The 288,358-nt window shown below is 39.8% G+C and overlaps 2 protein-coding genes across 3 annotated transcripts; one reads left to right on the forward strand and one right to left on the reverse strand.

The window, feature by feature from the left end:
- Positions 1–14,451: 14,451 nt before the first annotated feature.
- Positions 14,452–15,530, reverse strand: LOC309797046 (ras-related protein Rab-5A-like). The gene has a single exon (XM_082610444.1). The coding sequence runs from the start codon at positions 15,390–15,392 to the stop codon at positions 14,745–14,747; it is 648 nt and encodes a 215-aa protein (XP_082466570.1). The 5' UTR covers positions 15,393–15,530; the 3' UTR covers positions 14,452–14,744.
- A 32,572-nt stretch (positions 15,531–48,102) lies between these two features.
- STIM2 (stromal interaction molecule 2) lies at positions 48,103–220,126 on the forward strand. 2 transcript variants are annotated; one of them, XM_082638404.1, is made up of 13 exons: positions 48,103–48,630; positions 112,957–113,087; positions 156,663–156,777; positions 186,216–186,327; positions 190,274–190,389; positions 193,277–193,454; positions 193,977–194,154; positions 199,452–199,619; positions 199,874–199,897; positions 200,304–200,404; positions 200,645–200,883; positions 213,573–213,846; positions 218,456–220,126. In XM_082638404.1, the coding sequence occupies exons 1-13, from the start codon at positions 48,225–48,227 to the stop codon at positions 218,931–218,933; spliced, it is 2,520 nt and encodes an 839-aa protein (XP_082494530.1). In that variant the 5' UTR covers positions 48,103–48,224; the 3' UTR covers positions 218,934–220,126. The 2 variants fall into 2 exon arrangements, with proteins under 2 accessions (XP_082494530.1, XP_082494531.1); XM_082638405.1 differs by lacking the exon at positions 199,874–199,897.
- Positions 220,127–288,358: the final 68,232 nt, after the last annotated feature.

The following is a 288,358-nucleotide window of genomic DNA, read 5'->3' on the forward strand; positions in this document are numbered from 1 at the left end:
AGACATTGCATGACACCTCTATAGTGTGTGTTGTAGCCCAAATGGGGAAGCCCTACACATTCCCAGGTTCTGGGGCAGGAATGCATGTGACTTGCTGTACCCTGATCCCCCCACACCTGCTGTACCCCTCAGGGCCTACAGAGTAGATGAATGTTGCCTATGTATGACTTAAACAGAAGTCCAGTTCAGCAGAGCTCTCCCCATGGGCCTTTTTATCAAGGGTCAGCAAACTTTTTCTATAAAGGCCAGGTAGTAAATATGGTAGGCTTTGAGGACTATGCGGTCTCTGCTGCATCTTCTCAATTCTGCCATTATAGTGTGAAAATAGTCAGAAATAATAGGCAAGCAAATAAGTATAGCTGTTTTATTTACAAAAATAGGTGTTCAGCTAGATTTGACCCAGGGGCTTGTAGCTTGCCATCTCCTGCTTTACCTCAGAGCATTTGCTATATTATACTGTAATTTCCTGAAACTTGTCTGTCTCCTCCATAAACCCATGCACTTCTAATGCAGATCCTCCCCTGTTAAACATTTTCAAAAATAAAGACTAATTATTGGGCAACCCATCATAAAAATAATTGATTCAGGCAAGAGTCATCAGTGGATACTAAAATGAGTGAGAGAGTTTAATGAGAAACAAGATATTTACATAGTCTCTAAGTATCTCTCCACAACATACTTATTAATTACAAAGGAGAAAATAATAATTTTACAGCGGAGAAACTGGGCAAAAACCCCCTCAATCAAGTGATCAAAGTTAAGGTACCTTGTCATGGGGTAAATCAACACCATACGTCTCAATTCTGTGGGATTCCTGCCAAAAATAAATAATCCAAGTCCAGTTGTGTGAAAACATCAAAGAAACCCATACTGAGGGACATTCTGCACAATATTTGGACTATACTCTTCTAAATATCAGTGCCACGAAAGACAAAGACTGAGGAACTTGTCCAGATTGAAGAATCGAAAAGAAACATGACAAGTGAAGGCACCATATGATCCAGGATTTTCTTTTTATAAAGAAAAATCGGGCATTATTGGGAAGATTGACAAAATCTGAAAAAGGTCTGCAGATTGAACAGTATTTTGCATCAAAATTGATTTCCAGATTTTGATAATTGTACAGTGGTTATGTCTTTGATTTTCATAAATACACACTGAAGTATTTACAGGTAAAAGGGCATCACAGCTGTAACTAGAGTGACCAGTTGTCCCAGTTTGCCTGGTACTGAAGGAGCTCTCAGATGCAGGACTTTTAATATTAAAATCAGCAAAGGCCCAGGCAAGCTGGGAGGATTTGGTCACCCCAGCTGCAATTGACTCTCAAAAGGTTCAGAACAAAAATGTGTATGTGTGTGTGTCTTGGTGTCTGGTTGTGTCTATGTGTATGTGTCTGTGTGTATGTACATATGTAAGACAAATGTGGTAAATGTTAACATTTGGGGGATGTGAGTGAAGAATCTTTGTACTATTCTTGTCACTTTTCTATGTCTGAAATTATAGCAAAATAAAAAAGTTGAAAGGAAATAAAGTCCAACTCAGTTTGAAGAAATGTCCTCCTAGGAAGATTCAAATGTGTCTTTGGTGTCACAGTAATAAGTACAGTGGCCCAACGTAGGAACCACAGTGATCTGAGTCTCTGGGTTGTAGGGTGTTACTCAAAGAGCGGCCCCCTTGACTTCAGGTGAGGGGAAGCCCTGCAGCACCCCAGCTGGATCACTGGAAGCCCGTGTTAGATACCATACTTTTAGACCCAAGAGTTAGAGGCGAGTCAGAAAATAACTGAAAGTCAGTTATTGTTTCATCATCGTTTCTATGCTGAGCATGACGTTACGGACTTTCTTTCAGGTACACTCTCTCAGTCCGCAGAACAACCTTGGGGGAGACTGTTAGAAACCTCATTCTACAGGCGAAGGGAACTTGATTAATGGAACACAGCTACAAGTGGCCAAGGAGGGATCCAAAATCAGGTCCAAATAATGGAAGACAACACGAATGCCTAACAGTGGGGGTGGGAGAATGGGGGTGGCAGTTAAACACTGTATGCTGATCCCTACTGGGGAATAGGAGGTGACTGTTTAAAAATATGGGTTATTGGGCTTCCCTGGTGGCGCAGTGGTTGAGAGTCCGCCTGCCGATGCAGGGGACGCGGGTTCGTGCCCCGGTCCGGGAGGATCCCGCATGCCGCGGAGCGGCTGGGCCCGTGAGCCGTGGCTGCTGGGCCTGCGCCTCCGGGGCCTGTGCTCCGCAATGGGAGAGGCCGCAGCAGTGAGAGGCCCGCATACCAAAAAAAAAAAAAATATATGGGTTATTGCTGCATATACTGATACATGTGTTATTGAGTCAGATTAGCCCAGCCACATTCAGTTTGTGTTATATGAATCCCTTTGTGCAGGCAGGTATGTGTTTAATCTGCGTGTGTGTGTGTGTGTGTGCTTGTGTAAAACTATATGTACACATGCACATTTTGTGTTAATAGAAAGGTCAAGGACAATTGACTTCTCAAATTTTAGAGCCGCTAAGAACCGCCTGATGAACTTGTTAAAATGTATGTAGCAGCACGTTCTGCTTCTACTAAAGAGGTGGGGACCCACGAATCTGCATTTCCAACAAGCTTCTAGAATCTGGAAGGCCTCCAATCTAGCTGTTTCCAATGGTTCCACCTAGAGAGTAAGAATTTTTATTTTTTACTTTTAAAAATATTGTATTGGGCCTCCCTGGTGGCGCAGTGGTTGAGAGTCCGCCTGCTGATGCAGGGGATACGGGTTCGTGCCCCGGTCTGGGAGGATCCCATATGCCGCGGAGCAGCTGGGCCCGTGAGCCATGGCCGCTGAGCCTGCGCGTCCGGAGCCTGTGCTCCGCAACGGGAGAGGCCACAACAGTGAGAGGCCCGCATACCGCAAAAAAAAAAAAAAAAAAAAAAAAAAAAAAAAAAAAAAAAATATTGTATTGTGTGAATATCTTTAAACAGGCATATACCACTTTTATAATTTTAAAATTTATTTTTCACCCCTGCACCCAGTCCACTTATCAAACCCCACAGCCACCTGACAGCTACTGGACTCAAGACCAGCCCGTTACTGGCAGCTGAGACCCAGGCCCCAGGGGAAGCAGAGAGCTGTGAGGCCATCCTGTAAAAGTGAGTCTGTCCAGATGCCAGGCTTAAGGTAAGCCCAGAGGCTAGCTCATATGTAGAAAACTCATCTGAGCTTCTGCAAACAGCAGCTGTGCATCTCCAAAGAAATGGATGCCAGGGAGGCCAACGCCCAACAAAGGCAGGCTGTGACCTCCCAGGGCAGCTGCTGGGAACAAGGATAAAAGAAATTCCCAGCGACTAACTGGTTCCTAGAAGAAAAGAGTAACTAGATTTTTTTTCTTTAGTGTTTGTGAGCAACTTGTTCTATACTTGGGCATCTGTTTTCTCTCCCAGCGTAGCCGCCCGCAGAGGTTCTAGGAACCAGAGATGGTGCATGGAGATCGAGGTGCCTGGGATGGAATCTCTGTCACTGAGAATGACTGGGATGGAAGGGGTGTTGGGTCTTCTGGGTCACCTATTCCTGCTCTGTTTTGCTTCTGCTTCCCCTGAACAGAGTGGGGAATGCTGGAGAGAGGAGGGAAGCACCCACACAGAGAAAAAGGAAAAATATAAAGTCTAAATGGATCCAGCGTCTTATCATTTCTCATAATTTCCATCACACTCACACTGGTCCAAGCCGCCCACGTCTCTCATCTAGATGACTGTGAGAACCATAGACTTGGCCATAGCAACAGCAAAACTCATGATCGCCCTGCTTCTGCTTTAGTCACTTTCAGTCTGTGCTCAACGCTGCAGCCATGGTCATCTTGTCAATACTATGTAAATCAGATTGTGGCACACTGTTGCCTCCAGTGGCTTCCCATCTCACTCAGAATAAAGTCTAAACTCCTTACTATGACTCATGAGGCCCTTCCCAGTCTGGTACTCAGATGCCTCTCTGACCTTATCAACTACTAGTCCCTGCCTTGATTACTTCTCTGTAACTGTGCTGACCACCCGCTCTTCCTCAAGCTACCCAAACATTTCATGCCTCTGGGCATCTGTGCTTGCCCCTCCCTCAGCCTGGAATGCTTTTCCTTCAGATATCTGCCTGACTTTCTTCTTCACCAATTTCAGCTCTTTGCTCAGATAACCCCTTCTCAATGAGGCCTTCTCTTGCCACTATGTCTATCTAGAACTGCAACCTTCAGTGCACTTCCTCTGCTTTACTTTCTCCTTAGCACTTACTGCCACCTAACATATTATACCTTTAACTTATGTGGTGATAGTCTTTGGCCCCATTAGACTGAAAGTTCCATCAGTACAGGGACTTGTTTTCATGGCTGTATTCTGAGAGCCCAGAACATCTCCTGGAATATAGTAGAATACAGCACATAAACGTCTGTTGACTGGTTACTAAACGGACAGGAATCACTCTACTCAGGTTTTCATATGCCCTGATCCTCGTGCTGAATTTGGTGTAGGGATGCATAGGTCCTAATGTGATGCATGGAAGAGAGGACCTTTGGACTTAAGCATGCATGTGACTAAATACTCAGTAGCTTCAGACTGTTCGAAAGGTCTTCAAGTCCTAGCCTCCCTTTCTCTTGAAGATCCCACATCTTGGAAAATCCTTACATCTTAGAAAATCTATTTAAACGCACCTACCTTTCACATTAAACATAATTTTAGCTTAAATTTTTTTAAAGGACTGTTATGATTTTGCTTTTGAAATCATTTGGCAATGAGTGACAAAGTTAATTTACAACTGGCTCTGACTTTCAGCAGTCATGCTCTTGGGATTTCTTTTGAAGTGAAATCAAATCTAACTTTCAAATGGTCTCCAAATGTAATGAAATTTTTCTGAATAATCAATTCAACAGTTAATGAAATGGGGATAATGCTGTGCTTTGTGAGCACTTATGTAAGCCCCTGTGAATTCGGGTTTTGCAATGCTCCTTGTGTCTGTGAGAACCGATCATTGTTTTCTTACTCAGGGACTCAGCCATGTTCATGGGCCCCTGGAATCTCATTGCACCAGGTCTGGGACCTAGAAAATCCAATGGGTAAAATAGTCATGGCAGAAGTCAGAGATTAGTAAATGGAAGTGTCCCTTTACTGCCTGATAATGTAGGTCCTTGGCAATGAGAGATGTTCCATGGGTGTGGTGGGGAGGCCGGAACTGTGGCGGGCCTCACTGTGGTTGGGCTATGAGTATCTGTCCTAGGCTGCTGGCATGTATGAGCCGGGTACCCATTCTTGATGTGTGGTAGACCTCTGGTGGTCAGGCAGACCACTTCCCTTCGTGACCTTCATCATCTCGTAGACCCTAGTGAAAGAAATGTTTTCACTGACATTTTATGACACTTTTGCAGAATTCCGTTGACTCATGCGAGACAAGATGGGGGATTTTTCTGCAGTAGTTGCCACCTGGGAAAACAGATCCGTTAGTAACATCATATGCCAAGCCCGGCTGCTGTCTATGCAGAGCATTTTTAATCACGTAACTTTCAAAGCTGTCCCTCAGCTACAATGACATTAGCCTGGGTGAATTTCTTCCCCAATTTAAGCTGTCAGTGGCTGAGCTTTTCTTGCTGCTCTCTCTGGCAGAGGCACATTTATTTATCACAGAAGAGCCTCGCTCTGAAAGGACCCATGCAAGCTTCCTTCTGGAGCTGAAAAGAAAACCTCTCATCCCTAGCCTGTGCCATCCACTGAAAACCTTTCCAAACCAAAAGCTAGTGATTGTCCTAGGGGACAGATGTCATCCAAAGCAGGCATGGATCATTTTGCTTGTTTTTCTTGCTAACCCTGCACGACTTTGAACCCACTCTGTAAGTAAAAGAGACAGGAGCACAAAACTCCTTACACTTCCTGCTTTCCTCCCAGTGTGCTGACATTTCAAAGCCCCATATGTTTCCCTAAACAAAGTTTCATGAAAATATGTATTCAATAATAATACAATGGTTTTTAGGTTATTACAACCCAAGAGGAGTGATGCTGCCTGCCTGTGGCTGTGTAGGGCAGTTTACAGGGTGCTCTGATCGCTTCTACCTCTCTTGTTAAACAGGAGGCATGTTGGAAAGGCTTAAAATGGAGATATGGTTGAAGACCTGTGATATGTGTATGCTTCTTCATTTAGCCATGTAAGTTAGCAATATTCTGCAACGAAGCCGCAGGCAAGATATAGTCTTAATAAATATTTCCTGTTTAAAAATGAACATCTAGACAGTGTTTAAACACATCAGACTCCTAAAGAGTTGTTATAGACATTTGCTAGTCACCCCTCCAGCATGAACTCTTCCCTTTCCCCTGTTGACATTCCTTGGGAATACACACCTCTTCCACCTTCACTGGTGGTCCAGATGGGATTGACCTTGGCCCCAGCTTCAGGAATGAACTATAATTGGCTCAATCATTGTATCCCATCCCTCAGGCCATATGAATTGGTCGGGGATGAGTTCATGATTCAATTTAGGCCAATGGTTCATAGCAATAAACACCTACATTAAGAAAAAAGAAAGAGCGCAAATAAACAACCAAACTTTACAATGCAAGGTACTAGAGAAAGGAGAACAAACTAAGCTCAAGTTAGTAGGAAAAAGGAAATAACAAAGATCAGAGCAGAAATTTTCAATGAAATAGAGACTATAAAGGCAACAGAAAAAAAAGACAATGAAAACATCAATGAAACTAAGAGCTGTTTTTTGGAAAAGATAAACAAAATAGACAAACCTTTAACTAGATTACCAAGAAAAAAAGAGGGAGGACTCAAATAAATAAAAATAGACGTGAAAGAGGATTCCAATAAAAATTTTAAATTTTTAAATTAAAAAAATGTGAAAGAGGAAACATTACAAGTAATACCACAGAAATACAAAGGATTATAACAGACTACTGTGAATAATCATATGCCAACAAATTGGACAACCTAGAAGAAATGGATAAATTCCTTAAGCATAAAACCCACCAAAGGTGAATCATGAAGTAATAGAAAATCTGAGCAGACTGATTACTAGTAAGGAGCTTGAATCAGTAATCAAAAACTCCACAACAAAAAAAGTCCAGGACCAAATGACTTCATTGGTGAATTCTACCAAACATTTAAAGAAGAATGAATACTAATCCTTCTCAAACTCTTTCCATTTGGGCCAGTGAGAGAGGTGACAATCACAGGCCTTGCTTGAAAAATACTAAAAGAGATTCTCTGTCCCTAGGTCACACCTGGTGGGTGGTAAGGATGAGTAATTCGCTACCCTGGAGAGAGAGCCCAGAGTTGCCAGGAGCCTTTGTATAGAATCTGGAGCTGAAACTGTCACCACTGGAGAGACTGAAAGAGCCAGATCCTTGGGTAGCTTAGCCTTACTGAAGCCAGCCCAGATTTTTCAGTTATGTAAACCAATAAATTCTCTTTGTTGTTTAATCCAAATCTAAGTGAATTCTCTGTCACTTGCAACCACAAGAAATCTAAATGATTCAAGGCTGCTAATGCTACTCCTAGCCATGCCTAACCAGCCTCTAAAGAAACTGCAATCTTGTGGTGAATGTGTCTTTGTTTTTGTGGCTTTTACCTCACCACGTATTCCACTCTTCTTTTTTCACATGGAACCAACCCCACTGTCTCTTAGGGAAAACACCTTCCCCATCTCTCACTCCAGCCATCCTAGCTAACCACACCTCCTGGCTCCAGCACTGGGCATGTGACCCAGACATAACCAATCACAGCATTCCATTCACAGAACTGATAGGATCACAGATGGGTACACTATCCTCAGATGGCCAATGAAAATAAGATTCAAGACTTTTAAGTCTTATTGAAAAGGCAATTGGTAGATTTGCTGAGAGAGGAGGATATAAATAGATTTGTGAACACGTGTACCACCACATGGATGGAATATTCCTAAAAACGAAGCAATAGAAAGAAAAGAAAGGCAAGAGATAAAGAGATGGTGAGAGGTCTGATACCTGGTCCAACCATGCCTGACGCATGTTCAGGAATAACTTCCTTCTTGTTAAGACAGTTTGAACTGGGTTTTCTGTCGCTCAAAGTTTAGCATATTGATTAATATAGACCTGAAATTTTTTCCACATTAAAGTAAATATTTTTATTTATTATAATATGCTTATTTTCCCCTAGTACAAAAGTAATATGTGATTAATGAAGAAAATCTGTAAAACACAAAGAAAATATAGCAAAATTTACTTTTAGTACTACAGCTCTGCTGTTATGACTGCTAACCTCTTAGTGTATGTTCTTTGAGTCTTTTTCATACTCATATTTATGGACTTCTACAACATAATTTCCAAATTATGCAGGTGCATTGTAATTTCTTTAATTTCTCCTTTTTAACAAATGAAGTCATTTTCTTTCCTTCTTTCTTTTCTTTTTCTTTCTTTTTCCTATTATTTACTATTTACTATCATGAACATCTGTTTTGGTAAATCTTTGCTCACATCCATGTCCATTTCCTTAGAAAAAAATTGAATTGCCATATGCATAATAAATTTCTCATGAGGTTGCTCCCAAGTTTTTATTATAAATAATGTTTAAATAAACACATTTATGCATTCTTTTGTATAGAATTAATTCCTAAAAGTGGAATGGCCAGGTAGAGGGCATGCTTGTTGAAGGTTTTTAAAAATTTTTTTTAATTAATTTAATTTATTTCTTTTGGCTATGTTGGGTGTTCGTTACTGCGCAGGCTTTCTCTAGTTGTGGAGAGCGGGGGCTAATCTTCGTTGCAGTGTGTGTGCTTCTCATTGCAGTGGCTTCTCTTTCTGCGGAGCATGGGCTATAGGAGTGCGGGCTTCAGTAGTTGTGGCATGCGGGCTCAGTGGTTGTGGCGCATGGGCTTAGTTGCTCCAGAGTGTGTGGGATCTTCCTGGACCAGGGATTGAACCCATGTTCCCTGCATTGGCAGGCAGATTCTTAACCACTGTGCCACCAGGGAAGTCCCCTTGTTGAAGGTTTTTGATACTCTGTCAAGCTGCCCTGTGAAAGGTTATTTGACCCTGAACCTCTGCTGCTCCTCCCCATGACCACACACACTGCGTGTTACTATTACCACATTACTATCAAGATGAACATTTTCTTCATATGTCATTTGGCTGTTTGTATTGATTTTTTTTAACTTTTTATTTTATATTGGAGTATAGTTGATTAACAATGTTGTGTTAGTTTTGGATGTACAGCAAAGTGATTCATGTATAACTGAGCAGAGTTTCCTGTGCTATACAGTAGGTCCTTGTTGGTTATCCATTTTAAATATAACAGTGTGTACATGTCAATCCCAAACTCCCAATCTATTCCTCCCCTCCGACCCTTCCCACCCTGGTAATTATAAGTTCACTCTCTAAGTCTGTGAGTCTATTTGTTTTGTAAATAAGTTCATGTATTGATCATGTATTGACTTGCCTCTTCAAGACCAAAAATTTGGAATTCTTTTACTTTTCTTTCAGGAGTGATGGGTAGATAAGGCAACACCTCATTTTCAGTTATTTTAGTTATTTTTCCAAAGACATTTTCTGTAGGTGAGAGAAACAAAAACAAAAAAACAAAAAACAAAAAACCCTCTAGGCTCTAATGGATGTATTTTGGTTAGAAACACCCATTGCCCATGGCTTCAAATTTTTGCTGACAATTTTCCGTATCATTGACCTGCCATGAGTTAAGTACAATGACTTGAGAATTACTTTTTTTTTTTTTTTTTTTTTTGTGGTACGTGGGCCTCTCACTGTTGTGGCCTCTCCTGTTGTAGAGCACAGGCTCTGGATGTGCAGGCTCAGCAGCCATGGCTCAAGGGCCCAGCCGCTCCGTGGCATGTGGGATCTTCCTGGACCAGGGCACGAACCCATGTCCCCTGCATTGGCAGGCGGACTCTCAACCACTGCGCCACCAGGGAAGCCCGAGAATTACTAATGTCTAGTCACACTACTTACGTAAAAGAGATTTGGATCTAGACTTTCTGGGTTCAAATCCTAGCCCTCTCACTTAGTGATTTTGTGACATTGGAAACATTGCTCAAAATCTTTGTGCCACATTTTCCTTATCTATAAAACCAGGATAAAACTACCTACTTCATAAGATTGTTATATCATTAAGGTAATATGAGTAAAATACTTGTAACAAAGCTTCCTGGTACAAGTTCAGCCATCAATAAGCATTAACTATTAGTAATGGAATATAAAATAGCTAAACCATATTGAATGTTCACTGAGATACAAAAGACAAAAACATCTCACTTGATCTTCATCAACTCTCTGAATCAGCTTCTTTTGTTACATTCATTTTATAAATGAACCAAGATACAGAGGGGTTAACTAACTTAGCCAAAATCTCCTTGTTAATATGTGGGACTGGGACTAAAGTCCAACTATATTGCCTCTGGAAGAATATAGAGGACAGATTGTTCACATTTAAAAATTGTTTTTGGGGGCTTCCCTGGTGGCGCAGTGGTTGGGAGTCTGCCTGCTGATGCAGGGGACACGGGTTCGTGCCCCAGTCCGGGAGGATCCCACATGCCGCAGAGCGTCTGGGCCCGTGAGCCACGGCCGCTGAGCCTGCGCGTCCGGAGCCTATGCTCCGCAACGGGAGAGGCCACAACAGTGAGAGGCCCGCGTAATGAAAACAAAAACAAAAACAAAAACAAAAAAATTGTTTTGGTTTTTTTTTAAACATCTTTACTGGAGTATAACTGCTTTACAATGTTGTATTAGTTTCTGTTGTATAACAAAGTGAATCAGCTATATGTATACATATATCCCCATATCCCCTCCCTCTTGCATCTCCCTCCCACCCTCCCTATCCCACCCCTCTAGGTGGTCACAAAGCACCTAGCTGACCTCCCTGTGCTATGCAGCTGCTTCTCACCAGCTATCTATTTTACATTTGTTAGTGTATATATGTCAGTGCTACTCTCTCACTTCGTCCCAGCTTACCCTTCCCCCTCCCCGTGTCCTCAAGTCCATTCTCTACGTCTGTGTCTTTATTCCTGTCCTGCCCCTAGGTTCGTGAGAACCATTTTTGTTTTAGATTCCATATATATGTGTTAGCATATGGTATTTGTTTTTCTCTTTCTGACTTACTTTACTCTGCATGACAGACTCTAGGTCCATCCACCTCACTACAAATAACTCAGTTTCGTTTCTTTTTATGGCTCAGTAATATTCCATTGTATATATGTGCCATGTCTTCTTTATCCATTCATCTGTCAATGGACACTTAGGTTGCTTCCATGTCCTGACTATTGTAAATAGTGCTGTAATGAACATTGTGGTACATGACTCTTTTTGAATTATGGTTTTCTCTGGGTATATGCCCAGTAGTGGGATTGCTGGGTCATATGGTAGTTCTAGTTTTAGTTTTTTAAGGAACCTCCATACTGTTCTCCATTGTGGCTGTATTAATTTACATTCCCACCAACAGTGCAAGAGGTTTCCCTTTTCTCCACACCCTCTCCAGCGTTTACTGTTTGTAGATCTTTTGATGATGGCCATTCTGACCAGCGTGTGGTGATACCTCATTGTGGTTTTGATTTGCATTTCTCTAATGATTAGTGATGTTGAGCATCTTTTCATGTATTTGAAGGCCATAATTTTGTTTAAAAAGTTTAATTGAATTCCCACTGTAGGTAGAACTTCACATTCTGTCTCCTACCACAAATCTAGCACTAGAGCATTTTTACCCAGCAACCTAATACATATTTAATGATGACAAGTATCACAAAATGCAGAATATTTTTAAACAATTTAAAGTTGATATATATATCAGTTCCCTTACTGTCTGGTTATAGTAGATGAACATTTTTCAGAAAAAAAATATATGAATGACATTACTACTAACCATGTATAAATGCTTAACAGACTCTCCTTATTAAGGTAGCAGGGCTGTTACAATCCTAAACACTTCTTGTGGCTCTTCAATATACCTTTGAGTGTCATTGTTTTAATTGATGTCCCCATGTATTTTGTTAGTTTGGGTTTAAATAGATATTCAAGCACCCTAACCACAAGTCCAATAAAGCTTGGCCCAATGACAGTTCAAGGATTATAACCCTGTTGGTAGGCAGAAAAGACGGTGCTGCTTTTACTTAATAAAGATTAGTACTCTGATGTTGGGTAGATGTTTATATTGGTTCAGGGTGTGGGTGGTGACGTAGATTGAGAGGACAGAGCAGAGAAAGTGGAGAGTAAAGTGTTATTAGCAATAAAAGATAAACACTTCCGGAGAAATAATAATAGTTTTGAAATAGGAATGAACCTCCCAGTCAGGCAGTTCAACCCCCTACTGTGAGGTGGAGTCAGGCAAGTCTCTCCCCTAAACTGGTTACATAATATTTTTTTTTCCCCTTAGGAGGTTTCACAACCTCTTTTATAAACTGTTAATGTGCTTATTCAATCGTATCATGGGGAAAGGTAACTAATTTTTAACTTTAACCAGGATGGCTTGACCTTCCCATGCTAAGTCTGGTGAACAAATGCAGGCTGCTGTTCCATAACCTTTCTTTGACTCCTCATCACAAATTCCTCACAATAAATGATAAGTACAAAGATTGAAAACGCTTTGTTTTCTCTTTCACTTGATTGAAATACTCAGCTTTAAATGTATTGCTATTTAAATGATCTCTCATCTTGGTCACCAAATCCATCATTTGGATCAAAAACATTAGGCTGGCACCCACCTACCCAGCCCTAAATCCAAGCAAATGTTTTCGAGAAAGGGACCATTTCACTGGGCTTTGAGATGGATAGAGGCCATCCAACAAATCCATATTGAAGGTTCTTAAAACAAAGAACTTTGAAATGGTTCCTCCAAGAACGAGTTTGGCAGATGTTTTTTTCTTTCTTTTTTTTTATTTTTTCCGATACGCGGGCCTCTCACTGCTGTGGCCTCTCCCGCTGTGGAGCACAGGCTCCGGACGCGCAGGCCCAGCGGCCATGGCTCACGGGCCCAGCCGCTCTGCAGCATGTGGCATCTTCCCGGACCAGGGCATGAACCCGCAACCAGGCATTGGCAGGCAGACTCCCAACCGCTGCGCCACCAGGGAAGTCCTGGCAGATGTTTTGGTGCCTATATGTTTAAAGGGTGGGATGGAAATTGCCCAGCGCTGCAAGTCCGAATACCTCAGCTCTGGCTCTCATTGTGTGCTGTCCCAGGAGAAATGTCAAGTACTCTGAGCCTCAGTCTCCTCTTCTCTAAAATAAGTTTGTCAGAGGATCCATGGGCTACATGTGTGAACACAAGGGATGCCTGTTATGATTATTACTTCCAGGTAGACCTAACATACGTCACCTGGGGAAATTAACTTCAGCCTCCAAGACTGTAGCTTCAACTGCCTTAAATGGAAGGACCTGACCTGTGAACCCTAACTTCGTTTATTTTTTCCAATTAAAAAAATTTTGTTTTGTTTTTTATACTACTGTATTCCAACCTGAGCACCTCAATATAAAACTAAACCCTGGTGAAATGTTTTCCGTACTAATTTTGAATTACTGTGAATGTACAAGTTCTGCTAGCAGTTCAACACTTAAATAGATTAAATCATCTCTGACACATGGTAGATTTCATATAATTAAAATACCTAAAACAATTAGTGCAATATACTGACCTGATCAAAATAAAATGAACTTTGGAAAACAAGGCTTCAAGATTGTTACTAACATATCCAATACTTATGTTACAAATTACTGGTACATTATTATGGTTCTAGCCAGGTAGGAACAATTGAAGTCCCTTCCTTTCAAAGGGGGAGAGATGGAAAAAAGTAGCTGTTTTAGTAACTGTACATTTGGTATACTTTTAAGCAACTCTTAAATATTATAGAAAAGTAATAAACATATATGGAGACTGCAATGCAGTACCCTATTTACAGTACAGCTGAAGATCAAATTTAAAATAATCAAGTTTGAAAGTACACAATTGTTAGTGCGTTGACTACGTTTATGTCCAAAGGGCACAAAAGCCCCCTCCCTACTCCTAAACAACAAAAGCTATGTAATGGCCAGCAGTGATTAAACAGAAATCACAGACACCTGGTTTGTTTCATTTTTGTTGAAGAACTTACATGTTTGAAGGGAACACTATCCTTTAAGGTGCATTTTATTAGTTTTCATACTCCTAAAATAAGACGGGGTTACATTTGATTTTTTTTTTACCCCATTTAAAAAATAACAGGACTAGCTATAATCTAGATGCCACTAATGTTCATTTTCTTCCCCCTGAAGATGTGGAACTGTTTCCTTGTGGCTAGTTTGTTAAAATGTGGAATGTATATTTTAAATAAGGATACTAAGAGAAATTACAGGTTGCCTGAATATGGTAGCTAAGCATAAATATCTTTAGAACCTCCTTCCAAAGAAAGAATTTTTTTGGAAAAGTCCAAATGAGTAAGTTCCAAATCTTTTTCACAGAACTGGCTGGTTAACTGTGGGTTCAGAGTCATTTGTTTATATCACTGGTGAAGAGAAATGAGTCCCGCTAACCTTCCAAGGAAACAAGTGTACACACAGCTCTCATTTCCCCCTTCCACTGCTAAAACATTAGTCAGAGGGTGACATGCATGTTATTAAAAATTAAGTTCAAAACACTTAAAATAATTCTGTATTAGAAACTTGGCTATTGTAAGTCTCTTCTTTTTGGAAGTCATACTGGGCTGGTTAAATGCTCCAATTCCACTGTTATTAACAATTAGAAAGCAGAAGAACATTCCAGTTAGTTTAAACAGGAGGTTTAGTTACTACAGCACTGACTCCTGGTTGGCTGCGTGGGTTCAGTAAGGTCTACTCCTCTTCCTCTGGCAGAATGTGCTCCTGGATTCTGCGGTTCATTCTTTGGCAACTTTTGAGCTATTGCCATGAATATTTCATTTACATTCATTGATGTTTTAGCTGATGTCTCCATAAATAATAAACTGTTGTCATCTGCATAGGACTGTGCTTCCTGGAAATTGACAGCTGTTTTATTTGCGAGGTCATCCTTGTTTCCTGATAAAGCTATTACAGCGTTAGGATTGGCTTGCCTCCGAAGTTCTGTAACCCAGTTTTTGGCTCTGACAAAGGACTCCTCGTTTGTGACATCATATACAACTATGGCTGCTTGAGCTCCTCTGTAGTACATTGGTGCTGGGCTATGGTATTGTTCTTCACCAGCTGTCTCCCATATTTCAAACTTTACTGTTGTGTCATCCAGACACACAGTTTGGGCTAGAAAAGCAGCCCCCATGGTACTCTCTTGAAATTCATGAAAGTGGTCCTTCACAAGACGAAGCACTAGGCTCGAATTGCCAAAAGCAGACTCTCCCAGAAGTACTAGTTTGAACTGGCATATTTTATTTCCAGTATTTGGCCTGTTGGGTCTTGTTGCTCCTCGATTAGCCATGTCCAAATTTGAAAGAAGTCTCTAATTTCAGTCTCTTAAATGAACTTCCAGGATGCAAGGTGTCAGTTGTTTTCTTTCTGGAGGTAAAGAAACCTGAGACCGCAGCGCCTGGGGCCGCGGCTCTGAAGCTTCCGGCTGCAGGTCTCGGATGGAGCCTGAGAGGCTAAGGCTGAGGCTCCCTAACTTGGTTTAAAATAGACTCCTTCTGGCAGTTTTTTCAGAAATTCACTATGGGAGCAGAGATAAAAAGAAAGTACTGAAACATCTTCGGCTGTTCCATAAAATCTTGGAGCTGTTGCTTTTATGCTGATTATTATCAGCATAAAAGATTACTCAATGGAAAGATTATTAGATGGAAATCATTTTGTCATTCCAAATCATCTCTAGATTAGCCTTTGCTTGGATAATAAAATACTAGATGAAATGACATTTTAAAAACTTCTGTTATAAAACATTGCTTTCTGAATTCATGCATGCCTGAGTATAATGCACTATGGTAAAGTAGTTGAGAGTCTGGAGCCCTACCACCTTCAAATTTTGCTTTTGCCACTTATTAGCTGTGTGACCTTGGACAAGTTACTTAAGCTGTCTGTGCCTTAGTTTCCTCATTGTTAAATAGGGATAATAAAAGTACCTACCTTATAGGACTAGAGGGAGAACTTGCTAAATTAACAAATGTAAGACTTGGAATATTGTGAGTGATATGCTTAGTGTTAGCCCTTAGAACAGTGTTTGGCAATTAGGCACTGGGTAAATGTTACCTTTTACATTACTGTTTTAAATGATAGAGGCTGTGATGCAGGAGAGTGGGAAGAACTCAGGAAGGGAGATTAGGACAAAATCCATTTCGTTTATATGCTTTAGTCATTGTATCTACAGTGTTTATCAAACCAATTATCTTTCTTTCTTTCAGCTACAATTTCCTGGGCATCTGCAGATGCCCAGAACTCAAGATTGGAAGGAAACATGAAGCTCTAATAGCTGGTAATTAGAAGGAGTTCACTCTAAAAAGTATGTTTGTTTTTTTAAATAAATTTATGTATGTATTTATTTATTTTTGTATTTATGTATTTATTTATGGCTATGTTGGGTCTTCCTTGCTGCGTGCGAGCTTCCTCTAGTTGCGGTGAGTGGAGGGCTACCCTTCCTTGCAGTACGTGGGTTTCTCATTGCGGTGGCTTCTTGCGGAGCACGGGATCTAGGCGCACAAGCTTCAGTAGTTGTGGCACGCAGGCTCAGTAGTTGTGGCTCACAGGCTCAGTAGTTGTGGCACGCAAGCTCAGTAGTTGTGGTTCGCAGGCTTCAGTAGTTATGGCACGTAGGCTCAGTAGTTGCGACTCGCGGGCTCTAGAACACAGGCTCAGTAGTTGTGGCACACGGGCTTAGTTGTTCCGTGGCACGTGGGATCTTCCTGGACCAGGGCTCGAACCCACGTCCCCTGCATTGACAGGTGGATTATCAACCACTGCACTACCAGGGAAGTCCGAAAATATGTTTGTTTTTTAATGGCGCTTTAAATGAGCTCCTGGGAAGTTTATTATAAAATGCTTGCCTGCACCAAATGCCTTAATGGGAGAAGCCTTATTGAAATTCCATTGTTTAAATAATATACAGGCCATGTCCCTCCTGGAACTCTGTTCCCTCTGTGGGATTCAAAGATTCTTTGAATGTCCCAAGGTATTCCAAAGCAATCACAAAATCACATTTCAGAGCTAGAAGGGGATTTAGAAACAATCTCCTCCTAAGCTCTCTTTTTACAGCTGAAGAAACAAACCCCATAGGGTTAAAGGATTTGCCTGAGGCAACTCAGCAACCTTGAAGCTAAAGTTGACCCCCAGTTTCTTTAACTCTTAGTCCAGCCCCTTGCTACTAACCTGTCCCCAATCTTAGAGAGAGAGGGAGAGGGAGGGCCAGAGGGGAAAGGACCCTGCTACGTGCAGACTTGCAGATGGCGAGTGCCCCAGTTTTTTCCCTTTCGCACTGAAAAAAGAATAAACTGATCACATACTTGTAGAAACAGTTATAATTTAGCAGAGAAAATATCAAGGCTAAGCAATGAATCACCAAGCATTCAAGACGAAAGTTTATTACCTTTCTTGTTTATTTTTACTTCATCAGGACTAAAACCTGTTGCTGTGTTGGGTCTGGGCAGCATTTTGTGATGCCTGCAGACAAACAGAGTGGCTAACTATCCAGGTGGTGAGGCTTTGCTCTCCCGGAATATTCTAGCAAACAATGTAACCTGACACGGGTGTGACAGGGCTCTCCGGGTGGTTATAGTTTATCTTTGGCAATTCCTTCTGCACCGCTTCCACACCCATAAAACCATACAGGAACCATCCAGGACCTGGGCTCGGGGAACAGGTACTCTGTGATGTGGGCCATTCCATCCCAAGGAAGTTATGGCTCCCCAGTCTAGGGTGCCCACTGTCCACAAAATAGATTTCTGTAAGAAGTGGACCCTACCAAAGGAGCACCCAATCGCACATATTGAATTTGGAGGGAAGAACACATAACTGTTTACTCAACTTAGCAGGTACTTGCAAATCACCAGCTCTCTTCCGCTGGTGAATAAACAAAGCTTATATGCAAATGATGAACACCAGTTTTGGTGAGGACTCCTGAGCAGTGTGGGTTGGCATGCCAGTGGAGACTTCACCGGAGGGTTCCTGTCTCCCATCTTTAACTTGGTGGGTTATCATTTAGTTATCCAGTTACTTTTTAAAAATTTTTTTTTATTTTTTATTTTTTTAATTTTTGGCCGTGTTGGATCTCTGTTGCTGCACGCAGACTTTCTCTAGTTGCGGCGAGTGGGGGCTACTCTTGGTTGCGGTGCACGAGCTTCTCATCGCGGTGGCTTCTCTCGTTGTGGAGCATGGGCTCTAGGCGCATGGGCTTCAATAGTTGTGGCACGAGGGCTCAGTAGTCGTAGCTCACGGGCTCTAGAGCACAGGCTCAGTAGTTGTGGCACACGGGCTTAGTTGCTCCGTGGCATGTGGGATCTTCCTGGACTAGGGCTCGAACCCATGTCCCCTGAATTGGCAGGCGGATTCTTAACCACTGAGCCACCAGGGAAGCCCCTATTCCAGTTGCTGTAAATGTATGTGACATCCTACCTCTGCAGAGATATTTCTGCAAACCTGACTTGCACTGTATACTAATGGGTAGAAAAAACTGAAAGAGGTAAGAGATAAGTCCTTGCAATTAAGTGTGGGGCCCATACGGAACTCTCAGAGCTGTGCAGTGTTTGCATATTTCTGGGACATTTATCACCTGACCTCTGCAGTTGCCTTCTATTACCGGAGATTCCCTAACCACCAGATTGCAGCTTCTGCAATTCAGAGGCTCACAAAGGTTTTTGTTTGTACCTCAGATCATGTAGAGCCAGCATCCAAACACTAGTGTCTGCAGCCTAAATACCCTTTAAGGCTTTACTTTTATAAAACAAAGAGGCTGCCTCTGAGGTGTGATTTTCCATGGATGCTGGGACTGCCCAGCATCCGTGGATGCTGGGACCCTCCGCATCCCCCTCCTCGGACCAGCTCGTGCCTGGAGTCCTGCCTGTAGAGACTCATCGGTCAGTAAAAGAGTAATTTACCTGGACTGTACAGGTAGGCTTCAGACCTCTGTGAACGCTTGAAATTATGCATAGAGTTTGAGTGCATTTGCCCATTTTTAGCCCTAAGGGAGACTCTTTAGGCCTTTGCTGGTAACCAAAAGAGTCGGTAACCACCAAAAGTTTAAGAATGATTGCTTTTTCTCATAAGATGTTTTAAGTTATTTACTATTGAATGTGCCTGAAAACACATAAACACATGACCATAAATTTTATGTCACAAAGAGGACCAGATGGAAACTTTGCCTAAGATATTTTCTAGGAAAACAATTTTATTAGCTTTCTTCCTATTCTTTATTCAAAACAAAATATCTGTACTCTTGAGAGAGATGTTCACAACACAGATGCTACTTTTTCATTCTTCACTTCAAAAGTAAGGCCCGAGTGCAGGACTAATGGGGATTCTGAAACTGACTATGGAAGATGTTACCTCTTAGAGGAGAGATGATCAAACTTCTGTAAACAGTCAGTAGTAAATATTTTCAGCTTTTTGGGCCATGTGGTCTCTGCTGAACTTCACAGTTCTGCTGTTGTGTGGAAAGCAGCCATAGACAATATGTAAACAAATGGAAGTGGTGATGTTTCAATAAAACTTTATTTACAAAAACAAGTGGCAGGCCAGATTGTCCCATAACAGCAGTTTTGCACCCCTGTCTTAAAGGTTTAAAGATGCTATTGAATGAAAATAACAAGGCTCACATATTTGCCAGGTTTATGATGTATACCAAATTCAATCTACTTTGCAAAATATGAAATGCCAGATTATATTATTCTATTGATTGTTGTGTTGGAATGAAAACATTGAATAATTTCAGCAAGTTATTCTACAGGCTGGGCAAGCTATGGGTGACATTAAACACCTGACAATTAAAATCAATAACTCCACATGCCACCATCAACAAAACGAAAAGAAAACCTACTGAATGGGAGAAAATATTTGCAAATGATATGACCAATAATGGGTTAATATCCAAAATATATAAACAATTCATACAGCTCAATATAAAAAAAAACGATTAAAAAATTGGCAAAATGGGCTTCTCTGGTAGCACAGTGGTTAAGAATCCACTTGCCAGTGCAGGGGACACGGGTTCAAGCCCTGGTCCAGGAAGATCCCACATGCCATAGAGCAACTAAGCCTGTGTGCCACAGCTACTGAGACTGTGAGCCACAACTACCAAGCCCACATGCCACAACTACTGAAGCCCATGTGCCTAAAGCCCATGCTCTGCAACAAGAGAAGCCACTGCATCACAACCTAGAGTAGCCCCTGCTTGCCGCAACTAGAGAAAGCCTGCACGCAGCAACGAAGACCCAACACAGCCAAAAATTTAAATTAAAAAATCAATAAATTTTTTTAAAAAGATCAAAAGACCTGAATAGACATTTTTCCAAAGAAGAAATGCAGATGGCACAGGCACATGAAAAGATGCTCAACATCATTAATCATCAGAGAAATGCAAATCAAAACCACAATGAGATATCACCTCACACCTGCCAGAATGGCTATCATCAAAAAGAACAAGAATAACAAGTGTTGGTGAGGATGTAGAGAAAAGGGAACCCTCATACACTGTTGGTGGGAATGTAAACTGGTGCAGCCACTGTGGAAAACAGTATGGAAGTTCCTCAAAAAACTAAAAATAGAACTACAATATGACCCAACAATCCCACTCCTGGGTATATATCCAAAGAAAACAAAAACACTAATTCAAAAAGATACTTGCACCCCAATGTTCATAACATTATTTACAATTGCTAAGATATGGAAGCAACCTAAGTGTCTATCAACAGATGAAGGGATAAAGAGGATATACATACATACACACACAATGGAATATTACTCAGAAAGAAAAAAGAATGAAATTTTGCCATTTGCAACAACGCAGATGGACCTGGAGGGTACTATGCTAAGTGAAATAAGTCAGACAGAGAAAGACAAATACTGTATGATATCACCTATGTGTGGAGTCTAACAAATAAAAGAAATGAATGAATATAACAATAGAGAAACAGACTTCCAGATATAGAAAACAAACTAATGGTTACCAGTGAGTGGGCAGTGGGAAGGGGAAAGGGGCAAGATAGCAGTAGGGGATTAAAAGGTACAAACTACTGTGTATAAAATAAATAAGCTACAAGTATATATGTGTGGTACAGGGAATAGAGCCAATATTTTATTAAAATTTTAAATGGGACTTCCCTGGTGGTGCAGTGGTTGAGAATCTGCCTGCCAGCGCAGGGGACACGAGTTCAAGCCCTGCTCTGGGAAGATCCCACATGCCGGGGAGCAACTAAGCCCGTGTGCCACAACTACTGAGCCTGTGCTCTAGAGCCCACGTGCCACAACTACTGAGCCCACGTGCCTAGAGCCCGTGCTCCACAACAAAGACAAGGCACCAAAATGAGAAGCCCTCACACCTCAACGAAGACCAAAAGCAGCCAAAAATAAATAAATAAATTTATATTAAAAAAAACTTTAAATGGAGTAGAATCTATAAAACTATTGAATCACCATGTTGGACACCTGAAACTAATATAATATTGTACCTCAACTATACTTCAGTAAAAAAATTAAATAAGTATAAGACATAGCTTTAAAAAAGAACTCCACATGTCAGATTTTTCCAGGGCATAAGACAAAAATAAAACCAGATTCTTTAAACTGATTTGTCTCCATGCAACTCAAGGAAATCATATTTTTGGCAAATGACAATGGTAAAATAATCCTTTTACCCTCAAGCCTCACTCCGGGTGGGAAATCCCTCCCCGATCCTCCACAGGTAGACTTCTGTTTTTTCTAGAAACCTGATATGCTTTAGAATCACAGGCTTTTGGCAGCGCAAACACAAGCAGGCAGCACCTGCCAGGCTTCAGGCTGCTGCTTGTCCAACTGGGGAGAAAAAGTCATCTTTGTGATGCTCCCAAAGTCTGCAGTTTCCTTCATTTCCAAGGAAGAATAGAGAAACTCTGGTCTTCTTTTTACTTTCCGCATTCAAAATAAGAGTTATTTTATCTTCCTGTTTAATATTTAGTTTTGCATGCTGTCTGGTTAGAACCTTCATATCCGCACAGTATCAGATAGCGAGGTTTGAACAAATGAACTAAGAGGAAAAGGGAAAGGGCTGGAATCGGCACCCTATGAACCAGAGGCAAGTCAATCAAAAGATGATCAAAGAGCCCATCAAAATTGAAATCACTCCTCTGGAAAACAGACACCCTCAGAATGAGTGAGTGCTGAGTGCTGACTTACCAACAGGAAAAACAATCAAAATGTATGTAAGCTCTGCCCACTGTCCACAGGAGCAAACAGCAGTTGCAAAAACACAGAGAGACAAACCAGGAAAGATTTTACACTGCCGGTAACAGATTTAAGTCGACACGAGTAGCCGGACTTCATACATGCCAAGGTAGGAGGTGGTACAAGAGAGGAATCAGGGGTGCAATGCAGGTGCAAGAGTCAGTAGGATGGAAAGATTTTTTTTTTTAAGTTAAGCTTACTGAAGCATAACTTACAAACAGTTAAATCACCCTCTTGAGTGTATAGTTCTATGAGTTTTGACAAACACATACAATCATGAAAAAATATTTCCATCACCACAAAAAATTCCCTTGTCCCCCTTTGTAGTCAACCCCTCTGGCAAATCCCAGCCCCTCCCAACCACTGATTTGATTTGTGTCCCCACATATATATTTCTGTCTTTGCCTTTTCCAGAATATCAGATAAATGAAATTATACAGTGGGTAGCAGAAAAAGTGGGATTTTAATCTCAAGCAAAGAGGAGTGTTTTAGAGATCAAATGTCTCTAAAGCATCTTAAGACAGATGAGGCAGTTGGTAAAGGTGGCCTGTGCTATAAAAACTGCCATGGATAGTGGAACTTCTGCAGGTATGTTATTTCCACACAAACTTCCTAAAATGAATACCTGATCGTGCCACCTCCCTGCTGGAAACCTTCAATGGGTTCCCATTTTCTTTAGGATAAAGTCCAAACTGTTTCATGTTGGCTCGCCAGGCCTTTCTTTTTTGTTTTTAAAGAAGATGTTAGGGGTTGGAGTTTACTAATTAATTTATTTATTTTTGCTGTGTTGGTCTTTGTTTCTGTGCGAGGGCTTTCTCTAGTTGCGACAAGCGGGGGCCACTCTTCATCGCGGTGTGCGGGCCTCTCCTTATCGCGGCCTCTCTTGTTGCGGAGCACAGGCTCCAGACACGCAGGCTCAGTAGTTGTTGTGGCTCACGGGCCCAGCTGCTCCGCGGCATGTGGGATCCTCCCAGACCAGGGCTCGAACCCACATCCCCTGCATTAGCTGGCAGATTCTCAACCACTGCACCAGGGGAGCCCAGGCCTTTCTTGATATGATGTCTTTTGCCTCCTCCAGCCCCATCTCTCCTCATTCTCCTTTTTTCCTTTCTCCACTTCAGAATTTCTGTGCCTGCCTCTCCGCCCACACCTGGTTTTTCCTCCTGAAGTGCATTCTCTTTCACCTCTGGGCCTTTGTATGTGGGTTTCTCTCTATCAAGTGCATTTTCCCATGACCCCTACCTCTTTGGCTTCAGACTTTAGCTTCCTCTAGAAGCACTTCCTGACCCTCCCAGTTTACTTTAAACACCATTCTTGTGTGGGCTCCCACACATGTACTTCCCCTATCTTAGTGCTCATCAAGCTACATTGTAATTGCAGGTTTAACGGTGTGTTTCCCCAAAGAGACTTTAAATTCCATGAAGCTCCAAGGGAACAGAAGCCTAGCCTGTCCTACTCATAGTTGTATTTTCAGCCCCTAGCATGGTGCCTGGCACCAAGCGGATTCTCAATAAATATACTTTAAATTGAGTCAAACAGACAAACAAAATTTAGACAAAATTCAGAAGAGGGAGCGTTTCTTTTAGCTAGGGGTGGTGGAGGGGCCGGGAGGTAAGGAATCAAGAACTCCTTTAGGAAATGCATGCTATTTGAATGGGGCTCTTGTCGAGTTAATGCCTGTTGTCTCACAGCCCCACCTGCCATTCTGTGCTATGCCTCGAAGAGGTAAGGCTGAGTGTCTGAAAACTACATTTCCTAGACTCTCTTATGTGCTGGGCCCAGAAGGGAATCCAAAGGCAGCAGAGAGAGGAGTCCTGCTCTGGCTCTTAGAGTTAGGTGGCTGCTGGAGCTGCAGCAGGGGTGGGGATCCAGACTGTAGCAGCCCAGGCCGTGGCAGCATCATTTCAGAAGTTCCAGCCTGGTCCAGGCAGCACCCCTTTGGCACATCCAGAACTGACAAGCAGTACAGTAGCAGGCGTGGACTGAGAGGCTTTAGACCAAGGGTGCTTAGCTGTGCCTTCTCTTTTACTCCTTCAGCTCCCCCCGCCTCACCTTTTGCTATTCCAACACTTCCAGCATCTTTACAACCAATTCCCTGTATTAAATTCCCTGTGTTTGAAACGCCTAGAGTGGTTTCCATTCTCCTGCCTGGACCCAGACCAATACTGCCTTGAAGTCAGGATGGGGGTAAAGACAGAAAGGGAGATACCGCCATGAGCAAAAGTCCAGAGTTGGAAGAGTTTGCAGGGACTTTTGGAGAGCAGAAAATAGTCCAGTTTGGCTGGGGTGTAGTGATTGAATATGGGAGTGGCAGAAAGAAAAGCCACAGAGGCATAATAGGCTAGCTTTCCCACTATACTGCTTGTTGACCTTGGTCTACAACTTGACAAAGATGTTGGGTTTATGTGACATGATTTGGTAGTCATCGGCACAGAAGTGAGAATCAAAAACATAATGCTGGATGACATCACTAAGGGCGAGAGTAGAGAAGCCAGTCCCACAAGGATGCACGTGGGAGGTGGGTGGGAGGATGAAGTGTTGGAGGTGAGAGAAAGGATATGGAGAAGTAGTGGGAACGTAGGTAGCAGGAGGACCAAGGCTGTTCTGCGCCACAGAAGTCAAGGAAGAAGAAGACTTGATGAAAGGTGGGACTTGCCAAGACTGTCACTTCCTGCAAAGCGTTAAAAAGAATAAAAGTTGAAGAAAAATCCATGGGGTTTGCATATGTCAGTCTTAGTGATGTAGCAGGCACAGAATTAAGATTTCTAATGGCTAGAGTGGTTGGATAATGAGGAAGTAAGACAGTGAGAATGGCCTCTTGGCCCCTTCTGCACCCATTTTCTCTGCCTACCACAAAGCCCTTCCCTCCCCACACCCTCAGCCCCTTACCCACAGCTCCCCACACCGCCTTCATCCAAGTCTAGGATGGGTCAACTGTTGGGATTATGTATACAAAGCCAGCTTGCTGACTTGCAACTTTGGACTTCAGGTAGAGAGCATCAGCTTATTGTGGAGGCCAAAGCTATTCAATAGCATCAAAGAATGGTGCTCAAAGTTGCAGACTAAATGCCCTTAACATTATGCTTTCAGTTTTCCTTAAAGATGTCTAGCAATTTATTAAATAAAGGCTGGTTGCTATCTACAACTTCATTAAAAACAAACATATAAGAATTATACAGTTCTCCCCTCCCCTCCTTTTTTTAAATAAAGTGTAGCTTGTCTCATGTACTTGACATCCACTCAAAGTCACAAAATCTCATCGACACACATCATTGTGTTGAAAGCTGCATATCTTACAAGACCCTGGTGAACTCTGCAGACCACACTCTAAACAGTTGGTGAGGGGAGGCCACAGAGGGAGTGAGCAGGCTTCCTGTATTTTGATAGACTAGCGGAAGCCAAGGTTAAAATCTGATTACTTTGCAAGGATTCCAAAACTTGACCTAAATCACCTCGCAGAAGTCCGTTAACAAATCAGAGCATCTCCAGTAGCACCGAGCAAGAGGCATTCAATCCTCACAATTCTGGTAAGTTCCACTTTGGGGGTAGGGTATACTTGCCCAAGTCAGACCTTTAATAAAATGTAGAACCTACTAAGTCCAGAGCTAACTAGTTCATGATCAAATATCAGCCTCTAAATCACATTCTGTATGGAAAAACAAGCCTGCAAAACATCCAAACAATGGTGCAGTAGGTGGAAACAGATGTCACCATTTATTTTAAGATTAGTTTATTCAACAATTGAAAGGGAGAATGTTGCTTATTCTACACAACAGCTTAGGATTTGAGTCGTTTACCTGTTATTTTTTAAAAATACAGGGCTATCAGATAGTTTTCTAGATGTTTTAAGCAGAGCCTAAATGTTTAACTCTGTGTTGTGCTGCTATATTAAAAGAAAAAAACAAACAAAAAAACAGGTTAAATATTTTAAAGTAACCTTAAAAAAAACAACAACTCTGAATTAGTCTCAAATGGCCTAATTTTATTTTTTCTAACTGCCGATAAGAAGCAATAAATACTCATGATTGGTATCTTTGAGGATGACACTTTAACAGGGAGCAGTAAAATCTCAGTTAATTTCCACTTCTGGTCTTGAACTAATTTTTTTTTTCCCAAAGTGTAAAATTTCGAGCAGAGATGTTGCTTTATGTCATCTTGCTTTCTTTCTTTATTTAGTTATAGAGAGTGTGTGGGAAGGAGAAAGAGGGAGGAATAGGGATAGCTGGGTGGGTTCAAACTACTTTTCCATCACCCTCCTTTATGACAAAAAAAAGAAAAATGCGTGAAAAATGAGTCTTTACCTTTGCTGCCTCAACATCATCACCTCCCATTCACTTCACAGCCCACTGCCATCTGGCTCCCATCCCATTTGCTCCATTCAGACTGTTCTAACGAAGATGTCAACAGTGTTTTCCTACTTGCCGAATCCAATGACCTATTTTTAGGCCCTCTTCTACTTGACCTTCCTGCAGCATTGGACAGGCTGTGGGACCCAAGTTTCTGATCTCGGCACCCACGGTAATCGGCCTGGGGGGAGCAGGGCCCGGGTGGCTGCACAGGCAGAGCCCAGTGAGTCCTGGGAGGCTAGTCCAGCAGCAGCGATGCGGCCCTTGCGGGGGTTGATTTTTGCCATCGCAGAGTGTAGACACGGTGTTGTTAAATCTCTTAATTTTTTAAAGAAAAGCTTGTTTTATGAGAATGCTTCTCATTTCTAAATATTGGCTCAAAGTTTTAAAATGCTTGTGGAACAAGTAACCATATCTGTAGAGCTCCCAGGAGAAGCCTCGGCTGGAGGTGGTCCCCCCCTTCTCTTGGCTTCTGCACTTACCTCTCTCTCCCTGTTCATCTCTGCCTTATTTTTTTTTAAACATCTTTATTGGAGTATAATTGCTTTACAATGGTGCGTTAGTTTCTGCTTTACAACAAAGTGAATCAGCCATACATATACGTACATCCCCATATCTCCTCCCTCTTGCGTCTCCCTCCCTCCCACCCTCCCTATCCCACCCCTCTAGGTGGTCACAAAGCACTGAGCTGATCTCCCTGTGCTATGCGGCTGCTTCCCACTAGCTATCTATTTTACATTTGGTAGTGTATATGAGTCCGTGCCACTCTCTGACTTCGTCCCACCTTATACTTCCCCCTCCCCGTGTCCTCAAATCTGCCTTATTATTTTTTTTAATTTATTAATTTATTATATTTATTTTTGGCTTCATTTGGTCTTTGTTGCTGCACGCGGGCTTTCTCTAGTTGCAGTGAGCGCGGGGCTACTCTTTGTTGCAGAACACAGGCTCTAGGCGCACGGGCTTCAGTGGTTGCGGCACGTGGGCTCAGTAGTTGTGGCTTGCGGGCTCTAGAGCACAGGCTTAGTAGTTGTGGCGCACAGGCTTAGTTGCTCCGTGGCATGTGGGGTCTTCCTGGACCAGGGCTTGAACCCGTGTGCCCTGCATTGGCAGGCAGATTCTTAACCACTGCGCCACCAGGGAAGTCCCAAGTCTGCCTTATTTTTGTTCTTGCTTTTTTTTTTTTCTTCCATCTACCTCTCTCATGTTGGAGCTCCCCAGTCTTCCTTCTTGGCCCTCATCTATTTTCTTATCCTCTTGGGCAATTTCACAGGCCTAGGGCTGGTTGCATGTGTTTGCGATTAGTACAGTCGCAAAGAGTCCCACGCTTGGGGTTTCATGCTGCTGTCCTGAGATTCTTATGCTGTCCTTGAATTTGTGTTTGGGAGTGAAGGCTGATGGTCAGTGGGAGCATGTGCTGAGGGCTTGGCATCTCAGTGTACGTGCTATCTTTCCTCCTGTGCCTCCCTGGGAAGTGTTCTTGGCCACCAGCTCTCTGACCCTTGTCCCCTGGGTCCTGCCTGCTCTCCCTTACTCCCCCTTTCCCCAAACTGCTGCCGCCCTCTGCCCTGGCAGGGATCTGAGTGCAGGTGTGAGGAAGTTTGGGGTCACAACCAGTGGTATATCAAGGGCAAGGCCTGGCAGTGGTGGCTGTCCCCACCCTAGGCTGGCAACACTGCAGCTCCTTCAGTGGGCGATTGGCTGGGGCCAGCCACTCCTTGATCCAAATACCCGGCACAGCCTGGCACAGAGGTTGTGGTACTCTTGGGGTCGCCTATCTGCTGTGGATTGGGACAGATGGAAATGGGAGATGCCTGACTTGACTTCCCAGCTCCCTCTTGAGGCATGGCACATTGGTCTGGGGGCTGGTGGGAGGGGAACACAGCATCTATCAGGTCCAAGTGCATGCAGATCTTGCCAGTCCCAAGGTGGAATCCCCAGCACCTTCAAGGCTCTGAACTTACCCTGCAAGTATCCCCAGATCCTTTGGGCTCACACCGTGCCTGGGGAAACCTTTTCTTCCTCCTAACTTCTCTGAATCTGGCTAGTATTCTTTTCGTCGGAGCAGCTTTGAGGCACCTTCCAGAGTCCAGCCGGAAATATGAATTGCATAATTTGAGTGATTCCATCTACACAGAACAGTTGAGCATTCTGATATCTACATTTAGAAGTGGCATTGCACAATATAAAGATGAATGGTAAAATTCATGCCAATAATTTAAAATTTTTATTTACTTAGAAGAACATTAAACAGCAAATAAAACCCACCATGACATGCTGAGAGACTGTGGAAGAAAGGAAAATGCTTTGTATTTTAGTACAAGTTTATTTAATAGCTTTAATGGCACCCTATTCCTGCTTTGTGAACAAGGGGGACCACATTTTCTTTTTCGCCAGGCCCCACAAATTGTGTGTCTGGTCCTGTCCAGGCCATCATTTGCTGATGGCTCTCACCCTTCTTCAGTCAGGACCTCCCTCCTCCTCTCAGACCCACATTTCTGAGGGCACACTGGGCCAGTGTACCTGGAGGCTTTGCAGGCAACTCAAATTCAACATATTCTCATCTCATCTCACCCCCCTAAACTGCTTCTCCCCTTATATTTCCTTTTTCTGTCATTGGAATGTCATCCACTCACTCTCTTGTAGCAGAGTAGGTAATAAAATTGTTGAATGAGTAAAATCTTAGAAACGTTTTCAATTCTCTCCTTTCTCTCAATTTCCAACATCCAATTGGTCATCAGGTTCTGTCAGTTCTACCAAATATTCCATGCCCTCTCCTATCTCTATGCCTATATATGATACATGCTGCCTGCAATACCCCTTTAATGCCCACTCAAAACCCAGATCACATACTACCTTGTCTAAGAAGCCTTTTCATAATTGCCCAGGAAGAATTAGTCATCCCTTTTTCTGTGATCCTATAGCCTGCTTTTACATTTATTATGCTGTATTGTGATTATTCATTTATATGTCTGTCTCCCTTACTAGCCTGGGAGCAAATCAAAGGCAGGGTATATTTATTTATCTCTATATTTTTTGTGTCTGGCATAGTATACTGGAGACTCTCAGTAAATGATTAGATGGTGCAGGGAAAATAAGACAGAATTTACGGGCACCAGAAAAAGCAGACTCTTATACAGAATAAACCTATTTTCTAGGAATACCTGGGCCCAGGGGGACTGAAAATGGAGGCAGACCCCACATCTGTGTAGCTAAAGGTTCATTTCAAGCACAGACATATCATGAAGAAGAAACACAGAAAGAGAAGAAGCAGGAAAAAAAATTTTTTTGCCACTTGCAAAAACATTATATAATGGAAATTAATGAGTAATGAAATAATTCCTCTATTATTTTTTTTGGAAAGCATTAACATGACATTTTTTATTTTAAAAAACGTTTTGTCATGGGCTTCCTGGGTGGCGCAGTGGTTGAGAGTCCGCCTGCCGATGCAGGGGACACGGGTTCGTGCCCCGGTCCAGGAAGATCCCACATGCCGCGGAGCGGCTGGGCCCGTGAGCCATGGCCGCTGAGCCTGCGCATCCGGAGCCTGTGCTCCGCAACGGGAGAGGCCACAACAGTGAGAGGCTCGCGTACCACAAAAAAAAAAAAAAAAAAAAAAAAAAAAAAAAAAAAGTTTTGACATACAAAAAGCTATACATAATTAATGTACACAACTTGATGGGTTTGTAGATAAGTATATATCTGTGAAACCATCACTGTGACCTGTGCCATAAACTTGTCCATTACCTCCGAAAGTTTTCTCCCAACCTCATATTTATTATTATTGTTGTTGTTATTATTGCTATTATTATGTGATAAGAACATTTCACATAAGATCTATCTTCTCAGCAAAGTTTTAAGTATTCAATATAGTACTGTCAACCACAGGTGCTGTGCTGTACAGCAGATCTCTAGGACTTATTCATCTTGTATAACTAAACTTTATACCCTTTGGCTAATACCTCCCTGTTTCTCTGGCAACCTTCATTCTACTCTTTATTTCCAAGAGTCTGACTATTTTATAATTATCTTGTAACTGGTATCATGACACTTAAAGCTTCACGCTTATTTGAAGTCCACCCAAGGAAAAACTATCAAGGCCGTGTCCAAGTAAATTCATGTCTCCCCAAACTTTTTAGTCATAGCGTACATTTGATCAAGAATTCTCTATGTTCATTACATGTTTTTCCCCAGTGTCTTACAAATCCAGATACCAGATGTTAGGATTAAACATCTTAAGGAATCAGAGAAAGCCGATATGGTGCCAAAGCACTCTGGTGAAAGCACTATGATAAAATGTTCTACTGATCCCAAAGACCATTAATAACATATATTACATTTTTATCAACATTAACTAAGAACTTCAGGACAAGATCTATTGTAACCCAAAGTTTAAACTTTAGTAATAGCAGAGAGAGAGAGTTCTTTAAAGTTAAAAAGAGGGCTTCCCTCATGGCGCAGTGGTTAAGAACTGCCGGCCAATGCAGGGGACACGGGTTCGAGCCCTGGTCCGGGAAGATCCCACATGCCGCAGAGCAACTAAGCCCGTGCGCCACAACTGCTGAGCCTGCACTCTAGAGCCTGTGAGCCACAACTACTGAAGCCTGCGCACCTATAGCCCGTGCTCCACAAGAGAAGCCACCGCAATGAGAAGCCTGCGCACTGCAACGAAGAGTAGCCCCTGCTCGCTGCAACTAGAGAAAACCCGCGCACGGCAACGAAGACCCAATGATGCCAAAAATAAATAAATAAAATAAATAAATTTATTTTTTAAATAAATAAATAAATAAAGTTAAAAAGAAAATCATATGCTCAACATCCCTAATCATCAGGGAAATGCAAATCAAAACCACAATGAGATATTACCTCACACCTGTCAGAATGGCTATCACCAAAAAGAACACAAATAACAAATTTTGGCGAGGTTGTGGAGAAAAGGGAACCCTCTCACACTGTTCATGGGAATGTAAATTGGTGCAGCCACTGTGGAAAGTAGTATGGAGGTTTCTCAAAAAAACAAAAATAGAACTACCGTTTGACCCAGCAATTCCACTCCTGGGTATATATTTGAAAAAAAAACAAAAACATTAATTCAAAAAGATACATGTACATTAATGTTCACAGCAGCATTATTTACAGTGGTCAAGATAGGAAGCAACCTTAGTGTCCATCAATTGATGAATGGCTAAAGAAGATGTGGTATATATATATATATAATGGAATACTACTTGGCCATAAAAAAGAAGGAAATTTTGCCATTTGCAGCAACATGCATGAACTTGGAAGGTGTTATCTAAGCGAAATAAGTCAGAGAAAGACAAATACTGTGTGACATCACATATGTAGAATCTAAAAAATAGAACAAACTAGAGAATAAAACAAAAAAGAAGCAGACTCACAGATATAGAGAACAAATTAGTAGTTACCAGTGGGGAGAGGAGAGGGGGGAAGGGCAATATAGGGTAGGGGATTAAGAAGTACAAACTATCATGTATAAAATAAGCTACAAGAATATTTTGTACAACACAGGGAATATAGCTAATATTTTACAAATGGAGTATAACCTTTAAAAATTATGAATCACCATATGGTACACTTGTAACTTATATAATATTGTACATCAACTACATCAACTATACTTCAATTAAAAAAAAAAACAGAATTGGGATTTCCCTGGCAGTCCAGTCATTAAGACTTCGCCTTCCAATGCAGGGGGTGCGGGTTTGATCCCTGGTTGGGGAGCTAAGATTACACATGCCTCACAGCCAAAAAACCTAAACATACAACAGGAGCAATGTTGTAACAAATTCAGTAAAGACTTTAAAAATGTTCCACATCAAAAGAACCCAAAAAACAAAAAAAACAGAATCATAAAACCTTAACTAAAGTCGGTACAGGTGTGATCCTCAACTGCCTTGAAAATGCAGCAGGTTATTTTGGGTAGGTTAGTATTGATACTTTCCTTTAATCTAACAAGTGAGGCTATCTACCTCTTCTTGTGCAGAGTAGCAAGCATTAATATGTTCTGAGTTGGAGACCTGATAAAGCAGAGAACTCACTAGTAATTCCTAAATTATGTCTCCATAGCTTGCTCCCACTGTTTCAGAATATCCAGAACACATCATCTGGGGTGTCTGTTAAAAATGCCAGTACTTAAGCGCCATCCCAGACCCACTAAATTAGGATCTTTTGAGGAAGGACTGAGGACACTGCATTTTTAATAAGCCCTCCACCCTATCCCAAGTGATCATTAGGCACTCCAGATTTTAGGAAAACCCGATTTCCAACATAAACACAAGAATTTTAGATTGTCAAATAAAATAACTTTTAATTTCTCTTTAACAATATTGGGAAAATGAGGAGTTCTAGCTAAGTGAGTTTCCCAGAAGCATTTAATTTCAGTTTACCCCCGGAAGTGCTGGAACTTCTCAGTGTTTTAAACATTTTAATGAAAATCCTTCTAAACTGTGTTATATAATGCACCACCTTCTCAAATAGAATATATTACACACATTGGGCATCGTTATAGGTGACTCAGGCTCATTATTACAAATATCCATTATTATAAGAATAGCTTAAAAAGTTATGAAGTCTATAAAACTGTCTGATCCTACCCTAAATTCTACAGCCAGCTGTGTTTTTATGGTACTACAGCTGCTTTTTTGTGTTTTGTTTAGATTATTTTCCTGTTTTCTCCCTTGCTGGTAGGTAACTTTTATTAATGGAACCATTACTTTTTCTGCTTTCCACATTTCTCTTTAATAAGCTCTGGGAAAGCATGAGGAATTCTAGATGAGAAAGTTCTTGTGTGGGTGTAAGGATCTGTTGGAATGCTTTCAGGTGTCATAAAGAGCCCCAAGTCAGACTGGCTTAAATAATAAAGGATTTCATAATCTCACATAACAAGAATCCTTGTTTTTGCATAGTAGTCGAAATCAAATAGTATATACAAGTTTTATTCTGCTTTTTTCACTTATTATATCAAACTATTTCTTATTTCATTAAAATCCTTAATAAATATTCTTATATGTAACATTTCATCATACTAATTAATTCAGTGGAGCTGTGTTGGGTAGCTTCTAGGTGCCAAGCACAGGAAGGGGGGTGGAGGTGAAGAGCAGTAACAGACATGGTTCCCACTGTTCTGCACTTCCACTTTGCTAGGAATGTGCCATTATTTACTTTACCATTATTTTGTTTCCAAAGAATTGTTTTACAATTATAAATAACATTCTGGTAAACATTTTGCTTAAATTTGAGTTTATTTCTGCATGAGTAATTTCTAAAAGTGAAATCACTGGGTCATTTTAAGGCTCAATATATATACACACATGTATATATATATATAAATGTATATATATACGTTTTAGGTTTGTTTGTGGTAAAATACATCTAAGTAAAACTTACAATTTTAACTATTTTTTAAAATTAATTAATTAATTAATTAATTTTTGCCTGAGTTGGGTCTTCATTGCTGTGCACGGCTTTCTCAAGTTGTGGCGAGCGGGGGCTACTCTTTGCTGCGGTGCGCAGGCTTCTCATTGTGGTGGATTCTCTCGTTGCGGAGCCCGGGCCCTAGGCATGCAGGCTTCAGTAGTTGTGGCTCACGGGCTCTAGAGCTCAGGCTCAGTAGTTGTGGCACACGGGCTCAGCTGCTCCGTGGCATGTGGCATCTTCCCAGACCAGGGCTCGAACCCATGTCCCCTTCATTGACAGGTGGATTCTTAACCACTGCGCCACCAGGGAAGCCCCCATTTTAACTATTTTTAAATGTGCAATTCAGTGGCATTAGATATACTCACAATGTTGTACAATCATCATCAATAACCATCTCCAGATCTTTTCAACATCCCAAATTGAAACTCCACCCATGAAATGACAACCTTCCACTCCTCCCTCCCCAGACCCTGGTAACCTCCATTCTGCTTTCTTCCTCTATGGATGTGATTATTCTAGGTACCTCATACAAGTGGAATCACACAATATTTACCCTTTCGTGTCTAGCTTATTTCACTTCACATAATGTTTTCAAAGTTCATTCACAATGCAGCATGTATCAAATTTCATTCCTTTTTAAGGCTAAATAATATTTTATTGTGTGTATATACCATATTTTGTTTATTCCTTCATCTGTTGATGGACATTTGGATTGTTTCCACCTTTTGGCTATTGTGCATATCTCATTCTATTTTTAAATTTCTTTCTGAAATAAATTGTACCCGCTTAGGTCTCCTGACAGTATATAAGTATTTTTTTTCACAGTTTATTTCCCATAAAATTTTTAAACTTTGTTAATTAATAGAAGAAAAAAATCTTAGCATTGTTTTAATTGATATTTCTCCACATGTTAGTCAAGTAGATCATTTTCAACTGTTTATATTTCCACTTTTGTGAAATGTCTATTCATGTTTCTCATCCCTATATATATTAGAGTCTTAAGATTTTTCTTCTTGTAAGAGTTTTTTCAATTTAAAAATATTTCCCCATTGTCAAATTTACTGCACATGTTTTCCCAGTTTATCTTAGCCTTTAGTTTTGATTAGGCTTCTTCTCGATGCAGAGAATATTTTTCATTTTAATGGAGTCAAATTTATCATTTAGTGCATTTGTAAATTATATAATTTATTTTAAGCTTAGAAAAGTCTTTCCCATCAAGAGCATATTTCTTCACTGATTCTTTTCACTCAACACTTTATCCATCTGGAATTGGATATATTGGTGTAAGATGATCTAAGCAATTTTTATGGACACTTTTTATTGCCAGTCTTAATCTTTCTGCTGCATTGGCTCCTAACCACTCTTTCTGGAAGTATGTCTACAATTTTGTTGCTCACTCTTCCCTGGTTCTTCCATATTCTTGCTATTGGTTTTCAGGCTCTTTTCTTGCACCTATTTTTCTACTTGTTCCTAAAATTGATTTCAATCATTTATTCTTCTCATGTTGTACATACTCTCTGACTAATCAGCCCCTTGGACCCATATGTGACTGACACCCTCCCCCCTTCTTTTAATCTTTGGCAGAAAATCCTACCTGGATCTATATGTTCAGTCATTAATTCATTTAATATTCACCAAATATTACTTGAACATTTACTCTACCAGGCACTTTTTTAGGCTCAGGAGATAAAATGCCTACTCTCATGGAACTTACATGGGGGAGACTGACAATATTCTAAGTACATACAATATTTAGTATTTAAGGGCTATAGAGAAGTAATGCAGGCAAGGAAGTTAAAAAGTATCTATGGGTGGAAATGAGGGTGCGATTTTAAATTGAGTGGTCCAGGAAGGACTGCTGAGAAGGGGACATTTATGCAAAGAGCTGAAGGAGATAGATGAGGGAACAACCATTGTGGACATCTGTTAGAAGAACATTCCAGGCAGAAGGAAAACCAAAAGCAAAAGCCTGAGGCAATGTTGTACCTAGTTTCTTTCAGAAGGAGTAAGGGAACTGAAAGGCTTATGCAGATTGAATCAGGAGGAGAGCAATAGGAAATGTGGTCAGAGGTGCAACTGCGGCCAGATCAGCCATTTATTGCTTTTACCCCAAGCAAAATGGGCTGTTCGAGAGTTTTAAGGAGGGAAATAAAATGATCTCTGGCAGATGTGCCAAGAATAGCCTTTGGGAGAGCATGGGCAAAACAGGGAAACCAGTTAAGAGGTGCTTGCAATAATCCAGGCAAGAGGTGATGGTTGCTTGGACCAAAGTGCTAGCTGTAGAGTCGATGAGAAATGGGTGGAGTCAACAGGATTTGCCGAGCGATTACATGTGGGAGCGTGAGGAAGGATCTCAGTCACTGACTGAGTTCACTGAGAGAGAAGCAGGTTTGGGGAGAACATCAGGAATATGGGTTTTGAACATGTGAACTGGAGATGCTAATTAGATATCCAAGTGGAGATGTCAGTGTGAGTCTGGAGTTCACAAGACAGCTCTGAGCTGGAGAAATTAATTTGGGAGTCATTAAACTATGATGACATTTAAAGCTATGAGATTGGCTGAAATTATCAAAGAATGAGTGTAGCCAGAGAAGAGTTCTACACACTGAGCTCTGGGCACTCTGTATATGTATAAAACCACCATTTTGATAGAACAGAGGAATAAAAACTGAGAGGAAAGAGTAAGTTCTTATATAGGTTTAAGCTCTTATATGATTCTTAAAATCTCAGAGCAAATTTAGCTTTGAGCTTCCTGGAAGCCAAAGAACGACTACTGCTCATCAAATTCTCAGAAGCCTTATTACCATTATTACTTCTTTCTTTTACTTTGCAATGATAAGCCACTAGCTTTTCTAAAGATCTTCTCCCACCCATTTCTGCTCCAGTGGGTGTACACGACTGTGGTTTTCTTCCATCTGTCCCACCATATTGTTTATTAGGTAGAAATAAGCTTTTAGGTTTAGATCTTTCAACTCATAATGTAGTATTCTAAGAACTTCCCAAAAGGTTCAATGTTGAAATGTGCACGCACACCCACACACAAACACACACACACCATCATGAATTTGAGGCCTCATGATGTCAAGATCTATTATTCAATTATCTACATGCTAATGTTGAGTGAAATATGGTTCTCCAAAGAGTGCATATTTACTTTTTTATAAGAAAGTTGGTTTTTAAAAAAATTTTATTTATTTATTTACTTTTGGCTGCTTTGGTTCTTCGTTGGTGTGCGCAGGCTTTCTCTAGTTACGGTAAGAGGGGGCTACTTTTGTTGTGGTGTGTGGGCTTCTCATTGCAGTGGCTTCTCTTGTTATGGAGCACGGGCTCTAGGCTCACGGGCTTCAGTAGTTGTGGCTCGCGGGCTCTAGAGCACAGGCTCAGCAGTTGTGGTGCACGGGCTTAGTTGCTCTGCAACATGTGGGATCTTCCCAGACCAGGGCTTGAATCCGTGTCCCCTGCATTGGCAGGCGGATTCTTAACCACTGTGCCACCAGAGAAGCCCTATAAGACAGTTTTTACTTTCTTTTTTCAGCTGCTAGTACTTCCAACTAGACTATCTTCCCCTTTCTCTTTGTCTTGTTACCCTTTAACTGGTAACAGCTTCTTAACCTTCAAAGCCATCTTAATTATTGTCTTCTCTAAGACAATGGTCTCCTCTATTGTCTTCCCCAGCGCCCAAGTAGGACTGTGATTATACAGCATTCACTTTTTACCCTTACTACTATATTTTTACCCCATTATGACATTTTTACTGTAAATCCTTATTCATATGTCTCCATCACTAGGTAGAGTTTCTTGGGAGCAGGCAATCTGTCTTTTTAACTTCTGATGCTCAGCAAGTAGCACAGTGACTGGCATTAGTAATCAATTGATACATATATGGTGAAAAAATTAATGCCCTTTGCAAATGAAAGAGCTTTAATGAACACAGAATATTAGGGTTCTCTTGTTGTTGGGTGGGCTTCTAATCCACATCACATTAACTTTAATTTCTAAATTATTTTCCAAGTTTTAGAATAACCCAATACACTATTATGTGCAACTTTTGGTTGGCTCTGAGGGACAGTGTAATTTTCATTATTTTTACAGCCAGCTCATGTCTGGTACCATGTTAATAGAAGGTTTTTTTAAGGGATTATACTTAGATCACTATTGTTTGCCAAGCCGTATTTTCTGTTACCCTACAAAATCTGATTGCCTACTATATGCCAGGTACTGTATTAGATACTGGACTTATTTAAGCTTCAGGATAGTCTTGAAACCTAGGTTTATTATTTTCATAGGCACTGCATTGGGTTGAATTGTGTCCTCTTCCTAATTCATATGTTGAAGCCCTAACCCCTAGTACCTGAGAATGTGACCCAATTTGGAGATAAAGTCTTTGCAGAGGTCATCAAGTTAAAGTGAGGTCATTAGGGTGGGCTCTAATCCAATATGATTAGTCCTCATAAAATGAGAAAATTTGGAGACAGACGTGCGTAGACAGATGGGAATATGAAGAAACACAGGGAGAAGATGTCCATCTACAAGCCCAGGAGAGAAGCCTAGGCAGATCTTTCTCTCACAGCCCTCAGAATGAACCAGCCCTGCTGACACCTTGGTTTTAGACTTCTAGCATCCAGAACTGTGAGAAAATATGTTTCTGTTGTTGAAGCCGGTTTGTGGTACTTTGTCATGGTAGCCCAAGCAAATGAATATGGACATGTATTAATTTTCTCAATGACATTCCAGGGTTGATTGGTGTCAAAGACTTTTTGTTGTATTGTGAAATACACTCCTTGACATTTCAAACTTTGGGTGAGGGGTACAAGAATATAAACCTAAGCTACCGAATTTACTTTAATAAACTCACTTTGGATCATTTGGCCATTAATTTAACAAAGACTTTGCAGTTATTTAAATACTTATTTTATTCTACTTCTAAGGTTAGTACAGTCTATAAATGAGTTCCTTGCTGTAATAAGTACTTTTTCTCTTTTTTTCACCTGTTTAGTGCACAAAGGACAAGATAGGATGGGTACATTTTGGTAAAGTGTGGATAATCTCATGGTTTTATAGTCAATCTATATGCTGATGACTTCTACATGTATACCTCCAGCCTGGGCTTTTCCTCTGAACTCTAGACCTGTATATCCAACTGCTCATTGATGTTTCCACTGAGATGGCTAATAGCATCTCAGACTGAACCTATCCAAAACAGGCTTTTAATCTTCTCCACCATCCACCCCTACCCCTGCCCTGCTCTTCTCATAGTCTTTGCTGTCTTAGTTGCTGACAACTTCACTCTTACAGTCCCTTAAGGCAAAAAATGTCAGTGCTATCCTTGACTTTGTTCTCACACATTGTTTTCAGTTGGCTCAATAAAACCAGTTGGTTCTACTTTCAAAATTCACCAAGAATTTTACTATTTTTACCATCACTTCTGCCTCTATTCTGGTCCAAACTGCCATCACCTCTTGTCTTGGTTGTTACAGGAGACTCCAAACTATTGTCCCTGCTCCTGCCCTGAAGCAACTGGAGTGATCCTATAAAAACTTACATCAGATCTCATCGTGCTATTCAAAACCTTCCACTGCTTTTTTTTTTCTTTTTTTTCAGATTTTTTTTTATGTGGCCCATTTTTAAAGTCTTTATTGAATTTGTTACAACACTGATCTTGTTCTATATTTTGGTTTTCTGGCCACGAGGCATGTGGGATCTTAGCTCCCCGACCAGGGATCGAACCTGCACCTGCTGCATTGGAAGGCAAAGTCATAACCACTGGACTTCCAGGGAAGTCCTCTTCCACTAGTTTCTGACCTCATTCAAAAGAAAAAGCTAAAATTCTTACTATGACCTGGGAGACCCTGCACTTTCTGGCTCCTATTTCTAGACTCCTATTACATCTACTATTCTCTCCCTATGTCGACTCTAGCCATACTTACCCCCTTGTCATTCCTGGAACAGGCCATACGTATTGATTCACCCAAATCTTCCTGCTTCTGGGATCCTCTCTCCCCAGATATCTGCGTGATCATCTCACCGTGTTCAAGCCTTTACTCAAAAATCACCTTCCTTCACCTTGTTTTTTTTCCTCCTTTATTACTTATCAGCATCTGACACTGGACACATATTTATCTTACATATTGTCAGCTTCCCCAGCTAGAACGTAATTCCCATGAGGTGTGTTTTTCTTTTCTTTTTATATTTCCTCATAGTCAAGGGCCCAATAAATTTTGGACAAATAGCACTAATTTGTTGTGCTTAGAGAGAGAACACTGAACTGTCATCTTCTTCCTTCTGGATTTGCAGTAATGCTACAAGAATGTGCTCCTCCATAATCTGAACCTCCACGTCTCCAGGCTGTTTTCCTTCTTTTCCATGTCAGAAGTCTTGTTCCCAAACAAGCCTTTAATCATTCCACTCCTCCAAACACATTCTGGAACACCTTTGTGTAAATATTAAAACATTCAGACAAATGCCTAATTTTCCAGTTCCTGGCAGCTGCATTATGTGAAGTATGAGATCATTCATAAACTCAGTTGATATTAATTTTTTGAGGGAAGAACTTGAAAAATGAACTGTTTTCTTGGAAGTTTTAACCACACCAGAGATTGTAGAACCATCATTTAATGATGGCAGATATTATTAAACAAAGCACAAATAAATGAATGAAATATCTATTTTTTTATTGCTGTTATGTGACTGTGAGCTCCTGAAGTCCTGAACGTAAGGATTGTTTTTTTTCATCTTTGATCCTAGCACCTAATATATTACCTGACACTCAAATTCAATGTTTGATGCATGAATCATGAAGGGCTTCTCTTAGTTCATAATGCCTTTTATGCCTTGGTCCTCCTATATCTCTGCCATTACTGTTAGGTCGAACCCAAGTTATGTGTCTCCCTGAGTTTGCTTGGTCATAGTCTTCTGTTTGATGCTACATTTGCCATCCAGGAACGTTACTGCACTGCAACAGCACCCTTCTAGGTTGCAAAAAGGATGCTTCAATCTTCCTTGGAAGGAGGCTTGTTGAAATCTGTGGCTGCCTTGGTGATAGTGGCCAAGACATTGTGATGCTCTGCTTGCTCAGGTCCCTCATGCTGCTTTGGGGACTGACTCAGTAATGTTTTGCTTAATACCTTGAATCCCCAGCCTTTTTTTCCTGGAGCCTCTCTGTTGCTACAGAGGTGGTAGGCACTGCTGGAAGCTGCAGGCTGCGGGTGGACAGTTGGGGAGTGCTCTTGGCTCCCATTCACTTGCCGGCTCAGCTCATGCATGGATAATGCCACTGCTGCTGAGAGTGTGGCTTCCCTGGCAGCTGCCTGAGGAGGCAGGAGCCATGATTCAGAAGTATGGCGGGCTCACAGCTGCTGCAGGAACCTTTGCCTGAAGGGAGCCCGGAGCTCCATTGTTCTACCTTCCTCTGTTCCAAAACACTGTGGTCTCCCAAGCCTGCTACGGAGAAATCACACGAGACCCAGCAGCCAGTTCAGGAGTTCATCCCCTTGATTTTTTTCTACTTCCTTCCTTGCCTCATTTCCCCTTTCCCCTGACTCTTGGCATTGCACTCCCCAAAGAATTGTTGTTATATAAGCCTTTACCTCAGATTCTGTTTTCTAGAGAACTGGGATTCAAATACTATCATTGATCATCCCCTCAGGCATAGGCCCTGTAAAGATTTTTATGTGCTTACTTTTGTGGTATGTGCTCTTATGTTTTTCTTGTGTTCTTTCTTTCCATGTTCCTCTTTTGCACAACTTAAGTGAAAACAAGCTCTTGTCCTTAACACCCTTATGAGCTTAGATACTAACAGCTATTTATGCACCAGGTACCTTTATAACCATTTTTACCTCACAACAACCCTGTCTATGTACTATTATCATGAACTTTTTACAGAAGAAACTGAAGTTAAAATGTTTAGTGACTTGGCCAAAGTTACACATTTAGTAAATGGCTATATGAACTCCAGAATCCATATTCTTTTTTTTAAAATTTATTTTATTTTTATTTATTTTTGGTTGCATTGGGTCTTCGTTGCTGTGCGCGGGCTTTCTCTAGTTGCGGTGAGCGGGGGCTACTCTTCGTTGTGGTGCGCGGGCTTCTCACTGCGGTGGCTTCTCTTGTTGCGGAGCACGGGCTCTAGGTGCGCCGCCTTCAGTAGTTGTGGCACACGGGCTCAGTAGTTGTGGCTCGCGGGCTCTAGAGCGCAGGCTCAGTAGTTGTGGTGCACGGGATTAGTTGCTCCGTGGCATATGGGATCTCCTGGACCAGGGCTCGAACCCGTGTTCCCTGCGCTGGCAGGCGGATTCTTAACAACTGTACTACCAGGGAAGCCCACCTCCCTTTTTAAATAAATTTACTTATTTATTTATTTTTGGCGGCGTTGGGTCTTCGTTGCTGTGTGTGGGCTTTCCTAGTTGCGGCGAGCGTGGGCTACTCTTTATTGCAGTGCACAGGCTCCTCATTGCAGTGGCTTCTCTTGTTGCGGAGCACGGGCTCTAGGCGGGTGGGTTTCAGTAGTTGTGGCAGGCAGGCTCAGTAATTTTGGCTCGTGGGCTCTAGAGCGCAGGCTCAGTAGTGTGGCACACGTGCTTAGTTGCTCTGCATCATGTGGGATCTTCCCAGACCAGGGCACAAACCCGTGTCCCCTGCACTGGCAGACAGATTCTCAACCACTGCGCCACCAGGGAAGCCCCAGAATCCATATTCTTAAAGACATCATTGCTCAAATAAGCCTCCAGCAAGGACCTGGCTTTCCTGGAACCAAGATACAGGAGCGTCTCTCCTTACAAAGCGTTTAGATTCCAAATGGCTGTACTCATGGCCATGTTTTTATTCATTCAAACTTAATGAGAAGGGGTTTAAATTTGCAGTCTCCAGATGAATTTTCCACAAAAGGAAAGGGAGATGGGTAACCCTTTGAAACTTTAAAACCCTTTGAAACTTTGAAATGTCCTTGCTCATATATGTTGTATGGCATCTTTTCCTAAAATAGACATGTTTTGTATATAGTAAGTCCCCTTCATATGAGCGAGTTCCATTCTGAGAGCGCGTTCATAAGCCCAATTTGTAAGTCCAACAAAATTAGCCTAGGTACCCAATTAACACAATCAACTATATAGTACTGTACTGTAATAGGTTTATAATACTTTTCACACAAATAATACATAAAAAACAAACACAAAAAATAAAGAAAACATTTAAAATCCTACAGTACCTTGAAAAGTACGGTAGTACAGTACAACTGATGGCATACAGGGGCTGGCATCGAGTGAACAGGAAAGAAGAGTTACTGACTGGTGGAAGGAGAGGAGGTGGGAGATGGTAGAGCTGAAGGATCATCAGCAATAGGAGACGGAGGGCAAGCTGCAATTTCACTCACGCCTGACGTTGATGGAACGTGAGTTCGCATCATCGAAAGTTCGCAACTTGAAGGCTCGTATGTAGGGGACTTACTGTACTTTGAAACTGAGGGTAGATAATTTCCTCCTAGATAATCTCTTCAAGTATTGAAAGGAACACTTTAGCATATTTGTGCCCTGTAACTCACAGGTGTTATGAACATTTGATTAGTGCTTTGAGCCCATGGAACCCCACTTTGCTGGAAAACAAAAAATTTACCATCCTAAGCTTTAGTTCTAGAACAAATACTTGGTCTTAACTGACTTCAGATTAGGTTAGTAGGCATCTGACTTAGAAGTTTATCTCTTGCATCAAATTCCAAGGTTTTTCTATTCCATCAATCACTTTTCCAGTTTCTTGCTGTCAAGAGCATAGGTGTATCATGTTTTACCTGTTGCATAATTTGCCTTTTTATCTTCAGAATTGTCAGTACTATCCAAGGAAGTCATCTGTGTGCAAATGAAGCAATTCTCATTCTCTCATCATTTTCAGTTACGAATATCTCTTCTTTTATCTCCAACAAAATTCCACTCTTTTTTTTTTACAGGAACTGTCAACTCCTACTGCTTTTGCACTTAGCAGATACTACATGATCATTATTATTCATGTAACACCTCAGATTAAGCAGTACCAGAGCCAACATGTTTAATAATAGAAATGACCCCAGAGTCTGCTGACTCCCATAGCTTTGGTGGGCAAAGTTGACTTGCTTTTGCTCTGATGGGTGGCTTTTAAAAAAAGTTATGTTAATACATTAAAAATTCTTAGTTTTTTATTTCCTACTCTGGATGCACGACACCTTTTAGGATACTTCCTTTCTCCACTCAAGCAGAAAGATGGTATGAGGTTTACCACCTTCCCTGGATTAGGTGAGTAATATTCCATGCCTTATTGGCTTTAGGAAGAAGGAATCTTGCTAATGAGTTACTCCCAATGTGTCACTTTTTTTTTAGTGCTTTAATTTATTCAACAATTTGAGGGCCATATTTATACGCGGAGGCTTCACTGATCAGATACTGGAACCATCAGATAAGCAGTATCACTTTGGACGTGTTTCCAAAGTTCTCGGGGCCTCGATTCCCTTGCAAGCTAGTGTGGGGAGTCAGTGGGAAAACATAGAAGGGCTGGTACGCAACGGTGCTTCCCCCAAAGGGAGCTCTTTGCATTTCTCCAAGGGGCTTAACCAGGATGAGCAAATGAAGCGGGCTCTCGGATGATTGATGTTCAGTCAGCCCCCGATATTCCAGGAATACGAAGTCTAAGGTGAGAAATCCTACTCGCAACCGCCCTCCAGGTCACAGGCGGACCGGAGAAATTCCGTGGGCGGTGCGAGTCGCAAGACAAAGCCTCTCTCGGTTAACCACAGGCTGGAGCTCCCCACTTCTCCACCCCCATCCCTGCTCTCGATCCACGCCCACCCACGGCCCGCCCGCATCACAACGTCATCGCCTGGCTGCCGGGTGCAAGGACGCGCCGCCCACGGAGAGGGAGCCGGAAGCCGGGAGGGCAGCCGCGCGCGGCGTCCCGGAACCGCGGGAGTCTGAGCGCGCACCTGGGGAAAGCGGCAGGAGACAGCGGGCATGCGCGAGGCTGCCGGGCGGCGCAGGCGCGCTGCTGGCCTCACTCGAGGGACCGGATCCGGTTCTCCGGGTTGGAGCGGGTGGGGTGTTGCGGGTTGTGCTTGCTGCCGGGGAGAAGCGGGGGAAAAAGGTGATGCGGAAGGAGGCAGACTCTTCAGAAGGGCGGATTTGCCTCTGGGATGGAGAGGGCCCGGGTGGACGGATCCTAGTGTGCGTCTGTGCTGGGCGCCCCACAGAGTTAGGGATTTCTCGGAAGATGAAATCAATCCACCGCGCAAAGTGCGATGCAATTTTCCTAAGCCAGGAACACGCTTAGAATACACCCCCAGAGCCTGGGGCCAGTTCTCCCTTGGGATGACTACGTATCTGTGTGCCGGGCATCGCTCAATGGCTGACCTGTTATTTCAGTCTCCCGCCGCCACCAACAACCCTGTGAGGCGGGTTTATTACGTGGTCCCCAGTTTCTCCTTTGGAAACCTAGGACAGATTAGCTTGTCTACAGGTCGCGCAGCTGAAATATCGTGGAGTTGCTCTTGCCACCAGGTTTGTCTGATTCCAAAACTCACTGCTGCCTATCAGACGCTTGAAGTCATGAATGGGTGAAAATTAGACATTCTGTAAATAAATGGTAAATCGTGAGGTTTAGACGTTAAAAGGTATAAATCAGGCTATAGGAGTAGATAGGTGTCAGGGAAAAGGGGTCAAAGTGGATTTTGAATAGGATTTGGCTGGAGGTAAGATAAGGGAAAGCAAAGGCTTGGAGGTGGAACAGGAAACCTGAGAAGAAAAGGAAGCGATTGCTTCAACTGGAACCTTGTCTTTACGTTTGGCTTGCAAATTGTAGCATCTGTAATTCTAGAGATAGGCTTGTATTCCAAAGCAAGGGACTTTCTCTTTTCTGCACCTAGATTTCTGCTCGATGCACAGTGATAACTATTCCTCTGTTCAGCAAGAAGATGCATTCTGGCCACCCATTTAACAGCCGGAAACTTTGGTACCCGTGACAAAGATGATAGGAGATGGAGGATGTCTTGCTGAACCCTGGCCTGCCTGAGAGAGGTCTCTTTAGTGCTTGCAGGTTCTTCTACCTCTGTAACTCCTTTGTGGCTCCAGTAGTGAGAAGAATAAACAATCATAAGCCCCAATCCAGTACCATCTCAGTGCCAACATCTATCTTTAAAAGAAAGAAAGAAAAAAAGCCCATACCATCTTTGTTTAAAGAAGCTTGGACCCAGTGATTTGTTAATTTGTTCGTGGTTTCATACTGCTATTGAAACAGCAGTAACAGCTTGCTCTGCCCAATTTAACAACTGATTAACTACTACCTTGTATTAGCCTCTAATTGTATAATGGGTGTAAATTTTATCTGCTAAGCAAGATTGTAAGATTCCCCAGGCAGGGACGGTGTTCTCTGTCTTATATCTCTGAACTGACTTGACTTTTGCAAGTGTCTCTCTTATACCCCCTTGAATCCCCACTGCTAAGTACTCTTCCTGGCACATGCTAGGCACTCAGTTAATGTTGAATGAAATGTTGCCTTCTGGAGAGCAGAAAACAAGCCTGCTATTTCTTTATATTTTTCTGGCCCTCTAGCACAATTATCTCCTTTTGGAGGACATTCAGCAAATATATGACTTGATTGCTGTGCCTTTCAGCAGGGGAAATATAATCTCCCTGATGCCTTATAAAGAATTGCCACCTAAACACCGTGTCCCCAAGAAGTCTGTCAAGAAATCATTGTTGATAGATTGATTAGCCTCAAAGAAATTCTTAGTTCTTTTCTGAAGTGTGCATCTATCCTTCCACAGTCAGTGACATTCATGGTTATGTTGGTCAGACCGCCTAAGAACTTATTTGGGAGATTGTGTAATTTGAGTATCTTCTTGACTTGAGAAAACAAACCAATAAAAAAACAAATCAAAACCCTAACCCAACAACAGAAACCCAATAACAAACAGGACCTTTGTGCTTAACCCTATCTGCAAAACAACTTTGTGCCTCTGGAGAGAATGTGTGTGTGTGTGTGTGTGTGTTTGTGTGTGTGGAGTGCTTCTTCTGAGGTACGTGAAGCCAAATGAAATCTGAAACACCGTTTTTCTGTCAACCTATTCAGCTGACAGCAAAGACTCCTTGGGGTGGGGTGTGGTTAGGGAGGTGATGAGTTCAGGTAATGTTTGAACATAGGAGAGTAGAGGCTAGACCAAATCCTTTTCAATATTTACGTTCAGTGGCGCTAAATCTGGCACCGTCTCCCATTTTTTAGCTGTGGAAACTGGGGGCAAATAACAACGTTTCTCAGCCTTAGTTTCCTCTTTTGTAAAATGGGGATGAAAACGATATCACCACCTAACTTTTAGAGTTACAATACGTAAATCTGTAAAGCGCTTAGGACATTGCCTGGCACACTAGCACTTAGCAAGAGCTTTAAGTCTTTGGTAAGTAAGTAAAACGCTATGACCTCCACTTCCAAACTGCTAGCCTCTTGTAAGCCCCACCTATACCGAAATTCTGGAGACGCCGCTGTTTCCGATTACAAGGTTTGACCCATGCAATTATTTTTGCTGCCATCTGCACGGTTAAAAGTCGCCCAAACGATTTCGGATGTCCGTACTCTTCTCCCCGTCCCCTTGGTTCCGGTTCCCGCTCCCCCTCCCCCACCGCCTCAATCGCGGTGGGGGCGTGAATGGGGGAGGGGGATGTGAATGGGGGAAGGGGGCACGTCCGCCTTCCTCCCCACCCCCTATCTTCGCGGCTCAGCGAAAGCCTTGGAAACCACCCCACGGCTCTCGTCCTACCCGGAACGCCCCCGGGGGCGGGGCTCGGGTGCCGCGCAGGCCCAATGCAGCCCCGTCGCGCCTGCGCAGTGGAGGGGCTGAAGGAGGCGGGGGATTGGTATGCGAGCGAATGTGTGAGGGGAGGAGGCGTCCGGGCCGAGCGTGGTACTACGACGGGCGCGGGCCGGAGGGGGCGGGGGGATGCGCCGCGGCGGCGGCGGCGGCGGCGGCGGCGGCGGCGGCGGCGCGGGCGCTGGGACTGGTGTTTGGAGGCGCCAGAGCAGCGGATCCCAGTCTTGCTGCCGCAGCAGCGCGAGTGTCGCGCGCGGCCTGAAGACAACGTACCTTTTTGCTCCTCACCTTTTTTTTTTTTTTTTTTAAATAACCGAAACCAATGAACGCAGCCGGGACCCGAGCTCCAGAGGCCGCCGGTGCCGACGGGACCAGGCTGGAGCCCGACAGGAGCTCGCGTCTGAGGCGGCGGGGGCGGCCCGAGGAGTCGCAGGAGGCGGCGGCGCCTCGCGAAGCGGGCGAGTGGCTGGCGGCCGGGGCGCCGCCGCGCTTTCCCCCCGCTCCTCCTCCGCGTCCTCATCCCGCCACGACGCCCGGCCCGGCCTCGGGCTGGCTGCGGCGGCGGCGCTGGGCTGCGCTGCTGGTCCTCGGGCTGCTGGTGGCAGGCGCGGCGGACGGATGCGAGCTGGTGCCCAGGCACCTCCGCGGACGGCGGGCGGCGGGCTCTGCCGCGGCGGCCGCCTCCTCTCCCGCCGCGGCGGGGGGCGACAGCCCGGCGCTCATGACAGGTGAGGGCCGGGAGGGCGGCGGGCGGGGCTCGGCCGGGCGCTGCGGGACCCCCATCCCCGGGAGGGGCCCGCGCCCCCTGCCCGGCGCCTGCTATTCGACGGCCCTCGTCAGTGCGCGATGCCCAGCCGGGTGCCCAGACGCCAGCGCCCTGGCAGCTGCTTGGGCGCTGCACTCCGGACTCCTTCCCTCTCCCCCTTGATACCCCGCCCTCGTCAATGCCTCTCGACGGCAGTCGCTTCCCCGCCCTTAAATCTGCTCTCCGGTATTCCACGCTTAGCAATGCGGTGGTTTCTCTTCCGTGCTGCAGAAGAGCCAGCAGGGTCTGCAGGGTACTGGACTGATTTTTTTTTTTTTTTTTGAAGCTGCTAGAAGAAGTCAGCAGCAGCAATGCGGTATTGAGTCCGCCTTCGGTGCTGCTGTTGCAAAGGCAGCTGGCAGCGAGTCTCACAGGTTCAGAGACCCGCTGAGCACAGTGTCCCAGGGGAGGCTGCTGGAGAGGATTCTTTGAGAGTCATAATACCTAGTGGTATTTAGTGGTTCCTTATTAGTATGCGGAAACCTCTAAGTCTAATGTGGACTTTTTGAGGAGCGGGGAGAAGACCGTTTTAAAGGATGGATAGATAGTATTTGCTGGTGGGAGCATCACTGGGTGCAAAGGGTGCAGAAAGCTGAGCAGGTTACCAGGAATATACCGAAAATTTACCAAGTGCAGGATATTCGGTGCTCGTATTTGAGCAGCACAGTTCTGATAGACTGCAACAGCACTTTTAAAAAATATGGAACGTTCTTGAAATTATTGAAAACTGGCGAACATATGTGGTAAGGTGAGGTAGAAAATTGAATCCTTTTAAAGCTTTCCATTGTCATGTACTGCTGATAGGTTTTGGTTTAAGTAATGATGTAAGGATCTTGAAATGATTTCTTTTGGAAAAGTAGTGGAGTTCAAAGTAAGCTTTTTTTTTTGTACTTTATTTTTAAAAGTACTTTGTAGATTTTCTGCATAATTGCAAGACTAAAAAGGGAAGAGTAAAGTGGAACAAGATGACCCATCATTAATTTAACCAAAGTGATAGTCCAACAGGCGTTTCAAAGTTGCTAACAGCTGCTGTGAGTGGAGCTCAGGAGGTCTGTTCTTTAGAGCAAAGCAACTATTCACTGGGTTCTATGACAGGATGTTTACTATTGTAGAGAGGAGGGTGTTGGTAAACTTTCCAAGTTCTTTGGAAGTTGTAGTGTGTGGAATATAATGATAGGAATATTTAACTTGCTTTACCCTGAAGTATATTAAGCCCTTTAAGTGGAAATTGAAACATCAGACTTAGCACTGGGTAATTTTGATAAAACGATTACAGAATGATCAGTATTAGGAGTGTAATAGAGTTTGAGTGAGAGGATAGATTGGATAGCTTTATGCTTGAATAGTCTTACAGTGATTATTGGGAAAGTAGCAAGATAAAACTATAATGTGAAGGTTTAATGCCTCATGCACGAAGGGAAGGAGCAGAATTACTTGGGTTTCTAGAAGCTATAGGAGTGTGGCTCTTGGTTTCTTGAGCAGAAAAGGTTGGTTAATAAATAATTGGCTAGTGTTTTATCAATATGTAGTTGCTAAAAGGGCACATGATTCGAGAAATGTAGTATTCACCACTAACAGTATGTTGTATATCATGTAGATTAGGTCAAGAAAATTACTTAAGATCGAATTTTATTTTAATAAACTGTTTATAATCCTTCCTTTTGAAGATTTAAATTCCTCTGAGTTATTTATGGTATTGTGAAAAAGGAAAGGTGATTCTTATTGGATGAAAAGTCTGATATATCACACAAAATTAGTTTGTGCTGTAGTGCTTTAAAATAAGTTTACTAAAATAATATTGACCCTGGAATTTATTTTTAATATTCTTAATATTCTTTCCCTTTGTTAGAATCTTGATTTTTTAAAATAAATTTATTTATTTTTATTTTTGGCTGCGTTGGGTCTTCTTTGTGCGCACGGGCTTTTCTTTAGTTGCGGTGAGTTGCGGTGCGCGGGCTTCTCATTGTGGTGGCTTCTCTTGTTGTGGAGCACGGGCTCTAGGTGCATGGGCTTCAGTAGTTGTGGCTCGCGGGCTCTAGAGCACAGGCTCAGTAGTTGTGGCGCACGGGCTTAGTTGCTCCGTGGCATGTGGGATCTTCCCGGACCAGGGCTCGCACTCATGTCCCTTGCATTGGCAGGCAGATTCTTAACCACTGTGCCACCAGGGAAGCCTGAATATTGATTTTTTGAATTATGTAAATCACTTGAAATTTAAGATAATCAAATTACACAGTATACAAGTTAAATTGGGTCATTTTAATAAGTTTATGTAAATACAGTCAACAGTTAGAGCATACTGAAAATTTCTTTGAATTATATGGTCAGTATGGGGCTCCTTCCTATTCTGATTGTATGAATAGTGCTTTCTTTTGTGGTTTCCATTTGTAAATGTTGTGCTAAACCCAGAACGTAATTAATTATTGCTGTTGTACACTTCAGGAAGTAGAACCATAGACTGAACTTAAAAAATACTGTGTTATCATAATCTAGGCAGTGTTAATGGATAGAAATGGAATAGAGAGTTTCAGTAATGAAACTGAGCTTCATGTGAATGTTGAAAATGGAAAATTCTTGTAAGAATTTTGAGAGAATTGTTCTCTCTGGCTCTGTATTAAAGATGTCATTTAACTGTGAATTTTTAATAGCTCTGAAAATGACAACCAAAGTCATTTTATCTTCTCTTTTTCTCTTCAGATTAGTATTTTAAATACTTACCTTTAGGAACTTCATAAGAGTTTGCCTCTTACTAATAAAATCTAGAAAACAGTCTTTTCCACTGAAGTTTGCCTCTCAAGAGTTTTACTTTAGAGGTTTAGTGTATTTTAAGAATAAATTGCCTTTAAATCACCTATTACATGCTTAGTTTTGAGCAAGCAGGTGTTCTTTTAAAGAGAGAGACTATGTCACATCAAAATAAACAGGCCCATTGTCATAAGAGTATTGGTTTATATTTCCTTTTCTTTTTTTATATTACCTTTTCAGGATTCAGTGTGTGCAAATGTTTTGATAAGGTGAAACCATTAACTATTTACAATGCTGTGTAGTAAGGGCTTAAGTTATATATATATGTGTGTGTATATATTGATATAAAATTTTAATAATAATTTAATAATTTAATTTAATAATAACAATACATTTATATTTAGGGTTCTTACTTTCAAAGTGATTGAAATTTAAAGCAAGTTAGGGATTGGTGATTGAGTGCTTGTTGATTATAATCTAAAGCAGTGTTTGAATAATTCAAAACATCACTTTTTTTTTCTTTTTTGCCTAACAGATTCAGAGTCAATGAATTGATCCCAGTAGGCAGTGATTGATCTCATCCAGATATGGTCCCTGAGAAATAGCTTATGAAAGGGCACACATATATGCAATAGACATACACACATACATAAATATATCGCATGTTTGTAGAACACAATTATTTATTCTGACAAAATATGTATATTTTGTCATATATATGTTATATATATACATATATATGTTACTTTGAGTAATATTTTGTGAATTTGCACGTGTTAATGTTTTCATTGTGACAATAGTTAAATTCATAGTGTACTTCACATAGTGTTAGAAAATGTTTTTGAATTTAGCTTCTTTAGCTCTTTTGAATTTAGCTTAGGATTTCCTGAAGCTGCCTTTTGATGGCTAGGTCTTCTGCTGTATTCCTTTTTTTTCCCTTTCCCATAGTTATCATTTACCAGTCCCTTTCTTTTTTTTTTTTTTTTTTCTTTTTGCGGTATGCGGGCCTCTCACTGTTGTGGCCTCTCCCGTTGCGGAGCACAGGCTCCGGATGCGCAGGCCCAGCGGCCATGGCTCACGGGCCCAGCCGCTCTGCGGCATATGGGATCCTCCCAGACCGGGGCACGAACCCGTATCCCCTGCATCGGCAGGCGGACTCTCAACCACTGCGCCACCAGGGAGGCCCTCCCTTTCTTTTTAAAAAAAAAAAAAAAATTTTTTTTTTGATGTGGACCATTTTGAAAGTCTTTATTGAATTTGTTACAACATTGCTTCTGTTTTAGTTTTTTGGCTGTGAGGCATGTGGGATTTTAGCTCCCTGACCAGAGATCGAACCTGCACCCCCTGTATTGGAAAGCAAAGTCTTAACCACTAGACTGACAGGGAAGTCCCATACCAGTCCCTTTCTTTACTAGTCTTTGGTCATTGCTCTAGGTTGTTTTTTCTTTTTCCTGTTGCTGACTACAGAATTAAAGAATATACTCGTATCCCTTTTGATCTAGTCTATTCTGACCATTTAAGAATGGGTAGTAGTCTTATTGGTCTGGAAACATTGCATCCCTTGGTCCTCTTTTTAAGAATGCTATGGCAGAACTGAGTGGTCTCTGTTGGGAATCTCCTGACACAGGAAAAACTCAGAGGGCCAACTGGAAAACTGGGTTCAGGATTTAGTTTAATTTTAACAACAGGATCCACACAGGAGTTCTTTAATTTGCTAAAGGCTTGCTTTGTGATTGGATACATGCTAATGTTTTTAGATTAATTTAGACTTTTGAGTAACTGTATCAAGTATTTTGGATATTGCCCTACTCATTGATAATAATGCAGTGTGGAACATTTTCGGAATGATGCATGGAGATCTATGTTTGTGTATAAGGTAGCTAAAGTTTGAACTCATTAAGCTAATGTTAAAATTAACAGCTAATAATATGATTAGCAAGCCATTTTTTGATATTCGCCAGAATTTGGACCTTACCTTATTAAGACCTACCTAGGAGATTACTTCTGAATTGATCAGATTTCATCAACCAAGCAATTATTAAGCATATGCCAAATACCATGTAGTACGAATGGGAAAAAATACAAAAGAGACTAAGACATGGGTCTGCCTATTGGGAATAATAGGTATATTTATTAAACTATTACTGGCAGTCAGTATTGTGCTAAGTGCTTTATATACATCACTGTTTTTGATTGTGAGATTAATTCTGTTAGATAGTTGCTTTTTTCATGTAAGAGATGAGGAAACTGATGCAGGATGATCTTAAGTAACTTGTCCAAGGTTACATTTAGTAAGTAGCAGAGTCGGATATTGACCTGTGTTTCTCTGATTCCAAAGCTTTGATTCTTAGCTGGTATGTTGTATGCTTCCTCATACACACAACTAGACATAATAATGAGATAGACTGTGATTAACAATAACAGACCTAAAAATGTTGGAGAAAGAAAGGCTACTAGAGACTATTACTTGGAGGAGGGTTGGGTTTGAGCTGGACCTTGATGTATAGATAGGATTTGTTGTGGAGATGAGTGAAAAGGCTTTCAAGGAGGAAGCGTATGCAAGAATAAGGAATAAGTTAATAGTTTTCTTTAGAGTTAAGCATAGGTTGTATGTAGAGTGGCAGAAATGCAAGGAGAAAGAAGGTTTGGCCAAATTATCAAAAGCTTTAATATTCCCTAGTTTATTCCCTGTGTATCAAAATGTCAGCACATCTAAAACTGGGGTACTCGGCCATGTGCTGGGGAGTATGGAAAGCCACAGGAAAGTTGTGATACATTTTCTTGGCATATTCATTTTACTAGATTATTTTGAAAGCAAACATTAAATATTTAATAGATAGTAATTTAAAACATTTAACAATACTAAACATGCACAAGTTATGGAAAATGTAAGTTTACTTTAATTTTTAAGGTCAAATGAAAGGCTTAAAAAGGTATTTTGACCTTTCAGAATGTTTTGTTCATGAACTTAGAGTTCTAAATCTATTATCCTGTCAGGGGTTGAGAAGCCCTGTGGTTTTTAAACATGGGAGTGACATGACCTCAGTGTTTGAAAAGCTAAGTCTAGGTGGGTGGAAGTGAGGAGATAAGAGAGATGAATAAAGAGGCCAATTAGTAAGCTGTATAGAAGTGGAGGTCTTGAAAGTTTAAAAGATACAGTGGCTATGAAAATGTTTAGAGGAAATTTTATAAAATTTCCTTTATGGTTAGATTAGAAAGGAATCTCTTTATATAAAGTCTAAGAAATAAAAATTGCCTTTAAACCTTTAAACTCCTAGAGTTTGTAAAATGACTTAAATTGGTACAAGTCCTTGAAAATAGGCAAGAAGGAATACTTTGTTGTAGAGCGTCTTTATTTCAAATGTGCCTATTTAATTAAAAAATTACTATCTTTTATATGATTGGACTTATGTGATGATTTACAAACTGTTTATATGAAACTTTTTAGTATTCCATATTTAAAAATGCATGTTTATTCCTTAACAAAGGATAACTGTTTCCAGATTGAACTAACATTACAATATCTCAGGGTTGAACTCCCCCCCCAGTCGCCATTTGAATAACGGTGTCTCAGAGTACTGATATATTATTTGTTTCAAAATTAACTTTTGAATTTCATTGTGTGAATTTCACACTTGATCTGTAGATGATTTCAAATGCCAAATCTAAATGATTTGTTCCTTTCCTTATCCTTCTAGATCTTTGTATTAGTAGATATTAGATATTCAGTCCATCTTGACACTTTCTAATCCTACCATCAGTAACTATTCTCCTTGACTGGTTTCATTGTTGCAGATTTAAGGTTGATTCTCCCCTAAGCCTGTGTCCTCAGTCTGTGTTCCTCTAGTCTACCTGAACATTTCCTCCTCACAGAACTTCATTACTAGGAAAGTTCTGAATTGGGGGTGGGGAACCCCAAGCCAAAGATTGATTGGACTTTTGGCTTTATTTCATTTGGCCCTTGAGGTGATACTGCACAACCATCATGGCTGCAGTCCTGAGAGTAATTTCCTTTCTGTCAGGCTTTATCAGCCATCTCGTCTAAAGTGAAACAACTTTAGGATTAAGGCTAAGATTAGCTTTAGAATGTTTAATAGTGACTTTTCAGTGTTTTCTTAAGATAGTGCTAACCACCCCCACCCCCCACCCCAGGACCAGGGAACCAGGGTATGACAAACACAGTTTACTTGGACTAGTTCATTTCAGAACTCAAGTGCCTGTATCTGTCCCAGTGTTCTTGCAAATGAATTTATCTTTTTGTGTGCCTGGATCTTGGCCTCTGTAACTTACTATTTTTCCTCTAGTCATTTTCACTTTCTCTACCTCTCTTTGATTTTCCTAAACTTGACATTATATGGAACTGAAAATGTCAAAGAAGATTTTACTGAATTAAGTAAAAACTGGTTTTTAAATTTTGAAAATATTTGAAGTGAGTATCTTATTTAGGTAATTAAAAAATAGTAAGAAACCTCATCACAAACCCCCAGAGTAATGAAAGTGATTCATAATTGTTTAAGTGATTCTCAATAAGTGAAAAAGGTTTTAAAATCCTTACTTGAAATTTTTTCCTGCTATTCAGCACAGTGTACGGGTCCATGTTATTGCACTCATGTTTTCTTTGCACTATTGTTTTTCTTTCCTTTCAAAAATATATGATGTTGAGTAATAGATAATCTTAGTTCCCCTTCTTCTTTATTCCTAGTCTCCAGCAATAAATCTTTTAATTTTTCCATTAATGACAAGTATGTAATTTTTCCTCTTTTCCTGCTCTGTCATCTTCATCTGTTCTTTCTACTTTGTCACAAACATTCAGACTGTGTTAATCCTTGATATTTCTTTCTTCTGTGTTTCTGTGTACCAAATTTAAAAAAAAGCTACTCCAGGGCCTCCCTGGTGGCGCAGTGGTTGAGAGTCCGCCTGCCGATGCAGGGGATACGGGTTCGTGCCCCGGTCTGGGAGGATCCCATTTGCCGCGGAGCGGCTGGGCCCGTGAGCCATGGCCGCTGGGCCTGCGCATCCGGAGCCTGTGCTCCGCAACGGGGGAGGCCACAACAGTGAGAGGCCCGCATACCGCAAAAATAAAAAAAAAAAAAAAAAAAAAAAAAAAAAAAAAAAAAAGCTACTCCAGATCTTTGTCCAGCTGTGGTACAGGTATCCTTCGCTGTTTCTTGAATTTGCTTTTTTAAGTATACCTTGCAGTGTGCATCCAGTATTTGGTTCTAGGTCGGTCGAAACGGATCCTAAAAACCCCAGAGGCTAAAAGTGAGAAAGTCAGAGTTCAGTGAATATGTGTGTACGCATATAGTTTTGAACATTTTTTAATGACTGTTTTGTGTCAGAATGATGCAAAGAACTGGGAATATAAAAATTGACCATTTTTATTGTAGCAAGAACAATATAAACTTGAAAATTGCTAGAGAGTGGATTACATAATTTTAAAAATGTATAAATATCATTGAAAAAAATTGAGGTATAGATGATATACAATATTATATATGTTTCAGGTGTACAACGGTGATTCACAATTTTCAAAGGTTATACTCCATTTATAGTTATTATAAAATAGTGGCTGTATTCCCTGTGTATCCTTGTAGCTTATTTTATACATAATAGTTTGTACCTCTTAATTCCCCACCCCTATCTTGCCCCTTCCCCCTTCCATCTCCCCACTGGTAACCACTAGTTCTCTATATCTGTGAGTCTTTCTTGTTTTGTTATATTCACTAATTTTGTTTTTTTAAATTCCACATATAAGTGATATCATACAGTATTTGTCCTTCTCTGACTTATTTCACTTAGCATAATACCCTCCAAGTCCATTCATGTTGTTACAAATGGCAAAATTTCATTCTTTTTTTATGGCTGAGCGGTATTCCATTGCATGTGTGTTTGTGTGCGTGTGTGTGTGTACACACGCATACATACACACCACATCTTCTTTATCCATTCATCTGTTGATGGACACTTAGATTCCTTCCATATCTTTATTGGCAATTGTAAATAATGCTGCCGTGAACATTGGGGCACATGTACCTTTTCAAATTAGTGTTCTCCTTTTTTGGGGATATATACCCAGGAGTGGAATTTCTGGGTCATACGGTAGTTCTGTTTTTAGTTTTTTTGAGAAATCTCCATACTGTTTTCCACAGTGGCTGCATCAGTTTGCATTCCTACCAACAGTGTGCGAGGGTTCCCTTTTCTCTATGTCCTCACCAACATTTGTTATTTGTGTTCTTCTTGATGATAGCATTTTTTTTTTAACATCTTTATTGAAATATAATTGCTTTACAATGCTGTGTTAGTTTCTGCTTTATAACAAAGTGAATCAGTTATACATATACATATGTTGCTATATCTCTTACCTCTTGCATCTCCCTCCCTCCCACCCTCCGTATCCCACCCGTCTAGGTGGTCACAAAGCACCGAGCTGATCTCCCTGTGCTATGTGGCTGCTTCCCACTAGCTATCTATGTTACGTTTGGTAGTGTATATATGTCCATGCCACTCTCTCACTTTGTCACAGCTTACCCTTCCCCCTCCGCATATCCTCAAGTCCATTCTCTAGTAGGTCTGTGTCTTTATTACTGTCTTACCCCTAGGTTCTTCATGACATTTTTTTCCCCTAGATTCCATATATATGTGTTAGCATACGGTATTTGTCTTTCTCTTTCTGACTTACTTCACTCTGTGTCCATCCATCTCTAGGTCCATCCATCTCACTACAAATAACTCAATTTTGTTTCTTTTTATGGCTGAGTAATATTCCATTGTATATATGTGCCACATCTTCTTTATCCATTCATCCGATGATGGACACTTAGGTTGTTTCCATCTCCGGGCTATTGTAAATAGAGCTGCAATGAACATTTTGGTACATGACTCTTTTTTTTTTTTTTTTTTTTGGTACGCGGGCCTCTCACCGTTGTGGTCTCTCCCATTGTGGAACACAGGCTCTGGACGCGCAGGCTCAGCAACCATGGCTCACGGGCCCAGCCGCTCCACGGCATGTGGGATCTTCCTGGACTGGGGCACGAACCCGTGTCCCCTGCATCAGCAGGCGGACTCTCAACCACTGTACCACCAGAGAAGCCCCATGACTCTTTTTGAATTATGGTTTTCTCAGGGTATATGCCCAGTAGTGGGATTGCTGGGTCATATGGTAGTTCTATTTGTAGTTTTTTAAGGAACCTCCATACTCTTCTCCATAGTGGCTGTACCAATTCACATTCCCACCAGCAGTGCAAGAGTGTTCCCTTTTCTTCGCACCCTCTCCAGCATTTATTGTTTCTAGATTTTTTGATGATGGCCATTCTGACCAGTGTGAGATGATATCTCATTGTAGCTTTGATTTGCATTTCTCTAATGATTAATGATGTTGAGCATTCTTTCATGTGTTTGTTGGCAGTCTGTCCATCTTCTTTGGATAAATGTCTATTTAGGTCTCCTGCCCATTTTTGGATTTGGTTGTTTGATTTTTTGTTATTGAGCAGCTACATGAGCTGCTTGTAAATTTTGGAGATTAATCCTTTGTCAGTTGCTTCATATGCAAATATTTTCTCCCATTCTGAGGGTTGTCTTTTGGTCTTGTTTATGGTTTCCTTTGCTGTGAAAAAGCTTTGAAGTTTCATTAGGTCCCATTTGTTTATTTTTATTTTTATTTCCATTTCTCTAGGAGGTGGGTCCAAAAGGATCTTGCTGTGATTTATGTCATAGATTGTTCTGCCTATGTTTTTCTCTAAGAGTTTGATAGTTTCTGGCCTTACATTTAGGTCTTTAATCCATTTTGAGCTTATTTTTGTGTATGGTGTTAGGGAGTGTTCTAATCTCATACTTTTACATGTATCTGTCCAGTTTGCCCAGCACCACTTATTGAAGAGGCTGTCCTTTCTCCACTGTACATTTCTGCCTCCTTTATCAAAGATAAGGTGACCATATGTGCATGGGTTTATCTCTGGGCTTTCTATCCTGTTCCATTGATCTATCTTTCTGTTTTTGTGCCAGTACCATACTGTCTTGATTACTGTAGCTTTGTAGTATAGTCTGAAGTCAGGGAGCCTGATTCCTCCAGCTCTGTTTTTCATTCTCAAGATTGCTTTGTCTATTCAGGGTCTTTTGTGTTTCCATACAAATTGTGAAATTTTTTGTTCTAGTTCTGTGAAAAATGCCAGTGGTAGTTTGATAGGGATTGCATTGTATCTGTAGATTGCTTTGGGTAGTATATTCATTTTCACAATGTTGATTCTTCCTATCCAAGAACATGGTACATCTCTCCATCTATTTGTATCATCTTTAATTTCTTTCATCAGTGTCTTACAATTTTCTGCATACAGGTCTTTTGTCTCCTTAGGTAGGTTTATTCCTAGATATTTTATTCTTTTTGTTGCAGTGGAAATGGGAGTGCTTTCTTGATTTCACTTTCAGATTTTTCATCATTAGTGTATAGGAATGCTAGAGATTTTTGTGCATTAATTTTGTATCCTGGTACTTTACCAAATTCATTGATTAGCTCTAGAAGTTTTCTGGTAGCATCTTTAGGATTCTCTATGTAGAGTATCATGTCATCTGCAAACAGCGGCAGCTTTACTTCTTCTTTCCTGATTTGGATTCATTTTATTTCCTTTTCTTCTCTGATTGCTGTGGCTAAATCTTCCAAAACTATGTTGAATAAGAGTGGTGAGAGTGGGCAACCTTGTCTTGTTCCTGATCTTAGTGGAAATGCTTTCAGTTTTTCACCATTGAGGACGATATTGGCTGTGGGTTTGACATATATGGCCTTTATTATGTTGAGGAAATTTCCCTGTATGCCTACTTTCTGGAGGGTTTTTATCATAAATGGGTGTTGAATTTTGTCAAAAGCTTTCTATACATCTATTGAGATGATCATATGGTTTTTCTCCTTCAATTTGTTAATATGGTGTATCACATTGATTGATTTGCGTATCTTGAGGCATCCTTGCATTCCTGGAATAAACCCCACTTGATCATGGTGTATGATCCTTTTAATATGCTGTTGGATTCTGTTTGCTAGTATTTTATTGAGGATTTTTGCATCTATGTTCATCAGTGATATTGGCCTGTAGTTTTCTTTCTTTGTGACATCCTTGTCTGGTTTTGGTATCAGGGTGATGGTGGCCTCGTAGAATGAGTTTGGGAGTGTTCCTCCCTCTGCTCTATTTTGGAAGAGTTTGAGAAGGATAGGTGTTAGCACTTCTCTAAATGTTTGATAGAATTCACCTGTGAAGCCATCTGGTCCTAGGCTTTTGTTTGTTGGAAGATTTTTAATCACAGTTTCAATTTCAGTGCTTGTGATTGGTCTGTTCATATTTTCTATTTCTTCCTGATTCAGTCTTGGCAGTTTGTGCATTTCGAAGAATTTGTCCATTTCTTCCAGGTTGTCCATTTTCTTGGCATAGAGTTGCTTGTAGTAATCTCTCATGATCTTTTGTATTTCTGCAGTGTCAGTTGTTACTTCTCCTTTTTCATTTCTAATTCTGCTGATTTGAGTCTTCTCCCTTTTTTTCTTGAGGAGTCTGGCTAATGGTTTATCAATTTTGTTTATCTTCTTAAAGAACCAGCTTTTAGTTTTATTGAACTTTGCTATCGTTTCCTTCATTTCTTTTTCATTTATTTCTGATCTGATCTTTATGATTTCTTTCCTTCTGCTAACTTTGGGGTTTTTTTGTTTTTCTTTCTCTAATTGCTTTACGTGCAAGGTTAGGTTGTTTATTCGAGAGGTTTCCTGTTTCTTAAGGTAGGATTGTATTGCTATAAACTTCCCTCTTAGAACTGCTTTTGCTGCATCCCACAGGTTTTGGGTCGTCGTGTCTCCATTGTCATTTGTTTCTAGGTATTTTTTGATTTCCTCTTTGATTTCTTCAGTGATTACTTAGTTTTTAGGTCGTGTATTGTTTAGCCTCCATGTGTTTGTATTTTTTTACAGATCTTTTCCTGTAATTTATATCTAGTCTCATAGCATTGTGGTCGGAAAAGATACTTGATACAACTTCAATTTTCTTAAATTTACCAAGGCTTGATTTGTGACTCAAGATAGGATCTATCCTGGAGAATGTTCCATGAGCACTTGAGAAAAATGTGTATTCTGTTGTTTTTGGATGGAATGTCCTATAAATATCAATTAAGTCCATCTTGTTTAATGTATCATTTAAAGCTTGTGTTTCCTTATTTATTTTCATTTTGGATGATCTGTCCATTGGTGAAAGTGAGGTGTTAAAGTCCCCTACTATGAATGTGTTACTGTCGATTTCCCCTTTTATGGCTGTTAGTATTTGCCTTATGTATTGAGGTGCTCCTATGTTGGGTGCATAAATATTTACAATATTTACAATTGTTATATCTTCTTCTTGGATGGATCCCTTCATCATTATGTAGTGTCCTCCTTTGTCTCTTCTAATATTCTTTATTTTGAAGTCTATTTTGTCTGATATGAGAATTGCTACTCCAGCTTTCTTTTGGTTTCCATTTGCATGGAATATCTTTTTCCATCCCCTCACTTTCAGTGTGTATGTTTCTCTGGGTCTGAAGTGGGTCTGTTGTAGACAGCATATCTATGCATCTTGTTTTTGTATCCATTCAGCCAGTCTACATTTAGTCCATTTACATTTAAGGTAATTATCGATATGCATGTTCCTATTCCCATTTTCTTAATTGTTTTGGGTTTGTTATTGTACGTCTTTTCCTTCTCTTGTGTTTCTTGCCTAGAGAAGATCCTTTAGCATTTGTTGTAAAGCTGGTTTGGTGGTGCTGAAATCTCTCAGCTTTTGCTTGTCTGTAAAGATTTTAATTTCTCCCATCAAATCTGAATGAGATCCTTGCTGGGTAGAGTAATCTTGGTTGTAGGTTTTTCTCCTTCATCTCTTTAAATATGTTCTGCCACTCCCTTCTGGCTTTCAGAGTTTCTCCTGAAAGATCAGGTGTTAACCTTATGGGGATTCCCTTGTGTGTTATTTGTTGTTTTTCCCTTGCTGTTTTTAACATGTTTTCTTTGTATTTAATTTTTGACAGTTTGATTAATATGTGTCTTGGCGTGTTTCTCCTTGGATTTATCCTGTATGGGAGTCTCTGTGCTTCCTGGACTTGATTAACTATTTCCTTTCCCATATTAGGGAAGTTTTCAACTATAATCTCTTCAAATATTTTCTCAGTCCCTTTCTTTTTCTCTTCTTCTTCTGGAACCCCTATAATTCGAGTGTTGGTGCATTTCATGTTGTCCCAGAGGTCTCTGAGACTGTCCTCAGTTCTTTTCATTGTTTCTTCTTTATTCTGCTCTGCAGTAGTTATTTCCACTGTTTTATCTTCCAGGTCACTTATGCGTTCTTCTGCCTTAGTTATTCTGCTATTGATCCCTTCTAGAGTATTTTTAATTTCATTTATTGTGTTGTTCATTGTTGCTTGTTTCATCTTTAGTTCTTCTAGGTCCTTGTTAACTGTTTCTTGCATTTTGTCTATTCTATTTCCAAGATTTTGGATCATCTTTACTATCATTATTCTTTTCCAGGTAGATTGCCTATTTCCTCTTCATTTGTTAGGTCTGGTGGGGTTTTATCTTGCTCCTTCATCTGCTGTGTGTTTTTCTGTCTTCTCATTTTGCTTATCCTACTGTGTTTGGGGTCTCCTTTTTGCAGGCTGCAGGTTCATAGTTCCCGTTATTTTTGGTGTCTGTCCCCAGTGGCTAAAGTTGGTTCAGTGGGTTGTGTAGGCTTCCTGGTGGAGGGGACTAGTGCCTATGTTCTGGTGGATGAGGCTGGATCTTGTCTTTCTGGTGGGCAGGTCCATGTCTGGTGGTGTGTTTTGGGGTGTTTGTGGACTTATTATGATTTTAGGCAGCTTCTCTGCTAATGGGTGGGGTTGTGTTCCTGTCTTGCTAGTTGCTTGGCAAAGGGTGTCCAGCACTGTAGCTTGCTGGTTGTTGAGTGAAGCTGGGTGTTGTTGTTGAGATGGAGATCTCTGGGAGATTTTCGTTGTTTGACATTACGTGGAGCTGGGAGTTCTCTTGTGAACCAGTGACTTGAAGTTGGCTCTCCCACCTCAGAGGCACAACACTGACTCCTGGCTGCAGCACCAAGAGCCTTTCAGCCACATGGCTCAGAATAAAAGGGAGAAAAAGAAGAAAGAAAGAAAGACAGAAAGAGAGAAAGAGAGAAAGAAAGAGAGAAAGGAAGGAAGGGGAAAATAAAGTTATTAAAATACAAAATAATTATTAAGAAAAAAATTTTTTTAAGTAAAAACAAACAAACAAACAAAAAAACCCCCTGGACGTGTAGAACCCTAGGACAAATGGTGAAAGCAAAGCTGTTATAGAGACAAAATCTCACACAGAAGCATATGCATACACACTCACAAAAAGGGGAAAAGGGGAAAAAATAATAAATCTTGCTCTCAAAGTCCACCTCCTCAATTTGGGATGATTCGTTCTCTATTCAGGTATTCCACAGATGCAGGTACATCAAGCTGATTGTGGAGATTTAATCCGCTGCTCCTGAGGCTGCTAGGAGAGATTTCCCTTTCTCTTCTTTGTTCGCATAGCTCCCGGGGCTCAGCTTTGGATTTGGACCCGCCTCTGCTTGTAGGTCGCCTTAGGGCGTCTGTTCTTTGCTCAGACAGGACGGGGTTAAAGGAGCGGCTGATCCAGGGGCTCTGGCTCACTCAGGCTGGGGGGAGGCAGGGTTACGGCGGGTGGGGTGAGCCTGCTGCGGCAGAGACCGGCGTGACATTGCACCAGCCTGAGGCAGAGACCGGCGTGACATTGCACCAGCCTGAGGCGTGCCGTGTGTTCTCCCGGGGAAGTTGTCCCTGGATCCCGGGACCCTGGCAGTGGTGGGCTGCACAGGCTCCCGGGAGGGGCGGTGTGGATAGTGACCTGTGCTCGCACACAGGCTTCTTGGTGGCGGCAGCAGCAGCCTTAGCATCTCATGCCTGTCTCTGGAGTCCACGCTGTTAGCTGCGGATGGATAGCCATTCTTAATAGATACCTCATTTACAACGAGGTGATATCTCATTATAGTTTTAATTTGTATTTCTCTGATGATTCATGATGTTGAGCATCTTTTCATATGCCTGTTGGCCATCTGCATGTCTTCTCTGGAAAAATGTCTGTTCAGGTCTTCTGCCCATTTTTTAATTCGGTTGTTTGCTTTTTTCATGTTGAATTGTATGAGCTGTTAATATATGTTGGGTATTAACCACTTATTGGTCATATCTTTTGCAAATATTTTCTCCCATTCAGTAGGTTATCTGTTTGTTTTGTCAGTGCTTTCCTTTGCTGGGCAAAAGCTTTTTAGTTTGATTTGGTCCCATTTGATTATTTTTGGTTTTATTTCCTTTGCTTTAGGATACAGAGCCAAAAATTATTGCTACAATTTATGTCCAAGAGTTTTCTACCTATGTTTTCTTGTAGAATTTTTGTGGTTTCTGGTCTTACACTTAGGTATTTAATCCATTTTGAGCTTATTTTTGTATATGGATTTAGAGAATGTTCTAATTTCATTTTTTACATGTAGCTGTCTAGTTTTCCCAGCACTACTTATTGGAGAGACTGTCTTTTCTTCATTGCATGTTCTTTCCTCCTTTGTCGTAGATTAATTGACCATAAGTGCGTGGATTTATTTCCAGGCTCTCTGTTCTGTTCCGTTGATCTATGTGTCTGTTCTTATGTCAGTACCATACTGTCTTAATTACTGTGGCTTTGTAGTAGAGTCTGAAGTCAGGTAGCGTGATTCCTCCAGCTCTGTTCTTTCTCAAGATTGTTTTGGCTCTGTGTGTTTCCATACACATATAAAAAAAAATATATATTTTTAAAATTTATTTTGCCGCGTTGGGTCTTAGTTGCGGCACATGGGATCTTTCATTGTGGCGCGTCGGCTCTTCGTGGTGGTGCACGGGCTTGTCTCTAGTTGTGGTGCACGGGCTCTCTAGTTGTGGCGTGCAGGCTCTAGAGCGCATGGGCTCAGTAGTTGCAGTACATGGGCTTAGTTGCCTCGCGGCATGTGGGATCATAGTTCCCTGACCAGGGATCAAACCTGTGTCCCCTGCATTGGAAGGTGGATTTCCAACCTCTGGACCACCAGGGAAGTCCCTCCATAGACATATTAAAACTATTTGTTCTAATTCTGTGAAAAATGTCCTTGGTTTTTTTTGTTTGTTTGTTTTGTTTTTAAAGTTGGGGGTAGGAGTTTTAGTAATTTATTTATTTATTTTGCTGTGTTGGGTCTTCGTTTCTGTGCGAGAGCTTTCTCTAGTTGTGGCAAGTGGGGGCCACTCTTCATTGCGGTGCGCGGGCTTCTCACTATCGCGGCCTCTCTTGTTGCGGAGCACAGGCTCCAGATGCGCAGGCTCAGTAGTTGTGGCTCACGGGCCTAGTTTCTCCGCTGCATGTGGGATCCTCCCAGACCAGGGCTCGGACCTGTGTCCCCTGCATTAGCAGGCAGATTCTCAACCACTGCACCACCAGGGAAGCCCTGCCCTTGGTTTTGATAGAGATTGCAATGAATCTGTAGATTGCCTTGGGTAGTATGGTCATTTTAACAATGTTAATTCTTTCAGTCCATGAACACAGTATACCTTTCCATCTGTTTTTATTGTCTTCAGTTTCTTTCATCAGTGTCTTACAGTTTTTCGAGTACAAATCTTTTACCTTCTTAGGTAGATTTATTCCTAGGTATTTTATTCTTTTTGATGCAATTGTAAATGGGAATGGTTCCTTAATTTTTCTTTCTGATAGTTTGTTGTTAGTCTATAGAACTGCCTCAGATTTCTGTGTATTTTTTTTTAAATGGAAATGACTATGGTAGCTTATCTAGGAGCGTTCCTGCATTTACTAAAAATATCTTTTAGAATTTTTATTACAAATGCTTGTTATACATTTGCAGTATTGAAAATAAGTCTCCTTTTCCCTTTCTTTGGAAAAAGGTATAATGTAAACAAACATTCTTTTTTGTTCACCCCTTTGTATTACTTTTATTCTTCATTTACAAACAAACCAAAAACTACAAGCAAACAAACCAAAACCTTCAGTGACTTTTATATGCCAGTCACCAAATCAGGTGTTTGGAATTCCAGGATTAATAAGCTATTGACTCTGCTTTGTTTTCCAGGAGGAGATATAACCACTTAAAGGGTGATGATACATTGTGATGAGGGTATATGGATATTAGGGCATGTGCTGTATTTAGTAAAATTAAATACAAAGTTGGGAGTCCCTAACTCTGATGTGAGGAGGTGGGTTATTAATGAAGATGTCCCCCCTTCCTCACAGTAGGGGTATTCACTGAGACTATATAAGAGTTTGTCAGATAGGGAAAATTATAATGGTATCAGTGAAGTAAGCTGAGTGGGAACTGACATTGATCATACACACTGGCATTTGAGAATGCTGGATGGTGATTGTGAATTACCAAATACCCAGATGGCAGAGTCAGTGGTCAGCCTGCTTGTAGTGTATGAACATTTGCGTGTGGGATTCAAATTTATGCCTGGCATTTGTATGTTTTATCTCATTTAGTCCTTACAGAAGCCTTGTGAAATTATCATCTCCATGATAAATTATTCCGTATAATGGAGATTTAGGATTGCTTTCAAATAGTTTATGCCTTAAAAATCCTCCAGTGCCAAGGAGTGTTACGACAAAGCCCAGGGTGTGATTAGAAGTAAATTAGGAAATGAGGCTGGAGAAGTAGCAGAATTAAACTTTTTGATTAATGTTAAATTCTGTATCTTTATTGTCCAAGGTGAGTTCTTTCTTCATTTATCTTTGGTAAATAAACAGTTTTTCATTTTTTAAAATTTTGCTATTAAATATTCTGAACTCTTAAAAAATACATATTTAAAATGTATGATTTCCGGGCCTCCCTGGTGGCGCAGTGGTTGAGAGTCCGCCTGCCGATGCAGGGGATACGGGTTCGTGCCCCGGTCTGGGAGGATCCCATATGCCGCGGAGCGGCTGGGCCCGTGAGCCATGGCCGCTGAGCCTGCGCATCCGGAGCCTGTGCTCCGCAACGGGAGAGGCCACAACAGTGAGAGGCCCGCGTACGGAAAAAAAAAAAAAAAAAAAAAAAAATGTATGATTTCTGGGGCTTAAGACAAAGGACTTTTTTAAAAAAATTGGTATTCTCAATAAGTGGGTAATTCCTATTTGTGCTTTGTTTTCATGAATATTCCTTAAGGATGGAATGTAATTTTTAAGAAACATAGCATTTTATGTCTTGAATTTTTATTTGGGCCATAAGTCTGTTCCAACTAGTGTGGTTAAGAGCATCACCTCTCAACTAGAGCATGATTTCCTGGGCTTGAGGCCCAGTCTGACAGTGCTTTTGTAATTTAGGGTAGGTAATTTAACCTATTAGTACCTAAATTTCCTTATCTCTAAAATGGGTTAAAAGTAAAAATGAGTTAATCTATGTATATTGCTTAGAGTGTGGCAAGTGTAAGTGTTCAATTACCATTGACTTTTTTTTAAATCTGTAGATATAGATGTAGGAAAGTTGTAGAAATGTGCTGTGATATATTGAGTATTATTAAAATGTTTTATATGCATTTAGAAAAGTAAGTAGGCATAGTTTGAGTCACTTCTGTGATCTAAACAACCATTAATGGTCTGATATTAGTTAAAACTTTGTAGAAATACAAAACTTAAGTATAGGCAGAGATTGAGGAGTACTGTGGTGTTTTTAAGAAGTTGGTTGTATCATTATCTTGTTTTGTGCCTTTATTATTTTATATAATTAAAAGATCTGAAGCATTTAGAAGTTGAAATATCAGTCTAAAAATCTTTAATTTCTGACTATAAAGATTTATTATAGGAAAGTTAGAGCATATCGAAAAGTATAAAGTCAACATGTCTACCTCAATAACTAGAAATAATAGTTGTCACATCAGTCTTTTAAAGATCTGTATGTATATTTATATATATTTAATAACAGGCTTATAGAATGTTTTTTTCTTAATGTGAAATTACTCAATAAATATTTGAATGTTAAGTACATAACAGGCATTTGATAAGTATTCGGGACATAATGATGAACAGGATTGATGAGGTTCTTGTCCCTGTGGAGCTTGCATTTTGTTTGGGAAGATAGGGGAAAAAAATAGTATTTTAATTTGTGAGAAATGCTACCAAGGAACAGAAGAGACATAAGATAGAAAAGAATGTGGATGGTTTGGGGACACCTGTTTGTTTAGGTAGCCTGGTTAGGGAAGGCTTCTGAGAAGGTCACATTTAAGGTGATATCTGAAGGATAATAAAGAGCCAAGTCTGTGAAGAATTAGGGAGGAGCATTCCACACAGGGGTGATAGAATGGACAGAGACCTTGAGGCAGGAAAGAATTTGAATTGTTTGAGGAAGTGAGAGAGTATCATTTTGACTGAGCATCTTGAAGGAGGAGAGTAGCATGTGATCTGGCTGTACAGGCAGGAAGGACCAGATGGTTCAGAGCCTCATGGACCTTGTTTGGAGTTTATCAGTGGGTGATAGGAAGCAGCTGAAGAATTTTAAGGAGGGGAGTGAAGTGATATGATTTACTTTTTTTTTTTCCTTTGGCCTGCTGTGTATGTATGTTATGAAAAAAACATAACATAAAATTTATCATCTTAACCATTTTTAAGTGTACAGTTCAGTAGTGTTAAGTATATTCACTACTATCTACTTTCTGTTTCTATGAATTTGACTATTTTAGATACCTCATATAAGTGGAATTATTCAGTATTTGCTTACTGTGACTAGCTTATGTCACTTAGCATAAGGTCCTCAAAGTTCATCCTTGTTGTATATGACAGGATTTCCTTCTATCTTAAGTCTGAATAATATTCCATTGTATGTTTATACCGCATTTTTTTTTATATCCATTCATCTGTCGAAGGACACTTGCGTTGCTTTTATCTCGGCTGTAGCGAATAGTGCTGCTATGAACGTGGGTGTGCAAATATCTCTTTGAGACTCTGCTTTCAATTTTTTGGTGTATATATACTCAGTGGTGGGGTTGCTGGAGCATATGGTTGCTTTTTTTAAAAAAAATTAAAAAAAAACAACTCTGTACTGTTTTCCATGGTGGTCGTACCATTTTACAGTCCCACCAACAGAACACATGGGTTCTAGTTGCTCCGTGATTTATATTTTAAAGATTTCTTTGGCTGCTGTTTGGGGAATGAATTGTTGGGAGCAAGAGTGACCACAGGGAGATTGCCTAGGAGAGTAATTGTTAAGAGTCCAGTTGAGAGTTAAATAATGGCTTGGATTAGGATGATAGGAGAAAAGGAAGGGTTAACAAGATGTTTTGGAATTATTGAATAGAATCAATTTGACTTGCTGATGGATTGGGAAACAAGAGTGAAGGAAAGGGAGGAATCAAGGGTAATTCTTAGATTGGTGGTTTCAAGGTTCCTAATGACATCCATGATGCTAATGCAGGTAAGAAAGTTTCCCAGAGCCCTCAACATATTTCTTCTCATGTCTCATAGGTCAGGCCTGGGTTACTGGATAATGGAAATAGGATTTCCCTTGTTTAGAACAATCAAGTTTCATTGTCCCAGGCCTAGGGGAGTGGTCCACCTTCCTGAGCACATTGCTGGCCCATATTTGAACAAAATGGAGGTTCCCTTAGGAAGGAAGAATAGAGGGAGTGACACATAACTAATTAACTTTGTGAGCTTTGGGGAAGCATCTTGACTTCTTTGCTTCATTTGTAAAATGGGAGTATAACTACCTCACAGAGTTGTTGTGAAGACTAAATAAAACAGTGTATTTGAAATGCTTAGGAAGGAATAAACCCTCAACAAATGTCATTTTCTTTACATCATTCTCCCTCCACCCCATCTTTTTTTTGACTTTGTATTTCTTTTAATTATGCCACTGTTTTCTGATCAACCAAACTCACAGTCTTGGAATTATATTTGACCTTTTCCCCACTCTTTTCATTCTTATTGCTGCCATATTTGTTCTGAACTAAATCATTTGTGTTAGAGGAGGCAATAATCTTATAACTCATCTTGCATTCTCTTATATTCTAGTTTCATCAATAAAGCTTTTATTATTTTCCACTTATACCAAACTAAATTTAATTGTGTTATGAAGTTCATAGTGGACACAAACTCCTGCTGATCTTCTGCATGTTATAAATATACTCCAGCAAAATTAGGCTACTCCGTGTTCTTTGAACACACCTTATTTCCTCCTTTATTCTTTTCGTTACGTTTTTCCCTCATGCTAGAGTGTCCTCTCAATCTCTCAGGGTCCATTCTAAACGTTTGTTTATTCAGTCAGTAAATATTGATAATATTCTGTGTTCAGCGCACTGTTGTAAGAGTTGGAGATGTCATAGTTGGCAAAAATTGAGATGGCTCCTGCTCTTCCGTGTTTCTGTTGTCATAAAGTCTTTCCAGAGTCATCTTTAATTTGAGGGTATGACTTCTTCCACCTTGGAACTTTCTTAACGGATTTTTTATACCCTTACTTACTGCAATTCTGTCTACTTATGTTGTATTATAGTGGTTCTTCTTTATTTTTTACTCAATTGAAGTATCTTTCTCTTAAAAGTTGTACCATAGTCTTGTAGATACTTTTTGACTTGAAGCTTTGTCTTTGATTGTAATCTGTTATAGTTGATGATACCTTACATTTATACAGTGATTAATCATTTACAAATATCACTTTGATTCAGTGTGTCCAGCACTTTAAAATAAGTTAGTCTGGAATATTGCATGATTTAATCATTGACATCTGTTCTGATCTAATATGTCTTTGTTGGTATTGAAAAATTTTGTGTGTTAGGTATTTTTGAGAAGAACTGTAGCACATCTTCATCTGTGACTGCTAACTTCTAATGGAAAAATGTTACAGGATTAACTTTGTTTTTCACTTTTATAGACTGAGCAGTTATAATTAATATATTACTCAGTTGGCTTAAGTCATGAACTCTTCTTTAATTGATAATTTCACATCTTTTTGAAAGAGTTTAGGGAAATTTAAAATGATGTGATTATTAAAAAGGATGGAATTTTATTCAACCTGTAATCTTACAGACTTTAAAAACATTTAAAAAGTGCTGATTAATGTGAAATTAAGGGTAGTAGAATCAGTAAGTATTAGGCAGGGACTGTGAGATTACAGTGTGTTATTTAGTTGGGGAGTATTTTCAACAGATGTTTGAATGCCTACTTCAAACTACTAGACACTTTTTAGGTGCTGGAGAAATATAGAAAACTAAACAAATGAAGTCTCTGCTCTCATTTCACTTTTAATGCTCTGGTTACTTGTCATGCAGTTGTAGTTTTGCCGTATACAGTATCTCATCTTTGAACAAATTGACAACTTCCTCATTTTATGGTTGCCGCTGATCCCAGTGTTCACTAGTTTCCAGACTCCTTTGTAGTTGAAGCTAAGTGGCACATTGATTTTATTTATCAATCTTTTTACTCATTTATAATATCAGTTATACAAGTCACGATAAATCTCTGAGTTTTATACAAAGCATATATAAATACATGTTTTCTAAAATCAACTTTAGTACAATATGGTAGACCTAGAACTAGAATCCAGAATCTATTAACTCCTGGTCCTGTGTTGTTTTTGCCATATGCTATGTAATATTTCTTTATGGGACCTATTTTTTTCTCACTGTCCCTCCCCCCATCCCTCCATCCCTCCCCTGTCCCCCACTGCTTCCTCCTCCCACAGTCCACCCATAGCTTGATGCAGCTGCCTCTGCCTGACATGCCCCCATCTGCTCTCCTCTTGTGTGTGCTTCTGCCCTCAGCTAGCTTCTGCCTTGTTAAAGGTGTGTGGTTAGCTTCACGTTTGATGTCTCCTTGGAAGCCTCTTTCTGGGTAGTGTGGCTGTGTGCAAGCATTAGGGTATCCATTTTTCTGAGCCTGTATCTGTCAATTTTTATACTTTTATTTGCAGCTCTTGGAGTTTACTTATGTATCTTCTTTTTTTTAGCTTTTATTCAAAATTTTTTTCTATAGTCATATGTTTGTTACCATTTGTAGAATCTTAAAAAGAAACCAAAGTTCATATTTTGTGTCTTAACATATATATATATTTTTTCGTGGTATGTGGGCCTCCCACTGCTGTGGCCTCTCTGGTTGTGGAGCACAGGCTCCGGATGTGCAGGCTCAGCGGCCATGGCTCACGGGCCCAGCCGCTCCGCGGCATGTGGGATCCTCCCGGACTGGGGCACGAACCCATGTCCCCCTGCATTGGCAGGCGGACTCTCAACCACTGCGCCACCAGGGAAGCCCTTAATATATATTTTAAAAATTTTACTGTTTTTTTTTTTTTTTTTTGCGGTACGTGGGCCTCGCGCTGTTGTGGCCTCTCCCGTTGCGGAGCACAGGCTCTGGACGCGCAGGCTCAACGGCCATGGCTCACGGGCCCAGCCGCTCCGCGGCATGTGGGATCTTCCCGGACCGGGGCACGAACCCGTGTCCCCTGCATCGGCAGGCAGGCTCTCAACCACTGCGCCACCAGGGAAGCCCAAAAATTTTACTGTTTTTACCTTTTGACTTTTTGGGGGTCTATTTTAAAATGTCATAGAAACATACAGATATGTTGGCCCTCTGAATTTAGTCAAAACACATATGAAAATCTCTGATAAATTGTTTAAACTTGTTTATAAAATTATCAACTAGTTTTTATGGTGTACTGAAAATTTAGGTTTACATTTTGAAGTCTTTAAAAATTTGTTTTCAGGTACATGGTGATAGTCATGACATATTCATTATAAGCCTTGAATACTGAACTGTTAATAATTAGGACTGTTTTTTTCATATTCTAGGTTAGTTAAAGGAGTAAAAAATTGCTGTGATATTGTAGGACCTCTAATTTATAATGAAACAACATGGGAATAGACTCTGCTTAGGAAATAAAAGATAATAAGATAAGTCTTTTTTTGTATTCAGTCATTTTTTCCACATTTCTAGATAAACAGCAGCTGTACTTGTTAAATAGAAATTCCAAAGCAAGACATGGTATGTTTATAGATAATTCCTTTCTAATCATGCTGAAGATGTTTCTGAAAAATCTTAACCCTACCACAATTTGAAATTGAAGAACTAAGATCCTGTGGGAAAAATGGGCTTTGAAGTGAGAATCAACAGACACATGAAAGTCTATTTTTTTAAAATAAATTTATTTATTTATTTATTTATTTATTTATGGCTGCGTTGGGTCTTTGCGGCTGCACGCGGGCTTTCTCTAGTTGCAGAGAGAGGGGGCTACTCTTTGTTGCGGTGCGTGGGCTTCTCATTGTGATGGCTTCTCTTGTTGCGGAGCATGGGCTTTAGGCACACGGGCTTCAGTAGTTGTGGCACGTGGGCTCAGTAGTTGTGGCTCGCAGGCTGTAGAGAGCAGGCTCAGTAGTTGTGGCACACGGGCTTATTTGCTCTGCGGCATGTGGGATCTTCCCTGGCCAGGGCTTGAACCTGTGTCCCCTGCATTGGCAGGAGGATTCTTAACCACTGTGCCACCAGGGAAGTCCTCTAGTTCATTTTTATGTGGAGATAGTAAATAATATGTCGTATTTTTATGGGTAATAGAAAATATTTTTACAATATCTGCTAAATACATACTCCTCAGTAGCTTATTATTTCAAGCTATATCTTTATTGAAACCTTTTAAACTTGCTTGATATAAAATAATGATAACTTCACAATTTTAAGAGTTTTCTGACCTCCTTGGGTCTGTGATTTATTGTCTTTATTTAATTTTGGAAAATGTCAACTGTTATCTTTTGAGATAATTCTGTTCTATTTTTCTTCATTGGGACTCCAATTAAGTGTATGTTAGACCATTTGATATTGTCCCACAATCATTGGGTGCTTCCTTCTGGTTTCTTTTTTTTTTTTAAACACCCTTGTTTTCTCTCTTTGTTTCACCTATAGTTTCCATGTCTCTGCTGAAATCCCCCATCTGTTCATACATATCCAGATCCTTTTACATACTAATCTTTTCCTCTAGGTCTTTTAACATGTTAATCATAGTTATTCTGGCATTCCTGTCTGACAGTTCTAACATCAGGGTCATCTCTGTGTTTGGTCCTGTTGTTTGCTTTATCTCTTGACAATGAATTTGTTTTTCCTTTTTTATGTGTCTCATAATTTTTGATTGGATGACAGAACAGTTGAGACTGAGGACATAAATGTTGCATATGTCCAGAAAGGGGTATGTTTCTTCTATTAGACAGTTAGTATGGTAGTTTGAGTTAGTTTTGTCACTAGTTGAGCTGGGTATGGCTCTGTTGTTACTGTTGTCATGTTCAGTGCACCACAGACCTGAAATTTCCCCAGTGGAGTATTGCTTTTACTTGGTGTTTTGTGTGGCCTGAGTATTGTTCCTGCTCCACTGGCAACTATCCACAGCATGGCTGTGCTACAGAGGGGCCCTCTTTGTGTGTGCTACTGTGGGAGTGGCGGAGTCCTTGGTTCTCCTGATTTGCCTTCAGCTTTAGGTAGAGCTTTTGAGCTTGGACCTTGGCAGTGGGGCAGCTAAACTCTGCCTTGTATCTGAGGGAGGACTTAGGCTTGAGAGAGTTTCCTGTCTTTTGCCCAGGGGTAGCTAACTGCTTAGCTGTGGTATGGGATCCTGGGCCAAGTGGGTTTCTTGTCTTTCTCCTGAGGCAGTGGGATTTTACTTCTGCCTCTCCTTTAGGAGCAGTGGATCTTTGCCTGGGCCCTGGGGATAGGAGAATTTCTCAACTCTATCCCAGAGGTAAATACCTGCTTCTTCTGGTCTGTGCTTCTCTCTCAGACTCTAATACTGGTTTTTGGTATATGTCTCTTTGCTAATGCTTTCCTTCCAGGTTTTGGATTCTGTTCTCTTATCCTGGTACTCACTTGTATTCCCTGTCTAGGTCTTGACTTCCTGTTGATAATTCTTTGCTGCCCAGACCCCCATGGTCTAACTAAATTCCTAGTCTTGTGCTCCCTCTGCATTCTGTTCCGGTTGAGTCATCAACATTACTGAAGTAGGGTACTTACTGAAAAGACAGTAATGTTTTCAGTTAATTCTGTGATTCAGAAATTGCCAATTATTCTAGTTAATCTACTTGACTGTGTATTATACTTAACCCTCTGGACCTTGGATTGTTGTGTAATTTGTTCCAAAAAGTTTCTAGTGAGGATTCCATCTTCTCCTTGGTTGATTTCACAATCTAACGGTTGTTACAGTTTTTATTCTTCATTGTTCACCTGTGGTGTAGAGTGTATGGTTTTGTAGAGATTGAGTCAGATGACCTGGGTTTAAATTCCTGTTTCACCATTTCTTTTATCTGCCTGTCTAATAATCCATAAAATATTTATTGACTAACTTTTCTATTCTGGTTGCAGAGTCATTACTATGACTTCTGGCAGATTTAATTTATTGAGCACAGTCATTATGTTAAATAAGTGTTTTTCATAGGTTCACATTTAATTCTTCCAACAGCTCTGTAAGAGCAGTAGGTGTTTTTGTTTTTGTTTTGTTTTGTAGTAATTATATGAGGAAATATTGAGTAATTATTTTAGGAAACTGAAGGCCTGATCAGTTAAGAATCATGTCCACTGCCTCCAGATAGTAAGAGAAGCAAACCTTCCACAAGCATTAGTAACGTTTATCTGATGGATACTTCAGAATATACTTAACTCCTCCTCTGTTAGAAACACACTTTAAGTTTTGTAAGTAATGATTCAGCCAGACTCCTAGGAGCTATACTTGATTGTTCTGAGTTCTCATTTCCCACATCCTGACCATCTGTCAGTAAATACTATGGGTTCTAACTACCCACATATGTTTTGAGTTTCTCTACTTTTCTCTATTCCCATTGCCATCACTCCTAGTCCAGGCCACCGTTACCCCCAACTGAGATTCCTGCAGTAGCTTCCTAACTTCTTGTTATTGCTTTTGACGTTTGACAGTCTGTCCTCTCAGAAGCCTCTAAAAATGCACATAAGATCATTTTCTTCCCCATTCAGTGGCTTTACTTTGTAAGTATAATAAAATAGCAACTTTTTACCCTGGTCTGCGAATCCCTGCTTGTTCTGGCCCCTACCTACCTCTCCACATCTCTTTTTGCCATTTTATCCCACACTGAGTTCCTTTCTGCTGCTAGAATATGCCAAACTCTTTCCCTGTTTCTAAGTCTTAGCACTTGAGGTTTTCTGTGTTTACTGTTCCTCTGTTCCTCATCAGCTTTTTTTCATGGCTGACTTCAGTGTTTGGTTTTGCATCTTTTTCAGGAAGATGTTTTTTGGTGATCACCTATAGGGGCAGTCTCCTTCCTATCTTCAATAAATTTACAAATCACTTTTAATACTTAGATACACTTATAACTAGAAGTTATATTTTGATATATTTATTAACTTGCTATCTGTACTTGCCCATAGAAATGTAAGCTCCTAAAAACTGGACCCTTGTCTGTCTTGCTTGTATATTACCTAAATAGTGTCTAATATGTCATAGGTAATCCATGAAGCTTTTTGGATGATGAATGTCTTGATTCATGCTTTTTGTGCATAAGCCTTTTTCTGTATTTTGATCTTTTCTCCCCTGAAGCTAGAAAGCCAAAGTAGAATTAAGCTAAAGGAAATGTTTACTGTATTTTTAACCATATGTGGTAATTTAAACTTTTCAGAAATGATTTCCTCTCTTTTTATTTAGATCTTATGATACTTAAAATGAGTGCTGGGCCATCTCAATTTTCATTCTTCTTTTATATAGTTTTTTTAATTATGAACTTGGAAAATACAGACAAGTGTAGCAAAGAGAATAAAACAAATTTCACCCTCAGAACCACTTTGGTATTGTTCTTTTTTATATACAGTATTATTGTATGTATATAGTTGCAGTCCTCTTAGATGCAGTTTTGCACCTTGCTTTTAAAAATCTAACATTCTGAGCTTTTTCCTAACTGTTAAATGGAATAAAAAACATATTTACTTGTTCTTATTGTTGGATAGATTCCCATTGTTAAATAGATTGTCTTCAGTTTTTCCACTAAAAATATTGTTTTTTAGTGGAATTTATGTGCAGAAACCTTTCTGGCATTTTGGATTTTAAGGGTACCTTCCCAAAAGCATACTATTAGATTAAAGGGTATGAATATTTTTTTGTTTGTTTTTTGTTTTGTTTTGTTTTGTTTTGTGGTACACGGGCCTCTCACTGCTGTGGCCTCTCGCATTACGGAGCACAGGCTCCGGACACGCAGGCTCAGCGGCCATGGCTCACGGGCCCAGCCGCTCCGCGGCATGTGGGATCCTCCCGGACCGGGGCACAAACCTGTGTCCCCTGCATCAGCAGGCGGACTCTCAGCCACTGCGCCACCAGGGAAGCCCCAAGGGTATGAATATTTTAAGATTTAAATAATATGTATTACTGGCAGTGTATGTATATTTTGCCTAATTCATATATTACTGCCAAATTGCTTTCTGGAAGGATTGTGTTTTTGAGTGCCCATTGGTGTTTTCATTGAAAAAGAATCTTTGTTATTTTGGGTGAAATATCATGTTTCATTTCTTTAATTATTATAGTTGGAATGTTTTCTCCTTTGTATATTGTTAAATACATTGTCCCTTGTGATCAGTGGTCCTGACAACAGATCTCTTAAACTAATGAGAGGATGAAGCCTGATTCTTTCCTGACATTCCATTATTGTGACTCTTGTAGAAGTGTGATATTAAAAGGGTTGCACTTTCTGATAGATTATTTATGCTTCCATTTTTTTCCAATTTTGTTACAGTTTTAGCTATTGATAGTTTTCCCCCCTCCTTTTAATTCTGATTTAATCCGGAACCTAGTTTCTTGAATTTCTTGAATTGAGCAACTCAAATTTCTGACCAGTAAGTTACCATGAATATTACAAATGTTGGTTGCCTTTATTTTCTGTTGTAAGTTCCTCTTGACTATTCACTACTCTCTATGGTGATGTCCATGATACCTAATTGCATAGTTAGTCTGAAGTTTGTGTTATTCATCTCTTTTTATGACTTGAACTATAATATGTAAGTTTAGGAACTAACTGTGTGTCTCTTCCACCATGGGGACTGGTGATCAGAGAAAACTGCAGAGTGAGAAAAAAGAAGGGTAGGGAGTAAAGATAGGCTTGGAATAAAGGAAAAACTAGGCTTTAGAGTGGAAAAACTAGGCTTTAGAGTAATGTAAACCTGCATTTTAATTGTGTATCATTTACTAACTTAAAGTTTCTGTGCCTCAGTTTCTTTCTTGGGGAAAAAAGGAGATGATAATTCCTATCTTTCAAGGTCACAGTAAGGATCAAATTATACACACACATAGTATGTATATACCTGTGCTGTGTAATATATTATATGGTGTTCAGTAAATAGCTGTTTTTTCCCTTTGGAAATAGAGGGATTGTCACGATGTCTGGGAGGACCATATTGTATAAACACAGGTGTGAGTTGTACGAGCATATGTTAGGACATTGTCTGAGATGCCAGACATATACAGTAAGTTACGTTGTGGTGAGCAAAACACTTCAACAGATTTGTTCTCTGTAACCAAGCTGTAGTGGAAATAGAATTGTATAATTAAAATAAAGTATGAAAAAACTCTTTGAAGTTTAATTAAAAATGAAAACTTCCTGCTACATTTATTAATTTTTTGGAAGGAGACTTAATGCTCTATCAAATAATGCTTCTTTGGTAATTGAAGGGAAAAAAGCAGCATGTAGGATACTGGAGCACTGTTGCTGTACTGTGAGGCATGTAAATCTGCAAGATTGTGCCTTTTGATAGGATGTTGATAACTTAATTTCACATTAGATGCCCATCCAATGGATCCTCAGCATTTATCATATTCTCTGAAAAGTATTGATGAAATATCCCCTGGATTAACACCTGGCAAATGGATAACCTCTCAGCAAACCAAGCAAGTTACCTCAAATGGGACTGGAATAATGGGATTAGATGCTTGAGTTCTTTACATTCCTCTTCTGGAAGTTAGAAGATGCTTGCTCTAGAATTCACTCAAACGCAGCTGGGCTTAGTTACAACTTTTTTTTTCTTAATATTTATTTATTTGGCTGTGCTGGGTTTTAGTTGCGGCACGCAGGATCTTCGTTGCGGCAGCGTGCAGGATCTTTTAGTTGCAGCATGCGGGATCTAGTTCCCTGACCAGGGGTCGAACTCAGGCCCCCTGCATTGGGAACGCAGAGTCTTAACCACTGGACCACCAGGGAAGTCCCAAGAGTTACAACTTTTTAATGAGCCAGTTCCTGGAGAACATTCCTGAGTCCCTTCTTTGTGCTGTACTCTGTGCCAGTTCTGGGAAAGGGGAGTTGAGGTATTTATAACCTAGGGAGGAAGAGCAGGTATAACTACAAAACACTGTGATAACTGAGATATATATAAAGACTGAGAGAAAAAAATTGTGAGAGAATAAGGTGAAGGAGATAAATGTAATAAAGTGGGCTCTGAAGTAAAATGGACTTACGCCATTTTAGTTAGGGTGAACAATATATAATACCTATTTAATAGGGTTGTGAATAAATAAGATCAGTAGAGGAAAACTGTTTGGCACAATGTTTGCCACATAGTAACTCTTACAAAGTGTTAAATACTAGTATTACTTTAAATTCTTACAGTTTCGTTCTGTGATGATGCAGTGCTCTAAGCAGTTATTTATTTAATTCTTAAAGCTATTTGGAGTAAAGGATTAAAAAAGACCCAGAATGGGACTGGAGTATGATTTGTTGCTACTATCCCAACTTCTTTAGGTAATTCAAATATAAGGAAAGCTAATAGTTAATGATCCTGTTTGATAGAAAGAGTGTGGTACATGTTATTTTAAGAAGGGGCTTTTTGTTGCATTCTGGTGCCCATCTGTCAGTTGGCTATGGTGGAAACACCCCACCGTGTTTATTTAGCGTCATTGGGAGATAAAGTATGTTACGTGAGTGAAAAGCCAGCACTTATCTGAATACTTACTTTGTGTCAGATGCAGTTCTAAATGCTGTACACAGAGTAATTCATTTAGTCCTCACCACAGGCTTATGCGGTAGATCTCCATTTCACAGGTGAGGTAATGGTGGCCCAGAGAAGTTAAGGACACATTCACAGGGCTGGCAAGTGGTAGAGGCGGGATTCTACCAACAGCTCTCGTATCCTTAACCAGTACTCTTTTGATTCTTGAATAATTGCAGCTTAACTCTTTTGAATTATAAACTTCTTTTATTTTAAACATTTTGGAATCAAATTATTTCTAAAATTTGTTACTTACTTCCCTGCCTGGTACTGAGTGCAAGTTAACAGGCACATTGTTACTGCTGGTGCTCATGCAAAAGCACAGGTATTTTTCAGGACTGTTGATTCATGTAGAGTTGTTCAACCTTATCTCTCATGGCCTTGAACAGCTGGAGTATTTATTTCTTCATAAACTTTTTACTTAAGTAGAACAGTACAGAAAATGGCATGAAATCTTTAGACAGCTCAGCTGTTTTTCACAAAGTGAATGCTCACATATTACTAGCACCCAGCTCAAGAAACATAATATTGCCCTCACCCCTGATGTCCCTCATGCCCCCTTATCATCACTGCCTGCCTCTGCCCAGGGTTAACCGCCACTGTCCTTACTTCAAATACTGTAGGATCACTTTCCTGTTTTTGAATGTAATATAAATGTAGAATCATCAACATATGATTACATCACAGTTTATTCATCAGACAGCTGTATTTTAAAAAAACTTTTTGGTATCTGCTAAGGCTGGAAGATGGGTGTCAAGGCTTGAGTTGTCATACCTATTGGTAGTGTAAGGGGTCCTCCTTTGAGTAAAGCATGTAGAGTTTTTATGTGTGATATTTGTGATATCTTTTTCATTTCTGAGGATGTATTTGTAGTTTTTCAGGTTTATCTGTGTTCTGCCTAGGTGAAGTCAGAAGGAGCTTTCAGATAAATGAAGTTTATCTGAGTTTAACTCTGATTATCAGACTAAGGAATTTAGGAGCAGAGAAACTCAAAGTGTGAGGTTCAGTGTTACTTGCGTTTTAATTAATTATTTTAAATTTAAATATTAAAAAATAATTATAGGGGCTTCCCTGGTGGCGCAGTGGTTGAGAGTCCGCCTGCCGATGCAGGGGACACGGGTTCGTGCCCCGGTCCGGGAAGATCCCACATGCCGCGGAGCGGCTGGGCCCGTGAGCCATGGCCGCTGAGCCTGCGTGTCCGGAGCCTGTGCTCTGCAACGGGAGAGGCCACAGCAGTGAGAGGCCCGTGTACTGCAAAAAAAACCCACAAAAAACCCCACAAAAAAACTATATACATATTGAAATAGATTAATTTCAGGGAACTACTTGTAACAATTCCAGTTTTTCTGTAACTGGTCACATGGTCGTAGTTGGTATTTCTGCTACCTTCTTCTACTACCCATTCCATATTCTGTTTGTTCTCAGCACCTTAGCTGGTTGTGGTTCTTTGCTTGGTGAGGTGACCCAAAACTTTATTCCTGAAGGATCTGGGCCATTAGTAGTCCTGCCTGGATTGGGTTGTTGTAGTTTTCTATTGACTTCAATCACAGGGCATGGTAGTACTACTGTGAGTTACCTTAAGGGATTGCCTGTATTTCAGACTTATTCTTTCTTACCATCCTTGTTTAATACCAATCCAGTCTCCTCTTGGTAATCAGGATTCCTCACACCAGTCAGTAAAGTAGCTCTCTTCTTTGCCTGTTGATGTAGAGGGAGGAAGCGCCTAAAGTGGCCGGTGGCAATTTTAACTTCCAGTTCAGTGTAATCGTTGTGTCTCCCAGTGGCAGCATCTCCCCTTTGGAACTAAGACCTCTAGACAATCAGAACATAAAGTCTTGGGGACAGGGAGCAAAAATTTTGCTAGTGGATCTCTAGGGGCAGCAGTGAGTGGTGTCACTCTCATTTCTGCTCTTAGATTCTAGGATCTGTGAATCCTAGCTGTCAGAGAAAGGACACTATATATTGGATGCTGATTTAGAACATATACAACCTCCTGGAGGACATTGCCCCAACCCTGCAAGATATTGCCGCCTAAGTAGCACCGTAACTGAGTCTTCAAAAGGCCATTCTGTTGTTCTATCAGCCAGCTGCTTAGGATGATGGGGAACATGGTAAGACAAGTGCTCTTACCAAGTGAATTCCATGAGCATGAGCCCATTGCTGCACTTCTTCTGCTGTGAACTGAGTTCTTTGATCAGAGGTAATTTTGTGTCTAATATCGTGATGGTGGATAAGCCTTCTGTAAGTCCATGGATGGTAGGTTTAGCAGAAACATTAGATGCAGTGAAGGCAAATCTGTATCCAGAATGTCTGTTTCAGTAAGGACAAAACTTCCCCTTCTGTGATGGAAGCAGTCCGGTGTAATCAGCATGCCACCAGCTAGCTGGCTGATCACCCTGGGGAATGGTGCCATATTGGGGACTCAGTGTTGATCTCTGCTGTTGGCATATTGGGCATTCAGCAGTGGCTCTAGCCAGGTCAGTCATCATGGGTTGAAGCTCATGTTGCTGAGCCCATGCCTAACCTTCCTTCCTCCCATGACTACTTGGTTCATGAGTCCATTGGGCAATGATAGTAGTGGCTGGGAAGAGAGACTGACTTGTATATACAGAACATGTCATCTTATCCACTTGATTATTAAAATCATCCTCTGCTGAAGTGACCCTTTGGTGAATAATCACATGGACACAGATATTTTCATGTTTTTTGTCCATTCAGAGAGGTTTATCCTTATGTCTCCTCTCCAGACCACCTTGTCACCAGTTTCCCAATCATGTCCTTCCAGGTCCCTGATCATCTAGATAAACCATTTGCTACATCCTATGAACTGGTATGCAGTGGCACCTCTGACCATTTCTGCTAAGCAAAATGATTAACCACATGCACTGCTTGAAGTTCTGTCCACTGGGAGGATTTCCTTAACCACTATCCTTTAGGGATGTCCTGGAAAGGGGCTGCAGTGCTGCAGCCATCCACTTTTGGGTGGTGCCTGCATATTTTGCAGAATCATTTGTAAATGAGGCCCAAGTTTTCTCTTCTTCATTCAACTGATGGTAGGAAATGTTGCATGAGGTCATAAATGTAGGCTGGGAGAGAGAAAATAATGTAGCAGGAATGGAGACCATGGGCATTTGGGTCACCTCTTCATATCTTACTTGTGTATGTGTAATCTCCATCTTGTATATACTATTTACTTCCATTTGATGCTGGAGTACTGATGTGCATGCCTAATCTTATGGCTTGATGGGTCAGATAATACCCAGTTCATGATGGGCAGCTCAGTTCACATGGTAACTTAGTGGCCCATTGTTAAGCATCAGTCTCTGCTGAAGGCCCAGTAGCATGCCAGAATCTGTTTCTTAAAAGAGAGTAGTTGTTTTCAGAGGGTGGCAGGGCTTTGGTCCAAAATCCTAAGGGTCTGTACTGTGTTTAACCTATATAGGCCTGTCAGAGGCTCTAAACAGCATCTCTGTCTGCTCTCACACTTCAGGCATCATTAGGTGTGTTGGATCACATGGGCCAGAAGCTTGCAGGGCAGCCTGAATTGTCTCAGAGCCTTCTTTTCTTCTGGGCAATACTCAAAACTAGTAGCTTTTTAGGTTACTTGGTATGATGGATAAGTTTTATGTTTCAGCTTGGCTAGGCTGTGGTGCCCAGTTGTTTCATCAAACACTGCTGTAGATGTTGCTGTGAAGGTAATGCGTAGATGTGATTAACATTTACAATCAGTTGACTCCCTAAGTAAAGGAGATTCTTTGATAATGCGGGTGGGCCTCATTCAATCAGTTGAAGGCCTTAAGAGCAAAAACTGAGATTTCCCAGAAAAGAAGAAATTGCACCTCTAGATTGTATCTAGAAATCTTGCCTGAGTTTCTGGTCTGCTGGCCTGCTCTACAGATTTTGGACTCAAGACTGTAACATTGACTCCTGTCTGAGTTTCTTGCCAAATGGTCCATACTACAGACTTCAAGTTTGCCAGACCCCACAATCGTGTAAGCCCATTCCTTAAAATAAGCGTATATTCTCAGTGTGTATTCTCTCTCTTTCTCATTGTGGATGTGTGTGTGTGTGTGTGTGTGTGTGTGTGTGCGCGTGTGTGCATGCATGAGTATATACATGTTTATATCTCCCATTACTTCTGTATATTTGGAAAACCCTGACTGATGCACTTGGTTAATGGGCTGGAGTAGTACACCCAAACGAGGAGTATGTTGCCTCTCAAATCCAAAGAGGCCTGCTAGGTGTTCTCTTTGTGTTTGTAGGAGGGATCAGATGCAACTTACCCTTTACCTTAGAAGGGATATCTTGACATGCCCCATACCACTGGACTTCTAGAAATTTTACTTAGGTGGAAGGCCCCTGAATATTTGTCCAATTTATTTCCCACCCTCTAACATGCAGTTGTCTTTACCAATAAGTCTAGAGTAGTTGCAACTTCTTCCTCACTAGGTCCAATTTGTAGACTATCATGAATGTAATGGATGTGATATCTTGTGTAAGAGAAAGTCTGTCAAGATCCCTGAGAACTAAGTTATGACCCCCATCAAAGGGCTGGAGAGTCAGTATACCCCTGAGTGAAGATGTAGTGTTGGACTTGCCAGCTGAAAACAAACTGCTTCTGGTAGTCTTTATTTTTTTTATTTTTTTTGCACTTCAATATTTTATTTTAGTTTTTATTTTATTTTTTTAACACCTTTATTGGAGTATAATTGCTTTACATTGTTGTGTTAGTTTCTAGTATATAACAAAGTGAATCAGCTATATGTATACTTATATCCCCATATCCCCTCCCTCTTGCGTCTCCCTCCCACCCTCCCTATCCCACCCCTCTACGTGGACACAAGGCACCGAGCTGATCTCCCTTATGCAGCTGCTTCCCACTAGCTATCTCTTTTACATTTGGTAGTGTGTATATGTCAATGCCACTCTCTCACTTCATCTCAGCTTACCCTTCCCCCTTCCATGTCCTCAAGTCCATTCTTTATGTCTGTGTCTTTATTCCTGTCCTACCCCTAGGTTCTTCAGAACCCTTTTTTTTTTTTTTTTTAGATTTCATATATATGTGTTAGCATATGGTATTTGTTTTTCTTTTTCTGACTTACTTCACTCTGTATGATAGACTCTAGGTCCATCCACCTCACTACAGATAACTCAATTTCATTTCTTTTTATGGCTGAGTAATACTCCATTGTATATATGTGCCACATCTTTATCCATTCATCTGCTGATGGACACTTAGGTTGCTTCCATGTCCTGGCTATTGTAAATAGTGCTGCAGTGAATATTGTGGTACATTACTCTTGTTGAGTTATGGTTTTCTCAGGGTATATGCCCAGTAGTGGGATTGCTGGGTCATATGGTAGTTCTAGTTTTAGTTTTCTAAGGAACCTCCATACTGTTCTCCATAGTGGCTGTATCAATTTACATTCCCACCAACAGTGATAAAAGAAACTGAAGAAGACATAAACAGATGATCTATTTTTCTGTTTTTGTGCCAGTATCTGGTAGTCTTTATTAATAAGTATTGTGAAGAAAGCATTTGCCAATCTATATCTGTATACTGGGTACCAAGAGATCTGTTAATTTCCTCTCACAGTGAAACCACATCTGGAATAGCAGCTACTGTTGGAGTCACCACCTGGTTAAGTTTATGATAATCCACTGTCATTCTCCCATCTGTTTTCTGCATAGGCCAAATAGGTGAGTTGAATGGCGATGTGTTGAGAATCACCAGCCCTACCTTTAAGTTGGTGGTGTCACAAATCTGTGTAGTCCCTCCATGAATGCAGTATTGCTTTTGGCTTAATATTTTCCTAGATAGAGGCAGTTCTAGTGGCCTCCACATGCCCTTTCCTATCCTAATAGCCCTTACTCCACAAGTCTGGGAACCAGTGTGGGGATTCTGCTAGTTGCTGAGTATGTCTTTTTTAGTTACGAATTTTGGAACTGGGGAAATAACCACAGGAGAATTCAGGGGACCTAATGGATCTATTGTAATATGGACCTGAGCTAAAGCTCCATCAATTACCTGGCCTCCATAGTCGCCTACTGTGACACATGAACACAGTGACATTTTGGGTCTCTTGGAATTAGTGTCAGTTCAGATCCAGTGTCCAATTGTCCCTGAAAAGTCTAATTATTTATTTTTCCCAGTACATAGTCACCTTGGTAAAAGGCTGTAGATCCACTTGGGAAAGGCTGGGACAAAGATTAACAAAATGAAATTTTTGCTGTGTAGGAGGGTCTTTCCTCAAGGGGGCCTATTCCCCCCTTCACCCAAGGAGTTCTGAGTCTGTAAACTGGCTTAAGTTTGGGAGGGCCTTGACTGTGTTTTGGTTTTTCAAGTTAGTCTTGTGTTCACTTGACCTAGAACTCTTTTGCCCATATAGATCAAATAAGAATTTAGTAGACAGCCCATCTGTTTCTTTTAGAGGCACCATGATCAACTAGAGAATGCCACACACAGGTCTCTGAGTCAGACTTTTCTGATATCCGTTTTTGCCCTGCTGTCCATTGTGGTAACAAAGTCCACCTTGTATTTGGCGATTAAATACTGCCACTTGGCCCCTACCTCCCAGGATGCAGTTTTCCCCATTGCATTTAAGGATCCCAGTTCACTGGTATCAGTTCCCACTGTAATTTCTGATCTGCAGAGAAGAGCAACCATGGAGTTCTTCAGCGATGCACACGTTTATTTCTGACAGTTGTGGTGAAAGGTAGGTCTTCTGGACCATTCTGGCGTGGGTGAGCAGGTTATACATGATAAAACCGTTTTTTACATTTCATTTTCTCAAAGCCTTTGGATACCACCTTCTACATTATACCAAGGCAGTCCTGGTATTTCAAGTTCATTTAATGTAGGCCACCTTTTGGGGCATGTTTTATGCAACTCACCAAACTGCTAGAGCCTTTTCTAACCCCTTGAGCTACAACATTGACTCTAGAATATCTGTTTAATTAGTCTCATAACAATAAATTCGGCCTCATCCAACTTTATGTTTTGTCCATATTATCCCACATCCATAATATTAAATCCCATACATCTTCCTCAGGTTTCTATCTATATAAATTGGAAAAATCATGCTGCTCTTTTGAGTTGTAGTACATCTCTTAGAGGTCACACTTTGTATCGCACCTTTCGGGGCCAGTGGGACTTGAGTCTAGTTGTAGGTCTAGAAGCAAAGGGTCAGTGTAGGTCCCGAGGATAATCAGCTGTGTCTGGCAAGGCAGCTACCTAAGGGGAGGTCATTATAGATTCTTCATGCATAGCATAGTTCACCTCTGTCAAGGGTAGAAGGTCTGCTTCTCCTAGCAAAGAAGACCCAGCAAAATGTAAGGCTTCAGTGTCCCCAGCTTCATTGAGATCTGCCCACATGTGCCCATTCCAGTTTGCAGGATCCCATTTCTTCCTAATCAGTGCCCTTACTTTAACAGAGTATCCTGTGAGGTCGCAAATTCAATGTGTGTTGGAATTTAGCCACTCACAGGATGACACTCTGGGTTTGGTTTTCAGAAATCTCAGCTCTGAGGCTTCAGTAGATAAGGGTTTCTCTCAGGGAAGACAAAAGCTTTCAGGTCATTTGCATAGCATATGAGCTAGGCATATGAAGGTGCTGAGCTTATACTTTTACTTCCCCACTTTACCCAGCACAGTTAGGAGTCACCAGCTAATGTTATTGTAATTAATAATTTGACAGATGTTTGACAGATGTTCTAAGGTGTCAATTGCATGTTCACCTAGAGCCTTGGTTTTTGTAAGTATTTGATTAGGAGTATCCAGTGGTTATATTTTGTATATCCCTTTTGCTGTATCATGCCATGGATCACCAGTGCCTACTTTGCCTCTTTAGTGGAAATGGAGTCATTAGTGCCTTTAAATCTACTCACAGTAGAGAACCAATTTCATAAACCCCAGAACCAATTCAGAAAACTCATCCATAAGTTTCTGTTCCTCTAGAAGTACTCTTAGCACCCAAGTCAGTAGTCAGTATCAGTCAGGGTTCTTCAGAGAAACAGAACAAGTATATATGTGCACACAGATGTACACATTACTTCTGTGGTAATAATTTTCTTTTGTTTTTTACTTTTACCATTTGTATATGTATACCTAAACAATATTGCTTAGTTTTGTCTTGAAGAATATATTAATAGAATCCTTGTATGTACTTTTCTTTCTCACTTATGCTCAAGAAAAGTATGAGTTTTGTTCATTTTATTGTATGTAACTTCATTTTATTGCTGTATTATATTCCAGTTTTGAATACTCCACAGTTTAGTACATTTTTTTTTATTGTTTCTAGTTTTGGCCTTTTGTAAATAATGCTTCTGTGAATATCCTCTTATTGTACATCTATGTGAGTTTATCAAGGAGATGTAATCAAGGAGGTTGCTGGGTCAGTTGATATCACCTTTACTTAGTAATGCCTAATTTTTTGCCAAAAGAGGTGTATCAGTTTATTTTCCAGTATCACCAATATTGGTATTATACACTAAAAAAAATTTCTGTGGTGGATGTGAAAACGGTATTTTTTTGTGCATTTAATTTGCTCTTTACTATTGAAATTGAGCATTATTTCATATTATTGGTTATTTGGATTTCTTCTTTTGGAGATTGTCTTTCAGGGCTTCTGTCCATTTTTCTATTGCATTAGTTCTTTTTTTTTTTTCCTTATAGTGTTTTTGGAATTCTTTATATTTCTATTCTTTGTTACAAAGTATGTTTGGAATTCTTTATATTTCTATCCTTTGGTTACAGTTGCCATATCTTTATTCAATTTATGGCTTCTCTCTATTTACTTTATGGTGTGTTAATGTTAGTATTATCAAATTAACTGGGCTTTTTATCGTTAAATGCTTTTGGTGTCTTAGTTAAGAAATTCTTTCATACCCTGATGATATTGTCGTACGTTATCTTAAAGCGGTATAATTTGTATTTCAAATTTAGGTTTTTAGGGCTTCCCTGGTGGCACAGTGGTTGAGAGTCTGCCTGCCGATTCAGGGGACACGGGTTCATGCCCCTGTCCGGGAAGATCCCACATGCCGTGGAGCAGCTGGGCCCATGAGCCATGGCTGCTGAGCCTGCGCATCCGGAGCCTGTGCTCCGCAACGGGGAGAGGCCACAACAGTGAGAGGCCCGCGTACCGCAAAAAGAAAAAAAGAAAAAAAAATTTAGGTTTCTAATTTGCTAGTAATTGATTTTTGTGTGTTTTGTGAGAATTGGGTCTGATTTCCATTTTTTTTTTCTATATGTGGATGCTCAGCCAGTTCCAGAACCATTTATTTTATAAGTGAATTTTCCTTACCGATTTGCATTGCTCATTCTGTCATATATCAAGTGCCTGTATATGTGTGGATCTGCTTTTGAGTTCTTTATTTCTTCCACTGATTTGTCTGTTACTTTGACAATACTCACAATTTTTAAGGTTACTGTTGTCTTATAAGTCTTAGTATTTGGTATAGAAGGTTTTCTTGTTTTTTTCAAAACTGTCTGGCTGTTCTTTGCCCTTTGCATATTCATGTACATTTTATAATCAGTTTGTCCAGCTCTAGGGGAAAAAGAAACCTATTGGGTTTCGACTGGAATTGCATTGATTCTTTCAAATTGATTTGGAGACAGTTGACATCTTTATAACATTGAATCTTTCAGTCTAAAAATTTGGTGTATATCTCTATTGATTTAAATTTATTTTAGTGGTTCTCATAAAGTTTTATAATTTCTTTCCTTAGAGGTCTTGCACATGGTTGTATTTATTCCTAGGTACTTTATGTTTCGATCTCCCTTTCTGTCTGAAAAAATAGTATCTTTATTTTAAAAATGGAATTGTCAGTTCTCATGCTTTAGGATAACAAGTATTATAGATTCATGATTGTCTTGATTGTCTTTGTACTTCAAGAAACATGAACTTGTAAATATTCTCTTTTCCTGAAATTTTTTAGCATGGGTAGGGAAAGGCAGGAGTTGGGGCTTAAGGTGGGTTTTGGAAACCCTCTATGGATGAGAAATGTGAAAAAGAGGAATTTGGGTCTAACCAAATTTCATCAGTTTTAAGTCTCCGTCTTGCTCTGTTGTTTATGAGTTGTAATCCCAACCATGGAACTCTTTGGATAGTTTGTTCATATGAAACTTTCAGCCAGAACATGAGGGCCTGAGGTTCAGACAAATTTTGAATTAGTTTGAGAAAGTAAATGAATCTATTTTTGGCTTTATCCACTCCTCAAAGTCATAGTCTTTGCATGTTTGAGGAATAATTGTCAGACTCAGTGTATTAGTTATCTGTATTGCTGCATAATACATTACCACAAACTCAGCTGCTTAAAACAACATGAATGTGTTTTATCTTGGAGTTTCTGTTGATCAGGTGTCTTGGCGTGGCTTAACTGGGGTCTCTGCTCGGAGTCTCTCAAGGCTGAAGTCAAGGTATTGGTTGGGCCACATTCTCATCTGGAGCGTAGTGTCCTCTTCCAAGCTCGTTCAGAGTGTTAGCAGAATTTCAGTTCCTTGTGGTTATAGTACCAAGGACCTTGATCTCTTGAAGTCTTTTGGCCAGTTGCTTTCTTCACAGCATGATGGTTTGCTACTTCTAGGCCAGCAGGTGAATCTCTCTTACATGTTGTGTCTTTTTGACCTTTTTTATTGGCCTTTTTAATGGATGAGGTAGGTATTCCCACCCAGGATAAATTCTCTTTTGAAGTGAAGTCAGAGTCAACTGATTGACGTAACCTTAATGACATCTACAAAGTCTTTTCTGCCATGTAATATAACATAATCACAATAGTGATATCCTATTCACAACTCCTCACATTCAAGAGAAATGGATTGTACAGGATGTATACACCAGGGAGCAGGAGTCTTGGGAGACATCTTAGAATTCTGCCTATCACACTCTGATCCATACGTGAATATTCCAGTTTCTCATATCAAATGATACCTTGATTCTTCTTCACATCTGGATTGCTTTTATTTTGAACTAATTGTAGACTCAAGAAGTTGCAAAACTTTTACAGAGAGGTTCTTTATATCCACCCTGATACTGAATCTTTCAATCTAAAAATTGGAAGTTTTCCCCAATGGTGACATCGTACATAAATGTAGTACATTATCAAAACCAGGAAATTGATATCAGCATACTATGATTAAGTAGACTACACACTTTACTCCAGTTTCACCAGTTTTGTATCATTAATTTTTAAATTTTGGTATGTCTATGTGTATAATTCTATGTATAGATTCATATAACCTCCACATTTAAGACACAGAACTGCTCTGTCATCACAAAGAAATTTCCTTATGCTCCCCCCATATAGTAACACCCTACTTCTGAATCCCTGGCAGCCACTGTTCTATTCTCCACTTCTATACTTTTGTCATTACAAGAATGTTATATAAATGGAATTTTAGATTATGTAACTTTCTGAGATTGACCCTTTTCACTCAGCATAATGCCCTTAAAATTCATTCAAATTGCTGAATGTATCAGTAGTTGGTTTCTTTTTATTGCTGAGTAGTATTCCATTGTATGGATGTACCACAGTTTGTTTAGCCATTCACCCATTGAAGGAAATTTGGGTTGTCTCCAGTTTGGGCCTGTTAACAAAGTTCCTGCAAGTATTTCTGTTCAGGATTTTGTGTGAATGTGTCTCTCTTTTTCTAGAATAAGTGTCCAGGAATGTAATTGATGGGCCATATGGCAAGTGTATGTTTAACTTTTTAAGAAACTGCCAGACTGATTTCCAGAGTGGGTGTGCAATTTTACATTCTGATCAGCAAAGGATGAGTGATACAGTTTCTCTGCATCCTTGCCAGCATTTGGTTCTATTGGTACTTTTTATTTTGACCATCCTAATAGATGTGTGGTAGTATCTCATTATGATTTCAATTTGAATTTTTCTAATTGCTAGTAGTATTCAGCACCTTTTTATGTGTTTATCTGCCACCTCTATATCTTCTGTTCATGCCTTTGCCCATTTTCTAATTGGATTTTGATTAGTTTTTACTGTGGCCATTTTCAAATAAATATTGAAGTTGAGACCGTGGTATAATGAACCCCTATTATCAAGTTTCAGCAGTTACATTTTACCCTTTTGTTTGCTTTGAATATTTTAAAGCAAACCAGATACATAGACTTCATGACATTTCACTTGTAACTACTTAATTTAATGATAATTCCTTAATATCTAATACTAATACCTAATGGTATTAGTATATGCTTAGTATATATTAGTACTAGTATATGTTAGTAGCTAGTATATCCTTAGGATATGTCACTAATAGATAATAGATATCTAATAACTAATACTTAGTTCATGTATAGATTTTTCTGTTTTAAACATGTATTTTTAAAAGCAGTTGGTCTGAATCAGAATTCAGATAAGACCACTTAGTTATGTATTCTTTTTTCATAGCACTCCCTCCTTTTTTTTCCCCCTCAGACAATTGATTTCGTTGGAGAAGTTGGGTCATTGGTCTTCTAGACAAATTTGGATTTGGCTGATTCCTTTCTCTTTGTGTCAGTTAACTTGTTCTATGCCCTGTTTCCTCTAAACTAATAGAAAGATTTAGTGGCTCAGTTAGATATGGGTTCAAATTTTTAGACAGGAGTACTTCACAGGGGTACTGTGTACTCCCTGTTGCATCACATCATGAGACACATGATGTTTGATTGTTCTGCTTTTTGGACTACTAAGTTCAATCAGTTGGTTCAGGTATTGTCAGCCCCATCCCTACATTTAAGCATTTTTCATTTATCTTTCACCTAATGGTTATGGCTTCTATTGATGATTGTTGCCTAGGTCCAGTATTTCATTTGGGGTTGCAGAATGATGATTTTCCAATTTAGTTATTTCTGCATTTATTTGCGGGACTGTTGAGAACTTTCAACTTTTTGGTTTTCATTAAATACACTCATACAGGAAAGGTAGGAAAAAATGCTCAATTCCCCCCACTCCCCTTTAATTATCAGTTCTCAGAGTAATGACTTGCTGCCCAGGTCATCTACAGAAGACACCAGTGAGGTGTTTTTCCCCCATCATTTTCTCCGTGTATTATTTTGAATTTGTAGATTTTTTAAAAAGGTATTTGATGCTTTTCAATGACAACATTTTAAAAAGTATTGGATGCTTTTAAAATGTCACTTTCTAACCATAGGTGTTTAGAAGTACAATTGATTTGGGCTTCCCTGGTGGCGCAGTGGTTGAGAGTCCGCCTGCCGATGCAGGGGACACGGGTTCGTGCCCCGATCCCGGAAGATCCCACATGCCGCGGAGCGGCTGGGCCCGCGAGCCATGGCCGCGGAGCCTGTGTGTCCGGAGCCTGTGCTCCGCAACGGGAGAGGCCACAGCAGTGAGAGGCCCGCGTACAGCAAAAAAAAAAAAAAAAAAAAAAAAAGAAGTACAATTGATTTTTGTACATTGATCTTTTTAATCCATCAACCGTTAAATTCTTGTTCATTTAAATTTATTTTTAGATTTTTATCATTGCAGATGGCAGTTTTTTATTCTGCTTTTCAAGTCTTTATACCTTTCATTCTTTCTTTGTTCCTTACTGTGGTAGTACAGTACTCGAGTACTATTTGAATAGAAATGGATAATGCAACCCTTTTGTTATTCCTTACCTCAGGGGCAACACTGTCAATATTTCACTATTAATAATGTGTTTTACTCTAGGTTCTTTATCTGATTAAGGATGTTCCCTTATATACCTATATATTTTATCAAGTATTAATGTCTAATTTTATGAAATGCTTTTCTGTATCTGTTTCTATGATTATATGAGTTCTCTGCCTTTAATCTGTTAATGTGAATTATGTTAATTGATTTTCTAATGTTAAACCAATCTTTCATCCCTGGGATAAACTCAGCTTTATCATGACGTATTATTATCCTTTTTGTAGTTTGTTAAATTTAATTTGCTAATATTTTCAGATTTTTACATTTATGTTCACAAGTGAGGCTGGATTTGTAATTTTCATTTGTAGTACTTCTTTCTTGGTTTTGGTACTACTGTTAAGCTATCCTCATAAAATGAGTTAAGGAAGTTTCTATTCTCTTTGTGTTAAAGGTAGAATTCCCTTTTCCTTGATTATTGTTAGAACTCACAAATGAAGACATCTGGGCTTGGAATTTTCTTTGTGGGAAAAATTTCCAGGTGATTTAGTTTTTAGTTCTTTGAAGAATATAAGGTAAAAGTAGTATCTTCCTGTGGTGACAAACTAGTAGTTATAAGTGAAAAATTCATTTTTTTTTTTAGGATCCTGTAAACTGTTTTAAAAAAATTAAAAAAAAAAGTTCACAGGAGTTCTTAGTTTTCAATTTATGTATGTATGTATTTATTTAAATTGAAGTATAGTTGATTTATAGTGTTTGTTAGTTTCAGGTGTAGAGCAAAGTGATTCAGTTATATATATATAGTTAGTTATATATATATGTACTTTTCCAGATTCTTTGCCCTTATAGATTATTACAAAATATTGATTATGGTTCCCTGTGCTATACAGTAGGTCCTTGATGGTTATCTATTTTATGTATAGTAATGTGTATATGTTAATCTCAGACTCCTAATTTATTCCTCCCTGCTTTCCCCTTTGTTACCCATAAGTTTGTTTTCTATATTTGTGGGTCTATTTGTTTTGCAAATAAGTTCATTTGTTTCTTTTTTTTAAGATTTTTTAAAGGTTTTTTTTTTTTTTAGATTCCACATTCTTTGATTAATAATTTTTACTGAATGGTTTGAGTTGAGCTATTTTGTCTCCGTTTGTTGAGGTATTGCCTACTTGCTTTTTGTCTGTAAGTAACTCTTATATTAAATACAGTTACATTAAAAAATAGGTTATCTACTATATTGCTTTACTACAGTTTAGATTTGTGTTTTAAGCTTCTTAAGTTTGTTAAGATTTCTAAATAACGAATCTTTAAGGAATCTTTAGAGGACTTTGATCTAGATACCTAAGTTCAGCTTCTTGCTCTGCCAGTTACTATCATGAGTATGTCCCTTACTTTTGGGGCTTCAAATTCCTCATTTGTAAAGCACATATCTACTTCACATAGTTTTCATGAGGATAAACTGTGAAGTGCTTTATAACCGTAAACTATACATAAATGAAAGGTTTTAAAGGTAGTGAATATAGATAAAATGTTCCAAGAAAGAAAGAGGTTAGAAGGAAACAATATTATATGTTATAGGTATGCAGCATAGTGATTCACAATTTTTAAAGGTTCTAGTCCATTTATAGTTATTATAAAATATTGTCTATATTCCCTGTGTTGTACAGTATATCCTTATAGCTTATTTATTTTATACATAATACTTTGTACTTCTTAATTCCCTACCCCTATTGTGCCCTTACCCCCTTCCTCTCCCCAGTGGTAACCACTAGTTTGTTGTTTATGTCTGTGAGTTTGTTTCTTTTTTGTTATATTTACTAGTTTGTTGTATTTTTTAGATTCCACATATAAGTGATATCATACAGTATTTGTCTTTCTCTATCCAACTTAAGTTCACTCAGCTTAATACTCTCCAAGTCCATCCATGTTGTTGCAAATGGCAAAATTTCATTATTTTTTATAGCTGAGTAGTATTCCATTGAATATATATATCATAATCTTCATCCGTTGATGGACACTTAGGTTACTTCCATATCTTGGCAATTGTAAATAATGCTGCTACGAATATTGGGGTGCATGTATCTTTTTGAATTAGTGTTCTCATTTTTTTTGTTGTTTGTTTGTAGATATATACACAAGAGTGGAATTGCTGGGTCAAATGGTAGTTCTATTTTTAGTTTTTTGAGAAACCTCCATACTGTTTTCCACAGTGGCTGCTCCAATTTACTTTCCCACCAACAGCGTAGGAGGGTTCCCTTTTCTCCACGTCCTCATCAATGTTTGTTATTTTGTTTGTTCTTTTTAATGATAGCTATTCTGACAGGTGTGAGGTGGTACCTCATTATGATTTTAATTTGTATTTCTCTGATGGTTAATGATGGTGAACATCTTTTCATGTGCTTGTTGGCCATCTTCCTTTCCTCTTTGGAAAAATGTCTATTCAGTTCTTCTGCCCATTTTTCAGTTGGGTTGTTTGTTTTTTTGATGTTGAGTTGTATGAGCTGTTTATACATTTTGACTATTAACCACTTATTGGTAATATCATTTGCAAATATTTTCTCCCGTTCACTAGGTTGTCTTTTTGTTTTGTCAATGCTTTCCCTTGCTGGGCAAAAGCTTTTAAGTTTAATTAGGTCCCATTTGATTATTTTTGGTTCTATTTCTTTTGCTTTAGGAGACAGAGCCAAAAATTATCGCTATGATTTGTGTCAAGAGTGTTCCTCCTGTGTTTTCTTCTAGGAGTTTTATGGTTTCTGGTCTTACACTTAGGTCTTTAATCCATTTTGAACTTATTTTTGTATATGGTGTTAGAGAATGTTCTAATTTCATTCTTTTACATGTAGCTGTCTAGTTTTCCTAGCACCACTTACTGGAGAAACTGTCTTTTCTCCATTGTATATTCTTGCCTCCTTTGTTGTAGATTAATTGACCATAAGTGTGTGGGTTCTGGGCTCGCTATTCTGTTCCACTGATCGTCTATGTGTCTGTTTTTCAGCCATTACCATACTGTTTTGATTATTGTAGCTTTGTAGTATAGTCTGATTAAGGGAGCATGATTTCTCCAGGTCTCTTCTTCTTTCTCAAGATTGTTTTGGCTATTTGGGGTCTTTTGTCTGTCCACATAGATTTTAAAATTATTTGTTCTAGTTCTGTGAAAAACGCCCATGTTATTTTTAAATTTTTATTTATTTTTAAAATTTAATTAATTAATTTATTCTTGGCTGTATTGGGTCTTCGTTGCTGCACGTGGGCTTTCTCTAGTTGAGGTGAACAGGGGCTACTCTTTGTTGTGGTGCGTGGGCTTCTCATTGTGGTGGCTTCTCTTGTTGTGGAGCACAGGCTCTAGGCGTGCGGGCTTCAGTAGTTGTGGCTCGCGGTCTCTAGAGCACAGGCTCAGTAGTTCTGGCACACAGTCTTAGTGACTCCGCGGCACGTGGGATCTTCCCGGACCAGGGCTTGAACCTTTGTCCCCTGCATTGACAGGCGGATTCTTAACCACTGCGCCACCAGGGAAGTCCGCCTTTGTTATTTTGATAGGGATTACATCGAATCTGTAGATTACCTTGGATAGTATTCTCATTTCAACAACATTAATTCTTTCAGTCCATGAACACGATATATTTTTCCTTCTGTTTGTGTTGTTTTCAATTTCTTTCATCAGTGTCTTACAGTTTTCTGAGTACAAGTCTTTTACAAACTCCTTAGGTAGGTTTATTTGTAGATATTTTATTTTTTTTGATGTGATGGTAAATGGAATTGTTTCCTTAATTTCTCTTTCTGATACTGTTTTGTGAGTGTTTTGAAATGTAACAGATTTCTGTGTATTAATTTTGTACCCTGCCACTTTACTGAATTCATTGAAGAGCTGTGGTAGTTTCTGGTGGCATCTTAAGGATTTTCTCTTTGTAGTATCATGTCATCTGCACACAGTGACAATTTTACTTCTTTCTAATTTGGATTCCTTTTATTTCTTTTTCTTGTCTGACTGCTGTGGCTAGGACTTCCAATATTATGTTGAATAAAAGTGATGAGCATGGGCATCCTTGTCTTTTTCCCAGTCTTAGAGGAAATGTTTTCAGCTTTTCACCATTGAGTATGATGTTAGCTGCGAGTTTGTCATATATGGCTTTGATTATGGTGAGGTATGTTCCTTCTGTGCCTACTTCCTGGACAGTTTCTGTGTAAATGAATGTTGAATTTTGTCAAAAGCCTTTTCTGTGTCTATTGAGATGATCATGTGGTTTTTATTCTTCAGTTTGTTAATGTGGTGTATCACATTGATTATTTGCAAATATTGAAAAATCCTTGCATCTCTGGGATAAATGCCACTTGATAACAGTGTATGATCCTTTTAATGTGCTGTTGGATTCAGTTTGCGAGCATTCTGTTGAGGATTTTTGCATCTATGTTCATCAGTGATATTGGCCTGTAATTTTCTTTTTTTGTGGTATCTTTGTGTGGTTTTGCTTAGAAGTAACCTTTGAGATCTGGTTGAGTCCCTCTGGTTTATAGGAAATAGAAGCTACTACTGTATGTATAGAGCTGTCTGCACAACCCAGGCTTCCTGTTTTCTAAATCATTGGTTTTTCCTAGTTTGTCTTCCTTCAAATTAAACACTGGATGCTTGAGAGAAACTTTGACTTCTTTAGGCACATAGTTGAGTGTGTCATTCCCAAGAGGTTAGGTAGAAAAGTACATGTGATATTAGGGAGAAAAAGGAATTTTAAGACTTTAGTTTCTTAAGTTACCAGTAATTAAAACTGCTGTCAAAGTAGTTATTGATTTTTTTTTTCCCCACCAGAGTTTAAACAAAGAGAACCTTGTTATACTTTTCAGGGATTAAAATTCATGTAATGCTGTAAGAAGTAAGGCTCTTTGTGGTTGCTGCATAACTTTATACTTGAAATTCAGTTGAAATTTTACTTAAAAAAATTACTTCAGTATAATTTTAGTAAAATTTTACCTTATATTTAACATGAAAACTTTCAAACCAATTGTGTTTGTAAGAGTTAGTTCCTTGAAATCTAATTTGTCTGCTTAATTCCTTATTGTCACTAAATACAGTCTTGAAGAAAATTGTTTCCTTCAGATTTAAGTTCATACTCATAGTGGGAAGGGTTGTTTTTATTTGAGCTTTGAAGATTCAGTATACAGTAAGTCCCCTACATACGAAAGAGTTCTGTCCGAGAGTTCTGTTCGTAAGTCCAACAAAGTTAACCTAGGTACCCAACTAACACAATCGGCTATATAGTACTGTACTGTACTGTAATAGGTTTAAATATATTGTCTTGTATTTGTGGTGTCTTATCCCCGGGACGGGCTTTTTCCTCCCTCTCTCTCACTGCTGCAGTAACTGGAGACCCCAGACTGCTGCTCTCCTTCCCTCCAGCTTAGCCTTCTCTCCGCCTTCTTCTTCATTAGAACAGCACATACTTCAATTGCTAATCCCTATCTCCAGTTCCTGTTGTCTGCTCTCATTTAAGAATTTCCTCTTTCCTTCCTTTCTTACCCTTCCTTTCCCAGGAAGTTTATTCCTTATGAACTGATGAGACACACAGGGACATATTAAAAGGGAGGAGGCCAGGTTTGCTGAGGCAACTTTAAAATACCAAATGTCTTTGTAGAAAATATGTGTCCCGTATTTTCAATGAATTTTTAAAAATTTTACTTAAGTCATTTTCATCACGCTTGCATATTTTTTAAAGGTAATGCCGTTACATGCTAGATTTGTGAATAGTTATTTTGAATAAAAAGTTTCTAGGAACTGAGTCTGTGTTGTTTTTGTTTGAATACTAATTTCTCTGAAGATTTAATAAGCATTTATATAAAACTAATTGTAATTTTGTTGATTTAAAGTTGAAGGTCACATTTAACGTGGCTTGTTACTTCTTTGCTCTGAAAAGCAGGACATTTTACTTAAATAAAACTCATTACATATATCCTCGTCACAAAAGTAGGGCTTATACTTTCCATGGAGAAGGTTTAGTTCCTTTGTATAATACATGTTAGTTTCTTTTTAGGTTTTATGGGTGTTGTTAGCTGCACTATAGTTCTCCAGGTTTACCAAAAGCATGTATTATTTTTTACTTATGTTTTTCAGTGCTACTCATAAGAAGTTATGAGGGTGAATATTTTGCAGGTGAGGAAGTTAAGAACCAAAGATGTTAAGAGGTTTGCTGAAGGTTACATGGTTACTGCAGTGAAATTGAGATTAGAGCTCATGTCTGTTGCCAGAGTTGATGGTATTATGATTATTTAGGGAATATATGAGCTGATAGGTAGACAGTTACATGTAATTATAATAGTTATGCATAAAAGTGCTGTGAAAGTGGAGAATAGGAAATATCTGTTAAGCAGTCAGGAAGGCTTTATAGAGGGGGTTAATCACTGGTGAAGTGATTCTTCAGGGATCAGAATGTGCTTTGTATTTCATGCTGGGGTGATTGGGCTTTATTCTTTAGGGGATTGGGAAGTACTGAAGGATTTCAGCAGGAGGGGTGATGTGACCATCTTCATATTCTAAAGATATGGTGGCCGTAAAAGGGGATACATTTGTAGCGTGGTGGTACTAGAGATGGGGAGAACATTACAGGAAAGCTGTGGGGGAAGTGATGAGGTTATCTCTGATGGCAGCGGTGGAGAGGAGGAGAGGAGGGAACTGGATTTGAGCTTTTTTTGTGTGTGTGGTATGTGGGCCTCTCACTGTTGTGGCCTCTCCCGTTGCGGAGCACAGGCTCCAGACGCGCAGGCTCAATGGCCATGGCTCACGGGCCCAGCCGCTCCGCGGCATGTGGGATCTTCCCGGACTGGGGCACGAACCTGTGTCCCCTGCATCGGCAGGCGGACTCTCAACCACTGCGCCACCAGGGAAGCCCTGAGCTTTTAATAGTCAGAAAACATACAGATGTTGTTCTCACTTCTTCCATCCCCCACCCACCCCTCCCCCATCAGAAAAAGAGCTAAAAGTTTGCATTTAGAAAACTGACCCAGTTCTGATCATCTTCAGATTGCTGATCTGCAAAGAGCTTTGCTCTTAATTGTTAAGGGTATAGCTACATTTAGGATAGAAATCATGTCTTTTAGCAACAAAGCTCTTTCTCTGGATGGAAGCTAAATTTATGCCTGGATTATGGTAATAGTGTAAATAAGACTTTTCAATATAGGATCTACACAGTCACATCATTTCAGGAAGCAAAGCTAACATTACTTAAAATGATCAGAACTATTTTATGAATGACTTCTTTCATTCCATTCTAGATCATTCTAAATCATTTCTTAGAAATTTCTGATTGAGTTATGTAGGCAGGAAGAATGCTGTAATTATCAGTCTCTTTGATATCATGTCCTTCTAGGCCAGATTCTACCTATTTGATGCCACCCTGTATCTTGTCCTTTCCTCATATCCTGAAATGGAAGGGACCTGTTGCAGTGTTCCCATCTGTCATGTGGTAGGTGGAGTGTTCTTGGATTGTCTGTAAGAACAGTCTTCCTATTGCTAATTGGGCCAAAAAAGAAAAACAGGTTTATAATAATATGAGTTTAGTTTTTAGTATCTAATCATTCAGAGATTTAGTTTATATATATTTCTCTAAAATTATGAAATACAAAGGAAAATGATGCATATCTATCTATCTATCTATATATATATATATATATTTTTTTTTTTGGCCGTACTCGGGCCTCTCACTGCTGTGGCCTCTCCCGTTGTGGAGCATAGGCTCCGGACGCACAGGCTCAGCGGCCTTGGCTCACGGGCCCAGCCGCTCCACGGCATGTGGGATCTTCCCAGACCAGGACACGAATCCGTGTCCCCTGTATTGGCAGGCGGACTCTCAACCACTGCGCCACCAGGGAAGCCTGGCAGGTAGATTCTTAAACACTGCTTCACAAGGGAGGTCCCTGGAGTGTATTTTAACAAAGAAAAGGAGGAGGGAAATTCAAGATGTTAAGTTAGCAATGTTTTCGAGGAGATTTTCTGCAAAGGGGAGTAGTAAAGTGGAATTGAGAGTGTTTTGCCTTTTTTTTTTTTTAAAGGATGGGAGAAAAGCCTGTTTATATTCTGATGCCAGTGATCCACTGAGAACAAAATGTTAAGGATGAATACATGGAGTAGTGCTTTTGAGGAGCTTCATTGGATAAGATTTAGTTCACGAGTGTAGGGATGGGCATTATATAGAAACTTGGATAATTCCTCTGTGTTAATAGGCCAGACACACAGTATGGGTGTAGACACTGGGAGGTAGTTCGATGGGTCATGAGAGTTTGTGGAACATCTCTTCTAATTGCTTCATTAAATTTTTTTTTTTCTTTCAGTGAAGCATAGGAAGCAGAGTCATTGCCATGAGTAAGGGTGGGGAGAAGACATTGAGGGTTGAGGATCAGGAAGATGTGAAATAGAGTGGGAGAGTGAATAGACCAGGGAGTTGCAGTATGATTGCCTGGCAACATTAAGGGTGCCGTTGAAGTCTGTGGCTATGGATTTAAGGCATCATGATGAGCTGTGTTTAGATGCATGGGTATAGATGCACAGTAGGTGGAGAATTAGGTTTTTATCTAATTGTTGTGGCTTTGCTAACCAAGAATGATGAAGTGAGAGAATGGCAAGGGAGTTGAGGGTGTTTGCAGAGGAGTGATTATTATGGGTGGCCATGGATTTAGCTATAAAAGGAAGGGAGAGAAATCATTAAAGATGAGGGACAGTAATCCATGCGAGAGATGATGACTCTGAATAGTGTCTAGGTAATAGGTCTTCATAATGTTTCACAGGTAGAACCAACAGGTTTCCTGAGGTTGGATGTGATGTGTGTGAGTGTCGTCAAGAATGACCTTAGAGTTTTTGACCCTTAGCACTTATAAGAATGGAGTTGTTGTCAGCTAAAGTGCTTGGTACTTTATCACATTTGGTGGTTTGGTTATATTTTGTTGATTTGATTGTTCCATATAAACAGAGAACGTTTTCTAGTGTAATTAAAGGTAGGCAAATATAAATATAAACCAGCTTAACCCATGACCACTCATCAAGTTTCTATATTGATTCACTCATTCGGTTCATACTTACTGAGTACTTGTTATGTTTCAGGTGATGTTCTAGGTGATGGGAATATAGCACAAAATATTCTTTTTGGGTATTTTTAAAACTAAGAAGTCTTTTTCTTTTGACAGATTGTGGGATATAGGGAAAAATAAAGTTCTTTGGATTTGGACAGACATAGGTTGAATTTCAACAAAATGATTAAAGCCTTTCACTGTGGGTAAATTACTTTACATATGAGAATCTTGGCTAATTCATTGTGAGAAGCGGTAGCATGATTCCAACTTGGTAAGGTTGTTGAGAGAAGTAGAATTAGATAACCAAGTAAAGCACCTGGCATATAAGTTACCCAACAAATACTCTGCTCCCTCTTTATCTTCTCTCTTTGTATTTTAGGGTGTATTTGATTTTGGGATTGACCAAAAGATATTTAGAGTTAAGTGTAATTAAAAACTAATGTTTTTGATATCTGTTAAGGTAATAGTAATATTGATATTATAGGAAGAGTACACTTAGATTGCAGGAGACTTTGCATTGAATTCCTACTGTGCTGTTTAATTTCAACAGGCACCTTACCTTTCTGGATAATAATAAAAAGTATCTATTGAGTGTTGTCTATGAAGTTCCAAGTATGTGCTGCACACTGTGTTAGGTGTTTTATATATAGACGTCTCATTTAATTCTAACAGCAACCTTGCAAATTTACTATTATTCCCATTTTACAGATGAAGAAGTTAAGGCAAATAAGTTAAATAAGTTTCCTGAGGTTATATAATAAGAGGCAGAATGAGAATGAATTAAAAGTTCTTTTACCTCCTACAGAGTGCTCAACATTTCTCATCTGAAAAATTGGGATACTGATTTTATTTTTGACTGTTGTTAAGTTCTCTCACTGAGAGAGAAGTGAAACAGAGAAGTGAAACAGTTGGATCAATGCCTGGCAGTAACAACAACATTCTCTTTATTTCCTGAGGTGTTGATATAGGTAGAATGGTTTTAATGGTCTTTGTTCTCCATAGCTTATGTTTTGCTTATAGCTTTTTAAAAAATTCTGGTAAAATATATATAACATAAAATTTACCATTTAAACCATTTTAAGTATATAATTCAGTGCCATTAAGTACATGCACAGTGTTCTGGTTGTAACTTTGAATTATCATTTTCTTCCCTCCAAAACAAATAAAAATAAGCAAAGCTATTTCACTACTCTGTGCACATAATGTTGCGAATCAAAATGTTAGTGTTTAGGGCTTCCCTGGTGGCGCAGTGGTTAAGAATCCACCTGCCAATGAGGGGACATGGGTTCGAGCCCTGGGCTGGGAAGATCCCACATGCCATGGAGCAACTAAGCCCTCATGCCACAACTGCTGAGTGTGTGCTCTAGAGCTTGCAAGCCACAACTACTGAGCCCACGTGCCACAATTACTGAAGCCCACGCGCCTAGAGCCCGTGCTGTGCAACAAGAGAAACCACCGCAATAAGCCTGCGCACCGCAACAGAGTAGCCCCCGCTCACTGCTACTAGAGGAAGCCCGTGCACAACAATGAAGACCTAATGCAGCCATAAATAAATAAATAAATAGATAGATAGATAAATAAATAAACTTAGTGTTTATAGCATCCTGGGAAATTAGGAGTCAGTAAATAAGTGTATGCATGCATCTGTTTTGTTTTTTGCACCTAGTCAGCAGTATTTTCCTGCCTATGACAGATACAGCAAAGTTATACTCAGATATAGTATTGCTTTCTAGGAGGTTATAGTATAAAACACAGTGGGAAAAATTAGGCAGCTGTCAATGAATCTAGAGATAAATACAGCTGCATAAATACCTCTCATTTATTTACATACATTAAAGGAACATATTGGTTAACCACAAATGTAAGTGTAGATATTTTTGGGTTGAGGAATGTGTTGGTAAATGAATTGCATATTAAGATAGTTTTGAGGCAGAGGCATCACCTTGTCTCCTACCTTTAGAGAGGCTCTTTGAGAAGATTAGCAGGAACTTTTCGAGGTGGCAAGGACAAGATGCTTTGTGAGGGTGGGGGAATAAGTGGGAGTGAAATAATCAGAAGATGGTAAGTTGAAAAATATCCCTGGAAAGTGGGAAAGGACCTAAGTAACTGAGTTTGTATCAGATAGTCTGTTTAAAACATTTGGAAGGTATAATTGCACTTAGCAATTTTTAAGGGAAATTTTTAGCTAACAGATGAGGGGAAAGTTCTTTCTTTTTACAAGAGTCAGACTAATTAATGAGGACTTTGTAAACAAAGTCAGTGATTCAGAGCTCCAAGAGGCAGTCATCAATCAGAAAGGGTTTCAAAATAAAGGCTCTTTATTCTCTTTTCAGTATAATACTTAAGCCATAATTTGATATATCAGCAGTGGTTTCTCAGCCCTGTTGTTGGTGAGGTCTGTTTCCTTTGTTGAACTTTTCAAAAATCTGAGTTAAACATTTGAGATTCAGAATCCACCTGCATTTTTATAGCCTCCTGGTATAGCGTTGTGTATACGAGTTACAATTTTCCTTTTCTCATTTGTTGTTCTGGCATGTAATATACTTTCAGTAAGTATTAGCATAGTTCGAATATCTATGAAATTATATTTCCTGGTACCATATATCGGGAAATATAATAGATTACGGATTGAAACTTCTCTTTAAAAAAGTATTTGGCAGCCTTTATTATTTATTTATTAGACTTTTTGAGAAACATCCATTAATCCTCCTGTATGCCAGGTGTTGGTGATGTGCTAGACATTGGGATAATAAGAGAAATAAGGCAGACTCTGCCTTAAAGAGGATATCAAAAAAGAAAGAAGACATTATTCACTTTCTTTTTGAGTTTGAATCAGATTGTTGGTTTATTGAAAAATGACACCAAACGGTTATTTCTGAAGATTTGCTCTCAAAATATTCAGATTGAAGTGTTTGATTTGATAAATGCTTGGACTATTAATGGAAGTACTAAGTATGAACAATATTTATTTAAAATTTTCTCTCAGTGGTAGTAATTAAGAAAATTCTAGTCATGAGACTCATAAATAGTTGCCAGCGTGGTAAGCCACGTTCTTGGCAGTATATGATGTTGCACATTGTTAATGGGCTACAGTCATTGGTTTGTGATGAAAAGTCGACTAGCTCTCCTTCTTAGTTCTCTTCTGCATGAAATTTGCTGACCTTGAAGGTATTATAGGAGGGAAACTAGCTTTAAAGGCTGGATTTACTTTTTCAGTTTCATTTATTTCTTAAGCTCTTATTTTCTTACATTGCTGAACTGTATTCCTTGCCTATATCAATTGACTGGGACAACAAAGTATAGAATATGGCATAAATATTTATGCCTCTAGTAAAGGCTTAATGGAATCACATTTGGTGCATTTTGTAACTATGTTGTTTGGTTTCACTCAGCCAAATAGAAGTGTACCTTTGTTTTACCTAGACCTTATTAGTTCATTCTAAAAATGTCAGTCATATTTGTCTCCTTTCTCTCAGTACACTCAGTTGTCACTTCAGTCTGACCTCTTCCATCTATCCTCACTGCTGTGGTTGTAGTTTATGTTGTTACTTCCTGCCTGTGCTGTTGGAATAGGCATTCACTGGTAACAAGCATGTAAACTGAGACTATAGTTTTTTCTCTAGATTAAAATAAAACTGACTATATGGGAAAGCATTTTTTGAACTTGAAAGCACTACACAAAATATAAGTTGTGATTTCTGTTATATTTGCCATCAAGTCACAGTTCACTTAAAAATGATCAGTGGCTTCTTTTAGTCTCTTCTTTCTTGGTTCATTGTCATTCACTGACTGATAACCCCAAGCCATCTTTCCAGATTCACATCCTACTGCTCCTCCACCCATGCTTGCTAGTGCCCATCCTCCCTCTGGGTAGTACTGTTAGCTAGCAGAGGACAGTTCCTTGTTACGTGGGACTGGCCTCCCCACCCCTCCGCTGAAGGCCTGCAGCAGCAGCTGGAGGAGAGGTGAGCAGCGAGGAGCCCTGAGTAGCACTCTCAGTAGAGAGCCAGTCTGCTAGCCAGACTGCTCTTTGTGGGTCCCAGATGTCATCTTATTTCCTCTTTGCGTTTGTTCTTGTTTTCTCTTTTTCTAACCCCACTTATTAAAATCCAATTTCTCTTTCCTAATACCACGAAAAATGCAATTGCTTGCATGTAAAAGCCAGTCAGCCATAATTATTTATTAGGAATAGTACTGTATAATAATAATGTACATGTATTCTAACATATATAATAATAGTAATAATATATAGTAATGAATAAGACAAGCTTAGTCCTTGCCTTCATGAAATTTTATGTTTGCTGCTAAACTATAAGGGCCTTGAATCTTAAATATTTTAAAGTTCCCCTCCATTATTTTTTTATAATGTGTTGTATATTTTGTTCATTAAGTATTTGACAGCAGTATTTGACAGTGAAAAAATAGACTTTATACTTTAGGCTCTTGGGGGCCACTGAATAGTTTTAATTGGAGCAGGAGTAATATTAGTAGATTTCTACTAACACTTAGAGTTAACTTTAGTACTATTAAGAGGTGAGGGGTTTTACTGTCACTTTCTGCATCTTAGTTTTCTAATCAGCCAAGTAATTTCGTGAAAAGTTTTTCTCTTCCAAACATTTATATTGGAAACCAGTTAGGTAAGTACTGTAGTAAACATATTTTTTGAGCGCTTACTATGTGCCAGACACTGTTCTAGGCACTCAGAAAAGAGCAACAATCAAAACAAAGCCTTTCATCTCATGATTGCATTATAGTGGAGGATTGGACAGTAAGAAAATAAATACATAATATGCACACTGTGATTAAGTGCTGTGAAGAAAAATATAACAAATAGAAAAGGGGAAGGCTATTTTAGATAGAGAAATATGTTTCTGAGGAGAAACATTTGTGCTGGAATGAACCAACAGTGGGTGTACTTGGGAGAAAGAGCTTTGCAAGTCAAGGAAACTGCAAGTAGAGGGTTTCAGTGAATAATTTATTAACATTTTTCCCCTTTATTGTCACTTTAGAATAATCTGTAGATCCCTCCATAATCTGACCCTCAATAATATTGTCAGTCTTTGCTCTTAATTACCTAGTCAAATGGTAATAATAATGCCTATTTTATAAACAAAGTGAAATATATAATTTATATATACATTTATGTAATGTTATAGACACTCTGTAATTGATAGTTATTGTCATCATTATTTTGTTAGTATAATAACTATTAGCAACTTATGTTCTTGCCTATTCATGTCTTCCTAGAGAACACTTGCTCATCTTTCAAGAATCAATGTGTAAATATCACTTTCTCCTCAAATCTTCTTCTTGCTATACAGGACTACTCCCTTAGTTTTACTGCCATTATATACTTATTACATGTCTGTCATTGTACTTGCCATATTTAAGTTTATTTGTTTTTACCCTTTGTATACCTGGCTTCTAACTTGAAGTCTGACATTTATGTATTTTGCTAGATAAGTAACAAATTCAGAAGTTTATTTAGTTGGCTTCTAATATTTATATATGTTTAAACTTTCGACATATGTCTGTTACTGTGGTAATATACTTATTGTAAAGGTTTGTTCAAGGGGAGTGTGAATTAAAGGTACGTTATTATCAAAAGGAGAAGTAATCTAAGTATAGGTCTGTATTTTAGATTATGTCTGTCATTTATGAGGTATCTAGTGATCCCCTTCCTTGGGACACATTTATGCTTCTTGGTTCTCTCTGCTTCTCAGCCAGGTTCTGGAAGTATCTATGATAGCAATCCTTTATTCTTCTCTGACACTGGTGACACTGACGCATTTATGTTCATTATACTGACACTCGAACATGAATTGGAGTCTTGAAGACTGTTGTGAATCCCAGGTCTGTCATTTCTAGGGGTGTGATCTTAAGAAAGTAACTCATTAGTCTCATTTCCTCATCTGAAAAATGGAGATAATATATTCCTCACACAGGATTGTAGGGATTACATTATGTACATAAAAGAGCATTGGCTTCTAGAATATAGCAGATGTTTCTTATTAGGTGAAATCATTTTAATTCGGTAACTCTGTTTCTGCAGAATCAGATTGAGCGTTTGTTTGGCTTTGGGTAGAGGAAAACAAGGTGGAATTTAACAACGGTGTTGATTACTGACTTTGGTCAAGTCTTACTCTGTTTCAGCTGATTCCTTTTTTTCTCAGTGGAATGTGCTGGTCTTGATCCAGAGAAAAGAAAGGAATGCTCAGCATAATAATGCTAGAAAGATACATCACACCATGTTCCATTTAACACAAGGTGAGGGCACCAAGGGGAGGAAATTTGTCTTAGTTGGGTGTCCAGCACCAAGTACAGGGCCTGGCACATGACAGGCACTCCATATCATGTTTAAATGAACAAGTGAATTCTGTTTAGATGAGAAACCTGTTCTGGCTGTGGAGTACATAGTGCATTTTGGGTAGCTAAGGTAGATGTCTGTAAGATGTCGGCAAAGGAGACTGATTTTGGTATTTTATCAGGTGTCTTTGAAACCATCATACCTGATTCATTATATGTACAGTTCTTTTATATCATTTTGTATATTTTAAAAGAAATTTAGGTCAGTTAAAAATGATGACTTGTGCTAAAGTAACCTAGAACGGAAACAACTGAGAAAAAGTGAAAAAGACCTTAGAACAGGTAATGGAGTTCAGAATTCACAACTATTCTAAGTTAGACTTCTAGGCCTTAAGTCACTGTACCAAAAGGCAATAAAATTTTATGTGGAGCAATGGATCACTCTTGCCGTATCCTCAACCCCTGTCTTTCCTTTCCTTCTGCTGTTCCAACTTGGCAAAACACCAAGCCTTAGAGCAGCCTTCATCATTTACCTCCTCCATTCCTTGGTGGCATGGACTGTTGAATGTGGCCAGGATTCCTGAGGCACTTCCCGACAGCTGTGGCTCCCAGTCTTGCTTCCATCTTGTCTGTTTTCCACTGTCACCAGAATGGTCTTTGTATAATGAATCTGGTTGTGTTGGTTCTCTCCTTGAAATCCCTTATGGGCTTCTCAGTTTTCAGGATAAAAATCCAAATTCCTTAGTATGGAAAACCACTTTTAGAGATTTGACCCCTTCTTACCAATCTCCTCTTTTTTTTTTTTCCACCCACATATTATCTGTACCAGACATATTAACCAGTTGCATTTCTCTGAGTGTTTCACGTTCTTTTCATGCCACTGAACGTATGATGTTTCTTTTTCCAGGCATGCTTTTCTCTCCTTCCCAAGGTCATCAACTACAGGTCCTTTAAAACTCCCCACGGTTACCTCTAGAAAACTTCTGACTTTTCCTTTCTCAATCTGGATTAGGTGCCCTTTCTCCATGCTCTCATAACGCCCTACAATTAATGTTCTCAGTGGTACCTAACTCAATAACATGCCTTCTTCCTCCCTAGACTGTGAGCTTTTTCGAGTACAGGATACTCTTTTATCTCTTTAATTTCTAATGCCTGTCACTGGTTAGCACAGTATAGAAGCCTAGAGCTTTGTGATTTAGTTAATGTATGAAGTAACAGAATTTATCAGAGGTCCAGATTGTGCCCAGCTAAGTCCTAGGTATTATGAGCATGTGAGAAATGGAATAACATGGTCCCTGCCCTTTTCATAAGCTTAGTTGTATGGACAAAATGACATTAAGCAATTAAAGGTTAATTAAAAGTACAACATTAAAAGATGATTTGAGAATAAAGATACAGTTGAAAAGTTCAAATCCCTTGGCATTTCATTGTCTGCCTTTCGCTCTGTTTTTCCTTAATATTTACCACTACTAATATGCTATGCCTTTTATTTATCTTATTATGCTCATCTCCTCCACTAGAATGTAAGTTTTATGAGGAATTCTTATCTCTTTTGTTTATTATGGTATTTCTAATGCCTGACACATGGTAGGTGCTCAGTAGATATTTGTTGAATGGATGGAATGGTGTTCGGAGAAACATGTACTCACTAGGAGTTAGTATTTATGAAATACTTCATGGAGAAGTTACATCCAGAAGTAGACCCTAAAAGATAGTGTTTTATTAACTAAGTTAATTTAAGTAAAAAACTACCCATTTTGTTTATATATGAGTTTTTTCCAGATCATATGTTCCTCCTAATTTTCTCTTAAGCTTTTTAATGTTTCTGCTGTCCTCACTGTTGACTTTGCTTAGAGAATTTGACAACAAAGCCTATTTAATCAGAGTAAGCCTTTCCTTATTGTACTAGTTGTAATAACTTTCACTTCATATGTTTGTTAGCAAAACAAATATGTGTTAAAAATATGTCTGCTGGAGGCAGTAACATGTTGTATACACATCTTCTTCATACCATGTGTTGTTGTGATACCTGAGAGCTTATATTTTATTTTGCATCCATTCAGAATAACTTGTGGGCATATCAGGGTTCTGGATGTCTTGTGAATTAGGGACCATAATTGACCATTATGCCTGTAAGTTCTTAGATTTTAGCAAATCTTAATCAGAGCTTTGAATATTTATACACATATTTATGTCACATAGCTTATATTTCATTTTTAGAGTTTCCTTTTCTGTTTCCTTCCCTTCTAAGATTAAAGGAATCAAAATTAAGTTTCAGATTAAAAATTTAAAACTATTAGAAATGTTAAATTGCCAAAATGGTCTATAAGTAGAACATGCAGGTAATATAGGCTTAAATTTTTTTTTTTTTAGAAAATTATTAGTTGGTCTCCAGGACTGGCTTCTTTTCTTGTAATTTTTTTTCCTAAGTGCAGAATTAGATATTCTTAGGCCATTATGGCTGCAATAGAGCTTAGTAAACATCTAGTCTACTTGCTTTACTTTAGAGAGGTAACTAAGATACAAGGACAAGTGATTTGTCCACAGTCAGTTAATTCATAACAGGACCAGATGATAAACTAGATTTTTAACTATTGTTGAGGAGGTAGCCAAACTGTGGCTAACCCTTCTGTTATGCTAATAACCACTTTAAACTTTAAGACCATACTGCTCCTAGAAATACATGTGGATCTGATGGTGTTTTAAAAGGCTATTATTTTAGTGACCTGGTAGAAGTCAGTTCCTGGAATTTGTCAGTCCAGCAGTCAGCCAGATTGGGTGTGAGTGAAGTTTTGGCAGTACTTTTCCATTTTGGTATGTAGACTGTTTACTAATTGAGTCAACAGGAGGTAATTTTTATTAATCTCATTTTAAGCCATGAAAAACCCCACATTCTCTTTGAATTGTTAGTTTTTGACAACCTAAATGTGAGGATTCACTCATTTTCCATGGGAAAAGGTTTAGCCAATAAATGTATATTAAGAAAAACATGAAGAACAAGATTTTTAAAAATTCAGTTTTTCCTTGTTGAATCTAAGAAGTTATACATTTTATTTTAAAAAGTCATATGATGGACTCTTAGATTCTGTTAGATAGAAAAATGATTAAAAAATGTCGAAGGATCATGTGAATACTCTGCATTTCTTTTTCTTGTATTCTTTGTGATGTTTCCCTAGAACTTACATTTTAAACTGGACTATACAAAAATAGCACCTTGTACTCTGTGATTTTTAGTTTTTTTTTTTTTTTTTTTTTAAGGAGGGAGTTTATCTGTTTTGGGGGAGGAATAATTTATAAATATAATGAGCTGGATAAGAAGAAAATGGTTAAAGATGTGGAAGAATGTAGACAACCTGAATTTAGTACTGGTTTTAGTTGACTAATATCAATTAAATTGAATTATTTATTTTTAGTCAGTGTGTTCATATATTATACTTTTGATGTGAAGAATACCGTACTAGACTTCTTAAAGCCTCTTAGTTTGACTTAGTCTGAAATTTAATTTGTTGGTTTTGTTTTAAATTACATTCTCTTGACTATAGCTTGTGTTTGGGGATTGCAAGTTAGTAATTGCCCTTTGTTCTATTTCAGATCCCTGCATGTCATTGAGTCCACCGTGCTTCACAGAAGAAGATAGATTTAGTCTGGAAGCTCTTCAAACAATACATAAACAAATGGATGATGACAAAGATGGTGGAATTGAAGTAGATGAAAGTGATGAAGTAGGTGGAAACCCTTTTTCCCTGGTATTCTCTTAAAACAGAATGACCAAGTTTTTAGTCTTAAATTTTCCCATTATTCCTTGTATGACTCAACTCCTTCATCTTCATCATCTTTAGTTTTTCTCTTTACATTTTAATTTTACCCTTTGTATTTACATGGTTTTTCTTTTTTCTTTTTTTTCACATCTATACAAGTCTTCTCAGTTTTATAAGAATTCCCTGTCTTGTGTACTTGGGTTTCTCAAACATATATCCTATTCTGACTATGTCAGTTATCTATTGCTGCTTTACAAACCACCACAAAATTTAGTGGCCTAAAACAACAACATTTTGTTATTTCTCCTGATCCTCTGGGTTGACTGGGCTTTGCTGAGCACTTTTCCTGTTCCCGTAGTTATGGCCCGAGGTCACTGTGGCCGTTGCATTCAGTTGCCAGCTCTGCTGGGCTGGAATATCTCAGATGACCTCTTTTCCATCAGAGTCTCTCTCCATCCAGTCTCTCATCATTCAGGAGTCTAGCTCAAGCTTCCTTACAGCATGGCAGCCAGCTTCCAGGTGGCAGTGTTCTAAGAAAACAAGTTCCCATGTGAAAGTGCTTATCATGCCCCTGCTTGCCAATGCCTGTTAATATCAAATTGGCTTAAAGCAAGTTATTTGGCTGAGCTCAGAGTCTGTGTGGGAAGGGATTATACAAAGATATGAATACCTGGAGATGTGGTTTACTGGGGGTCACCAATGTCCTAATCTGCTGTACTCACCGTACAAATAAATAGTACTTTATTTCTTAAGCATTCTCATCTTACCCCTGTCTCTAGTGTCCCTTTTAGTTTTCTTCTTAGAGGTTGTTTTCTTTATTTGACTATGGTCTCATTCTAACCAAATTCCCCGGTCATTTTTTAGTTCTTTTCACCCTTTTTGTTGTATTTGTCACTGTTGAGATGCTTCTCTTTTAGTTTACATAATACTAAATTACTCTATTTTCTACATTATTATCTAATGTTGTATAACAGTGACATCCTCTTATCCCATTTTTATCTAATCACATTGTTATGTAATAAAAACATTCTCTAAAGATCGATTTTTGACCTGCTGTATAAAACATTTACCTTGAGAATGCTCATCCATTTTTAGGTTACTCCTGATTCCTCCATCTCTAAGCCAGTCCAGATTCTGACCTACATATATTGCTTTCTGCCTGACATCTTTTTTTTTTTTTTTTTTTTCCGTACGCGGGCCTCTCACTGTTGTGGCCTCTTCCATTGCGGAGCACAGGTTCCGGACGCGCAGGCTCAGCAGCCATGGCTCACGGGCCCAGCCGCTCCGTGGCATGTGGGATCCTCCCGGACCGGGGCATGAACCCGTGTCCCCTGCATCGGCAGGTGGACTCTCAACCACTGCGCCACCAGGGAAGCCCTCTGCCTGACATCTTCTGAGGGCTCTTTTGTTTTCAGCTTAGTTTATCTAGAGCAAAATCCCAGATCTTCTCTTTGAAATCCCTCACTGTTCAATGGCAATTTTGGACCTACTTCTCCTCAGTTTTTACTCTTTTATTTAATTTTTTTAAAGTTTATTTATTTATTTTTAATTTTTGGCTGCGTTGGGTCTTTGTTGCTATGTGCAGGCTTTCTCTAGTTGTGGCGAGCGGGGCTACTCTTCATTGCAGTGCGCGGGCTTCTCATTGCGGTGGCTTCTGTTGTTGCGGAGCACGGACTCTAGGTGCACGGGCTTCAGTAGTTGTGGCACATGGGCTCAGTAATTGTGGCTCGTGGCTCACGGGCTCTAGAGCGCAGGCTTAGTAGTTGTGGTGCATGGACTTCGTTGCTGTGTGGCATGTGGTATCTTCCTGGACCAGGGCTTGAACTGTGTCCCCTGCGTTGTCAGGTGGATTCTTAACTGCTGTGCCACTAAGGATGTACCAGTTCTTACTCTTTTAAATTAGGAGTTGGCAGACTTTTTCTCTAAGGGGCCAAATTATGGGTTGAAATATGTTCCCCCCCCAAAAAAATATTTTGAAGTCCTAACCCCCAGTACCTCGTAATGTGACCTTATTTGGAAATAGGTTCATTTCAGATGTAGTTATTTAAGAGGAGTGTATATTGGAGTAACATGGGCTCTTAATCCAATATGACTGGTGTCCTTGTAAGAGAGGAGAACACCATGTGGACAGACAGACACAGGGGAGAAGATGATCATGTGACAGTGGATGCAGAGATTGGAGTTATGCAGCTACAAGTCAAGGAATGACAAGGATTGCTGGTGACACCAAAAGCCAAGAGAAAGGCATGAAACAGATTCTCCCTTAGAGCCTTTCAGAGAGCATGGCCCTGCTGACACTTTATTTAGATTTATAGCCTCCAGACCTGTGAAAGAATAAATTTCTGTTATTTTAAGCCACTCAGTTTATGGTACTTTGTTACAGCAGCCATAGGAAATGAATATAGGCCAGCTAGTAAATAGTTTAGATTTGTGTGAGCTGCATGATCTCTGTTGGATCTACTTAACTCTCCCATTGTAGTGCCAAGCAGCCATAGACAGTATATGAACTAATGGTCATGGCTGTGTTCCAATAAAACTTTGTTTGCAAAGACAGGCATCAGACTGTAGTGTGCCAAGCCCTGCTATAAATAAAATTTTGTGTTCTTAGAATTTATTCCTTTTTCTTCCTTTTTCATTTACCTGTTTTAGTTATTTACTTATTCCATTTTAATCTAGGTATTTATTATCTTATGCCTAGATTATTACTTCTAAATTTTTCCTCTCTAATCATCATGCATATCACTTTGAGAGTGTCTTTCTCTAGCTAAGAATTTTTTTTTTTTTTAAAGAAGATGTTGGGGGTAGGAGTTTATTAATTTATTTTTGCTGTGTTGGGTCTTTGTTTCTGTGTGAGGGCTTTCTCTAGTTGTGGCAAGTGGGGGCCACTCTTCATCACGGTGCGCTGGCCTCTCACTATCGCGGCCTCTCTTGTTGCGGAGCACAGGCTCCAGATGCGCAGGCTCAGTAGTTGCGGCTCACGGGCCTAGTTGCTCCGCGGCATGTGGGATCCTCCCAGACCAGGGCTCGAACCCGTGTTCCCTGCATTAGCAGGCAGATTCTCAACCACTGTGCCACCAGGGAAGCCCTAGCTAAGAAATTTAACAGTGATTTCTTAGTACTTATTAGATCAGATATTAAATCTTTAGTCTTTTTTTTTTTTTTACTATCTCTGCATCAGCTGATTCATGCTTACTGAGATAATCTCTTCTCATTGTGGTTAAATCATTTTAATTAGAGTTCAGTTCTATTAATACCAAAATCATGGCTTTCAGTTCAAAGTAGTCAAATTTATTTCTTTCATTTTTGGAGCTGCAGATGACAGGATAAGTCCTATTTTATATTGTTTCCAACTTAAAAAGTATTTGAAGTATGTAAATGTATTCTGTTGGTCGTAAAGTAGAGTAAATGAAATGAAGTTGATGATTATTAGGAGTTTTACTTACTGGAATATAACAAAGTAGTTGTCATTTATTGAGGGTCAGTTTATTATACTGAGTAATTCATTCTCTCAACATCATCATCCATTCCTTCTCTTTCTTCCAGTACAGACACACACATACACACAATAAAATAAAGCTCTAAAACTACTTTTTAGAAGTAATACTCTGAATTATTAGTGATGAATTGTTCTTTCTAATCCTTCCAAGATTGTCTAAATTGTTTACTTAGTTGCTAATATAGTTGCTTAAGATTTTGATTATCAAATATTCTAACATAAATTCCATTTACTCCATAAATTATTACTATCCATATGAATTATGGAGTCAGTAGAATTTTATGTTCATATATTTGATACTCTTTGTAGAGGAAATTATTCTCTAGACTAAATAGATTTCCTGAAATTGCTGTACGTTTTCTTAGTCATTTACAGTATTAGTTTGATCAAATTTCATGTCAACTCAGAGTGTAGTCTTTAGTAGATGAGCACTCTGTGCAGTTTCATAATTCTGTCCATCAATCCAATTGGAGATAATTTACAACACTAATTCTTGTACTGTGTTGAAAGGTTATAATTTTAAGTTATTACACTGATGGTGCTAAGTTTTCCTTTGATTTTGGATTTCTGAGGAACTAATCATTGCTTAGCATTGTTTTAGGTTAAGAAATAAATTAATTCAGAGGGATTATTTTTTTTTATATAATTCAATTTATTTTTTTTGGCTGTGGTGGGTCTTTGTTGCTGAACGCAGGCTTTCTGTAGTTGTGGCGAGTGGGGGCTACTCTTGGTTGCAGCGTGGGGGCTTCTCATTGCTGTGGCTTCTCTTGTTGTGGAGCACGGGCTCTAGGCACACAGGCTTCAGTAGTTGTGGCTTGTGGGCTCTAGAGCGCAGGCTCAGTAGTTGTGGTGCACGGGTTTAGTTGCTCCGCCACATGTGGGATCTTCCTGGACCAGGGCTCGAACCCGTGTCCCCTGCATTGGCAGGCGGATATGGTTAATTTGAAGAGTTTTAGTATTATAAAATGTTTGAAAAGATCGGTGTGCACTTTCACTTTTTAAAGCTGGAATAGTTTTACGTAGCCACATTTCAGAAGTTACAAATTAACTTATTAAGATTGGTTAATTCTGAGCCTAGAATAAGGCTAGATTCTGTATATTAAAAATCTACATAATAAAATTACTTTTGTTATTAATTGATATATCAAATTATAAATATTACTACTCTGGGGTGTTTTTTTTTTTTTTTTTTTTTTTTTTTTTTGCGATACGCGGGCCTCTCACTGTTGTGGCCTCTCCCGTTGCGGAGCACAGGCTCCAGACGCGCAGGCTCAGCGGCCATGGCTCACGGGCCCAGCCGCTCCGCGGCATGTGGGATCTTCCCGGACCGGGGCACGAACCCGCGTCCCCTGCATCGGCAGGCGGACTCCCAACCACTGCGCCACCAGGGGAGCCCCTGGGGTGTTTTTTGACACCAACCTGTTCTTCAGTTTTCCAGCACCAACTGCATTTCCAACAATTCAATTCAATTCTGATGCTCTCTCCCTGATCCCACAAGTTAAAGGGCTCAGTCTCATAATACTGCCCTCACCTCAGATCCCAGTCACAAGTCTCTGGTTATGTTTTTGAATTTCTGACTGACTGGCGATAAATCTGGGGTTCCCATAGCTCCTTCCTCAGGTTTGAACATTTGCTGGGTATGTATCTGAAAAAAACAAAAAAACACGAATTCAGAAAGGTACATGCACCCCAGTGTTCATAGCAGCATTGTTTACAATTGCCAAGATATGGAAGCAACCTAAGCATCCATCAGCAGATGAGTGGGTAAAGAAGATGTGGTACATAAATACAGTGGAATACTACTCGGCCATAAAAAGAATGAAATTTTGCAATTTGCAGCAACATGGATAGACTTGGAGGGGTCTTAGGCTAAGTGAAATAAGCCAGACAGAGAAAGAAAAATACTGTTTGGTAGCACTTATATGTGGAATCTAAAAAATAAACTAGTGAATAATACAAAAAAGAAGCAGACTCAACAGATATAGAGAAAACACTAGTGGTTACCAGTGGGGAGAGGGAAGAGGGGAGGGGCAATATAGGGGTAGGAGATTAAGAGGTACAAGCTATTGTATATAAAATAAATAAGCTACTGTACAACACAGGGAATATAGCCAATATTTCATACTAACTATAAATAGAGTATAACCTTTACAAATTGCAAATCACCATATTGTACACCTGTAACTTATATAATATTGTACATCAACTGTACTTCAGTAAAAAAAAAAAGAAAATTTGCTGGAATGGCTCACAGAACTCAGGAGAACACTTTACTTATGTTTACTGGTTTATTAAAAAGGATATAACTCTGGAACAGCCAAGTGCTGTATATGTATAGGACAAGGTATGGTAGAAGGTGCATGGAGCTTCCATGCCCTCTCTGGGCATGCTGCCCTCCCAGCACCTCCCACACCTTGATATATTCACCAACCTAGAAGCTCTCTGAATCTCTAAGTTCAAGAGTTTTTACAGAGCTCAGTTTTCCCAGAGGTCAGGTAGCTGGGACTGAAATTTCCAATTCTCTGATCACTTGGTCTTTCTGGTGATCAGCCCCATCCTGAGGCTATCTAGGGGCCCCACCCTTAGTCATCTCATTAGCATGAACTCAGGGGTGATTAAAGGAGGAAAGGACACTCTATCACTGAGGAAATTCCAAGACTTTTAAGAGCTCTGTGCTAGGAACCAGGGATAAAGACCAAATATATTTCTTATTATATCACAATTTAAAAAAATATTTAAATATGGAAAAAATAGCAAAAATTCATATTTTTTAATTATTAAAAATACCTTCAAGAGAAGGATCTGTTGCAATTGTGTATAATATATAGACAGAGAGGTATAAGTAAGCTTATGCAGATATTTGACAGCCTATTTGAATGTATTTGATTGCATAATAATTCCTAGAATTACAAGTTATTTTAATCTTTTTACCTCATCATCAGATAGTAAATGTTCAAATGTGTGAAATATTATCATTATCACTGTGCCAAACAAAGTAAGCACGCATGGCTGTATAATTTATACTTCAATGGAATTCTTATTGAGTCTTTTAAATTTTAGTGGAATTCCAAATATTTTGTAATAAAAAAATAATAACTTTATGTTAAAAAGTAAAACTTATGTTAAAAGAACTTAGAATTCTATCAGTATAATAGGTGAACTTTAATGTTTAAAAACAGAAGATATCTTTCTCTCTGTATTTCTTTTTATATGAATATTTACAAGCAAATATAGTATGCTTCTATATTTTATTAGTACCCCCCAAAATCTAGAAATCCATTGTACAGTATGGTAGCTACTAGCTATATTTGTCTGTTGAGCACTTAAAATTGAGGTGTGTTATATGTGTAAAATGCACTTCAAATTTTGAAGATATACATAAATATTGAAATATTGATTACATGTTGGAAATGATTATATTATGGGCATACTGGGTTACATGAAATATAATATAAAATTAATTTCACTTGTTTCTTTTTACTTTTTAATGTGACTCCTAGGAAATTTTTAATCACATATGTAGATCACTATTTATATTGGACAGGACTGATCTTAGAGACTATAGTGTGTTGCAGGCTTTAAGAGAGTGGGTTTTTAATTCTGTAGTTCTTGGACCAGTTTGGTGCCTTCAGTTCATTATTGCTACATCTTGATTTGTATTTCTTGTTAAAGTGTCTCTTTTTTAAAGAAGTGAATATTAATACTGTTATAGGTCTCTAGTAGCCATCATTAGGAAACTTCATGAATTTAATAGGAAACCTTAGAAATTTAAAAATACTTAATTTCTTGTGATTTTTGAATGGAAATATTGCTTTTTAAAAAATTTAGCAAAATATTTAGCATTTGAAAATGCTGGTTGGAAGCTTAAGTTTTTTCTCTTTAGTACCTATTGTTTTTGGTCATATGAGAAAACATTTACTTTTCTAGTTTATTCATTCATTTGATATTGAGCTAATATTTGAGGATCTATTCCATGCCAGATACTCAAATAGATCTTGAAACATATCAGGAAAAAAACAGACAAAATCTCATATAAATCTTCAAGCCCTTAGGCTAACATTCTCATGGGGCTTGTGACTAAACAAAACAAAACTAAACAAGACTAAACAAAACAAGACTAAACAAAACAAGACCAAACAAAAAACTAAATAAGCAGGGGATCAGGACAGGTAGATAATGGATGGCTGTAATTTTAAATAGGATGGTCATGGTAGGCCTCATTAAGAAGGTAACAAAGTGTGTACTGTTTGCAGTGCTTGGACAAGTAAGAGAATAAATATCTGGCAATTTTCCAGAGCTATTCTACAATTGAAATTGGAGGACTAGGGGTGTTTCAGATTAGGAACAGGATATGCAGCTTTTGCTCTCTAGGTCATTGTCTTCTGACGCAAGATCTATAAGATTAGATGTCAATGTATGCTGAATTTGTGACCTGCTTAGATTGAGTTGTGGATTACAGTTAAGTTTGCCTGTTCTGTCAATATTGAAGATATTTTGGACAGTGTAGGTACTTGATTAGCAAATAATTTAAATGAGAGTATTGAATGGTTTTGTGGCCCTGAGCACAGCAGTAGGAGGCAGTGAGAATTGACATTGTTATTGCCTACTTCGTGACTGGAAGTTTTATTATAGTTCCTAGTGTGTATGAACTTTGTTTTCTGTTTTTTTTTTTTCCCCCTTTTTCTTTTATATTTTAAAAGGTTTCTTCTCCTTTTTCTCCTTTTTCTTCCTTTTTATCCATTCTTCCTGTTCATTTATGTGATTCCAAATAGTTTTAGAGCGTTTGTTATCAGTTGGTTTTGTATACATATGTATATAAAACCAACTTTAAGGCCAACTTATGTGAAAAATCTGGTTGTACCTGGTATTTGTTTTTCTTATATTAGCTATTCTGCCTGAAAAACACCTTTGTCATCATTTCTCTGTACACTTCTCAGAAAACTTAGTTTTAACCACACAGATGAATCTGTCTGAAACAAGGAGAGTCACTTAAGAAAACAGACAAAAGTAGGGTTAGAAAAAAATAGTAGAAAATACTTTTTTTTTTTTTTTTTTTTTTGGTGGTACGCGGGCCTCTCACTGTTGTGGCCTCTCCTGTTGCGGAGCACAGGCTCCGGATGCGCAGGCTCAGCGGCCATGGCTCACGGGCCCAGCCGCTCCGCGGCATGTGGGATCTTCCCGGACCTGGGCAAGAACCCGTGTCCCCTGCATTGGCAGGCAGACTCTCAACCACTGCGCCACCAGGGAAGCCCCCAGAAAATACATTTTAAAAAAGGATCACTGAGTTTTGAATTACATGGAGTATTGTTTCTAAAGGAATAACTGCATCTGTTCTTTACTGAAGTTTTCTAAGTTAAAATTTCAACTTAGGTATTAGTTATCTATTATTGTGTAACAAATTCTTCCCAACTTAGTGTTTTACTAAGCCACTCACGGTTTTATCATCTCATGGTTTCCGTGGGTTCGAAATCCAGGAGCAGCTTAGTGGGTTCTTCTGGTTCTGGGCCTCTCAGTAGCTGCGGTTAAGATGTCAGCTGGTATTGCAGTCATCTCAAGGCCTGATTTGGGGAGGATCCACTTGAAGGCCTACTCATGTGGTTGTTGGCTTCACAGGTCCTCACTGGTTGCTGCTTGCAGATGTCGGTCCCCTGCCATATGCCCCTGTCCATAGGGCAGTGTTCTTCCCTGAGTGAGAGGGGCTGAAGGGGGTGGGGGGAGCATGGGGGGAGGGGGAGAGAGAGAGAGAGGGAAAGGACAACATGGAAGTCAAAGTCTTTTTGTAACCTCATCTTGGGAGTGATGTTTCATCACTTTTTGCCATATTCTGTTCATTGGAAGTGAGTTGCTAGGTCCAGCTGATACTCAAGGGGAGGCAGTTACACAGGAGCACAAATAAGAGGATGTGGGGATCATTATGAGCCATTTCATTTTATTTTCTTTCTTTCTTTCTTTCTTTCTTTATTTCTGTCTTGTTATCTCATTTTATTTACCTTTTAGAACTCTTCCAATGAGCCATTTTAAAGGCTGCTTACCATGGTTTGTTTTTGTACTCTGCTAGAGAGATTTGATGGGAAATTTTCAAGCCATGGAATTATAAAGTATAAAAGCAGTAAAGTTATATAACTTCCTTCAAAAGGCTTTGCTTTGGAAGTGACCCACAATAAGACTTTTCATGTTTATCTTTGTATTAGGATATGTCTAACATTTTAAAGCATGTTAAATTTGATTAAAATTATCTACTGAGTAGTACTTTACATGCACAAATGTACCGGTACAACTTATTTGACTGAAGGATCACTTGGCATTCACCTGAAAGGACAGGCAGGGCAAAGGTAAGGTGAAGAGAGTAGGTGCTAAAGAATTCTTGCTGTTAAATTATAATTATTGAGGTATTTTCCTGTATACTGAAATTTTCATAGTTTCATAGTTCAATTAGTTAAAAACTTGATGCCATAAAAACAGGCTTTAATTCTTTCTGGAAAATAATACCAATAAGCATACAACTAGAATAGCAGAGAATGTTAATAGTTATTCCATAGAAAAAAGGGTTAGATGGCCAAAACTGGGAAATGCTGAATTAATTTAGTTTTGTTACTGGAGGACTTCTCAAACTTCTATTTATGGATTTATATACTAAAATAACAGAAAATATTTATTTAGCATTTACCGTTTGTTCCACACTGTAAGCACTTTGCATACACTGTGGAATGGACTCCTCATAGCAACCCTGTGAACTAAGAATATACCATAATTATCTATTTGCTGATAAGGAATAGGCTTAGAGAGATGAGGCAAATGCCCAGGGTCACCAGCTTATAAATGATAGAACAGACTGAACCCATGTTCTTGATTTCTAGTCTGTGTTGCTTTTCTATGTTAATATATATCATTAGGCCAGTACATTTATAAAAGTATGACCTAACACAATTATTCAGGGAAGTTTAAATAAAGCAACACTGAAATGCTGATTTTAATCACGTGGATATTAAAATATTAATTACAGAAAATAAATGTTACTGTATTATTAATAATATAATAAAGTGGAACAGCCCATTTAGTGAACAATTTAGTAGTATTTAGCAAATTTAATATGTTGAAATACATTGACCTAGAAATTCTATTTCTAGGTATCCTATAAAATTTCTGTTCTCTATGTAAAACTACATAGAGCAAAATTTTAAGTCTTGAGACATGTGAAAATAACTGTAAAGGAGCTATATTTCCATCATCAGTATGTGGTTAAATAAATTATAGTGCACCTATACAATAGCAGAACAAGATTGACCTCTATGTACTGACCTGGAATGAAGTCCAAGGTATATTGATGAGAAAGACAGCAAATAAAAGAACAATATGTAAGACATATATTCATTTATGTTAAATAAAACAAACTTAAAAACAAACAAAAAATATATATATATCATTAATCTCCATCATTATGCCCTCCCTGATACAATTTATAAATAAATAGCTGTATGTAAGTAGTATGTGTATATAAAAATATTTTTATTATATATACATTCTGTTATACCAGTGTTATGTCTTTTTTAAATGTTCATGAAAATATAAATTAAAAATGAGATAAAATTAAATATAAATGGAAGTTCTAATGTTTTCTCCCTCTAAAGTGGGTTAGATTGTACATCCCTATGGGGTCTGGGCAACCGAATTTGGAGACCACTGCTGTAATGAATTGTAGAGCAAGGTCTATTATTAGACACATAGGCTTCATTCCATTTTTATAAGAACGAACAACTGTGACAATGTTTCAAAAAAGCAATTTCCAGAAACACTGATCATGTTAATATTCTTCTCTAATTTCCACATTCATTGTATACAGGTCTCTACTATACAGCACATCAATTACTGATATTCTTATGATGACCACTGCCTTTCATGACTGAAATTAGCTCTGATACTGTGATATCTAGAAGAAATGATATTGTAAGAATGGAGGAAAGGTCACACTCATTTATACTAATTTAGAAAAAAAGGTAGGGAATGACTGAGGCAGAAAATTTAGATATCATTTTGATGAGAGAAGAAATGATTAAAATCTACACTTTATTTCCTTTGTTTGAAAAATACCTTTTTTTGTACATTTGCCTATGATTTTTTATTTTAGCTGCAAATTCTAAATTAAAAAATTTAATTTTTAAATTATTTTTATTTGGAATGTGTCTAATTATTGATCTGTAGAGCTCATAAAAGAAGTAATGATTTTGAACACCTTTAAATAGGAGTCTGTTCAAGAAACATCCTTCTCAGGCTTCCCCGGTGGTGCAGTGGTTAAGAATCCACCTGCCAGTGCGCAGGGGACACAGGTTCGAGCCCTGGTCTGGGAAGATCCCACAGGCCGCGGAGCAACTAAGCCCGTGTACCACAACTACTGAGCCTGCGCTCTAGAGCCTACAAGCCACAACTACTGAAACCTGCGTGCCTAGAGCCCGTGCTCTGCAACAAGAGAAGCCACTGCAATGAGAAACCTGAGCACGAAGAGTAGACCCCACTCACCGCAGCTAGAGAAAGCCCGCGCATAGCAACGAAGACCCAACGCAGCCAAAGTTAAAAAAAAAAAAAGAAAAGAAAAGAAACATCCTTCTCTTACCTAGGAGGAAGTCATCTCCTGGGGTTTGCGTACAGTATTTTGATACTCTACAGCACATCAAAATCTGTTAAGAACCTAATATCTGTTAGTCACTTTGCTTATTACCTCTTCTCTGTTTGCATCTTCTTAACTATGGCTGGAGCTATTCAAAATAATGTGGAGGCTGTATACATGTTTTGGAAGTAAGGCAGAAATAAGGTTGGGGCACTCTTCCATTCAATACTTTGTTTGCATTTAGCTTACAGAATGAGGAAAGAAAGGCAGTGAACCCGTAAGACAGAGTGGATTACTGCAGCCAAATCTTTGGGCCTCAAGGGAGAGAAGTGGATGAAAAAGAAGTTGGTATAGTTTTGAAAGATTGCTCTAAGGAATAAATCAAAGTGTGCTTCTGGGACAAGCAGCAACTTGTTAGAACTGCAAATTTTCAGGCCCCCTCCCAGCCCTACTGAATCAGAAACTTGGGGGTGGGGCCCAGAAATCTGTCTTAACAAGTCCTTCCATGATTCTGATGCCTGCTTCGTACTTTAATAAATTTTAACAGCTGTTTTTGCACTATACTTTTGTAACAGTTTTTATAATCTCAGGCATTATATTTGGCTACTGTGATGGTCTTGCAAAAGACATTTTTTCCTGCCCCTGTACTTTGCGATTTCACATTGGCCAAGTTCCACCTTAAAGAGGTCATGGACTTGCAGTTACTATAAAGCAGGGCTATATGTGTATTTTTCTGGGTAGAAGATTCTTTGCTTTTGTTAAAGTAAGATGGTTCTGTAGCCTAGAATGTTAAGAACCACTGTATAAATTAATGGGATGTATCTTAAGAAAATATCTCATTTTATAGTTATATAAGCATAACTAGAATATTTCTTAAGTTCTAAATTTTCTATTCTGCCTCAGCATTTATTTAATTGAGTACCTGGGCTCTTATGTCTTCCCTTGACAATTATAGTACCTATTTACTAGACTTCCTCCTTTATCTCTTTCTTTTCCAATTCATTTACCACCTGCTGTTGTTATCTTTCTCTTTATAGATATTTGATAGGAACTAATTCTCCTAGAGTATTTCAATTCATATACCTCCGCCTCCTTCAAAGCAACCACTGTAGTAACCAGAAGACTTCCTCTTTTCTTACCATCCAGACTGTCTCACTTCTACCTCTTCAATCTCTTCTTGATGATTCCTTAGTCACGGGTCATTCGAGAGTACCATTGGTACTATATAGTTCAGTTATATATAGATTAAATATTAGGCTTTTGTTGTAGGAACTTAAATACCACAACAGTTTTTGTAGAAAGATGTGTTTCAAATGGCAAATAAATGTTCTTAAACGCAACTGGCTTAACTGGGAATGAATAGTCTATGGTTATGAGTTCTGTCTATAAAGAGCCAAAAACTTCTGAGTTATTTTATGGCCATGAAACATTCAACCCAGGACCTTTTGCCTCTTTCTGGGAATTACCACAACCCCTGCTTCAACTGGTACATATTTTAGCCCCTTCTTCCAAATTATATCTGCTTTTCTTAGTTATACCAAATAATAATCATTAAAAAATACCATTTCCCATTCCTGTTCCATTAATTTTTAATTTACCTTACAAAGAGTTTCGTATTAAATAGTGTTACAGGCTGGAGGGGGGCAGAGGCGTGGGAGTGTGCATCAGGACCTGCATGTGTACTCCTTCAGTTCCAGCCCGACTGGACTGCCAGTCCTGCTGTTTCCTCCCCCTCCTTTCCTGGGCATTTTTAGGATCACAGTATGGCATTGCATTTATGTAATTCTTTTTTTTTTTTGAGAGTTTAGCACGCTTCACATATTGTTTCATATTGTAAAAGGTCTCTCAGTTCGGGTGGGTACAGAACCTATTTATTCCCATTTCACAAATGAATTAAATAAAATGGTACCTTTACTATAACATTAACTCCATCTGCCTTATATTGTTATTATAAATAAGATGACCATATAGTTCATCATCCAAACTGGAATACTTTTGAGAGTGAAAGAGGGTGCTATTAGTAATTATACCAGGGCAACAGGTGTAAATGAGGAGTAACCCTGGCAAGTGGAGCTGTATAATTACCTTGCTATGTGTCTATCACAGTCTGCTTTCTATTGTACTGCTTATTATCTTTATCTTTGTTTTGCTGCTTTACTAAGTTGTTATTAAATTGATCTAAGTTTATGCCAAGATTTGTTCTGTTAGTAAAGCTTGGCTGGATCTATTTCACTTTAGTTTATCGTCTTAGTCTTTTTACATGGTATAGTTTGTTTTCTAGTAACATGACAGAGATTCGGGCATTTTTCTATTCCTTTTTCTTAGAGTTAAGTGATTTTGTCCTGTCTCTCTTTTCTTTAGAAATACTATAACTTAACAATATTTTTTTATTAACTTAAAATAATACTCATTGACCCTTTCATTGATTTTTACAATTACTTTTTTTTAGTAGTAAGTTTTCTGGCTTTCCCTAATTTTCGTATCTGAAGAATTTAGTCTGACTTTTCCTGTGGACCTATTCAGTGTTCATACTGCTAGGCAGAAGGGAGCAGAAGAAAGAAGCAGATTGGTTGTGTCAAAGGTAACCTTCCTTTAGGGGACAGTTGTGGGTCTGTGGGGCAGCTTACCTCAGTAGTGCTGACCAAGTGATTTCTGATTGACTGGTTTAAGGTTCCATTCTTGGGAGAGGCCAAAACTGTAATTAAATTAAGTATTGTCTTGGTTTGGTGATGTGGGGCTTACTGTAAGTGACTCCATTATGGGCCTGTTGTCCTGTTTTTAACAGTTCCCCCCTTTTGATCATGACTCTCAGCCTGAGAGGTATGATCAAAATTTAAGGCATTAGTGCCATTGCCAGCTACTGCTCTGAAGTTCTTGCAGTTTTTACTGATCCTTTGTGTGGTATTCACAGGTCATGACTTCAGGTTCACGTTTTTTAAGCTGGTCATTCTCTTCATTCCTTTCTGATGTTCCAGTCTTAGGGAGATCATTTGTTTGGTGGTTAGGGGCTGCAAACATGCACTTAAAGCTTTTGAGAGAATACAGCATACCAGGGAGACTATTGTGGTTATTATAAGCAGGAAAATTCTTAATATCTGCAGTGCATTTTGGAGCCATGGTCCCCAAGACCAAAACCACTCAAATTCAAATAAGTCAAAGAAAGACCCTGTTGAAGGAGTCACTTTCTTAAGCCAAGTGGCTTGTTCAGTGATCTTACATAACTGAGTTTTAGCTTCCTCAGAAGTGTTAATCCAGGTGCAGCAGGTGGTGTTGGCCACAGCACAGGCACCTTCTTGCTCAGCTAAAAGATAATCAAGGGCTATCCCATTACCAAGAACAAGTTTGGCCAGAGAGTTGAGGATTTTTGTTGGACAACTATTGCTTTTGCAGCAGATTCTGTAATATCTTCAAGAATTAAGGAGAGGTTCCTGATCATAACCTCATTTGTACTCACTCCTAACCAGGGAAGTAGGGACCTGCCAAAGGAAGCAAATCCTGAATCATGAATGCCTCCTGTTAGGTCCCTTCTAACTTGTTGATATAAATTCAGGAGAGTTGACCAGTGAGGTGTCTCACTTTGTGGACAGTTAGGAATGCAGTTAGATCACCTAAGAGGCATTGCTCAGTTATGTGCCAGCCATCTAGGCATAAATAGGTCCAAGGAGAATGATAACCACCATAGACAAAGATAAATCCTGTCAGGGCACAATCTATTCCCACTAAGCTGGTACTGTTAATGGGTTCATTCCCAGGGATGGTTGGATTTGCCTCTTCCAAGCCATGGGTCAGTTAGGTTTTCAGTGCATTTGGAAAGTAAATCTCCTAGCCTGAAATTAAAAAAAAAAAAAAAAAAGTCCTAAATTCCTTGCAAAGATGGGTGCTGCTGGTGAGATCTTTTCATGATTGGGGGCAGATCCAATTTAGATATAATCATAAGAATGTGGGGTACAAATGTACCATGATTTATGTAGGCATTTGTGTCTAATTGGGAAAGTACAGTTATAATTGGAGAAAGGTTAAAACAAGGCAATGGATGTTCTGGCTATAAAAGCCGGGGGACTCTGTAAGTGACTTCCAACGGAGTTTGAATGTAGTTCGTCTGTTCTTCCCTCCCTCCCTTCCTTCCTTTTTTATAGTTTATGGTGACATTGGGAATAGAAGAACAATTGGTCACAGGGAGGACCAGGGGGTCTCTAGCATCACAGATAAATTGGAGTATTTGATAAGAAATCCTGCAGTTTGAAAGGTTACCTCTCTTAGCAGTGGCTTGGGAGATACAGATGAGGCATTATCTTCCCAGGCCAATGCCAGAGTAAAGGAAAGAAAGAGAAGAAGAAAGTGTTTCATGTTTAGCTAAAGCATGAAGTCTTGACCCAGCATCTTGGGTGGAAGCAGTCTACTTGGATGTTGGCTACTTCTCTTCCTAGTCAGTTTGATTTGGAGGTTTCTAGTGTTCGTACAGGACCAGATGTCAGATGGAGCCTTCTTCAGCTGTGAAATGTGTACCCAAGTTTTAATGCCTTCTAGTTTCATAGTAGTGTCTGTGGTCAGAAGCACTTGGTAAGATCCATTCCAATGGGGCTCAAGGGTTGATGACATTTCCAGAATACCCGATCACCAGGCTTCAGACTGTGACCAACAGGATCCTTTGAATTGGGATCTGGGAAAGCTTTTTTAACCTATTGATAATAGGCTTTAGCATAAGACATTAAAGACTTACAGTAGGTAGTCATATTAGCATGTGATAACAAGGGATCAAAAAGTTGTAAACCAGTAGCTCATGTGGAGTGAGTTTGTTTCCTAAAAGGAGTACTGCAAACAGTCAGCAAGACCAAGAGGCAGTACCTTAGGCCAAGGGAGACCAGTAGTTTCAGCAAGTTTTGCAATGTTTTTGTTAAGGCTTGTATGATTTACCCAGTGAAGTGGGTTCCCTAATTACTGGAGGTTGTGGAAGGTATACCCAAATGGGAGACACGTTTTCTAACAGTTTCTTTGCCACTGTGAGGGCGTTAGCCGGGTGGCAAAGGAAGACTTCAAGCCAGCCAGAAAACATACATAAAATAACAAGAACGTATTGATAACTCATTCGAGGTGCAATTGAATGAAGTCCAGTTGCAGGTGCTCAAAGGGTCCAGAGGGATGAGGTTTGAAGCCTCTGGAAACAAAAATAGTTTTCCCAGGATGCAGACCTGACAGGTCAGACCTTTGTGGTAAACTGTTTTCATAGTTTTACAGAATTGTCCTCACTCATGTTTATTCATAATGAGTCATCTTAATTGCACCGTGGTGGGTAAAGGAATGTGAAAACTGAAAGATGGGGTTTGCCAGGGAGCCGGAAAAACCAAGCGGCCATCTTGGGTTTCCATAGCCCCAACTAGTCATTTAATTTGCAACCATTATCTGCCCATTGTGGTTTCTCTGATTCAGGAGCAGATTGTTGCCATGTTGCAACGACATCAGGATGGCAAAAGTGTGGCAGCAAGCGGTCAGCTTTTGCAGAAGCAGAATGGACTTTATCCACATGTGCCGCAGGCTAGATTCCGTTGCTGCTGTCTGTGCAGGAAGGTCAGCCAGGGCATTTCCCTGATAGCCAGGTTCAGTCCGTTTGGTGTGAGCCTCAGTTCTGATACAGTTTCAGAAAGTAAGAGAATGGTAGTAAGAAGGTCATTTACGTGTTGCCCTTTTTAAAAAACTTTATTTATTTATTTATTTATTTTTGGCTGAGTTAGGTCTTCGCTACTGCGCGCGGGCTTTCTCTAGTTGCCGTGAGCGGGGGGTTACTCTTCGTTGTGGTGCGCGGGCTTCTCATTGCAGTCGGTGGCTTCTCTTGTTGTGGAGCACGGGCTCTAGGCACACGGGCTTCAGTAGTTGTGGCACAGGGGCTTTGTTGCTCTGCGGCAGGTGGGATCTTCCCGGAGCAGAGCTCGAACCCGTGTCCCCTGCATTGGCAGGCGGATTCTTAACCACTGCGCCACCAGGGAAGTCCATGTGTTGTCCATTTTTGATTGGAGTCTCGGTGGATGTAAGAAAGCCCCTTTATTTCCATGACATCCCCAAATCATAGATGACCCCAAAGGCACATCAGCTGTCAGTATAAATATTAACAATTTGTCCTTCTGATAATTGGCATTCTCTGGTAAGGGCATGGAGCTCTGCTTGTTGGGCTGATTTAGCTTGTGGGAGGTTTCCCCTCTCAAGTAGTTCATGTCGAGTAGTAACAGCAGAGCCAGCTGGGAGATTTCCATTTTCATTTTTGCAGTATGACCTATCAACGAACAAAATTAGATGAGGATTAGTCAAAGGGGCATCTCATAAATTGGTGTCATGAGATGGGATGTTATTATCTCACAGTCATGGGATTCACTCTGATCAGGCAGGGTAGTAATGAAGCAGAATTAAGAACACTGCAACGTTTAAGAAACACATTAGGTGATGAAAGCAGAAGGCTCTCATAAGAGGTTAGACTGCTTGCAGAGAAATGCTTAGTCAATTCAGAATTAAGAAGACTTTGGACAGCATGTGGAGTTTGTAAGTAAATATCATTTCCTAGGCTTCTGAGGCTTCTGTTAACTTTGCAGCTGTAGCCTGTAGCCTAAGGCAGTTGGGCTAGGCACAAACAGCTGAATTGAGTTCTATGCTATAATAGGCAATAGGCCTGTGTTTATTGCTGTGGTCTCCCATGAGCATTCCCAGGGCTTGGTTATCTTGTTCATGCACAAATAAGGTGAAAGGCTTTGAACAGTTTGATAGCCATAGGGCAGGTAGCTCTTGCAGCCCTTATTTAAGTCTTAGGACGGCCTGCTCTTCTTATCTTCCCAAAGAAGGGGTTCAGGGGCTGAATTTTTAGTAAGTTCATAGAGTGGGGAAGCTGATAGAGAAGAATTAGGAACCCATAGCCTACATTAGCCAGGCAGACCTTGGAATCCACGAAGCTGTCGCTTAGCTGTGGGCCTAGGAAATTCTTGGATTAATTTAATTCTTTTTGGAGATAGCTAGATTCCTTTAGTGCTTAGATTATGACCTAGGTGATGAACAGTGTCTAAAGATAATTGTAATTTTTCCTCAGAGACTTTCTGTTTTCAGCTAACTGTTGCAGCAAATTAATGGAATCCTTTTGTGGATGCCTCTTTGGTGACTGAACATAAAAAGAGGTCATCTACATGCTGTAGAAGGATTGATTTCCTGATAAACTGCAGGGTACTTAAATTTTGGTGGAGCACTTGGGAGAAATGAGAAGGGACCTTAGTGAATCCTTGAGGTATGACTGTCCAGGTATATTGTTGATTGTTCCAAGTGAAGGCAAATAGTTATTGACTGTTAGAGTGGAGTCTACAAGGGTGCTGAAGAAGGGTGAACATAGGTCCACATCAGTCAACCATTTTGAGTCAGGTGGAACTTGTGACAAAAAGGTGTTTGAGTTTGGAACAACTGGGAAATGGGGAATAGCTTTCTTATTAATAGCTGTCAAGTCGTGGGCTTATAACCATCCCTGCCTGTTAGTTTTACAGACCGGCAAGATCTGTGTGTTACGGGGGCTGGTTCAGGGAATGATTAGCCCTGGAGCGATTGGGTCTTCTATTATTGCTGTGAGGCCTTGTATGGCCTTGGGCTTTAATGGATATTGAGGCCATTTGGAAAGAGGTTTAGATATATGTGTATCTGAATTTTTATAGGTTCCACACTTTTATTCTAGTGTCAATATTAGAGGTAGCCCACAGATTTTTTTGTTAACCTTGATTAACTTAGGGCTTTTTTGCTGGAATTCTTTCTCTTCTGTATCAAGGACAGATAGTAACGAACATAAAAGATCAGGTTCAGATTGGTCAGGAAATTCTAAGGTGAGGTCTCCATTGGAGGCAAAACATATTAGCCCTTTTAATTTAGAAAGGGAGTTTTTACTGAATAGGTTAATTGGAGCTGTATCACATAGCAAAAAAGGAATGTTTTTCAGGGAAAGGTCCCAGAGGCATCTGTACTGATTGAGATAGTAACTCTCTTTGGGTTTTATTAGATATACCCACTGTAGAAACTTCTTTTTCACTCTGAGTTATTTGTTGTTCTATGAGACTAGGGTTTAAAGTAGAGAGTGTAGCTCCAGTATCTACCAGACTTTGGCAAGGTTTTCCATCTACTTTAATTTTAGTTCTTTCTCAGCTGTCTACAGGAATTACTGGTAGCAGTTTACTGGAGAATTCCAGAGTCTTGTCAGTTCTAGGAGGGGTCCATATGGGGGCCTTCCTTCTGGAGTACGCATGGGGGCATTGAAGCTGGTGATGAAGAATTTACATAAAACCTTTGAGGACGATCTTTTTTCTGGTGTACCAGTTGGTTACAAATGAAACACTGATTCCTGGGCATGCATTTTGACGATGAACCCCTAGGAGGGTACAGTGGGGGTGGCCCAGGTATTGTTTCTGGTTTCTGGCCTTGGAACTGTTGTAGCTCTAAGGCTCATAGCTTGGCGGACTTTTGTTTACAGTCTTATCCCAAAGTTCTTTTCAAGTGCTCAGCTGTGGTCATGAGTTCAGTCAGATCAGAACTGTGGCTTCCCATCCAATTTTCTGCCTTTTTATTAATCCACTAATCTCAGGAGATAATCCATTTACAAATAGCGCAGCTAGAGCAGGTTAGGTGACATCATTTTTTGTATGGAACCTAGAATGCTGTAAGAAGAGAGGTTCCAGATGGGCTTTAAGTCTGCCACAGATTCATCTTTCTTTTGTAAATGACCAATCAGTGCAGGCAGGGAAGACTAGGAATAGCTTTGAAAAGATCGGTTGCTATTTTGTGAGCTTTTCCTGTTCCCTAAGGGAGAAGACCAAGTTGAAGATTGAGGATCTCAAATGTCACACTCGGGGTTATGCCATTCTCCTTTTTTTTTTTTTTTTTTTTTTTTGTGGTACGCGGGCCTCTCACTGTTGTGGTCTCTCCTGTTGCAGAGCACAGGCTCCGGACGCGCAGGCTCAGCGGCCATGGCTCACGGACCCAGCCGCTCCGCGGCATGTGGGATCTTCCCAGACCGGGGCACGAACCTGTGTCCCCTGCATTGGCAGGCGGACCCTCAACCACTGCGCCAACAGGGAAGCCCCATTCTCCTTCTTGCGTGCATTTTTGGACTTCACCAAGTCCTATCAGCATGTGCACAAGCTGCCAAAGATCTGGCAGCACAAGGTCATAGACCCCATAAGAACTCTAAATTCTTCAGAAAACTTTTGGGGATTCCCCCCTGGGTTTAGAAAATTCTTTAACACTGGCCCTTAATATGGTCTTTGACCGAGGAGTGAAAGATACCTGAAGAGGATTGCCTGCAGTCTCGGGTGGTCTTATTTTAAATGGTAACCGTTTATAAGTCTCCTCAGAGTGGAAAGGCAATTCAGATAGAGAATTAGAATGTGAGTAGTCAGGAAAAGGAGACCAGAGGGCAGCAGTAGGAGTCATGTCAGTCTTTTTGCCTTTTGTTTTAGGTACCTCTTGTGTATTTAATTTTTCATTAGCCTTTTGCAACAGATCTTTCAGTGAAGCCGTTTTGGAATCTTTAAGCCTTTTGAAGCCTTTTGCATACCAATTAAAATAGGTATCCTATCTCTATTGTTTGATTTGGGAACCCTTGCTTTCAAGTGTACTTCTTACATGAATGATCTTGTCTAATTGGAACGTTCCACATAATGGCTGCTGTAATTCTGGGTTGTCTGCAGCTTCTGGGACCACAGTTCTTAGAAATAAAATGATCAGGTGTGCTGGAAGGTGGCACACTCAACTCTTTGGAACTTAAGGATCGCATTTCTCTAGCTAAGCTTTGGGTCTCATGGAGTCAAATTAATACCTAGGAGGGATGCGCTATTGGGTTGGGGGTTGTGTGGTATTTTAGATACACCTCCTTGCATGGAAATTTGCTTGAGGTTGGCTAGTGACGCAATCTAACCTGTTCTGTGACCAACTTAAAATTTTAACACAGGAGTCTAGACTTAAGTGGTGAGTGCTCAAACAGCTTTTAAGTGCTCCACTCATGACCACCAATTTTGTGGCTTTGGCTTCTGAGATTACCATTAACATCAGCCTTTACCTCATGTTCACATTAACAGAGACCAACAGTAACCTGACCAAGAGAAGGCCTTGTGGGCACCACCAGCAATTCTCATTGTGGAACTGGGGAAAGGACAGAAACAGCAGACCCCAGCAAATGGGGAATGTGGACTGGGATTCCACTCAAATGGGGAACTATGGACTGAACCCCCTGCAGTTCCCAATGTTGAATCTGAGGACTGAACCAAGGGCTAGGGATTTTAGTTTCCAAGTGGAACTGTCTGCTAGCTCAAGCTGACCTTCCCTGAACTGGAAAGCCAGTTAGATCAGGAGTTTGATGCAAAGAGAGCAGAGCTTGGAACTGAGAGGAACTTAGCCACAGCTCTCGGAAACAGCAAGAAAAAGAACTCATAGGGTTCACAGTTACTAGTGCCTGTGTTTCTCATTGTACCCAAAGCCATCAGAAGTTTCCTTTGGATCCCACTGCTGCCACCAATACTGTTAAAAAACAAAATTCAGGAAATTACCTGGGGGTCCAGGGGTTAGGACTGGGTGCTTTCGCTCAGGGGCCTGGGTTCGATCCTTGGTCGGGGAACAAAGATCCTGCAAGCTGCTCAGTGTGGCCAAAAAACACAAAACAAAACAAAACCAAAATTCAACTGAGTAAATTTAAAAGATCTTATTGGCTTTATTCAATGCTTCATGACTCGGGCAGCGTCCCATCTAGCAGATAGAAAGGAGCTCGGAGGAGCTGTACAAAATGAAAGGCTTTCCTAGACAGAAGGGAGTGGAACAGGAAGTTATACTAGCAACAAGCAGATTGGTTATGCTGTGGCAAGGTCACTTTCCTTTAGAGGATGGCTGGAATCTATCAGGCAGATGACCTCACTAGTGTTGACCAGGTAATTCCTGATTTACTGGTTTAAGATTCCATTTCTGGGAGATGCCAAAACTGTAATTAAGTCTTAAGTCTTGGTTTGGCGATGTGGAGCTTAGCAAAAGTGACTCCATTTGGGACCTGTGGTCTCATTTTTATCACAGTTCAGGTTTTCCTACTCCTGCACTGGTTCCCTCAGCGGTTTCTGCTCCTAAATCTCTCTTCCAGTAAGGGTAAGCTGAGACTCCCGGTATTCGCTTGTCAGCTATCCAGCCTTAGGGGCAGTGGTTCATTGTGTCTTCCCCACTCTTATAGATCTAAGAAGAGTATTTATTTTTTAGTCTGTTCAGCTTTTTTTTTTTTTTTGCGGTATGTGGGCCTCTCACTGTTGTGGCCTCTCCCGTTGCGGAGCACAGGCCCCGGACGCGCAGGCTCAGCGGCCATGGCTCACGGGCCCAGCCGCTCCGTGGCATGCGGGATCCTCCTGGACTAGGGTACGAACCCGTGTCCCCTGCATCAGCAGGCGGACTCTCAACCACTGCGCCACCAGGGAAGCCCTGTTCAGCTTTTTATAGTGCTTTTTTGTTAGGATGGAGTGGCACCTTCCAAACTCCTTACATATATAACCGGAAACCAGAAGTCTCTTCCATAAAATTTTGGGCCTCTTTCCTTTCTTTCACTTTCTAGGAAGCTTTATTCAGGCACATAGCTTTAATTATCTGTGTATGTTCAGTTCTGACTTTGTCCTGAATTCCATTCTCACATTTTGTCTGTTAGGATCTCCAACTCAATGTCCTAAATTCTAACAAAATACATTGCTTTCTCTCCTGTTTTCCTTTCTACATAGTCTCATGCTGAACCAATTACTGCCTTCCCTTAAAAAAGTTTCCTGTTTCCCCTTAAATTTGTTATTTTTTGATGATATCACTCTTTTACCTGCAACTCAGGCTTAATGCTCCAGACTCATCTTTGTCCCTGAGTTGTTCTCTACTTATTATTTGGTTTCTAACTTATCTTGCCATTGCTAGTCTTTTCCTCCTTTAAAATCCATTTTGACCATTATTACTTGATTAAAATATATTAGAACATGATATTTTGTTATTTTCTCATCCTACTCAAAAACTTGTATTGGATCTTCATAGACCAGTGGTCTCAAACTTCAGTGTGCATCAGAATCACTTGGAGGACTTGTTAAAACACAGATGGCCAAGCCCATCTTCAGAGTTTCTGATTCAATAGGTCTGGGATGAGACCCAAGAATTTGCCTTTCTAACATGTTCCTAGGTGACGCTGACATTGCTGGTTCAGTGACCACACTTTAAGAATCACTACCAAAGTCTGCCAAATATAGTCTAGACTTCTTAATTTGGTATTCAAGGTCTTTTGCAGTCTGTTTATAATCTACCCTGTTAGCCATTATCAGTTGCTATGCAGCTTCTTTACACACTCTTTATTCTTGCTAAAGTGAACTGTTGATAGACAGCTCTCTGTACATATCCTGTATTCTCGTGCCTACAGAGGCACTTCATTCATGATTTCTCAGTCTCTTCCTGTTCCATTTTGCATGTCAAATTATATCCATTTTTAAGGTTAATTTTAAGATTTAGCTAAAATAAGACTTCGGGGCTTCCCTGGTGGTGCAGTGGTTGAGAATCCGCCTGCCAATGCAGGGGACATGGGTTTGAGCCCTGGTCTGGGAAGATCCCACATGCTGCAGAACAACTAAGCTCATGCGCCACAACTACTGAGCCTGCACTCTAGAGCCCACGAGCCACAACTACTGAAGGCGGCGCACCTAGAGCCTGTGCTCCACAACAAGAGAAACCACCTCAGTGAGAAGCTCATGCACCGCAATGAAGAGTAGCCCCTGTTGGACACAACTAGAGAAGAGCCCGTGTGCAGCAACAAAGACCCAACACAGCCATAAATGAATAAATATATAAATAGATAGATAGATAGATAGATAAATAAAATAGGATTTCATCCATATAAGTCTTCCCTGTTTTTTTTAATATTTTTTTTTCTATCCCTTTAAGCCAGAGTAATCCCTTACATTGCACTGTGTTTTTCCCTTCTGGTATTTGTTGACTTATAGTTTAGCTTGACCCTTATTTTATTTCCTTCTTTCAGCCAACTCTTTATGTTTTCCCTATCCCACATTAGCATATGTGTGTTGACTGAAGGAAATTAAGCTCTTTCTGTAGGCTATAACAAGGAGGCCTAACAAGCCAATATTCCTTGAGTACCAGTATAGGATTGTCTTATTCAAAGAAATGGATTACAGTTACTACCCTGAGTCTCACTGATGGAAGTATTTTAAGCTCCTCTTCTATTCTCTTTTCTACAACTAAAAATCAACAAATGATAGAAAAAGACATTTAAAAATTACAGTATATGGCAAATTAATGGGATCTCTTAAAGGTTGGCTTTCTTAATGATCCTGAGATATGAGCAGTACGTTTAAGGTAAGTATATTTTTAGTGAATAAAATTGTGCCTATAAAAGACAGTGAGTTTTCTAATATTCTTGTTGGTTTAAATATATGAGGTATGTTTTACATTCATTTCAGTGCAGAGATTTTAGCTGTCAGTTCGATGGATTTTGACAAATGTGTACACCCATGTATTTACCACCCCATTTGAGATACAGAACATTTTGCTTCTCAGATTTTGAAACTCTCACTTTCTTTTGTAGAATACAATGATGGGAAATCTTTGTGCTGCTTTAAATCTACTGTGTCATTGGTCGGTAATTTTCCTTTAACTCCCCATTGCTAGTTTATTTCCCATACTTTGTGATATGTTTAAAATCTTATTCCAGTGATTGAATAACTAACCAAAGATATTAGGATTGGGGTAGGGAAGTTTTTTCCTCTCTCATTGTCAGAGCCACATAACATCTGAGGGCTCATCCACCTGTATTCGTGTCCATAAGCTCTATATCTTTCCTATTACTGTGGGTTGACTGTTTGTGCTCTTTGCAGAAATTGAATTCCTCCACCTGTGCACTCAATCTCATCTTCTCTTGGCCACTCTTTAGCAATTTTCCTCTCTTCTTCAACAACCATATTTTCCACTTTTCTACTGGATTTTTCTCATCTGACTCAAACCTTCAGTTACTTTCCCACCTTATAAACACAAGAGAATAAAAACTTCTCTTGATTCTACTTTTCCCTTTGGTTATTGCCCAATTCCTTTCTCCTTCCTTTACAACAAGATCCCACAAAAGGACTTGTGAACTATTTCTCTCATCTTGTTCTTTCTTCAACTCACTTAAGCTTTTGCCTCTTACCCACCAGAGATGTTCATGTTGCTATGCAGTGGTCAGTTATCAAGCTTTATATCACTTATCAGTATCATGATAAAGTTAAACATGCCTTATTTTTAAACATGATGTTTTTCGGTTGCTTCCAGGAAACCACACTTTCTTTCTTTCTTTTTTTTCTCCCCACACTTCCTTTATTTCCTTCTGTATTAGTTGCTTCTTTTCACTTTCTTTGCTGATTTCCTCTTCATCTCCCTGCCCTCCTAATGTTGAAGTGCTCCTGAGCTTAGTCTTTACACCTTTTGCCTATTTATACTGAACCGCCTTAGTGATCTCATCTAATCTCTAACTGCCTTAGTGATCTCACCTAATCTTAAGGCTTTCAAATATCTTCTTCTGATTGGAGTCCTGAGCTCTGGTTTTATATATCCAACTGCATCAGCATCTTTTAAACTTAGATTTAAGTTGTTCAAAATTTAGCCCTAATTTTCTGCTTGACTCAAAATCTCTTCTCAGTTATCTTCATTTCTAGCAATGAAATTACTGTTTAAACAGTATATTTAACAAACCTTGAGTGCCCCCCCAAAATTTGCATCATCTCTAATGTTTTGTGATTTTATCCACTGTTGCTAATCATATCCGAGATCCATTAATCTATTAGAGCTGCAAAATGCTGATATTTTAATGCCATTCTTCTTTCTTACTAATTGGAATACTTCTTTAGTGAAAAATTTCAGTATATCTGTTATTGGGTTTCCTGTTTCTATGGGAAAGGCAGGATAAATCCTTGATTCTTTCCCCTTATTTATAGGTTTTCAAAATAATTAGGTGGTTTCCAAGGATTCACCAAAGGAGATAGAAGAATATATGTATGTGTGTGTGTGTGTGTCTGTGTATGTGTTTGTGTGTGTGTAGTATCATGAACTTATGCATCTAAATGAATTTCAAGCTATTATTGTTGTTGTTGTTTTTAATCTATTTTGTTGTTTAAATTGTCCCATATTTGGCCAGTGGAAGCTTATTTAAGCTTTCATTGGATCCTTTTGACTCAACTTGAGTAGTCTTTGATAGGTTTCTTGCTTTCTACTGTAATAAGATGTACCAGGTTCTGTTTGTACATAGCTGGCCCCAGAGTTCCGTTTTCTTTAGCCATTTCTTTTAGAAGACTTGATTGCTTTTATTGGAAAACAGTATCTGACAGACCACAATCAAGATGCTAGCAGTGCTGAGTTAGTCATTGTTTCTATGTCTTTTCAGTGGACAGAGCCAAGAAACATTTTATTGTTACTCACTATGAATTCAGCTTGATACTTAAGATTCAAATTTAGTACTACAGGGTTTTTATTTATTTTATTGATCTTACCCCTACAGTCACATTGAAACTCTTGGTGCTTAACAATACCAGCATAATTACTCATTAGAATTATCCCACAGTATGTACTCAACAGTCTCAGGATAACAATACTAATATTAAGTCCAAGGTATGGTCACTAAAAATAGTTTAAGCCTTTTTTCTTTTAGTTCTTGTTTTTGTTCACAGGGTATATCCTACTAGGGATATATGATTAAAATCATTGGAAGGTGGTTCCTAATTATGTTGTTATACTACTAACTGGATATATAGTTAGGTTCATTTGTTTTATTTTACTTGTGATTCTTAGGGGTTACATTTACAAATTCATTTTTTCAATAATTATAAAAGACATTTATATGATTCCACAATTCTATCTGTAAAACAAAGTATATGCAAAAAGTATAGCTTCTGTCTCTGTGTCACAGATCATATTTCTTCCATCATTTCCTTTAAAGGAAACCACACACACACACACACACACACACACACACACACACACACACACACACACACACACACACACACACACACACACACACACACACACACACACACACACACACACACACACACACACACACACACACACACACCCTGCCGCTGACTTTATGGTTTACCTATCCTTTAATTTTTAAAAAATAATAAGCAAATATTTACATAGTTTTATTTTTAAAAAATCAAGCTTGTTTCAAGTAACAATATACTTTTAATTTTACTTATTAATTTCTGGGTTCCTCATGCTAGGAAGTGTATTCTTTGAGGGTAGGGATTTTTGTTTGTTTGTTTTGTAAATAAATAAATTTGTTTATTTATTTTTGGCTGCATTGGGTGTTCATTGCTGCGTGCGGGCTTTCTCTAGTTTCGGCGAGTGAGGGCTATGTTTGTTGCAGTGCATTAGCTTCTCATTGTGGTGGCTTCTCTTGTTGCAGAGCACAGGCTGTAGGCATGGGCTTCAGTAGTTGTGGCATGTGGGCTCAGTAGTTGTGGCGCACGGGCTTAGCTGCTCCGTGGCATGTGGGATCTTCCCGGACCAGGGCTCGAACTCGTGTCCCCTGCATTGGCAGGTGGATTCTTAACCACTGTGCCACCAGGGAAGTCCCTTGTTTGTTTCATACTGTATATTCTCACAACTCAGAACAAAGTCCAGTTCATAATAGATACTCATTAAATATTTATATGAATAATTGATGCATTGTGCTTTCATGGTGTTTTATCTTAATGCAATTTAAAATTTCTGTGTTTATTAAAATACAATGCATTAGGATTCTTCAGTATACGCAAATCAAGCAATGTGATACACCATATTAACAAATTGAAGGATAAAAACCATATGATAATCTCAATAGATGCAGAAAAAGCTTTTGACAAAATTCAACACCCATTTATGATAAAAACTCTCCAGAAAGTAGGCATAGAAGAAACTTACCTCAACATAATATATTAAGGCCATATATGACAAACCCACAGCCAACATCATTCTCAGTGGGAAAAACTGAAACCATTTCCTCTAAGATCAGGAAGAAGACAAGGATGTCCACTCTCACCACTGTTATTCAACATACTTTTGGAAGTTTAGCCACGGCAATCAGAGAAGAAAAAGAAATAAAGGAATCCAAACTGGTAAAGAAGAAGTACAACTGTCACTGTTTGCAGATGACATGATACTATACATAGAGAATCCTAAAGATGCTACCAGTAAACTACTAGAGCCAATCAGTGAATTTGGTAAAGTAGCAGGATACAAAATGAATGCACAGAAATCTCTTGCATTCCTATAGACTAATGATGAAACATCTGAAAGAGAAATTAAGGAAACAGTCCCATTTACCATTGCAACAAAAAGAATAAAATACCTAGGAATAAACCTACCTAAGGAGACAAAAGACCTGTATGCAGAAAACTATAAGACACTGATGAAAGAAATTAAAGATTATACAAACGGATGGAGAGATGTACCATGTTCTTAGATTGGAAGAATCAACATTGTGAAAATGACTATACTACCCAAAGCAATCTACAGATTCAGTGCAATCCCGGTCAAACTACCAATGGCATTTTTCACTGAACTAGAACAAAAAAGTTCACAATTTGTGTGGAAAAACAAAAGACCCTGAATAGCCAAAGCAATCTTGAGAAAGAAAAACAGAGCTGGAGGAATCAGGACCCCTGACTTCAGACTATACTACAAAGCTACAGTAATCAAGACAATATGGTACTGGCACAAAAACAAAAATATAGATCAATGGAACAGGATAGAAAGCCCAGAGATAAACCCATGCACATATGGTCACCTTATCTTTGATAAGGGATGCAAGAATATACAATGGAGAAAAGACAGCCTCTTCAATAAGTGGTGCTGGGAAAACTGGACAGCTCCATGTAAAAGAATGAAATTAGAACACTCCCTAACACCATATACAAAAATAAACTCAAAGTGGATTAAAGACCTAAATGTAAGTCCAGACACTATAAAACTCTTGGAGGAAAACATAGGCAGAACATTCTATGACATAAATCACAGCAAGATCCTTCTTATTTTTTTTATTTTATTTTAATTTTTTTTTGTGGTACGTGAGCCTCTCACTATTGTGGCCTCTCCCGTTGCGGAGCACAGGCTCCGGACGCGCAGGCTCGGCAGCCATGGCTCATGGGCCTAGCTGCTCCGCGGCATGTGGGATCTTCCCAGACCGGGGCACGAACCCGTGTCCCCTGCATCGACAGGCGGACTCTCAACCACTGCGCCACCAGGGAAGCCCCGCAAGATCCTTTTTGATCCACCTCCTAGAGAAATGGAAATAAAAACAAAAACAAATGGGACCTAATGAAACTTAAAAGCTTTTGCACAGCAAAGGAAACCATAAACAAGATGAAAAGACAACCCTCAGAATGGGAGAAAATATTTGCAAACAAAGCAGCCGACACAGGGTTAATCTCCAAAGTACACAAGCAGGTCATGCAGCTCAATATCAAAAAAGCAAACAACCCAATCCAAAAATGGGCAGAAGACTTAAATAGGCATTTCTCCAAAGAAGATATACAGATTGCCAACAAACACATGAAGGGATGGTCAACATCACTAATCATTAGAGAAATGCAAATCAAAACTACAATGAGGTATCATCTCACACCGGTCAGAATGGCCATCAAAAAATCTACAAACAGTAAACGCTGGAGAGGGTGTGGGGAAAAGGGAACCCTCTTGCACTGTTGATGGGAATGTAAATTGATACAGCCACTATGGAGAACAGTATGGAGGTTCCTTAGAAAACTAAAACTAGAACTACCATATGACCCAGCAATCCCACTACTGGGCATATACCCCGAGAAAACCATAATTCAAAAAGAATCATGTACCACACTGTCCATTGCACCACTATTTACAATAGCCAGGACATTGAAGCAGCCTAAGTGACCATTGACAGATGAATGGATAAAGAAGATGTGGCACATATATACAGATGGAATATTAATCAGCCATAAAAAGAAACGAAATTGAATTATTGTAGTGAGGTGGATGGACCTAGAGTCTGTCATACAGAGTGAAGTAAGTCAGAAAGAGAAAAACAAATACTGTATGCTAACACATATATATGGAATCTAAAAAAAAAAAATGGTTCTGACGAACCTATGGGCAGGACAAGAATAAAGACGCAGAGGTAGAGAATGGACTTGAGGACATGGGGAGGGGGAAGGGTAACCTGGGACGAAGTGAGAGAGTAGCATTTACATATATACACTACCAAATGTAAAATAGATAGCTAGTGGGAAGCAGCTGCATCACACTGGGAGATCAGCTCAGTGCTTTGTGACCACCTAGAGGGGCTGGATAGGGAGTGTTGGAGGGAGATGCGAGAGGGAGGGAATATGGGGATATATGTATACATATAGCTGATTCAGTTTGTTATACAGCAGAAACTAACACAACATTGTAAAGCAATTATACTCCAAAAAAGATGTTAAAAAAATAGAATGCGTTACTTTATACTTCATTTAAGAGTGATAATATGCTGAAGAACTCAAATTAGTATTCTAAAGTTTATTTTTACTGTTGTGTAATAATCTTTCCCAGTAACTAGTGAAAACAGTTTCTTAATGAAAGTAACAGGACATTCTTTGTAAGTTAACAATCACTGAATGTGTTTTTCTCACTGATTACCCAAATAATATTTCCCCAAACTCTGTGTCTGTTAGGTCTGTGCATATGTGTACATATGCACTGGTTTGTGAATATGGCTCAGTATAGATTTTAAATCTAACAGTGTATGGAGAATGTTTAAATGAAAAAAAGCATGTACTGTGGGGGCAGAGGATATATGGGAACTCTACTTTTCTGCTAAATTTGCCTGTGAACCTAAAACTGTTCCAAAAAATAAAGTCTAAAAAAAATCATGTACTATTTTAGTACTATTAGTACTACTAATACTATTTGAATTGGAATCCATGGCAGATTTACAAAGTTACAGTGATATCATTTAGTTTTGTGCCAGGAGCCATGTATAAAATTGTTGTATTTGTCTGTGATGTCATTACTTTAAGTTGCACATGCAAAAATCATTTTTCTAATATTAGTGTTAAAGTGAAACAAGTAAATGCATTTAATAGAATGAGTATCCCATAAATAGAACTGTCTATGTGTATGATTGGGTTGAACAGTGTAAAAATACTAATATTTGACCATGTTTAATTATATAAAGGTAGTAGTGTAGATATTGGAGATTTTAAAGTTATTTCAATAAATAATACTTGGATAACTAAGATTTGGAGAAAAATAAAATTAGATTCTAACCTTTCACCTTACATCAAAAATAAATCAGATTAAAAAATTTAATAAAAGTGAAACCATTCAGAAGTTAAAAGAAAATGTAGGTAAATACTTATTAAAAATTACTAGAGCTTATGACTAAGAACCTGTCAGTTCCCTTAATTAGTCTGATTAAAACTTGGTTCTTAATATTGTCAAGGGAAAAAGAATATCAGATGGAAGGAACTGTTCAATTATATCTCTGGCTTTTATCTCTAGATATTTTTTCTCTCCTTAGGAAGGTCTCTCACTGTTTACTGCTGTGATTGCCTGGCACACTTGTGTGTATGTGTGTGTGTGTGTGTGTGTGTGTGTGTGTATGCACACTTCTGTGTATTTGCACTTCTCTGCACTCTTTTTCCTTTATCTAACTCTAGTATGGAAGTATGCCTTTCCTTCAGTTCCCCCAAAGCTGAAACAAATTTTGGATGGCTTCATATCCTTTAGTTTTGATTAAAAGAATATATAGACAATAATATGCAGTTGGATAATTAGTTTATAAAGTCAGTTTACCAGTTTGATTTTGTGGTTCCTTATATTTCTAATTCCCTATTTGTCTCTTGCTTTATTTCCGTGTCAAGAGTCATCTTTGCTTATTATTGGTCATTAAATGAGTGTAGACTTTGGGTAATGAGTGCCGGATGGGGACTGGCAAGCTACAGAAGTTTTGTTACTTGAGGATTGTATATTTTAGGATGATTTTGGCTGCAAGTTATATAATATCTGAATTAAAGTAGCTTTAAGGGTAGGAGTTTAGCATTTGAAATTACCATAAGTCTGTGACCAAATGGTTTCAAGGTTAGTTCAGAAGCTCAGTGATGTGTAGGACTCTGTGTTAGCTTTTTTTCATTTTCCTGGCTTTCTGCTCATGCTACAAAGCTCCAAGTTTTGTATATCCTCGCATGATAACATCAAGAGTGAGGAGATTGGAGGGCTGTTGTTTTGCATTTATCTCAGTCTCTCTCTCTTTGTTTTATCAGAGAGGAGTCCCAACACATATTCCCAGATGTAAATTAAGTATGTAATATTTCATAAAAGAAATACAAATGGTTAGTAAACATATATGAGAATTTTAATCTCATTAAGACTCTGGGAATGCCTGATTTAATTCTGTTGTTTTTGGAAATTATCAGACAGTGCCTTGATGAATCTAGCTAACACCTTCCTGCATTAGGATAGGAGTTAACAGATAGTATGAAAATGTACATCAGAAGCTCTGATTGATTTGTTATAATTTTGTTTTTTAATGTATTAGGCATATAACAGAGGTTTTAGTCAGCATGAAAAAATATACAAGGTAATCATACTCAGTGAACATAATTTTATTAAGCATCAGATTTATTAAATGTAAGCTTCTCTTTTTTTAAGGATAAATAGACCTTATTTTAAATTTTACCATGGTAGTACCATAATTTGTTTAATAATTCTCATAATTGTTGGCAGTTTGGGTGTTTTCAAATTTTTATTATTGGTTAACAGTATTGCAATGAAAGTTCTTGACCTTTTTTATGGTTTTGGGAGTGTTGCTGTAGGATGAATTCTGAAAAGTGGAAATTCTGAGGTAAAAGCAATGAGCATTTAACATTTTAATTGATTTGCTAAAATTATCCTCCAAAAATGTTGTGCTAGTTTGTACTCCCACAGATGTATGAATGTGCCATTTCCTACACATCCTGTACAGGCTTTGTGTTTTTTTCCACCAGCTTTATTGAGGTATAATTGATTTACAATAAATTACATATATTTTTCCCATGTAGTTACATTTCCAGCAATCTTTCTTCTGCTTATAGGGCTTTAAAAACATTTCTAGTGGTACAGGACTTCTTGTCTGAACAAACTCTCTGGTGTTTGTATATATGAAAAAGTTTTTATTTTGCCTTCATTTTTGAAAGGTGCTTTTGCTAGGTAAGAATTGTAGGTTAACAAGTTGTTTGGTTTTTTCCATACTTTAAATATGCTGCTGAAGTATTCCTTGGGTTGTATTGTATATGATGAAAAGTCTGCTGTCCTCCTTTTCTTTCCCCTGTACTTAATGTGCCTTTTTTCCCCTCTTCTAGATGCTTTTAAGATACTCTGTTTATCCCTCATTTAAAGCTATTTGACTGTCATGTGGATTGGTGTAGTTTGTGTCTCTTGTCTTGAGGTTTGTTGATCTTATGGAATCTATAGGGTTAATAGTTTTAATAAAATTTGGAAAAATTATAGCCATCATTTCTTCCAATAAGTTTTTTTGTCACTCTTTCTTGGCTCCTCAGGGATTCCAATTACACCCGTGTTAGCCTGCTTGAAGTAGACCCACGGCTCATTATCCAATTTGGATAGTTTTTTTTTTTTTTTTTTAAATAGAGTTTTGTCTTTGTTTTTTTAAATTTATTTTTGGCTGCGTTGGGTCTTCGTTGCTGCGCGCGCTTTCTCTCGTTGTGGCGAGCAGGGGCTACTCTTCGTTACGGTGTGTGGGCTTCTCATCGTGGTGGCTTCTCTTGTTGCAGAGGACAGGCTCAGACATGCGGGCTTCAGTAGTTGTGGCATGTGGGCTCAGTAGTTGTGGCTCGCTGGCTCTAGAGCGCAGGCTCAATAGTTGTGGTGCACAGGCTTAGTTGCTCCGTGGCATGTGGGATCTTCCTGGACCAGGGCTTGAACCCGTGTCCCCTGCATTGGCAGGCTGATTCTTAACCACTGTGCCACCAGGGAAGTCCCTGGATAGTTTCTAATGCTTATTGTTTTTAAGTTTGCTAATATTAGCCTGCCATGTTTAATCTGTCATTAATCTCATTTAGTGTAATTTTCATCTCATTCATTGTAGTTTTCATGTTTAGAATTTTGATTTGGGTCTTTAGAAAAGAACTTTAAACATGTCTCAATTAACATGCTTAATATTTACCCTAACTTAAATATCTAGAATATAATTGCAATAGTTATTTTAATATGTTTGTTTACTAATTCTCTCATCTGTGCCATTTTTGGACTGGTTTTAATTGATTTTTATCCTAATTTGAGGTTGTATTTTTCTGTATCTTTGCATGCCTGGTAATTTTTCAGTGTATGCCAGACATTGTAGATTTTACCTTGTTGGGTGTGGGTATTCCTAGTTATTCCTATAAATGTTCTTAGGCTTTGTTCTAGGACAGGTTTAAGTTACTTGGGAACAGTTTAATCCCTTTGGCTGGTACTTATAAGCTTTTTAGGCAAGACCAATGTGGAGCTTAGTCTAGGGTTAATATTCCCTAGTACTGAGGCAAAACCCTTTTTAGTATTCTACCTGGTGACCCACAAATTATGGTTTTCTACTCTGTCTTGTAGGAATAAGCACCATTCCCTGCCCTGTGAAATCTTCAGGGATTGTCTTCAATAATTCTTTTGCATGTCTTTTTTCTTTGGCTTGCTGTAGCTTCCTTGCATGCATGAGCTGATCAGTAGTCAGCTAAAGACTCAAGGCACTCTTTCTAGATATCCAGGCTTCTCCCTCTGTGCAGCTCACTCTTCTCTGGTACTTAGTTCTGTATTCTCTACCCTCCCTTAGTCTCCTCAGCCTTTCAGTTCCATCTCTTCAACTCAGGACTGCCAGTCTCTGCCTGGGTTCTCTCTTCCTGCACCTTGTTCTGGAAGTTCTCTCCAGGAACTAATTTAGGGCAGCCATAGGGCATACTTTGTTTGTTTCTTGTCTCTCAGAGATCACTGTAATTTGTTGCCTAGTGTTCAATGTCTTGAAAGCTGGTGTTCCTTACATTTTGTATGGGTTTTTAGTTGTTTTGGGGGAGGATGGTACATCTGGTCTCTATAATTTCATTTGTGGCTGGAAATATAAGTTCTGACTTACTAAATTTTAGCCAAAAAAAACAGAAGGAGATTTTTTGTTTGTTATGTCTTGAATGCTTATCACTACTTAAAGTGAAATTCACATATTTATGTTAAATTTGAATGACTTACTTTATATATATTACTGATGTTATGCTGATTGGATATAAATTTAATTTATGTGATCTTATGAGTATTGATCACACACAAATTCATGGATGGCAGAAAGACATGTATGTATGTATTTGGGTGTTCAGAGTTCTGGAATCTGAGACCAAATCCTAATGGTAGGTTTTGGCAGAGGAAACTAAGGCCAAAACTTGACTTTGGTCTATCTCTAGTTGGCACAGTACCTACCTGTTTTAACTCCAGTATATATTTTCACCATATATTTGTAAAGCTATGCTCTCTCTTTTTTTTTTTTTTTTGCATCTTTATTTTTTATTTTTTATTTTGCTTTATAACAAATTTAATCAGTTATACATATACATATGTTCCCATATCCCCTCCCTTTTGCGTCTCCCTCCCACCCTCCCTATCCCACCCCTCCAGGCGGTCACAAAGCACCGAGCTGATCTCCCTGTGCTATGCGGCTGCTTCCCACTAGCTATCTACCTTACGTTTGGTAGTGTATATATGTCCATTATGCTCTCTTTTTTATCATTATAACTTTGTGAGATATCTTTTACCTTTTATTTTCCAAATGAGAACACAGAAGTTAAGTCATTTTGACTCTTACTTTCGTGTTCTTGTTAATGACAGTACAGTGCTCTTTTTCTTTTTTAAACTAGTGGACAGACTGATGGAATCATGGGTAATTTTGTTAAGAGATTTTTGGATTGTGATCAATAATAATCTTGAAGAATAACCATGATATAGGTCATGCATTGGTTTCTGTAAAACAAATGGCAGGCCGACTTCAGTTGATAAAAACATTGTATTTTACAAGTTTCTTTGTAAATTAGTTGTTTGACTCTGACCATGGGTCATCTCTGTCTATTAACTGATCCGTCAATTGCACCAGTGTCATAAATAATGGTTAAGTTCTACAATTAGCTTAAAAAAGGCTATGGTCTAGCTTAAATGGTGTTGACAGTAATCGTGGAACCAGTTGAACCCTGAGCTGTTCAGAGAACAGGATCCTAAGGAGGTCATCATTGGATTTATTGTTGCAGGTAAACTGGGGATTGACTGGTGGATTTTTGATGTTGGAAGCTCAGGGAATGGGATTAAGGGCTGAAATGGTACTATGGCAAGACTGCAAGGAGTTACCGTGGTGGGAGGTGGAGCAGAAATGTAAAGTTATGCTTGTATTAAAATGGAGAAACTATCCAAATAAGCCTGAAGTTTTCATTAGCATATAATTTAAATGTTTGAATTTAGGATCTGAAGAAAATGTTTTCAGATGTTAAATAATTATACTGCTTTTTTCATTCTTAACTTTCATGAAAACATATACCAGTTTGCCTGTGTTCTCTTGTGTTTTTGTCATCATCCATCTTAGATGATAAGATCAAAGTTATTAAAACAAGGAATGTCTTAGTATACTAGAAATAGCTCACACTTTCGAGTGTTTATTATATACTGGGCACTGTTCTTTACACATCATATGAAATAAATTAATTTTCACAACCCTTTGACGTGTGACTTTTATTACCGTTTTGCTGATGAGAAAACAGGAGCACAGAGCATAAAGTAACTTACTAAGATCATATGACAAATAGTAGATTTGGGATATCTGTGTGGTCTGGAAACTGAGTCTGTGCTCTCAGTCACTGTGCTGTTTGTTTTAACAATTTGGGGATGAAGAGAGAAACATAGGCAGCTCATGCTTAATTGTTATGTTATCATTTCTGAGAGTTTGGGAATCAATGAATTTTTACAGAATAGCCAGGTTAGGATGGTGGTGAAGAATGTAAATTTTAGAATTATTTAGAATTTACTTTCACTATTAGGTCTTCTAAATAGCTATATACAAAATAGAATAAATTGTTAACCCTCTCATTGCCTTAGCTTTTTCATTTTTAAAAGTTGAGGTTAACAGTAGTTACCTTTCTTGTTATGCATTCTTTCCCCTCTGAAGCATTATGCTAAGCTATTTTAGTATTATTTTCAAGACAGGAAGACCCTGGAACTTTTTTCAAGGAACGCATCTGCTTTGACTGACTCACATATCAGACCTTGGATGATATGTGTTGTTTTGATGACAGGTGTCCTTTGGGAAAGTCTCTGCTTACATTGTCAGTGAAAAGACTGTGGTTTTCCTCTCCATCTCTGTGTTACGTATTTTGTTTCAGAATATATGAAATGGTACTTATGAGTATTGGGCAATCTTTTCTTCATAAATGTCTAAATTCCCCAAAATGTGTATTAATCCTACCAATATAGTTGGGGTGAAACTCATTTATTTAGGCTTTAAACTTCAACAGTAATAACATTGATATGTAAAAAACAATTATTTTGGTTTGAAATATTTTTATTGTCTAATACTTCTGTGCACTATGAACACATTTTTAATTTAATCTTTTTCATAACCATATGTAATGGACAATTTTATTTTCCTCACTGTACAGAGGAGAAATATGAGGCTATAGAGAACGTAAGTAGTGAAGTCAGATTTTGAATACAGTCTGTCACTTCCAGAGTCTGAGTGCTTAACTATGATGATAAATCATCTCTCCTGGGTTTTGAGGTCTTAAAATTGTGTATTTAAAAATAAAAGAGGAAAGACAGATTTATCATTGTTACATCATGGAAATCAGGACAAGAATTGTATAGCCCGGGCCTCCGGAGTAACTGAGACTGGAAAGTCATTGGGAACCGAGGCAGTTCTGGTGCTGTATCTTTCTGTGTGCTCACTCCTATCTTTTTTATTATTTTCTCTCTCTGCATTTTGGCTTCCTCCATTCTCCTCACCACCTGGCCCACCTTGACTGCTCATAAAATGGTACCTTCAACACAAGTGTCTTTACTACCTTAAAAATCCAGAACCTTGGCCAAATGACCCAACTTTTCATGATCTGATTTGTAGTTTCTTGTGAGATAGAATTCTGTCATCCTGGTCAGGCTCTGGATTATTTTCTTCTGGGTCTGTCCTTTGATCACATAGCTGTGGCGGGGGTGATAGGTTGAGGGAGGGGACACATTCAGGGATCTACACTAATTTTGGTAGGTAGTTCTCAGGGAAAGAGGTAGAGGCTGAATAGTGTCCCAAAATATGTTTATGTTAATATGTATCAGATTTTATTAAGCAGTATCATAAAAATACACAATACAAATATCAATACAAATGCAATAAATAGCATAAAAATAAAACAATAAAAGTAAATACAACAAAAATATGCACAAATACAAAATACAAATATAAAATGCAAAATAATATATATGTTACAGGTACAAGGAACTGAAATCAGTCTTTCAAAAGGTGACTTCCTGTAAGGTTGTGACAGTCAAGGAAAGACTGATGAACTGTTCTCAATTGAAGGAGACTAAAGGGACATGTGGACTAAATTTAACACATGGTCCTAGATTGAATCCTTTTGCAACAAAGAATATCATTGGGGCAACTGCACATATGGAATGTGTTCTGTGGATTAAATAGTAGGGAATATAGAGTATCAGTGTTAATTTCCTAATTTTTGTGGTCATACCATCACTATATAGGATGACATCATGTTTATAGGAAAACGTGCTGAATTATTCAGTGATAATGGGACAACATGCCTGCAACTTATTCCCAAGTGATTCAGTTGGGGGAAAAAAAGCTTTTTGTTTATTCTGCACCCTTTGAAAATATTTCAAAATAAAAAGTAAAAAAGAAAAAAACCCGTAACTTCTTGAAACTAGATATGTAATTTCTTTAATGGTACCAGAAGAATTTATATAAAAGAATCATCTGGGTAAATGTTTTTGAAAAGAATATTCAATAGTCATTTATTTATTGAGCATTCCTTTATTTGTATTGTCAGTGCAGACTTTCCTGCAGTGGGTTTGCATAATTGGATATGTTTACTAAGGAACTCTACATTGTTTGCTGTACGTTATTTGAAGATTTACTTCATAGGATTTCAGGTTCTATTTTCAGATTTCTTAAGTCACAGATTTTAATGAATAAGAAGTATTTATAATTTGCTCATGCATTTTCAGTTATTGGTGACTCTTTTTAAAATTTCTCTACTAGCCTCCCCCATTTCTAAAATCTGCAGTTTCCTGTGAAGTTTTAAAAAAGTGTGAACAGTCAGAATTGTCTGCTCCTTTGTAGGATATTGGGAAAATGGTTTAATGGAAGCTAATGGTTTGTATTGTATTTGGTTTAAGTATTTTCCAACTTAGTGTTAAGATAAAGTAATTCTAATTATGGTGCTTTCTAGTCATATTTTATGATCAAAATGTTGAAGATATAAGATATAGATTATACTTTTGTAATATGAATATACTTCTGTTTTATTTCGAGGGTCATATTTTATTTTATTTTATTTTTATTTTTATTTTATTTTTTTTCTTTTTGCGGTATGCGGGCCTCTCACCGTTGTGGCCTCTCCCGTTGCGGAGCACAGGCTCCGGATGCGCAGGCCCAGCGGCCATGGCTCACGGGCCCAGCCGCTCCGCGGCATGTGGGATCTTCCCGGACCGGGGCACGAACCTGTGTCCCCTGCATCGGCAGGCGGACTCTCAACCACTGCGCCACCAGGGAAGCCCTCGAGGGTCATATTTTAAAACAGAAGTATGTATTAATTTTTGAATGATAATTCCAGAGAAAACATAATTCAGTGTATTTATTCAGTTTACGCTCAACTTTCTTAGGAGTCAGACAGTTCTTTTACAGCAGATGTACTATAGATATCTTTATAAGCTTTATTTTATTGTCTTTTTTTATATCTTAATTATTATGTTAAGCACATATTTTGATAGATATCTATATACTCATTCTAGGCTTTCTAGAGTAATTCAGTAGCTAGAATGCCACACCTAGTTTATATATGGTAATTAGCTTTATTTTCTGAAATATGTTGATCCTAAAGCCACAGAACTCTACTTCTGGGCTCTCACATGGTAAAAAGAATTTCCTAGGACATTGTTTTTTTAATGTGTCACATAAATGAAACAGTTGCCATTTGTTCCAACTGACTGGACCATTTCCAAGACAGGCTTCCTCTGTGCTCTGTCAATCATCATGTTTTTCATTCTAGAATTTCTCTCTAACTCTTGGATCTCTTCCAAGATAGGGGCAGTTTCTGAGCATCTCAGTGGCAGATACTTTCCAGGTATATCTACAGGTTTCTAAAAATGTCAGTCAGAAGAGGAAGAGAGATGGGCAGAGATAGAAAATGGGAAATAGAAATAGACAGGAGGAGTGGAGGCAGTGAGGCAGGTCCCTTTAAAAATAACTTTATAAAAGGGCATTTAGGGGCTTCCCTGGTGGCGCAGTGGTTGAGAATCTGCCTGCCAGTACAGGGGACACGGGTTCGAGCGCTGGTCCAGGAAGATCCCACATGCTATGGAGCAACTAAGCCCGTGCGCCACAACTGCTGAGCCTGCGCTCTAGAGCTCACGAGCAACAACTACTGAAGCCCGCACTCCTAGAGCCAGTGCTTCACAACAAGAGAAGGACCGAAATGAGAAGCCTGTGCACCGCAGCGAAGAGTAGCCCCTGCTCGCCGCAACTAGAGAAAGCCAGCGCACAGCAACAAAGACCCAACACAGCCAAAAATAAACAAATTTAAAAAAAGGGGGGGGCATTTAGGAAAAAAAAGAGTAAGACATTATTTAGAACAATATAATATACAAGTGCTAAAGTGCACCTTCTACATTAGTGCTTTCCAGATTACCTCTATGGTGAAGAACCAGATATTCTGTTACCAGTTCATTATGGATAGGACCTACATGGCAAGTAAATTTACCTCATGCTTGGGGTCAAATTCTTTGAAAGCATTGTCTAATTGCTATAAAGTTTTCTAAATTCTGAAATTTCTTCATTTTTGTGTATATTCTACACCAGTGTCAGTTTGCTGATTGACACTAGTCTGCTGACCACATGCTGAGTAGTGGTTTTTCCTAAAACTTTGTATCTTCATTTGTACCCAAGGTTATTTAGCTTAGAAAAGTGAAATGCTTTTCTCTATATTTCTCTACAGTTATTAAATTTTTCTTTTTTAGTTTCAGTAGAGAACAACTCTACTCAAAAGTAAAATTTGGTCTTTTGTTTGAGGGTGATGTTCATTGTCAGTATATAAAAGTCAGAAAAATATGCCTCTAGGGTTTGGAGCTCTAAGAGATTTCTACTTTCTGCATTATGGATTTCTGAAATAAGCTTTTGTATGATCTTATAATTTTGGAATCAGAAAAAAAATTAATAAAGATACCAAGTAAAACAGTACCAAAGCAAGAAAGATCAGAAATATTGAGGTAGAAAAAGCATAATAATTTATGAAAACTATTAGTTTTATATAATTAGAGTATTGGGTTGATATGGGGAAAGTGTCAAGAGTTAAAGCCTAAAAGATTGTCAGGGACAAGATTGGGAAATGGTATGTAATTCATAAAAAGTTTGCTTTTTATTTGCTAGACAGTGAAGGGCAGTTGGAGAATTTTATATAATGGAGCAATACGGAGTAGGTTGGTTTTTAGCAAAGAAAATTTTTAGTGTTTTCTCTCTGTATATACTTAAAGTAAGATTAATAGAGGATCTACTTCAGTTTTGTAAAATACTTTAGTTCTAAACACTGTAATCATGTCTTTCAACTATAAGTAATGACTTAAAAGCTAGAACAGAAATACGATGCAGTAATTGAGGTTAGTATTTAGTGTGTTCTGAAATACCCCTGTCACTAAGTATTTGGTAAAAATGTATAATAATTGAGGCAGTACATTATGCTGTTGAGCGTAACCAAACTGCTTGGGTTGGAATCTCAGCTCTGAAATTCATTATTTTTTCAACCTTAGGCAAATTAGTTAACCTCTTTGGGCCTTGGTTTTCTTATCTATAAAATGACAATACATAATACTTTCCTTATAGAACTGTCATGAAGTTAAGTGACTGTGTGTGTGTGTAGATATGACATATTTATTATGTAATGTGCAATAGGACCTGATAAATAATGAGTTAAATAAGTACTTTTATTGCTGCTGTTGTTGTTATGATTAGAAGACATCTCATTAAATAAATTTTATAAACATTTAAGAATAATGTGAGTATAAAATACCAAACATGCATCAGTTATGATCAGAAAATTACCAGCTGCTGTATTTCACATTTTACTTTTTTCTGTTTATAGAGAATAAAATAATGAATTCAAGAATACTTAACTTAGTGTTTTCTCTTTTATAGTTTATCAGAGAAGATATGAAATATAAAGATGCTACTAATAAACACAGCCATCTGCACAGAGAAGACAAGCATATAACTGTTGAGGATTTATGGAAACGATGGAAAACATCCGAAGGTAAGACTGTTTTAGTGATCTGAATCCCTGAGCTGCTTTTCTGAGCTCACTAATTGCATATGATTTACAAACAAATCAAAATAACATTTCTATGAGGATATTTATATTTTAGTAAATAATTGTTCCATTTTTTATTTTGAAATATGATTTAAATTTTTCTTAGGATTTATTAAAGGTCAGCCTGTTTTCAGATATTTTGATACCTTATACTAGAATAAATAAGGTAACGCATGTCTGAGAGCTTAAAGTCATAGAGCATTGTTTCATCTGTTAAATGGCATTATTATAAAAGGTTTGTCAAATAAACATGTGGATCCCAAAGTTTAATTTTTTTTTAATTTATTAATTTATTTTTGGCTGTGTTGGGTCTTCGTTGCTGCGTGTGGGCTTTTTCTAGTTGCGGCAAGCAGTCTACTCTTCATTGTGGTGTGCGGGCTTCTCACTGTGGTGGTTTCTCTTGTTGTGGAGCACGGGCTCTAGGCGCACGGGCTTCAGTAGTTGTGGCACGCGGGCTCAGTAGTTGTGGTGCACGGCTTAGTTGGTCTGTGGCATGTGGGATCTTCCCAGACCAGGGCTCAAACCCGTGTCCTCTCCATTGGCAGGCGGATTCTTAACCACTGTGCCACCAAGGAGGCCCCACCAAAGTTTTTTTTTAATATGGAGAACAGTTCCTAAAGTCTTTAGAAGGCAAAGTCTGTTGATGATAAAGACTGCATGATACAGTTGTGTAATTTATATTTTATTCCTTTTTCTACCCTTAAGTCCTCAAGCTGTCTTACGGATAGTAATTTTTTAGGGCAGGAAAAGTGTATGGCCTAAAACCTCAACTTGATCCCCAATTGTAGAAAGCTACATTAAAAAAAAAAGTCTGTTAAGTTTTTTTTTCTTTTTCTTTTTTTAGTAACAGTGTCAAACAAAATGTCTTTTTCCTAATGTTTCTATTCTTTTGTCAAAGTCAAGCAATTATATTGTAGCATATATTTTTCTCTGCCAGTTTGAATAGTGAAATGAAATTAAAAAGAATCTGGGACAGATTACCAAGTAGGAGTATGAAAAAATAACAAAGTTTACTAGACTGTCAGTGGTAACATTTGGAAATGAGAAAATACAGGAAACTATTCCATCAACTCAGTATTTTTATTAATATAGAAGAAGGTTTGCTTGGGAGGGGAGGGATAAATTGGGAGATAGGGATCGATATATACACACTACTATGTATAAAATAGACAACTAATAAGGACCTGTGCTACTGTGTAGCACAGGGAACTCTACTCAGTACTCTGTAATGACCTATATGGGAAAAGAATCTAAAAAAGAGTGGATATATGTATATGAAAACTGATTCACTTTGCTCTACACGTGAAACTAACAACATTGTAAATCAACTATACTTCAATAAAAATTTTTTTTTAAAAAGGTGTTCTTATGTTTTTGTTTTCACTTTCTAAAAGAGGCATCTGATGAAATACTCTGGGAAGAAGAAAAAGAAAGAAGGAAAAAAATACCACTGACTTTAATGAAAGATACATAGACTTAAAAAAAACTTCTCCATTTCCCTTCCCCATATTATTTTAAAGTAATATGAACTTGGGTAGGAATAGAAATAAATGAGTATAAGTTTCATGGGAGAAAGTGCTAGAATGGTCAAAAACTCAGTAAGACTATTTATATGAAATATCTCAGCGATATGTAGATATTAGTAAAGGACTTGGAGATCCAGTGGAGTCTATTGCCACTAGTATATTTTAGATTTGGAGTTTGTGGTAAGCTGAATGGAGCCCACAAAACTAACTACATTTGAATGAAGGAAAAAAAAGATTTGACCACTTCTCACCACCTGTTGTGCTACCACCCTGGTTCAGCCCTCATCCCTTTCCTGGATAATTGTGGTAGCTGCCTGAGGGTCTCCTTCTGTATACTTGTGCTCTTTTGAAATTTGTTCTTCACTTAGCAGAGTAATCTATTTAAGATATAAATCAAATTTGCTCAATACCCTGTAATGGCTCAGAGTAAAAGTTAAAATCTTTACAAAGATCTGTAAGGCTCTACATGATCTGTCCTCTCCTGCACCCTCCTCTCTTCCGTTTTCTGTCTTTTCCATTTCTCTCACTCAATGTGCTCTGCCCAGATGGAATCCTTGCTGCAGGAATGCAGATGTCCTCCTGGCTAACTCGTTATCTCTTTTTTGGACTCTTCTTTCCTTGAGGCCTACCCTGACACCTCTATTTAAAATTGCAAATTGCAAACCATGTCCCCCCGACCCCCTCTTGGTTGTTTGGCACCCTTGTTGATCCCTCTTACTTAGCTTCACACTTTCTTTTCCTCATGTCAGGAATCAGCTTCTAAGTTATAATATAATTGACTTATTTGTTATGTTTGTCTCCCTTCTGTCCCCTACCCCTGAAAATGTTAGCCTCAGAAGGCGGGGTGGGGGGAGGTCTTTGTCTATTTTGTTTATTACTGTGTCCCAAATTCAAGGGGATTCTGTCCTTAAACCCCATTTTGATTTCCCACCCTGGTGAGTTTTGTGGGATCTTTTGTGATTTATGAGAATGTTTGTTTGTTTTCTGCTTAAGGTCTTTTCAAGTTGAATAGCTTCTTAAATCTCTTTTTTCCTAGGCTTTCACCTTAATTTCCACCCCCTAAGATTTTACCATTATGGTGGTGAGAAGATTTCCCCCTAAGTCTTCAAAGAGTTGGCCTAAATTATCTGCTTTATGCTTCCTTTTCTCCAAACCCCAGTCTCTCACATACCTTTCTTAGGGGATTAGGGCTTGGGCGGAAGTATCTTAGTAGGGCTCCTACTAAAACAGCTGCATGGGAGGGAAGAGAGAGGAGTTGAGTGAAATTAACCTCTACTAGAAGCTTTATGGTGACCTGATTTATTTTCTCAGTGTCATTTTTCTCAGTTGATTTTACCATGTCATACTCTTTTTATTTATTACAGGCTTCATGTAAAAAGGCAGAGCATCGTTAGATCAGTGGTTTTTAAATCATAGCCTGACAAGCCCCAGGTTTCCTGGAGGTATCTCAGGGACAGGGATAAATGTGTAGAGTTCTGCTTTTATCTGGTGTATTCTGTTTCTGTTTAAGATTTCTCTTGGGAAACAAAAAGTAATTCTTCTGAAAAGGTTTCGAAATTGTTGATAAAGAGATCAGAATGCAATAATATGTAATTTAAGGTTGTTTAGTTGTATATGAATATAGGTACATACACACGTATATGCACACACATGCATACACACACAAGCATACAGTCATACTTTGCCCGTCATTGTTGTGTCTTCGGTGCCTGGAGCAGTGCCTTATTTACTTTGATCTTCAGTAAAGATTTGTCTAATGAATTGAACGAATGAGTGCATAGTGCCCCATGAGCATTGGATTCTCAGTAATTCAGTTCATACTTTGCGTACAGGCATTTCTGCCATAATGAAATATATGCATTCCTGGAAAACTTATGCTTTGCAAAATTATGAGCTTAAAAATTAGAATTTATGGGGAAAATCGGGGTGGGAGCAGACTACTGAAAACCTATGCAATGTTGTAATCAGAGCACTAACAGTACTAATAAAAATACAGGTAAAAAAGACGTGTTAAATTCCTAATCAGTAAATACTGTAGTAGATATGGGACTTTACCTTAAAAAATAATTAAAGATAACTTATTAAAAGGAGGTATTAGGTAGGGTTGAAGTTGCTAAATTATGAAGACAAGGGCAATGTGCACAAAGATGAGAACTGAGCAACAAGCATTTCTAAGAGCCTGTGGCCAGATTGAGCTAAAAGGAAGAAGGAATGGCGAGCAGGCATCATGTTCATAGCTTTGTTGTTCTGGTGTTCTTCATACTTTGTATCCATTTGCTGTTACTTGGTGGTGTTAAATGATAACGTGTAAAATTATGTGACTTTTACATTATATTAACATGATTCCTTTTTACCAGTTACAGGTAAGCTAATTCATGTTACAGTAGCAATGAAGCATAATTGGTTGTATCTGTTATGTGCTAAGCAGGCATTGGATCCTGGGTACTAAAGATGAATTAAATGTGTCTCTGGGCTATAAGGAGTAAGTAGCTGAGTGGGAAAAACAGAGTAAACAAATAATTACAACATGTGGTGAAATGTGTAATACTAGAAGTAAGTGTAAGATATGAGGTAGCTCCCTGGAAGGACTAATGAACTCTCTGATAGGATTATACACAGAAGGTGGTGTTTTCGGTAGGCTGTGAGGGTTGACCAGGAGTCCTGGAAGGGGATAAGGAGGTAGACCATAAATGGTAGCCCGCATATAGCTCCTCCTTCAGTTACCTGAAAATTTGCTAGAAATGGAAGTGTAGGTAGCATACTAAAGGAGGCATGTGGGCTTTCAAGCTGTACAAATTTAAATACTGGCCCTTCTGTTTATGAACATTAAGACTTTTGGCACATTTAATAATTCACTTGTAAAATGCAATTCTTGTGTGATTTAAATGAGTAGTGTAGTAAAAGTGCCTGGCATAATTCCTGGCAACACCTGATAGGCACTAAGTAAGTGTTGACTTACTTACCTTTGTAATAATGCTGAACGAACTAAAATGTTCAGCTCTATTTAAAGTTTTGTAAGGTTTTTGATTCAGTCTCTTAATATTCATCAATAAAATGAATAGATATATTAGACTACATACTCACCATTGTAGTGTGCAATTCTCTGGTTGGTAAAATGTACCTGAGATCTTTATGGAATATTGTCAGTGGGGAAAAAGTAAAGTTGTGTTCCTCAGAAATTGATACTGATCTCATATAGAAAAATTTCAGCGTGACCTGAATGTACTTTTTGTGTGTGTGTGTGTAGAGAATGCTTGGTTAGTTTGCACATGGCAACAGTCCAATACAAATGAAAGCTATTTAAAAAACTAGTATTAGACTTCAGACAGATTTTGATAAACTGGATCAGTTGTTAAAATTAATGAATGAGCAGTTAAATAGTAGCCAGCTACCTAATGAAGGAAAATATAGATAGAAAATTATTGGTTATGTATAAGATCTAGGGACCATAGTAGATAAAAAAACTGATTAGGTAATGTACTGTTTTTAAAAATGATAACTCATTGGGTTAAATAGTTATTTTAACATGTGACACTCATGAGGTAATCTTTCCATCCTGTTCAGCACAGGTCTTATCTTACCTAAGGTCATTGTGTAATTTTGGGCTTTACAGATTGAATAGACATCTGGAAACCTTGCTGAAGGTTTATTATTATTATTATTGTTTTTTGATTAGAAATTTAAAGGAACTGAAATTGTCTGAGAGAATGAAAGATGTCGGCCTTTAATGATGGATGTTTTGAAGTGTATGTAAAGCCTAGCTAGAGATAAATGACTAAGAGTGTTTTCTTTCTGTTTAGGAAAGCAAAAATGTAAATGTTACATAAAGGAAATATAAAGGAAAAGAATTCCTGAATATGGGTGTTAAATTTCTAAAAGTAAGGAGGATTATAACTATTTCCTTTGTATAGATCCTTGATATTCATAAGGATTTTCTTTTGGGTGTGAAAGTATAAATGGATCTCTAAATGTTGATAAAATCTACCAGCTTTTTTATGTGTATGCTGTTGGTTACAATGAGACTGGAATGAAAAAAAATGTAAAAGGATCAGTGCACATTGCTTGACTTTATCAGCAGAGTAACTCAAAATATAGACCTTATAGATAATAAGGTAGCCATTATCTTTGTGGCGTCCATCAACACAATATTGTATGTTTACAGTAGTAGGCATGGCAGTCACTATGGTGACTGATATTCACTTATACAAGTAAGTATAAGATAAGGCCTTGTTTTTCCAGGAGTTTACGATATTGTTACATGTGCACAGATGAAATGTTAAATAACAGTACAGGAAGGTTTGATTAAATACTAGGTCAGTGGTTCTATTGTGGGAGTTTAAGAGAATGAATAGATTTATTATGAGGAAGTCTTCATTAGGGAGATGACTCTTCAGCAAGATTTTGAAAGAGAAAATTTTCTTAGAAGTGAGAAAGAGAGGGATATACATACAGGTTAGCACATTAAAATGAGTAAATGAATAGGTGTAATTCCAGACTTTAGTCCTAAATCCCTCAAATAAGCACAGTTTACAAGTCAGAAATGTAATTTTTTTTTTTTTTTTTTTTTTTTCGGTACACGGGCCTCTCACTGTTGTGGCCTCTCCCGTTGCGGAGCACAGGCTCCGGACGCGCAGGCTCAGCGGCCATGGCTCACGGGCCCAGCTGCTCCGCGGCATGTGAGATCTTCCCGGACCGGGGCACGAACCCGTGTCCCCTGCATCGGCGGGCAGACTCTCAACCACTGCGCCACCAGGGAAGCCCAGAAGTGTAATTTTTTAGTGTACGAGAGAAGAATAAATCATTGTTTTAATATTTATCTTTTGCTATTAACATGTAGTGCTTAACCTTTCTGTGTCTTGGTTTTGTCATCTGTTACGGGTAAAGGTTATCTATTACATCAAAGTGTTGAGGATGAAATGAATTTGTACATGTGAAGTGCTTAGACTAGTGCCTACTACATAGCAAGTGCTCAATGACTATCTGTTGTTACTATTTTTGTAAGGCAAGTGTGAAGGTGGCACATGGGGGGGATGTTGGAGACTAATATTTCTGAGTTGGGGAATAGTAGAAAATAGGGTTAGTTAGACAGGGAGACCAGACTATTGAGCCTTGATGTTTAAGTCTGATGAACTGCTTTAAGAATGACAAGTAAGAGTCCACTGATACACCAGTGCTTACCAAACGATAGTGATTGCCTGGAGGACTGTATTAAGGATGCTTGATCTGTGCCTGGTCTCAATAGCAAAGTAGGATATTACTGTAGAAATTACTGGTTGGCCATATTTACTACGTATGTGGGAGGTGGTGTAGTGTATTTTAACATTTTTATCATCCTTGGACTAAACATTAGGAGCTATTACGGCTTTTTGTTTTAGAAAGTCATATAATATGGAAGAGTTATAGGATGATGAATTCACTATAGGCAGGAAAATCAGCTGTGAGTTTAATGTAATGTGGATTTGAGTGGGAAGAATGAAAATACACAGATACTGAAGACACACAGCTGAAAAATATGTTTTCTGTCCTCCACCTGCCTGTAGTCTATCATTGGAGAAAGTTCTGTTGACAAGTAATTAAAGGATGTGATACTATCTGTAATCAAGATGGGTAGTAGGCACTGTGGGTTAATAGAAAAAGAAGTATGTTAGTCTGCCTGCAGAAGTCAGGTAAGGCCAGAGGAGTTAGTTGTGTATAAAGGGACATTTACTTTTTTTATCTTTTGTCACCCTTCCCTGGGAAGGACTCTACTGGATTAATAGCTTTTGGGATATTTGTAATTAATATAGCACATTTTAAAAACACAAGGCACTTAATATGCTTCAAATGCTTATGCTGTTTTATTAGCCCAGATGTTTAACACTTTTCAACTTTTATACAATACTTTTAGTTCTAGGAGAAGCAGTTGTTAGCCATCTATAGAGGTACTGGGTTTTCATTGTCCACAGAAAGTGGTTTATACAAGGGAAGGCCTGTCCTTGAGGTAAAGTCTGATTTCAGAATGACAGATGTCATTATTTGCACCACTAACAAAAGCCTTTTGTTGTCAAAGTTTCTTTTATGTAGAGAGTAGGTGACATGAACATATTGTTCATTTATTCTATCAACCAACATTTAAGTGTGTTAACATGGGTTTTTTTCTATAACAGTAGCATAAATATTACTTGATCAGTTGGTAAATTGATCATTTTGCAAACACTGCTTTATATTAATCAGGATTGATTTTTGTACTTTGTATAAAGTGTGTTTTTGTTCCTTTTAATCAAATAGCTTTCTTTGTATTATATAATTATCCAAATGAATTCAGAGCACTCACAATAAATTGCTAATCTTTCTTCATCTTATTCTATGTTAGTATTTCAGTCTTTCTGTACCCTTAATTTCAGATCTCTTCATCAGGACTGTTTTGGTTTTTATTAGTTTAGTTGTTTTCTTTTCTCTCTCTTTCTCTTTCTCTTTTATTGTAGGCACTCCTCCTCTTTTACTTCAGGATACTTGACTTTTGGAGACTTAGGGTCATTGCATGTACTGATTTTCTGGGATTAGTTATGACTTTTTAATCTATAGAAGATACTTGACTTTGAGATAGCTCTGTCTTCCTTTATAGTTCTTTCTTGGTTTTGTTCTGAAATAGAGACCACCTCTCAGAATAGGATGCAGAGACTGACTACCTATTACATCTCTCTGTACTTTGGGCTTTAGAAAACTTGACAGTTTCTATTCTGTGTGGACACATGAATTAGATACATTGTGAGCCTTCATTTTTTCTCAAATAACAAAAACCCAACTTTTATATATTCATCATATCATGACGCTTTTCTTATAATTTAAGGAAGTACTATTCTAAAATTGTTTGTGAATTTGCCTTATGGTTTTCTATATACCTGAATTATTCTACATTTCTCCTCTGCTGTGTTCACAGACTCAAGGGATACCTCAAGTTTGGAGTACAGTAACAGAACCTTCTGCAGAAGGTAAAAATGAGGGCTGTCCACTTTTCACTGTGATGGACTATCTAGAAAACAATAGGCTCTCTTGAACATCTTATTCTTTCCTCCCTTACCCCACCAACTGGGAACCAGTTCCACATGGATGTGTGTTAAATTTTGCTTTAGTAATCCTTGGTTTGGCAAGGGGTGGGTAGGAGGACTCTGGTTCAAGTTCTGGTTGTTAAAATATATGTTATTGTGGGAGATTCACTATATCAAATTCTGCTTTAGGTGGAACAAATATTTTGTTCCTGCTCTTTTGGATGAAGAACTTGTTCGTTGGTAATAATATTTTCCTCTTCAAAGATGGTCAGTTTTACAAAAATCTTTTCTCAAACAAATTTTATGCTTACCTGGGGCTTTTTTTCAATTCCACTGAATATTACTTAACAATTTAGAAGCAACTGTAATAGAAATAATGCAAATTACAATGAAAATAAAGATTTCACAGATACTAGATAACCATTTTGATTTGAATATGACTTATTTCTAAAAATTCATTTCTATAATTCTGAAACATATACACATAATCTCTTATATTACATATATAAATATGTCTCAGGGAATGTATGATTAAAACATAGGATAAATCACATAGTGTTTATATTATGTCTTAAAAATCTTTTCACTCTGTGGATGGTTATGTATTCAGATAGGGTACAAAGTACAAATAATGTTTATTGTCTAACTTTCTCATCTGGTTAAAGTGCTCTTAAATAAGAGGTCCTTAATAAGCATTCCTCTAACATTTGGCCAGTCTTCTGTTTCTCTTTCGCTCTGCATCAGTGTGAGTTCTTCCGAGGTGTTGAAAATGGTGGACATTTGGATACTTTTGATTCAAAGTGTTTAAAATCAGCTGCTTACTTACGTTATTAGTTTAAAACTAAGAGTCTAGATCAGTCTAACAAAATGAAACAGCAAATGGCAGTTGCATTGAAGGAAATTAAGTTTTTATTTCCATCATCAATTTTCTTTCCTTACCAGGTAATAGCTAAAAAAAAAAAAAAAATAGTATAAAACAGGTGTTTATCACTAGGAGCTTATGGCTGCTTAAGGGCTATGTTCTAAAACAGAAATAACAATATAGAGTTGTGATTCCCTCATATAAAGGTAACATAGTTAGAGTTATATGAATTAAGAGTTCACTAAGAGAAGGAAAAGGAAAGAGAATAGCCCCTTGGGAATACTGCTAATAAGACAAAAGCAAAGGATTAGCTAATGAAGCAAATAATGACCATCAGAGACACGGGAGATGAATCAGGAAGGTGCACTTTCTTGAAAGTCTGTAGAGGAGAGTTTTCAGGAAGTGATGGATGGTTGTATAGTTGAGGGCATAGTCCACCATATTGCAAAGTATCTGCTGAGAGCCCTCATGAAGAATCTTTTTTTAGTTCTCTGTAATAAGAATAGTTGTATTCCTGAGGGGATGATTTGTGCTTATCTTGTGAACCCTGTGACTGATTTTATTTCCTCCTTTGTCTACTTTTTGTAGCTTTTATTAAGGACCTCATTTATATTTGTGCATGCTTTTAGTTTGATTTTATTTCTCTGGTCCATTGACATCCTTCGTGTTTTACTCTCTTTATATTATATGAATCTTTGTAAGTCATTTCTTCTCTCTCTCTGTCTCTCTCACTGGGGGATAGAGAGAGGAGAGATAAAAAGTGGCCAGTAGTGCTAAATAGAGAAATACAATATATTGGAAAAAAGCCATTAGATATGACAAGAAGAAAATCATTAACCTACAGGATATCACTTTAAACATTGGTATGGGGAATTGACTCACATATACACACGGAATAAATCTTAAAAAAGATTTAAGTAGAAGCAACCCACATGTCCATCAGCAGATAAATGGATAAACAAAATGTGGTATACAGTGGATTATTATTCAGTCTTAAAAAGTAAGGAAATTCTGACATATGTTACGACATGGATGAACCTTGAAGACATTATGCTAAGTGAAATAAGTCAGTCACAGAAAGGCAAATACAGTATGATTCTGCTTATATGAGATACCTAGAGTAGTCAAAATCATAGAGACAGTAGAATAGTGGTTGCCGGGGGCTAGGGGGAGGGGAATGGGGAGTTATTGGTTAATTGGTACAGAGTTTCCATTTTGCAAGATGAAGGGAGTTGTAGAGTTGGATGGTGGTGATGGTTATACAACAGTATGAATACGTAATACCATTGAACTATACACTTAAAAATGGTTAAGATGGTAAATTTTATGTTATGTGTATTTTGCCAAAATAAAAAATGATTTAAGAGAATGAGTAGATAGGAAGCAGATATATGGGTAACCCCCTATTTAAGGGGTAGGCAAGAAAATGGAGGAAATTGAATGGTAGTTACAAATAGGTAGTATGCTCAAGTAAAGGGTTTTCTTAAGAACTGGTAGATCTGATTATGCTTAAAGAAAAAGGGAAGTACTCTACTGACATTTTACAAAGTTGAACATTTAAAAAAATTTTCATTTCAGCAAGGATTTTGTTCAAAAAGTACTACCACTATGTATAAGAGTTGGAAGTTGGGATTACATCTTAATGTAATAAATGTCAGTATTTATTTTCTTTATGGATAATTATGTTGGTTATGGATTGAAAAGATATTGTTAGGTTAATAAAAAATGAATTAAGCTAAGACAGGCAAGAAACTAGTTGACAGGATAATTCTTCATTGCTAGATGGCTCTATCACTAGCCATTTTCAAATCCTTTGCAGAATTTACTTCTCGTGAAGAATTTGAGTGACAGTTCTTTTAAAACAATGTCTTGAACTTTTTTGGAAGGGGATAGAGGTGGCCTAGGAAAAGGGGAAATGGGAGGGTGAGTAACTAGAAAGGGGAGGCCCAAGAAATTCTTTACCCTTTACATATGCTTATTTGTTTGTTTGGTTTCTGAATTATATATTGTAAGAATATAGAATTCTAACATCCTTATTTTCCATGTTTTGACCAGTACCAAATATTTTGTGGCAGAATTTTAATGATAGTGCTACAGCTCTACTACAATGAATAATAATAGGTTTCTGTGTGCTAGCTGCATACCCACTGATCCAGAGCCTGTGACCTTAGCAAAGGTAAGCATATCCCAGATTGCAGTGTGAGATAGTTGAAGATTAATCTGCTTTGGTAGTTGTTTAAATTTCTCTCATCTGTTATTAATGAGCATGCTCAATTGCATGAATCTGACCATGACTTTAGACTGCATTCTCTTTTAGATGTGTTATTGGAAGCTTTTGAAAAAGGGAAGGTTAAGTTTTAAGTTAGTGGATATATGTTTTAGGACTGTGTCTAGATTCTTTGAGTGTTTTTCAGTAATGCCCCAAAAGTAATCCCTCTAGTTTCTAATGGAACCTGCACTATATTAAGTACTGGAGGCTGAATTTATCACAAAACTAAACACTTAATAAGTTACTGTGCATAACTGATTGTTCAACATGCTTTGTTGATTGGCTTGAAATTACAGTATACTATGTCTTTTTTTTTTTTTTTTTACTACAGAGCTTTATTTTAAAGTTTGAGCAGTTTGTATGTCTTAATAAGTCTTTTTTTTAGTGGCAGAAGATAAAGAGAGAGACTCAAATTACTTCAAGTAATGGGAAATTTGTTGTAAGGATACTCTGTCATCAATGATTTTATTAATTGCAAGTGACTCACTGGCATTATTCTGGGTTTTGGGGTTAGAGCATTGAGCAAAATAGATATCTTACCTTCATGAAATTAGAACTCTTTTAGGAAGACAGATAATGAACAAGTCTGCATGTGTGTGTGTGTATGTAGATATATACACACTCACAGGACTGCTGGAACAGATTAGTGTTATGATACAAGTAAAGCAGGGTAATACATGATCGGTGACTAGGTAGGGTGGGGGCTATTTAAGTAACGTAGTCAAGGAGGAACTTCCCAAAGAAGTGATATTTGATTATAGACCTGAGTGATAAGAGAGAGTGAGTCACAGGAAGGTCTGGATGAAGTATATTCCAGGTTTAGAGATCAGCCAGGCTAAGACTCTGAGGCTGAAATGACCTCAAAGTATTTAGGGGACTATAGAAGGCTGATGTAGCTAGATGGTCATAAGGAATGGGGAGAGTGGTAGGAGACAAGTAAGATCACTGGGATAAACAGGGGCCAGATCTCATAAGGCCTTGAAGGGCCTAATAAAGAATGTGGGATTTATTTTAAGTATAATGTCAGTATACTTACTGAAAGTCTAGCTCCATTTAGGAGTTTTGAGCTAAGTAAGGATGTGTGGTCTATCTTTTGAAAAGATTATGTAGTTACTGCGTGGATATTAGACTCTGCAGAAAAGAGGCAGGAGTAGAAGTAAAAGGCCTGTTGAGGGTCTTGCGGTGAGCTGGTAGAGGGAGGTAGCAGAGAGGTCTGATTTGAGATATAGTTTGAAGGAATAGCTGGCAGGATTTGCTGTTGGATTAGATATAGGAAGCTGATCGGGGTGGGGACAGGAATTAAGGACGGTGCCTAGGTTTTATGTATCTGTGGTATTAAAATTTCTTGGAGATGGAGGCAATTAGGGGAAAAAGAAGTTGAAACAGGCTCAGTTGGGCCTGATCAATAATGGGAAAAAAAAACAAAAAAACCTTAAGAAACATGGAGATCACGGTGCAAAGAAGTGAAGGACTGAATGCTGAGAGGAGAAGGATCCTGGAAAGAAGAAAGAGACGACGTGACCAGTGAGGTATGAGGGGAACTGGGGGAATCTAGAGTGCTGAAGTATATGAAGGAAATATTTTAAGAAAGAAGGCATAGTCAGTGTCAGATGCTCCAGAGTCGGCAAAGTAGAGGCTGAGGTTGCTGGTGATCTCGACAAAGCAGTTGCACTGTAGTGGTGGAAGTGAATGTCGGATCGGAGTGAATAAAAGAGAAAGTGCAGACAGTAAATATTGTTGACTTTTCAAAAGGAGGAGAAGAGAAGTGGGGCTGTGATAACCTGAAGATAAATATGATATGAAGGCAGTTTTTTTTTTATTTTTTAAAAGGTGGAAATATATAAAAGTGTGTTTATTAATGGAATGACTCAGTTGAGAAAAAATTGATGTAGGAGAAAGTCAATCTATATTAATTAAAAACTATCTTTATTTAACTTAAGGAAAGTGTAGGTATGTAGTCAGGGGCTTAATCCACCCTTGTTGTCTGCATTTCTCTGTTTCTTTCTGGATTTTGCTTTTATTTTCTCCTACTGAATTTCCTAGAGGCTAAACTCTGTGGCTGTGGGCAGTTGTAAACTTACCTTTTCCCAGGATCTTGACCAAAGAGAAAGGAGTCTTTCCTGCCTGCTCTAGTTCGAAAAAGTTCAGGAAGTAACTGGCTTAGGTCATGTGGCAGTGTCCTCTGATTACTTCCTTTTCTGACCCCCTTTCCCTGGTGACCATGAGTCTTGTCTCAGAAGATGACAGAGAGAAAAGGGGTACCTAGTTGACAAACAGCTATAACAGATTGGTGAGCAAGAGAAACTAGACTTTGACAAGAGTAGGTAGAAGAAAAGCTTAAAAGGTTATTCTGGATCCAGAAGTAGGTATGTGGGGTCTGGCAGCGTGGGTCACAAGATGTAAAATATAGCCACTCCTTCAGAAAATCTGATATGTTCTTGACATTTTCAGGCCAAAATTTTTGGGCTATAAATGGATTTTCTCATATACCTCTTTTTTACCCCACTCTGAATTTTATGATGAATATATTATTTCCCAAATATACATGCTTTATTAAATCCCATTTTGGTATTTTAATTAAATGAGCTAATATAACTCTCATCACTGGACACTATATCAGTAAATTTTGCTCTACTTCTACCCTTTCCAAAATCTTCCTCGCTGTTACAGATTTTCACCTCTGCACAGCTCTTTTTACTTTGACAAGGTGAAACCCTGACTTTGTTCACCTAGATCACCAGACATGTCTATACTGTGCAAGAGGAAACATAGATGTTTTTAAAAGCATAGTTGGAGGATCAAAGAAGTGAATTCGAGGAGGCAAAACCTAGGTGCTATCATTCTGAGTTAGTTTGGAAATCTTGAGAAAGTGATGCCCTCCAGATACATGTTAAGTTTAGGGAATATATGATTCTTGGCACATGACCTTTAGGTGTTTACACCCCCAAAAGCCAAATAGTATTCATCACAGTTAAGTAATATCTAAGAATACCAACTACCGTTCACAACTACTGGTAACTTTACTGTAAAGAGCCTAAGAATGTAGAAGGTTTTTGCAGTGCTGTGTCTTCATGATGTCCTAGAGTTCTTATCTTTTGAGTTACTCATGAATTTTTGCCAAGTGAGGTCTTCTCAGTAGGGAAAAGAACAAATATGACATTAGAGAGTCAATGAATATAAAGTTTATAAAGGCATCCAGAGAATTGTCTAGGAAGATATGCTTTTATGAAATTATAAAAAGTTATTAAATTATAAGTAGTTATAGGCAGTACTTTGCTGTTATCAATTCTAGGAAAAGCAATACTTTTATGAGATTTAGACTACTATAAGAAATGGAAGTTTTATTTAGTTTACAGTGGTGTCTTCATTTTCTCTCTCTCTCTCTCTATATATATATTTATTAATTTAAATATTTATTTATTTATTTGGCTACCCTGGGTCTTAGTTGCAGCTAATAGGACCTTTTAGTTGCAGCATGCTTGCGGGATCCAGTTCCCCAACCAGGGATCGAACCTGGGGCCCCCCGCACTGGGAGCGCAGAGTCTTAACCACTGGACCACCAGGGAAGTACCTTCTATATTTTTTAATGAAAAATTTGGATAATATTTTTTCAGAAATTAATTTGATGTCATTGTAATTGTCTTTCATTTTTCTTAATAGGAAGCAAGGAGTAGAATTCTCTGAAATACCAAATTGGTGTAATATTTTTATTAGTAGCATTTGTGTAGACTGAAGACATGGATAAATTACGAATAGATATGGTATTTGTCTTCTGCAATGTAAGAATTTGTTTATTTTGCAAGTAAATTGGTTAGGCAGGACTTAGAGGTCACTTCTGTGGTTTTTGGTTTGTCAACACTTCCATTAAAATAGATAATCAGGGCTTCCCTGGTGGCGCAGTGGTTGAGAGTCCGCCTGCCGATGCAGGGGACACGGGTTCGTGCCCCGGTCCGGGGAGATCCCACATGCTGTGGAGCGGCTGGGCCCGTGAGCCATGGCTGCTGAGCCTGCGCTCCGCAACGGGAGAGGCCACAACAGTGAGAGGCCCGCGTACCGCAAAAAAAAAAAAAAAAAAAAAAAAAAAAATAGATAATCAGGGCTTCCCTGGCGGCACAGTGGTTGAGAGTCCACCTGCCGATGCAGGGGACACGGGTTCGTGCCCTGGTCCAGGAAGATCCCACATGCCGCAGAGCGGCTAGGCCTGTGAGCCATGGCCGCTGGACCTGCGTGTCCGGAGCCTGTGCTCCGAAACGGGAGAGGCCACAACAGTGAGAGACCCACGTACCGCAAAAAAAAAAAAACAAAAAAAAAACAAAGAAAACCAACAATAAAATAGATAATCATTACTCACTAGAAATAAGAGGGTAATTTATAATTTAAGAAGAACTCTGAATTTAATTATTTGGAAATAACTTGTTGTTTTGTCTCCAACACTGTTTCACCAAAGTAAGCAGAATTACTTTCTTCCCCATTGACACAGCTGGGGCCTGAAAAAAAAAGTTAAAGCAGGAAAGCGCTTCTGGATCTGGGAAATAAGTCAATTCAAGAGAACAAAGAAATATAACTGGGAATTATTGAATAGACAATTAGAAAAGGCAAAAAAAAAAAAAAGGTTATTTCAACTCCAGCTCTACTTTTACAGTAGCAAAATAGTAAAGTTTAAATGTTTTAGTGTTTTAAACCAATGTAGTCACGATGTTCCTAAAAAAAAAACTACTTAAATTTCAGGTTATTCCTGAATGCAACCAAAGTTAAGAGAAGAATTGGTCTTCTTTAAAGTCTAGTTTTCAAAAGTATCATAAATATTTTTTGTTTTGTTTTGTTTTTGCGGTACGTGGGCCTCTCACTGTTGTGGCCTCTCCCGTTGTGGAGCACAGGCTCCGGACACGCAGGCCCAGCGGCCATGGCTCACGGGCCCAGCTGCTCCGCTGCATGTGGGATTTTCCCGGACTGGGGCATGAACCCGTGTCCCCTGCATCGGCAGGCGGACTCTCAACTACTGCACCACCAGGGAAGCCCATAAGTATCATAAATATTTTTGTAGTAGTTTATTATTAGTTTTTTGCTAAATAAACATAATAAATCTGTACTAGAAATTTCCAATATTATGAATTTAGGATCTTACATCTTTTCAACCTGCTACTAAATGAATGTTGAACAACAAGAAAACTTTTAATGGATTCTGAGGCTTTATAATCACTGAGGTCTCTCATCTTTTAGTTACTGGTATCTTGCGAAACTCCAATGTACCGCTGTCCTTTCCTAGAGAGACAGTATTCCATAGAAAGTGTGGAGCTTGACTTCCTAGATTCAACTCTTTGTGTAACACTTAGTATATTTTTTCCCCCTTGGGCAAGTACCTTAATCTTTCTGTCTTTAACCTTCCCCATCTGTAAAATGTAGGTAGTAATAGTACCCACCTTAGAGGATTGTGTTGAGGATTAAGTGAGTTAATCAATATGTAGAGCTTAGAACAATACTTGACAGCTAATAAGGGCCTAATATTTGCTATTCTCATTGTTAGTGTTAAAAGATTACCATACTTTCTTGAAGAAAACCATAAACTACAAAAGTAATGAAGTTAGCAATTATTAGAACTCTCTGCCTGCATAATTGAAAAAGATTATTAATACAGTTTTTTTTAATTGAAAGCAATTTCAAGTTTAGTGAAAAGTTGCAGGACCAGAACAAAGAACTCATACACACTTTGTCCAGAGACCCTTATTCCAATTTTGCCTTTTATCCTCATAATGACCTTTATAGCCAAAGGATCCAAGAGTATTCATTATACCCAGTTGTCCTGAATTTGTAGTCTTCTTTAATCTGGAACAATTCCATAGTATTTCCTTGCCTTGCATGTCTTTGGCCAGTAATTGTCAAAAGTGTCATTTTGTAGATTGTATCTAAATTAGGATTTTTTTGATGTTTTCATATGATTAGATCCCTGTTAGGCATTTTGGGCTGGACTGTCACAGAAATGATTCTTTTCATCCTTTTGAGTGGCACACGGTGTCAGTTTGTCTTAGGTGGTGTTACCTTTGATCACTTGATCAAGATAGTGTCTACTCCATTTTTGTAACTGTAAAGTTACTTTTTTCCCCCTTTGTAATTAATATTTTGTGTGTGTGTGTGGAGAGAAACTTGGAGACTTTGTAATATCACATTCCTCATAGCACTTTCACCCACTAGTTTCAGCATCTGTGAATGTTTCTTGCCTGAATTATTTATTACACTGATGGTTGCCAAATTGTAATTTTTCAAATTCCATCATTCCTTCTATTTATTAGTTGAATTTTACTATAAGGAAGAAATTTAAACAGCTTATTGTCAACATCTTGTCCTGTGAAAATGGTGGGAGATAACAGACATATCTTGAAAATAGAAATTGGGGAAATAGTGAATCTCAAAATCTATGACTGTTCTGAAGATTGATCTTCTGCATTTATTCATTTATATCAGCATGGACTCCTGGATTTGTTGCTCTCATTATATTAATGCTTAAATTGTCCCAACTATGGCTAGTGGGAAGCCTTTCAAGCTGGCCTTTCTAGTCTTTCATGTGTATGTCTCTATCATTTTTTGAGCTTTCCTTATATTCTGGCACAAAAAGATGTTCCAGGCTTATTTTGTTATTTCTCAGCCCTACCCCTGTAAACAACCATTTCTCCAAGGAGTTCTGGTTACTTTTAGTTGAGGTGGTATTTAGAAACCAAGATTTGCACACTGGGTGTTCTCATTGCTACTGAGGTATTATTCCCAGGCCTTCTCAGTGGACAGAGTTAAGAAACACACACACACATCTCTATTTACTTCTCTCTATATATTAAAAGTCACGAGTTCTCACTGATACCTGATACCAGTTCACACTGATACCAGTCTAACACTACTGGATTAATTCTAGCTGGTTAATTCTAGTTAACTTCTTTCCCTATTTGTATCTCATTTCACTGACTGTGAAACACCTAGCTCTGTTATCTTCAATATATTTTCTAATTTGCTGAGTCCCCCTGTACATATTCAGTCTCTTGACACCATTGGGCTGCTCCCTCACTCAGGAGCTTGCCTTGTAGGGACCTAGTGTTCCCATTGTCCTCATTATGCAGACTCTGCCCCCCACTAGCCTATCTTCCCATCCTCACATGGAACCCAGCTACTGCTGGGCAATTTGAGAATTAAAAAAGACTTTGGAGAGAAGTCGAGTGAGCACTATACAGTGACATTGTATTAAGGAGTTCGTCTTTATGAATTTATTTTTATCACTGAAGCACATTATTCATATTTTTCCTTCATCACATAACTCTAGCTATTGACAAAGGTCCCCTATGAATGGGGAGGCTATTTAGTATTTTAATGTTTCAATCATTTTGTCAGTAGTACTCAGAAAACAAGTGAACTTTTCCTAAATTGTTTTGACATTAATAGTAATGAGTTAAACCACTACTCTATATAGTAGTTGAAACCTAAATTGGAAAATGCTATATACCAAGTAAATGCAGCTAATAGCATTTGTGAACTGTTAGAATTTTAAATGCTACATGTACTAGAAAAAGTCATATCAAAGTTCCTAGGTAATATTATCTTGAAAATGCTTTTACCATTGGAATTGGTGAATTTTTCTATTTTAGGAGAAATAAGGATTAACACATTTTGCATGTGATGTCTCTTCTTACCTGGAGATGTGTGACAAGAAGCTGTGAAAGCTCCATTTTTAGCTGGCCTTTGATTTAATACCCTTTAGAAATAAGGTATTTATTAACTGGGCTTTGTGTTCATTTTTGTTGAACTTCCTCTTAAAGTCAATACATTTTCTTAAGTTGAGCTTTATGTTAGCCTTGGTAATAATTCCTTGACTCTGATGTTTTACGTTTATTTTATTTAGTGCCCAGGAGTAATTACTGTGCACTCAGTAAATATTTGTTGAATATAAGAATCCCAGGTCACCTGTGCAGATAGTCTTTTGAAGAAACTCCCAAATTCCAAGAGAAAAAAAATTGAGCATTTTTGAAATCTTAATAGCAGAAAATTAATGCAGACATTTGTAAATATAATAATTATAATTATAGAATTGTTGTACAACATATTCTTTGAAAAGAAGCGTCCTTTCCTTTTTATGAAGCTTAGCTGTACTTTTGAAAAAGTTTGTTGCTTTATCTAGAAATGCCACTCTTTTTTTTTTTTTTTTTGCGGTTCGCGGGCCTCTCGCTGTTGTGGCCGCTCCCTTTGTGGAGCACAGGCTCTGGACGTGCAGGCTCAGGGACCATGGCTCACGTGCCCAGCCGCTCCGCGGCATGTGGGATCCTCCCAGACCAGGGCACGAACCCGTGTCCCCTGCATCGGCAGGCGGACTCTCAACCACTGCGCCACCAGGGAAGCCCCCACTCTTTTTAAAGTGAATGCAAAGGTGACATTTTCCTGGCAGCTTTGGTTAATAAATCATTTTGTAATTCACTCACTCATCTAGCAAGTATTAATTGAGTTCCTAAGAAACATCTGCCATTCCACATTTGTTTAGTGCCTGCTGTATTTTTGGCATTGTATATAACATGTTGGGAATATAGAAATGAATAAGAGATATTGTCTGCCCTTAAAGAACTTATTTTCATTTGATGTGAACCACTCTTTGTAGTCTCAGTTCAGTGTTTTTAACAAAAAAATGGTTTGAGGGCTGAGTGTAAAATGGAAGATGCATAACCAGAGATTCAGCCACTCAGTCCCTAACGTCTTCGCTGACATTGTAATGAGATGTTTAGGAAAACTTAAACATTTAATTCCCTTATAGCTGTTGAATCCACTGATTTTGTGGACTTACTTATAAAGAAAGCAAATTCCTTGAATTTACTTATTTATTGTAAGTAACAATATTTATTATATTATAATAATTTATATTTGTGGAACAATTTTACCATTCCTAAAAGTTATTTCCACATACATTTTGTTAGTTAATCTTCAGAACAGTCATACAACTTTGAGACTCAGTGTTTCTCCAGTTTCTGTTTTTTAGATATGTCTTTGTTATCTTTCATCATCTTCACGAAACTAGGTGTTGATGGTATACTCCGTTTAAATGATAAGATTGCAATTTACAACAAAAAATATTAAAGCCTTCCCTTAGTGTCCATTGTACCACTGTTGGAGAGAGAACACCTGGTAATTTTTGAGTTCGGAACATTCAGACATTTACCAGTATTTATCTAGAGTGTCTAAAAATTACATGTAATTCTTGCATGGTAAAAGGTAAGGAGCTCATGAGAGAAAGTGTATACTTATTTCTCTTTGATACACCTACTAATATCTACTAATATCTAGACTTCCCAAGTTCAGGGTGTGGCTTTTAGGTGTCCAAATATAGCATGGTGCAGGAATTTAGTCCTGTTAACAGAGACATGCCCCACTGACCACTGTGCAGATGAGGCAGCCACGTGCTGGTTCTGTTCTAAAGATACGCCTCTCTTGACTATGCTGAGCAGCTGATCATCTGAAGTCTCACTCAGAACTGATACCACAAAGTCTATAAACAGCCTGAGTTGAGATTAAGTGTGGAAAGCTTTAAACATTTTCATTTTTTATATTTTAAAAAGTTATTTTTTTAATGTTTATATTACATTTAGTTAAAATTGCTTTTCATCAAAGTCCTGCTATGTTGAACCTTTGGTTAGTTGCATTTTCCCCAGATAAATTGTCTGTCACTGTAAGAATTTCTGACGCTTTCGTAACTTAAAATTCTTAGTTGAAATTGAATTTGGAGAAGCTGTGAATACTGGTCTGCACCTATATTTTAGAAATTATAACGTCACATAAACATGCCAGTAGGGCTTCCCTGGTGGCGCAGTGGTTGAGAGTCCACCTGCCAATGCAGGGGACACACGGGTTCATGCCCCGGTCTGGGAAGATCCCACATGCCGCGGAGCAGCTGGGCCCGTGAGCCATGGCCGCTGGACCTGCGTGTCCGGAGCCTGTGCTCCGCAACGGGAGAGGCCACAACAGTGAGAGGCCCGCGTACCACAAAACAAAACAAAACAAAACAAAAACATGCCAGTAATTCAAATATTTTTCAAACGACAAATAATTTTTAGCTTGTGTATCAGAGTAGCTTCAAAATATAGAACTTGTTTTACTAACCATTTCATATGGCCAACTTTAAGTATAGTTACTTTTGTTAACAATGTTTCTTCTTTCTCCTTCCTGACCCCCTTACCACACCTTTTGTTACTTATAAAGAAGTTTTCGTACTTTAATAGAAAGTAGTAAGTGTGTAGTAACTGTACTGTATGTAGCTATATGGTACTGTATTAAAATATCACAAGTTGATTTCTTTGAAATACGTTAGTTTCCCAAAAGAAACTGTTAAAGCAATGTTAGTTGCTTTCCTAACATTAAGAACATGACAAATGTTTTTATCACAAATTTAGAAGATAGCAGTTTTTAAAAAGTAGTAGGAGATATTAAGAAATTAAATGCAGAGTAAATGTAAATGGTGTGTCTGTTATATGCAAGGTGTGTGACACAGCTGATGGTGGCTTTGAAATTTTCTCAGTATGCAGAGGAGGGGAGGAGGAAGTGCGTAATGGTTAAGAGTTGGGGCTTTGAAGTCGATGTAGTTTTGAATCCTATCTCCACTGCTTACTTGGTGTTTGAATTTAGACAAGTTACTCATACTCTCTGAGACTCAGCTTCCTGATCTGTAAACCAAGATTATAATATTACTCCTTAAACCTAGTTCATAGGGTTATTGAAAGGATTTCATGAGATCATTCATGTAAAGCATTTAGCACAGTTCCTGGAACTTGCCAAGTGCTCACAAAATGTTAGGTACTGCTTTATTAACATGTCTCTACATGCACACTAATGCTTTATAATTAGAAATTAGTTTTCTCCCTCACAGTATTTAGGTGATTTCACAAATCATCTTTGAAGGCTTTTAGGACAGCATGTACTTAATATTAAATACAACAGATGAAAACTTACATCGTGGTACTTCACTAAGCTGTTTTGTATTTTTAGGCCTGTAACTTAATACAGGTATATGACTAAGTGCACTGGGTGCATTGGTTTTATAAGATTGCCTTCTGCAGATGAAATGAGCAAGTAAATCATATATTTAAATCTTCTGAAGTTTCTCTTTTACACTGTTCATGTCTGTCACATTTGTTTAAGGCAGAGATGGACTGGAAGCACACAAATTCTCATTTCGTCCAACTGTCAAACACATGGCTATAAAACTAGCACCTTAACCTCCATTATAAGTCTCTGTGATCCTCTTTTGGAGTCAGGGATTCTCTCTTTGAAACGGGATATCATGAAAACAATATTGTTTGTCTTTCATTCCACTATGGGATAGCAAGTAGACACAAAAACAAAACAAAACAGGTTCTTTAAGGAAGAAAAAAGTCAGTTATATATTCAGCTAATACTTAAATGGCAACTTTATGCTGGGCTGCTGGAAGCTTACAGTATGGTAGGAACATAAGATGTAATTAAGCAAACTGTTACAAAATAAGGCAGCACATATGATATGCCATTTGGTAGAAATAGTAAGTACTATAGAAATTCAGGGGAGGGAGAGATCACTTTCAGTTGGAGTGTTTCTTCTACTTATAACCTAGTTTGTACAACTGAGCATGTACCTATGCATGACTCATGAGTCTTTTTTAGAAGGCTGCTTTTGCTGGGTGGCCACAGGAATGCTTGATTCTTTACCTCTCTGTTGCTGGGTATTTCTAGCCCTTACTATCTCTCTTTTTTTTTTTTTTTTTTTGCGGTACGCGGGCCTCTCACCGTTGCAGAGCACAGGCTCAGCGGCCATGGCTCACGGGCCCAGCCGCTCCGCGGCATGTGGGATCCTCCCGGACCAGGGCACGAACCCGTGTCCCCTGCATCGGCAGGCGGACTCTCAACCACTGCGCCACCAGGGAAGCCCCCTTACTATCTCTTCATTTTCCCCATTACTATAGCTTCTACTGCTGTCTCCCCTGAGGCCCAGTTATTGTTTTTCATCTTTTCAAAGTGTTGGTCCAAACTAATTATATGGAGGTGGCATTGACAATAGCAAGTAGGAAGGGCAAGAAAGAGGAACTGTTTTGGTGTAGAATCAGGAATCTCATTCCCTATTACAGAGAGAGCCCGTTAGATAGCAGCAAAGGGAGCACGGAAAGGAGAGTCCTTATAGTGCCTCTGTTCCTGTGAAAAATCCATAAATGTGTTCTCCCACACCCCCTTATCTCCTGGAGATTTGGTTCTAGTCACCATCCTCTCCCCACTACTTCCTTGGCTCCAGAGCCCTGCTCCAGCTCTCAGTCCCCTGACTCTTTGAAATCATACCCTTCAGGCTGTTAGAGCCCCCTTTTCAAGTCCTAGGAGTCAGTCCCATGATGAAGAACTGGTGTAGCTCCATTGGGCTATTGTGTTACTACCTCCAGGGCTTCAGTAGGCCATGATGCTTACTTAATGCCTTTAGTGGAATCCTGAATCCGTTAACGCAATTACCCACAGCAGATTGCTCATATGTAATGTTTAACTCTTGAATTACTATTAGTACTGTACGTCTGGAAGCTTTTTTTCTATGAGAAAATGTGTTTTGAATTTTAATGTAAAATAGTGAGCTTCTTCTTTTAAATCAGGAGCCACCTGTATTGGCAGTGAACTTGGAGTCAGAAGATTCGAGTTCAGATGCTAGCTGTGTAACTACATTGTAATTACGTGGCCTCTCTTGGCTAAGGTTCTCTCTATAGACTGTAGAGGTAACAGCTGTCTCTCAGATGTGGTTTGGAGGTGTTAAATGGGAATGTATGTGAAAGTGTGTAGTAAAATGTAAAATCCTATATCAAAGGAATGTGGCATTATGGTGTTAATAATCACTGTGTTAGGTAAAAGAACAAGTTCCTGCCCTCTGGGAACTCATCATCCAGAGAGTAACACAAGCACGGACAATTACATTAGAGTATATGATAAGTCCTTTGGCAGATATAGGTACATGTGATCAGGGGTGCAAGGAAGAGCAACTATAATCTGGAAATGGATAGATGGGGAAAACATCGTGGGGGAGTGACTTCCTGATCCGAAGGCTAAGGAAGAGCAAGCCTGGCAAAGAAGGAAGAAGGGAAAGCCATTCCAGGTTGAAGGAGTGGCATGGGGGAATATGGCAGATTTAGAAAGCCGCATGTATGGTTTCAAGTATGGAGCATAAACCGTCTACTTGTGCCTAATTTGATTATGAGGACCACTTACCTAACTCTAAAGAGGTAACGTTATTGTACAGTGGTAGACAATTCTAGAAATGGACTTGGTCTGAAACCTGGTTTGACCATTTAGTAATCTGTTTTATCTAATTTAAAACTTCACCTTCATAAACTTATAGGTTCAGTAGGATGATGAAAGTACCTACTTCAAAACGGTTGTTGCAATGGTGGTTTGAAATAAGTTTTGCAAATCTCCTGGTGTTTAATAAACATGTAGTAAATGTTAGGAACGGTTTTGTTGCTGTCCTAAAAGTTCTTAGAGTTACTTTTTCCCTCTCAGTATTCTATAATCTACTGTTCTAGGTTAACAGTTTAGCAATATTTTAAACGTTATCTCTTGTTCATTATAACGAAATCATAAAAACAGAAATTGAATGAATTTTAAAGATGGTCTAGCTCAATTTCATTATTTTGTATGTGTGTTGAGAAACTGAGTCACAATTAAATAATCTGGCTATGATATCACAATGAATTAGTGACACAGCTGGGACTAGAATCAGGTCTGTTTGAATTCCAGAGTTCTTTCTGTTGGTCTTGGAATAAATTGCCAAAAATCACTCAAAGACACCAACCTATGGCACTGGCCACAATTTCTAGCAGGAACAATATAAGTTAACAATGTAGAAACTGACATTTCTGTAGCCTTACAGATAGATTTAAAAAATCTGTATTTTTAAAGGAGTATCATATCCTTCTCTGCCTGCCCTCTGGTGGGAATGGTATTTAGCAACAGCACATGTGAAAGAGCAGTGAGAGACAGATAATAAGGAACTAGATAATTCTCTTTTTTAAATTTACTTTTTTTAATTGAAGTATAGTTGATTTATGGATAATTCTTAAATGAATAATTCCTTTGCCATCAAAAATTTGTCATACAGACAGATTCCTATTTCTGTTTGAATCTCCTTTCTAAAATATGAAAATAGATTTTCATAATACTTCTCAATTAAACACGCTCTACTTTGTTTATTCAAGAGGATCCAATAGATAATTTGTTTAGTGCCTTTTGTGTACCAAGTGCTAGGGCTAGAATGGTGAGCAAGAAACTTATGCTTTAGTGGTATAAACAGATGTTGAAACAATAATCATACAAATAAATAATTATAATTAGTTAAATGCTATGCCTAAAAGTACAGAGTGATATATGATCATATAGTAATGTTTGAGGAGGCTCCCCTGAGGAATTAAAGTTTTAACTGCGATATGAAGGCTCCGTAAAGTAAATAGGCAAAGATGAGTCAGAAGGATAGAGAAAAGGAAAGAGGAAACAGCATGTGCAAAGGCCCTGAGGAAGGACATAGTATTATCTGTCCTAAGAATTGAAAGACAATTTACTGTAATTGGAGCAGAGAAAGCTAATATAAAATACAACTCCTGCTCATGAGAAGTGAAGGTATTTACTAGGCATCACCAAAGAAACCAAATAGCACAAGAAGAAGAAATAAACCTCCCCCCCACCAAAGTAAAATGTGTGCTCTATGTTAGAATTTTGCAGTTTTACAGATTCATTGAAAAGAAAATTACTTTAGAACCACTATAATATTCTATTTATTAGATGGAGTAATACTAGGATTTGTGTACTTTAAACATGTATTATTTTTCATTTGATGTTTCTTCTTTTCTATCTTGGTTCATTGGGAATTGAGGGACTATTTTGATGTACTGGAGTGTTTAGATCAGGGACTTTTACTTTTGATCAGCTGAACAGCCATAGAAATGACAGAGAGAATCTTACCCTGTTTTCTTGGCTGAGGTTTTTGTGTGGGTGTGTGAGGTGCAGCTGCACCGTCGGTTTCTTGGCAGTCAAGGCAAGGCAATTCTCAATGCAGTTCATCTTGGATAGGAAGAAACTTAAGATAAAAAGGCTACTTTGCATATATTAAATTCAGTGGAAAGCGCCCAGGGCCTGAACCTTTGGCTGATATTTATTCTAAGTTATTTGGCTAAATGGATACAGCAGCCTCAGGCACATGCCCAAGCTTATGGCAGGAACACATGAGAGAGAGATCATTAAAATAATAGTCAAAGCTTTGTCTCAGTATAAAATTATCAAATACCATATGTAATTTAAAAATTAATTTTTGTTACTTTTTTGTTGATGATTTAGTTAAGCTTTTCCTCTAAAGAACACTTAATGAAAAAGGCAGATTGCTAACACCCAGCTTTGCTTGCAAAAGTTAATTCATAATCAGAAAGATCTTATCTCAGATTTATCACAGATGGATTCCCATCTCTGCTTTTATTGCTCATTTGTTTTCTTCATTCTCCTTTGGCCTTTTCTGTGATCTATAAGCATTTTGTTTCTCCACACCCTCAGATGAAATGCACACGAATATGGGGCTCTTTTTTCAAGCACATTTGCATCCTTTCCTTTGGATAAACTTATCATTGTTCTTCCTACTCTTCAAGTATCAACAGAAATGTCTGAGTTGCTTCCAGTGTTTAACTGCTTGCTTATATCTCTACTATATTTAATATTATTGCTCTTAGAGTAGTGTAGAATCAGGTCCTGAGGTCAGTTGGCCTGGGTTCAGATGCAGTTCAGCTACTGCTATCTTGGTCCCATTAACTTCTCAGTTTCTCATCTCCAAAATGGAGATAATCATGTTAGTGCCTCATAATTTTTTTTTTATTTAAGGTTTAAAGGGAAAAATGCATATAAAGGGCTTAACTCAAAATAAGTGTCTAGGGCTTCCCTGGTGGCGCAGTTGTTGAGAATCTGCCTGCTAATGCAGGGGACATGGGTTCGAGCCCTAGTCTGGGAGGATCCCACATGCCGCGGAGCAGCTAGGCCCGTGAGCCACAACTACTGAGCCTGCGCGTCTGGAGCCTGTGCTCCGCAACAAGAGAGGCCGCGATAGTGAGAGGCCCGTGCATTGCGATGAAGAGTGGCCCCCGCTTGCCACAGCTAGAGAAAGCCCTCGCACAGAAATGAAGACCCAACACAGCAAAAATAAATTAATAAATTAATAAACTCCTACCCCCCAACATCTTCTTTAAAAAAAAAAAAAGTGTCTAGGAGAAGAGACATTAGCTATTCTTTTCTTCATGATTTAGAACCAATCTCCTAGAATCCACTAGCAGCTATCTTCAACTCTTCTGGGTGATTTCATTTAGTCTAAGGACCATCTGTATGCTCATGACTTCTAGTTTATATCTCTGTTCCTTACCTCACTCTTCCCCAAGCTTGAGATTTGTATGTCTGACTGCTACGTATTTCTGCACTTAAATATCTAATACATACTTCAAACATAACATGTCTAAAAATAGAACTTTCGATCTCTATCACCTGCCCCTGCTTGCCTCCCCAGTTTGTTCCTCCTCATTCTTTCCTTTCTCAGTTAGTGGCAGCACTCTCCGTACTTTTTTTGACTTTCCTCTAGCTATCAGACTCCATCCATTTCATCAGAACATCTGAAAGCATTTTCCCCAGAATATGTCCTGAATCTGACCACTTGTCACCATATCCTCTACTAGCACCTTAGTCCAAGGGAATATAACCCCTTTTGCTTGGACAGTTGTGGAAGGAATGGTCTCCTTATTCCTCTCTGTTTTCAGTCTTGTCTCTCACAATTCATTCTCCACATTGGATAGTGATATTTTAAAAACATAGATTATTTACCTCTCCTTCTTCTTATTGAAATTAGAAAAATATCCAGAATTTTTGAAAGTATTTTTTGACCTGGCCCCTCTGACTACTTTCTTTCCCTCAAACACAGCTAGTTCATTCCTTATCTTAAGGTTTTTACACCAGCTTTCTCCTGTGTTTGGATTATTTTTTCTCCTAGATCATCACAATGTTGACTCCTTGCAATTTTTAGGTCTTAATTCAGGTAACAGCTCTTCAGAGAGACTTTACCCTGACATCTTTCTTTCTTAATAGCTGATCACTATCTGAAATTTCCTCCTCTTTTCTTCCTCCTTCTGTTAATTGCCCCTCCCCACTCCCAAAAGAATTTGTTTTATGAGAGCAAGGACTTTATCCATCTTCTTTATTGCCATATTCCCAGTGCTTAGAATGGAACCTGATACTCAGGTTTACAGTATTACATGGATGGATGGCTAAATGAAGGAATGAATAAATATATATCTGGTAAGTTTACAACCAGGGAAATAGTGGATTATTTCGTCCTGTTCAAACTTTGCATAGGTGCTTGTTTTAGAATTAACCATGCTAATATTTTATCTTTTCCTTTATGCGTCTTCTCTGTTCTAGATTGTAAGCCCTTAAGGGTAGGAGGTATGTCTCCATTGAATTTAGCTTTTCATAGAATGCTACATATTATTATACTTATTATTGATTGAATTGAATTGAAAATTCAGTCTTAACATCTTTATTTCCTCTGAAGTTATAGTATTGTTACACATATGTGTATGTATATAAATATATATATATATAATTTATATAAACTCTGAAAGCAGATGTGTTTAAAATATTCCTTCTCTTTTCATCTTTTGCAGTTCATAATTGGACCCTTGAGGACACGCTTCAGTGGTTGATAGAATTTGTTGAACTACCCCAATATGAGAAGAATTTTAGAGACAATAACGTCAAAGGAACAACGCTTCCCAGGTGGGTCTTTATTATTCAAATGTATTTTTTGTATTCCTGGAGAATAATGTTACTTTTCAAAGCAAAATCTACAAGTTACTTCTGTGGCTAAGTGCTCAAAGAAAATATTATAAATATATCCATTCTTTGATATCTGTACAGTGTGAGTTTGCAAGCTTTAACCGATTTTTCTTGCCTAAATAATCTGGCCTTTTAAAAAATTTATTCCTAAGGAAGTAATTTTGAAAATCAGAAGGTAGGTCAACTACATCTTTTTTAGATAACATCAAAGGACCAACCTCTGTGGAGCAGCTAAGCCTGTGAGCCAGCATGCTGCAACTACTGAAGCCAACACACCTAGAGCCTGTGTTCCACAACAAGAGAAGTCACCGCGATGAGAAGCCCGTGCACTGCAAGGAAGAGTATCCCCCACTCGCTGCAACTAGAGAAAGCCTGTGCACAGCAATGAAGACCCAATGCAACCAACAAAAAAACAAAAAAACCCCAAAAAACAAAGGGCCAACCTCTGACCCCGTTGTAAATGTAACAAAAGCTTATTCATTTGATATGGATCCACCTTTATGAAAAGACCTATTTGAATGGATTAATATACAGATCCTTAGTCTTAATTGGTATTCTTTTAATAACAACACTTAATTTTAGTGACCATATGTTAAACCTCACAAAAATGAAGTTTAATAAATAAATTGTAAATAATAACAACCATTTTTGAATGTATATTACATAGAGGTACTGTATATTATCTCATATAAGCTTCATGGTTAAAATGAAGTACAGTGTATTATTATCCCCATTTTACAGATTGAAAAATCCAAGTCAGAAGTTAAATATTTTGCCCAAGGTAGCATTTGAACACAGATAGATCTGATACCAAAGTATAGGATGACAATTTATTCCTTAGATGTCTGGAATTAATTGTCATTACTTTTCTAAATTATGTTTTAAAAATTCCATTAGTTAACCTAATAATCGTTAAAGATTTAAATGTTAAAATTTGCATAATTCCATTGGAACTTGACTCTTATGAGATTCTTATGTTCCATTCCAACCTAGATTGTTTCTTGTACCAAAAAAGTCTCTAATAGTGCTATCTAATTATTATATGCATATTATATTTCAAATCAATTTACTTATACATCCTATTTAAATAAGAGGCATTTGTTGCTTTGAAGTTTGTATTTTGGATCAAGTTGAAAGTTTTCATATCTTCTTAAATGTATTCTGAAAATCAACATCAGTATTTCTGATTTTACTGTGCACATGACTATAATGATGAAATTATGGAGTTAAGAGTCAAATCAGCAAGTGCATATTAAGCGTCTTGTATGTTCTTGGTGCAACTAGATGCTGAAAAGAAGGAAAAAAAATAAAGTTCTTTTAAATAAGACAAGTTTCTAAGTTAAAACAAAACAGGATAGTAGAGCATTGATGGGATTAGGGTTTTTCAAGTTGTTTTCGTTACCCTGGAACTTATAGAATTTTTCTTATCCTGTCTTTGGGAAGTTTCTTTATATAACAACAACATGAAATAAAATAGGCTGCTTGATTTTGTTTGTTTTTTTGAGCTGCATTGGGTCTTCATTGCTGCACGCGGGCTTTCTCCAGTTGTGGCGAGCGGGGGCTACTTTTCGTTGAGGTGCACGGGCTTCTAATTGTGGTGGCCTCTCTTGTTACGGAGCACAGGCTCTAGGTGCGTGGGCTTTAGCAGTTGTGGCTCGTGGGCTTTAGCAGTTGTGGCTCGCGGGCTCTAGAGTGCAGGCTCAGTAGTTGTGGCGCATGGGCTTAGTTGCTCCGTGGCATGTGGGATCTTCCCGGACCAGGAATAGAACCCATGTCGCCTGCATTGGCAGGCAGATTCTTAACCACTGTGCCACCAGGGAAGTCCCAGGCTGCTTGATGTTTTGACCATAAATTTTATCGCCACTTTTTTCTTTTGGTTAAGTAAAGGTTATCAGAGATAACCTCAAATTCTGGTAGAATTGTTGAGATAACATCACACACTTAATCAAAAGATCAGTTTTTTAAAAATAGTGAACATGTTACTACAGAAGAAAAGCTTATAAATGTGGAAGTTCAGCTTTCAGGTCAGCCCACTGGAGGCTTTTCGAATGGAGGGGAAAGGAAAACTGGAATAGCCTTCATCAAGCCCCTTTTATATGGTAATAGAAATTAGATGAGTCCATTTAAAAGCTTAACTTTTATATGGTAATAGAAATTAACTTAACAACTTTTAAACTTAAACTTTTTTGTAGGGTAACTGTAGATATAAGAGCTATTTATAAGAATGTATAAGAAAATGTATTGCACATTCCAGATGTACACATACCTACAATAATTCATGATTTTGTTTCCTTTCTGTGGCATTAAAATATTGTTACATCTGCAGTACGTAGGTAAAATTATGTTAGTTTTATGTCATGGTTATCTTTAAGCCTTTTATTGTATTTTCTATATTCTGTAATTCTTGTTACCAGAGCTTATATTAAGGCTCTCTTCACCTGACACATGCCTCCTCATTCCTTTCAGACCTGTGTGAACTTTCCTGACATCCTCACCCACTCAGGTAGAATTGCTTCCACCTCTGGGCTCATATAGAACTTTGCATAAAATTCTGTTTTATAGTTTCCTTTTTACTACATCTCATTGTCTGTTTTAAATTTAGTCTACTGATAGTATTGCTATTCATTCATGCATCCATCCATGCATTCATTCATCTGTTATATAAACATTTATCAAGCATCTACTTTTGCCAAGCACCATGCTAGGTTTGGGGATAAAGAGATGAGGCATAGTTTGCCTTCAAGCACTTTGATAAGTGTCATATTGAAGATGTAACAGGAGCATACACAAAAGCTTACCTGCAGAGATGATGAGGGAAGGCATTTTCTATAGGGCAGGTTAGAGTTCTTTACTCTCTAGTTTTGTAGAAACCTCATAGGATTTTGGTAACCTGAAATCTTCCTAAATAAAATGTAGTGGTCCAGAGTACAGTCATTGGGATCATACACATTTGGGTTTGAATCCCTGCCTTACTTCTTACTAATTAGTAACCTTGGGCAAGTTACTCAGCCTCGCAGTACCTTAGTTTTCTCATCTATAAAATGGCAATTTTACGCATATTATAGGTTCTTGGAATTCTAAACACCCTTGGCACAGTACCCAGCACGTAGTACATGCTTGTTTTAATCGTCATTGTTATTAACAATTTTATTATTATTATTACACTTTGTATCCTAAGATCCTTCTTGGCATCATAGTTGGTTGATAAGAAATCTTGACTACTGGGATACTTGGATTTGAAGTCCAAAACAGAGTGATTTTATTTCCTTATTTCACCTGTGCCTTTTGGCACCCTGCATACTTTCTTCATTGCTAATGAAATGGTTCAATACTTCTTACTGCATCAGTCCCTCAGTTTACTCCCCCAGCCAGCGATGACTTTTTACTTTCCATTTATGACTTCAGTGAACTTTAATGTTTAAATAGTTTAAATATTAGAATGTAAAGGTATAGGTGTTTTAAAAGATATTTATAAAGAAAAGCAATATGATCTAAATTGAGGATGATTTTTGAAAGTCTGCTATGTTCAGTAAATTACTTACAATTTTCTTGTTTATGAAATGATAGTAAAATGCCAGAGATAATTAATGATTATAAAATATTTTGAATTTGATAAATTTCTAAATCATATTAAGTTATAGCATAAAGTAACCATAGAAAACAAAAACATCAATATAGCAACTAAATTATTAACATACAGGAGTGTTTGCACTGCTGAGTTTTCACTGAAAAGGTTTTCAATACATGTAATAAAGTGTTAAATTGCACATGGATGAGCTCTTAAAGTAATCATCACTAATATGTAAAGTGTTAAATACGTTGCTGAAATATTTAAATTTACATACTAGTAATATTTTTAATATATATGTATTTTTTAAATGAACAGGATAGCAGTGCACGAACCTTCATTTATGATCTCTCAGTTGAAAATCAGTGATCGGAGTCACAGACAGAAACTTCAGCTCAAGGCGCTGGATGTGGTTTTGTTCGGACCTCTAACGCGTTAGTATTCTCTCTCACAAACTATGGTGCGAAAGAATAATCAGATCATCCATTGTTGTTTAAAGAAGGAAAAAGTAAGAAATGTGGTAGGCCAAGAAGAATCCTCTGTTTGCTATGAAAGAAATGTCATACTATCTTAAAAGATTTATAGGGTGAGATTTTCTGTCATTGAAATACAGAGTGTGGAATTTTCAAAGCTGGTTACTGATGTAGAAAGTTGTAAAAACTATATGTTAGTTGATGATTTAGAATTAAATTTCTAGATTTAAAGCTCTTTACAGCAGTTTTAATGTTGATGTTATTATAGCTGGATATTCACTGAAGAGTCCTTAAAAAAAAGGTGCAATCTAACCATCTTGATAACAAGAAGTAATAAATCCTAACTTGACTTTATTAATTACCAGGAAAAGGATTTTTAAGATACAGATCAAAAACAGAGGCCCTAGAGGCCTGCTTGAAACTATACAAAGTAACAGACTATTCTGGCAGAAGTACAAGGTGGAGAATGTTATTTGATTGTTCTAAAGAAGAACATTTAAGAAATCGCCTTGTCATATTTGTAAGGAAAGTGAACGTTGTTCTTCTTTACCTTGAGAGGAATACTGTCTTCCCAGAAGGGAAGTTTAATATGTTTACTTCATTTAATTTCAAATTTCAGAAAGCTTTGGGGGAAAAATGTTTGAAGAGTACACATTTTAGAGGAATTATATTTTATTTTTCAGGAGCTAAAAAGGGATAACAAAATTAATCCAAGAAAAATGGCTTTCACAAATTATAAATTAAGAAACTAATGTTAATTTTACCTCAGTTCTTGAAGTTAAGAGACTTGCAGATTTCTATAATACCATGTTGGGGGTGCCCCTGCTAGTAAAGGGTTACTGGAGTGGTTGGATGGATTCCATGACTTTACTGGTGGTTCTTTTTTGGCTCAGGCTAAAAGGGCAGCTGGTGAAACAGCTGGAACTCCCCTTTGTGAGAGTTGGTGGAAATTACAAACCCTATGAAATAGAACACTATTGAAATGCCAAGCATTCCATAAAGATGATACCCTTTCTAACCTTTTCCTTATCCTGAATCTGTTGGGGGTTGTCTTCTGTGAGATTCGATCTAGTTTTTTCATGTGAATGATTGGTGAAAATACGAATTAGACTATAGAATTTGTCTCTATATACAAACTGGTCAGGAATATTTATATTTTATTAATCCAAGAACAAACCACTCTCTAAGCCAAACAGTATTATCATTTGAAAAGAAACCAAACTAGTCTCAAAGAATGTTGAAAACAAATGTTTTAATAACAAACCAGTTTAGAAGTTAATGATGCGTTACCTTTTTAATGTGTTTGTCTTAGAATTATTATTTGAGTGAATGAGCCCTACAGTTGGAACACCCACATTAGATTTATAAAAAATTAGCAGTGTCAAGTGAACAGAAATACATTTTAAAGGAGTTTTCACTGAAATCTTTTCCAGTTTGTGGTACTTACTGTACAGTTTGAGACTTGTCCATCTGTTTATTGTTATTCCTGGTGATTATAGTTCAGCCTAAACAAGGCTTATATTTGGACTAGAGCCTGAGCTGAACCTCTCAGTCTGAGGCAGAATGAAAACAAATCCTTTTGAGAGTTTAGCCTTCTGCCAAAGAGTGAATAGTGAATCTCTTTCACTATAGGTGAGGGCGTGCACTCTTGAAATATGAAACACTGAGGGTCTCTGGCGTAGAACGTGCTGTTTATCACACTATGTAAACATATACGAACGCTAGACTTGTAAGCATGAAAACTTTTCATTTCTATAGAGTTCTTCATCTCATCAAACATGCAGAATATATCCTTGCTTCTGGAGGTGTGGGCAGTTAGGCAGTTTTTCACTGAAAATCTGTATCTCTTTTCAACAGATAACACATTGTATTGTATTAGTTATCATGTCTTCCCCCACTGAACCTCCACACTCAGAGATCAACTAGGAAATTATTTGACTAGCAGTCGCTGTGGTTTGTATTACTGAGGACAGTAGGCCTGGCTCCTGGCTCCTGACTTTAGAAAAAATGTCGGGAGTTACTGTCACGCTTGGTGTGCCACAGGGTAAGGCAATCCCAATGTTTCCCTCTAGTAACCCAGATCTCTCTGGCAGATAACCACCTAAAACGTTACTAGTTATGATCATTTAACCCATGGTTTCTCAACCTTGCCGCTATTGACATTCCGGGCTGGATAATTCCTAGATGATTCTTTGTTATTGCCAGACTGGGGGCAGTAAAGAGACTGTGTTATGCATTATTGGATGTTTGGGAACATCCCTGGCCTCCACCTACTAGATACCCATAAGAGACACCCTTACTTCCACCTTCCAAATTATGACAAGCAAAAATTGTCAAATATTTGCTGGAGGGAATATCACTCTTGGTTGAGAATCACTAATTAATCTCGTTACATGGCTGTGTGCTTGGGAAATTGCTTTTTGGTGAATGATTAGGATTTCAGTTTGTGTATCAAAGCATGACCGCTGCCTAACTTGTCTGAAGGAGGGGAGCTGGTAATGGTGATACTCTTCATGACTCCTTTCACCCCACAGAGGACCATCCTCTCTATGTGATTGGAGATACTGTTGCTTCTTGAGAGCTCCCCAGGAATTCTGTCACTAGCTCCTGTAGCAGCAGGGGGCATGGTGCATCCATGTGGGTTTATCACTGCCCTCCTGTAGGTCTAGTATATCAGGTAGTTATAATAAGCACATTGATTATTTGAGGAGAACTTGTATATGGGAGAGACATCTTCATATTTTGTTTTGGTTTTAGATACCTACTATTTTTTAAAATAAGTGGCTCTGTGTACTGAGATTCTATGATACTCAAAGATTAACTTAACCATCTGTAATTGTCTTCGTAGGCCCTCCTCATAACTGGATGAAGGATTTTATCCTCACAGTTTCTATAGTAATTGGTGTTGGTGGGTGCTGGTTTGCTTACACGCAGAATAGGACATCAAAAGAACATGTTGCAAAAATGATGAAAGACTTAGAGAGTTTACAAACTGCAGAGCAAAGTCTCATGGACTTACAAGAGAGGTGAGTAGGTAAAAAAGACTATAAAACTGTGGGAAGATACAGTTTGTGAATATGTAATATGGGCATGTGCTTACCATTTATATTTAGGTTGGTACATATATCAGGAGTTCATTTCATGTTTTTAGAAAAGTATCATATTGTCATAATTAAAAATACATTATAAAGGTATGCACTAGGGAATAAATGGGCAGAAGACCAGTGGAAATAAATCAAATATAGGTAGAATTATAAGTGAAGTTAAATTTTATTTTTAACATGATTTAAATAATTATGAATTTCTTAAAAGCTTCTTCCTGAAGAACGTTTCCCTTCTATATCCTGTATTTTTAGCTCAATATAAATCAAAATAGCTATATAGTAGGTTACCTGATGTTTTTGTTGTCCAAATTTAAGATTAATAGAAAATGCTGTGAATTCTGATTGAAACATGTATCCTATTGCTTGATACGCATTTATTCTTCATTAAGATAATGAAATTTTGGAAACTTTTATGAGGAATTTTCATTTTTATTGTTCTGTAAGGCTTGAAAAGGCACAGGAAGAAAACAGAAATGTTGCTGTAGAAAAGCAAAATCTAGAGCGCAAAATGATGGATGAAATCAATTACGCAAAGGAAGAGGCTTGTCGGCTGAGAGAGCTAAGGGAGGGAGCTGAATGTGAATTGAGTAGACGTCAGTATGCAGAGCAGGAATTGGAACAGGTATTTATGTTTTAAAAAAGTATTTGTGAGGATATTTGTATTGCTACCCTGAGGAGTTTTTTGGGTTTCATTCAATCTCCTACATTTAGTTCCATCATATACTCTTCCTTAGTTAATAAAAGAGTCATCTGTCTATATTGTTAGCATTGGTCAAAGTTCATATAGCAAAAAACAAAGTACCAACTAAGAAAAAGTTACCCTCATGTTCACTCATTCATGAAGTCCTATCCCATGCCATGTTAATAGTCTTGAGTGAATCTAAGTTGTTTATTTAACAACTGTAGTATATTTCAGTTTCTGACTGTAACCTAGTAAAGTATATCTACTGTTAAAGTTCTCTGCAAATGTTAAGAATCTCTATTAAACATCCATTTGAATCCTGTTAAATGGTTTTAGAACATAATCTGCTACAAATTGTGAAGTTGTTCAAAAGGTGTCCTTTTCAATATCTGCTTCTACTATGCATTTACTCAGGATGGAGTTCATTGCACAGTCCTTCAGAAAAGGTGGGGAGGTCCTGGGAGAATTTAATTATAGGCAGAAGTATTCGTTTTATAATTCTGCTGTTAAAAATTACCACAAACTTAGGGGCTTAAAACAACACACATTTATTATCTTAGAGTTCCTGAAGTCAGAGTCTAAAATAGGTCTGCAGGGCTGCATTCCTTCTGGAGGCTCTAGGGGAGGATCTGTTTCCTTGCCTTTTCCAACTGCTAGAGGCTGCCTACATTTCTTGGCTCATGGCCCCTTCCTTCATCTTCAAAGCATGTCACTCCAGCCTCTGCTTCCATGGTCTCATCTCCTTCTTCTGACTTTGACCCTTTCTTTACTGATAAAGAAGTTGAGGAACAAAATGAGGACGAGAAAACTTGTTCAAGTTTAGAGAGTGACTAGGTTGTAAAGCAGGGCCAGGAACCTAGGTATTCTGCCTCCCACTTTGCTTTATGCACTGTTGTCTTCTCAATCAAGTGCTAAGTAAGAATTATGTAATGGATGAGTTTCAGTTTCAACTCATGAGGAAATGTTCAGGGTACATTACTAATTCCTTCAAGATTGTCTTTTGGTAGGAGTTGTCTGACTGAATGCAGCTATCTCTTTTGTTAACAGTTAACTGTTCTTTCTCTCATACCCCAGATACCTGTCTTTTGGGTCTTTTTACCTGTAAGGGGTTTGTTCTCTTAAGCTGACTCCTAGAACTATTTTGCAGTCTGGTCCTATTTACCTGACAGACCTTGTCTATATAGAATGTAGTAAAGAACCAGGGAGTTAACAAAAAAGGTGTAGCCAATTACCAAAAAAGGCGTAGCCAAATTATACTGTGTCCAAGATTTAGATATTATGTCCTTTTCTCCTGTGAGAACTCTGTGCCTGTTCCCACCGAGACTTCAACTCTTGGTTGTTCCCAGTACTAAATAAACTAAAAAGCTTGTTAGCTGTTTTTCTGAACTTTGTAGATGAGAAAGAACAAATCAGAAAGCAATAGTGGGGATTCTTCTATAGAGACATAAACTGGTAGCAGTATTTTACAGGAAACTGCCTCACAGTGTGGGAAAAAGACACAATATAAAGAAGGACCCCAAAATCAGAAATATTCTAGTCTTGGGTTTGGGGCATAGAGACCTTGCATACCTTAGTAGACCCTAAGATTACTATGATACTACGTCCCAACACAAACGTAATAATCCTAATTAGATCCTGAGTCAGTAAGAGGTGGTTTAAAGGAGAGAACTGGGTATTTAAAAAAACTCTGTCCAACGTGATTACAGCAATAAGAAACACAGTTTTATGAGTCCTTCTCTGTGCCAGAACTTTATGCTGTGCACATCATTGCAAAATTTTAATCCTCACTATACATAGACATTATTCTCATTTACAGATGAGATGTGTACAGGATAAATAACTTGCCTTAGGTCACACAGCTATTATGTGGCAAAGGCAAGATTATGTGTGTTTTATTCCAAAGTCCATGTTTTCCCATACTGCTATTAAAAGCTTTGTTTATAAAAGTAAGTTTAACTGGGAAATTAATTTACATATAATGTCACATAATCCACAGTTCCACACAGTTTGAAGCATTACTGTATCTTGTTGAGTGGGTAATCATCTTCTCAAAGTTAGAAGGCAGGAAGATCTGGTACATATTTTGTATAATGTTATTTTCTGTTAAACAAAAGCTTTTGGGTGAATAATAGTACTGCTTTATATTATGTGTGGTTTAAATACTTTTCACATAAATTATTTTGTTCTTAAAGTCTCAAAAAGCCTAAAGTTAGGGCAAGTCACAGTACCTCTGTTGTACATGCAGCAGTATGTCTGCGAAAGTAAAGAACTTGCTGAAGGAAACAGAGGTAATAAATCATAAAGTTGGTCCAGAAACCAGGTTTTCAGATATTTAGACTTTCTTCTGTGATGTCATGTTTTTACTTGTTGCTGTTTTATTCCTAAGACACAAAAATTATATAAATAATTATTGTATTTTTAAACAACTTAATAATTCATCATTTGTAAAACCTATTAATTACTCAATTTTCACTGCATCTATTTCCCTGTAAATAACAATGTTAATTTAGACTGAGGGTTGAAATTCAGATCAAGTGATAAACTTAAGAATAATGGCAGAGAAAATAGTTGCTTGTTATTGGAAGGTCAGAATTTCCAAAATTTTGAGACATTATTTGACAGTCAAAGCATTGGTCAGCCTCAGTTTATACTAGAACTATATAAATTCTGTGTTAAATGTGTTTATTGCGCTTGTTTTGGGGAAATAAATTTATGGATATAAGGAAAATCTTTATGGTTAAAGAGAAAAACACGAGTGAATTTGTTCAGATTCTCTGTATACATCTTTGGCAATGAAAACTGTATAGAAATTTTAGCTTTAAAATCTTGTGAGGGCTTCCCTGGTGGCACAGTGGTTGAGAGTCCACCTGCCGATGCAGGGGACACGGGTTTGTGCCCCGGTCCGGGAAGATCCCACATGCCGCGGAGCGGCTGGCCCCGTGAGCCATGGCCACTGAGCCTGCGTGTCCGGAGCCTGTGCTCCGCAACGGGAGAAGCCACAACAGTGAGAGGCCCACATACCGCAAAAAAAAAAAAAAAAAAATCTTGTGAGAAGAAGGGCCTGTGACCTACACTTTGTAGTGTTATATACAAGTCCATGTCACAGGACCTGAGCTCAAATTCTCTCTTGAGAGATTAGCAGGGACACCACACAGCTCTGCCCACTGTCTTATTAAGCGCAGTATTGTCCCAAGCACATTGCACAGGGAGTCATGTCAGGCAAGTGTTGCTTACAATTTGTCTTAAGTGAGTAAGTCCTGTTTTACCCTTCCTGTTAATACCTGTTTTTTTTGGTTTTTTTTTTGCGGTACGCGGGCCTCTCACTGTTGTGGCCTCTCCCGTTGCGGAGCACAGGCTCCGGATGCGCAGGCTCAGCGGCCATGGCTCACGGGCCCAGCCACTCCGCAGCATGTGGGATCTTCCCAGACCGGGGCACGAACCTGTGTCCCCTGCATCTGCAGGCGGACTCTCAACCACTGTGCCACCAGGGAAGTCCAATACCTGTATTTTTAATTGTTTACTTCCTGTCTGATGGTTTTAGGGTTTAAAAAAAAAGTTTTTAGAAAACTTTTTAAAAGTTTTAGAGTTTAAAAAAAATACCTTTCTACATTTTTTTCCTGTAGTATCTGGCAGCTGTTCCTCTTTATCAGAAATTTGTGTCTAGTACTCTAATTTAGTTTATTCTGGCACATGATAAGGTTTATTTAAATAAATTGGGTTTGATCAGATCAAACGTTCTTCTGCACATTAGTTTAGGAATGAAGTTTTAGTTACTTTACTTAACTGTGGGGAAGATTAATTTGCGGTTATGGTACTCCAGAAGCAGGATGCTCCATAGTTCATTTGTCACTTTGTCTGAAGGTTTTGAGTGTGTGTATGTAATTTCATAAATTCCATCATGTATCTTTTTTTTTAAAGAAGATGTTGGGGGTAGGAGTTTATTAATTAATTTATTTATTTTTGCTGTGTTGCTTATTTGTTTCTGTGCGAGGGCTTTCTCTAGTTGTGGCAAGCAGGGGCCACTCTTCATCGCAGTGCGCGGGCCTCTCACTGTTGCGGCCTCTCTTATCGTGGAGCACAGGCTCCAGACGTGCAGGCTCAGTAGTTGTGGCTCACGGGCCTAGTTGCTCCGCAGCATGTGGGATCCTCCCAGACCAAGGCTCGAACCCGTGTCCCCTTCATTAGCAGGCAGATTCTCAACCACTGCACCACCAGGGAAGCCCCATCATGTATCTTTATACATCCTTAACTTGAGCTCTTGCTAGTTTTTAAGTGAATCATTCCTACAATGGATTGTCTCTTTATTCTGTGTCATTTTCTTAGTGAGACTTAAGAGTTTTTTCCTTAGCATGTAATACTGCCTCATACACTAAGCATTTTAGTTTTCTGTTTATTGTCTGGCTCCCCTAAAGGGCGGCTAGAAGAAAAACTTCCACATTCTGACACTGAAGCTACTCATAGTTTCCCATGGAAAAATCAAGAAGACTCTCACTCAGAATCTGTTTTCTCGAAATTTACACTTGGTCTGCAAATGCTAATTTATCAACTTTTTGGTATGTGAGAAGCAGGAAAAAATTAAATAGAGGTGATAAAACAGACTATAATAGGCAGATATGCTCAAAACAATGAGAAATAACTGGCCATAAAGATGTCTGAAAAACTTTTTAAAAATGATATAATTACTTTAAAAAAATGAGTGTATAGTTAGGTAGCTACAGCAAGGTCTTTGGGGAACATTAGAAGGGGTAGTAGAACAGGTATTCACCCTATTTTGGATACTTCTTCATATCCTGTCCATAAACAAAAAAATACAAAAAATGTAATCCATTTCAGTTTGTACATGCCCTGGGTTTTTGTCTCAGTGAGTCTGGCTATTATAAAATATAAAAATGCAATATTGCAACCTAAGATATATGGAAGTTCCCTTTCACCCTCTGGCTTTACAAACTTGCTTAGTGAGTTTAAGAGGTACTTAAAAACTTCAGCTTTAGTTTTAATGTTAGAAATATTGATTTAGACTGTGGTTTAAAAAGATGTTTACAAAGAGCATAATTCAAATTGCCTTTTCTCTTAATTTTGGTACTAAAAAATCTTAGTTTAAATATCTTAAAAAGAGAAGTTTCTCTTCCTCTCTCTAACCTCTACCACCTTCCTCTACCCCTCTTTCTCCCTCACTCCCTCCCTCCCTCTCTCTCCTTCTCTCCCACTCCTCCTTTTCTTTCCTCCCTGCCTCCTAGGTTCGAATGGCTCTAAAAAAGGCTGAAAAAGAATTTGAACTCAGAAGCAGCTGGTCTGTTCCAGATGCACTTCAAAAATGGCTTCAACTGACGCATGAAGTAGAAGTACAGTACTACAATATTAAAAGACAGAATGCTGAAATGCAGTTAGCTATTGCTAAGGATGAGGTACTCTATTATATTGCAAAACGTACTACGTCTCTAAAGGGATTAACCAGTTGGTATACAAAGATCTGAATAAAGTTTTTAGTATCACAGATTATCTTCATGAATTGGAACTTATTGCATAGATTGACTCTCATAAAAGTGAAATTACTTTATTTAAGAGAAGTACATACCTTTCAGAATGACCTTAGTATCATTTAAAAATCATCCCTACTATCATTATCATAAATGTTTTATACGGAGCTTTTCTCCTCTAGGTTGCTGCTTCATATCTGATTCAGGTTAGTAGTTACTAGAAATTAATGTCTGACTCTTAATAATTGTGTGAAATTATTGAGTCTTAATCTGATTTCTAGTGAAACAACAATAACAAAAAACTCAGTGCACTCACTAACACCTCCATTGCAGTAGGATATAGTTTATGTTATTCTCCTAGTTTGAAATAGAAGATTCAGGTCTTTCTGATCCATAGAAATAGGGGAAAAAATTCTCCAGAACAAAGTTTGGCTTAGGAAAGCATGCTTTCTCCCTCATTTGTTTTCTTTTTTGGAAAATAGGGCTATATCTTGGCTAATAAGTCCCCATTGATTTTATAATTATTAATATATTCAAAACAAAATAAACCTTATTAGTATATGTGTATTTCATCCGAAACCTAGCCTTATTTTTCTCTCTTTGGGTTTCTAGGCAGAGAAAATTAAAAAGAAGAGAAGCACAGTCTTCGGGACTCTGCACGTCGCACATAGCTCCTCCCTAGATGAGGTAGACCACAAAATTCTGGAAGCAAAGTAAGAATGTTACTGTCACTATCTATTTTTATTGCGTTGAAATGTGTAATTTATAGGCAATTTATGTTTTAACTTGTCATTTAATTAGGTACTATTATATCATTTATACTAATTCTGAAAAGGGGTAATTTCTTCTTGAAATTGGTTAATTGCCTTGGTCTGTTCATGTAGTTGACTTTTTTCAGTGCTGTATTAAAGACTCTTTGATGAAACAAGTAATTCCTATATTGGCTTTTCCAGGAAAGCTCTCTCTGAGTTGACAACTTGTTTACGAGAACGACTTTTTCGCTGGCAACAGATAGAGAAGATCTGTGGCTTTCAGATAGCCCATAACTCAGGACTCCCCAGCCTCACCTCTTCCCTTTATTCTGATCACAGCTGGGTGGTGATGCCCAGAGTCTCCATTCCACCCTATCCTATTGCTGGAGGAGTTGATGATTTAGATGAAGATACACCCCCAATAGTGTCACAGTTTCCCGGTAAGTGGTGAGTTCAAAAAAGAGAGTTGGTACAGTTTTAAAAGTAACTTTCTGCCATGCCTTTTATGAATCATTTGCTTTGAAATCTATGATAAAAATTGTGTTAATTCTTCATTTTCTCTTTTTTCTTTTTGATCATTGTGTTTACTGTTTGACATACTATATGAGCTGTGTGTGTTACATACATATATATATGTACACATATATAATAGCACATCATACATGCTAAGTCATTGTCTGAATGAAGTGCTGAGCTTTGAGGGAAAACATCCTTTCATATGGCAGCTTAATCTATAGTAGAAATTAAAAATTAGAGGAAGACCTTGGAAACCTGAGTTGCATTCCTAGCTCTGCCACTAACTAACCAACTGTGTGACTTTGAGCCAGTCGATTTATTTTAAATTGAGTTGCCTTCCCAGTAGGCATGTTTCATAGTATTTTGCTTTGCTTTTCCAATTCTGTCCTTTTATTGAAAGAGTATTATCCAGCTGTATTTAACTCATAAAGCACTAAATCCACTCACCTTGACACAAAATTAAATTGCGTTTATATTTAGAAAACATATTTTTTTGTTGCTAGAAAGTGGAGCTTCTCCCAAAGGTGTTTTTTTTTTTTTTTTTTGGCGGTACTCGGGCCTCTCACTGTTGTGGCCTCTCCCGTTGCGGAGCACGGGCTCCGAACGCGCAGGCTCAGCGGCCATGGCTCATGGGCCCAGCCGCTCCGCGGCATGTGGGATCTTCCCGGACCGGGGCACAAACCCACGTCCCCTGCATCGGCAGGTGGACTCTCAACCACTGCGCCACCAGGGAAGCCCCCAAAGGTGGTTTTAACATGTACAGTTTTCATTATAATTGCTTTGTTATGCTGTATTATTTGAAGATGTTTACAGTGTAAAGAATACATTTTGGTAAGAAGGTGAAATTTTACTATTTTAGATTTTATTAATAAATTGTAGAATTTATTAATAAATATTTGGAATTTTTGCAAAGTTATAGAGAGTTTAAATTTAAAGTGGTGTGTTTCTTTTATTAGAAATCATTTGAAAAACTATTTATCCTTATCACTGCTTGCCTGATTCATTTCCCCAATCTTTGTAACCTTTTTGAAACAGTATAGCTAGAACAAGATTCCAAAGAATAGAGAGCAAAATTTAATCGTTAATCAGTTGAAAACTTACACAGAAATTTGAGTCCTTGAGACACAAATCATGATATATGAGCATTTTGCAGTTTGAAATTTCTGTCCAATTGTTACAGCTTTCCTAAAGTTATGATTTAGAAAGGGTTCTAATGTTAAAACAGTTTTATGAAATAAAGCCCTAAGTTTACAAATAATTAATCAGTGACTATGTGCTTCTGTTCATTTCTGTGATTTTAATTATCTGGTTTAACGGCCTACAGATAATGCAAGCAGATCGGGGAGACACTAAACTCTTACAAGAGGAAGGGGGAGAGGACAGATTGTAAATGCAGTGAATACTGGGAAGTATGTGACCTCAATCATTTCACTTGCCCCATGCTGCAAGATAGTGATGGTTGCAAAGTTTTATCTAGATATGGGCTAGCTCTGCTGTTTGGATACTGTCAACTTGCGTTTATTTGAATTATGTGCCCTTAAGCTTACCATATATGCAACACTGATTCATAAGTGTATGATTTTGTTTGAAAATGATAGCTTTTTAAAGTTGCAGTTCCTCCTTAGAAACCATAATTATTCGATATCAGAAGTGTGCGTATATGTATTCCCTAAAATTAACTAGTTTTTTCTTTACTTTTTTAAAGTACTTTTTGATTAGCAAGATATCCACATGTGCATTAAAACACTTATAACTAAATGTGAATAATTTTTTAGGGATTGTGATACACAGAGAAATTTGAACTTTTTAAAATTCAGTATGATGTTTTAGAAATGCTGAAGTTTATTATCTCTGAAAAATAACTTATGCCAAAGATTACACTTTGAGAGCTCTGTCTCCACCCAGTGGCACAAAAGTAATACTCCACTCTGTTTAGTTATAAAAGCATAATTTCTGGACCTGACAAATAAACTCTTGGCAGTAGTACTAGGGTCTAGGGTAGGATGAGGGCTTTTCATTATATACCCTTTTAAGCAGTTTTAAATCTGCACCATGGATATGTGTAAATTGTCTAAGAGTGAAGGAATGACAAGGAAGCCTGCCTGTGGTATGTTAAGAGTGAAGTAAAAGATTATAAAACCATATACAGAATAATATTGTCTATGTTTAATTATGTGTAAATAAAAAAGAGAAAATATTATCAAAGGTTAGCTCTATATGGGTTTTCCCAGTACCTTTATAGTATCTACTAAATATTCATAGTGGGATTGTGGTAGCAATTTATTTAAAATTTCTAATCTTAAAGCTCTTCAGATATGCTTAAAAATACTGAAAATAAATTGCTCATTTACTACAAAGATAAACAGATTTTAACGTTTTGCTTTATTCATCTTTCTTTTTCTCTGAAAAAGAAAAACACATCTCTTCCCCTTCCTACTAAAGTTGTATATCTTCTAAAGCCTGTTTTACTTGTATTACATGAAGCTATATCTATAAACAATAGATACAATTGTTGTTTGTTTAAAAATGTGCATAAATGTTATCAAACTGTGGGTATCATTTTGCAACTCTTTTTGGTCAAAAGTATGTTTTAGAAAATTTCCATGTTTATATACAGATAAATTCACTAAAACTTTAATATGAGTCAACCACAGTATATCTATTTATCTTTTGTAATAATAAACCACAGTTTATCCATTTTTCTACTGAGATAGGTTCTTTCTACTTTTTTGCCCTTGCAAACAATACTGAAATGAGCATCCTTATCTCTATCTCCTTGTTCCTAACTTTGAGAGTTTCTCTGGCTGGACACCTAGAAATGGATTGCTAAGTCATTGGGAAGGCACCTTTTATTAGTCGTTGCCAAGTTGCTTTCAAAGTGGTTCTATCTGTTTACATACCCACTGTTTATAAGAATGCCTGTCTGCCTGTATCCTCACCATACTGGGAATGATCTGATTTATTTGTTTTGTAACTTGAATGCGTGTGATATGATACCTTAGTGTTATTAAAATTGTAATTTCTTTAAAGACTACTGAGGTTGAGTACCATTTCATATTTATTGGTGTTTGTCATTCAGATTTTTTCCTCTCTGAGTTGCTTGTTCCTGCTGTGGAATCTCCCTCCAAGATTCCTTACTTATCTGGAAGAATTTTTATTATTATTATTATTTTCTGGTTACTTGAGGGTTACAGATGTCTTTTCCTAGGCCTTGGCTTTTCTTTTTTACTGTGCTATGTTACTTACTTTCTTTTTTAATCAAATGGTTTTTTTTCAAAAAGAACATTTTTAATGACAACTTTACAAATTTGGTTTGTGTTTTTATGTCTTTTTCATAAGGCGATAGATGGTTGTTTGCTCTACTAAAAGTTTTTAACTTTCACTTTAATCCTTTAGTCTTTTAATCTACCTGGAAGTTATTTTTGTTCCTATTGTGAGGTTGGAATCTAAAGATATCTCTTGATATATGGATAAACAGTTGTCCTAGTCTCATTCCTGCTCTATCCTTGCTGTTTTGTAATACAACTTCTCTCCATAGATACATAAATGCTTCCAGGCTCTCTATTTTTGTTCCATTGATCCCATTTTGCTTTAGTTGCTATATGTAGCTTTATAGTAAGTATTAATGTTTGATGGGTTTAAATATTCCTCTATTAAATTCAGAATTGCTACTCTTGGCAAGTTACTCTTATGAATTTTAGGATCAGCTTACGAAACGCCATGAAAAGTTCCATGGGGCTTTTATTGGAATTTCTTTGAATTTAAAGATTAATTTTTAGCTTGGTTTTGTTTTGTTTTGTTTTGTTTTGTTTTGTGGTATGCAGGCCTCTCACTGTTGTGGCCTCTCCCGTTGCGGAGCGCAGGCTCCGGATGTGCAGGCACAGCAGCCATGGCTCACGGGCCCAGCCGCTCCATGGCATGTGGGATCTTCCTGGACCGGGGCACGAACCTGTGTCCCCTTCATTGGCAGGCGGACTGTCAACCACTGCGCCACCAGGGAAGCCCTAGCTTGTTTTTTTTATAGTTACATGTGTTACCTTTCTTTAAAAAGTTATACTTCAAATTGCTTGTTGTTGATATGTAGGGAAAAGCTGTTGATTTTGGTATGCTGATTTTGTATATAGAAACATTGAATTTTTCTGTAAGAGTGTTTTGGATTTTTTTGTGTGGACAATAATAATGACTTCTTTCCCCCCTTTCCATTCCTTGTGCTTTTTTCCCAAGGCAATCTAAGACCTCCAGTAAAATGTTGAATAAAAGTGCAAAAGTGATTGTGGACAAATAGTGATCTCCATTTCTAACTTTAAAGAGAATGCTTATTTCATCATGAAGTGTGTTTTTTTGTTTATTTGTTTTGTTTTTTGCTCTGTGTTTGATGGGTTACAGTTTTTTTTGGCCGAGCCACGAGACACGTAGGATCTTAGTTCTCTGACCAGGGATTGAACCCGCACCCCCCTGTGTTGGGAGCACGGAGTCTTAACCACTGGGCCGCCAGGGAAGTCCCTGATGGATTTTTTTTTTTTTTTTTTTTTTTTTTGCGGTACACGGGCCTCTCACTGTTGTGGCCTCTTCCGTTGCGGAGCACAGGCGCAGGCTCAGCGGCCATGGCTCACGGGCCCAGCCACTCCGCGGCATGTGGGATCTTCCCGGACCAGGGCACGAACCCGTGTCCCCTGCATCGGCAGGAGGACTCTTAACCCCTGCGCCACCAGGGAAACCCAAGACATTATTTTTTGTGTGTGTAGCTTTGTGGGAGGTACTCTCTCTGACTCTAAGCTTCCTTGTCTGTAAAATGTAACCTACCCTATGAGATTATTTTGTTATTTAAACTAAATAATAGTTGTAAAACAATTAGAACATACCCTGGCCCATAATCATCCTCAATAAATGTTTTGAATTTTATTCTGTATTCTGAAATATTATAAGATACAGATGATTCTATGGAGATTTTGAAGAAATTGCCTATAGGCAGTTTGAGTTTGGTGTGTGTGTATGTTGGCAGGAGGGAAGGAGACAGATTTTTAAATTATTGATTCAGTTTCTTATAATGGTCATAAGTCTAGATTTGTTAAATTATATATTTCTAAAATATTGTTTGTTTTATCTGAGTTACAAAATTTGTGGCTTAAAGTTGTCCATAGTATTTTATATGATTTTAAAAATCTCACATCTTTAAATTTTCTTTTCATTTCTCCTCCTTGATTAATCTGGCATGATTTGTCTATTTTATTTCACTCCGTCATTCTTCAAAGAGCTAACTGTTGGTTTTGTTGATATTCTCCATTTAGTTCCGCTCTTATCTTTTATTTCCTTTATTGGAATTTGCTTCATTTGTTTGTTTTTAATATTTAGACACCTAGCTCATGAATTTTCAGCCCTCCTGTTTTCCTTAATATATGATTTTTATGGCTGTGAATTTCTCTCTAAGAATGACTTTAACTGAATCTACCTAAAATTTGGATACGTATAGTTTGATTATCATCTAGTTTTAAAATGTTTCCAACTTTTAATATGTCTCTTCCTTGAAATATGAATTATCTGGAAGTATATGTTTAAGTTTCCAAATGTAGTATGTTTGTTTTGTTGTTTATTTGGCCATTAGTTTTTAAAGAACATCTTTACTTATCAATTTCTAATTGTATTATGCTTAGAGAATAGCATCTATATAACATTTATTCTTTGGTATCTTCTGAGACTTGCTTCATGACCTAGTATTTATTTGATCGAATATTTAAAATTTTCCACACATATCTGAAAAGTGCATTTTCTTAATTGTTAGTTATAGGATACTATATTGTTTGTTAAATCATGTATTAGTTATGAAAAATCTCTATATACCTACATTTTGGTCTACTTTTCTGTCAGTTGCAGAAAGAAGTTTGTTCAGATCTCTCACATTTATCAATTTCTTCTTGTAATTCTGCTCATTTCTATTTTATATAGTTTAAACCAAGTTATTCGGTGAATACAAGTCCAGATGTATCTTTTTAAAAGACTAACTATTCTTCTATGATTATGCGGAGACTGCTTTACAGCTAACCGTACTTTTTGCCTTTAAGTTTGTATTATCTGATATTAAAATAGCTATAGGAGCTTTCTTTCGATTAATATTTGCCAATGTAACTTTTTCTTTAGTTAAAATTTTTTCCATCATCAGGCTCTAGATATGTCTGTATAAGAAATAGCAATAACTGTTACTATTTTGCTTTCTATTTGAGGATCTCTGTTGCCAGCGAAGGCCAATTTAATCCAATTACATTTAATCTGCTTGCTGATCCGTTTGGATTTCTCTCTGGCATATTATTTTGTGGTTTCTCTTTTCTATACCTCTTTTCAGCTTCTCTGTCATTCTCCTAAAGGATCTTCAGTTGCTTTAATTTTAGACACTACCCTCCGCATCTTATATATTAATGTTGTCTAGTATTTTGTTTTGAATACCCTGCAAAAGACATTTTTTATTGTTTTATTCAGTCATTGTTCAGAAAGACTTATGTGTTTCTCTGTTCATCATTGTATTTTGTTTTTTACTCTTTCCTTTTTTTTTTTCTTCCTTTGAAAATATGTTCTTTGGTAAAAATTCTTTCAGCTAGCAACTGGGAGTGATAAATTCTCTGTCTTTGCCTGAAAATGTCTTTATTTTCACTCTCACTTGAGAATAATAGTTTAACTGGATATCAGATTCTAGATGAACAATTACTTTTCCCATAGTATTTTGAAAACATTTGTTGTTATTTTCAGGCCTCTTATTGTTACTGTTGAGAAGTTTTAGTAAGGCAGATTGTTCCAGTTTCCTTTTAGGTAACTTCTTGTTTCTCTCATCGCTTAGAAAATGTTTTCATTTTCTTTTGTTACACGTTTTTACTATAATATAATTAGGTGTACAATTTTTTCCCTGATACTTGGTATGCTTTTGAATCTGAAGATGATTATCTTTTTTCAATTACAGAAAAATTATTAGTTTTCTCTTTTAATATTGTTTTTCTTTTCTCTGTTCACTCCTGGAATATTAGTTGTATAGAAATATAAGACTAATATTAGCCTATAATTATATGTTTGATCTTATTTTATCTTCCACATCTCTTAACCTTTCTTTTTATCTAATTGTGCTGCATTCAGAAAAATGTCCTTAGATCCGTCTTCGAGATTACTTGCTCTTTCTTCAGCTCCAATTTTGTTTAACCCATTCTTTGAATTTTTAATTTCAGTGACTGTTTTCATTTCTCTTAGTTCTCCTTGATTCTTCATAAAATCTACTTGTTTTTTAATGCCTTGTCCTTTTATCATTTTTAATTTTTATTTTATAATTTAATGCCCTTAAATATCTTATTTTTTAGTTTTATTTGATAATTGTATTATTTGATGTTCTTGATTGATTATTGCAGCTGTTTCTTGAGTTTGCAGAGCAGATTGCCTTCTCCTGTTTTATAATGTTTTACTGAACTATCTTAAAGGAACTTCTTTTTTTCTTTCCTCCAGGGAAACACTTTGTGAGGAGTAGGAGTGCTCCTCAATATGATTTCTTTTGCTTCTGGCAGTAGTTTCAAGGGCTTCACCTACTCAGGACCATCTTTTTTTGTTGTTGTTAACCTTTTGGATTTGGGTTTCACAGACCCTTCTGGTAGTATAAACTTGAACTCCACGGTAATATGAGTTAGTTTATATTGAGTTTGAGTATTGAACACCCAGCATATTGAGTTTTTCATAAGAACCTTTTTAAATTCCTGTATCCAGAGAACATGCATTGAAGGAAGTTCCCTTGTTCATTGGTCAGATTTCTTTTCAGTACACCCTCCCACTGAGGAATGCAGCCATCTAGGCCCAGGTTTTTATCCAGAACACTCACAATTCCTATTCCTCACCTTCTGTGGGCTTAAGGTGTCATTTATATCCCCAAATTAAAGGGCAAACCCTTAAATTACTGAGACCGAGAACCTCCCACGGCAGTTCGAACATCACTCACAGGCCTACTAGCTCTGACTTTCAGTCTTTGTATTTTGGCATCTGAGAATTTTCTCTTCTTCCTTGCAAACTCAGCTATGCATTTAAAACTATTGTTATATTTTATTCAACATATTGAAGTACTTGAGGCTATTTAAAGTGTGTGGTTGGAGGTTGGGAATGGTGGTCAGGTTATCTTTGACTGCCATATTGCTAGAACCAGAAGTCTCTATATTACTTATTATTTTTGGTTGTTGGTGGCGGGGGGACCCCCTTATTCAAAACCAAATTTTATCTTCTTTGCCATAAGAAAATACAGTTTGCAAAATAGTGTCTTATTAAACTGTTATGCTTCTGTATGTAATTATTGATATTAGAATGAAAAATCACCTCAAATAAATTTCTGTACAGTGAACTTCAGTGTTTTATTTAACTATTCTTATAAATCACAGGTAGGGATGGCTGTCGGCTTTCATTGAGAATTAATAATAGCCTGGAGATATTATTAAACATGTTCACCTTTTGTATAGGAGAGATTGTTACAAGGTCAGAGTGAACTGCTTTTTAATCCTACGTGAGTTTTATGGTGTTGGCAATATGTAAGAAGAAAATTTTTTGAAAGGATTGTAGAGTTGTAAACATGTTCTAGATGTGACCCATTTATAAGTCTCATCTTTATGTTATATTCTTTATTGGATTACTTAGAATTTTCCTCATATAAACTATTTACTTTGTTTTTAAACCTTCTTCATGCAGTATCTTTCCATCTTTGTGAGTAATACTCATTTTTCCAAGCAGGGAATCCTGATTCTTCTCAGCCCTTCTCATCACACCTAGTCATGGCTGAATGTGGCTACGTTTTACTGTGTATACCAAGTAACCAGTGATTGATGAGAAGGGCTGCATTATATGCTAAGAGTTGTAGAACTTAATCATCTGTGTCAGTCTGGACACATTCTTTTAGTATTTGTAGGATATTGTTTCTTCTTTCACAAAGTGAGAACATCAGACTAAAGATTTCCAGGGTTTCTTCCAGTTCTGTAATCTATGAATCATTATAAATAAGGGAAAATTCTAATGTTTGTCTACTAAATTATAAATAGTTTCATATTACATAGTTTGTGTTTGGAAGAAGCCTTGTACGGTATTTATGGAGGTAGTCAAATATTCTGAAAATATTCCCTTTAATTTTACCCATTTTCTTTTTTTTTTTCCAGTCCATCAGGTTATTTCAGTGGCTGTTTCTGTTTGAATTGTTTGTTAATTCACTCAGTAAATACGTACTGTACATCTTTTTTTTTTCTTATAAATTTATGTATTTTATTTTTGGCTGCATTGGGTCTTAGTTGCTGCGTGTGGGCTTTCTCTAGTTGTGGTGAGCGGGGGCTACTCTTTGTTGTGGTGCAGAGGCTTCTCATTGCAGTGGCTTCTCTTATTGCAGAGCATGGGCTCTAGGTGCGCCGGCTTTAGTAGTTGTGGCTTGCGGACTCTAGAGTGCAGGCTCAGTAGTTGTGGCACATGGGCTTAGTTGTTCCGCAGCTTGTGGGATCTTCCTGGGCCAGGGCTCGAACTTGTATCTCCTGCATTGGCAGGTGGATTCTTAACCACTGCGCCACCAGGGAAGTCCCTGTACATTCTTTTTGTCTGGCATTGTGCTAGTTGTGATGCAGTGTTGAACATGGTACACAGTTATTTCCTTCATGAAACATGCAGTGTAATGGAGGACAGACAAGAGCAATGCACTAAGGTATGTCATAGGGAAATACACTTTGGTGTTGCCATGTGAGCACAAGAGGGCAAACACTGACCTTAAATTTGGAGGGGTTGGGAAACTTCCTGGAGGAGCTGCTCTTTAAGTGAAATAGGAGGTCAAGGGAGAGATGAGATGAGGAAAGAAGGTGTGGAGCCAAGAGATACTCTGATACTTCTGGGAGCTGAGTGAGGTATATTGTTCCTAGTATTCCTATAACAGAGAAGAAGAACACTAGTTCCAAATTAGAGGCTAGATAAATAGGGCATTCTAAGCCATGTTAAGGAGTTTGACTTTATCCTAATCCTAGAAGTAATGGGAGCAACTTAAGGGTTTTAACCAATAAAATGTCATATTCCTTTTCCATTTTAAAATGATCATGCAGGTTGCAGTATGGAGAATAAGTTGGAGGAGGAAGACCAGTTATTATTCTGGTGCAGTAGTCCAGCATAATACAGCAGTGGTTTGTTTAGGGGGAAGTGGAGAGATGTGAGAGATACCCAGGAGGTAGAACTGGAAACACTTTATGATCAACTAGATGTGGTTTATGATGGAGGAAGAAGAGTCAAGAATGGCGTTTCCAATTCAGATAACTAGGTGAGTGGTGGTGTGTTTTTTTTTAACCAAGGTGTAAGGAACATAGAAGAAGGAGTGGGTTTGGGAGGAAAATGTTGAATTCAGTGTGGGTATCTGTGGAATACCCAAATGTCCAGTAGGCAGTTGATTGTGACGTTCTAAAGTTTAGGAAAAAGATTAAAAGCTGGAGTCGCAGATTTGGACTTCTATAGACTGCAAAGGGTAATTGAAGTAATGGGAGTGGATGAAATTTCTTGAGAAGAATAAGTGGAACAAGAATAACAAGGCCTAGAACAGAACTTCGGAGACAGACAATTAAGGGACAGTAAAGGAAGAGGTGAGAATGTGGTTGGAGAGGTCAAGGAAAGGATAAACTAATAATGTCACGTGCTGGTCCAATGTCAAGGAAGGATGGAGATACTCACTGAGTTTAGCAATGAGGAAGTTTATCATAACTTCGTTAATGATAGTTGCAGGGAAATTGTATGGAAGCACTTTACCATTTCTTTGATGAACGAGTGAAGATAAAGTAGTGTGGAAAGCAACTAGGTCATTTACATAAAAGGGAAGAGAGATGTCAGCTGAAAACAGTCTGAGGGTAGAGGAGGTTTTCTTGTTGCTCTTGTTGTTTATCTGTTTGTTTTTCAGGTTTGTTTTTTCAATTTTTTTTTAAAATAAATTTATTTTATTTTTATTTTTGGCTGTGTTGGGTCTTTGTTGCTGCACGCGGGCTTTCTCTAGTTGCGGCGAGCAGGGGCTACTCTTCCTTGCGGTGCGTGTGCTTCTCATTGCGGTGGCTTCTCTCATTGCGGAGCACAGGCTCTAGGTATACGGGCTTCAGTATTTGCGGCACGCAGCCTCAGTAGTTGTGGCTCGCAGGCTGTAGAGCACAGGCTCAGTAGTTGTGGTGCACAGGCTTAGTTGCTCCGCAGCATGTGGGATCTTCCCGGACCAGGGCTCGAACCCGTGTCCCCTGCATTGGCAGGCGGATTCTTAACCACTGCACCACCAGGGAAGCCCCCTGTTTTTTCAACTTTTATTTTTAAGTGCCGATGGGAAATAGAAGGGGAGAAGATGAAAATAAAGGCAGCAAAAGGGATAAACAGTAGATAAGGTCCTTGAGTTTAGGGTAGAGAATGGGACAGATAGTGGAAGGAACAGAATGTGTGAACTAGAAAGGTAGGAATGTCAGAATCTAAATTATCTGATGTCTTAAGCTTATTATTTCAAAAATGAAGCAGTTCTGAACGATGGTAAGACCAAGGCATGAGAGTGGGTGGTGGAGTAGAGTAGAGGTGAATGTCTTGTGAGAAGAGATGAAAACCATGATTGGTTAAGGTGTTGATCTTACAGATGAGATGGCTCAAGCTGGTGAGACGTTGGATGGACTGGTAAGAGAGAGACTAAGCAGGAAGTGACTAGTGAAGTGGAGATGAGAGATTCACGTGGTGTAATAGTGTGAGTGTCAAAGGAACATGTTTTTATAAAGGGAGTGAGGGTTTACAACAATATTGGGGAGTGAAAAGGCCATCAGTCTGTTGTTCTGATGCTGCAGCACGTGAGGTATGAAGAGAGAACGGCTTCAGCTTGAGAACGGTATTCTTAGGAGAGCTATGTTTCCATTAAGGCAAAGAAATGAAGTGCCCATTCAATGAAGATTTAAGCACATAGGGGAAGTTTGTCTACTGTCTGCGTGGGTCTAGACTGAGACTGGGAGCAGAAACAAGGTAATCTAAGACTTCTGGTTAGTTCCACAATAGTCAGTGTTCAAAAAACAAGTTTTTATCTGACCTTTGCCTAAAAAATAGTGAGACTATATATACAGTATTTAAATGATCCTTGATTTAAAATTTCTCAAAGTTCAAACAAGTTGTTCTATCTCAAGAGATATTTGTTGAAAAATCCAACCTGTTTTACTGAATAGTTTTCTCGTCTTTCAATGTTAAAATTCATTAAAATATTTGCAATAAAGTACAGATTCCTTATAAATATGCTTTATTGATTTTTAAATATAAAAATTTGTTATCTTGGGTAAATGTTTAAGCCTTTATGGTTAGTAATGTCAGATTTTATATTTAAAACCTCATGTGTTTATATGTTCACTTCTGTTTATTTTTTAGACCTGTTTTTATTTTTGTTACATTTTTTTTTACTTCTTAACTTTCCTGAGATGCAGCTTTATAGGTGATAGAGGATGGTAATAATTGTACAGTTGCTTCAATAAAGGTAGATTCAATGGTGACAAAGGTAGATTAATCACATCAGTTCTCTTTGGTGTGTCTCTGTAGTGTGCATGAAAGGAGCATTGGATTTTATGAACGTTTTCATTTATTTCTGCTTGGCTTTCAGGGACCATGGCTAAACCTGCTGGATCACTGGCCAGAAGCAGCAGCTTGTGTCGCTCCCGCCGCAGCATCGTTCCATCCTCGCCGCAGTCTCAGCGAGCTCAGCTTCCTGCACATGCTCCTCACCCGTCACACCCCCGGCACCCCCACCATCCCCAGCACACACAGCACTCCTTGCCTTCCCCTGATCCAGATATCCTCTCAGTGTCAAGTTGCCCTGCTCTTTATCGAAATGAAGAGGAGGAGGAGGCCATTTACTTCTCTGCTGAAAAGCAATGGTATTGGCAATGAATGAAATACAGTATGTGTTGGGCTGGGTGGGTAGGAGTGGTATGTTGTGTTAATTTTCTACTGCTGCATAACAAGTTACAACAAACTTTAGTGGCTTCTAACAACACCCGTTTATTAGCTCTCAGTTCTGTATGCCAAAGTTCAAGCTTGGTGTGGCTAGGTTTTCTGCTCAGGGTCTCACAAATCTAAAATCAAAGTGTTGGCTGGGCTTTATTCTTATCTGGGGCTTGGGGACCTCATCAAAGCTCACTTGGTTGTGGCAGAATTCAATTCCTCGTGGTTACAGTACCAAGGTCCTGGTTTCCGTGCTTGCTCTCAGCTGGGGGCTGCTCTCAGATTCTAGAGGCCGCCCGCTCTTCCTTGCCATGTGTGGCCTCTATCTTCAAAGCCAGCAACAGAGAATTTCCCTTCTTTCAAATCCCTCCTTTGCTTTGAATCTCTGATCTCTATACCCAAATTTAAAAGGCTTACCTGGATAATAATCTCTCTATATACTAAGATCTACTAGTTTGGGCCTTAATTACACCTGCAAAATCCCTTCATAGCAGCACCTATGTTAGTATTTGATTAAATAACTAACTGGGAGAAGATGTACGTACACCAGGGCTGGGAATTGGGGGACCATCTTAGAATTCTGAACTCCACAGACATAGGATATTTTGAGATATAACTGCTTAGAGGCTATTGCACACAATTGACTCAAGTCTCAGAATATATACTTGTCTAATGAACAGTTTCATATGTAAAATATAAAGGCAAGAGCTTAAATATACTTGAGCATAAGGAAACATTAAATATGACTGAGGTTTTAAAATATGTGTTGCCAATTAATGATTTGTTCTGTTATGTGCTAGCAAGCAAGCAGTATCAGATGCAAAAGATTTAAGAAAATGTCAGGAACTTAAAGGAGGAAATTATAACACTTTTTTTTTTTCTATAAAGTAGATATAGCAGCAGTGTATTCTAGTCCAATGAGACCGGTTGCTGTTGGGGATCTCTCTAAACCATATTCCTCTTTTGGAGCAGTACGGTATTAAGTGACAGAAAAACTGGTATTGGTTTCTGAGTTTGCCACTTAGTAGCCATGTGGCCATGAAGTCTTTACTGTTCTTGTAAGAAAAACAAAACCAGAAGGAATGGGCTGGACACTCGCCATAAGCCCTGGTGGCTCTCTGTCATGTGATTCTTCACACATAATTGTTTCATCTGCTAGTGAAAGTAAATTTTATGATTAGCAAGTGATCATTATAGCATATTCCTAAGGAGATAGGACAAGTTTTGTGTTGTCATTGCAACTGGAGAATCTGATGCAGCTTTGCTTGGTTAGTACTTTATGACCAGCTTTTTTGTCTAACCTTTGCAGTATATACTACAGTATAACTGTAGTCACCAGTAAGATGGCTTTACTGACAAAACTAATTTTGTGTGGCTTACGGAAATTAGTAGGAAAACTCCAGAGCTCTGCTGTCCAGTAAAATTTTTTGCACTGATGGAAATGTTCAGCCCTCATTTCAAAGAGCACTGTCAGAAATTCACAGCTAGCTCATAAATTTGAGAAGAATTTGGATTCAGACAACTTCCTCCTCTCCATTTTAGTCTTTTAAGTGTTGAACCACCAGAATCCTTACAAAATAATAATAATACAAACATTTACTATTTACCAATCTTTTATGTTCTATGCATTATTGCACGTATACTCTCATTTAGACCTTACTTTGAGTTAAGTCTTGTTATACGTGCATTAAACTTACATAAATTCAACTACACGTCACTGTGGGAAAAAAATAAAAGAAAAATGACATAAATGGTACATACAATTAAATTCAATATTCTGAAGAATATATGCTCTGGAAAAAATGGGAGATTTTAAGGTGTACTAGACCTGTATTCCAAGTCTGACTAGTTATGCAGAAGAAGCAACACTTCAGATTATTATTTGTTTTGGAATTAGGATATTAGAACTAGAAGTAGTATTAGAGATTAATCAAATACTCTTACCTAGACAAGAAAATTGAGATCTGGTTAAATTAAGTGATTTGCCCAAGATTGTACGGCTAATTAATGACAGGACCAGGATAGGAATCTAGGTCTCCTAAATTAGGTCAGTATTCTTTTCACGCATTATTTAGATTTTAGAAGTTAGTTTTTAAAATATTTTAACCTAGTTTAGAATTTCACACACAAAGCAGCCAAACCACATAACAGAATAGAAAGTAAATTCATAAAATTTTGACTAGATCAGCTTCTGGCTCTGGAAGCTGAAGGAACAGTGAACAGCTCCAGGGAACAGTGATATATGCTGCTTGATTAATGGACATCTACTCCAAAAAGAAGCCTTGCAGAAAAGTCCCTACCAGTGATTGATTTCTGAGTCATTTCTTCCTATCTGAACTGCCTCTTGCCCTCTGTTAGCACTATCCATTATCAATTGTAAGAGCATTTGAGGAATTATGCAGTACATGTAACTGTATAAAATGAAAGCATTATTTAAGTCTTTATTTGCCCAGGAGATTTTGTACCTTCTGAAAGCTTGTAGCGTAATAAAGACAGTCTTCACATACATGTGTGAGTAAAGTTCATAGTAAAGACTGAATACATTTAGCAGTCTAATATATAACTGAAGTATGGTATTAACAAAATACATGTCAAAATCAATAAACATGCATATCATAATATGAATAATGATAGTAATCATAGGTCATCCAAGGTGAGAGAGCATTCAATTCATTTACTCTATAAATATGAATTTAGTCCTTGCTGTGTGCCGTGTACTTGCTAATAACTTGAGCTGCCAAGACAGATGAGACAAGGTCCTGGCCTAGTTCCAGCTGGTAGATTATGATCATATGTGTTCCTGCCTTTCTGTCTTCAGCTCTCTTCCTTCTCTCACCTTATTTCTTTCGCCAGTTACTTTTTACCTTGACTCTACTTTTCATTTCATAATCATTCCGTTCATAGAGTGAACACTATTCATCTCAGGTATGGTACATTCAAAAATGAATAAATTGTTATCCCTATTCTTCAAAATTTTCCTCCCTCCCTCCCTTGCTTCCCCTCTTTCTTATCTTTTCTTCCTTCTTTTTTTCCTTCCTCCCTCCCTCCCTTTCTTTTCCCTTGCTCCCTCCCTCCTTCCTTTCTTCCCTCCCTCTTTCCCTTCCTCCTTCCCTCCCTCCCTCCCTTCCATACTTACTAAATATCCACTATGAGCTTGTCACTATTCCAGAGAATACAAAAGTTAATAAGACTTCCTGCCCTCATTGTCTCCTTTCTTCTGGGGAAACTGACTATAAATAAGTTAATATAAAATATTTTAGGTAGTGATAAGTTCTGGGATGCTAAACAAAGACAGGTAAAAGGAAAGAGAATGCTGCTTTGGATAGGGTAGTTAGGAGAAGCATGTCTGGAGAGAGAGCATTTGAGTCATGTGGAGATGGAGGGGAAAAAAGATGAGGCAGAGGGAACAGCAAGCGCAACAGCCCTGAGGGAGTCGCAAGATTGGCATGTGGCAGGAACAAGGAAGAGGCAGAAAATGGTACATCTTGCAGCTGGAGGGATAGCCATGGACCTGACCATGCAGGGCTTTGTGGCCTTTGGCAAGGACTTTGGAGTTTAGCCTAAGTGTGTGAGGAAGCGTTGGAAAGTTTTGAGCAAGAGATTATTGTGCTCTGATTGAGTTTTTACAAACCACTTTAAGGGCTGTGCAGAGAAGTAACTCAGAGGGAAGAACAAGAATGGAAGCAGGGAGACGAATTAGGAAGCTATTGCAATCATTGAGGTAACTGGTAGGGCAGGAAGAAGGAAGGTAGCAGTGGGACAGGAAGAAAAGGGTGTGTTTGAGGTATATTTTGAAGGAATAGCTGATAGCATTTACTGTATGTTGGCTTTGGGGTTGTAAACTTTATTTTTTCCAGTCCTCTTTATTTCTCTTGCCACTGTGGAAAAGAGGGAAAAATCACAAAGGAATAAACTTGTGATAATTTATTGAATGTCTACTTTAAAAAAATAGCTCAATATCATTACCTTTCACCTGCCATCCACTCCCCACCCTAGTGTATCTCACCTCTCTTCCCTTCTGTTTTAAACTTGGGAGAGCTTATATTTTAGCTAAGTATATTCTTTTCTTCCTTCCTTAGGAAGCTATATTTAATCAATTTAATGACTAAACAATAAAGGGAGAAGGTGGTGACTAAAATCCATCTTCTCAACTATATGTCAACTATGTGCTTTAGAAAGAAAAATTTTCAGTGTTGAAACAAAACAGAAGTAGCTGAAATGATAAAAACCTGTAAAATTTAAACATTTTCATTACTCTGACAATTGAAGAAGGTGTAACTTTAAGTTATAATATTTTCTAGATTGGAAGGTATCATTATCATAGTTTATGTTAAAAATTAAACATTTTGATAAGTTATATTATTTAAAGTAGTAATTTTCTAATTTTGTTGAAATGTGTATAGAATCTTAACATCTCTCCCTTTAATATTTCGATAACTTAAACAGTGGAAGATGTTTTGGTTAGAATTAGTTAGAATGTCTGCCAGTACCCTTAAGAAACATATTGATTTAAAATTTTACCTTTGCCTCTATCTCATCCAGGGAAGTGCCAGACACAGCTTCAGAATGTGACTCCTTAAATTCTTCCATTGGAAGGAAACAGTCTCCTCCTTCAAGCCTTGAGATATACCAAACATTGTCTCCTCGAAAAATATCAAGAGATGAGCTCTCTCTAGAGGATTCATCCAGAGGAGATTCACCCATAGCTGCAGATATCTCCCGGGGTTCTCCTGATTGTGTAGGTCTGACAGAAACTAAGAGCATGATCTTCAGTCCTGCAAGCAAAGTGTACAATGGCATCTTGGAGAAATCCTGTAGCATGAACCAGCTTTCCAGTGGCATCCCGGTACCTAAACCTCGCCACACATCATGTTCCTCAGCTGGCAACGACAGCAAACCAGTTCAGGAAGCCCCAGGTGTTGCCAGGATAAGCAGCATCCCACATGACCTTTGCCATAATGGAGAGAAAAGCAAAAAGCCATCAAAAATTAAAAGCCTTTTTAAGAAGAAATCTAAGTGAACTGGCTGACTTGGTGGAATTTCATTCAAGTGGCATCTTTAAACTTTTATCTCCCATCCTTCACTCCTCTTTTTTTGTTTTAATTTTAGGAATGTAACTCCATTGGGGCTTTCCAGAGTGGATGCCATAGTGGAATGTCCTTAAGAGCAACTGTCTACTGTCTGCTTATTTAAATGACTATATAATCAATTTGTCAAGCCAGTTATCACTGAAAAATCATTAAGAGATGAGACAGTTTACAGTCATTTTTGCCTATTTATTTCTGCTTTGTTATTAGTGATATATATACAACATTTTGTTGAGAGCCACTATGGACTTAACAAGCTTTAATGGACTAGTAAGCCAGCATGGGCTTGCAAAAATTTCTTGTTTACCAGAGCATCTTCTTATCTTTCCACAGAGCTATTTACATCCTGGACTAAAATAACTTAAAAGGAGTAAAACTAATTGCACTACTGTTTCTCAGACTGGAAAAATATCTCTGCAAGTGAAACTGTATAGAGTTTATAAAATGACTATGGATAGGGGACTGTTTTCACTTTTAGATCAAAATGGGTTTTTAAGTAGAACCTAGAGTTTCTAATTAACTTGATTTCTGGAAATGAAAACCCACGCTTTTATTATGGGAAGCTTCTTTAAATGCATTTAACATTATAAAGTTTCAAGTCCTGCTGTAAAGACCATGTTGTTTTGTTTTTCCCAGGGCTTTCACTGTGATTTTCTGCATTGCAGGCTGTATGATAAAATATAAATAATTTAAAGAGAGAGGCTCTTGATTCCTTACACAAAGTGGAAGAGTTAAAACTTGATTGAAGGACTTAAAACATTCACAAGCATATACTAAACTAGGGGGATGTGGGGATTCAGGCACTTGTTTACAGACTCAATAACTGCAAAGATTTATGGTTTGTGAAAAACTTGTTCTGTGGAAAAGATAATAAATCGAAGACATTATTGTGTGGGACTGTGCTGATTTTTGTTGATAACACTCCACTAAGAACACTATATGTTTTTTGGAGAGCTGTGTAAGCTGTCTTCTTGCTTAACTGCAATGTAAGAAATAGTGATGTTTTGGAAGTAAGTTGTCAACAAATTTCTTTCTATTTTATATTGTTTGTCATATTTTTATGTAGTTTGAAATGTTTAAATGTTCTAATATCAAGATTAACAAATATAAATTTATGGTGCATTTAGATTGTATTGTATTTATAAAGGTTGGGGTTTGTTAAACTGATAGCTTATTATAAAGGTAACTTTTACTGTGAAGATTGTCACATGAGTAACAAAGTACATTAACATCTGGGGAGTTTCTGCTTAAACTGCTTCTTTTAAAAATTCAGTCAAAATGATCTGGTTAATGCAATGTGGACGGACATTTAGGTGAACAACTGATGCATATTAGCTATAATGGTTTTTCAGCTTTGTGGCTGAAATATATAATGTCCAACTCAGCCCTGTTTAGATGAAAATACTGATAGATAAACAATCAGCATTCAAGATTTGCTCCAAAGAAATACTTTACTAAGAATATGAACAGTTTCCCAAAGTTTCCTGTAAATTTTGTATACTTTAGTGCCGTTGTTAAAAACTGTTAAGGTCTTGAATATTTATATACGCAGATATTTATATATTTAATAGACAGTGCTTTGAGGTCAAAAATTGTTTGACTGAAATAAACATAGTGTTTTGGACTAATTATAAGGTAAGTTAACCTGAAAGGTCAAGAGTTGAGGAACACAGACCCTAAAGCTGTTTAGAAAGGGGAAAAATTGTGCATGAAGAATTGAAAAGCCCCCTGGAAAGTTTCTTCAGAGTGAAGGGAATACCTAATCTTCTTTCTCCTTCTTACAATCAGCCAGGAGTTCTCCCCATTGAAAATTGCAAAAGGGATGAGAACCTTTTAGTTTGATGAATAGAGAAGGTAAAAGCCACAGAGCATGAAGGGCTGGGAGAAGGAGGATCTCTAGGAGTGCCCAGCAAGGCTTCCACTTGTTCAGGGTTAGAAGGGATCCTGGATCAGAACCACGTGGATGCTAGAACTTGTGGCTGGGAGTGGGAGAGGCTGGCCTAAGTAAAATGTGGGCTGTCTTAAGTCGGGGGATGCATTGTTTGTTCTTAATTTCACACGGTTATAAACAAATTCAACCAAGGGATACTTGCTGCCTTATGTTGCTTGTAATATTTACTTGCATTAGTACAATGCTCTGTATTTGTAAATTCAACAGAAAATAATTGAGTTTTGGAAAGCCACAATAATTTCTGTATCACATCATTTACACACGAAGAGTTGGACGTTAATATAAATTTTTTAAATTACCCATTTCTTACCTTATTTTAACCTTATAAAACTATGGTATTTTCCTGATTTTAAAAGTAATACCTTCCTTATTGTAAAAAACGATTCATGATAGAAAAGTATGAAGAAGAGAAACAACAGCAATCAAATTCTACTACCCACAGTAATCACTTTTAATATTTTGGTATGTTTTCTGCGAGATCATTTTCTATTTACTGATATATATTTTACATAATTGAAATCATACTATATAGCTTTATATTATGCTTTTTCACTTAATATAGTATAAGCATTTCTCCAATATTAAAAACTCTTCATGAACAACATTTTAATGATTCTATGATATACCATTGTATTGATTAACCATAATCTTTTTAATCATTCTTTTATTATTAAACATTAGGCTGTTCACAAATTTCTAATATGAGGAATAATAGCATTTAACATTTATTGAGCACCCTATATACCAGGCACTGTTCTAAACTCTATATATATTCTCATTTAACCTTGTAAGGTAGGTGTATTTTTTTTCTTCTTTTAAAATCACCATTTTACTGATGAGGAAACTGAGCCCAGGAAATTAATAATTTGCTGAAGATCACATAGCTAATTGGTAGAACCATGCTAACTTTTAAGTCATACTGCATAAAGTCTAGTGAACATTCTCATTCCTTAGAATATATGTTTTTAGAAAAGCATCAAGATTTTTATTTTATGTATATGCACATATGTTTGTATGTATACACACAAAGTCTCACATATATACCTTGAGGGTGACTGTTTTTAAAGTTCTTTCTCCATGTAGCTATGTTTGTATTCCAAACCTCAATACTTGAGGGTACAAGTGACTTTCTGCCTCAGACCATCATTTCTGAATTACCATTTGGTTAAAACTTTGCTATTTTAATAAGTATTTTTTAATTGGTAAATAATGTCTGGTATGGATGGAAAGTTTTTTTTTATGCCATGTATTTTTCATTTCTGTGAATTGTCTCTTCATGTCCTTTGCCTGTTAAGTTCTTAAGGTCCTAGTGTTATTTTTCAGTCTTTCACACAGTCTTTCAAATGTAGCTCTTCTTGTATTCTTCATTTACTAACTAAAACTGATTTTTTAATCAAATAGTATTTTTCATGTTTATTTTTTAAAGTAAGCTGAAGAAAACCTACATTTAAATTTTAGTCTTATTGCTCTCCTGTTTTTAGGTCTTCAGTGAGAGAGTAGATTCCCCCGCCCCCCAATTACAGGTTAGAGACAATCAGAATCTGCTTAATTCATTCAACAAATACTAAATAGCTTACCACATACCAAGCATCACGATAAGCTCTGGAGGTATAGAGACTAATGTGACAGGTACCTGCCCTAAAGGAACTTGGTATCTAATAGAGCAGACAGGTCATAAACCCTTAAAATAAGTGCAGTAATAGAAATGTAAACCAAATGTTGGAGAGAGATTATGTAACTCAAAAGTATCTATTAAATCAAGGATAATTTAATGATGCTAATGTCCTGAGGATGTGCAGAGCACTTGGTGTGGCTGAAACATACAGGTCCAAGGGCAAGTTGCACCGAACTAGTAGTCTCGTTCCAGCAGGTGAGCTTGCAGTTACTGAGTTCCAGCAAAACACTTTGTTACAGCTGTGAGCGTGCTTATTCGGGGGTAAATTGTTTACCAGAGAGAAACAGTGTTTGAGCAACCCCACATAAGCCCTGATTAGTACTGATAAAAGACTCTCCCTCCCCACGTCTCCAGCCCTGAAACAGGATGGTCTGTTGAAAGACACTCTCCTTCAGATTTACTCAGGTAAGCCTGATCTGATCTTGTGGCAACTCTAGTTTTTTGAGGAACCTCCATACTGTTCTCTGTAGCAGCTGCACCAATTTACCTTCCCACCAACAGTATACGAGGGTTCCCTTTTCTCCACACCCTCTCCAGCATTAACGTTATTTGTAGACTTTTTGATGATGGCCATTCTGGCTGGTGTGAGGAGATACCTCATTGTAGTTTTGATTTGCATTTCTCAGTTGGTGTCAAGTGGGCTTCAGGCCAATTTTCAGATATTGCCTCAGTCCCATGATTGGGCTTTTCTGAGGTTATCTACAGGTCTCTGGAGTGGCCCTCAAAGGGTCCCCTCCATGGCGATGTTTGTTGTAGGCCCAGATAGGACATTGTAGGGAGGCCTCAGTCCAGATCTTGATTTCCTATCAACAAGAAAGGATTGAGGCAATGCCCAGGATCCCTTCATGAGCTAGAGTTTTGACTGCCAGGGTCTCCATTATCCTGATGATCTAGTGTTTACTGCTTATGTTGCAGTGTCTTCATCAGCCTCCAGAAGTGAGAGAGCAAGCGGGGAGCTCCAGTAAGCCTGGCAGTTGGCCTCTACTGGGTGAGAGCGGTTCTGCAGTGTGTGGAGTGGGGGGAATGGAGGAGTGGAGGTCATAGTGGCTCAGCCACTCCAAATCCCCAGTCCTTAAAGCAGAGGCAGAGCTGCTGCTTCCCCTTCCCCCATCCTGCCCAGTTGGCCCTGGCAGGTTCTAGTTCCCTGTAAAGCAGACCTCTAAGAAGTCTTACTGGGTCAAACTTGTTCTTCATCTCTTGCTTCAGACTGCCACATTTTAGTTTCAAATAGTTGTGTAATATAGCAGCCATCCCAGTATTGTGGTTCTGTTAAGAATACCTTGTGTCTATTCCTTAAGTACTGCCTCTTTAATTGCAGCATCTTAGTTCTAAAATATCCACATGAGCTAATTTCCCACATGTGAGAATGTTAACTTCTGAGATACTCTCACAGACCTCCGGTCCCTGGGATATGATGGCATCAGATCAGAGGGAGATTGAAGGGCAACGCCACTTAGGAACTGGAAAAGGTTTCTAGAAGAAGAATGTGGCTTTTTAATTTTGGTTTTGAAATACCGGCTATTCAAGTTCGGTGCTTCTCCTTTAAAAAGCTTTCTATTAACACTTGAGGTGTGCATCTGTAGTCAAAGAGTACAATGACAAGAAATTAAAAGAAAGGGGGGCTGGATGGTGGTGGGGGTGATGAAGCCTGGGTGTAACAGTGAACCAGATGTTGCCTTTGATGTGTAATGTAAAGGGAAGAAAATGAAACTGGAAATAGGACTGGGGCATGGGACCTTGGGAAAGGAGAGGAGGTAGGGAGGGAAAAGGTGCATTTGTTGTCACATCACCAAATCTTGTCCATTTAATCCCCGAACATCTCAGCTAATGCCTCTACTGCTGTGGGGCCTTGCCTTCTCCATTTCTCATTAACTTTAAAGAGCTAACTGAACCCAGCCTTACCATCTTTCATCTACTTGTTGGTGAGCTTTCTAAGCCATAGGATGGATTTTCTCTGATTAAAATCTTTCTTTGCCTTTCCATTGCCTGTAGGATAAAATATAAACTTAAACTAGCAAAAGACCTTGGTGTTCTGGGCCTGCTTACTTCTCTAGCCTCATGGCTTCACATGGACATAACCTAACCAGTTGCACAGAACTTCATACAGGTTTCTGAAGAAGCCAGGCTGCTCCTTTTGCCTGGAATGTCTTCTCAAGTCTTGGGCCACAAACTCTAAACCTTTAACTCAGCTCACGTATCTCCAGGAAGGCTTCCATACAGGCCCCCGATCTGAGTGAGAAACCACTTCGGTGAATGTCCAGAACTTGGTGTTTATTACAGCACTTGTCACATCATATTACAAGGACCTGTTTACTTGTTGGCCCAATAAACTGAACTGCTTAAGAGCAGGGACTCTGCCTTATCTCGCTTTGAGGTCCCGAGGACTGGAACTTCAGGCACTGAATACATTACATGCCTGATGAATGAATAAATGAATAACATGTTATTGCTGCCTTCAAGTTTCAGACTGTTAAGGGCATTCACAAGTTTAATGATTAGAAGACAGTTCAAGACTATTACCCAATACAAATGAGCATTGTACAGCTGTGTTTCTGTTGTCTTATAATGTAGATTCCAAGGAAGGAAGAGATCAAGATGGCATGGAGTAACTAGTCCGTTTTCTTTGTGAAACGTATTTTTACAGCTGGACTCTGAATGGTGAGTGCTGTCTGAATAGGCCTAACAGAAATGACGTCAGAATGATTGGATTCTTTCCTTTCAGACTCTGTTGTGGTGTTTGCTCTGTGCAGTTGCTTAGCCTATCCAGTCCTGCTGCTCTATCCCGTCTCCTGACCTGAGCTTTTAATGACTATTCTACATATCTGGTAATTAATGAGATTTCTTGTCTTATTAGGTCTTATTCTTTTAATAAGAATATGCTATAATATGCTGAGTGCTGGGCACAGAACCATAACTAAGGTAAACATTGTCCTTACCTCACTTGTTGAACAAGTCCGTAAATAATTGTTTAAATCACCATGCCTGTTATTAGTGCTATGAAGAAAAAGGTCACGGGGCGGCTCTGCGAGTGCTTGATGGAGATCTAACTCCAAGGGCGGGAAGGGCCTTGCCGAGGAAGTGACATTTGTGCTTAACCCTGCAGAGTTGGTAGGAAACAGACGAGGAGGAGAGCAGGTTTCTGAGTGGCCCAGGCAGTGGTAACAGCATGTGTAGAAAGAGTCCAGGAGGAAAAGGATCTGGTGGGTTCAGGAAACTGAAAGAAGCCTGGATTGTAGGGAGGGAGTGAGAAAAGGGGGCCCAGTGGTGTAGGGCCTTGCAGGCCATCTCGGTCCTGAGATCAGTGGGAAATCACTGAAAGGGTTAAACGTGAGGAAAATCATTCTTTTTTAAATTTATTGAAGTATAGTTGATTTACAATGTTGTATGAATCTCTGCTGTACAGCCAAGTGACTCAGTTACACATATAGATACATTCTTTTTTTATATATATTCTTTTCCATTATGGTTTTTCCCAGGAGACTGGACATAGTTCCCTGTGCTGTGCAGTAGGACCTCATTGTTCATCCAGTTTAAATGTAATAGTTTGCATCTACCAACCCCAAACTCCCAGTCCATCCTTCTCCCTCCGCTCCCCACCCCTGTGGCAACCACAAGTCTGATCTCTATGTCTGTGAGTCTGTTTCTGTTTTGTAGATAGGAAAATGATTCTTCTTAAATTTATTTTACAGTTCTGTTGCTTCCAGGTAGCTCGAGGGGTAAACGCATTTGTTTATATATCCTTACATTCCCTCTTAGCACCTGCCACTAAATCAGAGACTCAGTAAATATTTAGCAACTTGTTTTCCAGATGGAGGGAGACAAGTATAAGGGTGAGAATGAGTAGGGTACTTCGGGAGACTAGTAAGGACCCTAGAGAGAACATGGGGAAGTAGGGTGGTCACCTCCTTCGGTTACAGGCTTGTATTAGCTGGGGCTGCTGTGGCAGAATACCGTAGACTGGGGGGCTTCAGCTCAGAAGCTTATTTTCTCACAGTTTGGGAGGCTGGAAGTTCGAGATCAAGGTGCCAGCATGGTCGGATTCTAGTGAGAGCCCTCTTCCTGACTTGCAGACAGCTAGCCATCTTCTTGCTGTGTCGTCACATGGCAGAGAGCCGGAGGGGAAGATGGGGAATGCTTAGGTCCTATCGGATGAGGAACCCACTGTGTGATTTCATTGAACCTTAATTACCTCCTTGTAGGCTCTGTCTCCAAATGCAGTCACATTGGGGGTTAGACCTTCAACATATGAATTTCAAGGGGACACAGTTCAATCCATAACAGGTTTGATAGTGTGAAACCACTGAAGCAGTCGTTCTCAACCAGCATGTAACTCAGTAGCACTAGGGGAGCTCTCTCAAAATGGATGTTTAGGAGACCTATCTTGGGTGTTTCTATTTCATTTAATTCTAGGCTAGGGACTCAGTCTACATTTTAAAAATATCTGCTGGGGATGATCCTGATTGTATCAGGGAATATTGACTATATCTCTGCATTTTATTCTTAGCCTGTAAACGAAGGGACTTCTCCATGTTTAGGAAACATTTCATCCTCTCTTCCACTTTCTCTAGATTTTTTTTCCTGATTAGAGAAATTTGAGAGAACCCAACATTTGCTAGGTCTGCACAGGAAAAGCAGCCAGCCTTTCACTCTCTTGTGCTCAGTATTATTTGTCCTGCCATGATGGACTGGACTGTTAAACAAGCCATAATCTCCATCTAGCTGGCTGAGTGGGTGCCAATCACACCTAGCTTTCCCACACATGGATCGCAAGGACTAGATTTGAAGGAGGAGAAAGTGGGAAGCACAATTCTGACCCTGGGGGTTTACACAGGATTGCCTTCAGCTGCAAGTCACGGAAAACACAGCTAAGCAATGGCTCAAAAAATTAGGGCTTTATTTTCCCTCATAGGACTGGATGTCCAGAGGAAGGTGGTCCAGGGTAGGGTAGTGGCTCCTCCCCTCTTTCTGCTTTATCCATCCTGAGCTGCCTGATGGCCCAGGATAACTGCGCTGCCTCTGGCATCACATGCACATGCCAGACAAGAAGGGCAAAAGCAAAATGGTGTGTGCAGGCTGATGCCACTGCCTTGTGAAGAGCTTTTCAGGAAGCCTCGCCCGGGAACCTCCTTTTCCAGCTCATCAGCCAGGATGATGCCTCACAGCCATCATCAGCTAGAGAAGCTGGGAAATAGAATGGTTTAGCATTTATTTATTTATTTTTGGTGTGCTGCTGCTGCCCTCAAACTCAATTCTACTGATAAGAAAGAAGGGGGATTTTAAGTAAAGAATTAGGAAGGTCTGCCACAGGTCATTGGGCACTTGCCTGGCCTTGAGATAAATTTTAAAATATTTGAGCTTCTACCGTGTGCCAGGAACCATTCTAGATGCTGGGAATGCAATAGTAGAAACAAACAAACAAAAAAAAATGAAAAAAGCAAAAAGACAAAAGTCCGCCTCTCATGGTGTTTACGTTCTAGTGGAGGATACAATAAACAAATGAAATATGTGATATCTTAGATGAACGGAGTGTCCAAGTAGTGAGGGTTGAGGTTGTGGGTTGTAATTTTCAGCTGGATCCTTAGGAAGACCAGTGTTATGAAGCTGGTTATGAGTAATGACGTGAAGGAAGTGAGGTTCGTAAATTCCTTGGTATGTAAATACCTTGAAAGGAGCCTCTGAGGCAGAGCAACCAGGAACAAAGATACAAAGTCCCTGGGTTCTTCTCTGTACTTCCAGTATATGTTTGTTTTATGGATTCTCAATATTTTTTATCTTAATTGCTCCATATGGACAGTAATAGGTACAGTTGTGCTGTATAGGGCAATTCTAGGGGTACCTAGTGCTTCCTCCCCCTTTGGAAAAAACAAGGTGCCTGAATGTACATCTTGAGAAATTATTAAGTACCTTTTCCCACTTCTCTCCCCTTCCTGAATCCTGTTCCCTTATTTCCTTACTTTCCTGGAGACTATGCTGTAGTAATTATGAAAATGGACTTTGGCCTCTTGATAGTTCTGGGTATGAGCCCTGACATTTCCTACCTGCGATACTGGGCAAATAGCTTATCCTCCCAGAGCCTATTAGCTCATCTAAGAAGTTGGGATGCTAATATGCCTCCTTCACTATTACTGTATTGAATGAGATGGTGTGTGTGAAGGGCCCGCCGCAGTGCTGGGTACCCAATGGGTATCTCTACTCTACTCTTCTCCCCTTCCTTGTGGTCTTCAGGCTCTGGGTCACACAGAATATCTGGAAGAGGTCAAGCGTTGCCCTATGAAAAAAGAACTTCTTACTCTTTACCAGTGTGCGAGAGCTTAGTGTCACCTATATGTTTTTCAGTGAAGTCATATGTACCAGCCTGTCCCTACACCTTACCCCAATGTCTTCTGAAAGGTTGACCCGAGACCCATACTTAACGTGAATATCAGATGCCAGTGCTGCTCACACTGAAACCTCGTCATCATCTGGAACCGTCCACCTGCAGCCTCCATCCCCAGCCTCACCCTGTGCCTCTTTGCTGCTGACTCCTTTGCTCCATTGTGCCTCACCAACCTTGTCACGGGGCCCAGTCTCTGGATACCGTCCACCTCCTCCACATCCATCAGCCACATCTTGGCTTTCTCTCTTGTGTTCTCCTCCCTGAATTCCACAATACATCGCTGCAATTGTCTGGAATTTCCTCCAACACATCCCTGATTCTCACCAAAAATCCCACATTGAGATTAGTACAGCCAACACATTCCCTTTTCACCTCAGCAAGGTTGTTTCAAATTGGCTCCCTTTCTCATTTCTACCAGTGACCATTCAAACCCTTACCATGCCTTCCCATTACCTACCACACCACCAAACCCTCAGTCTCAGCAACAGACAGCTTATGTGGTATGAACATCTTCAACTTCTTGCTTCTTAACTTACAAAGTTATCTATATATGCAACTATACTTCCTTTCTTCACCATCAGAGGAAAGGTTGGTCATTTTTCTAATCAAGAGTCATCCAGCCATTCACGTTTTGAATTTTGTGCTCCTTTTCTGGGATTTGACTCATTAATTGTCTCCTCTTGACTGAATCTTTAATAGTCCTCTTTTCATGGCTTCCTTTTTTACATTGGGAAACAGACTTAAATATTTATTATCTTAAAAAAAATCCTTAACTCTCTCTAGCTTTCATATTTTACCCAAGCATCTAGGAAGGTAGTCAATGATTATATATCTAAATTTTTTAAAAGTGAGGCTGTGTCAAGAATTTATTAAACTCATTAATGAAGGACTCAGCAGAATAGTGAAGCTGGTTCAAAGAAAATTTGAGAGACTTAGGTATATAAAGTCATTGAAAGGATGCTGGAATCAGATTGCTAAGTAATATATAAAATAAGACATTACTTTTGGGTTATAATATTTCCATTTGCATCTCTCCAGAGATAAATTTCATTTTCATTCCTACTGGACAATAATAATTTACATCTCTGTTTTCTATGAGTTAACATCTACCCTTACAGAGTCGAAAAATATCCTGAATAGTAAATAGCAAGTCATATGGAGGCACACACTCCTAGAGAATCAAGATAACTCTGGGCGGGTTGTTAGACTACACCCAACACAACACTGAAACACAGGCAGAAACCCCTTTGTCTTTTTCCAGATTTTGGACACTTTTTCTAAAAGCCATCCCTATGATCATAATTCCTAAAGATTATTTTTGATCACAAAAGCTAGTTTTATTTTATCTTGTTCTGATTCATTAACACTGGTGCAGCAAAAAGTGTTAGTTAAATATAAATTTCTTTGAAGTATGGTCAGCAAATCCAGCACCACGTGGTCTTAAGCAATGACTAAGGCCAAAATATTAACCTCTGTCTGGAGAAATTACGTGGAACCTACTAGTGTCTTTTCAATAGGCCAGAAGAGTTTTTGTTGCTGTTATTTGCACTCATGATTTGAAGCTAGAAAACCAAACCTAAGAAATTCATTTCTATCAGTTTTTCCTGGAGTACCTGTAAATGTGAATGAATTTCTCTCTCACTGTGAAATTCTCCAAATCTACTAAGGTACCTGGTCTGCCAGGAAATGATCTAAAATTCCAGGATCCAGAAATCCACAAAACAGGTGTTAGGTCTCCTGGGAGGGCTTTGTGAGCCTTTGTTCCACATATGAAGCACAACTCCTGTTCCTCAATGGGAGGCATATCATATCTGATTAAATGAGATTTATTCTCATTTGATACTTCATGCATAGCTTTGGTTACACAATTGATTTTTCTAACTATATCCTGCTTAAACAAACAAACAAAACTTATTGATCCCTTGAAAAACTGCCTCTTTTTTTTTTTTAATAAATTTATTTATTTATTTTTGGCTGCCTTGGGTCTTCGTTGCTGTGTGCGGGCTCTCTCTAGTTGCAGCAAGCGTTGGATTATCTTGTTGCGGAGCATGGGCTTTAGGCACACGGACTTCAGTAGTTGTGACTCGCGGGCTCTAGAGCGCAGGCTCAGTAGTTGTGGCACATGGGCTTAGTTGCCCCGTGGCATGTGGGATGTTCCTGGACCAGGGATCGAACCCATGATCCCTGCATTGGCAGGCGGATTCTTAACCACTGTGCCACCAGGAAAGTCCACTACCTCGGTTTTAAAATCAAAAGACTTAGTAAAAAACATTTGTCTCTGAATTTGACAGTGTTGTAAACAATAGTTCATTTCAGTTTGCAAAGGCATAGTCTAAAACAAGGATCAGCAAACTTTTTCTATAAAGGACGAGATAGTAAATGTTTTCAGTTTTGCGGGCCATGGGTCTACTGTAAGATTTGTGGTCAAATCTGCCAATGCAGCATAAAAGAAGCCATAGACGACATGTAAACAATGAGCTCATAGATTAGATTTGACCTGTGATGAGCTAGATTTGGTCCATGGGCCATCGTTTTCTAATCCCTAGTTTAAAATAAAGGTTAGGCGTTGATCAAGAAGAAGGAGAAAGGGCTTCATCATATGTCCATAAGAAAACAGAACATTAAAAATAATACCAGTACACAATAAGAAGATAAATAATATCCCAGTACAAATAACCACAATTGTATTCACCTTATCAGTTCATTCACTTCCATGTAACTAATACTTGTTGCACTGGATGTTGGGTCTGCAATCTGCTTTTACAAAGTGGCTGCTTCTGGACTAAAAGAAAAAAGTCCTGGAGATCCTGACTCAGTCTCCTGCTGCAATCTGCTGTTGTCTAAGTGGTGTCAGCTTGGCAGTTTGTACTCATGAGTCTATTACTTAAAGTATCAATAGGTAAGAGTGCCTTGTCCTTTTCATTGAGGCTCTGAGGATGTCTGTCTTGGTTAAACACTGACTTTTTAACCTGAAGCTTATAGCAGAATCTTTAGGTAAGCATGAGAAGGAAGCCAGAAGTTGATGACAAGTCCGAATGATAGTGATTTTTTTTTTACAGTAATCAACGATACTAGAATGAGGAGAGCAAAATCATCTGTAAGGATGATGTCATGAGTAACTATTTATCTATTTTATAGGATTTGGATCAGTGTTTCCCCTGAGGGTAAGAACATATCACAGTGAGGACATGGACAACTCTTTAGGCTATCCCTAAAATGTACAGCCTCAGAGAGAAAATTAACCCAGGCAGGACAGAGCTGCTTCTTCCCCTGCACAGCTCTTTCCATTTAGCACCTTTTGGACCTCAATGTGTTGTGGAGCTTAGAGGTTTCTTCTGGGTCTTTAGCCGAGAGTTTAGCTGTACCTCCACAGGGTGAGGCTTCATGAGGCTTAGGAGAGAGTGACTGCAATGAGCTAGCTGGTGTACATTGAAGTTTGGCCAATCCCGAATGGAATGTCTTCAGTAAACACTGCAGGGGTTCAGCTGAGAACTCATAAAGGCTACATGCTAGGATTACGGACCATACTCTAGAGCAGGGGTCAGGAAACGAAGGCCAAATCTCACTTGTGGCATGTTTTTGTGTGGCCTGTGAGCTAAGAATGATTATTACATTTTTAAAAAGTATTGTTCAAAAGCAGCAGAGCAGCAGCAGCAGCAGGAACTGGAGGAAGAGGAGGAGGAAAAGGAGATAGAGACCATATACTGCTCACAAAAGCGAAAATATTTACTGGCTTTTACAGGCAACATTTGCCAACCCCTGCAACAGACGTAAAAGCCATGTCTTGGGACTAAGAATAAATATGAAACAGAACCACCCTAACAAGAATAAAATTAAGCCAGAGAAAGGAAATTTGCCAATAATTAGCTCCTTTGCAGAACAAAACCAACCTTCCTTAGAGAAAATAACATAATCCAGACTCCTTAAACATCACCCACAATGTCCAACATACAATAAAATTTGTTAGACATGTGAGCAATTAGACTGTGTTACCTATGATCAAGGGAACAAACACCAGTCAATGGAAATAGACTTTGATAGGACCCAAATATTGTACTTAGCAGACTAGGACTTTAAAACTGCCATTATAGGGCTTCCCTGGTGGCGCAGTGTTTGGGAGTCCGCCTGCCGATGCAGGGGATGCGGGTTCGTGCCCCGGTCTGGGAGGATCCCACATGCCGCGGAGTGACTGGGCCCGTGAACCATGGCCACTGAGCCTGCGCGTCTGGAGCCTGTGCTCTGCAACGGGAGAGGCCACAACAGTGAGAGGCCCATGTACTGCAAAAAAAAAAAAAAAAAAAAAAAAACAAACACACACACACACACACACACACACAAAACTGCCATTATAAAAATGTTCAAAGACTTAAAAAAAAAAAATGGACACAAGTCAGCAGATGGGAGACCTCAGTGGAGAACTGGGTACTCTAAAAAAGAACCAAATGGAAATTCTACAACTGAAATCTGAGTAATTCAAAAGAGAATAAGCCAGGAGAAATAGAGGAACAATAAGAACAAACAAGAAAGGTTGAAAAAATAGAAAGCACATAGCAAGGTAGTAGAATTAAACCCAATCATATTAATTACTTAAAATGAATTGACTAAACTCTTCATTTAAGAGGCAGAGACTGCATAAAAATGCAGACTCTACAAGATGCTACCTATAAATGAAGCAATTTAAGTATAAGTATACATGTAGTTAGAATGTGAAAAAAGGAGGGGAAATGCTATACCATGGAATAGTAAGCACAAGAAAGCTGCTGTGCTTATATCGATTTCACACAAAGCAGACTTCCAGACAGAGGTTCTTGTTACATATAGAGACATTTCATAATGATATTTTAATTCACCAGGAAGGCACAGAAATCCTAAATATATAGGGGATGCACATGATACAGTTTTAAAATACATGAAGGAAAAACTCACAGAACAAATCCACAGTTATAATTGGAGATTTTAACACCTTGTTTTCATAAATTGATGCAACAAGACCAAAAAAAAAAAAAAAAATCAGTAAAGAGAGAGAAGGGAAAGCTGAAGAGGAGATGCACCACCTTCACCCACACTGACCACTGTGCCCCTGGCCTCCCTGCTTCCTCCTGAGTTCTTGTGAACACACTTCTGAAATGTCCTTCCTTCCTCCTCTTTTTAGCAAAAGTGTGTGGAATCAGCTAAATATTAATAAATTATGAAACATACATCATGATTCTCTTTGTTCTGTGACAGTATAAACCTGCGATTATTTTATCCAGAGGGAAAACACAGAACACACAGAGCACCTCAGTACAGGATAACTGAAGAGTGCAAATCAATTGCAACATCCCAGCTTGCCTGATGTTTCACTCTCTACCTGCCGACGTTTATTTGCTCCATAGAGACATATGCAGAGCTTGGCATCACTTTGTATACCATTTTTGTTGTACTCTCTTTGAGTTATTTGATACTGTGGCCATAGTTAGTTATGACTTTTAACTTGTTCATTGCAATGATTGAAAACAATATCAAAACGAAAGCCCCATGTTTTTCTTCTTTGGCAGTTTCTCTCTGCCTTTGGCATTTTTTGGGTAAGCTTTCTTCTCCTTCCTTTCTTTGCCATGGTGTCTCCCATTTCCTGGGTCACAATTCTTGCAGCGAGCTTTCTCAGCTGTAACCCGGGTTCGGAGAAAGGACTGGCCCAACACAGGAATGATTCAGCGTTATGGACGATTTTCCCCTGTGTGATGAGGTGGGGAAAGAGCTTACGGCGTTTGCACTTGGAAGATTGTGCACATTTCCTTAAGTCCTTTTCACAGAAGTCCATGAGTTACAGTTGGAGAGCTACGGTTGTCTTCCCATGTGACTGGGCTAGAGTTTCTAGGTGTGGCCCCCAATCTCTCTTTATACATTTCCAAGCTGGCAACAACTTCCTAGGTTCTCTCTTCCTTTCTCCTTGGGTCAGGATTCACCAGTAATATTTTTTCTTTCATTCCAAGCGTCACAAACCGGTTGCCGTTGAGCCAAAGTTGTCCCGCAGACATGTTTCATTCTCACTGCACAGTTAAATTTTTTTTAAGTTGCCAAATTAAAACATCCGGAGATTTCACATACAAACTTTCAGATTTACCTAAACAAATGCAAAAACAAAAAAGGAAGAGCAGGCATTACTAAGCCTGGCCCCACTCATGTATTCAGTTTCCTGGCAGGCCTGGTCGCGGCCCTCTCTGCCAAATCAGCAACCCTGCCCTCCTTTTCAGCCTCCCAAACACCCCAGGGTCCAAAGAAGTGAAAAAAGTTTGGAGAGCTCCGCTTTAAGCCATGTCAGAATAATAAGAATCTAGTTTTTAGAATTCCAAGTCTCCTTTTCCTATCCTTATCGGATATACCAGCAAACCTTTTTATTTTGCTTATTTTACATCTCTGGAATAAAGCAATCTGAAAAAAATTTTTTTAAGCTGTAGCTTCCCATAGTTGCCTCTAGATGGCAGTATTGTACTGGTATTCTCTCAGCTATTCCTCATTCCGGCTGCCTTCAAAATGTTAATCATCTAATTTTTCAGTGGGAATAATTTTTGTTTCTAAATTTATTTCAGTATTTTTTCAATAATGTCAAATTTATCAGTAAGCAGGTAGAGTCCACAAGCTGCAATATTTAAAAGAACAAAACGACAATCTTTTTTTCCCCCTCTTTGGAGCTTCCTGAGTTGATTAGCAGAAACGGAACATATTGCAACATATAATTGTCACGATTATGCAGGCTGTTCATTTAGAGTTTGTGTGTGCACATGCATTCAGCTGCCACATCTGCAATGCATGTTGAAAAAATAGCCCCTTCTCTGTGCACTTTGAAACATCAAATATTTCTCATTTGGAGCAATTTCTTTATTTTGTTTTGTGGATAATGAATGTTACCCACAAATATGGGAGGCAAGGGAGCAGGAAATAGTCTACTACAAGGAGGAGGCTCTTAGAGATATACATATACATAAGTAGACAAATGTGAGCTGTGTGCCGGCCTCATACATAAACGAGGCAAGTGCTGCGAAAGGGAAGTTGTGAGTGCTAATTAGATTAATGGTTTGAGAACAAATTCATTTCAGAGCAGCTAATTAAATATTTCACTATGAGTTACTGTGTGTAATTTGCTTTGGTATGCAACAGACAAATATTAAGTATTTAATTTTATCTTCAAGTACAACCCACTAATATTTCACTGATTTAATTCTTTGGTTTTGGTGCTTTGGGTTTTCAAAGTGCCATCTTTTTAGTCCTGGTTAATCCACTTGACAGCTGAGTGTGACACAGGAACCTGGCAGTTCCCTTTTGTAAAAGCTTGGTCAATTACACCTTGGACCAACCTGTTTGGTCATCACCTTGATTACATCCTAAAAGGTTAGAGTTGAAAGAACTCCATGAGGGCTTCTCTCATCCAGTGTTCAAGGGTTACAATTTCCCTGACGGACAGGTCCTCCAGTCCCTGAGGAGCTCCCTCAGGAGTGGGAATGTCTCAGGCAGAATTGTGTCAATATTGGCCCCACTGAGGGACAGAGGTGACTCTGGGGACATTTTTCCTCACAATGAGCCAAGGGGAGGGCAGAGGCAAGAAGGAAATGCAGGTAGACAGGTGAACAGGGCTGCCGCCGGGAGAGTTCTGCAGGCTACAGTGAGGAGTGTGGCAACACAGCCCTCCAGGCAGTTGCTATGATTTCATCAGAAGTGGCACATGGGATGGAACCCGTCTGACTTCCCGGGCTTGTTCTACATGTAGCATGCAGAAGCCGCTGTGACCTCTCTCTGTTATAAGAGAGACTCCTTTACTTCTATGGCTCCAGACTCCTCCTCGCCCCTGAGCTGAATGCCTTGAACCTTAGATCCAAGTGCTGGATTTCACCTTTGTTCCACTACTTGGCATACCCCTCTTTCCACATCCTGCTTGGAGTCTGGCTTTTAGGTCAGACTTGGTGGCACCCAACTAAGATGCCTAGAAAAAAGGTCATCAGTAGCCTTTGCTTTCAGGAAAAGCACCCTTGTTAGCATGAGCTGGGTCCTACCCTGCAAAGTCTGAGCAGCAGCCCCACCTCCTCACGTACAGCTCCTACCCTGCCTGACCACTGATCCATCCTGACTTAGGCTATTCCTGCCCCTCCCAGACACCCTTCCTGACCCCTCTCTGCCTCTCTCTCCCTTTTCTGTCCTTTGGGAGCTAAGTTAAGACAGTACGGTCTTTCACTAAGCCTTCCTGGACACATCTGTCTCCACAATAGAATTTTTCCTCCCTCTGAATACCTCCAGATCCTTAATCCACCCTGTTAGAGGGAGTTTGAAAGAGTCCTCAGAGAGGTATGTAGCCTGACTATCTTTTTGTCCAGGTTTTCAGTGGCTCTAATCCCTGGGTAAGTGGAATCTGAATTAGAGCACATAAAATCCACCTTCTCTGGAGCATTTATGACAACCTTTCTAGTTCCAAGAAAAATTTCAAGGCAAGTTACTCTTTATACGCAGCTTGCATTTTCAACACCATAGCCTTTGGCTGATGGGATCTTGTTACAGGAAGCATGAGGTCTGCATTTCCACCTTGGGACAATCTCATCTTGCCCCCAGGTCTGGAAGTCCTGTGTTCAACCCAGCTCTCTGTCAAAATGCTCACCGCGTAACTGATGGAATTTGCAAAGACTAAATGACTTGAGGGAACAGGAAGGAAAGAGGTGGGCTGAGAGAGGTGGGGCTGGTGGGAAGATGCCCTGACTTTAGACTTCGGGATTCTTCAAGGAAAAATAGTGTTTTCAGAGAAGATGAGATGACAGGTGAGTTCCAGGTAGAGGGAATAGTAGATGCAGAGAAGTGGAAGTAGGAAACAGTTATCTACCTGCTCCCTTTGCTTCAAGGCTCAGCTAAATTCCTGCCTTCTTCAGAAATCTTTCTCCGATAATCTCAGACCACAGAGATGTTCACTGTGGTTGCCTGTCTCATTCTTACAGAGTCAGACCGGAAGCCCCTGGAGACCAGAAGCCTCAGGAGACTGACAGCCTCTGGAGACTGGAAGACCTGTTTCAGCCTTTTCTGTAGTCGACCCAGTCCCCAGGACTGTGCTCCCTAACTGCTCAGACACTGCCATCCTGTAGGGGGAGTGCAGGATGAATGCAATACACATTTCCAGGTTGCCAGTTTCTTACTGATTCTGCAACAAAGGAAAAGATCTTCCTTCTCTCATCCAATGTAAAAGATGAAAAAAAAAAAAAGCTTGAGTTTCTCTTGGTGGAAAACAAAGGGAAGTTTGCTTAACTATGACTCTGTCTCTCCAACATGCAAAGTGTTGTTTTTCTGCAAAATAGGGTTTTTCGGTTTTTTTTAGATGTTGGGGGTAGGAGTTTATTAATTAATTAAAATTTTTGCTGTGTTGGGTCTTCGTTTCTGTGCGAGGGCTTTCTCTAGTTGCAGCAAGCAGGGGCCACTCTTCATCGCGGTGCGTGGGCCTCTCACTATGGCGGCCTCTCTTGTTGCGGAGCACAGGCTCCAGACGCGCAGGCTCAGTAGTTGTGGCTCAGGGGCACAGTTGCTCCGTGGCATGTGGGATCCTCCCAGCCCAGGGCTCGAACCTGTGTTCCCTGCATTAGCAGGCAGATTCTCAACCACTGAGCCACCAGGGAAGCCCCCCAAATAGGGTTTTTAATATTTGGTAAGTTTTTGAGAACACTGCACGGTATCAGCTCTGAATGGTTGGGCTCAAAGACTTGTATAAATATCGCTAAAGAAGAGCCATATTAAAGCGTCCAGTCTCCCTGATTTACGCTTTAACTTTACCTACACATAAATCTTCAGAAGAGTTCCTTTTCTCAACTTCACATTCCTCCAGACTCTAACACTGGCCTTTTATGGACTAGAAATCTGGCCACTTTGTATTCCTTCAGTAGCTACAACAATAAAGCCACCCTCGTTATGGAATAAAATTGAAAACTGTCTCCCAACTGTGCAGTTGATTTGAATGAAATCTGTTCTGTTTGTCTTACTACATTGTAGTCAGTGATAGATGAAGAGGGGAGTTTGGGGGCTTCTGTGGATCCTGACACTGGGCCTGATAACTAGAGCTGTAACCACGCCACCATCTATCATTCTGGGAAGCTTGAAGGTGGTCTCACCAGAAGCTGGCGTGCACCTCTTAGTGGGACGGGGTGGGCTTGCTCTGATTTGTCAAACGATGTCTTTAATGCAGAAGGTTAGAAAGGTTTGAATTTGCTGAGAAAAATCATAGTTTTTCATTTGTGGACTTTGCTTTAAAGAAAATATTTTCTGATGAGTGTGTGTGTGTGTCTTTGTGTCCCAATCATCACACCACAAAGGACATCCCAGTTTGGTTCCCACTGCCTACTTAGTGTATTGCTTGTGTGCATACATTTGTAATCTGCGTGGCCCTGACTCCTTGGTCAAACACGAACACAGCTCTGTGGACCAATGGCTGCTGCCTCATGCTTTTTCTTCCTCTTTTTAAAATTGGAGAGGAATCACCTTCCGCCTGGTGTGGTGACCTTCAGTTGGGCTTGCTCTCAGTTTTTCCTGATTCCTGCCTGGTGAGGGAACGTGCTAGGCTGGGGCTGGCTTAGAATTCGAACGTGTTTTCTGTCCCTGGAGTCATTACTGTCTTAATTAAGCCATAAGACGTTGCTGAGGGACAGGGGGGAGCAGTGAATACTCATCTCTTTTTGACTTGCCCAAAGGGTATTTGGCTCAAAATAAAATGCAGGTGAATGTAATTTCTTTCCCTAAGAGCATGGAATTATGGGAATATTGTTGTGCTGAGCAGGGCTCAAAGCTGGAAGATATTTGAAGATTTGCTTCTGGTTTTACTCCAGCTGGTCCCAGGGAAGGGGTGATGGACAATTTAGGGGCTGGCTAGTCCTTCTCTGGGGCTTTTGTGGCTTAGGTGCCTGGTGGTGATATAGACTATTCTGGTAAAGAGCTAGAATTTTTCTTTGCTTCTTATAGGATCTTCTTCTGTATGCTTCATTTACAAATAGGTCAAAAAAATGGGGTTTTCTCCAGAGCATGTGTTAACTTATTATCCACTAGCTGCTATTTCACAGATGTCTGCCAAACTTTGCACTTTATATGGTACATATTTTATTGGTTTGCACATAGATGGATGTTGGCAGTTACTCAAGGATCTACTCAAAGCAAGCAAATCCTTTACCAACATTACATGTTTATTCTCTTGGGTTCTTTTGTATCACATTTGTATCCCCTTTTGGTAGCAACTTGTTTTATCATCATCTGTTATTTCCTTTTGTCTCCTTAAATATAGAGTGACTTTCTTGCTTGGTAATTTCTGGAAGATTACCTTCTAAAATATGGTTGTGTTGATTTGATCAATGTTTTGTAAGTATTTTTATAAAACAAATTTTATAAATTATAGAGTTTGATAATAAATAATGATGGTTTCTGACTTCCTGGTGACTGTGCATATGCAGATCAGTTATGATTCCTGTCTTATCCCCACTTCCCTGGCCCCCCAAGGCTGTGCCTCTTGTTTATGTCTTTGTTAGTCAATGTTGAGTCTACTTCCCTTTTCTTTAAATTATGCATCATCAGTTTAAAGGGCTAGTTGTCACTAACTTTTTTTTTTTTTTTTTTTGTGGTACGCAGGCCTCTCACTGTTGTGGCCTCTCCCGTTGCGGAGCACAGGTTCCGGATGCGCAGGCTCAGCGGCCACGGCCCTCGGGCCCAGCCACTCCGCAGCATGTGGGATCTTCCCGGACCGAGGCACAAACCCGTGTCCCCGCATCAGCAGGCAGACCCTCAACCACTGCGCCACCAGGGAAGCCCGGTCCCCTTCCTTTGAGACCTGGAGAATTTGGGTCTTCCTGGAAGCCTTATTCAGTTGTTTCCTCAGACAGAGTTCTGCTTTATGTCCTAATCTGCCAGGAAAGGGACTCACACCCAGGCAGAGCAAAAGGGCACACAGGCCTGAAGGGGGAGAAGTGGGAGGGAATTCAAGAAAATTAGGTCATTGAATGTTCTACTGAGACTGCTGGCTTTGGGTACATCCCTCCAGAGTCCCAGGACAGGGCTTTCAACAAAGGAAATGCTCAACAAACATTTGATGTAGGAAGGAAGGAGGGAGGCAGGGAGGGAGGAAGGAAGGAGTTCCATCAGTTGGCGTAACTTTGGCTGTATCCTGTCCAAAGAGTATTCCTCAAAGTTCCAGACATTACAATGCTTTCTTCCATTGAACTGACCCTGGAAGTCACCATGCTTAATTACTCCTTCGTGGCCCCTGGGATTTTATGTCACCCAAGCTGTCTATTCTCATGTGCCAGCAATGACTACAGCTGGTCTTAGAAGGCTCAGAAGGCTGGCCATGGCTTTCGTGGCCTCAACATTGGGGTGTTTGGCTCACAGTTTCTGAGTTTTTAACGTACAGTGTAGCTCTTCTTTAGATGTGACTGGTTCTTGCTTCCCTGTACAAAAACAAACCCACTCTGGCTGGTTTTGTTTGTATGTGTGGAAAAACATATTCAGGTAACAGATCTGTTTGAAAATAAACTGCAAAGGATGTCTAAAAGTAAACTCAAAGACTCTTCTGTAGCTTGTAGCTTTTTCTGTGGATGTGTTCATCTGCTAATGGAAGTGGACTCTAGTTTTCTGAGAGTTGGTGTAAGTGCAGTCTGTTTAGAAAAGCAAATCTGCATTTATCTCCTAACTGCATGTTGCTGCGAAACTACGAGGCTCTGGTAGAGGCAACGCTCACTTCCCCCCTCTTCTCTCAGGCCTCCTTTCACACTCTGTGAGCTGTTATGCTTCCTCTTTCAGTTGGGAGAATGCACGCTCTCCCTGCATAAGTGACATGTCTGAACAAAATGCAAAAGTAATGCACTTAGAACCAACTCTTCCTGGACACCTAAATGGTAGGCCTAAAACTGTGCCCATTAACACCAAAACCAAAAACAGAACAGTAAAAAAATGGAACCTCCCCCTCCCCCCAAAACATACAAAATGGAACAGCAAAATCCTCACATTTGATCTGAAAAACTCAGACTTTTCTGAAATGGCTGGAACCAGCCCTGAGGAATTCCAGTGCTTCTGTGGGAGAGGCTTGCAGAATGAATGGTGAGGCTGGCGGAGTTGTGATGGTGTCCAGTGAGTCTGACAATGCAGTGACCTTGGGCAGAAGTTTAGTGTCACTTGGTCTCCCTCTGGCCACTTCACACATCTGTCAGAGACACATAATAACCCATCCTCATCTCGTGGGGGCTGAGGATTAATTAATAAGTGATTGTAAATTACTTGGTACTCCTCAGAGGAAATGCATTCTATAAGTGCAAAGAATCATTATTATCCAGCAATTCAGCTGGCTCTGAAGCACTAATGACTTCAGGGAGGCTGCTGGAACACACACTGTGGTCTTTCCAGTTTAGAAACCAAAAGTTGAGGGACTATATGGGGCTTTATTCCCCTATTAACCCTACTATAAAACAAGACATTCTTCCCCACAAAAATGTCTGCCCTATTATTGCATTTTTTCCTCTAAACTATGAAAACAGATACCTTCCTGGATTCTGGCTGGGAATTCACAGCGGGAGAGTGGTGTTTCCCAAGGTCGATTCTCAGCACACCAAGCCCACGTGACACACAAAACCAAAAGGGCTTTGTCAGGATACCATACATAATGCACTTTAGTGCATTAGTGACCTGCAAGGGGTTTATGAGAACGTGTTGAACTTTATTTACCTCACTCCCAAAATTATTGGATAAAGTCCTGGAGATGTTTGCAAAAATTGCACATTCCACTCTGTGTGCATCCCTGATTTCAATGTGACTTTAAGGTTTCTCTCATGAGTGGATGGGGCTGTTTCCATACCTTTGAGTGTGGGCAGGCTTAGTGACGTGTTGTGGTCAATAGGATGTGGCCGAAATGACTTTGTATCAGTTCTGAGCCTGAGCATCAAGACGTCTTGCAGCTTCTATTCTCACTGGTGGAGCCCTGACAGTCTCCATAGGAATGAGCCCAGGCCAGTCTGCTGAAGGATGAGAGAGATGTGGCCCCAGACAACCACCAGCCAACAACCAGAGCCATCCGACTTATTGGAAGGAGGCTGACCACAGACACGTGAGAGCGACCAGCTGCACACAGCCCAGCTTGTTGACCCAGAGACTTGTGAGCCAGATAAATGGTTGTTGTTTTAAACCACTAAGTTTTGGGTGATTTGTATGCAGCAATAGATTCATAGTACAATAATGACATCCATTAAAAAACTCTTTTAATTGTCCCAGGGGTATAAATTGGAGTTACAAAGTGGTGATGCATAGACGATTTAGCATTTGGCCGGATTGGCTGTGATCAGCTCAGTATCCTTGCTGCTTCTTTGTCCATTTTCGTCTGTGCTTTGGGGAAGAATCAGGGACTTACCTCACAGTTCCTGTCCTCATATTGTTCTGGGTTCTATTCAGCCAATTAGAGTCACTTGAGTGAGAATTGGAAAGTGAAAGAGAAGACAAAGCTATCATCCTTGGGTAATTGTGGATAGAAGTGTGGGCAGATGCTGGTGTGAAGTTTGTAACAGCTTCTGGGTGAGCTCCTAGGAATCACCCCCATGGCCCTGGAACTTCTGGGTTTATGAACTCAGTCAGTTGCTTCCCCAGACCTTCCAAGGGTGTGGAAACCCCTGATGGGGGAGAGTTCCAATTACATTAGAAATTAGAATGTGATGACTGTTATAAGGGAATTTCTAGGGTATAGCACATGACTGATGGCCATGAAGAACCAGGCTCCAGTTGAAAGCTTTACTCTGCTACCTTTTAAAACTAAATGTTTACTAATGTATTATAAAGGATTCCACTCAGGAATGGCCAGGGGGGAGAGGTGTATATGGGAAGAGGGTGTCTCCAGGAGCTCCCTGGGCATGCCACCCTCCCAGCACCAGGATGTGTTTACCAACCTGGAAGCTCTGTTTTTCCTTTTTACCTCAGTGACTGAGGGACCTTCCTGTACATTTTGCCTCATTTTACTCAAGTGTAAAATGGGAATGACAGTTTTTACCCCAAAGAATTGTTGTGAGGAATAGATGTGGTCCACATGCATAGATTTGTGGCACATAGTCGTTCTCTGAATGGCAGTTGTCTATTAGTTCAGGCTAGGTCCAAATTTTCAATGAATGGAACCTAATTACTGAGTTGTGCTCTTCCAAATGGCCCCATGTTGCTCCCTTCAGTTTTCTCTTAAAATAAGACACATTAGTACATCTCAAGGGAAGTACATCAGTAACTTCCCGGGCGTCTCTATATGGCCCCTCGGCTCCCTGATCTCTACGCCTTTTGCACGGCTTGCTCCTGTTGCAAAGATTGTTTTCTAATAAGTCAAAACATTGACTCAGGTGAATTAGAACACAATTGCTGTGGTATTTCCCAGGGATTTGCCTTTGAAATCAGCAAACAAATCAAAACATCTCATTCCCCTGTAAGGATCTCAAAAGGATTGTATCAGAACTCAAAGGCAAGGTGGGGCAGAACAGAAATGAGAAAAGCAACCGTCCATTTTCACTGGTACAGTAGTTGCTGTGTTGAGAGAGTCCCACAAGGAATCAAGACTGTATTGAAAACAGAAAAATCCAAAAAACTTTATCTGATGTCTTGCTGTGCTTAGCTTTTTTTTTTAAAATATTTTTTTTACATCTTTATTGGAGTATAATTGCTTTACAATGGTGTGTTAGTTTCTGCTTTATAACAAAGTGAATCAGTTATACATATACATATGTTCCCATATCCCTTCCCTCTTGCGTCTCCCTCCCTCCCACCCTCCCTATCCCACCCCTCCAGGTGGTCATGTGCTTAGCTTTTTGTTTGCTTACTTGTAGGGAGGCAGGGGTGAGTGCTGGGCTTCTTGAACTTTCTTATGGAGGAAACTTCAAGTGCAACTAAGAGGAAACCCATCTCCCCAGAGATCTCCACGTGTGGTCCAAACCCACAGACCAAAAAGTATGGCATTTATTTGATCTTTACAATGCATATTAATTTTTCCTATATGTAATAATTTATTTTAATATGAAAATTATATTCCCCCTAAATCTCTGTAGGTAACGGATGCTCCAGGAAGATGTGTGTACTGAGTTTACTCCTTGAATGGTAATACTGTAAAGAGAATGCACTCAGACTCAGACAGATATGGGTTTGAATTCTGGACTCCCCATTTTATAGCTGTGTGACCTGTGGAAATGAGTTAATTTTTCTGAGCCATTTATCTCATCCGAAAAAAAAAAGATAACAATATTTCTTTGGCAGGGTTGTTGTGAGGATAAGAATTAAATGAGATAATGCATGTAAAGTGTCTAACAAAGTAAGTGATAACATGTGCACAGGAAACAGAATTACAGTATTGTGTTAGTTTCAGGTATACAGCAAAGTGATTCGGTCATATATATAGATTTTTTTTCATATTTTTTCCATTATAGTTTATTAAAAGATATTGAATATAGTTCCTTGTGCTCTACAGTAAATCCTTGTTGTTTACCTATTTTACATATAGTAGTGTGCATCTGTTAATCCCATACTCCCAATTCATCCTCCCCCCACTTCCCCTTTGGTAACCATAAGTTTGTTTTCTATGTCTGTGAGTCTGTTTCTGTTTTGTAAATAAATTCATTTGTACTATTTTTTACATTCCATGTATAAGTGATATTGTATAATATTTGTTTTTCTCTGTCTGACTTACTTCACTTAGTATGATAATTCCTAGGTCCATCCATGTTGCTGCAAATGGCATTATTTCATTCCTTTTTATGGCTGAGTAACATTCCATCATATATATATATATATACCACATCTTCTTTGTCCATTTATCTGTTGATGGGCACTTAGGTTGTTTCCATGTCTTGGCTATTGTAAATAGTGCCGCTGTGATCATTGGGGTGCATGTATCTTTTCAAATTAGAACTTCATCTTTTCTGGATATATGCTCAGGAGTGGGATTGTTGGATTATATGGTAACTCTATTTTTCATTTTTTAAGGGACCTCCATACAATTGTTACTTACTCTTAGAAGGAGGAAAATGAAGAAATTTTTCTCATCTTCTTGATTGCTGGAAGATCACTTAACTTTAGTCTTCATTAAGGCTGAGATCTCACAGTGGACATTGTGAAACTTTTGCAGATGTGGGATTAAGGAGCCTGGACCAGCCAGAGAGAAGGAAGTACACATAGGTAAAGAATGGATTCTATTTGAACAGTGACTTTGATTTCCTTCAGCTGGTGGTTGCCAACGATCTGTTCCTGAAAGACTTGCTTAATTTATGTGGATCTAAATATTTATTCACATAGTCATGTGGTCGGGACCTTGGAGTACTTATGCTCCATTGAGTACATTGGAGTACATTGAGCTGCCTATCCCCATTCATTTGGTTCCTCTTATTTGCTTGATTTCTTTGCCTGAACAGATGGATTTCAGACATTCAAAATGCCTTGTCAAGTAAATATCGTAGGACAAAATCGGAAGATAAAAACCGAGGTTTTGCCTCCTGGTTTCTTTTCTGGTTTTCACTATTTTCTTTCTTTCTTTTTTTTCCTCTCTGTTTTGGTCACAAAGTATTTATTGCCTCCAGGGGAGGAGTGAGATGAAGGGGAGCATTAAGGCATCTCTGAATGGCTTTCAAACAAGTATCTGAATGGAATTTGAGGGATAGTGGTGGAAACAATTGTCTCGATAGCCCAGGCTATCAAGAGCTTTGTTTTTTGGTTTTATTTTTAACAAAGGTATTTTGCAGCCAGAGTTTGTCGTAAGCCTTAGAGTGATGTGGTAGGTTTAAGGCCACATCTTTAAATGGAATACAGCACATTAGATTGAATAGAATAGAATATGGCAGAAGTGATGAGATGTCACTTCGAGAACAGTGGCTTTCATCTTGGGAGCTGTCCCTCACTCTCTCAGTGTGCTGGCTCTGTGGGAAGCCAGCTGCCACGTTGTGAGGCAGCCTTGTGGAGGTGCCCACGTAAGTAAGCTGGAAGCAGGATTTTTGAGGCCTGCCACATCACATGAGGGAGCTTGGAAGCAAATCCTCCCCCAGTCCAGCCTTGAGATGACTGCAGCCAGGCCAATGACAGATTGACTGCAATCTTAGGAGAGACCTTGAGGCAGAGACACTCATTTTAATCACGTCCAGTTTCCTGACCCATAGAAACCGTGAGATCATCAATGTTTGTTCTGCTGAGCTGTTAAGTTTTGGGATCATTTGTTATACAGCAGTAGATAACTAATATATGTGGCCAATGCATGATGGTATAAAATCAGTTTTTCTTCCAAAGAGGTAATAAAGATCTGATGGCTTGTTGGTGGGAAAGGGTGATGAGAGAGAATGTCACCAGGGTTAAGACAATGATGGATTTCCATCTGGGGACATGGACAAATGCCCTGTCTTCCTAGAGGGGTGGATGGAAACCCTGGGTAAGTTTGAGGGGTTCTGCAAAGTAGAGAGGAATTAAGCCTTGCTTCCTGGGGAGGCAGCAAACTTACTACAGGAGAAAATAATATCTGCTGCATTGAAATAACAGAAAGTAGAAGTAACAGCCAGTGTGTCTAGGCCAGGGGTTGGCAAACTTTTTCTGTAAAGAGTCAGATAATAAGTATTTTTGGTTGTGGGCTGTTCATTCTGTGTCACAAAGTCTTAACTCTGTCCTTTAGAGTGAAAGCAGGCAGCCTCCTCCTGGACCTGGAAGGGCTTCTCTGCAAGCATGAAGAGATGCAGAAGGAGCTGTGTGGGCGGGAGGGTGGGGAGCGCCCCGCATTTCAGCTACATCTCTAGGTGAGTGAGGACCGAAAGGGAAAGATCAAAGGGAACTGTACCTCTCAGTCCGCGTGGATGACTGCTAGTAAGGAGCCAGGAATTTCTTCCCAGATTTTAATCCCTCCCTGGGGAGGTGTGTGTGTGTGTGTGTGTGTGTGTGTGTGTGTGTGTGTGTGTGAGTTTACAGGGACAGTATCCTGAATTGATTGAATTCAAACCCCAAAGTCACTGAGTTTCCTTGAATTGGCAATTCTTTTTTCCTCCATCAGTGGTAAATGGAGTCTCAAGAACTAAGTTTGCATCAGTTATGGAGAAATGAAAAAGGTGATGTTTTTGCACACCCAAACACTATGATTATGTAAAATCTGTGTGTGCTATGTGCATATAAATCGCTATAAGAAATAATGTCAGAGAGATCCAGATTTTGGAGTTGGGGAAAAGCCAAAAGTTCAGAGCACCTGAGTAGAAATATCATTGCCTGCCGTTCCTGGCTAATTCTAGAATTGGGCCAGCTACGTCATTTTCAGGGCCCAGTGAAAAATGAAAATGCAGGTCCTTTTGTTCAAAAGGCAGGAAAAAAGTGCTGTTAAAAGTGGTACAATATAAAACTTTTTCCTTTCTTCTATGGTCTCTTTTTCAACTTGTGATGGTGTTTTACATTTGCTCTTTAGTGTTGTTCTAAGTAAAGAAAAATTAAAAATTTAATTATTAATAGCACTTTTACTGTTCCTCTTTATATTTTGCAATGCCTCTTTTAAATGTAAACATAAGAGTATTTAACTAATATAGTCACCCAAATTACATAACTCAAAAAACCCCAAAATTACATAACTCATATTTTGCAGCTTATACGTGCATATATATATATACACACACACACATATATATATATATATATATATATATATATATATATATATATACATATATTTTTTTTTTCTTACTGGGACAGTAGAAGTGCTGCACAAAATGAACCCAGCTGTTTTAAAGCTGTTTTAAATTTCACTTCTTGCTACATGCACATTCCACCAACACTCTCTATCTTTGGCTGACAATCAGTCAGGAAGGACGGAAAGGAAAAGGGATTATGAGTTGCCTCTCTTTCCCTTTCCTTCTGTGTCATCATTTTCAGCATCTGTGGTGACTAACAAAGGGAAGTAGTATGAGGAAGAGAGGATATAGCAGGGTTCTGATTTACTTTGCTAGGGCTGCTGTAACAAAGTACCACAAACAGAGGGTCTTAAACAACGGAAATTTATTGTCTCACAGCTCTGGAGGGAGAAGTCTGAGATCAAGGTGTTGGCAGGGCCATCTCCCTCTGAAGGCTCTAGACAAGGCTTTTCCAGATTCCTCTCCAGCTTCTGGTGGTCCCTTGGCTTGCGGCAACATAACTCCAATCTTCACGTGCTGTCCTCCCTGTGTACATGTCAGTGTCCAAATTTCCTCTTTATATAAAGATACCAGTCATATTGGATTAGAGCCCACCCTACACCAGTAGGACCCCATTGTAGCTAATTACATCTGCCATGACCCTACTTCCCAATAAGGTCACATTCTGAGGTACAGGGGGTTAGGACTCCAGCACATGAATTTGGGGGGCAGGTACACAGTTCAGCCCATAGCAGTTTACTTAGTTGTTCATGTTTCTTAGAGCTCATTGCCTCATTTGGAGCAAGTTCTAGTTCGAACAGAAAGCATGAGCTCTTGGGGCTGGCAGTGACCCCCCAATCAGTCATAGATGTGAGTCTTGCTAAAGTCCCCTCATCATGGACCACTGGCTTTCTGTGCTCGTGGGGAGCCATGAGCACTGTCTGGGGATGTGGCAACAAGGGACAGAGGCTGACACACATAGTGTGCCTATCTCCTCTGCTCATGTGCATGTTCCACTGTCCCATCCTCCTTCACTTACAGAACCCAGGTTCAAAGAGAAAATTATTAAGCATCTAAAGATGGTGACAGTTGAGCATTAAACCAAGCCTAGGGCTTTTTGAACCTAGGGCCCTGTGGACCATATAGATTGCACCCCTACAAAGCCAGCTCTCTCCGAACTGTGACCCAGATCTCTTACCTGAGCTTCATCCCCTGTTCTCCAGATCATTAGCAACTTGTTGATGATCATATCCAGCCACTGAATTCCTGGAGTGCAAGGAGGTAAGTGCTTACCCATGATTCCCAATGAGAGCAGGCAGGGCTGGAGGCCCATTGCCAGGCCCCTGGACCATTGTTTACTGTTTTCCATCCATCAACTGGCTACCTGCTTCTCAGCTACCTGTTTGCTAAGAGTTAGCTCAGTGTGAATGCCTGGAGCACAGAGAGTTCCCTAGGGTTCATTTATCCCCAAGATGTGGCAGGACACTCCTTAGATGTGTGTAGATAGGGGACTGACTCGCTTTACCTTCTTAGATGGCAATGGAGGCAAGTGGTGAAATGGCAGCTATTTCCCATCTAAACAGAGTTCAGGGCAATGGGACAGTGAGCAAAGCTGAGATGTTAGAAGGATCTGAATTTTCCCGTTCACTGCTCAGTGAAAAGCTTTGAATTTTGAGCGGAGGGGCTGGGGAGTGAGGAAGCCAGAAGGTGGGCTTATCATACAGCAGGGGCACAATACTTAGATCTGGCCTAAGGCAAAATGCTCCAATGACGGAATTGATTTTTAGGGTTCCCTGGACATTTCCTGGTCTCCTTCTTGTCTCAGTTAACTTTTGCTCAGTAACAAACCACCCCAAACTTAGGGCCTTAACATAACACTATTCATTTGGCTCAGGATTCTGCAGGGAATTTGGATTGGGCCTGGTGGGACAGTTCTGGTCCAGCCCAACTTGTTCAGGCATTTGTGATCTGCAGCTGGGGCTTGCTGGCTTGTGAAGGGTTAGAGTAGCTTTTGACCTGTCATGCCACATTCTAGACACATTCTAGAATGAATCTACCTTATTTTGTTGATCGAAGCAGGTCACAGGCCAGCTCAGATTCAAGAAGTGGAGAAGAAATAGTTTCTACCTCTCTGTGGAAGGAGCTATAAAGTATTGTGGCCATTTTGCAATTTACCCCATTCCCCCCGGACCCCTCTCAGCATCTCATGCCTTCCACCCAGGCCTGCTAAACTTCACTTATCCTTGGTCTCACTCCTTTTTTTATCTTCTCCCTTGTTATTCCAGGGCTCTTTATTCGAGATCTTTTATGGGAAAGAGCCAGTTTATTTTAGAATAATTTGTGCCAGATAATAGGTAACAGAAGTGGGAACACTAGTGGGTTCCTCTGAGACCTTTCTTGTCGTAGAAGTTCTGGGCTTTTTGGAAAACCAGGCCTTAAGTCAAGTCTGTCTTAAACTTTCATGATCATAAGAAATACCTGGGGAACTTGTTGAAAAATGCAGATTCCTTGATCCCATCAGAGACGTACTAATTCCATATTTTCTTAGGAGGAGCCCAGGAGTCTGTATATTTTCAAGCTTCCTGAGTGTTTTTGTCTGTTTTTTTTCTTTTTGAATAACTGGGTTTTGGAAACACCACCTTATTTCACTGTCCACACAGCGTCCGGCGCCTGTGAGGTATTTGAGAGTCTTTCCATGTGTAACTGAATTGAGTGGAGCCATGGTTCTCATGTGTGGTTCCTGTTCCAGAAGCATCACTTTCTTGGGAACACATTAGGAATGAAAATTCCCGGGCCCCACCCCAAGCCCACTGAACCAGGGACTCTGGGGTCGGGGCCACAATCTGCTTTAATGAGTTGCACTGGAAGTGTGGAGCCTTAACCTCTGGACCACCAGGGAATTCCCCCAGGTGGTTCTCATGCTCCCTCAAGTGTGAGAGCTGCCAGGGCAGAGCCTGTGAGTAGGGCCTCCTGGGCACATGTGAGTGAGAAAGGCCCACCCAGGCCTTGGTCCCAATCAGGCCTGACCCTCTTGCCCTCCTGCAGAGTCTTCCTGCAGCTTCCAAGTTCCTTGAGCCAGTCCTTTGGCCCGTCTTCACCTGTGCTAAGAAACTCACAATTTGCTGAGATTCCTTCTTCTGCCATCTGGACAGGGCCTCTGCCCCTGCTTGTTAGGCAAAGTCTCTGTGCTGATAGAAAAATGATGGTTCTTGCTGAGTGAATAGAGCTTTTAAGATGGTGTCAAGATTTTTTCTCCCTTTTCCTGAGCAGCTTTTAAAACTCTGTACCTTAGGGAGAGTGCTGAGGGTTTAGGCATTAAAAAGGAATTGGCACGACGGGGCCACCATTCCTGCAGAGTTTCAGATGCACACTTTATTAAAGTGTGTATACACAGCACACACACACACACACATACACACACACACACAGCCTGGGTATCAAGTTCCTTGAAGCCAGGTTCTGCTTCATTGTGGTTTCCTGGAAAGCCCTTAGCAAGTAAGTCCTCATCAGCCCAATTGGCCACTGGAGATTTTGTTCTGTGAACCAGAAGTTCCCCGGGAGAGGTGGGGAGACTGAAGAAGAGACGGATGTTGGCGTGGGCATTAGGAGTATGACTTCTAGCCCAGATACACCACAAATTCTTGAACACATTGCTTCATCTCCCTGAGGTGCAACTCCTCTGTAAAATAGGACATATATTTAGATTTCACCTTTCCCTAAAACATCTTTGAAGGTTCTTACAAATATAAATGCACTTAGAAATACATAAACAAAAATTAGGAATTCCATAGGAGATTTGAACGGAGATCAGTGGTGGGAAACTGGAAAGAGAAAAACTGAATATTCAATTCGATTCTGAGAGTTTGGACAGCCCAGGAGGCCTGGAAGAGGTAGAATTAAAAGTTCTTTCTCACCCTGTCAGGTGAAAGAAGGAGGTGGGTGTGCGTGGGTAGGGAGTGCAAGTGGGCTTGGGGGTGGTCTATGAAGAGAGGAGGAGGAAACAGAAGTCAGGTTAAAACACCTGTATTCCAAGCCCCGGCCCTTCTGGCTGTTTCTCTGACATCAGCTTTCCCGGAGCCCATGCACACTGGCTTTCCTTGGCTCTGATGTGGCTGACACTTTCCCCAGGGGGTGTGTGCAGCAGTCAAGCAGACCAGCCCTTCCTTTTCCTCCCTTGTGCTCACTAACGTGGTCAGGCAGTGTTTAGTTATGACAGTGGAATTGTCCTCCAAATGCAAGTCTACTAATGGGGTGTCTGTCTTCAGATGTGGCTTCAAATGGGAAGCGAGTCTTTCCGTTCGAAGGAGTACAAAACATCCCACCCATAGCTGAATGTGCAAACTGAAAGGGAAGAGAGGCTATTAGTGGGTTACGGAGTCAAGCAAGAAGCCAGTGTTGCGTAGACGGGCTGGAGGGAGCTGGATGGGAATGGAACTCCCCACATGTCACCTCTGAGAGGGAAGAACAAGGTGGGGGACTCTCCCTGCCAGCTCTCGAGACAGATCACGAAGCTGTGGTGAGGACAGTGTGGTATTGGCACAGGCAAGTAGATCACTGGCAAAGGATGGAGAGCCCAGACACACTCCATGCATAACTGGCTGGCACTGCAGCTCAATGAAAAAAATGACCCTATTCAATCAATATTATTTATTTATTGGCAATTGGTTATTACTATTGAGAAAAATACAGTGACATCCCTAGCATCGTATAGGTTAAAACTCTATTTGTAGAAAGACTGAAATATAAAAGTCTAAAAGCTTTTACAAGAAAATAAAACATCTTTATGAACTTGATGGAAAAAAGAACTTCATAATGTTCCAAACTCACAAACCATAGCAAAAAGTGAAAAATTCAATTGGCATTAAAACAAAAAATTGTATTGTCCATCAAAAGATACCTTTAAGGGCTTCCCTGGTGGCGCAGTGGTTGGGAGTCTGCCTGCTAATGCAGGGGACACGGGTTCGAGCCCTGGTCTGGGAGGATCCCACATGCCGCGGAGCAACTGGGCCCATGAGCCACGGCTACTGAGCCTGCGCGTCTGGAGCCTGTGCTCTGCAACGAGAGAGGCTGCAATAGTGAGGGGCCCACGCACCGCGATGAAGAGTGGCCCCCGCTTGCCACAACTAGAGAAAGCCCTCGCACAGAAACGAAGACCCAACACAGCAAAAATAAATAAATTAATTAATAAACTCCTACCCCCAACATCTTGTTAAAAAAAAAAAAAAGATACCTTTAAAAAAAGTTTGGAAGAAATAAAGAATAGCCAGAATACATAAAGAACTTCTCTATATCAAAGAGAAAAAGACAAACAGATTAGTAAAAACAGGCAAAAGAGTTAAGATATAATTTACTAAAGTGGAAACATCAATTGCTAATAAACACATGAAAAGATGCTTAACTTAATTATTAATAAGGGAGATGCAAATTAAAACTAAAATTAGGTGCTGTTTCACACCATCAGATTGGCAAAAATGAAAAGTCTGACAGGACCGAGTTTTGTTAGGGTGTGGAGTGATGGGACTTCTTATCTACTGCTGTTGGAAATCGGCAACAGTAAAGTTGAAGATACGTATACACTATTACTCAGAAATATACTGCTAGATATATATCCTAGGTGAATTAATATATACGCACATACATGCATAGACACATATGTATACATATATATGCACACACATATATGCAGGCATGTATGTGCACATATACATATGTATACCTATGTATGCACACACACATATATGTTAGGAGACATGAAAAATAATAATCATAGAAGTATTGTTTATAATAGTAAAATATTGGCAACTTCCCAGCATCCATCCAGAGGAGAAATAAATTGTCATATCTCTAATGGAATTCACATAGCAGTGAAAAGGAATGAACTAGAGCTACATGAATCAATATGGATTAATTCCACAAACATAATATTGATCAAAAGAAAGCAATTTGCAAACGAATTTTTGCAGTATGATATCTACAAGAAAGTTCAATACAGACAACAATTTTATTTGAACAGGGAGAAATATATATGGAAAGGAAAAAAGAAATGCAAATAAATGAAAAGCCTCCAAAATCTGCACAGTTTCATCCTGAGTAGAAAGAAGAAAGAGAAGGAACCTTGGAAGACACTATGTTGACAATGAGTTATTTTTTAAAGCTAGGTGATGAGTGGTTATTCTTTACGCTGGTCTTTTTTGTGTCTCAAGCATTAATAATAAAAAGGTGTAGCCCTGTTAGTTACTGACCCGACCATGTGTCCTTCCTCAGAGGTGAATCCGGATTGATCTAATCCTGGCATGGCCATTCCATTTTCCTTTACCAGAGACTTTTTCCTAAATCCTCAGATTCTCCCTTAGGTATGGGATTGGGCACATAACCTCTTTTCAGAGCTAAGACGAAGTGAGCTGGGGGGTTTGGTTCTGGAAAGTTTTATTTTCTGATAAAAGAATCCTTTTGGCTCCTGCCTCTTCTTTCCTTCTTGGGACACCAGATGAGGATGTGATGTTTGCTACTGTGGCAGCCACCATCGTGGGGTGACAAGCACTACGGCGGAAGGCCAGTGCTCTGAGGATGGGAGAAGGGAAGAATGGTCAGAGCCGGAGTATCTGATGTTGTAACCAAGCTGTGGAATGACCCCTGGAACCATCCAGAACCCATAGATTTTTGTGAAGTAAACAATAATTGTCTTCATGGCTCAAGCTACTGGTGGTCTGACTTTTTGTTACTTGTGGAAAAATCTTCCTGATACAAAACCCAACAAATCATTTTCCTTTTAACCTTAGTGTTGGGCTTGCCATTCTATGAAAACACTAAGCACTTTCTCTCTTTCAAATCTCTACTCTTTTTCCATGTACAAGACCCCTTATGTCCTGGTGAACTCCTCAGCTCTAAAAGCTCTTCTGAAACACGTTGTCTGTAATGCTTTCCCAGCAAGCCCAAGTCAACAGCACCCTTCCTTCTCGGTCGGCACCCACATCCCCTCGCTCTGTTTTACAGCCCTTACCTTGTGTGGCCGTGCATTCCACCACGAGTCCCTTTAAGGCAGGACCATGGCATCTTCATCACTATGTCTCCAGTGGTTGACACAGTTCCGGGTACAGCATAGGGACACAGTAGAAGCTGGGTAGAATGAATGATTCTGCCTGTATCTATATCTTAGAGGGAAAACAAATCAAGTACTGAGTTGGGTAACTGAGGAGGAGAGGTGTGGGGAAAGAGGAGTTTAAACGGCTTTCCCAGAAGTGAACACTGCCAAGCGAGCCCTTTTCTTAACAGCTCTTGATGCAATATTCCATCAGTCACATTCACATCTGCTAATGATTTTGTGTGTTCGATAGAATCACATTTAAGCTCACCAGGCTATTAAAATCCTGGTTTCCTTTCATCTCCCCATCCTAATCAGGTTTAAGTGACAATTGCTAGGGACTTATTTTCTAGGAGGTAAATGAATGCACAGGGGATGCTGGGCACTTACGAAGGGATTGCTATACCAGGACTTGAACTACAAAAGCGTGGGCAACCTTTTTGAGAGACCCCTGTGTGCTAGGCAATACAGAGACACAGGCAATGCATTATTTAATTTTAATGGGTTTAAACATTTGCTCCAGTACACTTCTCTGTATCAGTAATCATGAGACTAGAACAGGGATTACATTAAATATTTCTTACTGTCTTCTGAAAGCCTTTTTCTTTTTTAAGTAGCTGGTGTGTATGTGTGAATGTGGAGGGAAGTCAGAGAGAAATGAAAGACAAGGAGCATCAATATGCAGAATAAACCTGAGACTTCAATGCACTGAAAGGTTGGCATTAGCTCTTTATGTAGCCAAGGCGCTGGGACCATTAATTGGTACCTGTGTAGAGGAGAGCAGGCTTGGCTGAAAGAAGATTCTAGCTGCAACAGGAGTCGACTGAGACAAAGACTTTTTATGCAGATCTTCATTCTGCAGAGCGTCATTTGAAAAATGTTATTTTTGCAAGTGTGGGTGAATGATAATGATAGCAACGTTTAACAATACTTTTTTTTTTTTTTTTTTTTTGCGGTACGCGGGCCTCTCACTTTTGTGGCCTCTCCCCTTGCAGAGCACAGGCTTGGGATGCGCAGGTTCAGCGGCCATGGCTCATGGGCCCAGCCGCTCCGTGGCATGTGGGATCTTCCCGGACCGGGGCACAAACCCGTGTCCCCTGCACCGGCAGGTGGACTCTCAACCACTGCGCCACCAGGGAAGCCCAACATAATACTTATTTATCTAGCATGTGCATGCTTAGTGCTTTACATGCATTATCTTATTTAAATTAATAAAAATTATATGAGTTTGATACTATTATTATTTTCATTTTGCAGAAAAGAGATTTAGAAAACTTGTCTGGGAAATCACAGAACCAGTAAAACAAGGAGCTTCCCATTTTCCTGGGAAGAGTGTATAACTATTGTTTGGTGGCTTTGGCAAATGTTGCCTCTCCCTTTGAGTTCTAAAGGGAGGGGAACAGTATGAATAGGGACCCAGGAGCATTCAGGGCATGAAAGAACCCACCTCAACCTCTGAGACACAGAAGTTGACATTAGGACAGGGCAATTCCAACCAAGGCTGGGGCGGTGAGGGCCAACAGAGTCCTTGAAAGATTTACCATCAGACTGGAGATCTGGGACAAATGCGCTGGGCTGGCCGGGCGCACAGTCAGAAAGAAAGAGGCTGGCCTCGTGGTCCTGGATTGTGGCTGCTGGAACTTGGTCTAGAGTTTTATGGAACTTAGAAGCATCTCCTGTCTTCTTATTGTGGATGGCAAGAAAGTGAAAGTGCCTCTCCCTGTCAAAACAGGACCTTGAGCACCTGGAATCAATGAGATTGCAAACTATAAAGCTCTTCTGATACTATTTTCAGTCTCTAAAGTGGGGCTAACAGTAGCCCTCTCACTAGATTGCAGGAAAAAACAGACTGAGGGAATGTATGGAAATCACCAAGCACAGTTGGCTTCTGCCATGGTTCCCTGTCACCGAGGCTGTGGAGAGTCAGAGGTTTCTAGTAATTCTCATATTGTATGTATTTCTTCTGCTGGGGCTGGTCCTTCCAGGGTTACCAGATGTGATCAACACTGCATAGAAGAGGACTCCTGGCACCCACACTCTTCCATCTGCCTTGGGTGGACTCATGACATCACCCCCTCAGCCCTGTCTTCTCCCACTCTTCGTGGGCTCACCCTCCAGTGGCTGCTGGCCTCCTTTCTCTGGCCCTTTTTCTCTTTGCCCATCAAGATACAGCTGTTTTCCCTCGGGGTCCTCTGTCTTTCAGTGTTAAGAACTTTTCTACTATGCTTCAGTGCTTTAATTAAAAGAAGTTGTCAGTGGGATGGGACCCAGGAAGTTAGGAGCAAGTTATCAGAGTGAGAGGGCTCTTTCCAGGGCGCCTGACAAAACGCTGACTGCAACTTCCTCTTTTGTGCGCTTAAAGCCCAACTGTGCTAAATGTCTGTGCACAATGAGACAGGACAGGGCTCAATGGTGTGATCCTCCTTGACGTCGCCACACTTGCAGACTTGGTCCCCAGACATGCAAAATGTGGTGATTGGGCACGAGAGCTTAGCTTGTATCCTGTTTAGGTTTTGGAGAGAAACTGATTTTCTGATATTCTACCCACACCAAGCTTCCCCCAGTGGAAGTTAATAGGAAGAGAAGTGAAGGAAGGTTGGTTAGAGGACAGTGGAATTTGTGTGAACCAAAAGGATTTAGTTGACATTTCTTTTCATTGGCAAAAAAGGATATACAGTCTCTTAGTATCCAGTGGGGGCATTGGTTCCAGGCCACAAACCTCCTCCCACTGATAATAAAATCTTTGGACACTCAAGACCCTTCAATAAAAAGGTGTAGTATTGTTGCCCCACGTCCCCACCCTTTATCCATAGGTTCCCCATCTGCTGATCAGACCATGAAGATACAGAGGGTGACTATATTAAATTTCATGGACATATTTTCTAGTTCATGTCTAGCTCTGGCCAGTTCAGCTCATCAGTTAGCTCACCTTGACTGAACAACCCATGATTCCAGTGGCACCAACCAGCTGGAAGAGGCTTGGGGATTTTTCTCTATTTTAATTCAGCTAAAGTGGAGCAGCTGTCCCTCTGCACTGCTGACCCTGCCGAAACTTCTCTGGGAAGGTCACCACAGTTCTATCCCCAATTCCAATGTGTGCTTTTTTCTTTCTTTCTTTCTTTTTTTGATCAAGCAATTCTCAGATACCAGCTGGGTGTCCTACAATTCAACTAAATTCTAACACTATGCAGAGATCACATCAGACCCCACAGGTTAAGGGCTCAGTCCCACAAGACTGCATGCCCCCCCTTCAGATGCCAATGTCACCTGTCCTTCTGATGTCCAGATATAGATGAAGGTTCTCATGACCCCCTCCTTGGGTTAATTAATTTTCTAGAGCAGCTCAGAGACCTCAGAGAAACATCTTACTTGCTAGACCACCATTTTGTTATAAAAGGAACTTGAGAACAGCCAGTTGGAATAGATGTCCAGGGCAAGGCATGAGGAGAGGGTGCTGAGGTTTCATGCCCTCTCCAGGTATGCCACTCTCCCCAGATCGTCACGCGTTCACCAACCCAGGAGCTCTCTGAACCCCATCCATTTGGGCTTTTATGGAGGATTCATTACATAGGCATGACTGTTTAAATTATTGGCCACTGGTGATTGAACTCATTCTCCAGCCCCTCTGCCTGCCCCAGAGGTCTGGGTGGGACTGAAATTTCCAACCCTCTACTTAGTGGTTGGTCCTTCTGACAGCCAGCCCCCAGTCTCGGTGATTTCCAGTCACCTCATTTAAATAATACGATACCTTTATTTCTCTCATTGTAGGAAATTCCAAGGGCTTTGGGAGCTCTGTGCCAGGAACAAGGACATAGGCCAAATACATATTTCTCATTAAAAAAAAATCACAATATCATAGTCACCAAAATTCAAGTTTCAGGGTCTGGGGAGGAAGACTCAGGAACTCCTCTCCCCAGGCCCCTCAGGGCCTGCATGTTAAAGACTGGAGATCTTGGCAAAGAGATCATAAACTTCCCACGAGTAATTTTCCTAAATCACTATGGATTCCAGAACTGTATGGGGATTAGGAATAAAAACCTCACCTCTCACCCCATCAAGAGTTGGTTAATCTTCGTCTTCATACACAAAAGAACACAACTGTTTTGTGAAAGAAGCAATGAGAAAATAACCTTATGGGATATTCTTGTAACTGGCTATTTTCCTTTCGAGAGAGACTTTATTGTTTGTAAATGATGAGCTTGGCTGCGTACCCGCAATTAACAATTGGTTAACTACGATTCACTGAGCGCTTACTATATCCCAGGCTGGTTTCAGAGACAATAGTGGTGTTATTCCTTCACTACAACATTCGGATTTGCTTGGTTGAGTCTGTTTGCCTTTTCCTTTGCTTCTGTCTTTTCTTTTCCCTGACCTGCTTTAATTACCCCCTCTCTTGGCTTTACTTACTGTTGCAGGAGGAGACAATAGTGGCGCTGACCAGGGACTTGGGGGAGCTAATTCTAACCAGGGCTTTCTCTCTGGCTAATAGTGAGACGGAGGCAAGCCCCTTCTCCCCTGGAGGCTGGTTCACCATCAGTCAAGTGAGCCCATTAAATTAGACGACTGATACTTCGCCTTTCAGTGCTGACATTCCTGGCCTTCCTCTACCAACTGGAGCTTTTTATCGGCAGAAGTTCCTTCAAGAGGACAATTATTTGTTGTAATTTAATGCAGCTTCATTATGATAAGCGCCTCTAAGTAGTTTTGTTCTTATTGTGGGATTTTTTTTTTAATGTGGTTTTTCCCTGTGGTATAATCATATCAGCGAGAGCCTGAGTCTCTGGCATGTACTCATGGGACTGACTACACTCTTAGTACTTTTAAAGGGGAACACATATAAATCTGGGTGCATTAGGACTGAGCAGGGCAAACCTTCAAAGCCCACCCTCGTACACTGACTGGCTGTCCATTCACAAGGCTGGCAGCCCGTGAGGATGTGGTGACTCCAGAGATGCTGGGTCACTGAGGTGCTTTAGACAGTGTAGGACAAGCTCAGGGTGGCTGTAGGGGGTACCTCCTGGGTTAGCTGCTCAGCCCTCTGCTTTAAGAACTGCAAAAGTAGGTGATTCTTTACAGCCATGTTTGCCCCCTGCCTCTGACTGACAAAGGTGGGCATTTGATTCAAGGTTGGCTCATCAGAGAGCCTTCCCTGAGAATATAGAGTTAGGGTGGAGAAAGAGATCACTCTTTAAGGTAGCTGGACCACCCTACAGGAGATGTGGGCTGGGTGGATTTCTCCAGGCAGAAACAGAGAAAACTGTGCTACAGAGAGAAGGAGGAGGGGCTTCCCTGGTGGCACAGTGGTTGAGAGTCTGCCTGCCGATGCAGGGGAAACGGGTTCATGCCCCGGTCCGGGAGGATCCCACATGCCGTGGAGCGGCTGGGCCCGTGAGCTGTGGCTGCTGAGCCTGCGCGTCTGGAGCCTGTGCTCCGCAACGGGAGAGGCCACAACAGTGAGAGGCCCGTGTACAGCAAAAAAAAAAGAGAGAAGGGGGAAGCAGCTGTGTGGATGGGGCTGCGGTGAGAAATGGTGATGACAATTTCCCGGTTCCTCCTCCTGTATCCTCTGGGGCCTGGCCACATTTCTGTCCTTCAGATATGGCCACATGGCTTCGGTTAGTCTCCATCACTAACAAAGGAGCCCTTTCCAATAGGGTACTTAGATAGGTATAAGCTGGAGGCTCATATTGAAGAAAAACATTTCTTCCTATACTATCATGCCCTTCATCACTTGTCCATTAATTCATTCATTCACTCATTGATTCATTCATTCAATCATTTAATAAACATATTTTAAAACTTTTATTTATTTATTTTTGACTGTGCCGGGTCTTCGTTGCGGCACACAGGATCTTCGTTGCGGCATGCGGGATCTTTTAGTTGCGGCACAGGGACTCTTAATTGCGGCCTGCAGACTTCTTAGCTGCGGCATGCATGCGGGATGTAGTTCCCGACCAGGGACCCAACCCGGGCGCTCTGCTTTGGGAGCGTGGAGTCTTACCCACTGGACCACCAGGGAGGTCCCTAATCAGCATATATTGAGCTCTACCATGTGCTGGGCGCTGTGGTATGCGCTCTGGCGGGACTGGTGTGCAGTGCATATAGAGTGCCTGACCTGTAACCTCATGGAACTCATGGGCTGTCCCTGTGGCTGTCGTAACAAATTGCTACAAACAAGGTCACTTAAAACAACAGAAGTTTATCCTTTGACAGTTCCGGAGGCCAGAAGTTCAAAAAGATGTTGTCAGGGCCGCAGTCCCTCCAGAGGCCCTAGAGAGGGTCCTTCCCGGCTGTTTCCAGCTTCTGCGGCTCCAGATGTTCCTTGGATTATGGCCGCATCCCTCTGCCTCTGACTGCGCGTGGCCTCTCCTCTTCTCCCTGTGTCTCTCCTCTGGGTGTCTCTTCTAAGGACACTTGCCATTGGGTTTAGGGCCCGTTTGGATAATCCAGGATGACCTTATCTCCAGTTCCTTAACTTAATTAAACCTGCAAAGACCCTACTTCTAAATAAGGTCACATTCACAGGTCCCAGAGGTTAGGACGTGAACACATCTTTTTTGGGGCCACCATTCAACCCACTACAGATGGTGAAGAAATGCTAGGAGCACGAAGCATGTTACAAAGAAAATGGTGCAATGATTTCTTCTTGGAGGGATCAGGATAGGCTTTTCAGAGGAAGTTGACATCATCTGAAACTGGAAGGGAGAGCAAGAGCATTACAGAGGTGGAGCCTTACAAAGGAAGGAAGGGGGAGAGCTGAGGGAGGAGGCGCTTCCCAGGGAAGAAAGGAGAGGTACTGGGTCGGGGGAGGGGGGCGGTGGGGGACGGATGGGCAGAGAGTGGGCAATAGCCTGGAGAGGCTGGAGGGTTCGGATGGCACAGCCCCAGGGCTGCATTGTGGTTTTACCTGGAAGGAAGTGATCTGATTTGCATTTTAAAGAGATTTCTTGGTTCCTTCCTTTTTTCTCCCCAGCCTCCAACTCGCTAATTTTCTGCTGATGGCGCACAGCATCATTGGTGGGAAATCCATGACAGTCCCGGTAGGCTTAGGAGAGGGAAGGTGCATAGGTTGGAACGCATCAAAAGCCCCTTATCGGCATCTAATTTGCACCCCCCATCCCCATCTGCCTTAATTTTGGTTTTGCAAATTGTAAGTCAGTAAAGTATTACCTCAAGGCCTAAGATACCAAAGGCAGTTTAATATTGTGAAAAATAAGAGGCGTCTTTTCTGTTCTGACATTTATTATTACAGGGCTCGTTATTTTTTCCTAATGAAAGTTTCTTTCTCTCCTTCCACTTATCGTTTTTAACACATGCCATTCACCTGCTAATTAGGGGGCTGGGCCCGGGCTTAATCACTGTCCGGGAAGGAGAGGAAAAATGGCAAAGTAAATGGCAAGAAGTTGACGCGACAGCGAGCAGAAAAATCTGCAGTGCTTAGGAGAACATGGGACCCAAAAGAAATTCCGCGGCTCCGGGCGGGCGGGCGAGGCGCTCGGGCGCCACGTGACTGATTATTCAAATAGGCAGATGATTAACTCGGTTTATATTGATGCAAATAATCCTGCCGGAGCCGGCAACGGCTAATGCATTTTGGAACTGTGGTTTTCCATTGATAGCACAAAATAGTGTAGAGGAAAGCCATTTTCATAATATTAATAATGGAATTACAGAATCAGGTCACTTAAAGGAACGGCGCTGACTCAGCGAAAGCAGCGTCGACTTGAATGTGGAGATTAATACTGAGCAAAATGAAACACAAACCTTCTGCAGCTATCTCATGGCATGAAACACACGTCCTTTACCGTTTTCTTTTTAAAAGAGAATGAGCTTTAAAAATGACTCGGGCTAAGTACAATTCTCGGATGAATTTATTGCAAAGGAGAGAGCTGTGCAGCGTGCTCAGAGAGCTTCTTCTGAGGTGCTTTCCCCTTTTTTCTTTGATTAAATATTGGGTTTACCTTCCTTGCCCATGCCCTGGTTCAATGCCCATGTCCTAGAACAATGTCTGTAAATGCTTTTTGAACAAATGCTTAAAATTGCAAATGAAGATCCGTACATGCCCTCTAAAGATATGTATATATTTGCCAATGAAGATCTAGTCAGGTTGAGGGGAAATTCTGGGGAGATCTCTCAGGATCTTCTGCTGGGTAGAGTGAGCCAAGGTGAGCTCCTGGGAGCCCTGGAGGGCAGAGCTTGGGGACAGAGTGGTGGGGACAAAGGAGGTGGCTCTCTCTGTGAACTCTGAAAAAAAATCTTGAAAATATTTAGAGGAGGACACAGAGGTGTACCTATGATGAGGTTCACTGCAGTGCTTTTATGAAGGTGAACCAGCCAGAAATGGAATATTATGCAGATTCTGAAGATCATACTGAAGGGATAGGAAAAATGTTCATGGTATATTAAAGGAAGAAGCAGGTTACATATATTTTTATTTTTTGGTAAATTTATTTATTTATTTGTTTTTATCTTTGGCTGTGTTGGGTGTTCATTGCTGCGTGTGGGCTTTCTCTAGTTGCAGCAAGCGGGGGCTACTCTTAGTTGCCGTGCGCGGGCTTCCCATTGTGGTGTCTTCTCTTGTTGTGGAGCACGGGCTCCAGACACGCGGGCTTCTGTAGTTATGGCATGCAGGCTCAGTAGTTGTGGCTCGAGGGCTCTAGAGCGCAGGCTCAGTAGTTGTGCATGGACTTAGATGCTCCACGGCGTGTGGGATCTTCCTGGACCAGGGCTCGAACCCGTGTCCCCTGCATTGGCAGGTGGATTCTTAACCACTGCGCCCACCAGGGAAGCCCTACAAATATTTTTAAAAGAAAGTTGGGGGCTCCTGTAATGATCACTTATCCAGTCCCATTCATCACTCCTTCTAGAGGCTTGATGACTTCTTAGAATAGTGTAGGAGCCACCTGGGTAAGAAGCCAGCTGCTTCTTCAGAAATACCTCTTCTCAGGCAAAGGAGGAGACTGGAGAAGAATTACGGGGCAAAAAGGAACTTGGAAGGGAATCAAAAGCTGTTAGAAGTTAATGCTTGTCATATTTTTTTTAAACAAAGAAAAATTGTGGCAAAATATACATAACAGAAAATTTAGCATTTTAACTAAAGTGTACAATGAGTAGCACTTTTACATTCACGGTGTATAAGCATCAACACTCTTTCCCAGTTTTGCTGTTCCTTGAAAACTGAGAAACTTCCCTTTAATATATGCATCCAAGGTTAGAGGTTGCCTGCTAGTCTAGGCTCATCTCCATGCATCAGCCAATAGCTGGGTTATTGCACTGTGAAGCGACCTGCCAGAAATAGCAGAGCCATGCTGTGGCAGGGATCATGGGATGGAGAGCCAGATCAGTGTTCTTGGTTTATCCATCTCTTTTTGTCACTTTCCCGTCTTGTTACCACAGCTGGATCACTTATGGAGTGTTGGAAGAGGTCATCGGGAGGACATAACTGCAGGTTGACCCCATGAGCTGGACCCTTCCTTGGAATGTACTTTCTGCCCACAATTCCCACTGTGGAAGCCCTTTGCAAAGATACAGCCTTGAGAGAGAAAAGTGGTGTTGAGACCACCTTTATGGTACACGTGACTGAACCCTGTTAAGGCCTCTAGATAAACTTTTAAGATTCTGACTGGAGGGCAAAAGATCTATTCGTCTTGTGGCACCCAAGACAAGTATCGTATATAAGTCCCCTTGCTAATTAAAACTGCCATCTCGGGTTTCCCTGGTGGCGCAGTGGTTGAGAGTCCGCCTGCCGATGCAGGGGACACGGGTTCGTGCCCCGGTCCGGGAAGATCCCACATGCCACGGAGCGGCTGGGCCCGTGAGCTGTGGCTGCTGAGCCTGCGCGTCTGGAGCCTGTGCTCCGCAACGGGAGAGGCCACAACAGTGAGAGGCCCGCGTACCGCAAACAAACAAACAAACAAACAAACAAAGATGCCATCAACTAGTCTGGAGTGATTGTCTCTTTCTCTGGTCTCTCCTTGTTCTCCATGAATGGGGCCAGTGATACCCATTCAGGCCAGACTCTGAGCTGGGTGCAATGCTCCTCCGGGACGTGGATGGGGAGAGGAAGTGGTAGTAAGTGCGTCGTTGGAATTCTCTTGTCAAGAAACGTATTGAGCAGAGAAAGTGAAGAATCCTATGCCCATCAGGATTTTGTGGGCAGCAGAGGGAAAGGAGCAGGCAAGGGGAAAATCCAAAGGTTAAAAGAGAAGGTTCAACTTCCTGGAAATATTCCTTTTGTTGTCCTGCACAGAGGAAAATTTTTCCACTAAGGTGCTTTTATTTTTTAAAAACCACCAGTATCTTCCTTCCTCCTTCATTACTGCGATCTATGGTTGTTTTTTTGTTTGTTTTTGTTAAGGTGCCCATTGGGGGGGCACTGTATAAACATTTCACCTGGTGGTGCTCCTGATACACTATTGGGTGCTACCCAGTCCCCTGGCAGCTTTGTTAACACAAGTTTAACCACCTTCAGGATAATGGGAACACTGGGCTCCTTATTTTTAGCAAACAGAATGGAATGCAGTCAGCAAAGTGTGATAAATACTTCTTTATACTAAATGTTTCACAATAATGAAAAAAAAAAAGAAACCTCTGCCTTAAAATTGGGCATTCTTTTCAATGTAATTTTTTTCTTTTTCTGGGTAGACAAATTGGCTAAGTTGGGGTGGGCAGATGTAGCTCTCATCAGCCCTGGATAGATTTCCTGGTGGCTCGCCCAATGGGGCGTGCAAAATTTCTGCCTGTGGTCCTCTGCGCACATTCACCATTCACCAGGCATGGGGAATGTTGCTGGTGGAAGCAGCCCAGGAGAAAGAACTCACCTTTGTGAGGAAATAATTCCCAGCCCGGGAGCTACTGGGATGTAAAATCCAAGCCCCCACCAGGGATCTCCACTGACCTGGGTCATTTACACTTGAATATGAGCTTTTAGGGAGGGTAGCAAGCTCACCGCAGTTAAGGAGGGAACCCAGGCTCTCTGATGGCAGGGGCGGAGTGCTGGCAGCTCCACCTTGGGGACTTTGTACTTGGGGCTGGTGGTCTGGTTATGGGACCACCATGCTGGGGCCTGGGAGGTACAGGGGTGATTAGATTTGCCAGGCTGACATTTTAACTGTTCTCACTGTGATGGGTAAAGGCCATACTTACTTTCATTCCAAGGGAGGTTCACAGGATGAGTGTCTTTTTTTTTTTAATTAATATACTTTATTTCTTAGAGCAGTTTTAAGTTCGTAGAAATATCGCGTGGAAAGTACAGTGAGTTCTCACAGACTCCACTCCCCGCTCCACCCCCGCCAATTTCTCCTATTATTAACTTCTTGCATTGATGTGGTGCCTTTGTTACAATTGGTGAACCAATATTGATAAATCGTTATCAACTAAAGTCCATATTTTACATTAGGGTCAGTGTGCTGTACTGTCTTATAGGTTTTAACAGCATCTAATGGGAGCGAACGCCTTTTCCCAGAGCAGCAGTGCCCTCCTGGGAGTGCTCACGACCTCCTCCAAAAAGTGCCCAGGCGCTGGTGGAGCTCTTGTGGGCTGAGCAAAGGGGACACGAGGGTCAAGCTGTCTGAGGACAGTGTAGCTTGTCTCTGTCCAATGGGGCAAGAAGATCTGGTCTCAGACATAGGGAGGGGTGTCACTCACCCCTAAGAGAGGCCACTCAGAGAGGTGTTAGATTTACTCTGCAACAGGTGAGGCAGCTGCCTGCATCCCCATCTCCCAGCTGGATGGCTCTGCCCATCAACCTTTAGGTTCATATTTTCTTGGGCTATTGGAAGGGGTTTGTGTATTCACATGGGGCTGTTGGATGATGCCATTCAGCCCTGTGACCCCCAGGACCGCTGGTTTCCAGAGGCTCTGGTTATCCCACTGCATTTGATGGCTTCCTGTGGCTGACTGGGATCAGAGGAGGTGGGATGTTCATGAGGCCTTAAAAACTGGGTTAATGAAATGAGCAAAGATACAGAAGCTGGACATAATAAAAACAGCCAACATTTGCTGAGCACTGACTCTATGCCAGGAGAGTTCTAAGAGCTTTGCTCTCCACAAATTGACTCATTTAATCCTCAAAAGATCTATATCGTTTATTATTATTATTATTACCCCCTTTTTATGATGAGAAAACAGCTTCAGAGCAGTTAAGTAGCTTTCCCCAAGTGAGTGGGTCTAGAGCCTTATTCTGAATTACTGGAAGCTTGGTCAGGGCTGAAGCCTAACACTGTACGTTGCTGTTGATTGAGCCCCGCTGCACGTAGGGCCAGGCACCTGCACAACACTCTTAAATTTAAGCCTCACCCCAACCCTATGAGGGAATGCCTATGTCTTTGACAGATAGAGAAACTGAGTCTCAGGGAGGTCGAACAACTTATGCTCCGCCACACAACTTGTAAGTTGCAGAACTGGGGCTTGAGCTCAGATCTGTCTGAATTAAAACTCGGGCTCTTCTCTCATACCTAGAAACACATCTGAATAATCCAGGGAGCAGTTAATGAAGTCACCCTGATAATTTGAGTTGAACTGGGGATCTGAGTTGCCCTGTGAGCTGCTCATCTGGGAAGCCAATCCATAAGCAGATGCCACTTTACTGATTTGCCACAGGGTCCAGGGGATGGGGCACACCTGAAACCTGCATTCCCATCCTTTCTGCGTGACTAGTCTCTCCTATCCTGCCCATAGGAGGACTCTGAGGGAACCCAGATCACCAGCCAGAAGGTGCCTTGGTGAGATCTAGAGTCTGAGGGACGGCCATCATCTAGGTCAGTATTCCTCAGCCCTGGCTGCACATTGTTCTGCTTTGGGGGGACTTTTGAAAGAAGACTAATGACTGCTCCACCCCAAACCAATCAATGCAAACCTCTGAGGGTGGCGATAGGGAGTGAGTATTTTTTAAAAACCCTATAGGTGACTCTGATGCAGGGGCCAGGTTGCAAACTGCCGAATGGATGAAGCTGTTTAGTTGACTCTCTGATGTTTAGTTCCTTTGAGTGATTTCTTTGCTTTATCAAGTGCTGTGGGTTAAAATTGTTTTTTAAATTTAACTAATAAACTTTATTTTTTACTACAAAGAGTTCCCATATACCCCTGCCTCCACAGATGCACAGCCCCATCAAATGCTGTTTTTAATAGAAATGTGCACGACTTGAAATAAACAAAGGACAGCACTCGATTTCCTTTCCTGAAAAGACGCTCCCTAAAACCACTTGGGCACAAACCTAGTGTTGGCAGAGGTTTCACGGCAACTGCTTGAGTGACTGGCTGAATCCCTGGCTTCTCTGTGGCCATTGAATCAGGCTGGGCTGGCTGTTCCTTCTGCCTGGCTGCAAGCAGGCTTGCAGGATTTCTCTGGTGGATGCTCTGTGGGTGAAACCTTCCTGTCTCAGGGATGAAACTGCCAGGCACTCTGCTTGAGTAAGCATATAGAAAAAGGCTTCAAAATAGATTTTAAAAGAATCATGTTCAAATCCCCTTGAAACAAGGGAGCAATTCCCCTCACCTCCACTGTTGCCCCCATTTCTTTCTAAAATTCTCTTCAGCTCTCTGAAAAGCTTCTCTTCAGCTTATTTCTCTGCTTCTTACGTACAAAAACATTTCACTAGGGGGCACTTTAAGACTGAGTAAGGAAAAAAACCCAGCAACTTGGTGACAATAGATTTCACTTCATCATTAACTAGGTAAACAGTTCTGTACAAAACAAAATATAAAAAATACATGAGGAATTAAATATGTATTTAGCTGAAACTGTGATTCAGTTTCTGTGGGTTGTTTTCTTGAAAGTGGACATGGGAGGAAAGTGGCATTCTTGGACTTACTGGTAATTTTGACTTGAATACTAGAATAATAATAATGATAATGATAATAATAATAGTCCCTTCATCTGGTTTAAGATGGACACCTTGCCTACTGCAGTGTGTTACTGCAACTGAGTGATCAAGCTTTTATTCAAATTTACCTTTTTTTGTTTTTTTTTTTTGCGTTACACGGGCCTCTCACCGCTGTGGCCCCTCCTGCCGCGGAGCACAGGCTCTGGACACACAGGCTCAGCGGCCATGGCTCACGGGCCCAGCCGCTCCGCGGCACGTGGGATCCTCCCGGACCGGGGCACGAACCTGCGTCCCCTGCATCGGCAGGCAGACTCTCAACCACTGAGCCACCAGGGAAGCCCCCAAATTTAAGTTTAAGAGACGTCTTTTGTCGACATTCTCGGAGAGCCTTATGTGGTTGCTAGCAAGTCCCTGCTGCAGGGCTGATGGAGGATTGTCTGTGGAGGAGAGGAGAAGGTCTGCAGGTGCATTGCAATCTGAGTTCTGGACCTGGACTCCTTCTATCCAGCAGTGTGACCTTGGGTCAATCATTGCCCCTCTTCGGGCCTCAGTATCCTCATTTATATAATGGATCTCTTTCCAATCAAACATGCTGTTAAGAATCTCCTTTTGTGATTGGATTGTTCACACTTCCTTTCTCCTGAACTTTGGCATGAACAGTTAAACAAAGCCAGCATCTGGGAGAAAGGCAGAGAGACAGAGGATAGTGGTGTGAGCCCCAGTTCTATACTTGCTGGCCATCCTTGGGAGGTGAGTAGGTTGAATTGTGTCTCCCCAAAAGATGTTGCGATACTAACGCCCAGTACCTGTGAATGAAGGACAGTGTTTTGAATGTGACCTTATTTGGAAATAGGGTCTATGCCGGTGATCAAGTTAAGATGAGGTCATTAGGGTGGGCTTTAATCCAATATGACTAGTGTCCTTATAAAAAGAGGAAATTTGGACACAGAGACAGACACAGAGAGGGAGAACACTGCGTGAAGATGAAGGCAGCAATGGGGTGATGCTTCTACAAGCCAAGGAACACCAAAGAATGCCAACAAACCCGCAGAAGCTAGGAGAGGGGCTTGGGACAGATTCTCCCTCACAATCCTCAGAAGGGACCAACCCTGTCCATACCTTGATCTTGGACTTCTAGCCTCCAGAATTTTATTTCCTTATGATGCTGTTAAAATTTATTTAACAGTAAATAATTTTCTGTTATTTAAGTTACCCAGTTGGTAATACTTTGTTACAGTGGCAGCCTTAGCAAACTAATAGTTAACCTGTAAGGATGAGATTAAATGAGATGATGTGTAGGAAAGCCCCTAGCACATGCGGCCTGGCAGTTAGTGGGCGTACCTTAAATGTTAGTTATTATAAGAAAGGAATGAAGGAGGGGGGAAGCAGAGGATGGAGGTGTGAGGAAGGAAACTCCTGGAATTAAGTACCTGTTAGGTGTTAGGAACTTGACATATTTCTCTTCAGTTCTTGCTAATAACCATTTGGCTGCTGAGGGAATGGGGGCTCCCAGAGGTTGTCATTTGCTGAAGGTCACAGCTAGAAAGTGGTGGCAGCAAACTGGGCTGCCTGACTCCCAGATCTGTTCTCTTTATGCTATGCTCGTCGTTGGGGCTTATTTATCCTGCCAAGATAAATCTCAGTCATCATTCATTCATTCATTCATTCATCTGCTTAAGAGACAGAAGGAGATGGAGCTGGGTCCATCCCAGTGAGTCAATGGCAGACTCAGCTCCACAAAGTCATGGAATTTCTAGAATGGTTGAAGTGAATTGTCCCAAAGAGTCTTCACTGCTGCAGGCCAGAGTGAGGCTGTTTGGGGTAAGCAGATCTCAGAATCCAAACCAGGAATACACGGGAGTGAAGCACTCAGTATTCATACTCTTGCAGCTTCTTTCCTAAGTAAACTTGCCCACACTCTTCTACAGGTCATTGACAGGTGACTCAAAACCAGACTCCTTCCAGGATCATCCCTGAAGAGCCCAAATCAGTCCTGATTCAGTACTTCCCCTCTTTTAAGTCCTCCCAACACCCATCCTCATGCTTCTCTCCTTTCCCATCCCGCTCCATCCCCACCCCAGTCCAGTTAAACATTCACCTGGAGTTTATCTGGAGCATTCCTTCATTTTTTCAGTCTCCAGACAAATATCTATAGGGTGCCTACTTTCTCATAGGATCCAGCCCAGTGACGGGGAGTGATTTATGTGCTTCTCCTTCTTAGGGAAGGCATTTAAAGATAAACCAAAGATTTAGGTAGGCTGGAGGAGGACTATTTGCGGACAGTCAGCCATGCCCCCTTGGGGGCTGACCACGATGTCATGTGGCTGCCCAGGCACACAGCAGTGCCAGCCTCCTCCTGGACCATGACGCCCTCCCCTTGTCTCAGACCCTTTGGTGCCTTGATGATGCTCTTGGAGATGCCTTTGTTAAAGTGGACATTTCCTGGACACTGCAGCAGGACAGGTGTGCCCTGACCATATGCTGCCCAGGTGGGATTCTCTTGGCAACTTCAGTGCATCCCTGTTGGGAAGCCTCTTTGGGGCCGGGTGTGGATATCTGCATCCTCACCACAGAGCTCCTACCAGCACTGGCCTCCAAGATTTCCCTTGCTTATTCCTCAGCTACCACCGTGAGTCCTGGGGTGTATTAGTTTCGTAGGGCTGCTGCATAAATTACCACAAACTGTGTGAATTAAAACAACAGGAATGTATTTTCTCACAGTTCTGGAGGCCAGAAGTCTGAAATCAAGGTGTAGGCAGGCCATGATTTCTTGAAGGTCCTGGGGGAGAATTTTTCCTCACCTCTTCCAGGCTCTGGTGGCTCTCACAGCCCTGGGTGTCCTTCAGCTTCTGGTAGCATAATGACAAGTCTACCTCTCTCTTCATGTTGTCTTCTTCTCCGTGTGTCTGTGTGTCTTCAAATCTTTCTGTCTTTATAAGGACACTGGTCATTGGATTAAGGCCCACTCTAATCCAGGATGACCTCATCTTAGCTTGATTACATCTGCAAAGACCCTATTTCCAAGTAAGGGTCACAGTCACAGCACTGCCTTCATTCACAGGTACTGGGGGTTAGGACTTCAACATCATTTGGGGAGACATAATTTAACCCACTCACCTCCCAAGGGTGGCCGGTGAGCACAGAACCGGGACTCACACCCTTATCCTCTGTCTCTCCATTTTTTTCTCCCAAGATCTGCCTTTGGTGTTGTTTTAATGCTGAAGTTCAGGAGAAATGCAGTGTGAACAATCCAACCAAAGGAGACAGCTTGGGAAATTCTTGCAGCATGTTCGATCAGAAAGAGATCTTAAATGTCTCCTAGTGCAATACTGCCATTTTACAAATTAGGATACTGAGGTCCAAAGAGTGGCAGTGACATTCTCAAGTTCACATCACTGGATAGAATGAGGCCAAGTCCAGAACTCAGGCCCTGATGCACCTGCAGACCTTCCCCTCTCCTCTGCAGAAAGTCTCCCATTAATCCTGCAGCAGGGACTGGCTAGCTCCACATTAATGCTCTCCAATATGTTCTTAATGTCTTCCTGAGAAAAGCTGTTTCTTAAACGTAAATTTCTGAGTATCAGTTTCAAATACTTAGTTGCACTAAAACACTGCAGTAAGCAGTGTCCATGTTAAAACAGATGAGACTATCATTACTATGGTAACATATTCTTCTAATCCTCAAGTCAAAATCGTCAGTAAATCCAAGTACCAGGGACTAGAGCTTCAACATACCTTTTTGGGGGACACAAATCAACCCAAAATATGGGCTGTGACAAGCAAAGCTTCCTTGGGAGGGTCATAATCTAGGCTCCCTTTCTCAGCATAAGAAGCCAATCTCCAAGTGTCTCCCAGCATTTCTCAAGCTATTAAGTCCCCTGCGTTCTCTCTGCAAGCTTGGTCTCTGACTTCAGGGACACTGTGGATGGTCCTGCAGTCTGGGCAGAAATGAAAATGGGTCTGGTGACCGCCAGGATGTGAAGGCGAGGGAGAATGAGGGTCTCTCTCTGCTCTCCACACTCCTTTTATGCAGATCTGGGCTGAGTTTCAGAGCAGGTAGTGGCGAGGTGGGTGCCCGATGCTGGGTCGGAGTATATATATTCCCATTCCTGGGTGGTCAGCTCTGTTCTCTGCACCTGCCCTTTCTCATTTCACTATTTGGTTCCAAGTGATGCCTCTGGATGAAAAGTAACCCAGAGGCATGTGGGGAGGCTGAGGTTTGGTCGGCAGGGCTAGGAGCTGTTTTCTGACTGCAAATCAGCTTAGGGGAAGAAGAGATTTCTCTGCACTGACTTGAGACCCCCAAAGCAAAACATAACAGCTTCCAAGCACAGCCTGTCTAATGTTCAGCCTGCTGCCTGATGGACTAGGAAAGCGATGGGTCAGATCGATCAGTGTGCTCTTTCTAGAAATGTCTAGGAAACATCTGGGATGGTATAAGTGGTCTGAAGCCAGAAAGTACTTTTGCTTCTCCGAGTTGAGTGTTTACCAGATTTTTTTTTCCCCATAAAGCCAACTTTGTTGATTTGGATGTGGTGATCTTTCCTTAAAAGAGTGTCCAGTCGTTATGGATTCAGTTCTGAGAACATCCACTTCTCAGCCTTTCTCCTGAGCAGGGCGAGCCGTTGGTGAAAGTTTGAGTCTGACTCGCATCAGCAGCGAGCGAGCACGTTTCGTCTTAGCGAAGCCACTTTTTAATGTGTCTCCATGAGAGACGCTTCTCAGAACACCTCCACCCGGGCACTTAGGTGCCTCGCTGAGATGTTAAGTACGGAGGATTGCGGGATGTTTTTGTTGCTGTGCTCGGCAAAGCCGACTGCTTTTTACAAACACATTAAACATTAATATCTACAGAATGGGCAATTTTAGCATGCACAAGCACGAGTTTCCCGGACAGGGATTTATTTATTTTTTATTAATGTAACCTAAGCATGCCACATATTTCTCGCGGAGCTCCAGATCTGAAAGGTCTTGGCTGGCCCCAATGAATACTTCATGATTCCATTTAAGACCAAGGGAGCCAATAAACTCACCCCAATTTACATTTCAGTGCAGTCTTATAAGTAATGCATGCTGCCCGCCTCCCAGCTCTCTCCTGACGGCCTAACATCTCAGCACATACGTGGCCTTTTTGGGAGAACAAAAAGAGAGAACAGAGCAGTATTCTCTTCAAGCTGTTTTCTGTTTCATCACTCCTTGGATCCCCTCTTGCGGTCCTGACTAGATAATAAGAAGGAGCTGGCCGCCAGAGAGTGCTGTGCTCTCTCTCCTCTCCCCCCTTGGTCAGCCCTTCGCGCCATGATTTCAGCCATCACCTCTGAGCCAAGCCTTCCAGACGGTGGTGCAGCCCTGACTTTCCTACTGCTTTGATTCAAGACAGTTGAACAGTTTTCATCTCGGACCTGACTTTCCTAGAACAGGAGCCCAATTCGGCTTTCTTCATTGCTGTCCCACGGCTGATGCTGCCGGCAGAGCACAGGCTGCCTTGCGTTGTCCCCCTTCGTCCCCTCCCTCCAGACCCCTGATCTGGGGAGCTGCTAACTCTGGGTGCCCCTTCCCCTAGCCTGTGCCCTCCGACTGCAGCCGGTGCCGGCTGAGTGTGAGTCAGCGCATACCAACCACCCTGTGCAGAATCTTCCAGTGGTTTCCAGTTGTTTAACGCCTGCCTGAGTTTACAGCTATCGGCTGCCCTATGGATTGCAGACTTGCTGCTTCCCACAGATGGCAGAACTGACACAACTGCATGTGCCACTCCATGTGTATGTGTGTATATATATGTGTGTGTGCATGTGTAATGCATATATAATATCAGTATATATAATATATATAAAAAAAGAAAACCTCCTCTCGGTTCTGTTTCTCTGGAGAACCCTCACTGATGATTCTGGAGTCCCCTTTACTAACCATCTGGTGTAAGAGGCTTTCCTCCCACATCATTCTCTGTGATGTCTACACATCCTTTGATGTTCCTCTCATAGAAAGGTAGAGACTAATTCCTCTCCCATCGAGTACTGGGCGGCCTTAGTGACTCACTTCTGTGAATAGAACGCATGAGCTCCGAGGCTAGATCGGAAAAGGTGATATAGTGTCAGCCTCACCGCTCTCTTTCTCTCTCTCTCAGAACCGTTGCTCTTGGAGCCTTCCCACCACTTTGTGAGAGAGCCCAGGACATGAGGAGAAGCCATGTGAAGTTGTTGCAGCCAACCGGCCCAGCCAAGGTGCCAGCTGCCAGCCAGCATCATCTCCAGATGTGGGAGAACAGCCCTGGTGATCCAGCCACCTACCCGTGAGCTGCCCCAGTGACGGTGAGTGGAGCAGAGATGGGCTGTCCCCCCTGAGCCCTGCCCAAGCTGGAAATTCATGTGCAAAACCAAATGATTATTATTCCTTAAATGTATCATTTGCTGGATGGTTTTTATACAGCAAAAGATAACTGGAACATTTTCTCTCTGCGTAGGCTGATAGCCTCTTATTTTTCTTATTGCTCACTATTTGGGATAAAATTATTTATTTCTTAACTTATTTATTTTCTATCTCCTCCCTTAAATAGAAGTTCCATGAAGGAGGGGACCTTTTCTATCTTATCTATTTGTTCATCCTAGTAAGACTGCTTGGCTCAGAATAGGCACCCAGTAAATCTTTCTAGAATGGACACTACTCCTGAATCTACTAAATTATATTCTTTTTATTTTTCTTCTTTCCTCTCTTCCTCCCTTCCTTCTCTGCTCAATCTTTCTCTTCCTTTCTTTTCTTTTTTCTTTCTTTTCTCTCTTACTTCTGCCTTTTTTCCTTCCTTTCCAATAATTTTATTACCTCTTATCACTCAAGTACTACATAAATAATTTTCCTTGTAAAAAATAAAAATATTTTGGATAAAGCTAAATTCTCCTTTGCTCACAATCCAGCCCCATGCCTGGCCTCCGCGCCTCCCTGCCCCGCGTTTGGCTCCACCGCCCCGGTCCTTGGAAGAGAGGAGAGGCCTTCTCCCTTTGCCCAGTGCCGCAGCTGCCCGGCCTGTTCCTCTGCCTCACAGCCTCGCTCTCCCAACACTGCCTTCCTGTCACCAGATTCCTGTCCCCAAGCTCTGCTCTGAGGGGAACTTGTGCCTAAAGCTTTCAAAGGGTCCCTGTTACCTAGAAGTCAGGGTTCAAATTCTACAGCCCGGAGCTCAGACGTCTGCAGTCCGAGCCCTTCCTGGGCTTCTGATTCTTCTCCTCTTTCTGAATCAATCATCCACTCCAGCTGCCATGGCTCCCTCCCTGCCTCCAAGGGTCTTTCTGGTTTTCCTACATCTGCCTTTCTGCTGATTCTCTTCATCATGTCTTCAACACCTTCCTAATTCTACCCATCCACTCAGATGCTACCTATTTTCTAAGTCCTCTGGGGGATGGTCCCTGCCCTTCTCTGAAGGGTCCTCAGCTCTGTGGGCTTTAACCACTCGCTGCCTTCTCTCTGCTGTCCTCTTCCATGTTTACACCTTGGATCTCTGTGGTGTCCAGTCTCCTGGGCTGGAGTTGAGGCTCAGTGAAAATGGGGACCATGGTGTTTCTGTTTCATGTGTTCAGAGATCCAGGACATCTGAGAGTCTTCTAGAAGGACCCGCTCTTGCCTCTATGGTCATCCAGGGAGAGGACATGTTTGATGCCCTCAGGATCCACGTATATGTTTTCTGGACATTGTAACAGTGGCCAGGTGGACTGTAGGAGGTGGCAAATTGGTAGGATTCTTCTCAATAGTTCCTTTCCCCAGTCTCACTTGCCTGGGGTTGGGATCTTAGACTCTATGGGCAGGTGTTATGCTCCTTGGCGGCTACTATCAGGTGCATCAGAAGAGTGACTTGTTGATGGCAGAGCCATGGCTGCAGGCTCTACATTCCTTTGATGGGGAACAGCAGGAGGGTGTGGGACTAGGGAAGGGAGAGGACCCATCTGGAGTGATTAGGCTGAGACTGAATTGGCTATGAGTGGTTTTCCCAGAGCCTTATTCATTCGATCATTTACTTAACACATTCAACAGGTATTTATTGAGCACCTGATGTGGGACAGGTACTGTACTTTGTGCTAGGGATGCAGTGGTGAATAAAACAGACACTGAATTTATAGTCTAGTGGGAGAGATAGGCAGATAAGTGGCAAGTAAACAATTCTAATTCAACAAGATCAGGATGATGCTTGAGATAAGTCAGGAAATCAATGTCATATAAAAGGGATATGGATGTAGCGTTGGAGGCTAGGGGAAGCCTCCCTAGAAAACAGAACTTGGAAGGTTAGATCTGAAGGTAAGGAGGAGCTCACCAGACGCAGGTGGGAGGTGGTGGGGAGGAAGCACAGCGCAATGGTCTGGAGGAGGGAGGAAGAGGACCGAGAGCGGATACAACCTCGGGCCGGAAAAACCGGCAAAGTGACAGGAACTTGGGACCTGTGAACAAGGGCTACTCTTACCAGATGGAATTGTTGTTAGAACTTGGACTTGTCGCCTTAGGGAGCAGGGAGGGAAGGCCAGCGGCCCTCACCTTGGACACCAGCGCTGGTGCCCTGCCGGGCTCCCCGCAGGTGTGGACTAAGGCCTGGCGTGCGGGTCATTTCACACGTGGGTGTTGGGACTCCAGGCCAGACGTTGTCCCTTTGCCCAAGTGGTCAGTCTCTTGGTGTGCCCCACTCTGACCTTGACACAAAATCTCTTCCCTTCCCAGGCTTCTCCAGGAAGGCCACCCTGTAAGTGGGGATTGCTGCTATTTGTAAAGGATGCATGGTGTCGGGGGTGGGTGTGGTGCTCATACAGCAGAGCCCAGGGCACCGCACGCCCTTAGACATGTGCTTCTTTTCTTCCCAGGCTTCTTTGAATGTGCCGTTGACTTGGAGTCTCCTTGGAGTCTGCTCCCACCCTCCCTCTCCCCTTCCTTCCTCCCTCCCCACCTTCCTCCCCTCCTTCCCTCCCCCTCCCTCTTCCCCTCCCTCCTCCCCTCCCTCTCCAGAGCTGGAGCCCAGCAGTCACTTTTCTTATCTCATACAGAGCAGCCCCACCTGCTTCTCTAATCCCAGCACCAGCTGACCTGAGTGATTTATCAAAGCATTTGCCTGAGGAAAGTGGGACTCTCCCTGGAGGAGAGATCCTCATGCTAGCTGCTAAAGGAAAAGGAATCATGTTATTGCAGGGGAAGATAAAAGAAACCTGGAAACACTGGTAGCTCAAGCACCTTATCGGTGTGGTCACAGCTCTGCATCAGCTGAGGGTAAAGTTGTCTTCCCTTCTAAACACACACAAGCAACTCTTTCCCTTGGGCTCTCAATATGCTTTTGGAGGTAGTGAGCTCACCTGCAGGGAAGATATGTCACTTTGAACTGGAATCATGGCCAGCCTAGCCTTTTGTCTATTCTGCTCACTTACCTTTTTTTTACTTCCTTTTTTAAAAAATCCTTGACATTCATAACTATTTACTGAAGGCCTGTTATGTGCTAGGAATTAAACTAGACATTCACTAAGGAGAGAAATACTTTCCTGATGGGTGTAGGGAGACTTAAGGGGACTGCTGCAGACTGTCCCCTTCTCCCAGGAAGTGCTTGCCTCCCGTCACCATGGCTACCACTGGTGCCTGGTGTCCATCACAAAGGGTCTTCTTGCTGGGATTTTTGGTCTTGAGATGAGAAACATTGTCAGCTCCTCTCCTGATCTAGAAGCTACACGATGTCAAGCTCAGGTGCTTTGGGGAGGGCCACGTTTCCCCTCAAATGTGGAGAAAAGCAGGGATGCATTGGAGAAGAATGAACCAACACCCAGAAAGAAAGAGACAACTTTTAGGAAGATAATCCCGGTGATAATTGTTCTCCAAGCTCCAGCTGTCATAAAACTGGGTTGCAACTCTGCCCATCCCACAGTCTGGTTTCTCAGCTTTTCTTTGGAGTTGAGCCAATAAATCTCTGATTTTTCCATAACTGGTTTGAATTGTGATTCTGTCACTTACATCCAAACTAATAAAAGAGTAATTAAAATTGGATACATAAGGTACTTTGCAGTGAATGGGCTTCTCTGAAAATTAATAGAAAAAAGCAAGAGGATTGATAATTTCACATCATTATGACCCAGCTTAAGCAAGAATTTCTATGAAGTGCCCGGCATAGCATCTGACGCACAGTGGGTCCCCACCAGTGTTAATTTCCCCCCTCCCTCCCATCGCCTTATCTTTTCTTCCTGGAAGCCTATTTCAAGTTAGATGCCGGAAAGCAAAAGATGTTTTAAAGCAGGTTTTGTGTGCCCTTTTAGATTACTAATGTTCTAAGTGGTACGAGGTAGCCTGGGTGATCTAATGCTTCTCTGATGTCCTACTTTTCCGTGGGCTCAAGCTGAGTTTGTACTTATTTATAATAAAATGATACCAAGAAAATCTGAATCACAGAGGCATACGGATGGGGAGTTCTGTTACTGGGAAATCATAGTTTTAAGAGAATAGCTTTCATAGAGAATCCCAAACCTGGGGTACATAGCATCTTAGTTTGATTACTCACTCTAATCAGAGACTGTTGGATTTAACACGCATCACCTTCCCAGGTACTTCATCTTTATCCAAAGTGACTCCCTGACCAGTTTCTAGAATATCCTAGCCCCCTAACTTTTAAAACGCTTTCTTTGTTCCTATGCGATTTGCCATTTGTTAATTCCTGACTCCTACTAACACTGCATGTTTTGAATAAGTTTTCACGCAAGATGAAGGTTTGTCTTTGAACTAGATCTTCATCTTGCTGGATAGTTGCTAAATTGCAGACTTTACACTGTAACTATTTACATTCCGAATAGAAACATTTATAAGAGAAGGGTTAATTGGTAAAGGAACCAAGAACACTGAGCATGACAAGAAATAACTTGGAATATATATATATGTATATATATATACATATATATATATGCAAAATCTAGGCCCTTCCTGCCAGCTCTGAGTGACAACTGTCACCAGAAATTCAAAGACTCCGATGTCTGCATTGAAACACCCGCAAATGTCCTGGTTTAAGCTGTGTAGCGGTTCTAATTGACGTACATAGCTTGCACATGACATAAATAGTTGTAACCTTTCTGCAAAGTGCCAAGTCAGGAGTTGTTAATCCATAGGGAAGCCATGGCGAGGCCAAGGCTCCAACCTGATCGGTAATTCCTGTTCTTGTTCTCTGATTTAAGAAGAGAGAGAGATTCCTCTCTCTACGCTAGCCCAGCCTCTAGTATGCTGCATGTGAATTAGTAAAACTGATCTCCTTAAAAGTTCTTCAGGGGCTTCCCTGGTGGCGCAGTGGTTGAGAGTCCGCCTGCCGATGCAGGGGACACGGGTTCGTGCCCCGGTCCGGGAAGATCCCATATGCCGCGGAACGGTTGGGCCCGTGAGCCGTGGCCACTGAGCCTGCGTGTCCGGAGCACAGGCTCCGCAACGGGAGAGGCCGCAACAGTGAGAGGCCCGCGTACCGAGCAAAAAAAAAAAAAACAAAAGTTCTTCAAACTGAATTACTTAACAGCATCATTTAGGGCTGCTACAGAGGGAGAGAAGTCAGTGGGACCAGGACTTGAAGAAGTCGCTAACGGTAAGGCTGATTAAGGCTTCCACACCTTGCAAAACAGGCCTGGCTGTTGCTTAGGTGAGCCGGCTGCACTTTATACCGGGAAAACAGGCCCTTTGAGCACAGGTTCTTCTTGCATTAAGACTACTCATTTGGAGGTGATGTGAATTTTCTGTATTCGTTTCAATTCACTCCTCTGGTTCCTCAGGGTAATGACACAATTCAGGCTGATTTTCAAGTGGCAAGCTCTCAGCCTTCAAATTCGAAAGTTTTCTTTTTCTTTTTAATAAAGTTCATAATAGGGCAGGCAAAAAAGAAAAAAAAAAGAAAGAAAAAGAATAAAAGAAAGAAATCAAGTATCACCAAGCCAGGAGCTGTGTTCTGTTTAGAATCTTAGGGTCTTGGCACGGGCTGGGGGTCCTGGAGAGGAAGGTGAAAGTTGGAACCCACAAGGGCTGCTTATGTGGGGCTCCACATGGAAAGCTGCAGGAACAGCCTGGGGAGGGGTTGGGGGAGGGGAATGAGCAATTTGCCGTGGGTAACAAATTTAAGAAGGTGCTAAAAAGCTCAGGAATCAAGATACTTAATATATTAATGCATTGTTGTTTTTTTTTTAAATAAAAATTAAGGCAAAAAGATCTATGATGAACACAATACCAAAATTTTAAATAAAGACAGCATCCGACCCTGCACTTTATGACCCCATGCTCCTTACTGGTGTCCCAGCCCTGGCCCATTGTACATACATCCATATTTTCTGCCAGTGGCTACCAGCCCTAGCACTGCCATGTTGCCCTGGTGATAAGAGAAGGTCAAACTTACCTCAGTGGAGTTTCCACCTTTTGTGATAATCATGACATCATTGTTCAAGTTTATATATTGTGGACTCATCTTCCACTCCAGACACTGAGCTAAGTGCTGTACACCAGTAATTCATTTAATTCTAGCAAGTGATGCAGGTGTCCACAGGCATAGAGCCCGAGGCTCAGAGAGGTTCAGTAACTTGTCCCGCTTACAGTGAAGAGCCAGGGTTCCACCGGCTGGTCTGATTTTGAGGCCATGCTTCTACCATTGCACCTCGCTCCAACTCCAACTTGAGCTGAGCTTGAGTTGGGAACACCTTAGGGACCACTAAGGAGTCTAGGCAGAATTTAACATGATTATTCTCTTGTCGACGCAGGGTTGTGTACACTCTGCTCCTCTCCAGCAATGGAGAATTTTTGCTTTCTGGGGCAGTGTTCTATTTCAGGGCTGTTTATGCTTTATTGAGCCAAATCTGCCCTCTCATCACTTCCACATAGTGTTCCCATATTTGTCTTTTGGAATAACGGTTTCTTTGCCTATAATACCTTTTCTTGCCATCATTTGCTGTCGGAACTCCTAGTCATCCCTCAAAACCCAGATCAAATATCCCCCTATTTATGTATCTTTGTCAGATTCTCTAGATCAATTGTTTCTCCCTCATCTCTGATCTTATGACATTTTATACTTGTTTATGTTCTTACCCTAACGCTTTTGGGTATAGCTATTTGTTTTCACAGTTACTCCCCTACTAGACTGTGGGCTCCTCAGTCTTGTTTATCTTTGGATCCCAAACACCCAGCCCATTGTTTGGCATACTCTAAGGCCTATTAAAAATGCTTTTATGGAAATCACTAGAGTTAAACAGATCAGCTGGGAACTCTCCTTACTGAGGGTGCCCTCCGTGTGCTAGGAGCTACCTGTGACTCCTCTCCAACTGTTATAAAGAAAGGAATTTGGACTTTGGACTTGAATCTAAGTTCTGCCTCTTCTGTTTCCTAGATGAGTGACCATGGACCAATCATTTAAATCCTTGCTTTATTCTCTGCCTTGTTCTCCTTCCTTGCTTCTCCCATATTCCCAGTCTCTCTCTCTTTCCACCTTTGCTTGTTACCTGTCCACAGGTAGCCACTAGCAGGGCCATCACAGAGCCCAGCACCTGGCTAGTTCCTGTAGACAGCTCTTCCAGACCCTATGTTGAGGGCTATTTCTGAAGTCTGAGGGTGGACTCTGCAAAGAGAAACCTTTGAGATTCTAAGTTGCTTCCATGTATTTTCTCGGGGGCACCGAGTTGGCCCTGTAAAACCCCTCCCAGAACCCAGCATTGATCTTTGATTTTAATAATGCAAATTGAAGAAAAGAGAAATCCTTCTATGGGGGTGATCTGCAGTGGGGAAAACTCTCCAGTGATGTGGGGAAAGCCGGCAGCAAATGACAACCCCTGGATGCCTGGAAGTTTGGAGGCCAGGTTTACTTGGAGCTGCCACTGGCTGGAGCACAACGAAGGTTGAAGATGAATTTTTTTCCTCTCTTCTCCCCCCCGCCCCAAGTTTCCATTATATTAAGAAAAGGACTTTAAGCACTGGCTACATTTAAAGTTTTATTAGATAATACTTGATTGTGCCCGTGATATGAAGCCTGGGGCAAAGCACTGAATTAGATGTCACAGAAACAAATACACAGAAAACTTCAGTGACTCGTTGACATATGTGCACCCACATCTGCGGTCTCTGTGCTAAAAAAGCAGACACCCAAATCTGTGGGGAAAACACAGAGCAGCCCAAATCCTTTAGAAAGTTCTGAGCCTGAGGCCTGTCATTTCCAAGGTCAGCATTTTAGGAATTCCGCATTTTCAAAACTTGCAGCCCAGGTGATGGAGGGCATAAAATTCACATCTCTTGTTCTACCATCTCCTGCTGCTTTTGTGCTCAGTAAGAATTTCAGAAGGCCATTCTATTTTATGCCTCCAGTTTATTCTGCACCACAACCCAAGGCAGTATCGACATGTAATGGATGATTCCACAGATTGTAGCCACCATGCTGTTTCCAATGTCTGACAAGCCAAGGGCAGTGAGAAGCTGCAGGGTGGGTGTGGGGTGAGTGGGGGGAAGGGAGGGCAGGGGGTGGGTACTGGGAAGAGAGGTAAGACGAGACTCCAAAGGGGCCAGAGGGAGGTTATGGGGAGCAAGACTCTCTCGTTTGTAAATCTATACGCACGGTGGAAATGTGTTGTTTTTGTCTGTCCTGTATCACTTTGGTGAATCACTCCTCCGCTCCTGTACGGTTCTGAAGGTGCGGGGGTGGGGTGGGGGATGGAAACAGTGCACAGATAACTTTCCTTTGCTCCCCCAGATACATGCTCCACCCTTCTCTGCCTCTTTGCCTGGGAGGCTGAGCTGTAGGACTCTCATCGCCCGGGGCTCCCTTCCCCATGGCTTCTGGTTGGATTCATCCACTGAGAGGCACTGAGAGGGGATCGGAGCTGGGAGAGTGAGGTGATTCCTCCAGCTTCCTCCCTCCTGGGGTCATTCCTCACTAAAGCTCCCGGCTCTGCTCCTGCAGTGCCCTGGGCTTACCCTGGTGAGGCAGCCTGGTAATGTCTCCTCTTATGCCCTTTTTCCCTGGGGAAGCAACAGCTTCTGGCTATGCCTGGGGTACGGTGCCATCCCTTGTCAATTTTCCCACCCCTGCCCACATCCTTATAAACAGCCCCTTTATTTAACCCTCCTCAGTTTTCCCTTTGAGTGCACTGTTTCTTATTGTCATCTTACAGGTACATAGTATATCTCATTCCTACTCAGAATCCCTCTAAAATTAAAACCAAACACAAGGGACAGGCAGATGACCCAGATTGGCCTCTTCATTTCTTTAGAGATGGTTATTGATGATATTTTATGAGCCAATACTGTTCTGGGCGTTAGGAACTCAGGGATGAATGACAGACCCTCCCTCTATCCTCATGGCTTTTATATCCTAATGAGAGAGACTAAAAGGAGACATACCTGAGATAATCTCATACTTTAAAGAAAAGGAAAGAATGTACTAGAGCCTAACTGGGTGAGTGTCAGTGGGATGGCCAGGGAAAGCATTTCCGGGAAGATGACAATTGAGAGGTGTCCTTAATGACAAGGGAAAAGGTGAAAAGCACAAATTATGTGGAAGGGACAGCAAAACTCAAGTGTCTAGGAGCAAGAATGAGCTTGTTCTGGGTCCAGATGAGAAAGAAGTCAGTGCAACTGAAGATCAGGAAGCTGGGAGGTTGTGGGTAAGCACTGAGTTTGGAGAGGTGCTGGGCCTGATTATGTGGGTGAGAAAATCAGGGGCTCAGATCTTATTCTGAGTGGATTCGGGGCCATTTTAATATTTAAGATTTTAAGGTAGGAGTGATGTAATCTTTTTCACATTTATAAAAAATCCCTCTGGCTGACATCTCAGGAGGGGTGTGTGGCTGCATAACCTCTAGCCCCCTCTGTGTATGTCATTGGCTGTCATCCTTCACATCTGGCTGCCCTGGCTTGGGGAATGGTGTCCCAGGCACCATGTGACCAGGTAGAAAACTGACTGTCCTCCTTGACAGCCCCATCTCATTTATCCTCATCCATTCAACTGCCACATCCATCCTTTCTGCCTCTTTTGTAATTCCCCCACTGGCTTTCATCTCCTCTGTCCCTGCTTAGATTGGGAGCCTCATCTTTCTCACTCCAGATTCCTGCACCAGCATCTCTGCTTCCATGCTCTTTCCTCTCTGATCTGCTTTCATTGCAAGGGTGATTTTACCAAAGGCACTCCCCAGCTTCCTGTTCATCCTTGAGACCTTATTGCCTCCCAACCCAGCCAACACTTAGCCACTGCCCATCTTTCCAGTCTCCTTGCCCACAAATCTAACAAGTGCTCTTTGATCTCGCTTTTCCTCAGAGGACGCTCCTTCTAGCCTGTGCCTTACAGCTGATGTACCCTCTGCCTGGGATGCTGTATCTCTGCTTGTCCCAGTCATACCTGGCTTCGGCATCACCTCTTCCGTAAAGCCGGTTATGATGCCCCATCCACGAGGTGGAGTTGGCCCTGGACTCCTCATTTCTGTGAGTAGCACTATTTTGGCTCTTTGTCACACTGTTTGGCAACTCATTGCTTGTTCATCTTCTCTACCAGCCTGTGGAGGGTGAACACAGGGGTGTTTTCAAAACACCAACAACCGGCAGGGCAGAGGTACCAGCCCTTCAGAATGGGAGCCCTGGAGCAGATCCTGAGGTCTTGGAGGCTCCGGCTGTGCCAGGGGAAGCCCCTTTAGTGGCTGGATTGGTGGGACATCCCAGGATTCTGCAGAAGTCCCAGAGCAGGGGTGGCAGAGACACTTGCCTGGAGCCTTGGGTAGCAGTTATTTCCCGAGTGTTCTCTAGCTGTTGTTAAAATATCGACTGTCCTGCACTTTAGCAGCTGTTCAATAAATCTTTGTTGAATGACCGAATGATGAATAATACTCTGCCTCTCCATGCAGCATCCTCCAGTCCTTCTTGCCTAACAGCTCTTTCCCTGTTAGAATGTAACGCATCCAGAAAAGAGCCCCAGCTTCCCTAGTATTCTCATACCGCCTTGCCTGGGGGCGGGTGGAAAGAATGCAGTAGCTACTATTTACTGAGCATTTGCTATGGACACAGGGCACAATGCTAAATGCATTTTCTCCTTTAAACATCACAACACTTCAATGAGGAAATAATAACAACATTGAACACTTCTATGTGTTAGACCTGGTTCCAAACATATTTTCACTCATCTGTTCCTTATATCAACTCTAAGAGGTAGAGATGATTGTCCTCCATTGACACATATTGAAATGGAGGCCCAGAGGGGTCACACAACTTGTTGGTGGTAGTTTTGGGGTTCAAGCTCAGGTCTGATTCTAAAGTGCACGCCCTTAACCACTGGGCTATTTTGCTTCCACCTGAGCTCAGTGATTGATGGATGGGATAAAATGTGGAGGTACCCCTGGGGCTTAAGATTTCTGGACTTCCTTTTAATCGGTTATACACCTCACACTTCCCTGAGAGGGGCTGGCACAGTGTGAGGTCTTCATGGATGTGTGCTGGGTAAGGAAATGAATGAAGGGAGGGGCAGACGTAGTGCGTGATTGGTTTCCTGTCAGCTGCTGGGTTTCTGCTTTGTCTACATTCTTCCCTGAGAATTCTTGTTCCTCACTTTGGATTTTTGCTCAGCAAGGAACATTCAGGGATACTGAACTCTAACAGGCAAGTTTCTGAGCAATTATACAGCCCTGAATATATACCCGAGACTGTCCCCTGTGTTTTACCTGCAACGACTTGTTTGATCCTCATAACCACTGTATGATAGAGGGGCTCTTCTTATCCCCACTTTACAGATGATGAAATGCCGGCACAGAGAGGGTAGTTCCTGCCCCAGACCTCTCAGCTTGCGGGTACAGAGTTGGGATTCGAGCCCAGGCAGGCCGACCCCAGAGTCCACTCTCAGCTGAGACTGCGGGGCAAAGGGGAGCCTCCGACCACAGCCCATGCAGCCACTAAGGCAGCCCTCACTGCTGTTGTTGCTGCCTCTTCCTGTCGTACAGAGTGATTTGGAGCTTGGAGAGATTAAGAACTCAAGATGGCCTTTGTTTTTGTCTTCCGCATCATTTTTTTTAAGTTAGTTGAGATCTTTTAAAGATAGTGCAGGTGACTAAAAATGTCAGTGATACCAGGGAGGGTGACCTTGGGCAAGCTACTTAACATCTCTGTGCCTCAGTTTTCCTATCTATCAAATGGGGCTAATAACAGTATGTGTTTCACAGAGCTGTAAGGGTGAAATGAGTTAACACATGCTAAAGACTTACAACAGTGCCGTACACACAGTAAGTGCTCAGTAACTCACTTGTTTTTCACCTCCTCCTCTTCCTCCATTTTCCTTCTTCACTTCCTCAGGGAGACCTTCCTTAAACCCTAGATCACATCAGGTCTTCCCGATAAGCATTTTAATAGTGCTATCCTTCCTGTTTCATAACTCTCGTTGCAATTGTATGTGTATATTTAAATATGTATATACACACACACATATAATATGTGTGTGTGTATATATATATACATAATATATAAAAATTATATAATATATATAAATATAATCACTTTTCTAGATCTTTAGCTCTGCAAGTGCAAGGTCTGGGTCTATTCTGTTCATCACTGTACCCTAATGTCCATCATGGTCCTTGGCATAAAGCACTCACTCCATGAGCATTTCTCGAATGGATACCGTGAGAGAAGTTTCATCACTACCCAGGACTGGATGCTGGTCCTGAATTCCCAATCTGGTTTTCTTTTCCTTATGGCCCAGCACTGCTGTATCCACAGCCCCCGCCAGCCTCTATGGAAGGAATCTGGAGAAATGGCATGTACCATGCTTCCCAAAAAGCTTTTTTCCTGAGCCTTCTGTCCACTTCTATTAGACCCATCCTCCTCCAGCCCACGGAACTTCTTGATCTCGTCTTGTTCCATGTGATTTC

The sequence above is a fragment of the Mesoplodon mirus genome, assembly GCF_964341445.2.
Source record: "Mesoplodon mirus genome assembly, chromosome: 2".
NCBI classification, from domain to species: domain Eukaryota; kingdom Metazoa; phylum Chordata; class Mammalia; order Artiodactyla; family Ziphiidae; genus Mesoplodon; species Mesoplodon mirus.

Excerpts from the sequence above, each read along its gene's own strand:
- LOC309797046 (XM_082610444.1), bottom strand. The coding sequence starts at position 15,392 with ATGGCTAATCGAGGAGCAACAAGACCCAACAGGCCAAATACTGGAAAT.
- STIM2 (XM_082638404.1), top strand. The coding sequence starts at position 48,225 with ATGAACGCAGCCGGGACCCGAGCTCCAGAGGCCGCCGGTGCCGACGGG. Across the intron at positions 48,631-112,956 it reads CAGCCCGGCGCTCATGACAG|ATCCCTGCATGTCATTGAGT; the intron begins GTGAGGGCCGGG and ends GTTCTATTTCAG. Across the intron at positions 213,847-218,455 it reads TTCTCTGCTGAAAAGCAATG|GGAAGTGCCAGACACAGCTT; the intron begins GTATTGGCAATG and ends TATCTCATCCAG.